At 39.2% G+C, this 288,358-nt stretch overlaps 16 protein-coding genes across 22 annotated transcripts in view; 5 read left to right on the top strand and 11 right to left on the bottom strand.

Moving 5' to 3' along the window:
• dennd2b (DENN domain containing 2B) overlaps positions 1-21,911 on the bottom strand; it is a 42,171-nt gene extending 20,260 nt beyond the window's left edge. Inside the window, exons 1-4 of one of the 2 annotated variants that reach the window (XM_026378476.1) lie at positions 21,777-21,911; positions 8,727-8,825; positions 3,717-4,994; positions 2,280-2,425 (exon numbers count right to left, since the gene is read on the bottom strand). In XM_026378476.1, coding sequence (XP_026234261.1) covers positions 2,280-2,425; positions 3,717-4,994; positions 8,727-8,800 — 1,498 coding nt within the window. In that variant the 5' untranslated portion in view covers positions 8,801-8,825; positions 21,777-21,911. Of the gene's footprint in view, positions 1-2,279; positions 2,426-3,716; positions 4,995-8,726; positions 8,826-16,676; positions 16,909-21,776 lie in introns of those variants that run through there. The other variant, XM_026378475.1, reaches the window with a different exon arrangement.
• Positions 21,912-22,711: 800 nt separating this feature from the next.
• Positions 22,712-27,179, bottom strand: tmem9b (TMEM9 domain family, member B). Its single transcript, XM_026378967.1, has 5 exons — positions 26,951-27,179; positions 26,194-26,285; positions 25,982-26,090; positions 25,478-25,612; positions 22,712-23,687 (listed from the first exon to the last, which is right to left on the bottom strand). The coding sequence occupies exons 1-5, from the start codon at positions 27,020-27,022 to the stop codon at positions 23,532-23,534; spliced, it is 564 nt and encodes a 187-aa protein (XP_026234752.1). The 5' UTR covers positions 27,023-27,179; the 3' UTR covers positions 22,712-23,531.
• A 722-nt stretch (positions 27,180-27,901) lies between these two features.
• scube2 (signal peptide, CUB domain, EGF-like 2) lies at positions 27,902-45,962 on the bottom strand. The gene is given in 25 exon segments (XM_026378761.1): positions 27,902-29,073; positions 29,386-29,465; positions 29,565-29,717; positions 29,973-30,170; positions 30,299-30,460; positions 30,800-30,967; positions 32,149-32,319; positions 36,536-36,739; positions 37,083-37,250; positions 37,892-38,014; positions 38,154-38,243; positions 39,473-39,589; positions 39,891-40,013; positions 40,143-40,259; positions 40,720-40,842; positions 40,970-41,045; positions 41,047-41,087; positions 41,771-41,860; positions 42,583-42,648; positions 42,954-43,070; positions 43,184-43,309; positions 44,146-44,280; positions 44,705-44,830; positions 45,148-45,264; positions 45,702-45,962. Coding segments are annotated over 25 exon segments (3,126 nt in total). The 5' UTR covers positions 45,790-45,962; the 3' UTR covers positions 27,902-28,926.
• Positions 45,963-47,313: 1,351 nt separating this feature from the next.
• sinhcafl (SIN3-HDAC complex associated factor, like) lies at positions 47,314-51,913 on the bottom strand. Of its 2 annotated transcripts, none has more exons than XM_026377507.1 (6): positions 51,853-51,913; positions 50,618-50,777; positions 50,381-50,480; positions 50,173-50,287; positions 49,566-49,719; positions 47,314-49,462 (listed from the first exon to the last, which is right to left on the bottom strand). In XM_026377507.1, exons 2-6 carry the CDS (start codon positions 50,743-50,745, stop codon positions 49,279-49,281), a joined length of 681 nt encoding a protein of 226 aa, XP_026233292.1. In that variant the 5' UTR covers positions 50,746-50,777; positions 51,853-51,913; the 3' UTR covers positions 47,314-49,278. The 2 variants fall into 2 exon arrangements, with proteins under 2 accessions (XP_026233292.1, XP_026233293.1); XM_026377508.1 differs by having other exon boundaries at positions 49,566-49,716.
• An 824-nt stretch (positions 51,914-52,737) lies between these two features.
• On the bottom strand, positions 52,738-79,057 carry dennd5a (DENN/MADD domain containing 5A). 4 transcript variants are annotated; one of them, XM_033325914.1, is made up of 25 exons: positions 78,827-79,057; positions 72,615-72,686; positions 71,716-71,825; positions 70,270-70,957; positions 66,341-66,528; positions 65,834-66,145; positions 64,401-64,616; positions 64,061-64,295; positions 63,726-63,809; positions 62,364-62,514; positions 62,186-62,279; positions 61,859-61,963; positions 61,255-61,386; positions 60,746-60,898; positions 60,563-60,650; positions 60,383-60,470; positions 57,949-58,077; positions 57,339-57,460; positions 57,086-57,231; positions 56,551-56,669; positions 56,281-56,462; positions 55,884-55,966; positions 55,045-55,168; positions 54,414-54,582; positions 52,738-54,195 (listed from the first exon to the last, which is right to left on the bottom strand). In XM_033325914.1, exons 1-25 carry the CDS (start codon positions 78,924-78,926, stop codon positions 54,012-54,014), a joined length of 4,074 nt encoding a protein of 1,357 aa, XP_033181805.1. In that variant the 5' UTR covers positions 78,927-79,057; the 3' UTR covers positions 52,738-54,011. The 4 variants fall into 4 exon arrangements, with proteins under 4 accessions (XP_033181805.1, XP_026233669.1, XP_033181806.1 ...); XM_026377884.2 differs by lacking the exon at positions 61,859-61,963; XM_033325915.1 differs by lacking the exon at positions 63,726-63,809.
• A 1,405-nt stretch (positions 79,058-80,462) lies between these two features.
• tmem41b (transmembrane protein 41B) lies at positions 80,463-88,938 on the bottom strand. Its single transcript, XM_026378781.1, has 7 exons — positions 88,752-88,938; positions 86,735-86,852; positions 85,667-85,795; positions 85,123-85,216; positions 84,280-84,384; positions 83,749-83,887; positions 80,463-83,103 (listed from the first exon to the last, which is right to left on the bottom strand). The coding sequence occupies exons 1-7, from the start codon at positions 88,858-88,860 to the stop codon at positions 82,934-82,936; spliced, it is 864 nt and encodes a 287-aa protein (XP_026234566.1). The 5' UTR covers positions 88,861-88,938; the 3' UTR covers positions 80,463-82,933.
• Positions 88,939-90,364: 1,426 nt separating this feature from the next.
• Positions 90,365-104,446, top strand: ipo7 (importin 7). The gene is made up of 25 exons (XM_026377904.1): positions 90,365-90,565; positions 92,977-93,058; positions 95,402-95,555; positions 95,713-95,871; positions 95,960-96,116; positions 96,255-96,344; positions 96,436-96,530; positions 96,617-96,701; positions 96,818-96,952; positions 97,340-97,439; positions 97,942-98,018; positions 98,183-98,299; positions 98,604-98,693; positions 98,819-98,984; positions 99,117-99,277; positions 99,650-99,778; positions 100,442-100,508; positions 100,662-100,787; positions 100,881-100,978; positions 101,064-101,159; positions 101,245-101,465; positions 101,589-101,797; positions 101,893-102,099; positions 102,226-102,342; positions 103,401-104,446. Exons 1-25 carry the CDS (start codon positions 90,482-90,484, stop codon positions 103,496-103,498), a joined length of 3,120 nt encoding a protein of 1,039 aa, XP_026233689.1. The 5' UTR covers positions 90,365-90,481; the 3' UTR covers positions 103,499-104,446.
• A 94-nt stretch (positions 104,447-104,540) lies between these two features.
• swap70a (switching B cell complex subunit SWAP70a) lies at positions 104,541-113,538 on the top strand. Its single transcript, XM_026377906.1, has 12 exons — positions 104,541-105,178; positions 106,742-106,882; positions 108,198-108,371; positions 108,447-108,668; positions 109,039-109,185; positions 109,713-109,821; positions 109,926-110,107; positions 110,799-110,906; positions 111,271-111,437; positions 111,603-111,801; positions 111,983-112,079; positions 112,209-113,538. The coding sequence occupies exons 1-12, from the start codon at positions 105,083-105,085 to the stop codon at positions 112,325-112,327; spliced, it is 1,761 nt and encodes a 586-aa protein (XP_026233691.1). The 5' UTR covers positions 104,541-105,082; the 3' UTR covers positions 112,328-113,538.
• A 5,233-nt stretch (positions 113,539-118,771) lies between these two features.
• Positions 118,772-195,665, bottom strand: sbf2 (SET binding factor 2). 2 transcript variants are annotated; one of them, XM_026377550.2, is made up of 42 exons: positions 195,519-195,573; positions 184,308-184,393; positions 169,149-169,286; positions 166,031-166,156; positions 165,460-165,570; positions 164,303-164,408; positions 159,651-159,783; positions 158,387-158,495; positions 157,891-158,004; positions 157,580-157,657; positions 157,120-157,233; positions 156,187-156,315; positions 155,858-155,956; positions 155,470-155,674; positions 155,255-155,364; positions 154,388-154,537; positions 148,158-148,226; positions 141,110-141,280; positions 140,495-140,754; positions 139,265-139,437; positions 138,932-139,005; positions 136,452-136,647; positions 136,143-136,270; positions 135,198-135,373; positions 134,875-135,008; positions 134,580-134,781; positions 133,921-134,117; positions 133,564-133,704; positions 132,652-132,732; positions 131,490-131,564; positions 130,188-130,366; positions 129,496-129,672; positions 128,970-129,071; positions 125,445-125,630; positions 124,304-124,430; positions 122,937-123,064; positions 121,974-122,198; positions 121,764-121,871; positions 121,445-121,635; positions 120,839-120,926; positions 120,628-120,759; positions 118,772-120,036 (listed from the first exon to the last, which is right to left on the bottom strand). In XM_026377550.2, the coding sequence occupies exons 1-42, from the start codon at positions 195,571-195,573 to the stop codon at positions 119,938-119,940; spliced, it is 5,682 nt and encodes a 1,893-aa protein (XP_026233335.1). In that variant the 3' UTR covers positions 118,772-119,937. The 2 variants fall into 2 exon arrangements, with proteins under 2 accessions (XP_026233335.1, XP_026233336.1); XM_026377551.1 differs by lacking the exon at positions 131,490-131,564 and having other exon boundaries at positions 119,938-120,036; positions 195,519-195,665.
• A 3,069-nt stretch (positions 195,666-198,734) lies between these two features.
• On the top strand, positions 198,735-201,113 carry adma (adrenomedullin a). Its single transcript, XM_026377571.2, has 4 exons — positions 198,735-198,850; positions 199,408-199,510; positions 199,625-199,750; positions 199,871-201,113. The coding sequence occupies exons 2-4, from the start codon at positions 199,416-199,418 to the stop codon at positions 200,166-200,168; spliced, it is 519 nt and encodes a 172-aa protein (XP_026233356.1). The 5' UTR covers positions 198,735-198,850; positions 199,408-199,415; the 3' UTR covers positions 200,169-201,113.
• A 6,190-nt stretch (positions 201,114-207,303) lies between these two features.
• On the top strand, positions 207,304-213,423 carry ampd3a (adenosine monophosphate deaminase 3a). The gene is made up of 15 exons (XM_026379187.1): positions 207,304-207,502; positions 208,758-208,976; positions 209,060-209,240; positions 209,330-209,495; positions 209,570-209,789; positions 209,904-210,033; positions 210,121-210,315; positions 210,546-210,677; positions 210,762-210,925; positions 211,008-211,134; positions 211,422-211,585; positions 211,682-211,802; positions 212,519-212,692; positions 212,833-212,943; positions 213,049-213,423. The coding sequence occupies exons 2-15, from the start codon at positions 208,759-208,761 to the stop codon at positions 213,250-213,252; spliced, it is 2,307 nt and encodes a 768-aa protein (XP_026234972.1). The 5' UTR covers positions 207,304-207,502; position 208,758; the 3' UTR covers positions 213,253-213,423.
• Positions 213,424-213,664: 241 nt separating this feature from the next.
• lyve1a (lymphatic vessel endothelial hyaluronic receptor 1a) lies at positions 213,665-215,714 on the bottom strand. The gene is made up of 6 exons (XM_026379188.1): positions 215,573-215,714; positions 215,234-215,417; positions 215,014-215,153; positions 214,414-214,605; positions 214,180-214,252; positions 213,665-214,018 (listed from the first exon to the last, which is right to left on the bottom strand). Exons 1-6 carry the CDS (start codon positions 215,655-215,657, stop codon positions 213,871-213,873), a joined length of 822 nt encoding a protein of 273 aa, XP_026234973.1. The 5' UTR covers positions 215,658-215,714; the 3' UTR covers positions 213,665-213,870.
• Positions 215,715-216,927: 1,213 nt separating this feature from the next.
• On the bottom strand, positions 216,928-233,088 carry mrvi1 (murine retrovirus integration site 1 homolog). The gene is made up of 21 exons (XM_026378751.1): positions 232,856-233,088; positions 228,378-228,596; positions 227,074-227,180; positions 226,933-226,994; positions 225,980-226,153; positions 225,709-225,780; positions 225,544-225,590; positions 225,270-225,302; positions 224,377-224,829; positions 224,168-224,246; positions 223,359-223,479; positions 223,198-223,228; positions 221,926-222,066; positions 221,581-221,712; positions 220,327-220,480; positions 220,027-220,076; positions 219,608-219,742; positions 219,230-219,279; positions 218,536-218,646; positions 218,202-218,327; positions 216,928-217,869 (listed from the first exon to the last, which is right to left on the bottom strand). The coding sequence occupies exons 2-21, from the start codon at positions 228,447-228,449 to the stop codon at positions 217,707-217,709; spliced, it is 2,313 nt and encodes a 770-aa protein (XP_026234536.1). The 5' UTR covers positions 228,450-228,596; positions 232,856-233,088; the 3' UTR covers positions 216,928-217,706.
• A 1,511-nt stretch (positions 233,089-234,599) lies between these two features.
• Positions 234,600-240,209, bottom strand: LOC113174600 (golgin subfamily A member 6-like protein 1). Its single transcript, XM_026378671.1, has 8 exons — positions 240,191-240,209; positions 239,973-240,104; positions 239,797-239,882; positions 238,817-239,528; positions 237,966-238,135; positions 234,869-234,897; positions 234,722-234,733; positions 234,600-234,616 (listed from the first exon to the last, which is right to left on the bottom strand). Exons 1-8 carry the CDS (start codon positions 240,206-240,208, stop codon positions 234,600-234,602), a joined length of 1,176 nt encoding a protein of 391 aa, XP_026234456.1. The 5' UTR covers position 240,209.
• A 5,169-nt stretch (positions 240,210-245,378) lies between these two features.
• Positions 245,379-253,409, top strand: ctr9 (CTR9 homolog, Paf1/RNA polymerase II complex component). The gene is made up of 23 exons (XM_026377806.1): positions 245,379-245,521; positions 246,793-246,891; positions 247,064-247,303; positions 247,413-247,530; positions 247,625-247,714; positions 248,084-248,340; positions 248,437-248,544; positions 248,652-248,888; positions 248,984-249,202; positions 249,430-249,613; positions 249,699-249,787; positions 249,873-250,058; positions 250,289-250,376; positions 250,473-250,621; positions 250,702-250,818; positions 250,912-251,057; positions 251,178-251,249; positions 251,508-251,643; positions 251,759-251,911; positions 251,999-252,150; positions 252,243-252,342; positions 252,445-252,557; positions 252,642-253,409. Exons 1-23 carry the CDS (start codon positions 245,477-245,479, stop codon positions 253,036-253,038), a joined length of 3,495 nt encoding a protein of 1,164 aa, XP_026233591.1. The 5' UTR covers positions 245,379-245,476; the 3' UTR covers positions 253,039-253,409.
• Positions 253,410-253,617: 208 nt separating this feature from the next.
• Positions 253,618-259,843, bottom strand: LOC113174108 (eukaryotic translation initiation factor 4 gamma 2). Its single transcript, XM_026377807.1, has 19 exons — positions 259,738-259,843; positions 258,704-258,829; positions 258,436-258,538; positions 258,224-258,355; positions 258,072-258,138; positions 257,837-257,988; positions 257,614-257,724; positions 257,347-257,529; positions 257,084-257,222; positions 256,791-256,954; positions 256,591-256,698; positions 256,384-256,491; positions 256,192-256,296; positions 255,893-256,108; positions 255,536-255,794; positions 255,241-255,445; positions 254,951-255,159; positions 254,747-254,868; positions 253,618-254,523 (listed from the first exon to the last, which is right to left on the bottom strand). The coding sequence occupies exons 6-19, from the start codon at positions 257,918-257,920 to the stop codon at positions 254,458-254,460; spliced, it is 2,079 nt and encodes a 692-aa protein (XP_026233592.1). The 5' UTR covers positions 257,921-257,988; positions 258,072-258,138; positions 258,224-258,355; positions 258,436-258,538; positions 258,704-258,829; positions 259,738-259,843; the 3' UTR covers positions 253,618-254,457.
• Between the last annotated feature and the right edge of the window lie 28,515 nt (positions 259,844-288,358).

Below are 288,358 nucleotides of genomic sequence, written 5' to 3'. Positions count from 1 at the left end.
GACAAGCTACAATACGAAGGTGCCACTCACCCATTCAAATACACCAAGGACAAGGATTACAGTTTCATAACAACATCTGGCAGCGCCACAAACCATAGTGTGTAAATTATGGAGACACTACTTAAAGGAATTTACTGTATTTTAGGCACCAAACGTGAAAACATAGGCCCAACTGCATGAGTACTTATGTGACTATGTACAACTTGATTAGAATATGAACCACACATTACTTAGACAAAACAGTCTTCAAGGTTTATTCACAAGAGCAAAAAACCCTTTACAAATTACCCCAGTGAAACTAACACACTGTGCGACTCAACAAAACAGACAGCTGAATCATAGCATCACCGGCGAACAGCTTGTGATTCATCAGTCTGTAAACAGATCATTCATTTGCACTCCATTTATCAACTCCACTGGTTTAAAGCACTTAAACAGTCGTCTAGTATCCCAGTTATTCATGTAACAGTGGTAAGACTGTAGCACTGGCCACAATTGACTTGCACTGTTAAGATAAACATTTAACATCAAGCACAGGTGCCAAAATCCAAGATGGCGTGAGTCAATGTCCTACCAAGACGAGTGGAAGGAAGCCCAGATGTCCTCACAGAGTTCAGAAAACATGTGGGGACTTTTGGTTTTTAGTGTGAGATGCTTGTTAAAATACGAGCACAGGGGGACAAAAACGTGGCTGCTTTCCTACTGCTGTGGCAGCTTCTCTAATGGATCATCTGACCTGTAAACCACTGCGTGGTGCCGGTGGAAACAATTGCTCTCCACCATTAGGACTTCAGTTTGAATCCTTTTGTTTGAAATAGCTGGAGCAAGTTCAAACTCACTCATGCTCATGTCAGGAACAAACAGAGATTGGTAAAAGTGGTGCTCCAAACAGCTAACTCCACACGAGCAGGGCTGGATGAACAGTGGAGGCTTTGTTGGGATTCATATGAAAATCAGTAATGCCCTGACGCTCTATCTAAGACTGCTGCACATCCTCAGATTAAAATGCTGAGGAGCACAACATGGCTACTGGCAGTAATACCAAGTCATCTAATACTTGCATATGAAAAAAAGCCCTTATTTGGTCATCATTTATCATCACTGCATATGAAACTTTTTTACTGCAAATGAAATCCAAGCTTCGTCATGAGACTACACACACACACTGACACACATTTCCACCACATTAAGTATGCACTGGGGGAGCTGGCAGTAGGACTGGGCAGAAGTCCTAGGGTCATTTGCTAGTAGAAAGGAATTTGGCTCTTCAACACATCCAGCATTTCATACACGCATTATCTCAGAGAAGTTTTGAGTTGATCCGAAGCACAGTGAGATACGCAAGGTGTTGAAAAAGAGTTGAAATGTGAATAACATAAAGATCTTTTTTTGATAACTTTGTGGCTACAATTGATCAAAAATCAAATCTGTTAATGAATTTTTTCAGTGCTTTTGCTCTATGAATAGCTTTCAGTAGTGTATTGGAGAGTAGTGTTAAATGGACAAATCTAATATAATCTACACAACCACTTTATCCATTAATTGTATGCAATGACTTCCCCCACAATGAGATTATTACTACGACACAGCTCCACATGAGGCAGATGCAAGTGGACGAACTACACTCCCAGTCTCATTACACTAGGCCAAACTGCACATGTGTTATTGTTTTAGCTAAAACACATGACTACTGTCTTTTAAAGCCACTGTTGCATTCACAATACCCACACAATGTCTGTATTTATTCTTCCCGGTAGCGCGACTGATACAGGAGAAACTGGTTTTAATTTAACTGGTGTCACACATGTCCCAAAATAGGAGGTATTTAGTCAAAAAAAGAAGAACTGTGTCATAGATGTGCATTTTGGACACGAGTAAGAACAACTGTTTGATTCATAAAATGTTAGGAAAGAGTAAAGATTGCCCATCTACAATTTCCCAAAGCCCAGGATGACAAATATTATGTTTTGTCAGACCTGCAATCCAAAAACAAAAATATATAGTATACTATCAGAGAAAACGAAATTCTATATAATTTAAAAGAGGACAACCAGCAAATATGCACATACACAAGCTAAAACCACACTTTTGCCATTTTGACTTAAAATAGTGACATATGATAAAGCGCCATGGTAGCCCAATGGTTACGGCGCATGCCACATAACTGCAGCATCCCGGGTTTGAGTCTGGCTAGAGGCCAAATGTGTAATATGATTAATGCGTTTTTTACTAGCCTCGTTTCAACCATGTTTTCAAAGCTACTGAATCATTTTGCTTACCTACGATGTCCTCATAGGCATTCTCCTCTAAAGTGCTTTTAGAAGTGGGTCGACCCCGTGCGTCTGTGGTCAGTGTGCCATTCTCCGTTGGTGAGGATGGATATGAAGATGGCACACTCGTAGCATCCTCAGACTCACATGACTCTCTGGAAAGAAATAAAGCAAGTCAAAACACACCAAGACAGATGCACAGCTGCACACAGAAAATGACAAGGTGTAAGAGTAAGAGTCTAGGTAGAGTTTAAATAGTCCAGGCAGTTTTATTTCATCATTCTCCACTTTTTGTCAGGTGGCAATGGACTACCTCCAAACAGGTGAAAAGGTGGTTAAGACACTTCTTAACGTCCAAAACATTCCCTTACACCTCAAAAACTTTAAATCTATCAACTACTAATCCTTAACTATATAAAAGAGATAACCACTATGTGCTTCAATCACAAGAAAATCCTGATAAGTCACAAGTAAACATGCAGATCTTACTATTCTCTGTCTTTGCAAAACGTAAAGCACACATCACACGTCAAGTCAGAGGAACTTTGCTACAGTAGTGACGGATCTACAGTATGGTCACGCTGTGCCATCGACAGCTTGTGGCTTTTAAGCCTGGTCTGAAATTGCTACAGCCACAGGAATGTTAAACACAGGCTCCAAGGGAAGGATGTTTAAGTATTTCATCCCAATTTCACATAGGAGAGGCCCAACGCTCACTCAAAAACCTGAGGACGTCTGATGCTGAGAGATGTAAGTTAAAAGTAAAAGAGAAGAAGACGACAGTAACCAAGGTTCAGCTCATTTGAATCTGATATATCAAGTGGTCAGCACCGTGTATGATATATTCAGCAGGTATTTACCTCATTATAAACATTTTTCCTTTTGATTAATGTATGAAACCTTCAATGACCATCATGCTTTTTAGCTGAACAAACATGTTGTTTATTATTTTTTTGCTTTTGGCAAATGTAAATGTTTCAACACTGATCTTCACTTCAAATCCTGAATGAAAAACAAAAATGTTCTGATGACATTCACTCCTGGAAGCTGTCCAGTACAACCCCAGTGTGACCTGTGTCCACAGAGCAGCTCCACTGGCAAAGTAGAGATTAAGTGCTTTGCTCAAGGGCGCGACAGTGGTGTGAATGAGGGAGGGGACAAGCTCTACTGTTTTATCACTTGTCCCACCCAGATTTAATCCTTCAATCCAGATTTGTCCCAATACCACAACCAGACATACACCAACAAACAACACCTGTGAACTGCTGCTCACAACTTTTACAACTGATCTAAAGAACATAACAACAGCATCTGTCTTGACACAGCTTCCAGTGCTTTAGCTCAGCACTGATCTGTTGCCAACACTCACTTTCTCCATAACTTTGCACACTACTGCAAAAATATTGTGTTTTTTAATTATTATTCAAATGACACTAATATTCTCACCTGTCCTGGATTCTCATAGGGGTGTTCCCCTCTGTCTTTGCAGATCGTGGTATGCCTGGTGCAGGGGTGGAGGGCAAAGGCGGGGGAGACTCAGAGGCTCTATTTGGAGGTAGTCCGTTGGCTGGCAACGCACCCTTCTGGTCCTGCTTGGCGTCATACTCAAAAGTGCGTTTGGGTTTCGGTAAGGGGTTGACTGGTGTGCCGGTAGAAGTGTGCTGTCCGGGTGGTTCTGGGCTCTCTGACCTGGCTGAGCTCACACTAAACCTTTGTCTCAGTTTAGAGAGTTTATCAGACACAACAACAGACTCGGGTTCAGTGGCCACTGAGCAAATGCTGCTGCGCTTACTGGTGCATGTACTGTCAAAGTCGTCTCCTATTAAAAAGGATTTTTGCCTTGTCTTGTCTGGAGCATAGCAGTTACTCAGATAACGTGGAGGGGGTGGGCTGGGATTCTCCTTCAGCGCTTGCTCTATCTTTTGTATCCTGTTGAGAACTGCTGACGTTTCCTTCCGAGCAGACATGGAACGTACAAATGTTCCCGAGGACTCCGTCTTGCCTATCCTTTTCTGGAAACGACCGAGGCCATCTCTGTCTGAAACTCCTTCCTCTTCCTCTGTCTCTGTGTAGGAGCACTCTGAGAATGCTGTGCTCATCCTGCGAACTCCTTTAAAGTCAAAAGTCTTCTCACTACAGGGAGAAGACAACAGACTCGGGCAGCCCTCACTGCCCCCTACACGCTCCCCTCCCCTTTTATCCAGACACAAGCTCATCCTAGGCAGAGACACCCTCCTGCACTCCCATTCTGAGATTTTTTTCCGGATTGTGGTGGAGGGAACACCTGCTACTGATCGGGTGAGAGAGAGGGTGCGCTTGTGGTTTTGGTTAGATGAAGGTCCGAGGGAGAGTGTGCTCCAGCTTAGGGGTCTACCATTAAGTCCATCTCCTGCAGAGAGATCCCCTTGTTTCTCCTTCTGCTCCTGGACAGCCTGACTTTCCTGACAGGATTTGGTTTGAGCTGGGGGTTTATATATGGAGAGCCTGTTGTCCAGGCAGCAGATGCTCTTTGACTTGGTGAGCCGACCTTGGGAGTCAGTGTCACCTGTGAGCGATGCACCGCTGCACAGGCTAGCGGTTTTGCTGCTCCAGCCAGCACGTACCAGAAACCTGCCGTCAGTCCGGAGGTACCTACTCTGCTTCCCAGAGTTCTCACTGTCGCTGAGGAGAGGCTGCTGGCTCTGCCCCTGGCTGGCGGAAAAAACAGGTGATGTAGACTGACACCTAGAGCAAGACAAAGAAAGGTGTGAATAAACATTGGAAACACTGAAGCGGTTATCTTAAAATAACACATTCCACCACAGCAGATATAGTATTAAGAAACAAAAAGGGACAAATCGTAAACGCTCCCAACAAATCGACTCAACCGAGCAGCTCGAAAAGCAAAAGAAACTCAATGTGGAACAGATGGAAGAGAAGTGTAAAGAATCAGCTTAAGTTTTGAATTCATTTCCACGATCAAAGACAGAATGAAAGCCTGAGCCCATTTATTTAGAATAACCACAGGAAAGTATTTGGCAGCGTGAGATTAAAATAAAGGCCAAAGGAAATATAGACTACATTAAAATGCCACTGTGGATTTCTCCAACTAATCAAAATAGAGGAGTATGCCGAGAAAGATTCATTACAGCAGTCTTACCTGTAAAAGTTTCACTATGGGTCTCTAGTCCTCAAAGTATTTTCTGAATCCTGCAGCTAGGTGATAGTACTGTAGGTGCTACAGCAGTTCTAAGCTTACTGTACCAGAGTTCAAAACACACACACTTTCCCACGACGCTCACCTGCAATAAACTTTCCACAGACTGACAAACTTTCCCTTTAGTTCCCTGATACCAAACTACACAAGAACCTTGTCATGACTTGGATACTGACTAACTCTTGCGAAAGTGGAGCACTGGGAGATCTGATGTCACAGCTATGGCTAGAATAACAAGCATTATGGGAGGAGGAAGCTGAGGGCTGCGGACTGTGATCCAACAATGCAGGTTGGGACAGATCTCGCTTCACACCTATCTGCCCTTCCCTGGTTTCATTCCTCCTGCTCCAGGGTGGGGAGATTTTTTACAGTCAGGAACCTGCAAGCTGCAGGCATGATGGATGCAGCTTATTTTACATCCCTTCAAAAAAATATGAGAATTAAAGACGACAACTGAAGTCTTGATGTTTTTACTGCTCTGTAGTTCTCCAAGTCGGACGAATAGATTGTTAAGCATATCAAAGTATGTAAGGTACAAATAAAAATGTAAAATAATCAATTTGTCTGTAAATATTCCACAATACAAACAGAAAGGTTGTATCTACTTTTTGTAGGTTACTCCCCTGTGACTAACATATCTTCAAATATTACATTATTATATGCATTAGAATAACATTAGTCTACTTTATTTGACAGGAAGATCACAAAATTAGCCAAAAGGCTCATTTTTCTCTGACATGTCTGGAAGATTAGTGATGTTGTTGGCAGAGCTGAGTTTTAACTATTTCACATACTGAGGTAGTTAAGTCCAGTCAAAGTGGTTTCCACTGTCTGTGTCAGGCCCTTTGAATGAATCACAAGATGAGACGGAGATAATTAACAAGAGAGGAAGGAAAAAAACAAGGATCTAACTCAGCACTTCTGTCTAATCCTTCTTCTTCTGTGCATTATTGAATGATTTGAGCAGTTAAGGAAAAAAAACCACAAGATGTTTTGAGGGGACACATGTCTTTGGTGAAACTACTAACAACTTATAGACGTCAGAAACCTGTGGCGAGGAGCCCTGATCAACACAGTTTTGTTTTTTTTTGTAAAGTAACTGTAGCTGTCGGGTCTGTAATGTAGTAGAGTTAAAGTAAAATACTCAAGCAAAGCACAAGAACCTCAAAATTATACTGAGGTACAGTGGTTTTACAAAGAGAAGACTTTTTGAGCACATGCTTACATTAATCAGGGGTCCAGCACTTGACATGCTGCAGTGGTCAGTGGGGAGATATTAGGGAAAAAGGAGTGTGGCTAAGACAGACAGATACATTTCAATGGGGAATGTTTCAGACAAAATACTAATGCCAAATACAATCAAATGCACTGAGTTAAATCGAGGTAGTTTTTTTCTTTTCATGTTTGTTTTGTTGTATATTATTTAGTTTTTGTGTAGTTTTGTTTTCATGTTTGTCTTTATTTGCTTTGACTCATGCACCATTATCCCATATACCACATTGTAAATGAAATGTGATTTCATTACAAAGCAGCAGATTTAATCAACTGAAGTGACACAGACTGTAATAATATTATGCCTCATATAGCTACAGTTGCTCCTTTACACCGTGAAATAAAATGCAGATAGCAGCATCAAGACCTCTCAATTAGACCTTAAGGAAAATATATTCAGAACTGTTGTCTATTTAGGGCTTGTGGACCTTTATGTGGTTCTGGATCATGCTTGTAAAAATAAGCCCAGTTTAGTCAGCTTGATGTGGACTGACCACACATATAGTGTAGTACAAAGAGCTGAATGCCAGTCACAAGAAACTGACCTCTGGCTTTCACTCCGTCTTCCAGGACATGCTAACCACAATCCACTTCCTGTTCCTATCCAGGATGGAGAAAGCAGACTGCTCACAGGACCAGCGCTTCTACGATTATACACTAGCTCGACATATGTTAACGTGATCATCTCCCAGATGTTTTCTCTTCGCTTGTTCATTTGTAAACATATATAAAACTGAACCAGCACGAATGGAATCAAGCACTTCTTAGATATCCATGAATAAGATAAGGTGAAGGTGTATTTCTTAGAAAATAAAACATTATTGTTTAAAAACAGGAAACTGGAGGAGAATCCAGTTTTGTCACCGTGTTGCTGCATGTTGCAATTTGTGCTTCTTGAGGCTACACACTTCAAAACAGGTGTAATTTGTCCTAGAAACTGATTCCTGGTTGATTTTCATATTTATAGCACTACTCAACACAACTAATTCCTCTATATCTGTTAGAACATGAGCTGCAAAGCATCTTTGGCTCACGTGTTTTGAATGTGAAGTTGAAAAATCAAGGATAAAATAAAGCCCATGAGGTCTGCAAGCTAATGCTAACACACAGAGCCCCACTACGGCGATAATTCAATTTATAAAAAGAGGATATGGTAAAATGGTAAAACAGCTGGGTCATGCAGTCAGGAGGGTGCAGCGGGTTTGCAGGTTCTGTGCACATTTGACAATCTGTGGTAAACACACTTAGCAGCAAATTCATTTTGCATAATAACATTAGTTTGTGTTAGTTACCACTTCAAGTGGTCTAATACCACAGCACAAGCAATTACATAAACCTGCTGCCACACGTTACATTACATTCTGTGTTGTTATACCAACTTTCCTGTCTGTGTTTACCACCAGTAACTTTGCTATTTGTGAACACACCAACAAACACACTAAAGCTCATAATCATCTCCGTTAAACTCAGCAGTCAGACCGTCACAGGCTGCGGTGACAATCTGAGCACAGATCACACCTGTGCCTGTGCCGTACAGCGATCGCGTGCTGGTGAGATGAGACGAATCCTTTTCTGACCAAACTGCAGAGTTACTGCTGAGAACTTTTGAGCTTATTAAAAATGGACAGGATGATAGTCCATAAGACTGAATAGTTAAGATATCACATGTCATTCCCAAAGTTTGTTTTCGTTTCCCAGCAGGACACTGTCAGCTCTCAACATGCTAACACAAGCTTCAGCTCACTACTCAAAGTTCAGAGCTGCACAGGGCCCTTGTCCAGGATACAGGATCATACTTGCAAAAACTTTGGAAGTCTTATCATGACTGACAATAATGAGTCGTACTTTCCCATGAGAAAAAAAAAAACTACAACAGACGTGGTTGAAAATGAATCAACAGATACTACAGTAAGTTTCCTATATTTAAAAACAAAATAAGCTGTCATATACAATGTACATGTTCCCCAGCCCTCCCACATGTCACTGACCTGTCAGGGACGTCCCGAGGAGCTTTACCCCCTCCTGCACGAGAGACGGCCTTCGAACTCTTGTTGGCAGTCATGTTTGTTTGCAAACTGCCCGCTCACCTGAGGACAAACACAAGAACATGGTACATGAAAAAGTTACGGCTTTGAAGGCATTTCAGCAAAGACAAAAAAATAAATAAATAAAATGGCACGGGCACAGAAAACCACAGATTCAAAACTGTGATGAACGTACAAATTAATCGAATGCCAAGAACCAGAGGACCAACAATTCTCTCAGACCACAATGAGGACACCGGATAAAACAGGGAGTTCCATCAGTCTCATCTGACTCAAACTGGCTGCACAGCTCTGTTCCCCACTAAATCACAGGTTCACATAGTAAATATTGGACTCTCCAATCAATATCAGCTGGACTCGACTCAAGCTGTAACGCTCTCAACCTAAAGTCTACCAGAAGTGAACCGACAAATAAACACAGCGTGCCCCACTTCAGCACATCTGCCATGTTGTATCTCCAGTTTAAACACTGCAGACGACTTTCAACAAAGCAGAAGTAAATGACCGCTAACACAGCATGTAGACAAGTTGTGCCAAAGAAACTCTCAGCCACAGCTATTTCTACATTTAAAAAAATAACCCAGCATAGATCCAGTCTGTGTTGGGATATTCCGTCTACAGAAGCAGCCCCTGAACTCCAGGTTTGTGTGCACATCTGAAAGCAACCACGTGTTTGTGTATTTAATCAGTCGATCATTCTAAGTTGAACAATTTAGCACAATTTAGAGGCTGCAGATACTTATAGGTACAATATGCAACTTAAGCTACTGTAGCACTAGCATGAGACTGGAAATCCATCCCTCCTACTCCTTGCTCTGAAGCACTGTGCTCTGCCCAACGACAGTGCTAGTCGTCTTCATGAAAACAATGAAAAGGCTCCAAAACTTACTAATGAAGCAAAAATAAATGAAAACTTGTGATTGGTTAGAAGAGTGAGCCTCACTCAGAAAAAATATATCTCTGTTTGTATTTTCTATTAAAACTGTTATATAGTGACAATCTAAAATCATGTAGTATTGGTTTATATTGAACATTACTGACATTTGAGAGCTGAGAAACTCAGATAAATATCAGATAAATATCCAGCAGAGCAGTTCAGCACATCCTCCCTTCAAACTGGAGGCTATTGCCCTTTAAAATCACTTTCTTAAATGCTGCATTGACCCCTTCATGAAAGCTCAAAGCTATTGTTCTGGTGCATAAGGAGGTCAAATGGAGATCCCAAGTGATCAGAGGTGGAGGATGGGAGGGTGCTTGGCAGCATGACTTGTTTACAGGAAGTTGTTGTATGAAGAAGCCAGCCAACCAGTAGTGGAGCTGAGTCCTATAGAGACAGATGAGGAGAGAGAGGGAGCATTCCTGCTGTCAGCTATTTCCTGTAACTGTGGACTGGCCGGGTATGCATCATTATTTTCATCTTTTTCACACAAACAGTGATGTTGTCTTGTGCTGCTCACAACTCTTCTTCTTTCCTGTTGTCATTCTGGGTTTTAGACTACGAGGTCCCTACATCAGTGATCCATAACCGCATTTGCAACAAGGTGTGTGTTTTTTAGATGCCAAAACTGAACTAAACAAAACTGATAAATAATTTCTCCATGTTTTATGTTATTTTAACACATTTACAAAACCGTTCTGAATATGTAAAACTCAAAGTGCATCAACGAAAAAAAGCAGAACTAAAATATAATCTGTCAAACTTAAAATTTAACTTTAAATTTTACATTCTGCTTACATAAAATAAATATACGTATATAAAATTCAGACACTGTGACAAAATATCTATATCTGGTTAATACCTGCTGAATGAATTTTGTATTTTTGAATATTCTTATTGGAAACACAAAGTCATTTTCATTTGTGACACCTCAAAGCTGTGGCCAAGACGCGTGCATGTTCCTCACTTTTAAGTTTATTTGGATAAAAATGACTCAATGTAAAAATAAATAATTTTCATTGTTGGACTGAAAAAGCTACAATTAGGGAAATGGGTCAGCGAGGCACAAGATGGACTTCAGAGTGTAAACACCAAGGCGTTAGCCAAGTGACTTCCTGAGGTGTGATACCATCTCCCTACACAAAATCACAGGCTGTAAACAACCACTTCTAAGAAAGCTCTAGAGTACCTTTAAAGTGCATTCAACCAGATTCAAGACAGATTTTCCCTTGAGATGTCAGAACATTAAACATTGAGCTGTCAACGGCTCGTCAATGCAGATGGGAGACATTAATTCAATATCTACTGCTTCTTGATATTGAAACTGATTGGTGTTAAAATGTTTGCAGTTTTAGAGAAAGAGAATGAGAGCTCTTATTCTAGTAATCAGTTTGTGGAGGAGTTTTCTCAAATCTAAATAAATATATGGGTGCAGAGCAACATTAGCATTCATTTGGTTGTGCTTCTGTCAACAACAACACTAATGAGAATGGTGGGACTGAACCACAGACAGTAAATCTGAGGGCTACACAACCTTAACAAGAAACCTAAGGACAATAAAAAAGAGTCTTGAAGAAGTTGTTTGACCTTATTGTTGATGACCTGGATTAAAAATGTCATTGACCAAACAGATTTAGTATCAAATATGAGCAAATATAAGGCGTAACATACCCTGGCAGCACATGACGCACTGTTTTCTATGTAAGCACTCCTACACACTGGTAGCAGCTTGATGCGTGCCACTGCATCTTTGAGGGATTTGACACTGTTCTTCTGTATATGTCCACAATCCTCTGTGAAAAGGCCTGTTGTTACTTTGTCAAGCTAAAAGTTCCACTTCCCTACTTTCAGAAAGCTCTACCACTCAACCTCTAAACTTCTAGCACATACTGTGTGTAACAGAGAGGTGAAAAAAGGCATCAGTGAGTTTTTCTGCCTTTGATAAGGATAAAAAACAAAGTCAAAATGTCGTTTCAAGGTACTCAAAATCGACTTCTTAATGATCTAGTTCAGAGCTTTTCCATTTTTGCGGATGTTCATGTTCAGAGGTTATAATTGATTACGTGAGAGGCCTATCAATGATGCACATTTTCCTCAGCAACAAGAGCATATTCATGAAACAGGACTACACAGTGTCTCCATTAGACTGTTTGGGCTGGTGCACAAGAGCCCTTTGTGTTCAACATGTCCTTGAGAAGGAGATGTGGTTAAAAAGTGAGTGTTTTATCAGCTGTCTGCGTGTGTTTGTGTGTGTGTGTGTGTGTGTGTGTGTGTGTGTGTGTGTGTGTGTGTGTGTGTGTGTGTGTGTGTGGTATTTTGGCTCCAAACCATTACTGCGAGCACATTTTAGCTGGTCCTTGTGACTTTGAAGGACTGTTTGAGGGTTAAAATGTTTTTAGAGTTAAGGTTAGAATTCAGTTTAGGTCGGGGTAAGATAATGAATTATGTCAGTGCGTGCCCCCCGAGTTTCAAAAGAGAGCCCACACATCGTCCTTGGTCCCGTCACATTTAACAGCTCATCTGATACACAGGAATGTACTAATATTTTCCCTTTCCATCACACCATGGCTGCATTTAAAGTATTAAAGAATGTTTTTAGAGGTTGAAAGAAAGCACAGGAAAGAGGCAGAAACAACTGGACCTGATGCCAGGAGCCTCTTTCTCATTCACAAAAGACTACACACACACACACACATGCACTCCCTCAGCACCTGGCATTTGATGTTCAGACTATGAAGGCATTTAGACTGTTCAGGCTTTTATGTAAGAATTTCAAGACGTCACGATGGACAGAGTTTCATTAACTTGAGGCTAGGTCTACTGTAAAGTCTTTGTTTATCCTGAAACATGCAGTAGCAGACAGCAGCTTCTGGAAACAGAGGCTAATAATCCTTTTCTTCTGTTTCTAGCTGACCTGGTCTTCACTTTCTGCTGATCAGCAACCTGACTTCAAGGTTTTTAAAACCACTGCGGAGCTCACAGGCAGCCAAGAAGCAATGGGGGGAAAAGGTAGAGCGAAAATCTCTGCAAATTCTCAACACTTTCCACACGTCATAACTCACTGGCAGACGTGTGTACATGAGCCCACACAGTGATCCACGCCATTGTTTCAGTATCTGCAGAAAGACCAGTTTTGTCCCCAGTGGACAAAAAGACGCTTGAGCTTGTTGAGTCAGGTCATGTTGGTAGATCAGTGTGGGAGTGCATAAATACGCTGGTAGCAGGGAATCCAGCTCTTGATACTGAAGATAACACAGTTCACATTAAAGAATTTACAGCACGCATATGAACTGTGCAAATCACTACAGTGGATACACGGCATGTAAAGATTTAGTTGGTAATCTGACTGTGTGGGGGGCAGTTTTAGGCCTGACAGTGTCTGTGTGTGACTATACAGAAGAAAACCACCAAGGTTGATGCTACTGGCAGTTGCACACAGCCAAACCTATATAACTACCCTCTCTACCACATTGTTCGATGTGCTGCCACTGTAGCTCAATGGACCAGGTGGAACCAATTCTTGGAATCTTTTTTTAACTCCTTTTTTTTAGCCATTTAAGTTTTTTTTCACAGTAATTGTGGCATGTTTTCTCTTTGTGGAAAAGAGGAAAAACCTTTCTGTGTAACCTAGATATGAGCGTGCACAGCTGCAGAGGCAGGCATGTGGAAAACAGGCTTATATCCATCTGAGCTGCAGCAGGGGGGCTAGAATTTGTGTCACAGCGCTGACCCCTGACACAAGTATTTCCAAGGACATAAACTAGATAAGATGTTTGCCTCTGTTTGAATCAACAAAACAAAAATGTATACGTCATCTACTTTATTTGCCTATTTACATTAAAACATGCAGGTCATTAGCAATTTAATCCTTAATGTCTGAGAAAAGCAAAACTGTAAACAGATGTTAAGTAAGTATTGTGGAGACAAGGATAAAGAAGTGGGACAAGGACCTGTCATCCTTCAAAAACCTGTATCCATAAATGTTCAGACATAAAATCTTGTCTTGTTGGTTTCTTTAGATCATTAATGTAATCCTTCCCTAACCACGAATTAGAATTTGTCTGGTAAAGTTAACGTAACCCTTGAGGAGACAGTGTGTGGAAAAGTAGCCGTATATGAATCAAATGACCTAATTACAAATCGAAACTGCAAATAAAATTCATTTTGACCTGTTGGTTTCTGTTGGCATTTCTATGCATGACATACTGTAAGTCATCAGTAAACTGAAACAACTGAAAATGATCTCATACTGCACTGATACGATAATATCGCGCATATGATGACAACATTGGACAAAGAAGCAGCTGCAGTTATGTGGAGACCGTGTATGTAAATCAAGGTGTGCAGATTATTACTGTACCATCTATTCTGAATATCAACAGGTTCTGACAAATGTTTGAAGGCTGCAAGGTTCACGAACATAGCTGTCAGCAAGCAAAGATATCAAAGGTAAATTAGAAAGTTTATAATGCTTCATACACAGGTTAAATTATATTGCAGTTGCTTGCCTATTATTACTTCACAGCATATCTGAGGAAATGCCAGTAAAGAACTATCACCTGCCTAGGTAGCTATTTTTCTTTTTGTGTGTTTATGAAGAAGCTCAAAGATGTCCTTCAGAGTACTGAGCAATAATCAAAACCACAGCAGGTGTTTTCTGCTTCAGACTTTAGAAACTGACAAATACAGCCCTGCTCTGCTCATTTTCACACCGACAGCGTGTCTTCCAGCTCTTCAGCACTTGTAGTGACCAGTGTCTTGTTATAATCTAAGTCGAAGTCCTGCTCTGAGGCAGAAGTGCAAGTGTGAAATCAGGTGCATGATTTAAAGTCATGTGAAACCACTAATGAGCTGAAACATGCAACAGAGAAGCCACAGACTACAGCCAGACACTGCCATCATAGTGTTTAAATAGACTCAAGAACAGCAACATCATTTCTTGTTATTTCAAAGTTTGAGCACATGAATATTTACCTAAGTTCAAAAGCCTCCACGAGAGGAAACGCAACGTGGAAGCTAATTTTCCTCAGATCAAAGGAAGCATTTGCTCAGTGGTTGACAACTTTAGTAGTGCTTGCGGGTAAAGTTAAGGAACAAGGTCTTGGGAGTCCAACAACACTGGATAAGATCCCTGACTAGGAAATGTGCCAGAACCTAATGTTACAGAAATACACATGCTAATCTAAAAGGCCTGTGGCTCAGAAAAGTTCAGAGCTTCTCTACACAACAATATCAGACCATCACTAACAAAGACTCACAGCTGGTACCAGTGTACCCGCTCGGCAACGTTCATCAAGTTACAACTAAACTCTGTGGATGGATAGAGAGGAAAAGTTGCTTTAAAACTGCCTGGGCTCGCTCCTGTTAAACTGAATGGAGAACAGAGAAGAACTTCCTCAACAGCTCGGTGTTGACAGTCCCATCCAGTGAGAGGGGAAGGTCATTGTTAGATCTGCACAATAGAACATTTTAGGAAAAAACAAAGCTAAAGAAAACCAGTCGCAGCCACAGGGTTTGAACGAAACAGAATAAGATAAGACCGCAAGGATTTCAGTAGAAATCTGTTAAGAAAAAACATATTTAAACTACAAAGCACACGCAGTGTTGTTCTAAATGTGCAGGTGGTTTATTCATTTATTAACTGGATGTGTTTAATATTAAACTCTGGAAATGCATCTACATTATAATGGGACACAGATTTGTTTCATACATGTTAAGTTCTGGAGGTCAGAGGTGAGTGTCCTGGATACACACACCAAAAACCAACCACGTGTTGCTCAGTCCATGGCCTAGATTTGATATTCAACTTACTCACTCACTAACTCTGTAACTAACTAGTTAAAGTACAAACAAAAACTAAACTACAAACATAAAGTACACACATAGGCATTTTTTTCTTATGCAATTACTGCAACTTAATACGTTGAACCAACTGTTATGTACATGACATATTCAGCAACCTATGTCACCTACAGAACATCAGTTCATATGTATGGTAGTAGATTGAATGTAAAGACAGACATTTACTTAACTACTGTCCTTAAGCCCAATTTTGGGGTATTTGTATTTTACTTGCGTACTTCTTTAACCTTTTACTGCACTGCAGTCTGTGACATCACTACAGTTACTACACAGCTGCAGCTACTTTTCTTACATGTCACCTTACAAGTATTTGCAAATGAAACAGATGAAGATATTATAAGATATGGTCCTGGTTAAATTTACCAACATACATAAGTAGAGTTGAAATGATTGTAGTACTGATGACACTGAAAATGTATTTGTTAACATAAAAATGTGTTTAAAATCTATAAATTGAATAATAATCTAGAAAACATAGTGTCAGTGCTAAGTGTTTTTCACTGGACAGTACAACATCAACTCCTTTTTCTTTCACAGGATGGTATTACACCATATGAATATCTACAGACGATGAAAGCAGGAATATGTGAACACATGAAAAGTTCACACGTTAGGTTTCATGTGGGTTTTATCTCCTCAAAGTCCAAACTACAGCAGAAAAAGTAAACATCTGAGTCCACACTTGTCTGATCTGGGCTGTTTCTACTTCTCTGCTGGTTTCTCTCTTGGCTGTTTCTGCGACAGTAACGTGGTTTAATTACAATCCACAGAGTTACTGACTGTGTCCGCTGGGACATTTTTCTCCATTCAGAGGGTCCAGCTGAAACACACACACACACACACACACACACACACACACACACACACACACTCGGTGTTTTCACTTCATCGTTTTAACTCGTCGATGACCAAATATGGTCACACGTGGATCAGTTCTTCGTCTTTTACGCGACCTCGCATCTTTTTTGTTTTTCACCTTTACGCGACCTTCAAACTTCGCCTCCTTCACTCGACGCTTCTCGTGTTTTTTTTGCGCCTCTAAATAATAAAAGTGTGACCTTCCCGCTGTCGCTCGTCAGTTACGGTTCATTTACCTCGGACTTTCTCCTCACATCCATGGCTGCTGGCATTTTGAGATTATAATCCCTTTGCACCAATCCCGCTCGTCTGCGCCTTGGGAAACTTTGGCTGCTTGTGCCGGATACCTGTCCTAGTCAATAAACTCCGACTCATGTCTTTCCAACCAAAACCGACAAAAAGCACCAGAGGAGAAAAACCCCTGCAGCCTCCCAGTCTGCACAGCCTGCTGCAGACTGGGAGGCTGGACTTGTTGCCATGGGGACGAGTTGTTTGCCCCCCACTTTTCTCGGGATTTGCCCCCCCCCACCCTCGGCCGCGCATTCAGCCTCTTCCCCCTTGTTTATTGTCACGGTTGCCTGAAGAGTGTGGATGAATATTCACGAGTTGCTGATGAGCTGCACGTTGCCAACACATTGTCCCGCAGGAACCCTGCGCTGCTCACTGGGAACATTTCAGCCACACAAAGATGTCTTTCATCTGTGACCAGGCAGCAGCGCAGGAATCTCACTTCTTAAAGTACTTCTACTTCTATTTGTGCGTTACTTGACCATTTGCATTTATATTTTACTTTATACTTCACTACAGAGAGAAATACTCCAGACTACTGCACTGTGGATAGTGTTAGTGTAGTTTACTACCAGTAGTACTATACTGTACTTTACAGACAAATGTTGTACATTTTGGTAACACAAATATTTTCTATTGTAGTATTGGAGTACAAAGCTGTAACTCTGGTAGAAAGTACATTTACTCAAAAACTGTGCTAAAGTAAAATAAAATGTACGTGAGCATTTTAGTTTTATGATACTTTTCCCCCACTAGTTACTTTCCTTTTCAAAAAACTGTATTATGACACATTAAAAGTTAATATAAAATAAGAAGTACATTAAGAAATTTTAATGAACCCTGTCTGTTGCAAGATTAAAGTGAAGTAAAGATAATTTCTGAAAAGAAACTACAAACTACAACTGTTGATGAATGTAATGGAGTGAAAAGTACAATAGTATCTTCTTAGTATAAATAAAATATAAGTATCTCACAACTGTGTAGGTTCATGTCTTTAACCTCATTCCACCAGTGAAATGTTCTGAAGTTCATAAGAAGTCCTCTTATGACGGAGCATCAAGTACAAAGTGTAAAGTATCAAATGTATTAAGTAAAAGTACTCATTATGTACCAGAACTACCTCTACTGTGAAATATTATTAGAAATGTTATATTTTTACACTTTAGGTGTCAAGTAACTAAGTACATTTACTCCTGTACTAAAGTACAATTCTACAGTACTTGTACCTTTACATTTTATATTACTTTTATATTCTATACTACATTTATATATGAGAGGGAAATATTACACTTTTTACTCCACTACATTTATTCGACAGTTTTAGTTTCTAGCTACTTTTTGCTGATGTTGATACTTAAAAAATATGTAAGTATTACTGTGGAGTAACAACCTGTCAGTACTTAAAGTAGTTAAACTCAGCTTCACCAGCTGCTGTTTTTGACAACAGATCAAACAAATCTGAAATTCAGCATCAGATTCAGCACTGTTTAAAGTACTTTGTTGTACTGTTTTTTTGAGTATTTTGTACTATGTTTACATTTTAGAGCACTTAAAACTTTAACGTTTCTGTTTGTAATACTGCAGTATTCATCTGTAAGGTGCTGTGAGTACTTGTAAAACTACATAATATGTCTCTGACATGTAGAAAAGTCACATTACGTGGTAACAGTCAAGTTAAGAACAAAAACATAACAACATGACTCAAAAAGGACCAAAACCTGCTGACTCGCAGTGATGTACAGGTGATGTACAGGACACATGACGTCACCTGTGGGTGGTTACAGGTGTAACAAAGTACAAAACCACAAGGAGACACCCGACCACGCCTCCGCAGCGATGCTGCCTTTGCTTACGCTGCTTTTCAATGTGGTGTTACTTTATAAGTACAGTAATTTAGTAATCTCCAGTGTTTGGGTTTTTTGTCATTCCTTTAGTGCTGAACCACAGGTCTGAACTGGAGGTGACCGCAAAAATTAAAATATTCACCCAATATGTAATATCCCTCGTAGGTTTGAGTGAACTCCCACATAATTAAACCACTTAACTCGCGCTGTGGTTCTGGAGCACACAGTGAATAACAAAGAGCATCTTTGTAACGACAGTGTGTGCAGACTCATTTGGACCCCAATGCCAAAAGATTCAAGATAATTATTTTAATTTCAATTCTAATTATAATAATTTTAAACTTTTAATGTGTGTCTTAGCGGTCAAGTGGTCAGCACACAAGGGTATCCATCTGCGTCACAAAGCGGATCACAATATAAAATAGTGCAAGACATAAACAGAGTCAGTCTGTTTGAGAGCAAATCGCTGAACGTCAGAGGTGTGTGAAGTACACAAACTGAATACTTCACTAACTACACTAACAATGTAGAATGTGATGCTGTTAAAAACATAAAGTCTAGTCCAAATTTGTTTGGTAAATTCTCCGAGGTGGAAATTATGATTAAAACGTGTTGTTACACTGTCGGTGAAAGGTGGGGCTGATTTTAATAACTTGATGTGGTGACTGACGGCTAATCCATAAATTATACATAAGAATTTTATTCATTTATAATGATTTTAGAAGAATCTTATCCTGCAAAAACTAATAATAAAGTAAAAATGTGTGTAGTGGATTAAAAGTACAATATTTGTACTTAAAAGTAAAAAGTAAAAGTACTAAAAAGTAAAAGTAGAAAAGTAGAAATACTCCTTTAAATGCATAATCAGCAGCTGTTTGCTGTTTAAGATTAAAACATGTCACCAACAAAATATTTGACTGTGAAAGAGCAAAAGAGCTCAAACTTTTAAAAAAATGCTAGTGAACCATTTATGGCTATCTGTCCACACAACGCTCATAACCACTTAACTGCCCATTCATAAAACCTGCTCCTTTCTGTCTCCGGAGGGGGTGTCTCATCATCTTACTGTGGGATGTTTTACCAGAACTTCACCAAAGTTTAAACTCCTGGAATTCATTGCTGTGTTCATCGAAGTGCCATCTGGATTTCTCATTAAAAGCCACATCCTCTATTTCCACAACAAGAGAGCATCAAACGAAGTTCAAACCTAATTATATTGTGCGTCTGCTACAAATGGATTCACACCGATACGTGGAATTCCTAGAGCCATGACATGACTCTCCGTAACGTCAGGTAGTAGTAGAGGAAGTACTGTTTTACTTAAGTAAAGGTAGAACAGTGTGGGAATACTCCATATTTGTAAAGGTCAAATATACTTAAAGAACTAAAATTAAAAGTACTTATTGTTTAGACTTTCTTTATATAATGTTGCAGCTGAATTACTTATCATACTGCTAGCTTGTCAATATCCACATGGGGATCAATACAGTCCTAAAATCAACCTATAATAATAACATTAAATAATTTATTTGATGATTGTTTTTATTATTAATTTGAATCTGTCATCTCTGACTTGGAAATACTTAAGTATAGTAACTTTCTCACTTAAGTATGACGTACTCAGCAACTTTCCACGACTGATGTGAAGATGACGTTTGCTGTAAATCTTTGCCATGTTGGTCTCAGAATTTTTTTTCAAGTCCTCAGCTGCTAAAGCAACAGTCACAGAAGAATTAGTGTTTATCTCTCAAATGAAATCCCCAAACTTTGCACGTGTTTGTTCCTCAAACATTCAAGAGGATCATTCCACAGCTCTATGGGGCTTTTGCCATCTACACTCCAAGAATTCAGCTCAGATCTCAGGAAGTGTGGAAATATTGAACCGATTTAAAAAAGAGAAAAGCAAGAAGTCAAAGTCACTGCACAATTATCTGCTCCCAATTTAAATCAAAACAGATTTGGTCCGATCCAACCCCGTGTCAGGTTTCAGAAACAGACCTGAGGCGGCTCCCAAACTGCAGCTTCAGGTTGAGTCATGGGCCTGAGATTCACCCTGACAGCACTGACAATGAAGACACGACTGGAGAGAATAAGCTGCCGGTGTCACCGTCAGACTGTGAGACAGCACAATAACAAGACTTATTTTCACTGCAGCTGTTCTGTTGTTGTTCAGGGAGAATAACTGGGTTGTGTTTGATTATTCAGATTTTTAGGAGTCTGCAGCCCCAGGCACAGTCATAACCTGTTTTGACTGTTTATTTTTCTTTTTTCATGCAGACTCCATTTTATTCCATGGAGACTTTCAATCTCATCCTTCCATCTAATAATACTGATTGTCTTATGTGTATGGGATGTGAAGGATGCCAACACGTCCTGTTTTGCTGTTCTTTATATTCTTCTTTTTATGCACTATTACTGACTGCAGCTGTTCGTCACCAATCAGGCTGATCTTTGATTAACGACACAAGAATCTGATCTGAAAGCTTCTGTCTCAAAGTGTCATTGTTCATTGTTCACACAAAGTCACACCGCGTTACTTTGTCTAAAAATGTTTTAGTTTCACTACACACTGTTCTCGTGGAGCAGCAGGAGCCCAGTTTAGCACAAGGACGCTCCTTTATCTCACAGCATTTTAACTTGTTTTTTTTTTTTTTACCACACAGCAGCCACGACATCCGTCCCACTGCAGACACAGAAACCTTGAAGGACTCGGTGCTGGTGCTGTAATGCTTCACACACTGGGTATTTACATGTGTGTGTGTGTGTTTGCAAAGTTAAGAAAAACTGAGCTTCATCTTGTTAGGACATGAAGGAAAAAGTCAACACAGGTGAGACTCTGAACATCTGCAAAAGACATTGATTGTTCAGGATCAGTCAAATTCAAAGGCTGAGGCGCCCCCTGTAGGCGGAACAGCGCAAACGCAGCAGAGAGGCAGAAAAGAAAGTTTCCCCTCTAAACATCAAACTGTGGATTAAAGAGGCGTCGATCAAAGTCAGCATCTATGAATAACTGTAAGCTCATTCACATTAATCACGTCAAAAACACAGGACCCGACACCCAGACAGTTTTCTTTTCTTATAAACGCAGCCAACAAAAGATGCTACAGACACTGCAGCATACTTCAACAAGTTCCTCAAATGTCGCTATTTTTCTGTGTGTGCACACTTATAATAAGAATCAGAGAGCTGAAAGCAACATCTTACCTGTCTGTGTGTGCTGCTGCAGAGTTTGGTCAGTGATCCATTGTTGAACAAAGCCTGTGTCGCTTTCTGTCAGTGCAGCCTGAAAACTGATGGTTGTTTCTGTGGAAAAAATCGTCTCCTCCGTCTAAGGAGGGGGGAAAAAAGGAAAAGTGGACAGGAAACGATGACGCAGCTGGATGGAAATGACTTAGTTGCATGAAAAGTCAGTGGCTGTCGTTATCAAACATTTGCACAGAGTCTGATCATTGTTGTAGTCACAGCTTTTACGTACTTCAACGGGTTTTAATGAGTTTGTCCGATTCATTCCCAGTTTTAAAATGTGCTTTAAATTAGCAGCATGTCAGGACTACAGCAGCCCTGCAAGGTTTTTAAAGTATTTATCAAAGATATGCCAAAAGAGTCAAAATAACAATACAATACATATGTTGACCTAAGATTGAATCTAAATAAGCTCACTGTGATTTTATTAGTTAGAATATTAGTGTCTGCTAATATGCAACAGTTTAAAGTAGTATTCCTGCATTAACTGGTTGATTCCCACAACTCTTAATAACTTCATTTAAAGAAATATCTATATATATGTGTGTGTGTGTGTGTGTGGGGATGCTAAATTTAGGCCTGAACCTTCTTCATGTCACGTCCTTATCAGGGCAATTCAGCCAGAGCTGTGTGTCTCAAACAAACAACGGAAAAAATCAACAAATTACAAAAGCAAGAATCACAAATATTACATAAATTTATTTCAAAGGTAAAGGTGTCACATATACAATAGTTAAGAACAGTTTCACACGTCTCCCGACTGACGTTCTTCATCTGCAGCCCAGCTATTCACAATAATTTAAACGTCTTTGAGCTCAGAACACCACTACGCATAATAACTCCTGTGATTATGGAACTGGTGTTTGACCCAGCACAAAAAAAGCTCCAAAATAAAAGACTTCTGTATACCTTTAATTTGTTTAGGCAGTTGAAGAGGGCACTGATTTCAGTTCAATAGCACAGCTACGTTTACTATGACATCGCCAAGTGTTGCATCGATTTCTGCAACAAGATTTAGTGAAACTACTTTCAAATGTCAGATTTAATGTGATGCATTAAAGGATGATTTTCACATCAGACATTAAACTTCATGGTAGGAATGAAAGGAATGGCTGAAAACACATTTACAAAAGATTTATTATAAAACATGCATTTTCAAAGAAAGCGGAAAGATATTTTACACTAGTTCCTTAGTTTGTCCTGTGGTGAGAGCAGTAGTTCTAAGTTAGGAGTTTTTTTAGGTGGGATTATCCACCAGCTACATGCTAACAGATCATTTAACGCAGAAGGCTCGTCCAGTTACCAACATACACCTGGGTGTTATTGTTTATTCTGGCTTGTAAAATGGAATTGGTCAACTAAGGACTGATGGGACTCCACCTGACGCTGTGGACAGTAAAATATTCACTGGAAAGATCTATTTTTTTATCTCACATGTTTTAGTCTCCATCGTTTCATTGCACTCTCGAGTGCCTTGGCACTTAAGTCTGCTTTTGAACTTCAAAACAGTGCCAAACTGAATTCACGGTAATCTCCTGTAAAATTTCCCCCTTTGATTGAGCATCTGCCAGGAAATTCACCATGTTCACACACTTTGACGATACAAACTACAAATGAGAAAAAAGGATGTGATATAAATTAAGGACTCTATCACAGTGAATATTTTTCATATTCTTTTTTTTTTTTTTTTTCTCCACCAGTAGCTCACAGGACAGTTTAACTGAGAACAACATGGCGGTCGAACACAGACTTCCTCTGTTCCTGGACCTGCCTCCTCCAGCGCTGCTGAGCGTGCTCCACTTTGTTCAGCACGTTTGGTCGAGAGTGTGAACGGGACAGAACATTGTGAGCATTGGCAAAAGGCTGCTGGTCCTGACAACACAGAAGAAAACACAAGATGAACAGGTCGTATGTGCAACAGATCAATCCTCAGTCAACATAAGAAGAATGCTTTTAACCCCAATACACATTTCTGGAAAAAGTACAGTTTGGTAATCACCTTAAAAAGAGCATCAGACATCAAACTCTTTCTCACTTTAAAGCATGAATTCATTCAGTTGTGCTGCATTTTGTTCTCATCTATAAACTTTTTTTGGCTTTTTATCTTTTCATTAAGTGGCTTTTCAAGAGCTATTCAAATAAAATGACTTATTACTGCTACTATTCATAGCAACAAGAAAGGATTGTAGATGTATTTTTTCTTTGTACTTTGTTCTTGTGAGAATTATCAGCCTCTCTGCATAAAACCTAACGCAACAAGTCACTGTAATGTAGCAGAAGTAGCAGTTTATTGGTTCTGCCTACAGATTTCTCCCTCTCTGTTGTGATCTTAGTTACAGTAGAGGAGCAAATATGAGTTCTACATTTTGAGTAAAGGCTTTAAGATGAAGTAGATAACGCTGTAATTCTGTTGTTGTGCCATAAAAAAAGAACAAAGGTACAATGAACAGCTTATTCAAGAAAGAAATACTGTCAAGCTGACCAATGTGAAACTTTTGGTGCTGACTTCTGCTTAGTCACATATTTATACAGCACAAGATTTTTTAAGAGAAAGCTCTTGTAACACTTCCTCTTGCTTGAACTCTGCCAGTGAAAACACAGAGAGCTCAGCAAGGCAGCCGCAGTTCATCTTCCAACCCTCAGGCAAAGGCAGTTACCATTTCCCTTTGTTAACATATAAACATATTTAACAGTGTCTACTAAAGGAGATCAAACTGGCTTTCTGCTTTGTGTATGCATTTAGAAGATTTTAATGGTGCTTTTGTTATTTTAAATTAAAAAAAAAAAGGTTAAATATATCAGCAACAAGATTACTGTCAGACATTAGGTCAAGGCAAGAAATTACAGAGTTTCGATGTACTGCATTGTATAATTACTGCAAAACCTCAGTTTCCTGTGAGCCAGTCAGCAGCTAATTTTCTTTTCCTATTATCTACCACATATGAACCAACACTAGGATGTTTAAAATAAATATCGACTTGATGTTTTCTGGAATTAAGAGTGAGCAGTCAAAAGTTTATATAACCTTCACCTTAAAAAAAACAAAAAACAAAATCACATTTTACCTATTTAGGAGATCAGATGTCCCCCTCTGTGTGAAACCGTGTCTCTCATTTTTGTGACATTTCAGAAAGATGTTAGTGGATTATGATTCATGTAAACAGAAATTTCCTGCAAATTAGCATTCCACCCAGGAGTTTCACACAACATTGCTTGAAGCATCTGTTCAGACTGAACCGGTTTCTGTAAGACTCACTAAAAGCAGCCTACATAACTGTTGTTGCATCAACTTGGTGTTTCCATTTATTTCAATTAAAAACCGTAAAAATCTGATAAATCAGAAATGATTTATGTTGTATTTTATGTCTAATGTAATGTGAGTATTTCCTCCTATTTAACAGCCATCACATAAAAACTGTTTGGATATGACTGAAGAAACACATAACCACGTTAAATGTCACCTAAGAACAACGTATCCTGGCTGACATTTTATGACAAGAGAGGTTATGCAACACACATAAAAGTTATTATGAGCAGACAGAGTTCAGAGTAAGTAGTTTTCTGTGTAGAAGGGTGGCGAAGAACCACAATTACCAATAATATCTAACATTGCTGTACTTCCTCACAATGAGCTGCATAGCTATAATACTAAGAACACATACCCCAACATCATCATCACTTTGGATGAGCTGTGAGTGTCCAAACAGACGTCTCTTCAATATGGGTTCCAGGAGAGTCAGGTAGACCATGTAGAGCAGCAGCAGGCCCAAAATGGAGAGGTACATTATGATGGTAAACTGAAAATGTGAATGATGAGTGACTGGTTAGGTATGCAGACGATAGAAAACACAGTGAATAATATAAGAATAGGTCACCTAATCAATTAGTGTATCAAAACTTGTAATATTTTATTATTCAATTAAGTCAAATATGAAGCCCTTTGTCTATTTTATAATCACTGTAAATGAAATATATTAGGATTTGTAACTGTTTAGATAAAAAAGCAATGTGATGATTTGTTGGCATTTCAGAATCTAAGAGATGAATAAATAACTGATATGTTTTGATATGAATTCATCAGGTGCAGCTAAGTGACAAAAAGAGAAAAAATAGACAAAGAAACAATTCCTTATTTTTTCCGGAGACATACTTGGATATCAACTTACCTTAATGGTTCCTGAGCTCCTCTCTTCATATTTACACTCACAGCGTAAACAGTACGCTTCGACATCCTTCCCATCCACCGGCATGGGATCAACCACATGGAGACAGTTACTGAAAATTTTCCAAATAACATTAACAAGTCAGTAGTGAGCAGGAAATGTCAATGTCATCTCATGTCATTTAAGGGAGAGTAGTAAAACATAATTTAGCATACCAGTCTTTCAGAGTAACATTGTTTTTGTAGATTTGCCCCTTCACATCTCTGTATGGTGGACAGATGCATTTACAACGGACATCTTCAGCATTCTGTAACAGTGAAATCATATTTTTAGCTCATTTGTTTTTATTTTGTTTTTACTTCTCCATCTTCAGACACTCAACATATAGAACAAATGTAACTGTTTCATTTGGCATCTAAATCTTTATGTATTATTGTTAACTTAGTTGTTTTTGTAGTCGACATAAGAATTTTTTACTTTTATGTTGGTACATCATACATATACTGTGTCATTTTAAACTTTTACGCCAGAGTACTACTTATACCTTTGTTTTTACATGTCAACCACTGTAGCAATACAAATATTGACCACAACAATGATTAGCTACTCACAAGTAGTCTACTAAAAATCATGTTAACTAGCTTTCACAATATTCACACGGTTACAAGGGCTTTGGTCTACAACAAGATAAAAACTAACAGCTTTAATAACTTTTGAATTCACGTGAGTTATAATGTTTACATTAGCAAGTCATAATTCAACATTAGCAAAACCTGCGACGTTACTGGTCGTGTTAGAAAAATCCAGAAACTTATAAAGAAATACTGTTTCTTATCCACTTAGATGGATGTAGACACTTTAGCTATAATTAGCATTTGAGGAGATTAAAATATAAAAGATTTGAGTTTATTAAGCGTTGATGACTGTTTCTGTTCAATGCTAGCTAACCTAGCTAACTAGCATTAGCCTTACCTTCGCCGACACTTGACTTAACAGAACAAAACAAGCCAAAGAGAAAATCTCGAGAACAAAGACAGACTTCATCTTTACAGTCTGTCACAGAGTTTTACTTTCCAAAGAAGAGTACTACAGGTGTTTCCACAAATAACCCCAGCAGCGTAAAGTACACCCTACCAAATGAAGCTGTTAGCCATTAAGCTAACTGTGACATAAACCGGATAAACACCTCAGCTGACTCTTAGTTTCCGGTTTTCCGGCTACGCCAGGTTAAAATAACAAGTCATGTCCCGGCGGGCGGTGAAATATTAGATAAAAAATATTTAACTCATAATATATTTTGGTTCCCTGTTCAAAGAATATGACAATTGAATTATTCAGCTATTATTTCGGTTGCTTCCAATCAACCCTGAGAAAATAGTGTATCAACGTGCGCCCCGCCCTCGCTGGTGTGTCTGAAGATTAAAACGAACGCACCGATTGGTTTCCCATACTAGTAAACAGTCGGGTAACCAAACTATGGTCCGGGGACCACTGACAGGAACAATAGTATGATGCTGTAATGAAAAGCGCAGCAGTATTTATGGACACTAAATACAAATATGTAAGTAATAGCATACGTTTACTCATTGTATACTTTCCCCATAAATTAGAAAATAAAAGCTTATTTTCTTTATAAGGAATACAATATATATTGTTCTTACTTTAACTTGCCTGGGTCTACTTTACTCTGCTTTTCTCCACTATATGATTGTTAATAATAATAATATATAATACCAAAGTCACTTCCCACATGACCAGCTATGACCTAAAATGAGTCATAATATCATAATACAGTTTTATAGGATATTTGTTAGTGTTCACATGGGCATTTTCTTTTGTGCCTACTTACAGTGCATAATAGTGGTATAATAATAAAAAAAATTGCCAGTCAGAGTAATAAAAACAGAAAATATGTTTCCTATCTTTATTTACAGCATATTAGATGTACAAAAACATAAAAAATATACATACATGTCATCTAAAACAGGTGGATTACTCAGTTGTACTTTACAGGACTTTTGATTTCTTTGCATGTACTCTGACCTTATATCACTCACAATTCTCAGTGTCTGCAGAGTGAACAGTTGTCTTTGGTTGCAAATTCACAATACAACATGTGAATTGATAGATGTCTCATGTCTGCATAAAAGCCGCTGTCAAATTTTTTGGAAAGTTTACTAGAACATTAGCCTCATTCAGACGCCTTGGAACATCAAATAATGGGCCACCAACAATTGCAGCAATGCTACAGTGTCAAAATGTATGTAGTTACTACATTACATTAGTGTTTCACATAGAACTTTTTACATCATATACAAAACATTCATCAGAATAATTGCTTTTGTAGTGCCACTACCTCTTCAGTAGTGCTAATGTTCCCAAGAAAACATTTGTGCTATACTGTATCTGAGTCAACAATTTTACCTCTAGCTGTGAAAGTTGTCTATGTTAGAACTAGATATTGTATCACTGAAACTCAGCATATATCCGTTTAGCTACTGTATTTGTTTTTCATTACAATGCTATTAGAAAAAGTCATAATGTTAGCATATTTAGCAATTTTCAAATACAAAGATTTGCACTTTGGATTTAAATCCTAAGATGGTGACTTTGAAAATTTAAAGAAGGGTATAACGTCATTACAATTTTTCTCCTGCTAATTAAACATATTTCCAGTTTACCAAAGGGAAGGGATCTTGATTCGTTTCTGAGGATGTCCATGCAGGTCTATGCACTGTGCCACGTTTCTTCCTCTTAAAGCTCTAGTTAAAGTTCACTTGTTCGATTTGTCCACTTTGCCCTCAGGATCATATTTCTTAAGTGTATGGTTCAGTCTAGTTTCGCGCCATGGAAACAGATAACTACAGAATACTCTTAAAGGTGTCAGTGGAAAACAAACAGATACTGTGGCCAGTATCTAATCTAAGCTTATTAGGACAAATCTCTTTTTAAGGGCGAAGGAATCTCAGGACTTTGGAACGCAGGAAGCGAATGAAGGATTTAGGGAACATTTCTCGTGATTCTTGTGCCGTATAGTTGAAGAAGTTTTGTGGGTGAGCCAGCACGTCAAACAACGCCTTCATGAGCTTCTTGTCCTGAATAGATCGAAGCACATTAATGAAGATCAAAGAAATTTTGAGACAAACTCAGCCAACAGAGGGCACTACGAGCACACTGCATCCAAATACTTGATTAAGTCATAGATATAGCAAGCACCGAACAACAACAATAATAATAATAATAATAATGATAATGATAATGTCCATGGATCAATGTTGATCAGGGAGTTTTACAACACGTTTCCTAATACTAATTACGAACTTTGTTGTTAACTGTAGCAGAGTGTTAAAGTACACAACACAAATATATTAGTGAAACATTTGAGAACAGGTACAAATTACAGATACCTTGAGAATTTCCTGGTGATTCTCTGAAGCATATAATCGTCCATCTCTGACTATGTCCTCTATCAATTCTTGGTAGTCCTCTGAAACAAAAAGCCCATGAACAGTTAGTGTTTGTGTAATTTGTGTAATAAACAAATGTAATAAACATCTACTGAAGAAAACACTTTATTTCTTCTTACCGTCATATGTCACATATGGCACTTGGAAGCCTTTCCCACTGTTTCCCTCATTGGATTTGAACTGTATCCAAAGCCTCTTAGACCGGGAAGTGAACGCAATTGGACGTTCGTACGTCTGACAAGTCTCATACGTTGTCACAGAGTTGGAGAGAGCTGTGAAATGAGGACAGGAGCACACAGGATTGCGTCTTTAATTAGTTTACATTAAATACAACATGAAGCTGGTAATTACACTGAGGTAAGCAAGGCATGACACATGTTGTTTATGTGACTTCAGAGTACATTATGTTGACCTAAAACAGGATAAACGTTACTACAGCCTTAACGCTCACTGCTATAAAGTCTTACCCCTAAAGTAATGTTAGTCTTAAATGATAGTTAATACAAACAGTAGTAATACAAACTCACAGCTTTTTCTCATGACTAAGTAGTCTCCACACTCGTCCTCAATAGGCAGGAAGATTTCTGGCACAACAATAAGGATCCTGCGTTTGGGCGGCGGGTTGATGATCCAAGTGCATTCAACATTGGCTGGATAGTTCCCCGGGTAGTTGGGGGACTCAATATAGCCAGTGAAATCTCCCAGATCTCCACCACACTGTCGGTCTGTGAAGCGACACAGATTTTTGTTCTTGATGCAGCAAAATGACTTATCTGGAACGCAATCCCTAATAGCTTTCGTGTTTTATTTGAAATGTTCACATGTTTCAAGGGGCATGTCGAAATAAACATACTTTTGCACTGCATGATGTTAGTGGAGCCATCAAAGTCTGTGGTGGTATTTCCAGGGCAGGCGACACAGTAGTTCTGGCCAAACTCGCCTTGATATGTGCCCATGGGACAGCGGATGCAGCGGTGTGTGCTGGTGTTGTAGTAATGTCCTGGAGAACACTGGACTGCAAGAGCCAGGGACAGTGATATTTCTATATTATATCCATATTATTTTTCTATAATAACAACTGCACTAGTGACTTTGAATAAATAATTCACAGGGTGACATGCAGCTGTAGGGGGCAGCAGAGTTCCTATCAACACCCAAAACAGCTCTAAAGATTCAACAACCTCACAACACTGTTATGTCAAGTGAAAAACTGAAATAACGTTTTAAACCCAACAACCACAAATGATTCATTTTATCTAAGTTTATCATACTTACCCAAACCTTCCCTGCTCTAGAAGAACCATCTACTCTCTCTATTTATGTTTAACATGAATCACATGGATGATTTTCCCACCTTTGGTCTCACACTCCTGAAAGGTAACAGCACCACTGCGCTTGGTGACCAGGTTCCCTCCACACGGGAAGCAGGAGGTACGGCCCACCTCAGGCTGGTACGTTCCCAGTGCACAGGGCAGGCAGGGGGTGAAGCCATCACTGGAGTACTGACCTGGGGGACACTGACCTAAACATAAACAATCAATAGCATTGAGTCTGAGTGTTGGATACGGAAACTCTTTGGCAATTATGATCTCTGTTCCAAACCTTTTAGAGCTACACATGGAGGTTAGTTTCATTTCAATGCTTCAATTTACTACGTTGCATGTGTAATATAAGACACTCTCCCTTCCATTAAGATAAGAGGCTTCAGCAAAGCTTAAGCAAATGTTTATGGAATGATGCCATCTCAAAGTGCACCACCTCTACTGTATCTCTTGGATGACTAATACAAACTAGGTGCCAGTGGGAGTCTGCTGATAGCCCTCCTTGTTTAGTCTGTCAGAGGAGATGGGATCTGGAAAGCGACTGAGATAACAACACTGGAGGAGACCAAAACATGGAGGCTCCTTCAGCTTTTATTTGGAAGTGAAAGAGACAAAGTTCACCTTTCGAATTCAAATACATCTTCAACATCTTCAACATCTCAAGCTTCTTTGGCTTCACACAAAGCAGAACATCTGCCTGCGGGAGATCTTTATCGAGGCACCATCACTTCCTGTGTGGCTCATATTCACGAAACGCCTATTTACATTTTGAGTCTCTCTGTGTCTTTATTCTTTGTACTGCTCATTTCTTATTTGCCCCAGATTTTAGATTATGCTTCTGCTGGCTTTCAAATGTGTTTTGTTTAGTTGTAAAAGGTTTTTTTTTTAGGTCCTGCCCAATTTAAACTGTGGTGATTACCAACTGAGGGAAATTCTGAAAGCCAAATTAGATATTTTTTTCTTGAAATAACAAAGCCAATGAAAATATGTCTGTGATCTTTAATGGAATAGGTTTGCGCAAGAAAGCTGATGGACCATAACTCAGACTGTAAATACTGGGAAATTAATTGACTGGCTCTGTCTGAAGTTAAAATAAATACAGTGGATTTATATTTGTACATATTGTTAATGTGGTTATGGATTAAACTTTTTACAACCCAGAAGAAAATAACTGTGCAAATAGTTTATGTGGAAGCCATTGTAGCGACTAATTGTGATCTAGTTCCACATTTTGGTGCCAGTTACTGCTCTGTAGGTTTTGAGAATATGAGTATTATACAGTAGGTTTATATGTATTTATGGTCCATCCCTCTGACATAACAGTGAAGTTATTGTGGCTTTAACAGTACAGTTGGTTGGTTTGTCGAACACAGTGTCTTACCTCCACACTCGGACATGTTTCGAGCTCCGACCACCTTGGAGATTTCTCTTCCTTCAGGTCCAGGACAGATTTCACAAGACATCTGTCCCTCCTCATCCTGATATGTCCCAGCTGGACACAACACACACCTTCCCTGATCCCCATCGTAGTAGGTCCCAACACTGCAGCTCACTAAGATGGATAAAGATAAAAGGTTATTACTTCCCTGATTGATTTACAGCCAGACTCACACACACACACACACACACACACACACAGGTGCATTACTGACAGAGTACATTTGAACTTAGACCAGTCATGTTTCTCCAAACAGTCTTGTAGTTGTTTGTCATATCTTTGAGAGCTGATGGTTTAGTCTAAGTGCAGTTGTGAGTCACGTTTCTAAATACATAGATGTCTATAATTCTTTCAACAACACTATTGTGATGTGGAAATAAGATTAAACTAATTATTCAGTTTCAATATCAAGGACGGTAGAATCAAACATTTTCCTCCGAAACCAAAAACAAACGCCAGAGATGAGACATCGGAACCAGACTGATATGTCTAAGATTGTTATGTAAATCAATTTAGCAGACAGATAAGTGTCAGTTCGCAATACAAAAACCATTAGAAGGGATATAGACAATGACTACAGACATGAATCAACAAATGCTGCAGTACACCCTGTGGCTACCCATAATCAGACAGTCCCGACCACACAAGAGATTTACACGATAAATAGAGCAGCTCAATTGCCTCTTGAGTGTAATCAAACAGGACCATGTACATACTTGAAACAAATAAACACAATGAAGAGCAGAGCACTCAGTTAACTGTCTACACCAAAGTTAGCTGATGGTCATCAAATTATCAACTTGCTGAAAGGTTTGAGAACGTGTTTGGTACTGCACATTACTAATATAACTGACTGACTGAGTTTAGGAGGAATATGTACAGACAGGGTGTAAACTGTGCTAAAGAAGGTAATAGTGCAACACAATAGTTTAAATACTAAGTGTACTCTATATGGTACCTCTGAGAACTCTCAAAGTTGTTCACAGAATTTTTGCTTTTAATCACAGTATTCTCTGAATGTTGATTTATCGAATGTCTGCTTAGACAACATTTAAGTCACAGATAACTACTCATAAGCAGTACAAAGTTTAGAAAGTATTAACCTGGATTACAGCTTTTACTAGAGAACTAGACATATATAATGACAATAAGGGCTTTAGGTGATGACTGAATTTAACTAATGCAATCATTGGAATAAAACTGTATTGGCAAAGAAGTACGATAGCATTGTCATAAAATACAGTAAAGGTAGTAAATGTTCATTTGTCTATATGCTTGTCACTGAACAGAAATCTCAACTGTAAAATGACCATTACTGATGAAACAATTACCAAACCTGGCACAGTGTTACACAACAGTAATTAAAATGGTGTTATGGTTTAACAATTATATAAATTAAAGAGATTTTTTTTTCATCTGTTTCATTTAATAACTGAATAACTAACTAGACTGTGCAGATGGTTAGCTGAAAAAGAAACTTTGAAATACAGTATACTTAAAAAAACACAACAAGAAAGACAATGGAGTCACAGCGACACTGAAAATAAAACAGTTCAAACACCTGTGTCGTCATTAATATTCATATTTTGTTACTTATTGACTATTTTAAACAGTGATACTGATTTATCTGCAAATATCTCAAATAAACTAAAATCACCTGTATCACCCCACCCATATATCAATGTAAGCCATTAGTTTTAATGCAGTTCACGTTACTCACACTATTACCAAATGAACACAGACATGTGTACAAAAGCTCAGCATTAAGCTGGAGCTGTACAAAGTCACTGAGATTAAAGCCCAGCAAATCTACAACTGACACGTCCTGATCCTCCCATGGATGCATCAGGGGAAAACTTTTAATACCACCATAAGAACCCTCACCTCACTCGTTTAAAAGCAAACACAGAAGCAAATCAAAGAGAGTATTTCCCTCTTATCTCACCAAAGTGCAAAGGCTTGATTAAAGGAGCCAAAGCAACGTTTTGCTTTCGTTCCTCCCATTCAGCATGATGCCTATAATTAATTTGAGAATTACTGCATCTGTCTGATGGTTTTAAGAACTTGACTTGAAAACTGAAGCTGATCTCACACAAGAATACGTCAATTAAATCCTTTAGCACAAAATGTGCGCCAGCCTGTAAGTAGAGAAACCACTATCTCCAAAAGGTCGACACACAAAAGCTTTAATGTAGATCCATTATATGTTGCTCAGCAAATTGTTAGATTTTCCTCTAAAGAGTGAAAATGTAATTCTCTCAAGAGCAGTTCATTTTTTGAAGCCTATTGTTTATTCTGAAAGACCATGAGGAGCCATCATCGCATTGTCCCTCTAACAGCTTTTATTTGACAGAGGGAAGCAGTGAGAGAAGAGAGAAAGTGAGAGTGAAAAAGAAAAAAAAACCTTGAAGCCTTTCAAATGCAAAGAACGGTTCTATAGAGTCCTCGAATTGATGGCCCCAAAGAGGTGTAAAAGACCTTTCACCTCTATTCAAGTCCCCAGTCTTTGCCTACTTGATGACATAGGAAAACACTACGGTATCACAGTAGTAAGGCGCTGAACCCAATAAAAGGGGTCAGGTTTCTGAATCCCCCCATTCTGCCTGGCCCAATCACTGCTTGCGCCCATCAAGCGGAGGCCCAAACAGCTGATGCTAATTGATTCCCATGGTGTGGCTGAAGTCAATTCTCTTTAGCAGTTTAGTGGCTGGGGGTCATGCAAAGTGGCCCCAGCTGGGGGCGGGTGGTGGTGGTGGCGGTTGGGGGGACACAGCACTTAAACTGCTAGCTTGAATCAACAGCACTTCCTAAGCATCTTCAATTTTAAAACAAACATGCAAACAAATTGACTACAATAGTCAAATCTACATCGGAGCGTGGCCCATTCACAGCATCACTGTTTGGACTCGTTTTACAGATGCAGTCCCATTCTGACAGGGTTGAGCTGAAATACACATCTGAACAACAGAGTATTTATATTTCATGAATAAACTAGATCATCTGTACAACTTATGTAAAAAGAAAAAGCATCTTGGATTTCAAACCGATGCAGCTAGGAGCCTAACAACATCACAGAACCTCACAGTGCACAGAGGTGGAAACATATTTCCTCCAAATGCACAGGAGGCTGTGTTATCGTCCCTCTGATGCAGTGAGAACAAGCCCCAAATAGGCTTTTCAATGGAGTGGGCAAACTGAAAAGGAATAAACTACACTCCGTACTAAGCCAGAGCGGGAGGTGGGGAGGAGAGCAAAAATATAGCTCTTTTAAAGAGCTGGAGTTTAAGAAGAATGCCTTTCAGCCCCCTTCAGCTCCCCCCTACCAAATTACATGTCTACACCCCTGCCATGGCCAATAGACTGCTTAATGTTGACCTGAAAGCGCAGCGGGGGAGTTAAGGAATCAAGACACTTAAGACCTGTGTTACTGAAAGATAGAAACAATACACATGGGCAGTTTAGATTTAAATCATGTCAGCACAGCTCAACTACGTGGATGTTAACGTAGGAGTAAAAAATACGGGGGTTGCAGGGAGATTTATGCAAGAAAACAAACATTACCTCAAAAAACTAGAGAATAACCATAGTTTGAGCGAAGTATTAGTCTCCAGTGTACGTTCAAAGAATGATGACACTTCTATTGCTCATATTCCTCAGTGGTTCAAAACTAATCGTATGTGATATAATATACATATGCATATCTCAGCAGAAGGAACTTACTCCAGTTTCCTCTCACTGATATTAAGAAACCGTACAGCAGTCAGCAAACTTACTGTGGGGCCCGAAACTAGGGGCGCTCAGTCTCAACAGCCAGCGAAAACACATGCTAGCCTTCAGTTCTCTAACGCAGACAGTGTGCGGTCGTATTTAATGAACGTTTTCCCCATCACAAATTGTATATAAAACCCAACCGAGAGGCAACAGCTACCAGGAGACCTGCCATCAGACCTCACATTACACCCTTATCCCAGGGAGATGCTGGAAGATCTCACAGTGTGGAGGGCCAACAACAGTCTCTCTGTTCTTCCATGCAAACTCACTCTCGCCTCCAACTAGCTCATTACAGCATGTCTGCAAACCAAATACAGCACTCATCTGGCCAACACCTGCTCCAAATCCAATCATTAAACCAGCTTGTCTAAATATATCTCACTGGCATGGAGCATTTCTATTACTTAAAGTCATGACTGAGCCTACTGTGCGTGTAGGGCCTAGACACAGCCACGGCTGCCTTGAAACAAAAGTGGTTCTGGATTTGTGGAAGATGAAAAGCATCAATATTTTCAAAAGAAGTGATACCGAGCTGAATGATGAAAGGAATGAAACTCACCACATTTCCTGCCCACCAGCACCTGTCCTGCCACACAGTGTCCTGGTAGTTCTGCCAGCTGGCCCAGACTCTTCGATATCTCATAGGAAGACCCGGCAAAGTGGAGGTGAAACTGTTCCCGGTTGATGGACTTCCTCAGGGTTCTGATGGTCTTCCTGAGCCTCTTCTCTGAGCGCCGGCGCACGCAGTTCAGATCACAGCTCTCTGCTGAGAAAAGCACTTGATACCACAACTGTTTCCAGAGCAAAAGGTCATCTAACACACCTGTAGCGAGGTATCAAATCAGGCCTGGATGCCGACATGCTTATCGAGGCTTTTACATTATAAACACTCAAAGTCAGGGAAAGAACACTCTGCGTTTATTTAGAAATCAAAGAAATAAAACAAGAACACCTCAACCCTGCACCAAACCCAGAGCCCACCACCACCAGAGTCAAAACAGGAGATACTTTAACAGTTTGGTTTTAGTGACGAACAGACAGTGGCGAAACAAAGAGGCAGAAAACAAGAAGCAAAGGTCACAGGCAGGAAGCGCAGAGAGACCAACCTGTTACCTCCTCTAGGTTCACATCCAGCTCAAACTCAGCTGTGATCGAGGAGCCGTACTCCTCGCCAGCTTTCCTGCCGTGGCGGCTGCGCGTTCGCTGTCCGGATGAGGTGCAGCGCAGGCTCACGTAGCTGAACTGGACGTTTTCAGTGAAGAGGAACCTGCTACCTGTGGACATGGGAGACAACCAGCCCCCACACAGCAACACCACAGCCAGCAGGCACACACACACACACATACATACAACCAACAACATCACAGAATTATTAAAGACAGAAATATAGATTGTTCAAGACCGTCTATGTAATTGTTTTTTGTTTTTTTTTTGTGATGCACATGTAGACTGAGAGGACTGAAAATGATGGGATGTTGCACCAATTCCCTTTATTTGAGTATGTTATATGTCCTTTCACTGCCTGTGAGGGACGTAAAAGACCATACTGAAATCCTGCGGAGAAGCAAAACAATCCTACAATCGGAAACCCTTTTGATTGATGGCTAGGTCAGACCCAACTGAAAGGCATGCTATGGCTAATTACATCCTCCCCTGTCACTGCCAGACAAAGTGCTGCGCTGAGACATTCAAGACACTCAAAACCACATCAATTTCACCACAATTTTTTTCACATTTGCCTTTGGTTTTTGGTTCACTTTGAAGCAGCCTTCAGGTCTGCTTTATCTTCTAAGGATTGTGGCTTTAGATGCTGGCAGCCCTTGGTAAACCCAAAATGTTTTTTCAACCAGTAACATGAAGGGGCTCTTATTTTAATCTGTGTCTATTTGTAATCTGTCTCGTGTTAGTCTTGTACCTGAGTGTGCTGAGTTTAAGCTCTCCTTCAGCTTCTCCTGACTTCGTTTTAAGTTGCACTTCGCCGTGCCAGACTTAAAAGTGGCTGTGGTCTTAATACGTGGAACACTGGTTATTTCTGGACCTGCAGCACAGAGGTACAGAAAATCTTGTCAATTCGAGTTACATTTGAACGGAAAACATGGAAAAACACATATGTTCCAGAGTAAGTGTGCAGCAGCGTGTAGTAAGATGGATGTGCATCCGTGATGTTTTGTACTTGCCTATGCAATGCAAGCCACTGTTGTTCTTTTGTGCGTCAGCCATGCAGGGCAGAGGCATTCCACAGGTCACCGTATAGGAATCCTCTGTCCCTGAAAACACACAAGAGGCCATGACACACAGACTGACACAGACAAAGGTTTGGGCCACAAAAGCCAAGAAAGAGAGCAAACAGGAAGCATGTAGCAACACGAAGAGTCGCTCTGCAGACTGACGCGGACGACCGTTCACACAACTAGATCTAGAAAAGTTTGACTTATGGACTATAAAACATAGCCATGTGAGGAAGCACCTAACCTGTACTTTATGATGCTGTTTGCTTCTTATCGCGTTAAAAACATAATAGTGCACATGGTTGAGGTGTGTCATGTCAAGTCAACTGAACATGTTGTAGAGGTCATCGTACTTTTTGTTCACTATGCTTTGTCGGTGCTCTGCAATGATTCATAATAACGTGCGAATGAAACAACTTTTTTCTTGTAGAAAATAAACACCAACTAATGTGAATCAGAACATTTTGCAGCTCCCTCTTCACTTCATATACATTATAGCTTTTGGTAAATCCTTTTTTCAACTTAGTGTTTATCATAAAAAATCTAAGTCTGTATTATGAACTTCCCACTGTGGAGCAACCTAAAACATGTTTTGTGGTGGCGTGATTAAGACTCAGACTCCTCATTTTGTTTAAGGACATTTTTAACCATTACACTCTGATCTCTTTCTTGTGTCTTTGTCTATTAAAGCCTATAATATTGAGTTGTCCACAGACCAACTGATTCCTTTTGTAACATATTCATTTAATAAGATATGGTCTGTTGTCCGTGAGACGGCACAGAGATCCTATGGCATCTTTTTAAGACTGTCTGGTAAGAGTTCTCTTTTATGTAATTGTATTCATGCACCTTTTACTACATAATGTGCCCCTCCAAAAGCCCCCAAACAGACCAACAATGGCTAACATGATGCTGAATCAAACTTCATTATAAATCAAGATTAATTGTTTAATTTGCAGGCATGCAATTAAGTGCAGCTGAACAGAGCCGAACAGTATTCAGCACATTGATGCTTTTTATGTTTCTAATGAAAAATAAAAGCTGGAACATGCGCAGTAGTGTAATAAAATAGGGGCTGCTATGTTATATATGCACAGTATTTGTGCAGATGAGCACTGGTTCATAAGAAGTAAACAGTCAAAAGGAAAATCGAGCTGCAGGTGAAATAATTTGACAATGATGTTTTTTCTTATTGAGGTTACAAACATTTGAGCCTAACAATTTCCTAAACTGTCAAATTCAGTTAAAAAACATTTCAATCCACTCACCACTACTGATATGAACCTGGGACTGGCATGTCAGGAAGCAGCGGTCCCCTCCCTTCTGTTTACTACAGTTCAGAGTAGGTTTAGAGGGGGGTTTTGCAGGTGGCAAACTGTCATCCTCTAGATAGAAACCACAACAAAACTCCAAGGTAAAAAAAAAAAACACATTTTTGATTGCAACAGTGAGGAACGGGCACATGAAGACGAGACATGAGAACATCCTGAGAGCACCGACAGCACTGTAGCATTATGGATGTTTCACTGAAGCAAAAGAAAATCAAGTGGGAGAAAGAGAAAAGAAAAGAGAATTCAAAGTATCTCCTGTTTTTGTCCCCTAATTTTCAAAATGTGGGATATTATAAAGATACAGGACAACAGCACTCAACATGCGCCTGCCAAGTAGGACGAGGCACTGGCTTACCAATGCAGTCCTTTTTGTTCCAATGTAGTTTATAGCCAGGATGGCAAAAGCATTCAAATCCACCCATGGTGTTCTCACAACCATGCTCACAACCGCCATTGTTCACACTGCATTCATTTATATCTATAACGAAAAAGGAAGATTGTTATTGTAATTACAGGGTCACATTTGTAACACATCTATAAAGTGAGCACTTGTGTGTTACGCTCAAGTTGTGATGTGTGTGACTCCCTCCACCCAGCGCGGTCTCACCTCCACAGTGGGCCAGTCCGTACATGGTGTAGCCTTTGTTGCACAGACACTGAAAACCACCGGGGGAGTTCACACACGTGTGATCACATGTCCGCTCAAAAAAACACTCATCTATATCTGTAATCAAAATTGGGCAGATGACATAATAGCAGGGAAGTCAGCTGCAATCTCAGGACTTGCAATCTTCATCGGGAGGGATTTTCCACCCATAGACGCACATTTGCATTTGATACAGAATTTTCCTACTTAGTAAAATGTAAGGTGCATTATGCTACATCACAGAAAAACTGTAAAATACAAATGGTTTTAGTGGTAATTACAGGAACAAAGCTGTGTTTTGATTAGATGCCTCCAATTTAACTGTAGTTGCATCAGCTCAGCATCATTACTTGGATAAACCCTGAGCCAGCAGTAAACAGAAAAGTACCCCCAAAACAAAAAATTAAGGTTTAATAGAATTTTTTACTCATGACATTTACTCTTGACATTTTATCTAACGTGTCATTGAGTCATATACAAACATATGGATATACAAGTTTGTGAAAAACAGACAAGAGAAGTCAGATGTCGTTTGTACCTTGGCAGGAACGTTCATCTGTCAGCAGCTTGAATCCTTTTCTGCAGTTGCACTCAAAGCTGCCGATGGTGTTCCTGCAGAAGTGATCGCAACCGCCGTTGTGAAGCTCACACTCATCAATATCTGTGGGAAACAGGTGATATCCTGACAACACTTGAACAAGACTTCCTGTTTAAGAGCTGAATAGCAGTGTCATTAGTCTCATGTTCTTCTCTGTAAAGGTTTTTTTTTTTTGGAGCGGGAGTCTGACCTTTGCATGTTTTTCCATCCGGCTGCAGTGTGAAGCCAACAGGGCAGCTGCAGCGCACGCCAGTGGATGTGTCCTTTACAGGTGCAGTCACACCCCCCATTGTTGACCGCACAGGTTTCTGAAAGTACAACCCAAAAAAAAAGGATGTATGAGAATGAGCTTCATCCTGGAGAGAAAGGAAACAGTATTCCTCAATGTGAGATACTAAATCCTTACTATAACACCCTTAATAAACTGAGTAGAGCTGATATAATACTACAAATACTGTACACTGTAGTGCTGCGTCCAAAGAAGACAATTATTGACTAAACTGCATTGGAGGCAATGACGAACTTTGTATTTAATAAAGATAAATGATGCTCTAATGCATGATTTTGTATGATGAACAACCCTAAGCTTGGATATACACCTAAAAACAGCACAGCAGCTTGTGAACTCGTACTTTGTACTTTGTAAAATGCCAAAGATCTAATGCTTTACATGTATCCAGCGACCCACAATCACACAGCTGATAAATACTAACTGCAGAAGAAAAGATTCACACTCTGCCCTTCCCATTTGGAAAGAAAACGCGAAATGTACCACACTGTCACAAATGCATATTTTTCAGGCTTGACACTGACGGCGAGTGTGTAGTCATTTCACAGTTTGCTGAAGAAACTGAAGAATGCATAAGTTTACTAGACATTACTCCTCTGCCCTGTTTCACACCCTGAGTAATTCCTGGCTGCTCAAACCCGCCGTCACGTCCAACACAAAGTCCGAGCTGTTTGTCTCTGAATGTAGGTGTGAAATCATTACCCATTAACAGTCTTCGCTTGACCCGTTTGTCCACCTCGGTGAAGGATGTGACATTGTGGTTTGAGGGCTCAGTGATGGCTTCATCTCGTTCTGTGACACACAAAAGCAATCATTAACAGAGCAGGAATTGGCAAACAAGTTCATTACATTTAATAAATAACACAGTCGCTGAGACTTTTCTGTGGACTTCAGCTCTGGATGTTTGTGTTGGTCACCTTTCAGTAACCGAGCTCATGTTTACACTTGGGAATTTCAGCTTGGAGAGCGTCAGATAGCGCAGCACATCAGTAAAGTGAATCTGGAGACAGTGATACGCCTGGACCTCACACACACTAGGGCTGGAGAGACAGATATTACCCAATATCTGACGGCTGATCTTTATCCTTCATAAGCATTGTGTGGAAAAATGCACACTGCCTTACGAGAGGACTAACACAGAGATGTTTCCAGTCACTGTGTTTTCATTCATCATCAAGATAGTCTCTCCTTCACTCAAGGTTAAAGTGTAGTGTACAGGAAGCTGCTCCTGGTATGTGAGCGGAATCTAGTTTTCCTATATTTAAGATACATATATTTTAGAAAGTGCAATTCAGACACATGCAACGTGAAAAAGGTGTTTTCAGTTTTTTTGTTTTGTTTTCATTTTAGCAGCTCTGACGTTGTTACATCCTATTCTGCACTTTCAGATTGGCTGATATAAATTATCAGGTAGTTCCAGCTGTTGGTGGAAGCTATCAGATCTTTTAAGCATCATCTAGCTTTAAACCCAAAACTCAATTAACACAAAAAATCTGTACTCAAGGTTCACTTACCCACTTTCTCCAGAGCTTTCAACCACATGCTACAGTCTTGCTCAGAACTCCATCCACTGAGGAAGACTGTGAGATGTGGAAAAAGGTGGTAAGTGGACCTTAAGTTAAAAAAAACTACTGTTTTCAGTGTAAACATTCAAATTTTGGTTCTTTGTAGAATTTGCAGTACTATTGTGTCAGTTTGAAGAATGTTTGGCTGAGTAGCATGAGTTTAAAATGACAGATTAAAAAAACAATATAATACACTCATCAGAGGACTTTAACCCTTTAACTACCCCCACCCTTTCAATTGGGTGGGGGTAGAGTGTGTGTGTGTGTTGGGGGTGTGAATATGACACTCTTGAAGACATTAGTTCACAAACTGTGCTTACCTACACACGACTTCTTGTCAGGTTGCAGGGCGTACCTGGCGTGACACCTGCATATGGGACCGTTCTCTGTGTCCTCACAGGTATGTTGGCAGCCTCCGTTTCCATGGTTACAAGTTACTGCAGAGTTAACAACACGCAACCATGAGGTAAATTATCAGTGCAACATTTGAAGCCAACCGTGTGTATGTAGGTAGATGTGTGCTATTAGGCCAGTGTCACAGAGCACGTACAGATGCAGTCCCTCTGGTTCCTAGCCAGCTCGAATCCTGGGCGACACTCACAGGCCACACCCCCTTTGGGTGTCTCTTTGCAGATGTGGGCGCAGCCGTGCTCCTTATTCATACAGTTGAGGCCCTCTGGAATAGAAAGAGGGAGAAGATACACAATGAAACACTCCTACAGTGGCTGAGCAGCTGCACACAAAGGCACACACACTGAGAGATTAGTCCGGCATCAAAGACACTGATTGTTCTCGTGCCTTACACAATTAAAAAACGTAAACCACGGTGTTAATTTTAGCACTAGAGGCAGAGGAGGAAAGACAGTTCTGTAAGCAGAGTAAAAGTTGCTCAAAGGTTCGTCCCATGAAGACAAATCCTCCAGTATCTGCAACATATTCAGCAGCAACAAGCTTTAAGAAAAATTAGACAAGCTGAGCCATTTACACAGGTCACAGCTGAGTGGAGAGGTCCACAGGATCTAAACGGGGGGCAAGACCTGATGGAGAGGGAAGACAAAACAAAGACACTTCAGACTAATCTGTCACACAGACCACATAGACTAGAGTGCTGCAGTTATTAACTTATTTTGTTCTCAGCGACACTGGGATACTTTTCCCACAGCATGTTGCTGCTGCAGATAAAAGCTCAGTGACAGGAGTCAGCTCGAACCCGTCACCCCTCATTGTGCCATCACTCTTAGATTTGTAGGTGAATACTGGACAATTTGTTACATGATACATACATAAAGCCTTTTTTCATAGATTAATATAATGATACAAACGAAGCATCTTTTATAAATGAACTAAACATATTCAAATCTGTAGGAGCACAACAGAATATCTTCAATAATAATAATTATATAATTATTCAATCTTCCAAATTGTACTTCAGGTGCAGTATCTGTGTGTTCAGGCTAATGGATTCAAGCGTGGCTGCTGTCCACAGGAAAGGTTTGCATGCTGTACACTCACCCACAGAGCGGTGGATGCATGTGTGCTGGTTGTTGCTCAGGAAGAAACCCTCTTTGCAGCGGCATTCATAGCTGCCCATGGTGTTGACACAAGTGTGTTGGCACCCACCATTGTTGAACTTGCATTCGTCCACATCTACAGAACAGCGGATTTATTGCATTAATTAACAGTGTTTACGAAATGCTGGAAAAGCATTTGTTATAACAAAGTCAGTTTTGATAAATGGGCTTTTAACATGTATAAAATAAATTGGGCTGTTTTGTGTAATGTGCACAAACACTGGAGATGTAAATAAAGATTTTTCAAATCAATTTTGAAACATAAATATTTGTAAATCTTTTAAATCTCTGCAGGAACAAAACCAAAACTGTTTGTATTGGCTTGCGTTTTGAAAGTTCACTAAAGAGGGCTGCAGAGAAGGAGCCTGAATACAAGTGTGAGGAACTTCACATGCAGCCCACACACACAAACATGAACTCTTCACCATCAGAGCTGACGATTCATGCTCTCTGTCTGTCACTAAAAGGTGATTTACTTCATGGTTTTAAGCTGATCTTACCTAGACAGTTATGTCCATCATGTGCCAAATTGAATCCGTCATAACAAGTGCAGCGATAATTTCCTGGTATATTGTTGCACTCATGTACACAACCACCATTGTACTCCAAGTCGCATTCATCAATGTCTGAGGAGTAAAAGTCACACAAATGAATGCTCAGGTACTGATGAAAAAGTTAAAATGTGAAATTCGAATGTATAATTTAAAGTAACATAGTGAGAATAAATGGCTATGAGTCTGTAGGACTTCATAAATGTTGCCACAACAGATTAAAGACCATTATGATGTTGTAAATACAAACATGTAGTTAGTATTACAGACACATAAGCTCTCTAAATGCCATTACCATATGTTGCCTAAACATCCTGTGGCCCCACTTTGAACCTCGACTGATTCTGGTAACCAGATATTAATGTGATGTAATCAAAGAGGAGATAAATTACCTTCGCAGTGATGTCCATCTCCTTTAAAGCCTGCTTTACACGTGCACTTATATGAGCCTTGCGTAGTCTGACAAATAGCATCAATGTGACAGCCATCACTTCCATCTGCGCACGGGTCTGCAGAAATCCATATGGGCACGATTACCAATAATCAATGAGATAGATAGTATTTGACATTTACCATATCGGCGCTATTAAGTTTGTCATGATTTGTGAGTGGAAACGTTGATGCAATTCCCAAATCCTAAAGCATAAACGTCCCTACTAATAATAACCGCAGCCTGCACCCGGCAAATTAAAGAAAAACAGCGAAAACTAACCTGAAAATGAGTAAGTTCAACAAAAAAAAAACAACAACACTTGTTATATGGGTATCTAGGGCACATAAATTCCCACAGCAGCAGTCATTTAATATAGAAATGTTTTTAGAAAGTAAGAGAACGGGCACAACACCAGCACCAGTGGTGAAACAACAAGAGCGCACAGCGTGCGTAAAAGTAGCTCTGTCCACCACGGAAAACACACACATGCACACAGACTCACTACAGTCCCACCTCGATTCTCTGGACGCGCTGCGCTTTGGCGACTATTTAACAAGAGGAAAAACAAACAAAAGTCCCTCGCAGCCCAAATAGCTCCCATGGTGATATGATCCAAGTTTAGAGGTCTTCTCAAAAGGACGCGTACGCACTGAAGTCGTGACCGAGCGTCCGCCTCATTTTCATTCTAGCCTGTCAATCTGCTTCACAAGAGGCTTTTGAAAAGAGAAAGGAGTGAGTAAGTGTGTGTGTGTGTGTGTGTGTGTGTGTGTGTGTGTGTGTGTGTGTGTGTGTGTGTGTGTGTGTGTGTGTGTGAAAGAGAGCGAGAATGAGAGCGTGCGTGCGCGTACACGTGAGAGAACCCGCTTTTGAAGCCACAGTGCGTCAAGGCAGCAGAGACACTGTGCACAACCGGAAACGTCGTGACTTTTGCGTAAAACGTCACAACGTCCGAGCGAGCGAAGAAACTTTTATTTTGAAGCCCTTGACCGGAAATCTCTTGTTAAACCTGGCGCAATTTAGCTTTTTTTTAAAGTCTTAACTTTGTAAACATGGTCTTCAGTGTTTGTTTTAGGGTCGATTAAATGAAACCGTGGGGGAAAAAAAACACCGAATGCACATATTACAAAAATGAAAAAAAAGCTACTGTTAGCTACTTGCTAGCTAACAGGCTAGTCGTGAAGGAGTCCCGTTATAGCCAAACAACGAGGTTGCTAGGCAACACACTTTAATATGTTCTAATGCTGCGTTCAAATCATATCGTTTCAACCTAATTTTCAGTCCGTCCCCTCCAGCACCGACATACTAATAATTTCAAAAGTTGGGGGTTGCATCAAAATAAAGTACCATTTTAGCACTAAGTACAATCAATTTAACTTATTCTATAGGAGTTATATTGTTCGCTTGTATCAGACTTTACTTGAGCCCTTAATTAGTTAATTTAAGTGTTTTCACTTTGTTAGCACTACGGTAACGTCCGGCTAACGTTAACTACCTTGTTCCCATTCTGCCGACGTTACCTGAATGCAGCAGGGTCGCTCGCTGCACAGCCTCCATTTTATGATAAACTACATTTTTAACCATATAAACTCATGTGGAAGCTGAAAACACGGAATAAAGTGAACCAGCGCCACCTTACTGCCTTAGTCAGACAGATCATACACCTTTATTTTCCTATTGGAAACTAAAGCATCTCTTCAGATGAAGTGCTAATACTATTACTATATTATTGTAATTAATAACTAGTTTTTATTCATGTGACTTATCAGATTCCATTTTAATATGCAAGTTACTCCGGTTTTTGATTTGATTTGTTTGCAGCTTACACAAATACTGTACATTTATTTAGCGCATAAGTTATTTTTTCAGATTATGTAATAGTATGATAAAACGTGTGCAGAAACACAGTAGGTGAGCTCCAAATAGTGTCACAAAAATACTGAACATAACATTTTATACGCAAAAAGTGAAAAATTATACATATAATCACAGCAAACTCTTTTGCTTTAGTGTTTTCAGTGTGTATAATCCACACACAGCTGAATACATGTGCTAAAACAGATCTATGTTGCTCTTCTCCGCCATCTACCGGTAGATATGAATACAACAAGCGCACATTTCCCTTTTTTCTTATTTTTTTTATTACAATACAGATCTACTTTTGTGGTACAGTATACAAAAAAAGCATTAGAAAAAAAACATCTACATTGCATGTTCAAATGAAGTGCACAAATTAAAAAACATACTTTCTGAAAGGCTCTACACCAGTTTTTTCTCAAAAATCAGTTAAAACAAGTTTGTAATAAATAAATATAAATTACATGAGAATGATAATGAAAAGAACAGGCAATTCATTAAGGCACATCTCACATCCCAAAATGTACCTCGCAAAAACAATATGGCAACTCCCTTAGGATAAAAGAAGCTTATTTTCCAGCTTAAAAGGAAGCAACATTTTTCCTTTTAATAATAAAACATGTTTAACATTTATCTACCCGCCTCAGGAAAGTTTATATATTAAGCAACTTTACAGAGCATTGCCTGTCAATTCACGAAGTTTGATACTGGTTAAAATTACGTATATAAAAAAAAAACAAAACAAAAAAACAACTCGTCAATGCAGTATTAATTTCAGATACAGTATAATCCACAGCTAAACTGTGCAATCTGAGATTATTTTAACAAACACCTTGAAACAATATGGAATTGTGATTAGTAAAATGGAAAATTATTGCTGAACAATGAATGCTTTTTACAAGCCAATTTGGTTGAATAAGGATCCACCACTTTACACTGAAAGAGCGTGAAAGTGACAGATGACCCCAGAGCACTTCTCACATTCAAAATGTCTGCATAGTTTGAACTTTTGACAATTGCTTCTGAAGATAAATCACAGCAATGACAATCACAAGAAGGTTTTCTCAAACAGCACTTTTCAGTCAAAATGTAACCGTTAACATAAGTAATATGTTTTCCGTTAACATAAGTAATATGTTTTCCTGCGAGTTAAGTTACAGACCGCTGCACGTCATGAAACAAACATAAGGAAAAGCACACCGACGCAGCGTTTAGACTTGACTTTCCCTGCAGCTTAAGACAAATGTGTCTGAGAAAATGAGATGTCAAAATGTGATAACACTTTTCAACTGAATTAGCGTAAATGTTTTCAGCACCTTTCAGACTCACAAGAATATATTTTTTAACAGAAGTAGTGGTTTACCATTTCTGTAATTTTAGGAGGGCCTTAATATAACAAGAGCCAAAACAATGTATTTACAAAATCCATTTTAAAAACATTTGATTTACAACATGCATTGTTATTTCATTGGAGCCTATACAAGAGAAATAATTGCGCTGATTTTGTTATTTCAAAAGGCAGAGGAATGTACTGCATGCATGGTCCAAGTATGTCTATCATGTGCACAAACTGCTCAACGAACCAAAAAGGAGTGTTTCCAACTTATGACATGCTTAAGCTGTGAAAATGTCAGACTGGTTATTTGTATTTATACACAACATTAAAAGCTCATTAAATTAATAGAGAACGGTTTTAGTAATGATCCCTGATGTCACTGACAGCCCTTTGGGGTTTTAGAAATCCTAAAGGACAAAACAATGCAGCAACTTGTTGAAGAGCCACTCCAACATACACAAAAAAGCTGGTTTTCAAAATAGCTGGTGTCTTTCATATGCACACTTACAATTTGACAAAGTATGAAGAAAAAAAAAAAAAAACAGTCTCAATATGTATGAAAATGTGACAATATTTACAACACGATGATCACTTAAAAAAATAAACAAAAAAAATAATCAATTTAGAATCAGAAACTGAGTCTCAACAAATTTTAAAATATAAAAATCCTCCTCATCCTATAAATAACACTAATGCCATTTTTTTCCTTTTTGTTTTTTATATAAAAAGAAAATCAATTCTATACAAAAGTTTTTAAAAAAGACCCATATAAAAAGGAATATTAAGTACAAAAGAAACATCTAACTCATCTAGAGGGGAGTGGGAATAGGAGGTCTGCCACTGGAGACAAATCCAGGTGGATACCATGGATAACCCTACAGGGGGAGTCAACAAAAACAATTACCAGGCTTCTTTCACATCTTCTGGGAGCTGCGGAGGAAGCGAGTCTGGAAGGTGTGTGGCGGCTTGTGTGGATGTCAGAGTCTTCTGTTTTTTGGAACTGCAGCAGGGCTTGAAAAGTCGAGGATCAATAATCACCTCTCCAAACCGCCCTTTGTAGACAATCCCACAGCAGACCTTCTGCCTAAAAGACAAGAAAAAAATCCATTAATTAAAAAAAAAAAAAGAGAAAGGTAATGTTGAATGTACAATGTCCTGTCACATCTTCATTGAGAGCAGTAACTTGCCTTTTCCAGTAGGAACGGTCCAGGAAAGAGAAGATCGAGGGAGTCGTGCGTCTCTGTTTGGACTCTATGTCTGAGCCATCATCTGACTGGTTGCTGTAACTCGGAGACTGGGCAGGAGACACACTGGAGGTTGTGCTGTGGGCGTCTGAGTCTGCTTGGGAAAAATGAGAAATTTAATCATCACATTGATGACTGACTAGATCTTAATTACTTTTCAATGATGACTGATTAGGAGTGAGTGAAATATATACATATATTACTATGACAGATAGGAAACACAAATTTGAGCTTATTAGTTAGTCCACGTCTATTTTACCAATCATGGTTACAAAAACTTATTCAAGCTAAATTGCAAAACACTTGTTTTTTCTGTACATGATCCAAATATTTTCCCAATTTGCTTCAGCCCTGACACAAACTCAGTTACACTATACATGTCATAACACAAAGAGCCACAAGATGCTGCTAAACAGTCATTTTTATCAAGGTGTTGATTTACTTTGGGGGAAATAATTAACACCAAGTCTTACACAGACTGAATTTGTATGACTGATTCTACAACCAGCAAATAATTATCAGACTGAATATTTATAAAACAACAACTTACTTTGTCTCTTCAGTTTGTGAAGCTTTCTTAACTTGCTTTTCTTCTTCCCATCGCCATTCTTGATCTTTTTGGGTTTTGTCATTTTGAATCCTGGCCCAGCTCTGGCATCCACCACCTGAGTCAGGTTAAACAAAACAGCAAGTCAATTTAAAGCTTGAACATCACAACTAGACAAGTATACTCGCTGTTGAAAGCGGTCTTCACTTACATGGTTCCAGTTCTTCTTGGAGCCATGGGGCAGCTTCTTCCACCTTTTCACCAGTAACACACAGGCATTGCAAATGTCTCCAACACGATCTTCTGACAGCCTAAACAAATAAATCAAAACACAAACGCTATGAAAACACTGGCAAAGTTTGGCAACTTAATACTTTAAGACATACAAGCAGGCATGCCCACACTATGACTAGAATAATGCACAATATTGGTGAATGAAAGCTCTTACCCGAAGCAGAGCCTGAACGTCTCTTCATATCGACTGCTGTCTGTGAAGCGTGAACTGGAGGACTTGGTCTTGCAGATGCAACAGCCATCGTTACTCCGGTAGATCTTTGACTTGTGAAAGCCAAACATATTCTGTTTGTCGGTCTGAGATAGGGCAAAACCTGAAAACGCACAAACAAAGCTCGGTAACTGTCCCACTCCTGATCACACGCACTGTGGATGTCTGCAGACACTTGTGCTTTTTACTAGTGAGGAGGGGGGCGGTCCCTACACGTACACACGAACAGATACAACCAAGGCTTTTTAATCCCACAATCTTAACACATCCTGTATGAAATGCACCGTTTGGATGTCACTGCATTGCACCTGAAGTGCACAGACAACGTGGAAGAACTACTAACGTTGACTAAAGCAACAACGTCAAAACAACTTAAAGCCAACTCGCGGGAGACGTCAAATAAACAGATAACAAACATTACACTAATATCAGAAGCTTGTTTTATTGGAGGTGCAGTAAAAAGAAACAACAGTTAACAGCCAAGTAGTGTTGATGGAAGCTCCTAAACTTCCAGACGCTTCACATGGTTGACGTGAGGTGAGTCACTGCAACGTTACACCCACAACACAGCGCTTTACTATCGTTAACTAACCCGAATGTTACTTTGCAAAACACAAAATTCAGAATACACTGAAATGGGTGCACATGGGAGAGTGCAAACAGAGTGAAAAGCTGTTGATGTTATAAGAGATTTAGTCGTGGATTCGTCTGCGGTGGAACTCGAAACAAAAAGCGGGCAGCAGCGCTTTCTGAAGTGAACAAACAAAAAGCTACGGTGCTATTCGTTGAAATATCTCCAACACGCGTGCGTCCACATCACGTTATGACCAACTTGGTGGACAACGCGTGTTGTCAATATTGGAATAAAACGCAAGAAGTCGCGATGAAACAAACCTTCCCTTTAAATTCAAACTTTTGCCCGCTAGAGCGCCAAATACGGTTCATTGTTGTTAGCTGTTAGCATGCTAGCTAGCTAACGTTCCTGCTACCACCACCACGCCACGCTCTCGTTCGCTTCCACGTTATCCCATTGTCGAGTCTTTTGTACATTCAGCGCGCAACAACCGCAAACGTCAAATCACAGTTACGGCACGTTACGCCCTGTCCCTTCACACAAAACAACCGAGTACAAATTCACAATCGTAATTTCTGTACAAGAGACATAACAGTGTACTTACTGGACAGAAACTTTGAATCTTCGCCGTGTTCTTTTCACGCACTGCGCATGCTCTTACTACTCCTGCATACAGCTGGGTATTAGCATCTCATTAGCATAAAATGGAATGAAAGGGCCGAGCGCTCAATGACCATATAAGGAGAGCAGACGTTGGGTTTGAACCTGAATTCAACCAATCACTGCCGTCCTCACGTTCTCATCAGGCGACATGCATCATGGGAGTCGTAGTGAGCGAGCGGGGGAACGCTCTCCTGTACCATTCGTTGAGGGTTCCCATTTAAACTCCGACTCCCATAATCCAACTCGCCCGAGGCTTTAAAGAAAAACAGCCTTTTTTACATGGCGCGAAAGCGTTTGTTTACGTTTTCTCAGCTGAGAAGTCGCATTTAGCAAGGAATAGAAATCCATCAGTGAGCAGCGGCTTCACAATAGTTCACGTGAAAATGAAGTAAAAGGATCCCAGTAAGAGTAATTGCTATTTTGGAAGCACCTACTGGGGATCCAAATAAAGACACACGTTTACATCCATTACAATAAATAGCTGCTGTATTACTTTAACGATCTTTTATTTGACACAAACTTGACTATATTAGATGGGGTAGTCTCAGTCTTTAAATATTATATTTTGCAACGTGTTTTTGTGTATAACTAAAAGGTAGAGCAGAAGTTGCCCAGTAACCAGTTCAGATTAGATGTATGGGTGCAACTACCAATTATTTTAATGTTCTTGTTATAATTTAATTAACTGGTTAATTAACTGTCCTATACTGGCAAAGATTTTCACACTTATTAAGCTGAATGTGGACTTTTTCTGAGCTGATGAAGCACATTCAGCAGAAATCTAGTAATAGACATGTTCATTCTAATACAAATAAATCCACCTTAATGCATTACAGATGCTTTATTCTTAATATATTTTTACACTGTACACTGTCGCTCACTTAGTAAACACTACATTACACAGCTATGTCAATAAATGTACAACAGTATTGGAAAACAAAAATATATATCTCCCAAGATGTGTGGGTCGTACACAGGTGAGTACAACACATTCCAGACGTTGTTGGCACAGAAAAGAAGTCCTTCACATATCAAATCTCTTGTTCTGCACAGTAAAGTTCAATGTATGTTACGAGGGGGGCCTGGAAATCCTTTAAGACACCCCGATATGGAAACTGTGTAGGGTTGAATTTTCTCTGCACAGCATAGCATTGCATAGCAAGAAACCATGATAACAAAATTAGGAGTGGGTAAGCAGTCCTATTCGCTCCTCACGTGGGACGCAGGAGATAATCAGACAATAGGGCAGATGTAGTGTAGGGCTGGGATGATGGTTGGAGGTATTTACATGAAGGCTGTCACTGTGATCCACTTTGCACAGAAAGCTGAGTCAAGCAACTTTTGGAGAACTGTCTGGAACACTAACCAAAGACTTGCAGTATTTTCCAGTATCCACCTGATTATACCGTCCATCACTGGATGCAGGCGATAAGCCACACAGTCTTGTTGTCATGCAAGAATGATAATTTTCTCTGCTGAAGATATTCCACATGAAACCTTTGCATACTTGTACATTTCACAGACAAAGGCTCAAATGTAACAGCCTTTTTATTCCTATGTAGGTAAATCATCTCCCACTTTACAAACCTCCCTGTCATACACATACTTATAAAGCATACCTCTACATCATTTGCTTTGAGCTCTGTGATATGACCTTGGAATCTGAATTGACAACAGAGCAAGCAATTTGAGTGATTTAACAAAATAATACTGTTTTTCTCTGAAAATATATTACAGTTTTAATCCTCACTTTCCCTTAAATATAACCATTGTCAGCAGTTCAAGATAACAATGAAAATATTTAGCTTTGAATAAAACATTATAGCACAAGTAGGTCATTGTCAATAATGTGAAAATCATGGTCATAATAGAAAACATATTGTAACATCTAATGGCAACATCATCGAGGATAAAAATAACAATGCATCTTGAAAGGCTCATTGCACTTAATATATGGCAAATGTAACAGTAGCTTTAATATAAGCCAGAAAATGTCCATTGTTCAAGTCTGTTCCTGCATATAAAAGGTTCAGTTATTCTTTTTTAACGGTCTCTAGTAAACACCCGGGTCAGGTACAACTGGTGGGAAGGTGGTGTGGTTTAAATACCAACTCCTTTGACAAGAGAAGCCTCCAGGGTGATGTTGAACTCCTGTAGAGTCTGTAGTACTCTGATCAGAGAGTTTACCAGTGAGCGGTCCTTAATCAATGCAGTGTCCTCATACATCTGAGCAGTGATTGGACAGTCTGCGAGCAGAGCGATCCAGTGATGCAGCAAGTGGTCCCTAAAAGAAGCAGATAACAGGCACGTCGGATCAACAGCTAAAATAATATAATATGTAATATTAAATTCTTGCTGTGTATGTTTCGTTTATAAAAGATTAGAAAAAAAATCATATGGTCGCTTTGGATAAAAGCATATGCCAAATAACAAAAAATATGCTCCCTAATAAGCACAATATTCACTAAATCTAAATACAACTGTCCTATGGCGTTAGAGTACCTTGCACCCAGACACACAAGCATCTGGAATTTCCCGTCTTTGCCGATATTTCTGGACGTGTTGTTGATGGCACGCATGAAGCGGCAGAAGTGTCGCACTCTGGTTTGCCAGTTTTCATCTGGAGTCACTTCCCGCTGCTCCGCACTTTCAAAGTACACTTGTGCCTTTTCTGTTGAAGCACATAATAATAAAAAGATCAATCAGTTGTGAATTTGTTGCATAGTGCTACAAAGATCTGAGTACTGAGACACCAGGACTGAAAGGTGATTGTAAAATGTTTGAAGAATAATAGTCGAAGCAATTTCAAACTAATCTTAAGCTTTTCTGCTGATCTGCTGAGCCTCAATCAACACAAAGATGAGTGAGTTGTACCTTATTTGAAAAGAAAAACCACAATGCATGTGTAGTATACTACACATTATTATTACACGTTAATACGCTGCTTCATGCTGTCGCCCTCCAACAAGCTACACGGAAACCGATGGATTTACAGCTGCTGTATTTTGGTGTTTGAAACATACTGAGATATTTTAACGGATGTTAGTAGATCCACGACAATCCAAGTGACTGTCTTTAAGCTTACCACAAAGTCAAGTCTACAGGGTGTAAGTATGGTAGTCAAAGACTTTACCAAGGAAGTCCCAGATGAAAACATTCTTGAAGAGCCGGGGCGATTTGAAACCATGCTGGAAAACTTGCTCCAGAGCCCAGACAAGGCCATACTCGCCACAGAGGAGAAGGGTCAGACTGCCTCTCTGCACAGAGTGACAACAACAAGACGATGCGTGAACTTGGGGTTAATTAAAGTGAACTAAAGGTTGTTTTTTCGCAAATGAGAATTTAATGAAGCACATTTTAATTAAAATTCATAACAACATCACAGTTCCAGCTATCACATTAAAATCCCAACCCAAGCACCAATTATTTTGGAAGAGGCACTGTACTTGGCATAAACATACAGAGAACATACACACAGAAACAGGCATTAACAGAACAAGTGTATTTCGATTTCAGAGACAATTTCTTTTTTAGCAGCTTTTCTTTGAAGGTGGAGGAAGAGTGAAGGGGATTTACCATTTACCACTAAAAAGCCTTTGTACTTCACCCACAATGAACAACTCTTAAAACCTACAATCATCAGTTAAGTTACAATGCACTTTAAAAATGTTCAATAGGAATCTCTTGCAATTATCACCTGCCTTAATAAGTACTAATTATCAGTGTTTGGCGCTTTGTTTTCCTAACTCAAACAGGAAAACATGCAGGCTTCACCACAGGTCAGATTAATACCAAAGTCTGAAAGCTAACACGAGTTCTTCTTTCACATGCTTTAACGAAGTGAATTAAACCACACAGCCCACAGCCAGCGTCGAGGGGTTTGGGGACCACCAGAGCAGAAAGCTGCTCTTCTTCATTTGTGATGAATAATAGAAGTACGTGTTGGGGCCTGTCTAGACTGTCGTCTCTCACCTCCTTCTCTGGCTTGTGGAAATGCTTCACAATCCCATTGATAGCCTCTCCCACTCCTTCCTGGATCTGACCTGTGTTTAACTCTGGGTGAAGAAAAAAAGGCAAACAAAGACGCTGTAAGATAATAAAAAAAGACACATGCAGGTTTGATCTAGCTGTCATTGTTTTTTTTTTTACTTGTGACTTTGAATTTTAAGTATTAAATATACGATCTTTAACATGAGTGAGAAAACAGTGGAAACAATGCTGTTCTAGTAAACGGTACAGAATCTCAACTTTAATGGGAAAATAGGAAAATTCAGCATAAACACATGTTTCTAAACAAAATGTCTACACCACACAACAGCATTTAAGAGTTATGGCTAGTTAGGATGTGTGGTTATGGTGAGTAACTTACTTGGTTTGCTGTTTGGTGAGATGGTAACAAACCTCCTCATCATCCCCGGGGACTGCTGCATCGGAGGTGTGCGACACATCCTTTCATCGTTCTCCGTGCTGGGGGTTATTAGCTCTCCCACCAGGATCCTCTCCAGACTGCCGTCATCCACGCCCTTCCCCAACCACCGGCCACAAGGAAACCTTCACGACAACGACACAGAAGTTAATCTGCTGACAACCATCACCTCCCAACGATGCTGGGTGAACTTTCCTCGTCAAATATTCTTACTTGTACGTGTGTCCCGTGATCTCGTTGCGGACCATAACACACTCTACAAGCCACTTAGCGTAGAGCCCCGTGTTATCATGGCCTATCTGCACCGTGGTGAGTTTGCCCAGGTTCTGGCACTGAGAGAGGAAGGAACCATCATCAAACACCCAAACTAAAATCTAAAATCAAATTAATTTAACAACTTCGTCTTAATTTCATAGTTTGGCCATGATTTCTATCTACAATTTAGAGACAGAAAATAAATCCAACAGGGCAAGAAACAGAAGTAGTCAGACAAACAAATGATCAACTTTGCCCTAAAAAGTCTTCATAATATTATTACAGACGTTTCAGGTCCATTCACTTTCACTTTCACAGTTTAATAAAGTGGTTTAGATAATCTGGCCAAACAGGCTTTACAGCCTCGTGTTTCTCTTAAACACTTAACCTTGATCAGTTTACTGTTATCCTAACCAAGAGAAATAAAGCTACAAAACAAAGCTCTTAACTGTAATAAAGTAAAATTATCCTTTATCTGAGAACTAACACCAACCTCAAAAGTGATCTCCAGAGTATTTCTGGGCACTTGCAGGACTCCAGTCTCTGCCAGTTCTCCAGAAACACACACCCAGGGGTTGGCTGTGAACATGGAGCCTCCCAGCTTCTTACTAGGGACAACCACCACATGGTAGGGAATCACTGGGAACCAGAGAGGAGAGACGGTGTCACAGGAAAAACATCAAATAAAAAAAATAGTAGTTTATCAAGAGTGTTTCCAGGCTGGCTGGAATCAGACTAGCACTCACTGATGGTGGTAAAGACGTTGGTGAAACAGAAATAGTCCACGGCATTAAAGGACAACAGGTGGTAAAGAAACTGCTCCTTCTCGTCATCACAGCGGAGGAAGGCGTAGCGTTTGTACAGTTTTCTAAAAGCAAGTGTGAAAAATTATTAATGCTTAGTACCACAAGTATTATTATATTAGTTATGTTTTCAAACGGTTAGGTTGCACAACAGGAAACAAACATTTCTCAACAGTGTCAGGAGCATGGCAGCTGCATTTGGTGTTTATGGTTTGATGCAAACTAGAACAAACGACAATGCGAGGTCATAAAAGCAGACAGAAACCCGTCTGACCCACTTCACCACTCACATATCAATTATGAAGAAGGCTGTGAATTATTTATGCAGCGGGGAACGACAGTATGATGCTTTGCAATTTCAAAAAGTTCAGGTATTATAAATGGGTAGGTCACACGTCATCTTAATTGAATGTGAGGCAGACATTCCTGCACTGACACAGAAACAGGGCGTCAGGATAAGAAAACATAAAAAATGTTAAAGGAAGATGGATTGTAACTAAAACTAGAACTGGTAGGAGATGTTGGGGTTTTCACAGGGTGTAGTTTTGCTCACTTCGTCAGCTCGTCTTCTGATAGCAGCTGCTTCAGGTGTCTGGAAAGCAGCTTCTTCTCCATAGAGAGGCGGACCCAGGCTCGGGCCTTGCCCACATCTGTCTTAATCTCACTGATGTTCTGGATGTGTCTGAGAAATAAAAACGATAAATCAAAAGGTCAGAAAAAGTTTGGAAACAGCGCTGGAAGGGAACATAATCAAAATGTGTAGACGACCGTTTCCAGGTTCGTCAGCTGAAAGGAACGTTTCTCTGAGCTCACCTAAATGAACACGATTCAACAGTGACACTGCTGAAATCAATCATGGTTCAATGTTCAACTTACACAAGTGTGAAACTTCCAGCTCACACACACACACACAAACTAAAAAAACACACTCTGCAGTGAAGTAGGAAACATTTTGTGCCAAGTCTATATTTGCATTTTCATATGTTCTGGATTTTTTGATTAGTTAATCATTTCATATGTGCCACAGCACATCTGGAGGGGATCTTTAAATATGTATTATCACTGAACCTAAAATATTTGTAACATAGCAACTGTTTATTGGACTCATATACAGCGTGATAACTAAGTTTAAGGTTAAATTGGAAATGTCTGCTATAAAGACAGGATTTACAAACAATACATAGCATTATAAAAATGCAGAATCCACCCTTTGACAGATATAACTACTGACATACACTAGCCAATCTTGTTTTTGACTTCAAGCTTATGACTTTTCTTCCCTTACTTTTCTTACTTTTCATCTCATATTTGTCTTTTAATCTTAAACCCAAATGTCTTCATTGGACAACAGCAAAGACTTCTCATAGTATTATTGAAGGGGACTGTATTGTCTCACTCGCAGTTCAAAACCAAAAATCCCTGCTTCAGAGCACGCAGTCTCTGCTTCAGAGCAGTCCCATGTCATCGCTCCAAGCCACTATCATGCCTCTGATGTCCAGACACATTTCTTTCCACTCCACCTGTGCCGTAAGCTCGTCTGCTAAGAGCGCTTCATGTCTCCTCCTCCACCTTCCATCCCCCTCCCTGTCGCCACCCTCTATGCTCGCTCACCCATCAACTAACCCAGTTTCTCCTGCTTGTTATCTCCGTGGCAACAGAAGAAAACGCCTATTCACTATTATTGTTACCACTCACACAGAAAACACAAGGATTTGAGGCGATAATCCTCTACAGCTCAAAAATGTAAGAAACTGATAATCTCTCATCGTGTTAGTAAAAATATTTAATGCCTGTTAAGACGATATCATAGCGTCAGGCGTTTACATGAGTGTGGAGGAGGGTCTGTGTGTCTGCCCTGGGTTGACCCCTTCTCTCTTCTTAGTCAGACTGGTGGGGGGTCTGGTAATTAGGCTGGAAGTAACGTGCTGTTACTGCACATCCTTCATGCAAGCCCCGACTCCTCACTTCTGAATGGATATGATAACACGTAACAGTAATGCCGGCCGAGTGCACATAAATGCACACAGGTGCTAAAGCATGCAGGTGCATTGAAAGGGTCACTGCTTTTCTGAGTATAAATACATTACAGTAAGAAACATGGAGCTGGTTTAATGGCATCAACAGTGAATATGTGGGCTTTGACTTTTGCTATATGTCACCTCCTCTTTCTTCCTCCTCTTTTCCAGTCACACGTCTGACAGTTTATTGTCTATTATTTAATAGTGTCGCACCACGAACATGACTCGGTCTGGCTGAGAATCTCAGACTCAGAATCTTCTTTATTGTTGCTATTTAAAACTTTATTGTAAATCTTTCTTACATTGTATTTATGTCTGTCAAAGATGCACACGTGCAAAGCCTAAATACTGTATATGTATTGACTGAATTTATGAGGATTTGTTTTATGGTGCCCTGTTCTGCACACACATCATCGATCGCACATCTTAAGTTTTCAGAACTTCTGATGAGACATTTAAAGACTGGGCTCTGGGAACGTGAGTGTTGAGCGACTGGAAAGTAAAAGTACTACTACAACTAATAAATATTGAATCATTATCATTTTTATTTTCCAGTGAAGACGCCCTTATTTATCTAAGAGCCAGTTCAAAAACACAAATATATAAACACCGTTTATTGTTTTTATCTGGATTGTCTGTATGAGTAGAGGAACAAGTGGTAAGAATAAAAACACATCAGGCTTTCTACTTTATTTATTGGTATATTTCTAGCTAGAGCAACACTATTATTTAATTTATTAGTCTTTTTTAAGTCATGAACGTCACCTGAGGATCTTTTTGAAGAATCCATAGACCCTATTTTGGGCATCAATTATAATGAACACACATGAAACTCCTCCCTTGACCACAAGGGGGCAGTCTCAGTCTTACTTACTTTCCACCAGCAGCTGAATCATTTTATTTCAAACAGATAATGATCTTCTAGATTAGATCTGATTACTGAGATGCTCACATGTAATTGATTCTCACCTCATGTCCTGGATCAGAGAGACTTTAAGAGGCGGCATGGCTGATCCACCACCATCAGATTTGCGTCTCTCAGTGTCATGAATGAAACCTAAAGTGAAGAAAAAGTATGTTTGGGGATTTGTAAGTGTAATTGCAACTAAAGATGTTAAGTTGTAAAGTCATCAGGTGGTCAGCATTTACCTGGAGGTCCCAAACCTCCTGGAGTGGCATTGTTCTTCTCTTTGCTCTCTTGGTAGTGCAGCAGGTGGGACCACAAGGCAGATTTACCCTGACAGAGAAAACACAGCGGTGTCATTATTTATGTTCAGTAGGTGTGGAGGATCGATCAGGTGTATGGACACTGGAGAGATTTGTTTCCCTGACCTGTTTGACCTGCAGCCCATGGCTCCAGATCCTTTCCAGCAAGTCACAGAGACTCGCAATCAGAGTGTTCTCCTCAACGCCAGTGATGCTGACCTCTCCATGACCCAACTCCACGGCCTCCCGCCCCATTTTCTCCACCAGCATTCGCTTTGTCTGCACAGACAGAGACAGATTAACACACAAACAAAGTTCTCATCCCAAAGAAATCAAACTGAATGTTCAATGTTTTATTTTGAGCTGTTTGCAAACATCATAATAACATTAGTGCTTTAATATGCGGCTTAATTTTTGCTCATATGTTTATTTAATTATGACACTCTCATTTTTTTAAGAAATGTGTGCAAATGAGTGCAACATAAACAAAGTCATAACTTGAACATACTATCCTCTCCCTTTTCGGAAAATAATCGTAATGGTAAAATCTGTACATGTGTGAGTGAGGAAAATGAAGTTTAATCAGCTACAATAAGATTGTATTACACAAACAAGATTATAAACAACACACAAACCTTGTTCCTGCACTCTTTCAACAACCCTTCAACAAATTTCCAGTTAGTCTGAGCAATCACAGAAGGGGACAGGTTGGACAGTTTGGGCTGTCTGATGGTCGTGCCCAGGTTTCTGGCTTCCTGGATGTACTTCTGGTAAAACACAGACAGAGTTCAGCCATGAAACATTCACAGAAATCAGCTCAGTAAACTGGTGTCCTCAGGTCACTAGTGAAGTTTACTACAATATTTATTACTAACAGAACTAAATATTTCTTCCACCGCTGCTTATGATGTGTTAGTAGGAGTGCGTGTAAACCTTATGGCCTAATAGCCACAGATATGGACAATAACTGTGTTTATCAAACCTAGTCTAACTTTTTTTATTGAGATAAGTACATTTAGCAGAATAACTCTAAATTAATTTGTACTTTCAACTTTCTATCACCTTTTTTTATACCATCCAAGTTTCACCTGTCATAACCCCAAACATGACAAGGCCTAGACAGAAACACAGATCAGATCAGACTAAGCTGCTGGTGGCAAAGGATTCAGAGCGAGGTAAAGACCGCATGGTGGACAGGCTATGTGAAGGCTAAAGGGTTCACAAACTACCCACACATACCACATCCACAGTCACCGACTTTATACATGGCTTGAAGGACTGCGAGAGCCAGTAGTAGTCAAGAAACAGCAAGAGCTGCAGCTCCGGAAACAAACACTCTACATGCTGAGAGTGTGGGAGCATGAATGCAAAAGAGACAGAGAAAGACAAAAAGAGACAGAGTCCAGGGGTGAGAAGACAGAGATTGAGAGCCGACAAGATGGGAAACGTGAAATCAAAATAAAGCAAACAGAGAAAAGACTGTGAAAAATGAACAAAGACAACAAAGCTCAGTCAATCGGTTTGAATATGGAATAAAAACGAAAAAACCCTTTGGGAACGTCCCACCTCTCTCTGGTCATTGTCTAAATAAAGATGCTCGGCGTGCTGCTTCTGTCGATCCCTGCGTCTCCACTGTGCAGGAGCACTCCTCTTGGTCCATCTGCAAAACAAAGCAACACGACTTCAGACAACATGGCTGAGAATCTTGGCAATTTTTAATGAAACAATAATGTGAAATATTCACTTGTTGCTGGTGGGCCCAGTGGAGAGGACATCAGACTGCAGTCGGGGGAAGAAGCCTTGCTCGTAGCGCCCTTGGCCGATCTTCATATCCAGCAGGTGTGGATGCAGGGCAGTGTGGTCGATCTTCGACACCCTCATCTCAATGGCTTTCTCTGTGGAGGAGATGTGCATCCGTCAGCGGCAGGTTTACAGGATGAGTTCATAAGCCTTTATCTTGATCTTTAGTTATTTTCCCAAATCATGTTTTTGGGTTTAACGTCTTGTCATGCATACTGCATACTGCATGTCTTCTTCAACAACGGATCATTTGGGATTAGGGTGGGAAACATTTGAAGGATCATCAGAGAACCAAATCCTGCATTCAGATTTGATCTGGTTAACATCTTGCCCCCATGTTGAAGAATCCCATAACCATAACAAAAAAAGAAAACATTCCTGCCAATTTCTTACACAAATAAAAAAGATGGACTTTCCCATACTGTTTATAATAATTTCTTCACCATCATCTGACTAAGACTGTAAATATGTTCTGTTTAGCTGAGAAACCAGTTCAATCACAAAGTCAACAAACCTTTCATTTCTCATTTAGTAACTAACTGACAACAGAAGAAAGAGAACAAGTTAAAAAAGAAGAATGATCCCAAACACCCACAGAACCAAAAGAAGTGACAGAACAAAGGGTCCAGAACAGATGTTCTTTTTCCCCCCCGAGTCGTTCATGAATGTAGCTTTAGACAGTGATTTTCTGATGCCTGATTAACAACATGTCTTTAAATGGGCTGTTTAAACAAAAGCACCCATGATTTTAGAGAAATACAACAGAACTTAAATAAATTCAATAATAAATAATAAATGAGGCAACGTATGTGTATGTAAGGACAGATAAAAGAGGTGAGAAGGGTAGAAGATCTAAAAACGTAGCATGAAAATGCTGAAAAGTGGAGTCTGACTGATTTATCCTCACTGTCTGAAGCTGTGATTCACAAATGCAAAGGTTTTATTGCCTGAAAATAATTCGCTGTCACCTATTCCCCTGCATGCTGCAAGTTCATCTTACCCCTCTAAAGATTAGTGATAGTGCTTGTCATTGTTAAATAGATCAAGTTCACCAAGCTTAGTAAAAAATTATGTGTATGCAGTGCATAAAGGAGCTCAAAGAGGAGTCTTACATTTATATTTCATATCTCCAAACTACTTTTATGTATAAAACACTCATTATGGGCTCTCAGTCAAAGTGAATAGTTATTATCATCCCATTAGTTTCCACCCATCCTCTGTGAGTGTACCAAAAAGAAAATGCACTGCACACACATTCAGAGAGCCACCACCCAGAGGTGTTAGAGGCACTGAGAGCAAATATTACGAAGGGGAGTCTCGTCGTTCTCAATGGTATGAGGTCCAGGAGCAACAAAATCAGCTTTTGCATATCGCTTTTTAAGCAGGTTGTCTGCAAACAAGACAGCAATTATCAGTCAGTGAATTTATGACCACACTCATTGACACTCCGACGTTAAGGTGGGAAGGTTAAGGACTTTAAATTACATTTACAAAACTTTAAATTGTACATGTTTGACACAGAGTCAGAATCCAAAAAGGCCTGTTTTTCACTGTCAGTGCAAAACAATATCAGACTGATAAATTTGTTCCAAAACTTGCCAAAGCTTTCCAGGGATTGTCAGGGTAGGCATTTCTCCTTACCCGCTTCTTCAATGTTGGTGCATTTCTGGTACATAGAGGTGCGGAGTGTGGGCGTGCGGACATTCAACATGCGAATCTTATCCACACGGGAGTCAAACACCCTCAGCGTGTGTTCCTTCTCCTCGTCATCATGACAGAGGATCTTACTATCGATGAAGGAGGCAAACATCTGCGTCTCTAAGAATCGTGACAGGAAGGGCAGGTAGGGCTCGGGCTGGTCAGACAAGAAGGAGGCCTGCACACACATACACACATATTTAGGTGGAAATGTCGCAAATTATGGAAACAATAATACAGCACATTAAATTGTGCTATTAATCAATTATCTGTAGCACTTTACCTTGTCAAAGTTCTGCATTTGGTCTCGATTGGTGAACCAGGACTCTTTGTCCTGGCTCGGCTGGATGACAAACACCTCATAGTCCGCAAACATCTGGGTGAATCGGTTGGCGAAGACCTCGCGCACCTGAATGTTGATCTGGTGCATTTTTAGCTCCTCCTCATCACATTGAAACCGCAGGTCCTTGTTACTGCTGGCATCTTCTCTCACCTCCAGCTGATGTATCATCATCATCATCAACGCACAAACACAAACACACACACACACACAGGAAAAATGATAAAAAAATAAGGACAGGATAGAAAATAGTTATAAGCATAAGAAAGAAGTCGGTTAAAGAAAAGAAGCAGCGCTGTGTGAATTTTCACGTTATCTTATCTGACTGTTGTCACAGGCTGTTGATGACGCAGCAGGGTTATGGGAAAGGAAGTCAAGGGCATCTGTTTTGATTTATGACCCTATGCTGGTTCTTTTTTTAGCTTGTCAGAGGGTCAGCTGGACATACGCACCGAGCTGGCCAACCTCTGTATGTGTACTGTTAAACTAAATCACAGTACAGTGACATGCGCTGCTTTATTCCCCTGAATCAAACTCACTGAGGTTAGATAAGAATAATTGCTAATGGGGTCTGACCTTGTGGCTTGAAAACTACACACAGACAATGAGCGAATCCTCTTATGGAATGCTATTGTTAGCCACAAGAGCATAAGCTGATCAGACTTCACATACAGTACAGATACTTTCTCTAATTAGCTGCTAATCCATCCCCCTATTAGTCTGAGGAGTAAGGGTTTCATCATATTACTTAATATTATCTGTATGATACTGAGGCTGAATGGAGCTGTGACTGTACAGATGCTGACTACATCTGGGATTGTTGGTGTCAATAAAAGGTTTCTGTAATATGGCCTGTGAGATTTCAAGTAGGAGCATTTCAAAGGAAACTGAACCCGATGTTTTAAAGTGATGAAGCCTCTTGGATGAAAAGCAAGAAACCTTCACTACTACTGTGGGTGTGAATGTTAGACAACACTCATGTTACTCAAATGATTTATATATTAAAGCACATTTTATATGAAAAACATAAAATATAAGAAAACAACAATACGAGTCCAGTCCTGTGTAGCAGAAGGGCTTCTCGATTTGTTTGCTGTCCCCAATTTCAAACTTCTTTCGTTAGATACAGTGAAATATTTGAAAGGATATTGATTACAAATATGAACTGAAAACTGACATTTATATTTATTATTCAGTTAACATATTGAGATCATCCTTAATATTACATTTTTGGTCTGTATGATGTCATTAAGTGTCCTTATTATATCACACATTAAGCCATAATTGTACTGCACTTTCTGTTTGTGGGAACAGAAAATATATGAGACATAATAATTTGTGCATTTGTATTTTTAGGTGATTACATCATTTCTCACCTTCTCTAGGCTGACACCTGTCCTCTTGACCAGAGCCTGCAGCCTGGCAATAGTCTCATTTTCTCTCAGCAGGTAGGAAGTTAGGGGTGAGGCCAGGTTGCCGTTACGCTTGTCAGAGACCATATCGACCGATCTGAAGACCCGGTACTTGGCCTGACTATCGCTGGAGGGAATATTCCCCTCTGGGGACACGCCGAAGGACATAAGCACCTCTGAGATTTCCTGGATGAACTCTAGCTTGTTGGGAAACTGAGGCAAGTCTTCTGGCAGTTCGATGAAGTGGTTATCAATGTCTACAAAACACAAGTTAGCCTGGAAGAGGAAAAGGAAAAATTACAAAACCATTAAAGAAGAATCACACACACAGAAAGAAACTGATCTTAAAAAACCCTGTAGAGTGAGTTAGATACAGTAGATAGTACAAAAAAGGACCAGGTTAAAGATACTGTATGTGGACTGATTAGATACCTAAAACAACCTTAAGAAGGCGCTCTAGTGTTTATGTACCTCCTGTGGCAGTTCTAGCTTGGTGCGGTCATCCTGTCCATTAGAGTGGAGACCCATCAGATATGGAACGGGAGCATCCAGGAAGTGGAGGAGGGAGGCGGGCAGAATGGGAACGTACACATGCTGCCACTGGAAGGGGAACATTAAGGCCGTGATGCTCTCTGCCACTGTCATCAGCCTCTGGTAATCTGTTTCACACAAAAAAAAAAAAAAACAGTGAACAGAGACGAACATGCTCAATGACCCCATGATGAACTGGACACGAGTACATGAATGTTAGTATTTACAGCAAATGTTAAAGGTTTACGCCAGAGAGACGCCCACGGGACAGAAATCTGCTGCTGCACTGCTCATTAAGGACAATCTGTTAACATCTTACCATCTTATAACAACTATTCTAAACTATTCAAGTACATTTTGACATGAGTTGCACAACTTTTTTCCTAAATGTACTTGCCAAAAGGTTCTGGGCTACACAACCTGAATCTGGTAAATGTTGTTTTTCATCTAAAACACTTGGGTTAGTAAAAACCATGTGACATGAGAGTGGTGCAACACGAGTGTCTGCAACTGTTTATGCCACAGCTCCCGTGTTTGCTCTACACATATGCAATCCATCAACTTCCCCACTTGTGGCATGACAGCAGTAGCAGTAGGAGCTGTATTGACAGTAACAGGTCACACTGGTTCATCTGAAATACTAGCATTAGCTCTGTTAGAAAGAAAAGCTGTTTAACTTCTTGAGGGCACCTTTCAAGGTACAGATATAAAACACAACAAGAAATAATATGCTGTAGTATCACTGATTGATAAAATTACAATATTACTGAGAGTTTGGAGAAACAATGAGCAGAAAAGCAGTTTTCTGCCTTATGTGATACAGCATCTAGTATAACCAGTGCATAACAAAGTGAACCAACTTGACCTGACAAAAGAAAGATTAGCAGGACTGGGTGTATCTCTGGTTGTCTTTGTTTTTCTGAATAAAGAAGCAACCTTAAATGCATTAGGTGTGATCAGAGAAAAGCTGTGTCCAAATTCAGGGAGTAGATGTTATGAAGTTTTCTGAGTTATCATATGACACATTTCAATAACTAAATCTGAAGCCTAGTTATGGTTTGGAAATGCTTGAGTTTAGACAACTAGTGGATCCATTGCAGCTCCGAGTACTTGATTATTCATTAAGAAAATTCTGCAAGTTCAAGTTGCAAACAATTAGTGAAGCTAGATCATCTCATTTGAGTCTCCTGAGGAACGTTTGTGGCCTGCATGTGAACTGTGACACAGCTACAGTCAGCTGGCCCTGTGGCTACTGTGAAATTCCTTTTTCATGACTCCACAGAGCAACACTCCTTCCAAGTTCAGGGTTTCACACTTGACTCAGCTGATATACAAATATGTGTCCTGGCCTCCTCCTCTACATTCCTGCCCTAATCTTGTGACACCTACTGTAAATTCAGCAGCAGGTCTGCCTCTCCCGTTATGGTGCCAAAACAAATACCATTACTTCATTTGGATATGTGCTGTTCCATGAGAAGACGCTCTCACCCCAGCATGGGCCTCCCTCTTCTCACCGGGCTTCCTCTCCCATGGACGAGGAGAAGAATACTAACATCACCCGTCTGCTCTGAAACTAGGCCACCGTAACAAGAAACTGCTTTAAACCACAGTCAAGTATCGTTGCTTATAGGCACTCCGATGAATACCACAAACATTTCAAATAGCCCACACTGAGAACCGGTAGCGGGACTTTAAGTGATGCTTGAACTTTGCAGTTTATATACTGAGTGCAAACGTATGCAGAACGGCAGGTTAAAAATACACTGAACATACGGAAGAGAAACTGCTGAAGATCTCAACATCTCAGCACTATTCTAATACCAAATAACTTTGCTCGTACAATGCGCGGGTTGGTGATGAAGTACCTGTCAGCCAACTCATCAATTAATTCAACTGTTCAGCTCCAAACTACATGAGTTAGTTAAGTAAAATGGCATCCCAAAGAAAAGCACTGTCCTCCCACTAAACTGGAAATTGATAATTGCAACTGCCTGTATTTATTATCTTCAAATCTATGTAAATCTAAATCTGTAAGCTAAACATCGGATGAAGCTTCTCTTTATGTTTTGTTCCTGAATGTGTCCTGTGACTGTCAAACTGCACAAATCACACAAAGACAGAAAAATACCCACGAAATAAAAACAAATAATGGTTTAATTGCAGCATGTCATGGTGCTTGACACATGACTGACACATGACGAGCTTCCTGTTTTTGAAGAACGGGAGAAGCCACAGACAGGATTTCAACATCTTTTCTTTTATGGCTTCACAGAGGAGATGCTGGGTTCTTGTTTTTAATCTGAGTTATGAATTCCTGTGCTATTTTTAGCATACAACACACAAAGTCGTCTCCTTATTTGCAGAGCATCCCTCTCCTCAGGGCGTGTGTTTAACTGTGTGGCGTTGTTTCCTCCCAATCCCTCATTTCTTCCCACTGGAAGGTTTGCAGGGCCTAATGCTACACAACATCCTTCACACACTCTGCAGTGATGAGCCTCAAGGGGGAAGAAAGAGGCATGATGTCACTTCCAGCCAATAATAATCATCCTGCATCTCTCCTATCCTCCCTGTCTCTGAGTTGCCTAGCAACACAACGGCTTTCCCCGTTAAGAGCTTCCCCCCCTACCACCCGGCCCCTGGGTTTTGTAGACCACTTGCCTTCTCTTGCCAATGTAATGGATCCAACCACCAAACCAGATATAGGATCATTAAATGATTTTCTTTTTCTCTCTCTCTGTCTCACGCGCACACACACACACACACACACACACACAAAATGGAGAATAAAAACATGAATCTAAAAATCTATTCTGCTTAACAAAGATTAGTATGGATTAACTGAATATTCACTAAACATCTTTTTAATCAAAAGCTTAAATGAAATGTAATAACTGATTTTTATATTTGAGCATCTTATGTAAATAACACCAGAGAAAACTCGACTGTGCACAAAAAAGGAGCCTACATAGCAATTCACATATAAAAAACTCTTAAATTCTGGCAGCAGGAGCTGCCTGTGATGGGTGAGGGGACTGACGTCTGCAGTCTCACAGTCTCACACTGCACCTTTTTAATGGAAACACTCAACAGGTTATATAACCTCCTGGATAATAGTTCTGCCATGCATATCAAACATGCGTCGTAGCTTTGGGCTGTGTAGCTTTTGTTCGCATACAACAACTGCCCAGACATTTTAAAGCCTAACATATCTGACGTTCATCATAGAGTCACATTGTAGAGCAACAGAGCTCAGCATTCAAACTGTTTCTATTGAAGAGTGACCATTTGAAAACAGCTGTACATACTGGAGATTTGTGACATGGTTGGACAACATGTTCCTTATGAGGACCTATGTATAAGACCATCTGAGGTTTTCCGTTATGTCTCTGGAACCTCTACTAAGCCACTTATATCACGGTATTTATGACACTTACAAATGTCTATAATGTTTCAATATTTTTGTGCAAATAGTAATCCAAGCCTTCCTTCCATTGATCTGCAATTTATAAATGGAGGGGAAAGCCTTGAAGCTGCATCATCTTGTACTAACCACATCCCCAGACAATCTATCAAGTGTTATGTGATGACACTGATATGCCTCCCAGCTCCAGAGGCATCTCCTGAGACAGTCTCTACAAACAGAATCATATAACCTCACAAAAAAAACAGCTGTTCCAGATCATGTTTTTCTTGCTTTCCCTCTTCCAGCTCTTCAGAAAGCGTACACTGTAGCATTGATGAAGCACGTGTTTTAAAATACAGATGTACTCTGACCAGGATGTATAGGTACTTCAATCAATGCGTCCTAATGGGAATGGATGCTGAAGGCTAGATGAAAACACTGGGAGTAACAGTAGCACTCTACTTACGCTGTGAGTAGAGCAGTATCTGCATCTCGAGCAGGGCACAGGTGAACAGCTGAAGAACGTTCTCCACACCCAGCAGATTAAACATTTCACTGATGGCAAAGTCAAAGAGCGGCAGCTCACATGTGCTTGGCCTCTGACACACCACGGGCCCATACACGCCTGAGAACTTGAGGGAACGTCCAGAGGGTGGCAGCGGCACCTCATAGAGGATGTTGTAGATGTAGCTCTCCAACGGTAGGGGTGGAGGCTGCGGTGAAGTGACGGCCTGGTGCAGCTGCTGTAGCACCTTCCTGCAAGCCTGAGGGAAGGCCATGGGCGTTATCAGGCAGATGCACTTTGAGACGTACAGCGTGTCACGACTGATGTCGTAGGAGTTGAAGCGCTGCAGACGGGAGATGGCCGGTGCAGAGTGGAGCACGGGACGAGACTGGAGGTGTTGATGGCGCTGGTCTGCCGTGGATGCTTGGGGTGAGGTGGGGGTGTGCAAGATGTCATACTGCTCTGCGTTGTGCATGTGGTAAAGAGTCTGCATGGCACTGCAGATCTGCTTACTGGTCACCTCCTCGAAGAAGGTGAGAGCAAAGCCGTAGGTCCGAGAGCCATCCTCTCTGGTGATGATAAAGGAGTGGAACTGGGGCTCCCGAGAATCAACCTGTGTCCTGAATGACAGTCCCTTTGGCATGCAGAGCTGTGACAGGTCAGACAGAAAAGGCAGCAGTTGAATACATGCGACTACATCAGAACTGGTGCTGGTGAAATTTATTTTGGGCCAGGGTTAATTTACACCTGCTTCTCTGAATTAAAAGAATAGCTACACATTTTGATGAATGAGTGTCTATCTGATGTCAGATGAGAGGATACTACACATGCAGAGTGAATTAAAAGGTAATTAGCCTGACTAGCTGATCATAAAGACATCAAGGAAGGTTCTGTCCAAAGGTGAAAAATGCCTATCAGCACCTCTCAACTATTGTCCAAACCTAACCCTAACTAATGTCTCTTGTTTATACACCGTTTAACCGTTACACACAGAAATGTAAAAACAGTCAAATGTTTTCTCCAAAGTATTTGGAGAAAGTATGTAGTATAACTACTACACAACTATCCACTGGTTCACAAAGCAGCTATGCTACAAACCACTTAATTAAAGGTGCAGTTCAAAAACAGAGCATATAGTTTAAATTTGTAAGCTTTAGAGATGCTGGTATGTTCAGTTTTTAACTGTGAACAGAATAAAAAGGTGTTTCCCCATTTCCAGTCTTTACGGTAAGTAAACAGCCCCGTCTCTAGTAACATATATGTTGCACACGAGATAGTGACGTCAATCTTCTGAACTAAAAACTAAATAAAATGTATAGTAATTTATCCCAGCTATATTATTGTTCTTAAAGAGTATGAGGTTGATGCATTATAACTGTAGAATACAGTATCTATATGAGTTCATACCATGCCAACTGCATCCTGGTCAAATAGGTTCCACTCGACATTGTCTGGATAATGTGCTAGTACTTTGGATTTAAAGGTTCTCCTCAGTGGACTCTGCTCAAAATTCTCACCTGAAATTGAAGCAAACAGAGAGAGAGCAAAAACAAAATGGAGACACACAGTTAGCACAAATTTTCAGATGGAGACAAAGGAGCAAAAGATGAGTCTGATCAGAAGCAGGCTCAAAGTGCCAGGCACAACTCCAGAGGACAGAGCAACAGCATATTTGTCTCGAGAGGAAGGTTGTATTGCATCATATAAAGCTGTCAAAAGCATCCTGCTCTAGGAAGTAAACAAAATAAAATATTCAAACAGGCAGCATCTAACACTGCAAAATTGTGAATTTATTTAACTTTATGGATCTTATTGCTTCCTGAGAGCTTTAACGGCAATACAAAGGAACACACAAAATAATCATTTAGAAAAAGGACAAATTGAGTTGATTCAAACCCAGAGTAAAGCAGAAGTGATGCACGCACCAAGGCAGTACTGAAAAGTCATTCAGAGCGTAGGGGGAGAGTAAACATTGACCAAGCAATGTCAGTGCAGGCAGCACTGGATTTCTGTGTGTGTGTGAGAAACAGAAGCAGTGATTGTCAAACATCAGCTCAGTTGTTCAGCTGCTGCTGAAAGATGTGGGGGAGCGTGAGGAAGGGAATAAAAAGAGAAACCAGGGGAGAAATCAGAAAGTGCAAAACACAAAGATTAGGTCCCCACACTGGTGCAGAAATTAACGGAAAACTGACCAACTGAAGTAACGAAAGCCGATGAAAAAACAAACAAGATGTGGCAGGTTAAAGGTCAAGGGGTTAAAGCTGAGCTCAGGTTAAGTGGGGGAGTGTGTGTAGTGGGAGGGTTACCTTCATTTGCCCCCGCACATTTTCCTCTGGCCCCATCTCTGAATTTAGTAGCCTCTATATACTGGCATAAAGCTACACAACAAATAAAACAAAAATATAATTAAAAGCCTTGTTCTTGATGGGTAGCGCAACACTTCATCTGTTCGTGCCAACACATCCTGACAGCTCTGCTCTGAGAACCAGCTGCTGGGGTTATGATGCGACAATACGGTGGATCTGTGTGTTGGAGTTTCCTCTTCTTCCACAAATCATGCAAATCCATACTGCTCTGATATGGATCATATTCTCCACACACATGTACTGTAAGGAAGCCACACATGTTCCTTCATAATGATAAATGAGGATAGTGTAGTTCATTTATTTTTTTATTTTATCTTACTTATACACTGTCCTCCAATTTTAAATACTCATTTGTACCTCATAGGTGTATAAAGTATAAACTATGGAACTTTAAATAGCTCCCATCAAAAACTACAGTGGCCAGTTGTATGAGTCAGAAACATTAAATATTTGTGTGAAGAGGGTAATGAAGTGGGAAAACACTGACATTTCTTGTCTTTCATCGGATTTGTTGACAATAATAAAGATGTAGAGCAACAGCAGCCTTAAATCTGCATATGGTATTATACAAACCGAGTTAGATAGTATTTAACATTTTAAAAAATCCCCTTCATGTGTGGTCAGCATGTGGTTGAACTGTTCTCTTCATGCATGACATTTGCCAAGAACTAGTGAAACCGTTCTGCTGACAGAGACACAGTCATGCACCTTGGAACCATAAAGCTGCTCTCAGGTTAATGTGGTCTATGCAGTGTAAAACCAGGGGTTTCATTACTGGACTTTTTGTGAACTAACTGTGATGTCTGAGGTGAGGAAAACCCATTATCTGTGCCTTTTTGACTCACTGGGGACTCGCACACAAACAAGAAATTATAGACAAGTTATGTCAACGTCCTTCTCTGATCATTACATTATACCTCACTGTTGCATTATGACATTCAAAGACATTTATTCCTCATCCCGGAAAGCACTTACTGACAATCTTAGCAGAACTTTTAAGAACGATGGATGAAAATACACACTTACTCCGGTAAAACGATGACTGTATCTGTCCCCAAAATGCTTTAGTTCCTTATAATGGCATTTTTATATTATGATGGCTCCAAAATATATAATTATTTGTCATATTTAAGGCATTTAACTGTTGACTGACTTTGGTCAGAGGGGATAAAAAACTCTTGAAGCTAAACAACAAACAAACAGACTTCTGTTGTTAACAAGCTCATACATGTAGGACGAATTCCAAGAATTCAGCCAAAACAGATGTGGAGCACCACGATGTAAACCGTGTCATGACGAAGCCAAGTACTGCTGTTATAATTCAAACATCTGGAGCACCTGGCCATGGACCAAGGTGGAGAAAACACATGATGCTTTTCTTTAATGTTCGTTTAAAGCTATTAGAATTTAATGTATTGTGAGTACAAATAAGTTCTCTTATGTAAAATAAGGAAAACTTCAATCACTATAATTTTCCAAAGGAACTGTTGTGTTTATGTTTCTAAGCAAACACAGACGACGACACGCAATTACTTTGTTACATAAAAAAGCCAGGTACAATCAGCACAGCTAGGCCATAATTACAGGTTTTTAAAAAACTGCTAAAAGAAACGGATTATTGAAATGACGACTGTATGCTGTAATCTGTTGAGATGAAGGTATATAAAGGTTTTTATATCTGTATGTTGAGTTAAGTGAAGCTATATCTATAATATAGAGCTTTTGCTCTATACCTTAGTCCTGTTACCCCTCATACACCTCAACCCTAAACCATTTTCTACAACAAATAAATCAAATATAAAGTCTAATTTTGTAAATATGCTGACACTGTACCCTTTCCCTGTTTTTCCAACAGAACAACACTACACAGGTGTCTGCTTCAGCTTCACCAGGTAATTAGTGCTAATTACAAGCTAAGTGCTTCGCTTTGGGAAACTGAGCAATGTAAACATTTTCTTTGTTTCTCATATCTCCAAACAAATAGACAGTGACGGCATACGAGAGTGGACCGGTAACAGTTGGTGTAGAGCGTCACCAAACTCTGGCTGCTCTCCATCTTTCCTCATCCTGTAGCCAGTGACCACCCACCGCTCTGCAGCCCTCGTGTGCGCCCACCCCCTCACACCTACTGCATCATGACCCACCAGGCTCAGACATAAAGTGATGTATCTCCCCGACTGGAACACTATATCCGTGATTCAACTCGACTGCCTGCAGTAAAATATGGTGAAGACGCTGCTAATACTTCAAAATAGCTCAGCGGCGAAAACATCAACAATTATTCACCCAGAGGACCCGGCACTGACAGAGTCTGATCGCTCACTCTCATCCTGAACTCAATCTTCACAGCTTTTACTCCCATCAGAGATAGAAATGGATAAAATATTACAAGATGGTTCGTTTTTCACTTGTTACAGAGTGGGACATGTATCTAAGCACATCTGGCACACTAATATCTGTCATTCATCATTTAAATTAGCACTTAACACTATTTAAAGGCTGATAAACGATTCCAGCATCCTCCTTCTTGGAGAGCATTCAAATAAAAAGCGGCCAAAGAAAAATGTTAAGATGTCAAGAAATTCCTTTATAGGGCACAGTTCCTGTTTTTAACCTACATACGGGCAATACTAGCATACTGGTTCTGCTCATTCAGATATATATGTTTAAAAAAAAACAACTAGGAGTTGACAGTATAAGCTGAATGCAACAGGTACCAAACAAGTGCACCGAATGAACACAGCGAGTTTCATGACCATCCCAGCTGTAGGAATGCTCCACACGTGAGTCATGTAGCATTGTCTATGGGACAAAATGAATGGTGCTTTTATTTACAGATCCAGAAATAACTCCTTCCACTTTACAGCTCTATGATGAATTGATTGATGGTAAACAACAATCACCAGACACAGCCCTGTAAGTCTTTAAGCCGTTGTTGAGCTACTTGCTAAGCTTGTTCATAGATTTCTTCTTAAATTCACTGTCAAAGCACAGAGATGTCTGATAGATCTTCAAGCTGCATCGAAAACTTCCCCGATACATTTTTTTTACTGGCTCATAAATAAACAACTGTGAGCTCATGATGCATTTAATGCCAGCTTTCATGTTGAGCCATTCAACCTCATTTGTTTGCTGAGTAGGATTGGGGGAGAGAGGCTGCCTGGGAAATTCAAAAGGTTATTTAGCATTTGAATATGTGCAGCCTGTGTGTGAGTGCGCTCCTGTCCCTCGGCTCCCAGTGTTTCCAGTGTGGCCTGTGAGGCTGGAGGATCATACACATGCTAATCAGGTCCTCGCTGTGCTGGCTAACACTGTGCTTTAAGAAAGTTCTGCGCGGTTCTTTTGTGTTTCACTGTACATGCATCACCACTGGACCATATTAAAAATCACCAGAGAATTTGATTTGGCTCCTTTCATTCAGAGGTGAAGTTACTTTCTAATTACTAGTTAATCTAAAACGTTAGTGGACACTTAAGGACTGAATGATGTCCAGTAATCTGTTCAGTGTTTTCTGGTCTGTAGGATCTTATTTCATGATAATTATTTGTCTTGTCAGTGCAAAGGGTGACAACAGTAAAGTGTAGTAATGCATCTTGGGCCCTTGGCCTAAAACAGTAATTATGAAAGCTGAAATTCTGACACTATGACACACTTTCATGCAATGCCTCTATGCGACATTCATTTGTAAATTACACAGCAAAACTTCTAGGCATACCTAAAGCAGCTGTTTAACTGACTTAATCATTTCTAACCTATAAAGATGGAATTTCCACACCATTTCCTCTCTTCAACTTATAAATGAAATAGTCGATAAGGGTGAGCCCCTAACCTCTGTCTACAGTAAACAGCAGCAATATGCAGTAAGTAGAACAACATAAAGGATGTCTGACCACAGAGCCCCGCTTCATGCTCATGTGCAAAGTTTCAATTGGTTACAATTCTGTTCAGTCACAGAAACACAAAGGAAACGTTATCGCACACTCAATGACAGTTTCATGATAACAGAAGATATGAAATTTCCTGTCATTAAAGCCATGTTAAAATTTGAAAAGTAATTTGATAATAATGATAACACTTCTACGTAATATTTGAAAGAAAAAAATAATCAACCTGCTAATTTTCAGATCATTCACAATGGTGTGACCTGTGTTAAAGTCATCAAACTCTAGATTTGCTGATACTTAATTCAACTCTAATTCAAAACAGAAACATCTTGTGTATGTTCTTCAATCATTTCATGAATCTCAAGTAAATTTGAACGAAACTTATAAAGAGGAACTCGAACTAGAGGGGGTAAAAGTGGGAAGTACAGGGTATGTTTCTTTGAAACCCATAAGTTAGTTATTGCTTAAAGGAGGAAATAACTTTCTTTCAGCTGCCACAGGCCTCTCACTACCTGCTGAGTCACAATAAATCCCACAGACTCTTCCCTGAAGCCGATGCCTCTTAGTCAGTGTAAACAGAAGCAGTACAAAAAAAACATTTTTTGGATTACGAGACTAGAAATCAGCTGGTCGGGTGTTGTCTAAGGGCCAGTAGAGCGCAGGAGCAGTAACCCGTTCAACGAAAGCTTGTACACCTTAACACTGTCACCAACAACAGGCTTAAAGCTAGTTCACGTTGGTGGATTTACACTCAGACCAACAAAACCACAGAGACTGTCAGCAGGACCTTTAGTCAGTGTAGTTCTATTTACAACTGTGAGATTATTTGTGAGGGAAATTTTTGTGCAGCCAGATATTTACATATGCTCTGAATCACACAAATCCCCATTGTAAAAAGTGTAAACATTGGCAAACAATTGTACCTCAGCTGATTAGTTTGTCATTTTTTCTGAGTAGAGACACAAGAAATGGTCGTTCATGGTTGTTCATCTTCTAGAGCTGACTCTGGCTATTTGTGCCTGTACTTTTGACATGTGCAGCTACAGTTACATAATCCTGTGGAGTCACTGCTCCTTCTGTCATTTGTCACGGCTACAGTTTCACAGAATGACTGCTTCCACTCATTTCAAGTTAATAATACTAGTAATTTGGTTAGTGAGATTAGCTCGTCAGGTTACTGGTAGGCTGCATCTTGGATTTAATGTCTTCATTTGTCACAATGCTAAAGTTGTCTGCTAAAGAGAGATCATAAAGTTAAGTTAACGCTATAAATATTCCCAGCTACTTAAAACGGAAGTGCATTTCAAGTTTCTTCAGTCATCAAAACCCTGTCTGACACACAGAGAAAAGATTTTATCATCTGGTATGTAATTTCATATCACGTGTACCGAATATACATATAAAATATTTACTGTATATGGTAAAACTGAAATATAAAACAAGAGGTGATTTATGTGAATCCCTGACAAATAAAAACAAAAACATATTCATAAATAAATCATATACTAAAGTATAGCATTTCAACAATGTCCAGAAATATTAAAGGCAACATGCCAATAAAGCTAAATCATTACAGAATGGATCCAGGTGTATTTCAATTAGATGTTTAACCTATTAATCTAGTTCCTTGCGGGTGGGGGTTTGAGGTTACATGAACATTATGGATTTCTGATGGATGCTGAGGATGTAAGGTCAACATGGGGCTCTTTTTTTTTTTTTAGCCCCGGGCCTCTGCCAGGTTAAATCCGCCCATGTGTGTCGCTACTTTGATACCTGATCTCCTCTGAATAACCAGCTGACAGCCGGGATGACAACACCTTGGGTTGTAATAAGGTTACATCAGTGTCATAGCATTAATTAACAAACCACTCGTGAATTACCTGTAGGAGAAGTATTGCTCGCATAAATTATGTAATACTGCGTAGTACCAATATCAACTCACTTTAATGCACAGAGTGTTAAATTGAGATGTGAATTGATCTTGAATCTTTGAATTAGATTTCCTGTCAGTGTGTGAAACAGGAATAACAACCTGGTAATCCTCATCGAGCTTTAGACACAAACAGGCGGAGAGAAGATGAACTAGGCCTGACGTTAATAATCCTAAAAACCCAGAATGTACGTTACACCAATAAATAACCGACAGACACGTTAATATACACTAAAAGCGAGATAACAGCGCTGACCTGATGTTATTAAACCCCTTCCTCCCTTCGTTATTTGCCGCAGCATCAGCCCGACATTTACCCCGATGGCTGCACAGCTTACCGGACAGTTCGTCGGGTTCCAGCCCGCTTTCGGTGTCGAGTCCGCAGATCACAAAATAATCTGCGAACCGGCAGGAACCGGAGCTGAAGCCGGTGGTCATTTTGAGGCTGGTCCAGTGGCACCCTTACCCCTCGACAGGGAGCATATTAAAGGAACTCGGAGAAGTGATTTCTCTCTGCCATCGCGGATGCTATGTTACTGCTCGAAAATCACAACCGACACGAAGCTAGCCTGTCTGCTAACGGCTAACAGCGACCGGCAGGGCCCCTTCACAATAAAACACCATCTCTGCAGCAAATAGCTCTAATATCAGCACTCTGTATGAGCCTTCTATTACACTATCCTCTTTAATCTGTATTTACTATTTGTATTCATAAATGAGGCTCCTTCCATTAAAGATGCTAAATGAACCATATGTTCTACAGTAGTGAATTTGTGAATTTACTCTATTGGGTAAGTTAGGAACTTTATTATCCACATTGTTAATTGGCTTCACAGCACCGTTAAAATATAGCACAATAAAGGGTCACTGTCAATATAAAAGATTCGAGATTCAAAACACTTTATTAATCCCATAGGGAAATTGTTTGCATTGGTACAGTTGCTCTCAATTCAGACAGAAGGAGAGAACCACATGCAGAAAAATCTACACCAATGCAAATACAAAAAGACATCAGTACAAGAACTCAATACATACATATACAATATATAAAACAATGTCCAAGTAACAAAACAAACAAAATACTTTCACTTAAGAACACATATAATATTGTGAATGATGAGGATGAAACGTAGTTTTAATCATATACTCTCTAAAATTCTGAGTTACTTTGTGTAAATGTGCACAAGTATGAAAAATGAAAAACAGCCTAATGGACAACTGTTCTGTTAATTATTTATGGATATATAATAATGAGCTTTTCTTTTTTTTATTTTGAAAGCCGTTTCCACAGCTTCCGGTTTGATTCTAACCATGTCTGACTTTACCAGAGAAATCAGAGCGTCGCAGTCGAAATGCATTGTGGTCCATCAGTGAGCACCACAGCTGTAATCATCTGTTAACCAGGTGATGCTGTTTCAGTATGAACATGACAATGGAAGCAGTATTCTACTGTGTTCTACTGATCACTCTGCTTTAGGTAATTCATTAGTGATTGTTTATTCCCAGAGAAGCATCAACACCTTTTTTTTTATGTGATGGAAAGTTAATAAATTTGTATTTAAATAAACATAAGAATTGAGCATGGATGTAATACTGAATTTTAAAGATATAAATGTGTATTGGAGGAAGAACAGTTAAGCCATGTTCACATTTGATTGTTGATCTTTTAAATTAACACAAGTGTTAATAGTTGTTTGTGTTGAGATTTATTTTTATCTATTACTTATTTTATTTATTTCAATGCAGCACACGCTGCAGTAAATGGGTGATTGACATGTTAAACAAAAAGATCACTGCTTAGCAGATTTGCTGCAATATCACCACCTAGTGGAGATAAACCCTCATTTTGGTTTTGTATTTTGTAAGATATTCAGGATATTTAAATGGTCCTGTAGTGTATTGTATGTATGTTGTATTTAAAATCACTCTTAGGCAGGCACCACACTAAGCTGGACCAAATGTAACATATTTAAAATGTTTTTATTTATTTCTTTGTGACATCTATAAGACAGACAATAAGTGGATTGAATTTGAAAATATAACCCTAAAATGGGTAAACCCCATGTTTAGTTCATTAAATGTTATTATTATTATTATTTGTTTAATTTGTTCGACTGTAACCTGCTGCAGTGTGATTAAACACGTGCCCCTTTGAGATCATTTTCAGAACTCACAAATACACATTCTGTTGAAAGATCATTTTTACTGATTCAATAAATATTAAAAAGAAAACCAAGTTGATTAGCTGAAGCAGAAACTTGCAATCTGTAAACACTTCAATACATCACTGATCAGTACAAAGTAATACTGCCTTTTGAAATGTTAACAGAGTTATACAAGAACATTTTGATAAGAGTGATAGAACAAGAACAAAAACCAACAACATAGCCAATCTAAAAAAATATGTTCAGCGGAAAGTTTAGAATAGGATTTAAATATTTTAGTAAAAGAAAGTGAACACAAATCTACCATCCTTCATGTCTTGGCAGAATTCACATAATTGAGAAGTAAGGGGTTTTAATCTAGCTTCCATTTTAATTATGAAGACAAACAACATTTTCAGGACCGGTTTGTAGTATTTACCACATTACTAAGGGTGCATTTTCCAAGACAACAATGCACAACAGGTGTACAAATGCAGCTCTTTTATGAACCATCAGGAACCATAAAAACAGTCCAACTAGCATTAATTTCTACTACAAAATATTTGAAGGTAGTTGATGCTAAGACATCAGCTCCCATATACAGCAGAACTGTTCCAGTTTTACATAAATTGATGTTTATGTAATTTCATATCTGTTTTGACAGGTTAATCTTACAGGAGTACACAGTAAATCTGTTGAGTATTAAGACAAAGTAAAAATAGGAAATCTCAAAAAGCACTACTACCTATATGAAAGTGCAACTTTAAGAGATTAAAGAGAAGCCTGTCATACATGATTTGTTACCTGCACATACATTCACTGCAATGACTCTGGTCACCGTGTTTTTAGGCAGCGACAGCAATAAGATATCTTGGTACGCAGGCAAAAAAAAGGAAAAAAAAGAAAAACGAACCAAACTAGCCATTAAAAATGAAAAATAACATAATTCCGGCATCATACATCATAACACACTTCTCCTCTGGTGAAGAACGGAAGCAGTAAAAGCAAGGTAAGACTTGGATACCTCACAGTCTGTTGGCAGTCTTATTGAGGACACATCATAATCCACAGCATGGATACCTCTAGTTGTGCAGTGGCAAAACAAACGACATCATGAAACAGGCAAACACAGATAATCTGACTACACTTTTAGAAGGCAGACGTCATCAAAGCTAATGTACAAACCAGGATTGATTCTGTTTGGCTCCTTACCAACGTTTCTGGGTTACATGGATCTTGCCACACATCAACCAGTTGTGACATAATTAATATTCACTTACACATTTGAAATGGACAATGCCTCAGATTTGGCATTCTGCAGTTCAAAGGAAAAATTATGTCAACCTAGTCTGTTCTTCACATGTTACAGTGGCGATGAGCTGCTTTAGACTGCAAATATGTACAGAAATGGGTGAAAATAAAAAGGCTATGGTGCGGCAGTAGATCCAGGCACCTTTTGAGGAAGAACATCGGAACCCACCATCACAAACCAACAAAGTAGCGTTTACTAAGATCAGTCATTAGTTTTGTCTTGCCTGCCGTTTCATTCATTCCTCACACTGCATACATTTGCCAAGGCAAGCACCAGGTATCAAAATGTAAATTTAAAAAACAAAACTCTATTTTCAACAGTAGTGTGACAGTTATTGCTGTGATGGTACACATCATTAGGTTGAAATTAGACACAAGCATATTAAAATAAATACTAAAGGGGAAAACTTAAAGGTGCTACAAGCAGGATGTAGTAAGTGATATGCTACTGCTAAAGTAAATTCAATCATAAAAGTTGTTCCACTGTTTAAAAAAACTGCACCAGCCTTCTCAAGGTAGTGATGAAAATTTGGCAAGGGAAACACAGTATTCCCCATATTAAACAGGGTCCTGCATTGTTTAAAAAAATCCAAATATCTGAATCATGTGCTGTACTACAACATCCTACAAGTAGCACCTTCAGTTTTAAAAATAATCATATCATAATGAACAGTGACTTAAATAAAAAATGAAAAACTGTAATTCCTGTTATTTACAAGATGTGCCACAATCAACATAATTCACAGAAACCAAAAAATGTGTGCAAGCAGCAGCCAGTTTATGCTGTAATTAAGGTCAGGAACAACCCACCACTGCATGCATTCTGTGGTCAATGAGTGCATGTTGTGCCAGCGGTCAGAGATTCTCCGACCAGCAGCTGAGTATGAGACCGAGGCAGAGCTACTTGAGTGACAGCTGCATGTTCCTGAGCCAAGGGAAGGGGATGTTGGGATCAACCAGCAGATGAGGTGCTGATGTGTTTATAGTGCTCTATTCTAGTTTCTGCTGCAGCTTTTTCTGGAAGCAGACAGGCAAGATTGAGAGCACAGCGAGTACGCCAAGCACAGCCAGAGAGTTCCAGGACACGGCCTCGCCAGCTGTGGTCAGTTTGTACAGAGTAGTACCCGCGTTGATCGCTACAAACGATGGTGGTGCCACTCCTGTGAATCAGCCAGGTAGAATACATGTGAGTCAGAGATATAGAACATCAGGGAAAAAAAACAAAACAAAAAACAGACATGTTCTTCTGTCCGTTATTCTGGGTGTCATAAGCACCCTGGTGTCACTTCCACAAAAAGTCAAGACAGCAAGACAGTAGTGTGCCTATGATTTGTGCCGAGGACAAGATAACCTGGCATCTTAAAGCTAGAGTAGGGCAAATTGAGAATTTGAACTTTGCTAGAAAATTTGAAGAGGTACAACTTTTAACTCCCTCTCTCTGCCTCTCTGCTGAGCTGAGTCCTTTTGAGCAGAGGAGGAGGTGCAGACACAAAAATCTAACTGATCATAAAGGAGCAGGGTTGTCAAATAACATCGGCCTGATTCTAAAATAATCTGGTGAGGACTGAATCAGAGCTAAAAAAATTGAGCCGGATCCATGCAGTGCCTACTCTGCTTTAGATGCCAAATACTCTGTGTTCTTTCCATAACAATCGAGGCACGTTTGAATGAAGCTGTAAGGAAAATTAATGTGACGACGTCACTTATGTTTGAATGCCACAGCTTGACAAAGCCAGTGAAGTTACATAACCCCTGTCTGAAAAGGGACTTAAACACTGTACATCGTAAGGGATAGAACATCTTACCAAGAAAGGTACCAATGAAGAAAACCCCCAAAGGCACATTGATCACAGGAGAGGTGATGTTGATGAACCAGTTGGGAAGGAAGGGGGTTATCCTCAGGAAGATTATGTAATTGATTAAATGACCTCTATGTTTGTCAACCTGCAAAAAGCCATAAGATGTTTCTTAATTCCTGTGCCTTGGATCACCAGTTTATTAGTTACAGTGGTACAAAAACACTGAAATCAATAAATCTAATCTGTGACATTATCATTATCCTTGTTTACTGAAAGCTGCATGTGCACCTTTGCCTAGAGGTGCAGCAATCAGATTATTTGTTTTGATTCATTTTTCAGATTGAGCGTGTTTGCCTATATGCCTTTGCAATATTCAATGTGTTCGGAAATTTTATAGACAAAACAATTTATCAAGAAAACAGGTTCAATAAAAGCTGGAATATATAAAGCTTCACAATAGCAAGATTTACTGCAGCAATATTAAGTTGTATATAATGACAACAATACACAATCCATTTCCTGCTGAAGTTCTTTTACCTGCTGGGACCATTTCTGTGCTCTCTCTGTGAGATATTTATAGACCACAGGTCTGCCCACAAGATATGACAGCATATAGCAAAAGGAAGCACCCAGGCCAGAGCACTGCCAACAGAAATGACACATTATAAATGAAGCACATGATAACAAAAAGATATGACAATCTCTATCACGCAGTTTAAAAAGCAGATTATTTCCACACTCACACTTTCATAAACTCCATTGCAGTAAACACAATATATTCTACTGGTAAATTCTTTCACCACCTCCATGATTCATCGGATTGAACTTTCAGCAGCAGTGCTGTGATGTCATGTTACATACACAGTAAGTAGTTTAAAAGAAGAGGTTTAGGAACCATGGTGTTTTCACACCTTAACCACTACTCTTTTTGGTTGCTAGAGCAAAAACCTCCTGCTGTAGTGAATTTGAACAGAATCAAAGAACTAGCACAAATTCTGTACTCAACATACAGGAAGAAAACCATTGCAGAAGAAAAACAAAAAAAAAAGAAGTAGCCACAAATGTCTATGATGTAATTCAGCTACATGACATTCTGCATATTGAGAAACCTTTCCTTTTAAAATTACAGTCAATATTCATGTATAGTTTAGAAAGCCCCACAATGTGTTCTTCTGTGCTGCCCACTTTAAATATTATAATATACCTTCACTGGGGTTTATTTTTTAAAAAGCATGTGTAAAAATGTACAAATCTTGCAAAAGAGATGATGGCATTTAAATTCTCACATACTTAAACAGGTCTTGTGGAAACAATATCAGTGTACATTTGTTCATTATGCTACTTTTATGTTAATTCACTGATTAAACTGTTGTTACTCACCAAGCAGACTAGGAAAAGAGCCAAGGGGAAAGGGTAGAGATATCCAGACAGGATGCTGAGGAAGATAGAGCCTGGGATTGCAAATGTCTGAAGGCTGATGAAAGCGTCAAGGTAAAGATCTTAACAAAAACATACAATTATCACTCGGGCCACCATACACGACCATTAACAATAATAATAGAAATAAAAGCATATCCTCTAAACCAGTAAGTTACTCTAACCAGCTGATGTGGAATATTTGATTTGATATAGTCTAGGTTAGTAAGAAAGAACGGCAAAAAGGGAAGAAAAAAGGAAAGGTTAACTAAACTATCTTTAGTCTTATGATGTCAGCAGCTCAATGTGTTAAAATCTTCTTAAATGCATATTAATTTATAACTTGAAATCTCTTGTGCGGTTCTAACAAACATTGTCGTAAAATGCTGTTATTAGCATCAAAATCATTTATTGGTAGCTAGAAATTATGTCTGTAACAGAAATTGTCAAAAATTACAAAAAAAAAAAAAAAAAAAAAGAAAAGTGCATGTTTTTTTTTTAAGGATACAAAATATATGTTGCAAAGTAGGCCACCAACACTTGAGTGTAGTAAGTGTCTTTATATTTGTACAACACTGTTCCCAAAGCTTTGGCGTCATCCATGTCTTTAGGGATCTTGATTTTTTCCATTTCATCACTGCAAAAAAAAAAAAAAGTATAGTCTTCAGTCATACACATTCCAAACACCCATTTTTTGCTTGACATGGCTCTTGACAGGTTCAGAAGTTGATTTATTGTTTTGTGTCAAGCTAAAAATTCAGTACAACTGTATCTCACGCTAAAAGTGAGACGTGAGCAGCAGAAAAAGTGCCACTAAAACGACATTCCATTCAATCCACATCAACTCAGATCTGTGTTCAGTGACACTGACATCAGAAGAGCAGCGTGCTCGTCTATTAGGATCACAAAGGAACAGACTTCACCAAACTGACTGCAGAAATATATTGGAGCAGTATAGAGTTCATGTTGAATTTTTACTTGCATAGACATAGAAAGTCTGATCAATCCTTAGATATTCCGGGTAAAACGTTTGCAACACATTTTTTTTTTTTTTTAAAAAGATACTATAAACAGCTGTCTATAGCGATCACTTAATAATTGTGGATGTCCCCTCATACTACGAGAACCGTCTGGTTCTTAAGAGTAGTGACCACAGCTAAAGTCACATTTTTTAAAAGTACGTTTAATTGTTTTTCCATGAAGATAGTCCTAAAACAATTACCTCACGGTAGATGGTTTACTAATTTCCATTATAGCTAACAATATGGAAGACATCCATCTGCTCATTATGATAGTCATTGTCTATTCCATCATTACTACTAACACAGTTTTCTAGCCTTGGTCTGAAAATAATACACCTCTCGCTTGTGAAACAGAAGAATTTAATCTGTTCTGATAATCATGACAGTAAAAGTAACCGTCTCTACAAATAAATAAATAAATAAATAAAAAGGGAAATCCAGTAATTCCTTACCATCCAGGAAGTACTTTGTCATTGTTTTAGGGAACAGATTACAGCTTTGTATATAGTAAAACAATTAATGTATTAACCCTGAATTCACTAGTAGAAACTTACTCTGGAAGCTCTGGAAAGTTTCTGTAGACCAGGTACATGACTGAGGCAGAGCAGGTAAAGATAGACACCAGAATCAGGAGAGACATGCGCGCTGAGCCCCCTGCGCTATGTTGAAACTCTGTGGAGAAGGAGAAGTTATTTACCCAATAAAACAAGGGTTTCCCAAAAAACAGACAAATTAGCGTAATGTAATTTGCTAGTGAGTTTTGCACCACTTCTTTGGGTCCCAACAGTGAACAAAGTCTTCCTCATAAGAGACTTTTGCTTCTGCTGAAACAACAGCTCTATAATGTGATTAATAAATACCATAAAACTGCCATGTCATATTAAGTCCACAGACACTGTTATACTGTAACTAAGTAAATTTTACAATTTAGCTGTACCAGTAACAGCACATTGAACATATTGGCATTAACTGGTCATTTGAAAATTACACATTTTCAAACCAGATACATACAGTTTTAGCTATATGCATCTGATACACTGAAAACTGAGTGTAGAATGTACACATCTCTAAACTAATCCTGTCAATCACCAAGTTGAAAACAACTTCAAACAAACTTCATACTTAAAGAATTAGGTTACTTTGCAAATAATAAATGCATAAAAATCAGTGTCCTTTTAAATGATTGGTGCATTGGTTTAACTATCCAGCAGTATGTATTATACTTAGTACAGTGGAAAGATAATGTAAAAATGTAATGTAATTTCATCATTTTCTGCATTTCCTTTTCATAAAATGTGATCTGATTATTAGTATTAACAAATATAACATGCCTAAAAAAAATGTGATCCTTGAGAGCAACCATAAAAACCTCATACTGCTAGTGGAAAAAGAATGTGGACCCTTGGAATTAACCCGAACCCTTGGCAGCAATAAACCCAACCAGGCGCTACCTGTAGCTGTGGATAGCGACATTCCCATTCTTCCTGACAGAACCGCTTTAGCTCTGTCATATTTATTGGACATCTTGTGTGTGGCTCTCTTCAAGTCGTTCCATAGCATCTCTATTAGGTTGAGGTCTGGGCTCTGACTTTGCCACTCCAATAGGCGGACTTTGTATTTCTGAAGCCATTCTGTTGTGTTTTGGGTCATTGTCCTGTAGCATCACCCAACTTCTACAGAGCTTCAGCTGACATACAGACACTTAATACACTTGGGAATTAATCTTCCCCCCAATCAATTCAAGCCGGCCCAAATCGTTATGTTTCCTCCACCATACTTTAGGATTGGGATGATGTTTTCATGATGATATGCAGTGCCCTTTATATGCCATATTTAGTGTTGTGTGTTCTTTCCAAATAGTTCCACCTTAGTTTCGTCAGTCCACAAAACATTTTGCTAATACGGCTGTGGAGTGTCAATGTGCTCTTTCGCAAACTTCAGGCGTGCAGCAATGTTCTGTTTAATCAGCAGCAGCTTCCTTCAAATGTGTCACAAACTTTTTCTTGCCATTTTTAATTGTTACATTAGTTTAAATGTAAGTGAGTATACTTTTACTTAAGGTTTTGTATAATACAGGGTGTGTTGTATTGCTACTCTTGAACAGAGAGCAGCTGTATCGAAGTTTACTAAATCAGGAATCAGACGTTACGTCTACTTCAGAGTGATGCGTCTTTCCCCTTGTCTGGTCTAAGATCAGTCTAATGTTAATCATTTAGCTAACTAAGACATCTAAAACCCATCTGAGACCTCGGCAATTTCATTATATTTGCCACCCTAATAAACCCCACTAACTGACAATTTAATTTAGCGAACCACTAATCTTGGCGTTAGCAAGCTAGCCATATGCTAGTCATGGTCAGCTAATGTTGGCTAGCTGACAGCCGCCGGCTAACATTAGCGCCTGCTTCGCAATCTGCGCTGACCTTAAAGCAGAAATGACGTTGCCAAATCGATATGTTGCTCAACCTATCTATGAGTTGTTGGTTTCCTCTGCTTTTCCCCTGCCCCGGTCAGGGCAACAGTTAGCTAGCTCGCTAACTGACAGCCAACACAGCCTGAACCTAACGTTACCTTTCTGTACTTGTGAGTCACTCGCATGCGGCTTCGTATCTTCCTGTGTCGAGGACAAACCGTCGATCTCTCGTCGTTCTCTCCGCTTTTTGGCCATTTTTTCTGACATAACGTTGAGCAGCTGTAGGAACCGATTCGTGTAGCCGGCGACTGAAGAATGACACCGGTGTGGTGACACGTTACACAGGCTGACCTTTTACCTTCACCTCCAGCGACGAGGCGCATCATCCGCGACAGCGCCCCCTACAGTCACACGGTCGCCATGGCTACACTTAAACAGACAGTAACACGTGTCCTGGTGTCTTGACCCTGTAATTTAATCATGACTGGATTAAGGTTGAAGCAGGTCTGAAGTAAAACCACATCATGTATAGCATGGGTTCACATACTTTGATTACTTACTGTTATTATAATAACAGTTTCTAAACCCGCTCCACTAATATACCAACTAGGTTGTGTTCTGATCCTTCATTGGGCCCTGGTCTTGAAAAGGGACCTGTGTTTGTGTTTGTGTTTGACTTATTGCTTTAATTTTTTCTGTAGAGTAAATCAAGTAATAACACACATGCAGTAAAATATCATGTGTGGTTATGTCATTCAAGTTATTCAGTTAAAATCCATTTTCATTTTGGGGTTAAAACCCCGGCAATGTTGAGTTTACTATCATAAAACTGTGAAACTACAAAATGTTCACATTTGACAAGCTACTACAAGTATGTTTGGGAATGTTGGTTAAATAATTAAAAAGAAGTTTAACATTACATAGACAGTCAATGGTGCAGTATGGGGTAAGAAATACATTATTGATGGCAAAATGTCTATGTAGGCCTACTTTAAGTAAAACTATCAACAAAAAATAGAAGAAGATAAACCTACCTGGAAATAGTTATAAAGTATAAAGTATTAGTTATACTACTTTCAGGTAGGTTAATCTGTGATAACAGGTTCGATTATATTTTAACATAATATATTTTACACAGTTTTTCCTGTAGTATGTCACATACCCAAGGAAAGTACTAGAGAAACTATTTGGGTCTACAGGTCTTCCATCCTTTATCTTGTGGTCCTTGTTAATACCTACTATTTCACAGTTTTACTAAATAAAACACTCAAAATTACCAATAAAGGTTCTTTCAGTTGATTTACAGATTAATCAACTTGTCATCATGTTATCATAGAGTACTGGTTGGTTTATGGGTGATTTGAAAGATAATGAAACTGTAATATACATGAGGAGTCAAATGGCCCCAAGGCCTTCTTTGCTTTGACTGACTGATGCATGCATATGTGGTTTTCCTCAAAACACAATAACAGATAGGATTATCTTCAGTATCTGTTAAAAAATACAGTGAGGGAAATTCAAGTCATTGAAGTTGTTTCGCAACTTATTCTGTCCAGCAAAACACAACCTGCACAAATCAGACATCAACACACGCTGTTCTTATTGTGATAATTACTTTGGTTCTGCAAATATACAGCTGTTTGCTCCTGGGTTTTGCTAAATAAAGTTGCTCAACTAAAATTAGGAATAAAAACTACAAGTCCCAAAGCTGTCCTCTCGCAGCCGGATGTTCGTATACCACAAATCTGGCGCTGATCTATCCGGGTACTTCATTCACTGCTTCTTTTCGCGCCGGGTAACCGGAGAGCCGTGCGTCCATGTGCGCAGTGACTGGGAATTGAGAGTCCTCTAAAATATTAAAATCCGAGCCGTAAACAGAGTTTTCGTTATGGATGCTGAATCTTTAATCGAGGCCCTTCGGGGGACGATGGACCCCAATCTGCGGGAGGCCGCGGAGAGACAGCTGAACGAGGTAAAAGTTGAGATTAGCGTAATGGTGATAGCAGTTGTGGCGCGGTCTCGGCTCGGGGCCTCGGCCGTTCACAACATCAAGATGGTGCGATCACGCAGACGGGGCTCTGCTGCCGTTACCTTGACATATCGAGTGATGAATTCCGTCACTCGATGGGAATAACGTTACCGAGCCTTGTGCCCTCTCTCCTATCGCCACACTAGAGCCATTAGCATGAATTCAGTAGCGTTTCTTTTATTTCGATGAAACAGTCGTGTGCCAGTAACCAACGTCAACGTTAGCTTCATCCTGAGCCAGCTGTGTGGCTAATGCTAAATATGCTAACCTTCCTTGTCTTGCTGGCTAGATCGTTGTTGGCTCATCACACACAGTTTCGGCGAATTGCAGAACTGACACAAAACACGAGTAAGATAGTTGGTATGTTTCACAACAAATTAAGCGGAGAACATTTGGGCCATCTGATTATTAGGGTATTTAAAAGAAGGACACTGTTGTCTAGCGGCGTGGCTAAAATTAGCTTGCTAACTTAGCTAACAACTTGTTGGGTGAGCTCCGTTACATAGCTGCTGCTCACGTGTCACTGTGACAAAACCTGAAGGGATGACATTTTTAAAAACCAGAATAAAGTCTAGATTAGCCAGCCTTTCACTTATGGCTGCTACAGCCATACTTAAAATCTGACCTGCGACTTTATAGCTGCTGCGTAATAATATTATAAAATGGAGTTTAGGGACTAGCCCTGTTCCATGTGAGCTCACGTTAACTTAGCCAGACTGGGGTGGTTGAAGCAGCAGCCGGGCTGTGAATTAAACCATCATTTACCCTAATTCTCCACTTCTTTCTTTAACTCCTGAGTTTTAACAATGTGACTAATCACGGGATATGAGCGTAAAAAAGGAAATTGTCTATAAAGACCAAGATATCTGCTTAATTCTGTGTCGCTCTTTCTCTTCGTAAGGTTACGTATAGGGAAATAAATCGTTTGCAGAGGTACTTAAATCAGTTAGCATGGTTGCTGTCCTGCATTGTTAAATCAACTAGATCCTTTCGTATTATGATTTGAAACGAGTTCTCGCAGAAGATGTCAGATTCAGACTTGGTTGCATGGAAAGCTGAGGCCTCAAATTGTTCTGAAGCTCACTTCGTCTGTGTGTGACACAACTGGCACTGGCCAGTAAAATCACAAAGCGATGATTAAGCTCCACTGTTGTTCATCTGTGTTCCTGTGAGTCACTGATAGAAAATTGAAATGGATGACACTCATAATAAACCAAGGTCTGTTGTATGTTTTCTAAAAGTCACAATCACTCAGTCATAGCACATATGGTCAATATATTTGGCTCTAGTCAAGGAACATTTCCTGTGTATTTATTTTTGAAAGTTCAATGGGCTTTTTTTTTGTATTATATATAAACACCCACATGCACTGATAGCAATGGCTCACTTGTATCACTTGTATGGCAAAGCTGGGAGAGAGTTCACCCACAACTGGCTGGATCTATTTGAGATTGTGTATTGAATAAAAAAAAAAATCATCTCTTCTGGAGGAGGATGGAGTATTACTGTTGGAGTTTCTAAATACAGTTCTTTGCTTAGTCATAAACCCTGACACTGTTTATCTTGGGTACTGCATAGAGAAGAACTGGATAAAGTTTAACGTAATGCTTAAAAACATGTGATGTTATTTTTTAGGTACGTTATAACTACAGCATGGCTGTGACAACAAGCACACATTAGACCAATACTGTAAAATCAGCAGTATTTATATTAGTGACTTTGCAGATGCAGACATCTGTTTGGTCACGTCATTTAACCCCATGAGAAGTTTAGATTCCAATCCAGTGCATTCTTGGTCTGATGAAGGACATTACTTTAGACCCCTAACCCCTAAGCTGTAAAATAATTTGCATATGAAATGGGTAATAATACTGGCCAAAACACAAACATTGGTTTACATCACATTTCCCTAATGTGAGCATCATTTTGTGTGAATAAAACAACTCACAGTTGTGGCTTTCACAGCTTCAGGTGTCTAAAATACTATTCCTTAAAGCTAATACTGTGAAATGAGGTCTATATGCTCTTATATGATGTAAAAACGCAACAAAGCTCAAAACGTGTCATAAACAAGTTATAAAGCCTCTGTCATTTTTTTGTCAGTCACTTAGCAACAGTGTTTGTATGTCTTAAGGCACCTAATCAAACATAATGTGTACTCAACTTTCCATGTCAAATACTTTTGATATAGCTTAAAGCCACATTCATATCTGTATATTACAGAACATGAAGAAGAGTAAATACTTCTGTAAAATATTATAAAACCTGTTTAATGTTAAAGACTGAAACCAGGAGATTTTAAATGTGTGTATGTGGTCAGTTTCCATTGAACTGTTTTCAACTTTGATTCACAGGGTCACACCCAAGTAAACTTTGTGTCTGCTCTGCTGCGTGTCACCATGTCTGATAACCTGGATTTCCCCGTCAGGCAAGCAGGTGAGTCTAATCTTTGACACACTTAAGTAGTTTGTACAAACACCCAACAACTGTCTAGAAGCACAAACAGTAGTTTGGTAATAAAGTTTGTAAATATGTTGGTTATTGGGATAAATGTCAAACTAATATACTATGATTGTTTTCTGCCTTTTACACAATGCAATGCCTGTTCCTTGACCTATAGCATTTGAAGATCTTTGCAAAGCCCACTTTTCTGAAAATAAATTCTTATCCATCATTGAATTTAGACTTTACTATATATTGTTGCTCTTTTGTTTTAATAAGTAGCTTTTAAAACAATAGTATCACATGAGAAATAGCAACAGAGATATTGTTATTTTTGAGAGGCTGAAGTGCCACTCTGAAGTGCAGGGAACACGTGGAAGTGTTTAAAAATAGCTTGTTTTGCATCAGTTAAATGCTTCCCCAACAGGAATGTGTTAATAGACGGGGGGAGAACCAATAGCTACAGTAAAAATCATGGCCAAAGTGTGTAGATAGCATCTGAATCTATTGTGTCCACCTCCCAAGTATCCATAGCTGTACTAGCAAATTAAACTGTTACAAAGCAGCTGTTAAATGATTTTCACATCTGTAGGAAAAATACCTGACGGTGTTTAGAGCCGAAAAGAGGCTAAAGAAATTCTCTAGATGGCACAGAAGCTGTCAGAATATGCCTCAAATGAAGCCTCTCACTAACGAACATTATCTTAATTTATGGTATTGGCACTTAGTCAGTTACTGGCTGGTTGGACTGTCATGTATTATGCTCCTGTCTGGTTTGATGCTTGTAGGCAGCCCAACATAAAAAAATGTTGTCATAGCTCCGCTCCTCTCCTCTTTGTACCATTTTATTTGACAGTTATTACGTAATTTCCAGTGTATTGATTGATTAGGCACTATGATCTAAATGCACTAAAAGTAATTGTTTTATGATAGACTATCTCTAGATAACATGATTGAATGTGGCTTAGGTTGTGTTGTAATCACTGTTGGCAGCATGTACAGTTAACGTTTTACACATCTTTGCTTCTGACAATTCTGCTGTCAAACCAGTACAAAGGAACTCAAAGTAATTTGAAAAACAATATTGCTGTCAACACTTGTTGACATGTTATGGTGTTTTTGAGATACTTACTAATTCTGTTTTACTTTTAGGGTTATATGAATTAACCTTAATAGTTTTTGTGTGCCAGCAGAAAGAAGCTTCCCCTTTAACAATGCAGCATGTAAAGCATCCCAAAGTAAAATGATGTGTTCTGCAGGACTCTTCAGTGTTGTCTGTCTTATTTCAATATTTTTTTTATTTCAGGTTATCAAAACTTTGAGTAGACAACATCTAAATTAGAATATGTTGAATGGCTTCCTGATTTTAGGATGGTGTTGAAGTTTACTAAAGTGGACACACATAAGGAAACTGTGGTGATGTTATAACACGGCTAATAAGAATAGCCAGATAAAGCACCACTTTCATACCGGAAGTTGTCACTTTTTTGAGTGTATGACATTTTAAAGAAGTAAATTTCCTCCTGTCCATGAATCAAATTTTTTGTGATTTGCCGTGTTGGACAGGAGTCTAGTTTGGTGGTCATAGGCTGAGGGGAGGGAGGTTTATGCCCTGTCAGCATTGATAGGCTGGATTATGATTGCCTCGCCAGCGGTGTAGACATTTGTGTCAGCAGTCTGATGTCCGCCTGCCTCACTCTTCTGCTCCCTACGATCGCTCTTCCTGCGAGCCAAAGAACAGAGTGGGGCCCCACATTGTAGATGTGACCCAGCTAACACCCTGGTGCCACATTCGAAACTACAGATGGAAAAATGTATTTGTGCAACTGGGGCCTTAGGTTGTTCTGAATTAGCATCATGTTGCGCCGAGTCATAATGATAGCTCTACATAAGAATGGAGCAAATTTGGACGTACATGGATTGTCTAAGATCGTATGCCAATTAATTTTAAAACCATACTGTACATAGTGTTTCGGTTAGTATGACATGCCGCCTGCAGATAAACCAGAGCTACTTCCAAATTCATGTATTTTGTTTTTTCAGAGTTCGAGATCTTCTAATGCAGCATGCAGGGCGGGGACAATTTGGAATTCTCAAACTTAAAATCAGTATGATTAATACAGCCACAAAATAGTCACGTGTTTGTGTTTCATGGTTTGAATTTTTGTCAAACATCTCAAACTGATGTGCATGTCAAAATGTCTACTTGATCATGTGACCTGCACCTACAGATTTTATTTAAAAAAAAAAAAAAATTGTATTTTCTTTGCTTTTTGTGTTGGTCTGTGCCATTAAAGTGTCATTAACAGCTGACCCATGTGTGATCTGTCTGTCCAGGTGTGATTTACCTTAAGAATATGATAACCCAGCACTGGAGTGATGGAGACGGTTCAGGCACAGAGACGCCCGTCAATAACATCCCAGAGGAGGACAGGCAGTTCATCCGAGACAACATAGTGGAGGCCATCATCCACTCCCCCGAGCGCATCAGGTAACCACACACTGTGTTGGATAAGAATAATTGAAGGAGCTTAGGAGATTTTGGTGTCCATTCACATATCCTCCTAGTCACTATTTTCCACTCCACTATACTATCCTGTCACTCAATAAACCACCCATATCTAAAACTACCCCTTTGAACTTGTCAGGGTGCAGCTGACAACATGTATCCACCACATGATCAAGCAGGACTACCCCAGCAAGTGGACGACCATTGTGGACAAGATCCGCTTCTATCTGCAGTCAGAGAACAGTGGAGGATGGCTGGGCATCTTGCTCTGCCTTTACCAACTTGTCAAAAACTATGAGTAAGTCACTCCTCAGTCTTAATTGTATGTTGTATTGTTACACAGGATATGGACTTATCATTGTGGTTGTTACTAATGTATAAAACAGGTACAAGAAACCAGAAGAGCGTCAACCTCTCGTGGCTGCAATGCACATCTTTATGCCCATGCTGAAAGAACGTTTCATCCAGCTGCTCCCTGAACACTCTGCTGACTCAGTCCTCATACAGAAACAGATCTTCAAAATCCTCTATGCCCTTTTTCAGGTACGACGATGCACATGTTCTCTTAAAGTAGGATCAATGAAGAAGGAGAACAAGTCTTTAACAATATAGATAAGCCACAATTAAATATTAAATGTCTAATATGAGTTTAAAAATGTTCTCTATACTGTGTATCTCCAGTACAACCTTCCCCTGGAACTCCTCAACAGACAGAACTTGACAGAATGGATGGAGATCTTGAAGACAGTAGTGGACAGAGATGTGCCTCCGGTAAAATAAATGAATAAAAAGTAATTCATACTGCTCTAATGTTCATAGTTTCTCAATAAGGTGACTGTCACTGTTGTCGTTGTCTTTTTAGGACACAATGCAGATAGATGAAGATGAGCGGCCCGAGCTGCCGTGGTGGAAGTGCAAGAAGTGGGCTCTTCACATTTTGGCACGGCTGTTTGAGAGGTAAAAATCTGATGATTGTTCCCTTGTTTATACATTCTACAAATATGATGGGCAGTAACATTCATTAAGGTAAACACTCTTTTCAGGTATGGAAGCCCAGGGAACACAACCAAAGAGTACACAGAATTTGCTGAACTTTTCCTCAAGGAATATGCAGTTGCTGCACAGCAGGTAAGACTTTCAGAAGGCATATTGTAAGCAGCAGCTCTCCAGTCAGACTGACCCTTGTCTTTGTTGTCCACCTAACAAAGTAAAAGTACATTTTGTTTTGTGCTTTTGTGAACTAGGTGCTCCTGAAAGTCTTATACCAGTACAAGGAAAAGCAATACGTGGCTCCCAGAGTACTTCAACAGACACTCAACTACATCAACCAGGGCATAGCACACGCTCTGACGTGGAAACACCTCAAACCACACATCCAGGTATAAAAGCAACATATTTGAATATTCTGCAAATATCTTATAGTACAGTTTATGACAAGTCTTAGATGTTAGTTGTGCAGCAATAACATTGCAAAATTGTCTATTGGTATTGTTCAGCCAACGGGTGAAAGAAGCAGCACTCTGAGAAAGCTGATTTACAAAAACCCAGTTATATTATGACAAGACGGAGACGGTGTTGTTTGACCAGCTAAATGGAAAAACCTAAATATGTTTTAAATTGTCAGCTTTAACAATCTGCAAGGGTAGTTCAGCATCTGTAGTTAATTGAAAGTGCAGTGCAGTGGAAGTTTTATAACAAATGGTCTCTATTCCATTGCCTGACATCCGCTGTATTAATGTCACTGCCTGACTTTTCTTGTTTTTCAGGGCATCGTTCAGGATGTGGTTTTCCCACTCATGTGTTACACAGATAGTGATGAGGAACTGTGGCAGGAAGATCCATACGAGTACATCCGCATGAAGTTTGGTAGGTTTGTGCCTGTAAGACAAGACAAATGTATTTATATATCTAGGGCTGTCACCATAATTTGTTAATTTAGTCACTGAAAAAAATAACATTTTAACAAAGCTCATGTAAATGACAGCAGCCTGTATGAGCATAACTGGATTGAGCAAGTAATGGGGGTGCTACAGTGTTCCCTTCACTCATGTGGGCCTATATAGCTTTTTGAGCTAGTTTGTGCATTGAGCCTAAAATGTCAGCCCCGAAGTACAAAGAATAAAAACAAACATATGAAGGTACAAAGGAAAAAACATAAAATATGTAGGTATGCTAAATTTAAAAAGAAAAAAGTTTGAAACAAGCTGAGTCATTACATTTATAATTTAAAAAGCTAATTAAGTTCTTCCAGCAATGTATTCCATATATGAGCAGCACAGAAGCTAAAAGCAACTTCCACATTTAGTTTTAACTCTTAGAACAATCAGTGATACCTAACCGTTACTTTCATCTCTGCTCTCACCCTTAGACGTATTTGAGGACTTCATTTCTCCAACAACAGCAGCCCAGACACTCCTATTTACTGCCTGCAACAAGAGGAAAGAGGTGAGTCTAAATTATGTTGTGGTTCATTTCTATTTTCTGTTTGTTTATTTAGAAAAACATACTTTTATAATAGAAAAAATAAAATGCATTTTGCCACTGTCCTCGCAATTACTATTTAACAAGACCTAAATAATAGTCCACTATGTTGTTGTTCCTCTGTTTAGGTGCTGCAAAAGACTATGGGCTTCTGCTACCAGATTCTCACTGATCCCCACTGTGACCCCAGAAAAAAGGATGGTGCCCTCCACATGATAGGCTCTCTGGCTGAAATTTTGCTGAAGGTACACGGCTGCCAGCTGGCTTGTTTCTACCACTTTGGACAATTCCTCAAAATCCCACAGTTTAAAAGACATGATTCCAAACAAGTGTTAAACATTTTTGAAGTGTTTGCCCCAGGGCAGTAGGGTGTGTGACTTCAGGGATTATTATCTATTAGAAATGGTGAAAGCTGTTGTGCTTGTTCGGTCGGGGATTGTGGTTCCATTTTCTAGAAAGCAGAAACAGGACATAGAAGCTGTAAATAAAGTGTGTTTGACAGTTTTTTGAAAATTGAAAAATTGAAAATTTATTTCTTTCTCTGCACAGAAAAAAATATATAAGGACCAGATGGAGTTCATGCTGCAGAATCACGTCTTCCCTCTTTTCCGCAGTGAACTGGGCTACATGAGGGCTAGGGTAAGTGATAATCGCCCTAACAGGAAGACCTCAGATTTGTGTGATAACAGGACTTTGAATTAGCACAACATGACCGTATTGGCATTCGAGTCATATTTTCTCACCCTCCATGTGTTCATACACAGGCCTGCTGGGTGCTGCATTACTTCTGCGAGGTGAAGTTCAAAAGTGACCAGAACCTACAGAATGCTCTGGAGCTGACCCGCCTCTGTCTGATCAATGACAATGAGATGCCAGTTAAAGTGGAAGCCGCTATTGCCCTGCAGGTTCTCATCAGCAACCAGGAGAAAGGTGGTCAAGTGAAGTTATATTGGTCTTGTTTAAACTACATTTAATGATTTTCCTGATGTTGTTTTTTTTTTTATAATTTGTAATTTAGCTGTAGATCCTTGCCTAACAGAACTTGTGTCTTGTATTCTTTAGCCAAAGAATACATCACCCCCTACATCCGGCCAGTAATGCAGGCACTCCTGCACATTGTCAGGGAGACAGAGAATGATGATCTCACCAATGTCATACAGAAGATGATCTGTGAATACAGCGAGGAGGTCACTCCAATTGCAGTGGAGATGACACAGCACTTGGTAAGTGCAGTCATTATAGAGGATACAGGTTGATGCCATAATTTCATGCGGTACCACCACTGAGTGGCCGGGTTAACTCCCTGCAAGGCAGCTATGAAGAAGCACTGTGACTCTAACTCCAAGAGGGAAATAAATATTTCATTTATCAGACGTAATTCACATTTGTCAGCGGAGGAGTGTATGGTTATGTCTCAGCTATGATCATATTTGGGTTTTTTAAATATATACAGTAGTTTAGCAATCCTGAGATGGGAAATCAGTCAGATCTCCTGCCTGATGATTAAAGGTTTTGATACTCTAATACTACAATATTAAGATCTTTATCAAGTTCACTTATAAAATTATATATTCTATCTGTTTACTCTTTGACAGGCAATGACATTCAACCAGGTCATCCAGACAGGGCCGGATGAGGAGGGAGGAGATGACAAGGCTGTGACAGCTATGGGTATCCTCAACACCATCGACACATTGCTAAGTGTGGTGGAGGACCACAAAGAGGTTAGAGGCATAGCATACACGCGCTCTTTCCTGGCTGATCACTCATCTCAATGGCACTTCCACTGCAGAACCAGTTCTGATCTGCTGTAATGTTCCTGCCAACACACTTCAGCCACCCACCAACTCCTGGGAATGCGCTCTGTTCTCAGCATGTTCAAAATGACTCAGACACTGAGGCAGGTGCTAGAAATAGTGCTGGGGCACACTACCACTATGTCTGCCAAAACCGGGTTGCTTGTGTTTGATGCCAAGAAGACATTAGATTTGACCTAGCATAGCTTTTACACAGAATCTCTGATTGCATACAAGTTCAGTATAAAAGTTTCAGTTGTCAGTGTGCGTCACCATAAAGAACAAGTATTATTTTTATTTAACCAGTGAATTTGTTATACAAGGAAACTGAATCTATTCAAGTGTCATCAATATATTAGAGGGCATTGCTCAACAAAACAAAATCATGATAGTTGAACTATAACAGAATCAGTCTGAATTTAAAATGTACCTTTTTTATATAGCATTAAAATCTAGAATTAATATTTGTTTTGAAATTGAAATTTGTCTGAGCCATTTAAATAGTTTGAAGATTAAACTCTAAACAGCTCAAACGTTTTAAATTCTTCATTTTATTCTAATGATTACATGTTCATTGCCTTCAATCCTCAGATCACTCAGCAGCTAGAGGGCATCTGTCTGCAGGTGATAGGCACTGTGCTGCAGCAACATGTACTGGGTAAGTATGACTGGTTCTTCCACTTTCTATCTGCATGTTGCATAAAAACCTTATGTGTCGCCTCGCTTAAGAAATGATCTGTTGATAATTAAAAGAAAACAAAAGCTACTATATTTATCTTCAGTGACTCACTTCCTTATTTCTCCTTCCCAGAGTTTTATGAGGAGATCCTGTCCTTGGCTCACAGCCTGACCTGCCAGCAGGTGTCGCCACAGATGTGGCAGCTCCTTCCACTGGTCTATGAAGTCTTCCAGCAGGATGGATTTGACTACTTCACAGGTGTGTGCTTGGAGGAAGAAGTTGGTATCATCCATTATTGTGAGTTTAGCATATCTATGAGATTACCTCTGAAAATAAATGTTTCTGTTTCAGATATGATGCCTCTTCTTCACAACTATGTCACAGTTGACACAGACACCCTGCTATCTGACACCAAATACCTGGAAATCATGTACAGCATGTGCAAGAAGGTAAAATGGGGCAACTGTGTATACAAGCAAAATTATTTGTAGTGATCTGTTTGTCTTATAAAGTTTACCTTATCACTTCACACAGGTCCTGACAGGTGATCCAGGTGAGGACCCAGAGTGCCATGCAGCAAAGCTGTTAGAGGTGATCATTCTGCAATGCAAAGGCCGTGGCATTGATCAGGTCAGTGTCTTACAGATAGGTTTTCTATGTTTACTTAAATTTGTTGTGATATTGCTCTGAACATCTGAACCTACTGCTGTTGCAGGTTGTTCCTTTGTTTGTGGCTGCTGCATTGGAGCGTTTGACGCAGGAGGTGAAGACGAGCGAGCTGAGAACTATGTGCCTACAGGTGGCCATTGCTGGTCTTTACTACAGCCCTCCTCTTCTCCTTAACACTTTGGAGAATCTCCGCTTTCCTAACAACACTGAGCCAATCACTAACCACTTCATAACCCAGTGGCTCAAAGACGTCGACTGCTTCCTTGGGTAAGACCAGTTTCCTAAACATTTTAATGCTGCACATCAATATCAATCAGATCAAGCAACCATTTGTTTATCAGCTATCGTTGTTCTCATTCTAACTGTGTGTTCACTTTACTCTTCCTTTAGCCTCCATGACAGGAAGATGTGCATTCTTGGACTTTGTGCTCTTATAGACCTTGAGCACAGGCCTACAGCTGTCAACCAGGTGGCCGGCCAGCTTCTTCCAGCAGCCATTTTACTGTTCAATGGCCTAAAGAGAGCTTATGCTTGTCGAGCCGAGCATGAGAATGAGGATGAGGACGATGATGAAGATGGTGAAGATGAGGATGATGCCGGTAAGTCTGAGTATATTTTATATTCAGCGTTGCTCTGTAAGGTGAGTTAATATGTATGACGTTGAACGTGTTCCCTTAACTCTGAATGAATGCAGCTGAGCTCGGTAGTGATGAGGATGACATTGATGAGGAAGGTCAGGAGTACCTGGAAATGCTGGCAAAGCAGGCAGGAGAGGACGGAGATGATGAAGACTGGGAGGAGGACGATGCAGAGGAGACGGCACTTGAGAGCTACGCTACATCTATAGATGATGAAGACAACTTTGTGGACGAGTATCAGATCTTCAAAGCCATACTACAGAGTAAGATGATAACCTGTTGACACAAAGTTTGTGATAATCAGTGTTTTGGAAATCTAAATAAAACGGTTCAGTATAACATATGTCCGTTTGTACAACAGTCACTAATCTCACTTTACTGTTATGCAGACATCCAGACCCGTGACCCAGCATGGTATCAGGCACTAACACAAGCCCTTGACGAGGAACAGCGCAAACACCTTCAGGACATTGGCACACTTGCAGATCAGAGACGGGCAGCACATGGTGAGCACCAGCCAAGACGCAACCGCAATTTTCCAGTTAAACCATGACGCGGCATTTCATTCTGACAATAAACATTTTTACATGCTGCCATTTCCTGCTTTTTGTGTTACTGATATAGTTTCTTTTCAGTTCTGATATTCTAAATGCTATTTTTAATGCCCTTTCATTTACACATTTTCACTGAATAAAGGTTCTTCAGTATTTTTAGCCTTTATCAACTATATATTGTGCACTGGAGTCTAGTGCACTGACATCAGCTGCTTCTGTGTCTGTTCATATAAACAAACACAAGTCTCTTATTAAGAGAAAACAATTGTAAAATCCTGAAACATCAATGCCTGCATGACTTCTGTGAGGTGGAGGGTTGCCCAGGGCTTTAAAGTCTGTCAATAAACCACGGTAGTGGTTTGAGTCATGCTAGGGGCCTTTTTGTTGCATGTGACATGTAACAAAGGTGAGGTTATTTGATTCCTGTTTTCTCTACTGATATATGGACAACAAAGACATAAAATGGACAGAAATGTAATCACATTGGGTGTCGGCAAACAAAGCTGAACCAGAATCTTGTGTAATCCTGTAGTCAACCCTGCAAGCCTTATACACCTGGACTTAGACCAGCAGAGCTACATACGGTGAAGAAATCTCAAGTGAGGAGTATGTGGTTGATTTTGTTTTTTAATCATACAGAGGTTACACAAACGTCTTTCTGTGATGAGTCATGCAGGAAAAAAACACTTGGAAATCATTAGTCATGGGGCAGCAGTTTACAAGCCTCAGGTTAGTGGTTTGATTCCTGGTTTCTCCTGGCTACTTGTCAAGGTGCCCTTGGACAAGACACCGAAACCCCGTAGTAGTGGTGATAGTACCATCTGGCAGCTGTTCTACCACAAATTTCCCCGGAGGAATAAATTAAGTGTCATTATTTCATTAAAAAGACAAGTTATCATGGGCCTTGGTTTATCTAGCAAGGTATGTGCAGTAAGCAGGAGTGAACCTTAAATAAAACTTGGTTTCTCCCATGTTGGTAATCTCAAGTACTGTCACTTATCTAATTACAGAATCCAAGATGATCGAGAAACATGGCGGGTACAAGTTCACAGCGCCAGTGGTGCCATCTACTTTCAACTTTGGAGGCACTGCTCCAGGAATGAATTGAGTCATCTGTTGTACTTTTTATTACTATGTGACTGATTGTAGTGAAGTGAAAAAAGCTTGTGTTGTTCCCTTAAGTAGTGGTTCCAGAACTGGTTCTTCTCAGTCATTCTTCAATCTGTCAAATGGGAAATAGAGGATGTGGGAAAGCAACCAAAATGCAACCAATGGCTGGGGAAAACAAACCAAGAACTTGAGCATGATGCAAGAGAAGAAGCTCTCAACAACGTTGTCTTCTGGAGCCCAGTGTGTAGGGGAGACCAAGACGGCAACTCTTTTGTTTTTTCCCCCACTTCAACAAAATTGGAGGATTAACAGTTACAAATTGATAATGGGACTAAATATTTCATTATCACTGTTGTGGCCAAATGGCTGATATAAGATTATACCTCTGGTAGTGGTGATATCTACATTATTTTCTGCATAAACAAACACTCATGTTTATGTACATACAAGCCAAGGTTATTGATTTTTCAAGTAGCCTTGAAAAACAACCGGAGGCATTAAGGTGTCAACAGCTGTATTCATATGTAGCATATTGGATACTTCATAGCACTATGTGATGCCTGATCTCTGTAAATTAATGACTAGCACTTTCATATTGTTCAGGTCTCCTAGCCTTCTGTATCAGACTGCAAATTTTTTAAATTGAAGACTATTTAAAATGAAAACAGCTGTAACTTTGTTACTTTGCAAGCAACTTCTGTAATGACTGGTTGTCACACATCTGATTACTGGGTGGATCAGTGGGCAACTTGGAAACAATGATTTCAGGAAAAAAAAGAGAATGCTGTTGGTGTTCAATGTGGCTACAGGACATGTGTTTGTGAGCACTGAAAGTACAATTGGATACATCATTGAAGCATGTACAATTGGACTTATCGTGAAGGTCTCAAGCTTTTGGTTGGTGTATGGATGAACCATCTATATATACAACAACATATTAAAAAAAGAAAAAGCTAAGGGAATGATTGACCACAGGTGTTTCCTTTTTACAGATGTTTCTTCTACTTTGGGAATCTGTTTTGTAATTGGTTAATGATTATAAGCATCATATGTTTCAGAATAACGTAGCGTCTTTGATATTGTTTGTACCTGGTTAGAAATACAGCAGCTCTGAGACGCAGTCATAAACACCAATAACACAGCAGATACTCCAGTGAGTCCAGACCAACTATATGACAGTACTGTAGCACTGCAGTACAACTCCACCACCCAGTAATAAACACATAATAGATTCATCCTCTTTGATCAAAACCAATAAATTACAGCCTAATTCATGACAGAGCTGCTGTATTGAATTTCATTAAACAGCTCTAATAAAGCAGCCACTTAGTGTACAGGTGGTATTTTAGAGCCCATCTTATTGTCACAATTACAAAGTACTTGGCTGCTTTCTACCACGGGTTATGGTAGACCCGGTCTGGCACAGGTTATCAGACGTTATGTGGCGCTGTCCTCTCACTTGTCCCAGCTGAACCACCGACATCATCGCGGTTGAGAGGCAGGAAAGTGGAGGCACAGATAAAAGCGGACTCAGCAGCACACGGACCGACCTCCTCCTCTTCTGGTGCTGCTGGGTGACAACATGTGGCTCCGAGACGAGCTCCTGAAATCCATATGGCACGCGTTCACAGCCCTGGATGCGGATCACCGCGGAAAGGTTTCCAAATCTCAGTTAAAGGTGCGTTTCCTCGACTGTAAATGGCAGATGATGAACAGAAAGTAAAATGAATCGTGTGACTTTATCGTGCACTACGTCTAGTTCAGGTAGTTGAAAGTTGAAAAATATGGTAAATAAATGTCTTTTAATTAAAAATAAATGTTATAGAGAGTTGGTGTTTGCAATAATGCATCATGATTTATTATTTGATTATATTTTGCTTTAATTAGAGCCAACAGATAAATTTAGTGTACAGTGTTTCCTTCTGCAATAAATAAAGTACAAACATCATTACTGAAACCAACACAGGTAACTGTACAAACTTTATGGTGCTTATCAGAACTACAATGTTACATTCAGGGGAAATACTGAATTACACTTTTCAATTAAGATAAATCAGATTAACCTCCTCCGGGGCAAATGTTTTTTCATGTCACTCATTGTATATTGCAATTTATTTGGTACCAAAACCAACTAGCATGAACTTAAACAGCAATGACTTTATTCGTTTAGGATTGATTGTTTGAGTGATTGTGCCTTGAGATGACTTCTGTTGTGATTTGGTGCTATACAAATAAAATTAAAAGTGAACTTAAGAAACCAGGTTGATATAGACTAAACAAGGACGACCTTATGACTACATTTTGACACAGTGTCCTTTTTCAAAACCCTGACCACAGGACTAATGATGGAGGATCTGTCACCGCTGATGTTTTGTGAAATTCTTGACTAATCAGTAATAAAAAGTGACTTTTGGATCAGTTGATTGATTTGCCCGGTTAGTTCCTAAACTATTAGTAATCCAGCCGTCTCTATAGCAACTTTTTGCTGGATGACCAATAGGTTAAATAATTAAATTGCATATTACTTTAGTAGGTTTTGTAACACTTTTTTTTAACTTTTTATTTGGATGCACAACGTTTACTTTACACTATTTATTTTGAGATAGTTTAGTGTGCATCAAAATACTTTTATAAAGTGTGTTTCTATGGTTTTTAGAGACTTTTTTACTCAAGGAAAGGCTGGGGAGAGAGATCGTGTTGCTGTATGACCGACTGGGGCTGAGTTTATTTGCCTGGACTTTATGTCTATGTGCCCAGCCTCACAAAAACACAGGCTGACTTCAGGGATCCTGCTGGTTTTTCATGCACTCTCAAAACTTTGGAGTAACTAAGAAAACTCTATAGATTTAAGAGATTTATTTGTAGTACTGTGATGGTCATTTTCTACCACCCACAGTCTATCCTGGACTGTTTTTAATGTTAACACACAGTTTCTCACAGTTTAAACACTTCAGCACCTAAACTAACCAACATATCTCTATTTTAAGGAGTGAAAATTCACCTTCAAGAACTGAATTAATGCTTGACTAATAATGCATGTAAATGTCAGCAGAAGATTTTTGCATATGTGGTAGAAGATTCTGACTGATCATGAACTTTACCTTTAACTTACCCTTGTGTTTCCAGGAGCTTGTAACGGTATGGTAATGTGTCATAAGTTAATATACTATATGTCCCTGTATCTGTAGTAGCTCAATGTACGTCTAATTGCGTTACCATTTTTATTCTGGTGATTCTTTAGGTGCTGTCTTATAACCTGTGCACGGTCATGAAGATCCCTCATGATCCTGTTGCCCTCGAAGAACATTTTAAAGATGATGATAAAGGACCTCTGTCCAACCAGGGCTACATGCCTTATCTCAACAAGTTTATTCTTGACAAGGTGAGAACAAAGATGCTGAAGAGCAGCAGGACACTGATAGAGACTCTGCTTTTAGGTACACAGCAGAAATCTTAACACACGTTCAACAAGGGATAAAAAAAAAGACTGTGGGCAAGTGTGAAACAAAAAAAAAAAAGAGATTTTATAAACAAGAGTTACACATGTAAAAAAGGATTTGTACAGTAACGATGAAAGAAGGTTCATTCAACAGATTCCCAACATTTATACAGCCGAGAGGTAAATTAAGTTATTTAGAAATATGCTTTAACACTGTGTTTTAAAATGTCTCTTTTTACCAGTGGTAAAAACTCATTTAGTGTCCATCAATATGTGTACATATATGTAATCCACTAAATAAGAACTAGTGAGTTATTTTGGAAAATGCCACAATCAGGACTATGTTTAACTTATTTAGCAGAATTTAGGCAATAAAATAAAATGGCAGATAATGTGGAACACAAGCTTTATAATAAATAAGGAGCAATTTCCAATACAAACGAAGACGCCTAGCATAGCAGCTAGCTCACAGCTGTTCTAGCTAAAAACAGACAATAAAGGGACAGTTTTGGTCACAAATGAAGCAGCTATAATCTTATTTATTACTTACAGATAACCAGCAACAGGGAAGTCGATAGAAGTTGCCTGTTTTTTTAATAAATGGCGGCTGTAACAATGTCAGTTAAAAGCTGTAATGTGTTGTTAGACTGAAACTCAGTGCTGGAGGAGAACACAAATACAGATTGTACGGCTTTAAATGTCCTCTTTTTTAAGTTTAAACGTAAAATCACACTTTTTCAACTAACACATGGCTTTGTATGAAAAGACTGATACAAAATACTAAATAAAAACTATTCATGACCTGTTGTACTGCTGGTTAGTACTGCTTCTCTGTTGTAACTGGAGTAATGTGCTATTATTTATTAATCATTATAATAAATATTACTGCGTCCTCATACTCTTATTGGTAAAGGGGGGGGTCTTATCTCTTTTAGTGTATTTGCTCTGCACATTAGTGAGCACCGTCTAATATTCTACAAACACATCTCAAGTATTAACCTATGGAAAACTCAATCCACAGTCCGTTAGTAAACTGCTGGAGTTTCTCTCTTTGTACTCAGAATCTGTTTCCTTGCTTTCCTCTTGTAGGCCCTGACTTGAATAAAAATGAGGGGTTTAATTATCAGTTTTGTACCTCACATCCTGCAGACTCGAGGGTTTGAAAGGAGACAAACACTCGCTCCCTGCTTAGCATTTGTAAACACACAGCCCCGGCTGGTGCTGACCAGTTTGACTTCGACTCTGATTTTATTCACAGGTACGAGAGGATTTCGATATACTGGAGTTCAACAAGATTTGCTGGACGCTGTGTTTCCATAAAAGCATCTGCCCCAAACGCCTACGCATCTCAGAAGATGATGCTTTCAAAGTCTGGTGCATTTTTAACTTTCTGTCAGAGGACAAATACCCGCTGGTCATCGTCACTGAAGAGGTGAGGACGGTTCCTGCAGCTGTTGTGGTTATTTGTCTTAGAACAAACACACATTCAGTATATCCGTCTCATTAGATCGAGTACTTCCTGCAAAAGCTGATGGAGGCCATGGGGAGCGGATGGAGTGAGGAGAAATGTGCAGAGTACAGGCTGCAGATGAACTCGAGGACCTGCCTGACGGCTTGGGAGCTGATTGAACTGGTGGGGACGGGCTACTTCAGCACTGTGAGCCGTCCCACCTTGTCCCTGGCCATCAATGAGGTCTTTCAAGAACTCATACTGGATGTGCTCAAGCAGGTTAGACAGGATGTTCATGTCGTGTGTGTGTGTCATCTGCTCCCCCACACTTGGTTGGTTTGAAGTCAGAACAAGAACGGGGGAATTATTTAAACCAAAGAAGGCCTGAGTTGATGTGAAATGTGTGTTTGTCTAAGATGGCTTCATGTGTTGCAGCGTCCTCACCTTTCTACAGGCACTGTACACACTGTACGTGTCTTAAAGCAGTGCCCTAATGTAAAAATATGCACATTTGTGATTCAAATTGGTTTTATTGAAACTATTTACCTGCAGTACTTGTAGAGAGCACTTAATACGTGTTATATTTGGTATCACTATGTTTAATATTACAGCCGATTCATTCGCTAACAGGAGTGTCTGTGTTTCGTAGGGGTACATGATGAAGAAGGGCCACAAAAGGAAGAACTGGACCGAACGCTGGTTTATCCTTCGACCCAACTCCATGTCGTACTACGTCGGTGAGGATCTTGTGGAGAAGAAAGGAGACATCATTCTGGACCAAAACTGCTGCGTGGAGGTAAATAGTCCAGCTGAGAGGTTTTATTCATGATAACATGTTATTTTCTATTGTATGGTGGCAAGAAAAAGTATGTGAACCTTTTTCAATTTCATGATTTTCTGCATTAACTTGTTGTGATCAAAATTTCATCTTAGATGTATTAACAAATATAATACAACCATAAAATCCTCATAGTGCTAGAGGAAAAAGTATGTGAACCCCTGTTAAGAAAATGAGTTTGGAGGTGTGGACTTAAGCTACTTTGACAAAAACCACTAAACTCAAGTTCGCTCTACACAAGAAGAATACGCTCGTGTGAGCCACGCCTCGTCACAAGTAGCTTTCAGAGGATCTACGATCAAGAATTAATGGTGTACATAAAATACGTTTTCCACTAGCACTATGAGGTTTTTCTGGTTGTTCTCAATAAAGAGACTTTTATTTGCAGTCCCTTTTTTATCAATGATGATGACGTACTGTGTCTTAGGTAGTTATTATTCCATTAGATAAGAAATATGATGTGCCATAACATTTCTCTCCTGCAGTCTCTGCCAGATAAAGATGGGAAGAAGTGCCTGTTCATCATCAAGTGCACTGACATAAGCTTTGAGATCAGTGCATCAGATAAAAAGAAGAAGCAGGAGTGGATACAAGGTACTGATCGTCGTCATTATCTCTATTTCACAGTTACTGACAACAGGGCGTCTGTAGTGAGGTTGTTGTTGAGGTAGATCTAAAAGCATTCTGTGTCCCGGCAGCTATTCAAAAGTGCATCCAGCTGCGGAGGTTGGGACTGTCGTCCCCGCACCGTGAGTCCCGGCTGAGGCGCAGAGAGCTCCGGCAGAGGCAGCAGGTGGAGGAGGAGGACCTGGTGGAGAGGATGAGGGAGCTCCAGGCGGCCAACGACAATAAAGAGAGGCAGCTGGAAGCCATGAAAGCGGTACTGGTCCACATTCAACTCCTCAAAATTTAAAACTGAATTTTTACCTTATTGCAAGTCGGCATTATTTTACCTTAATGCAGTGGTTGATTATAATAAACTAAATATGAATAAATCACACACTTTATTGTGGGAATACATGGAGCTGTAGTACTCCTTGATGATCATGAACCTATATTATTAACGACCAGAAGTTAATTTCACTCTGTCTTTACATATTTTATTATTTAAAATACCCTAAACTCCCTCTGGAATTAAAACGCACAAATGATGCAGCAAAAGATTCACACTGAAAAGAGAAGTAAAACCTTCTATGCAAACAACAGTGGGTATCAGTCCGAAACATCGGCATCTGAGGCGAATGAGCTCATTATTTTACAGATACAGCACATTTGTGATGGCTTCTCACTTCTCTTTTCACTCTTCCAGATGGCTTTTTTAAATGTCAAAAACAATGTTATCTTTATAGACTTGTTACCCACTCTGTTGAAATTCAATTTGCATGTTTAAATACTCTAATTCTTCCAAATACACCCTGGCCTTTTAAGATTCCTCCATAAACAAACCCTAAACCGCCTCCATAAATATTTTTTTAAGTCTTCTTTGTCTTCAAAGGACTTCCCCTTTCAGCCTAATGCGGCCTCCAGTCTAGCAGAGCAGTAAAACCTCTTTCCTCTTTTGCTCTTCGTAGAAAATGGAAGAGGCTGCAGCTAAAGCAACATTAGAGGAGCTCAGGAGGAAGAAGACCCAGTTAGACCTGCAGGATCGCTACAGACTGGACTTGGAGAAAGAGAAAATGGTAACCCCAGTGTCCCCCTTTCACAAACCTGTCCTAATTATATGTGTTGACAAGTGATACAACAGAATGAAAACTATTGAGTGTGGTCAACTGAGCTGTCTTTTTTTTTTTTTAATCTTGTAATGGAGTCACCGTCACCCGTTTGTGGTTCTGTTTTTCCAGGAAATAAGTTAATCTTGTGCAGTTGAGTCACTGTTTTTCAAAATACTAGCCACACTGTTACTTGTAAATCCTTATTTCACATTGAGAAATTATGAGGTAAAATAAACTTAATAAATAATAAAAATAAATAATATTTTAAATATTCAAATCTATTAAAGAAGCCCAGCATTACGTACGTGTGTGTGTGTGTGTGTTGATTCAGGTGCGTCAGCAGATGGAGGAGCAGGTGGCTCAGAAGTCCAGTGAACTGGAGCAGTACCTGCTGCGGGTCCGCGAGCTGGAGAACATGTACCACCAGCTGAAGGAGGCCTTGGAGGACGAGAGGCAGGCCAAGCAGGACGAGGAGGCCATGCGCAAACTGCAAGCCAGGTCAGTGACACCCACATACTGGACGGCGTGTTGATGCATATTGTACAGAAAGTAAATACTGATATAAACAGCTCCGCTCCTCTAGTTAGAGAGATTGGATTAACACATATATACAAATCATTTGGATGTTTTAAGTACCCTTGTTGTTTGCTCGCTCTCTTGCAGGCTGCTGGAGGAGGAGGCAGCCAAGCGAGCAGAGCTGGAGCAGATGCACCTGCAGCAGCAGAGGGTACTGTCTCAGACTGAGGCGGAGAGGCAGGAGATGGTGGCCGAGCAGCTGGCCAAGGAGAGAGCGCTGCAGGCCGCACAGCTGCAACTGGAGAGACTGGAGCAGGAGCGACGGGGAGCACTGGAGCAGTACAAGGTCAGGGCGCACATGTGGATCAGACAGAAACGTAATAGTACATTAGTGCAGTCAGCTGATAGTGAGGAGCAGTCAACTGATAGTGAGGAGCAGACAAAGCAAATAATTACGAGTACAAAAATATGCATCTGATAAACATTTCTATCCCTGCTCATGCTAATTTTCTCATATCTTTTTGTAGGAGGTGTCGAGGAAGCTTGAACGAGCAACGAACAAGACCAGGACCTGGAAAGACAAAGTGGCCAAACATGAGGGGCTGGTGCGTCTCATCCAGCCAGGTACCGGGCCTGATTTATGACTGACTGATTACTCTGTGCTTCAAGTATAGACCAACAGTCATCGTCAGTGACGTCCGTCTGTTATTATATTAAGATATTCACCCGTTTTCTTTTCATCTGATGCTTTAGGTCATAAAGCGCCTCAGAGGATCACTAACTGGGGTCCAGCGTCGTTTACGGACGCCGAGCTGGAGATGAGGAAGAAATCCTGGCAGGAGAGTAAGAACCAGGGGGCCGAGGCTCAGTGAGCACCACCCAAGATCACACACCGACTGTAGCTGACTGTGGAGCCCGAACTGTCGTGTTGGTAACATGAACAAACTGGGAGCCACATGAGAGCTGCAAAAACCGTTTTACTCACTTTAGTCAAGTTACTTTTAAACGTGCAGCTTGGATGACACATTTTTGACCTTAGAAGAAGCAGTACTACTCCGTCCTTTATGACTTAATTCAACTACTTTGAAAGGAGATACACAATCAAGTGCAGAGCAGCGTGAGCTTCGGCTCAGCTGTATGAAGTTAAAATGTGACGCTGCTCTTCTCTAGAAGACCTCGGTTTATTCACCAAGCATTTACAGCGATCTCGTCTTCATCGGGTGGTGTTGGAGGTCGTTTCTGCTTCCTTTAAGACAACATATCGATCATCTGTGCAATCGATACATCACATAACCATTAGACACAATTTACAACATTTTGTTGCCCTTAATTTAAACTGTAATTTAGTTTTAAAGGTAATTGAATGCTTTGTTATTTCAAACTTATTATGCAGACTTTCGGAACATCTCCAACACTTAAATTATCCTTCATATATTCACCTCGGTTTAAATTAGATAGAGTTTAGGAGCAACAAGACTGATGAATAAGTAGTGAAATGAATGATTTATAAAACTCAAAACACGTCTGAATGTCTCACCACGCTTCTTATTTTTTCTTGAAAGACCACAACGGCTTGATTAAGTCCCCCTGTCCCTCCCTCCCTCACATACAGTGTGTCTTTGTATCTCTGAATCTGAAACCCTAGATTTAACACTTCCATCCAAGACAAACAAATCCTGTTAGTGGAGAACAAATATACTCCAGTAAACTCCCTTCAAGTTCCTCTTTTCACATTCTTGGGTTTCAAGTGCCGAGTTTAGAATCCAGCGTGCCTCCATCTCGAGAAGCAACTTCCCTAAATCTCCCACATTTTTAATCCGTTTCCAGAAACAACAGAGGCTGTTTCCTCAGACGAAGGAAGAGTAGCTGAAAACATCAGGTGAATAAAACACTGGAGAAGAGTGGAGTCACATGTATCATACAAAGCTGTTGGAGCAGAGCAGTAAACAAACAAACAAACGTTCCACTGCAGTTTGGTTTGTTCGCTGAGTCGAGTGAAGTGTGTGTGAAAATTAAAAACAATAAAACTAAATCTATTTTTAGTAAAGTGTGCGGCCATTTTGATTTGAGAGCTCCATCTTTCACAGCTTCCCCCTTTTTCTTTTACCCAAACTTGGCTGTTGTGAGGATCCTGGTGTGTCCACCAGGTGTCACCACGTGAACAGGATTCTCAGTCTGGGCCAAGAGGAGCAGGACTGGACTCCCTGTGCTGGGGCTGCAGGCTCGTGTGGCAGCGCTCGACTGCAAACACTCCCCATCGCCTTTTGTCTAAGTGAGAGAAAACGTTGTTGGGAACTTTTTTGTGAAGCGTTTTAACCGTTGCTATGTGCTGGATGATCTTAGACGGAGCTCATGCTGCATGAGCTTTGTAGTTTTCACTCCTAAAGATGGTTTGATTGAAGAGCACAAAACTGTAACAGCAAAAGACCAGAACCAACAGTTAGTCTCTAAAAAAGAGGACAATAATTCACTCTGCAGAAAAAAAGATATATAAAAAAGAGAGAGTTGGAGCTCGATCACCTTTATAATGATAAAGTGTTCAGAACTAGAGAGACTGACAGCAGGTTGGATATTTACACTCATTACTGTACTATCATATATTACAAATATAACTTCCAGCATTTGAATTCACATTAACATCTCCAGAAAATCTAAAATCAGAAACACACGATAAATAAATTCTGCTTCTTTTTATAGTCTCTTTATGCCTCTTTGAATAAGTTTCCCTTCTAACTCTTCCTATGGGGGTTTTTATTTTTGTCCTGTCTGTGACACTATCATGAAAACAGGTTATTTCACCCAAACTCACAACATATACGTGTTAGAGCGTCCACATCCCAGTCTGTGGAGAAAAAAAAGGGTGTATTGTTAGATTTAAATGTAAGAAGAGATGTGAGGTCGTTTGGAGCTGATCAGTGACACGTTAATATATATTGAGAACAATGGTAATGGTAATAGTAATGAAATGAATCTCTTTTACTTATAATATGTGATGGGATATAAGGTACACTTGATCCACACACAGTAACAGGTGGTGCAGTGGTGTATTCTCACCATGGTGAACAGCAGAAGAAGCAGCTTCACCTGAGGCTGATGGGAGTGGGGTGAACAGTACAGAGAGATCGGTACATCATGTCTGCATGATTTACTTGTTGCTGATTTAACTTGTGGCGTTGCCTGCTGCAGGGATCATTTCAGAGAGGTAAATCTGAGGACGCCTCTGATCCCGAACGATGATGATTGATTGATTTGCACAAAGGTTAAAAAGACTGGAACCTGAAGGACTGTTGCACGATGACACATCTTCGCATCTTCTCCTCTGTGCTGATGTGTGCCACTTGGAACGAAACACCGACTCATCTCTTTTTTTTGTGCATTCAATGTCAGGGAGGAAAAGTTGGATGAGGCCACCCTGGTTACCTGCCTGAAACAATATGACTTTATCGTTTCAGTTACAAGACACGGTGAGTAACGCTTGATGCACGTGTGGAGCAGCAGCGTGATCTCAGTTTTCTGCATCTCGGTGTCAAAACAAATCATCTGCTGCAACAAAGGGCCACTGTTCTCACACGTACGCCTCACCTTTGTCTGCGCCACCCTCATGTTTCAGTGAAGAAAGAGCTGATGTTACAGGAACAACAGTCACTAGGTGAAACTATCAGCTGTGGGTACTTGTTTGTCTCGTGCCTGCGAGACAGCACGCACAATGAGCGTCTTTACTTTCTGATGTAAAACGTCTCAGACCCCCTAATTTGTTGAGGAGTTGGAAGGAAAGAGGCAGTTCACGCTGAGTTCAGAGATGTCAGAGCAGGAGATGAGATAAAAACCTGCATTCATACGCTGATCTTACAGTCGGCACCATGCACATGTCTTTTCTGCGGTGGTTTGCTGATAAGATCATTTATAGGAGACAGATTTCTCAAATACTGTAACCAGAAATGTGGTTTGACACCAAACAAGATCCTGACATCCACACGGCTTCCTCTTTTTTTAAGTATGTCTTTGTTTGTTTGAGGGACAGCTCTGTATCTCCACGGCACCAAAACAACATGTAAACATCTAAAACACTGAATAAAATAAGGAAACACACAAAGAGACCAGACCAAACATCTGGTCTCTTAGAGGAATCTGGAAACTTAGTGCAGTATTTGTCATGAATTGTCAGTCTAATGTTTGATTAATAGATTTGTGCTGCTGTTTATGTGTTTTCTGTAAGAGGTATTTATATCTCAGAATCTGGGAAAGATATGGTGCCTTTCCTTTTTTTGGGTAAAGGTTTTTCTCAGAATTGGGAACTTCTAATCGCTGTGGCTAACTTGCACAAGCTCTGAACATTTCAAAAATAAGCACATCTCTAGCTGTTTTACCCTCAACCCCATGTGTTCGAAAAGTCCCATGATTCCCGTAACTGATTGATCGGATTTCTGTCCAAAATATCCTCATCGAAACCGATTTGAAATGGGAACATTTTGGGGGATTGTCTGTTGGTGAAAAAATGTCTGGCAGATGTCTGCTTTCTGTTTTCGATGACTTCCCACAGTGACCTCACAGCCGTCAGTGTTTCACATGGTTGGATCGAATGTGGGCTGAGAAAAACTGTGGGTGACAAAAACATCAGGACCTCGGACAAATAACTGAGAAAACTCCCCACAGTTTTGCCCTAAAGCTATAAATCAACGTGTAATTGTGCTTTTCTGTTCATGGATGAGCGGGTGGGGTTCAGATTAGATCATCTGGAGCTCGGTTGCTTCATGCATTTATTAATCGCCCAACTAGACCCCCATGTGCTGCAGGCAGCTGACATCACCTCGATTTCCAGGGTGGGATTCGGTGATATGTGTCAAACCGGTGAGATCAGCGTGTTGGAGCAGGTGCCTGCTGAGGGACCACGGGACCTCGAGGTGGAAGGGGCCCCCCAGCAGCAGCAGAGCAGCTCTACCCACGTTGCAGAGGCACCCAGGAAATAAAAGCTGCTACACAGCCTGCATTCATGGTTACATGCATAACAGGATTTGGAGGACCAATAAAATAAATCAGTATCATCTGTCAGTGGAGACGTTTTGGGGCCCGTGGAAAAGGCCGGCCGTCTTGTTTTTCAAGCTGTTTTCTCAAACGAGAAGCATTTAGTGCAGCTGTGACTGTACATGAAGAGCAAAGCATCCAAATCCAACAGTTTCATGCAATCTTGAATTTATAGACTGCTTTTGATTTGTCTTTTTATGTGAGAGCGGTGCACTTCCAGCCAACCCAGACTAATCACACTGAACTGCAGAGAAACATTTCGCCAAGTTACACAAGATCCCAATTACACAAAGCTGCATTTGAAACTATGTTAATCTTCGGGATAAAAGATGCTTTTCTTCAGTAATTTGTCTTAAACTTCAGAGGAGGAATGTAATGTATTCAAACTCACGTCATAGTTACATAACTGCAAAAAAAAAAAAAAAAAAAAATAAAAAAAAAAATCTTTCATTTCCTCAAACTTTAAAACTGCTCATTTGCATGAATGTGGTACAAACTAGTCACAGCCTCACAGCTATGTGGATGAATAATGAGTTAAACCACAGTTTCTGTCTCAGGGGGATGTGATTCCTATCATGCCATTCCACACAATCCTGCTGGAGAACATCCGCTGCATCGCTCCGTCCGTGGGCAGAGGTCCTAATCTCCGTACCCAAAGCAAGAGGCTAAATATGGAGACATCTGCCAGAGGCTCTGCCCAGATGTTCGCCTGCTGCAGCTCTGCACCTGCTGCCAGAACAAGCCAGCTGGGAAATTGTAGAGGGACAAACACCCACCAACTTCCTCCTCCAACCCCCCCCAAAAAACCCCTCTGCTCTTCTTCTGACCTCGTGCTCCCTCTCACAGACAAACCTTCCTTCAGCCACAGGAGTCCCGTTCAGCGCCGCCAACCAGGCGCCACAGAGCCTGAGCTGGGGCTCTGGCCTCGTCCCATATTCATTGCTGGCAAGTGAGACACCCATCATCCTCCTCTCCAAGCCCTGATGTTGGCTCCAAGCAAAAAACTGGTGTCTGATTACCTCTCATTGAGAGAAAATCCTTATTAAAGTCGAGGTGTTTGTAAGAGGCCAGAAAGACGTGGCAATTACAGATGGTTTAAGTTTTCTTCCTGTATCCTGTGACCCCCCAAGAGCCTGAGCTGTGCTAAAGGCAGCATGTTAACACATCACCACGTGCTAACATGCTGAGTTAATCATGATAAGCTTTGCTAATTATCACCAAGCTGAAGCTGATGAGAATCTGACTAGTTTGATTAGATAAGATTCATCATAATCAGTGTCAACTACAGGACGGATCCATCCAAATCAAATCAAAACACAAATATCAACCTCTCTGTGCCTCTGGAGGAAGTTTGACTTAAGAGTGTTGCCTTCATCTCATGTAAAATAAATTTGGCATCGCTCCATCCGAAAGGTTTGATATTTGATGTTCTTGACTCACAGTGACGCCGCTGTGACAACTGAACAGAACAGGTCATGACTGATACGAACTACATCAAATTAATAGTTTAAGAAGTTTCAACTAAGATGATTTGATGTTTTTCTTTTGTGAAACAAAAGTTTGACAGGAGTTTGGACTGTCGTCCAGGCTTTTAATGAGATGTCGTCTTGTTCTGTGGGAGATTAAAAGTGGCGTTTAAAACAAAACAAAACACAATAAAAAAGAGAAATAATCCTCAATACGAAAAACACGTCCTACACTGACAAGTGACCCACTAAAAACAGTACATGGCAGATAATCTGTTTAGATGTCTGACTAAACTCATCATTTGCCAATTTGAACCCCAAATATTCCTGTGGTAGAACAATGATTAATGATGTTAAGCGAACGCACAACAAAATAAACCTTTTCTGACAGCTGTCACTGAGCGATGAAAAGATTCACCACACAGTAAATCTGTGTCTGCCATGTTTTTTTTGTTTTGTTATTTTTATTACTTCATTGTTTTTCTATTATTAAATGGATCTTATCCTGGATATAGAACACAACTCGAAAAGGAATAAATAAATAAAACATGCAAACCCTCCTTTAACGCATCACTAATAATATAATTCATGCAGCCACTGATAATTATTTCCTACTAACAAATGTCTAAAATCATTAAATTATGAAACGCTGCAGTTCTCAATTTATACAAAACAATGACACAAACTATTTGGACGTTTCTGCAATTTTCCGATACTGTGTTTGTAGTTTGACTTCAGGCTTTGAACTTTTAAAGTTTCATTTAGTAAAACAAGAAAAACAGGCAACACGGAGTAGTTTCAAGTATGTTTGATTTATTTTTAAAACATTACTGTCACCACAAAGATACAGTAACACACACACACACAAAAAAAACCTCTGACATCTCAGAACAGTTTCATTTCTTTTTTCTTTTTTAATGAAACTGTAAAAGCACGAACGGAGAACAAGTGAGACGAGGATTTCTAAAAACCACAAAGTCCTACATGATATATTCATTTCGTTTTTTAAAAGCCCTTAAAAGACAACAACGACAATAAAACAAGGTTTCATTTGATTTTCAGGGCAATGCTTCATCACTAACTGGGAACAGGCCACTCAGGTTTTTGCACCAGTAACGACACGTAAAAAAAAAAAAAGAGAGATTTGTTGGTCACATTAGAATTAAGGTTAGAAAAGTATATTTATGTATGTTCAGTATATAAAATGAAACATCGCACACGTATTTACAGAAAAAACATGAAGTCACCACACTTCCACAGTTACACTTTTAATAAAAATAATAATTTACATTACATGAGACAAACGTGTTATCAGGAAGTCAATAAACATTTAACGAAATAGAGAAAACACCACTTACTTAAATAGAAAAATGTAACTCTTCTGAACTGACTGTGCAAATTCTTTTCATTGAATCTGTCTTGAGGAAACGTATGTACATTGTAAAGTAATGCCTTTAGCCTCGCTGCCTGCATCAGTCTGAAAATCTATATTTCATTAGAAGTGCAAACTTCAGAGTGCAAACAAATTGCTTCTTAATGTTGTGCATTTAAAAGTTTTTGGCGGTTTGTGTGTTTCTTTAAGCAGCAATAAACTTTTAATTGTAGTAAAATATCTTCATAAGCTATTCTCTATATTTTCAAAGACAAAAATTGAACCCACAGTTTGAATGGCCAGTGATATTGCTTTGATCTATTTAGAGCTTAAGTAGAAAAACATTTCCTAGTGCAGTCGCCTAAAACGTCCGCTTATCTCCATCCAGGTCTTAGGCGAAGGCGAGGGAGCTGAGAGCAGAGACGAACGTGTGCGAGTGAAAACAGCTCGACCAGCTGCTGAGAAACGGGCGGAGAGGTGGATGAACAGTTCTCATCCTCCACCATCAGGCACTTTGTTCGTTGAAGTTCCCAAAAGTAAAGACATCAGAAGGATTAGCTGAGTGGTTGTCACGTCTCTGCTCTCAGCCGCCCGAAGCTGCCTCTACGTTTGAACTGCGTGTTCAGGCGTCAGAGATGCAGTTCTGGATCTTGTCTATCCACAGCTGAGCGCTCGGTGCATCCGAAGCGCAGAAGTTGTAGACTCGCTTGCTGGTTTTGAGCTAGAGACGGGTCGGATCACGAGAGTTAAAAGATGGACGAACGAGAAAAAAACAAAAAGACGAAAGTGAAACCAAACATATTCCACTTTTGTCACTAACCAGACTTAATGCAAACTTTTACCAAGTTTTCTGAAAATCACCAAAAGAAAATGTGAATTAAAGCAAATTTAAAAATTAAAAGTGAAAAACGAATCCACACATGAAAACACATGGATGGAAATGTACTTTCTCTTTTCATTTTAGTCAGTGTGACAGAGGCTGGAGCTTTTTTTCTCTGCCACACAATCATTATGCTTTGTGTTTAGTTTTAAAGAGAAACAAAGCTACCTATGAATTTATATTGTATTTGTATATATATATATATATATTTAACTCTAGAAAATGACCCCAATGTTACTGACTTTGTCTTCTTCAACTGCACTGTGCAAAGAAAAACTCCCCTTAAACTAAATGATGAAGTAGGAAGTAGGAAAACGAAGTGACAGTTCTGTTACCGGACAGTATAAAAATCACATAAAAATCGAAATGTTCATGCTGAACTCTAAATAATCTTGAAAATGTGTCTGTGGATTTGTGTTAACTTGTACTCACGTCAAAAAAGGCCTTTTCACTGATGTGTTTGGGAGCTCCTATGGTCGGTGCAGCGATCAGCACTGACTCCACCTCTGCCAGATCAATGTGGCCTCTGCAGTTCGTGTCCTCCCCAGTGTCGTAGTACCTCAGCTGTTACAATGTGAGGTTTAACTTGGTTAACTCGTCACTCAGGTGAAGGAGTTCCCTAAACGTGGTGCTAGATGCTCACCTGATGTTTTGTAATGTCCAACACGAACCAGCGAGGTTTCCAGCCTTTCAGGAGCGCTCCTCGTTTGTACAGGATGCCCTCGTAAGACCTGAAAAATACCTCACTGTGACTGATATGTTGGATGAAATTAATCTTAATTATTGTTTATTATTCTAGTTCATGAACGAAGTTAGGTAGAGTCTATTTCATCACACAGATACAATGAAATAACCGAGACGGTGTTGGTAAATACTGAGAACAGCAAGCTTGAAAACAGTTACTGGATTTTTATTTGTTTCTAAATCAGCCACTTCATCTGGATGTGAAGAACAAATACAGGAAAATGAAAAAAATGACATGAATGTTAGTAGTTTCTAATCAGTTTTCCAAGTCAGAGGAAAACATCCAGATATTAGAGCCAAGAGACTGTACTTTGACCTCACAGTAATTGTAAAATTACACACCCAGAGTTTAGCAGAGTACAGACAATCCTCACAAACATGACACACAGCATAGCAGAGCGATGACTCATCTTCCAAAACTGGACTGGGCCCTTGGCAGCAGTTTGTAAGTGAATCAAATGTGGACTTCTTATTTGTTCCGGGACTCAGGAAGTTCACGACCCACCTGTTCTCCTCACTCTTAGGGGTGAACTGGTTGTAAAGTGTGGCGGCACGGCGGTTGATCCCATTGACTGTGGCGGTGCTGCGGTCTTCACCCAGTCTGCTGTCTGGCAGGTGCAGCATGGAGCGCCGCTGGAAAGCCTGCAGGCTGGACGTGGGAATGAGGCCTGATATGGAAACTGACTGCTTACAGAGCTGAAGACAGTAGGAAAGATACACACAAAAGAGCAGTTTTATGAAATCTAACAGTCAAGATTTGAGGTAAATAACTATTCCTGCTATTTTCTAATATGACACGTCATCTCTATTCTTCTCAAACGCACATTTCCTTCTTGCTTCAGGTCTTCCTGAATGCTGAGCCTGACTCTCTCCAGAGTTGTCTGCCATTTCTCAGGAGCCTGGTTCAGCTCGCCCTCCAGCCTCTCGATGTCCTGCAGCACCAATAACAGCCAACAGAGACGATAAATGTGACATGTGATACGAGAACGAACAGGACAAAACTTGAAGTCAAGGTTTTGGTTACAAACTCTTACAGAGAGGAGTTTGGTGATAGCATCAGGTTGGGCACGGCTCACGCTGCTGTAACACGGCCAAACAATCCTCCTCTTACTGTTGGAGATGGTGTTCGCCTCCTCTGAGCTCTCCAACCTCACAGCCATCATCCTCCAGTCGTAACACGGCCCAGTGGACAGAGTCTCATCTGTGAAGAAGTCCCATTTAGTCAGGCTGGGGATGCTGATCGAAGGCTTCAGGATCACCTACAAACCAGGAAGGATTCAATGAGAATCAGACACATGGTGTTGAATGCGAAAGATACTGTGGAAAAAGAAAAAACACATACAATTTGTAATGGACAAACTGGAGTAAAAGTCTGTATGAGCTACTTCCAACAAGCTTCTTCAGCTCTATGAATCTTGCAGAAAGCTTTGTGTTAGTCAGCGTTTTGGCCGACTGCACACGATGCCTCAAAATACAGAATAAAGCTTCTCTAACTGATTTACACACAGCTGGAGAGAAATGGGAAACTTGAGACATTAAAGATCCGCTCAGTCTTCAAAACAAGACTGAAATCAGTAACGGTGGGCTCCTCTGTTAGAAAACCTCAAGAGCACTCTATATGTCCTTCACCTCTGCTTTGCTCTCTGGACTTTTTACCTAATAATAAAAAATAGATTCAACAGCAACAATCTCACAACAATGTTGCTCTGCCAAAAAGCTCCCAGTGCACAGACTCCACAAAAAAGATGGAAAGCACTGGAGCAGGTCAGGAATATTTAAAGTATTCAGTGTAGTAAAACGTGTCAGATTGTTATCTCTCATGCACAACTGTGTTAGCAGATCATTTTGACTATTTCATTTTACATAACAAGTTCATTCACGAGTTCATTTTTAGCTTTTAATATGTGAGGAAAGTGAGCAGCCAATGATTAAATAGAAGCACACCACCGCAACTCAGTTTCAGATACACGCAGACAGAAAAGGTCAGAGACACTCACTTCGCTCTCCGAGGGGCTGTACAGATAGTTAAAAAAGATGGGACTCCTCTTGTGCATCCTGTTGATGCACTCCCAGATACAGATGCCTCTCCTGGCCTGCTTATCACCTTTATCCTCAAACAACAAGCCTGTGAAAGAGACAGAGAAGCTGTTAAGCACATGGGCCAATTAATCTCACAGACTGCTGGAGCTCATGTCAGAAAGGTTGTAATTTAACAAAAGGATTTCTGGGGTATATTATGGGATGTAAGAGAGGTTCATATTAGAAACGTACACTCATTTAACAACACAGTGTTGGTGTGATAATAATTTACAACAAATATATGGGCCCGTCCCCATATGGAGCAAGCTGTGCTGCACTGTGTGTTCAGCAGTAAATGTTTCCCATGCTGACCCGTGTCCACCACGTTACAGCAGTGTTACTGTTGTGACTTAGTGGCATTTAAAGTGACGTGGTCGAATTTTCAGCATAAATCTGACCTCAAATCTTCACCTAAAACCAGAAAAATATACTCTACTAAACATGTATTTATTGTGAAACATGATCCAGTCATAAATATCTGTGTGTTGCAAAAATAAGTGAACCTCTAGAATAATTAAGTCATTTGAAGGAAAACTCTTTTCCCTGACCTTTTTTTTTTTTGCTTACTGCGTTTCTAAAAGCCTGTTGGCAAAATAAAACTACAATAAACAGGTGTAAAAGACAAATGATGGAGAAAAGGAGACAAATGGGGACTATGGTCAGTTTAGATAGATAAGTCCACCATCAGAAGAACACCTAAAATGTGATGTCTTGGAATGGAGTGAAATCTCATAACATGTATACGGAAGCTGTTCTGTAAGGAGCAATAGACTTAAATCCTTCCAGAGCTACAGGATATTTAAGTTACTGCTGCAAAAGGGGGTCACATGAATTACTGAAGAGACATGATCACATACTTTTGCCACATAAATATTTAATGAACGTGATATTTATAGTGAATTTAAGTAATTCATGAGTAATTTTTGTCTCATTTCTTTCAGTTCAAGTGAATACAGATTTTGGGAAGCTGAGCTGCACATTTCAGCTGAATTTGAAACGAGGAGAGACACTGCATGTTTCGTCTGTAGTGACACTGAAGAAAGTGAATCGTGATTCATGTGCTGCACATTAGTTTTGGGAATTCTTTATATATTCATCTCCTTCCTTAAACGTGTATGCAGAAAGAAAGGGCAGAACTCACTGAAAGAAGCTGTTATTGGTTCTAGTATTGAAGCAGTGTTTTTCTATTTGAATCAAATGAACACACAGCCTATTGTATTGCAGCAACAGAACAGATAACAGAAAAAAACAACCTCCGTAGTTCTAAATTAAAAAGGACACTGACCATGTTCCAAGCGCTCATAGTCTGAGTCCAACAGGAAGTTCTTGAAGCGGTTAGAGATGTGATGATAGGCCAGGAATTTAAGATAATACTGATTAAACTCGAACTCCAGAGGATGTTGCTCCAAAATCTGCGAAGACATGAAAAGATGGATAAAGACAGAGTCAGAGAGATAAGGTCAGTGTGTGTGTGTGTGTGTGTGTGTGTGTGTGTGTGACAGCTGGATCTTGTCCTTGTGTTGTGTCTTCACATCCCTTCTGAGCATAAATGATCAATTAGAAGGGGAGAGGAAGAGCAGGAGAGGAAAGAGCCTCTGCCCTTGTGGGGGCAAAGGTTGGTGATATCATCACCGCCAGACACAATCCCGACTGAGCCAGCAGGACTGCAGCTCCATTGTTCCCATGCAACAGTGTGAGGTGGCCAAAGTGCTGAATATTTGAGGCCACCTGGGTCTATTGGTAAAAACAACAGCTGTTTCGGAGATGAGGCACTTCTATTTTCAGCTCTTGTCTGAATCCTCTCTCCACTCGTTTATAGCTCCCAGACCCCAGGACCCTCGCCAAACTGTCTTAGCTGCCAAGCCTACAGTTTCAAAAGACAAATGCAAAAACTATGTGTTGATGTAAGTGTATGGGAGTGGGTCTGCAAGACCCCAGGAGAAACAAAAAAACCTATGACAGGCTCTAAAGTTAGTATTTCAGAATGAATGCAGTTCTCTGAACCTGAGCTGTACGAGCTACATTCTTAAATCCACCCCCCACTCCCCAAATAATCCTGAAGCACAACAAGACTTCTTAGAGTCTCTCAATCCCCAAAACTGCAATTTTCCTCATGCAGCTCTAAACACGCACTGAATTGTGAAAAGATGCTGAAACACTCAAGTTCACACGGCTCAGTGCAGAACACTGAGTTCATGGACCATCTGGGCAGCAGTCTCCCTGCACAATCCCTGTGTTGAAATTACATCTCCAGTGTTGTGAAGTGCAAAACTAAACCAAATGTAAAGATAATGACAGATGAACTTCTCGCCTTCTTCACCCTCCCGCCTGTTTGCTTTTGAGGAATGTGATGAGCTCATAGAGATGGTATGAGAGTCATGGAGGAGAAACAGAGAGGAGTCACAACCTGTGAAGGCAAACCTCACCTGGTGCACACAGTCCAGAAACTGCAGGAAGATAGGTGTGAAACCACTGCCCTGGCTGCTGGGACTAAGGTTGCTCCGCTGGTTGAACTTGTGGCCAAAGGACAACCACTCTTTCTCCACCAGCACCTGAAAACCCTCTAGAGTCCGGTAAAAAGGATCACTCAGCAGCTGCACCAAAGACACCACCTGCAGAGAGAAAAAGAAAAAAGATGAGACCCCAAAATACAGAGTGAGAATCAGCGTTATCATAGTCCAAGTCAGTTAAGATAATTGTGTTGTGTAAATTTCTCCTGGAATATGGTGTGTTTGCTTAAGTAATCTTGCAAAACAACAAATTCAGATTGTTAATAATCACAATCGCTCAAGGACACAAATGGTATTTTGAGGCATGCAGTGGAACCCTGAACTTCTCTAGACATTACCTAGAGGAGATGCATTTCAGAATGCTAATGTCCGAGTTGGTCAGCTTGAACATTAAACAAACAATACTGTACCAGCTCCCTAGTCCAGTCCAAAAGATGTCCAACTGAGCCCGTGTGCAAATACAGGAGTAAATTGTCCAGAGGATTCACGAGTGATTGGGCGTTTCCGCTCATGTACCTTCCTCACCGATTGTTCTAAGGTTTTGTGTTTTGCACTACTGCTAGCATGAGGTAGTCCAACTGTTTAAAGAGGCACATTCATATGTGCAGTCACCGAGTCCGCTGTGTTCTCCACCACAGTCTGAGGGAGCACCGGATGAGATACCAGGAGACCTGCCGTAACTCCAGAAGAGGTGGACATAAGGGCAACGTTTTAGCAGTAAGATGGGTGTCTGCTGCTTTGTGTAAAGAGGAGCAGAAGGAGCAATGAGAGAGTGCAGTGACCTCCAGCAGGCTACTGTTGTACATGTTTCTGACTAAACTATCATAAACAGACATCATAATACTAGGTCCTTCACTGACTCCCAGTTCTCTTCATGCCACTGACTGGCCCTCACATTCCCCTGATCTAAATCCAATTGATTATCTATTTGACATTACATATCGTCACATTATGAGTTGCCATGGTGAAATTCACACAACTTGGACGAGTCTGTGGTTCAAATATTTCACTTAGAATTTTTTTGTCTGATTTTCAAAACTGTCCTCCATGGGTTGCTGATGTTTACTGCTACAGCTTCTTGTTATTTATGAGCCGATGTATACACAGATACAGATATATTTGCAAATTGTTTATTTTGGCTGACTATGAGAATTTTTTTACTTGCACGACTGCATGATTACAACTCTGCACACCATTTCACATTCTTTCAAAAGCTGCATACAATGATCTAAAAATGACCCTTCTCCTGACAACACAATGTTTAACTGCTATCTGCATCTGCTATCAATAACATTTATATAACATTGTAGTAAAGTCTTCAGGAACACTTGAGCTCACACCACAAAACACCATTTGAGAACCACTTGTCTACACATGCAATATGCTTGGCCTGCTTCTCTGCCCATGTCTCCTCCAACACAACTAATGAGCCCTGACACGTGTGGAATGAGCGGGAAAAACAATTCATGGCTTCCCCATGGGGTTTACAAGTACATCCAGCCTCAAGTGGTCCAGAAATACTCCTAAGGTCCAGCACTGAAATAAGCCCCTTAGATTATTGCGAGACTACAGCAGAGTGAGAGCATGAGAGATGAGAGCGGATGTGAGAGGGAGGTAGTGTGTTAAACTGATGATGGGAAGGAGAAACAGAAAGCATGGTTTAGAAAGAAAGCAAAAATAGTTATGCATCCTGTCTGCGGGGGTCTATGCACTGTGGACAGAGACAGGAGAGACTGAGCATATGGAGTCCATTTTCCTGTGTGGGTTGATCAGGACCCAGCAAGATGGAGCCGGTGGCCCGTAGAGAAAGATGCTCTGGGCTGAACACGTGCCTGGCATAAGAGATCTACAAAATGTGCTTTTAAACAGCAGCCCAAGGCTCAACAAACCCTGTAAACACATTTGAAGGACACACGCTTGCAACACAAACAGGCACTTTAACAGGTCAACATGGAAAATATTAGCTTAGTGAGTAAATATGTGATGAAATGCTGAGTGCAGCACCAAACAATACTGAAAACTAGCCAGGATCAAAGCATGAGCTCTTGTTTACATGCCTTAAATTCAAAACTGTGAATGTTCATGATTAAAATCAGCACAAATCGGCTACTTCAGACCTTCTCATCATCTGTCTCTGCATATTTGGGTCAACAGTAACAAAACTGATTAACTGACGAGCAGGAAAAGCAGGTGTGCCTGAGTGTGCGAGAGTTATAATTCACACATGGTCCATTCAGAAGTGTACTAAATGGTTGTAGAGAAGAACTGCAAAAATAATTACATTTGAAGTATTAAACTTAATATTTGACACTAGAAAATTAAGAGCTCTATCAGCAGTTCCAGTACAGTTACTCCAAACAGCTTCAATATTATCTAAACAGCTGTCTACTAGAGCAAAGAACTGTTTGTAAGGGGGGAGTCTCTAGTTAAACTGTGCTGCTGCATGGATCCTTTTTGTATATGTAGATTTCTAATATGTAAACTGCATTTACAGTGGCAAGAAAAAGTATGTAAACATTTTGGAATTTCATGATTTTCTACATTAATTTATCATAAAATGTGATCTGATCTTCATCTAAGTCAAGAGTATTAAAAAATATAATGTGCCTAAAATAATAACACAAAATAAATCTAATCTTTCATTTCTTTATTGAGAACAACCATAAAAACCTTATAGTGATAATGTAAACTCTTGGAATTAATAACTTTTTGAACATTTTGCCAATACCACTGTGGAGTGTCAATGTGCTCTTTGGCAAACTTCAGGCGTGCAGCAATGTTCTTTTTAGTAAGCAGCAGCTTCCTTCATGGTTTCCTGCCATAGACACCCTGCTTGTTCAATGTTTTACCTACTGTAGACTCATGAGATGTTAGTCAGTTCCAATGATGCCTTCAAATCCCTGACTGTCTCTCAGGGTTGTTTCTTTGCCTCATTAATGAGTGTTTGTTGTGCTCTTCGGGTCATTTTGAAAGCTCCTTTTATATGTATGGATCATATAAGCATCTTCCTCTTGTGTGGAGCAAACTCCAAGTTCGAGTGGTTTTTGTCAGTCGAAGTAGCTCTAGTCCACACCTCCAAACTAATTGTCTTAATTTATGCTAACATCTGACTTCAATTTGCTTTTTTGAGGTCATTATTCCAAAGGTTCACATACTTTTCCCCCTATCACTATGAGGTTTTTATGGATGCTCAATAAAGATTTTTTTTGTGTTAATATTTTAGGCACATTATATTTATTGACACTTGATGATGATGATCAGATAATGTTGCATGACCTTTTAATCTGCTGTATAAATAAAGAATGTGGAAAAGACACAACCTAAAGAGAAGCTCTGCAATATGTTACACTGCACCTTCTTTGATATTGTGCTCACCCTCTTCTTCATTTGTCTGTCTTACTTGTGTGTTTATTCATTAAGATATCTGTCCATTTTTCTCACTTGTGTAGTAATGTCCCAGCCATCCTCCAGGCTGACGAGAACAGATGAGCCGCTGTCCAGAAGCTCCACCAGAAACAGTGCCAGCTGCAGGATCTTGTGAAGCTGTCGGAGATCAACATATGTGTATGTGAATACATATACACACAGACACACACAATTAATTTACTCTGTACACATGACCATATTTAGTCTACTGGTAACTTAACTGTTTCCCGCAGTGTTTCCCACAGACAATGGTTTTTGACAGCGATAGCTAATGTTCAATCTAAACACAAAGGCTGCAGGGGTTCAATCTGATAACCGACTTGATGAGGGCCTTGATTTTATCCCATTAAATATAAATCTGCTTCTCTTGGGAAAATAATTTCAGAGTGGATTTATCCATTATGAGAATCTGTTACACATGACGAGCAGTAAGAGTTGACTGCTGTTCTGCTCTTGCACTATTTAAAACTTTGTCTAAGTCTATTTTATGCTGTAAAAGTGAGAGTAAACAGTTGTTTGTTGTTGTATGTGGGTTTTGTACCTGCAGGATCCATTCAGAGTCCTCCAAGGCTTTGAGGAAGGAGTCTTCTGAGTCTGACGATGTGGCACTAGGAGCGCACGCCCTGAGCAGCTTTTTAAATGCAGCTTTCACCTGCCGTGTGTCTGCAAAGTCCACTGGCACCAGTTCACAGTTCAGAGAGGAGTCCACTCTGAGACCCTGTCAAAACAGAGAGACACCCCATAATCTCTCTTTGAAGTATTGACGACACTGTCAGAAACATATAAAAGTTTTTTAGGGAGGCCAAAGTTTAGGTGCATTATACTGAAAGGTGTTTACGTACATCATAAACGATGACCTTATTGTTAAAACATGCAGTTTAATTGACACGTTTTTGACAGAATAAAAAAAACTGAACATTATACACCAACCTGATTGTTGTTTGGTTGTGGTGCATAGGTGTAGAAAAAGTTTAATGCTGACCTTGTTTTACAGAACACACAGTGCAGCTTGACCCATGTAGCTGCAGAGTGGTCAGAGGGCCCTTGAAAGTCCACCAGATTGTGGTAATGATGGTGTTATGGTTGTAGCTGATCAGTGTATGTCTCAGTATACTTTATAGCAGAACAGCTGTATTGGATTATAGGTAGTCTAGGTGTACCTAATCAAGTTGCCTTAATATATTAAAACAATTCATAACAAAATGCAAACAGCAGCTTTCTTTCCATTCTCACCCTTAGATGTGATTTTTCTCCAAAGACGTAAAGGGCAGCTTGTTGTTTGAGTAGCTGAGCCTGCAGACTGTGGCTACCTGCAGGGGGCGCCAGATCCTTCCCTGCTAGTCTGGCGCCCACGTCTCCTGTCAGTGGGTGCTGGCTGAGTTTGCTGCTGGACCGCAGGCTGGCCCACATGCCTGCAAAGACACAGATGCAAACAAAAATCACATACATGCGGGAGCTGGCCTGTTCAGATGCCACTGATGTACACATGCTGTCAAACAAACTAAGACTGAATGATGAACAACACATGACATGCAGACAAGGCTTACATGCACAGCTGTACAACAGGAATTATATAAACACCTTCATTCTTTCAGTTCACCAACAAAGCAGTTATGTCTGCAAATCGGATGTGTTGAGATATTAGAAGCAGAAGTTGCTGGAATTTCTTAGCAAGTCAACAAGTGTAGAAGCCATTTTCCTGAAAACAAGCATGCAATACCTTCCAAACATCATGAATCACTATAAGGAAGGACTTGGGTTTTTCACTGTACTTTCAGCCCTTTTGAATCGGTTCTCATCACGCTACTGATGTCAGTTTTTGCAATCACTGAAATTATACAATAACCTCTGGCCAAATGGGCTTGAATACAATTGATTGAAATCAGTAAAAGTCTTGTCTGAGAAAACTGGATCAGTTTCAAAAACTGCTGGTAACACTTTTCACAGATATGATCAACTACATAACTGGTTATATCTTACACTACACCTGATGGCAAGATTAACATGGCTGCTGTTTATACCTGATATGAACCAGAGATAAACAGGCAATAAAAACACAAGTCATCACACACAATATGAGAGCATTCATGTGACTCTTTTCTTATATAAACTGATTTTTTTACATTTAAAAACTAGCTTTCTGTTACGGTAAGGTGATGTTTAAATGAGTTTCATTTTGTGTGATTCATGACTTGTCTGCCATGACAAACAGCTTTGTTTCCTTCTCAGTCTGGACCCAGCTCTTAACTGACCACAGTTAGCTCTGCTGAGCCAACACATTAACAATACAAAAGGCCACATGAGAGCAGCCAGTTTGGTTTGTGAAAAACCACAGCTCACTGAAGAGCACCCACAGAGTCAGCAATGATTAGTACTATGTCTCACAAGGTCTTTGTAATGGGTTTGCAGCACAGTGCAAAGTAGTCGAGCTTGGTTACTGAGCACTTGTGCAGGTTAGCGAAATGACAAGGCTCGGAGATGGTGTTAGAGTAGCAGCATTATAACAGGCAGGGGAAAGAGACAGTGTGACTATACCTTGATGTTGGATTCTCTCCTTACTGGCAGGTTTTTGATTTGAGTGAGTGAATAGTTTATCTCTGTACTCAAGCACTGGGTGGTTGTTTTGTACAGAAGGTAGAGAGAGAAGATGAGGGCAGGGAGAGGGGCATGAAAAAATAGATCATGTCAACATCATACACATACTACTACCTACTCTCTTAACCTTTTCAGACCACAGAATACATCATGCAAATGAAGAGTTACAGTTGATGCTCCAAGTTTAAACTGGGACATGAAAAATGTTATAAATGATCGGGAGAATGATTGTCATGGCATGCATGAAGATGTTTGTCTACAGTTATGACTGATGATGTGATGACAAAGGGCCACATTTACTAAGAGCGAGTGTACAGATGTGTCTAGAAACATGATCAAACAGGTGCAGGTGGAGTCACAGTTCACTTGTGACTCCACTGTGAGGATTCCACTGTATTTACTAAGTCAGCACAGCTAGCAGGTTTAGGTTTGCATAAAAAAAGAAACTCTTTGTTATATTATTTGTAGTATGATAGCTTTTAAACATATGTTTTTGTATCTAATACAACTCAATACATCAGCTCTGCCATGAATTGTACTTCTACAAGGTTATAATTTCTGGGTTTATTACCTTTCTGTCAGAAAGATGATAATTATATGCTTATTAGTGTGGTCATAGTGGGTGATGAAGTCGTACTGCACTGCATTATATTAAGAGGTGTTTGTAATGTTTGTGGGTCAATATATAGGTTTTCACCAAAAATGACAAACATTTTATAATGTAATTTTAATACTATATATATATAAAACTAATTCAAAACTATTCTTCCAGGATGCCTGTGATTTAGTAGCCTGCTTCTGCCTTTAAATGAGAGGATGTTTTACAATAAGGAGAAAAAAAAAGAGGAATTTGGGACCCAGCCGAACAGAGAAGATTGAGGCAGAAAATCTGTAAAACCAGGAGTGCTGGCAAAAACAACCTCCAATGACCTGAGTTATTATCCAAAATATGAGCAATGTGTATTCATCCCCATTTTAACTTAAGTCTTAAGTGAGCAGATAATGCTAAAGTGCTCTTATAGTGTTATAGATTACCTTACCTTACTGGTGATTCACATTTTACCTGGCAACAGGGAAACACATGACAGAAGAAAACACTCACCTCCTCTGGTAAAGCTGTTTGAGAATGGGATGTCTAAATGGACAGGAGCCATCTTCGGTATCCTGGATCTCCTTTCACTGCCTGAAGACAAAACATTCACACAATCCAAAGGAGATAGTTTCAGGAAAGTATTTTTTTAAAATAAAGTGTTAGCAACTAGTCATAAACAAAGCAAGATGACAAATGTTCCCTCATTGCATATACAGGTAAAAAAAAACAAACAAAAAAGGTAGTGGCAGGGTGGGAGTCTGAGAAGATAGATGGGCTGGGCAGTGACCCCAGCTTGTCCTGTGATTCTTACATAACCTTTTTATTGTACAAATTTCCTTCCGAATGGTACCAAATATCAGACACAATATTTCTCCCACACTGTCTCGCTCTGTGTCTCACAAACACATACATAAAGATAAGTTGGTGAAACATAACTGCTGACCTGAGCAAACACAGAGCTGGAGTGAACAAAAATAACTGTGGAGACTGCAAGTGTGCAGTTTTGTCTTTATCGGAAGAAATTAACTCTAAATGGCCTCTTGTCCTTTGCAAGCAAACTATTTTTTTCCCACAACAGAGCCGAGGTCACAGCAAGTAAAACTGAACTCAGGTGAGAGCACCACTGTTGCATGACGTAGCTGTACGAAGTTATAAATTCTATTCTATTCTATTACATACTTTGTCTTATTACGAGCACTATGTGGTTTTTAGGGTTGTTCTCATTTCTTTTGTGTTATTACTTTAGGAACATTATATTTGTTAATACTCTTGACTTAGATGAAGATCAGATCAAATTTTAAGACAAAAGAAAACAGAAAACCATGAAATTCCAAAAGATTCACATACTTTTTCTTGTCACTGTAAAAGTTCCCAGAAGCAAATCAAAGTTAAGCCAACATTATTGTCCATGTTGGAATGTACCTGGTGACAGGCCTATGAGGGAGCGGTTGGACAGGGTGTTGTTTCCGTTCATTTTGAAGTAGATAGGGATAGAATCGAGGATGGCTTGCAGATACTTCTCTTGTTCTAGACTACTCGAGGAATCTGAGGATGAGGCAGGAGCTAAAAGCAGAACAACACTTAGTTTATACAGAAAATAAGGACCAGCACTTACTGTGAAAACTTTACAAATTACAGACCATAGATGCAGTGTTTAACGGAAAATCATCAAAATGTTTTTAAAGGCACATTTGCCTAAACAGCGTTAGTGTTATTGGCTGTAAGTTATCTAAAGTCATATTTTTTTTGACAAAGTGTCAGTTTGCTGTATATGCACACCTGCTGAGGAGGGGTTCTGTGATTTGAACAGCCCCACCACACTCTTGCCATGAAAGCCTCCTGAGCGAAGCAAGACAGCCTTGGTGTGAGGGTGTTTCCAACACACAACAGGCAGACGATTGTGTCTGTAGCAGCGGGCCACTTTTTGCAAACTGGTGTCCTGTACTGCCTGAGGAACCACAAGCAGCCCTGGATAACTGACAGAGACAGAGCAGAAATCTCAAACACAAGTTTCAGGAACAAAACACTACACTACACTACACTACACTACACTACAGCAAAGGCTACTGCAAAGCAATTTGTTCATACACTAGCTGCAAGACATAGAAATGCAGTTAAATAAATAGTCTCTTACAGAATTTATTATGATCTGAGTGGAATTATGAGTGTATTAGTCACAGCATGTCGTTGAATTTTAAGTCAAACATCTGTTTGCCAGGTAAAGGAGGACTCCCACTCCCCCCTTTTGAGACACTGAGGTTTAAAAGCTTCTAGGAGAGCCACAAATCCTGGAAACTAATATGCTCAGCAACGCTGTGCTGTGATTAAGTGGATTCAGCACAAATCAGCAGGTTTCTGGACTGATTCTAATGTAGCCACACTGCTGCAGCTAAAGCTGTAAAACAGGCTGCAGGGATCCAGCCTGTGAGGTGGTTTACCTGCGGCAGACAGAGTAGAGTCTGTTCACGGCTGTAACTCTGAACTGCTCTCCTGACTTAGACCGGGATGAGCTGGCAGTAATGGTGCCCAGCCCAAGGCGCTGGTAGTCACGGAAACAGGACTGTTCCACTAGCTGCTCCATGGTGGACTTCTCTGATGCTCTCAAGGTACTGCTGGGTGGCGGTTCACCATCGTCTGATACTTAAATACACAACCAAAGTTGAATTTAATTTTCACACTGCTGTGTTGTATGCCACTCTGCAGAATCACGTGTAAATGTGCAATTTCTCTCACTTGAAATGTCATCATCTTCATGCCAGGTCATTCTGCTGCCTCTGTCATTCTTCTTCAGTGTGCTCTGGCTACCGCGGCCCATGGTGATCTTTCCGGCCCTCTTTGCTCCCTTGACAATAGTTTTGGACAGTGTTCTGCGAGGAGATAATTTACTGTATGCAGTTTTCAACATTTCCAGGGGAAAAAAACAGCTGAGCCACATGTTTATTTATGTAGCTCAACTCATATTTCAAATGGCAATATGATTCACAGATGAAATCAGCATTCAATGATGTTTGGTGAATTTATTTCAGAGCACGTTGCTTTAAAGCTACAACATAAACCTGAAGCCAGTGTTCCTCTCTTTTTGCTTTGGAAGGCTTAGTTGGGGTGGCGTCTGTCCTGCAGCAAATGCAAAGGAGCTGAAGATGGACTGTGGATAGCGGATTCTCTGCAAGTGCTTTCTGAAGATCTCCACCATCTCCGAGTTCACTTCCTCATCAAAAGCCACTTTTATCAACTGTAAGAGACATCAGTCAAACCAATAATTCAAACAATCAACAACATTTGTTTTATTCTGTTACAACCTTAAGCAACATGTGTTGAACTAATCTTTAAATGCAGGGAGCATCTCGGGGATCAGAGTTGTGTGTTTGCCACTGTTCAGATTCCTCAGTGTTTTACTCTAAACATTTGTTAAAGTGTGCAGATCTGCAACTTCGACATCTAATGCAAGATTGGTAAAACAGCCCACGTATGGTTTCCACAACATACACCCACAGACACATTCCAGGGAGTGTTGAAGCACAAAAAAACTAAAGAAATGTCCACACACGCCAAGTGACCTACACTCCAAGAAACTGTTCACTTTCACCATCCGTGATAGTAAAAAGATAGGAATGAACCATAAAAATTTTTTCAGCATTACATCCAAAAACTAAAAACATATGCTTAGCTGAAAATTGTTTTTCTTTTTGATTCTTACAATGAAGCTTGTATTACGAAATGTAAGACAGTTGTGTTTGTACAAGATGTTATACACTGAATGTTAATTGTAATTAAGTTGTTGCTGCTTATATATCAATTTGTGCAGTCATCTAATCGTTGGTGTGAAGAAACCATGAAGTTAATGTAACAGTGGAAATGTGAACAGATGCTACTGCATTGTACATTATCACTGGTATGAGCAGCTCAAGGTGATGTAAATTTTAGAGTTTTGCTAGATGTCACATAAATTAAAAGACATTGCAGTGTGACACTTTTGTTCACCTTTGTGTTTCAGTGTTTACCTGAAATGACGCCGAGCGGAGCTGCAGGCCTTCCTGCATGTTCTGCTGCAGCTGGTTCTGGATGCTGATCTTCTTTTCTTTGGTCAGTGTGGACACTGGAAAAGCTCTGATCACTGCCTGCTCTCCCACTGAACACAGACACAGGAAAAAAGACTAGTATTGCAGAAATAATACACTTTACCATCTGCTAATAACTTATTTTTATTATTTTTTGGCTTTTTATGCACTGTCAAAGAGCTGGAAAATATAAAAAGTATTTTTTATTTGTTGAATACTTAAAAGTTAGTGCTGCTGTGGTTCAGGATTTACCCAAAGGATCATGGGGGATTCCTTTAAAGATTATGCGATATGTAGTGAGAAAAAGGGCTCCCTCTGCTGGCAGGATGTGTGGACCCCCCAGGAGGCCCCCAGTGGCCTCTTCCCTGCCGTCCGGGTCCAGAAGCACCCGCAACCCCTCAGACACAAACTCTTCTCCAGGAAGCAGTGCTGGCCGCAGAATCTTAGGCTAATGGGTAAAAAAACAAACTAACATATCATACAAACTCTATCCATCAATGTCACAGCTTAACTTTAGACATTTTTCACCAACAGATACTCAAAATGAAGGACACAGCAGAAACATTTGCGTCAGTGAATTGTAATGTCAAATGAGAACACCACATGACCTTGTTGGACAAATTTAAGCTTTGCATGCACGTCATCATCAAAAACACACATCTTGCAAACACACAAAGCATTAGATATCACTCTACAAAAACTCCCGCCAACGAAAACAAATTCTCTCTCTGCAGAAGCCAATGTACCATTTCAACCCTTCAGGCAAAACTAACTATCTGTTTTTTTAAGTAAAACTGTTCAGTTACTCCAATTTATTGAACTGATAACCATTGGGTTTTACTTCATGATTTTAAAATTTAAACATAAGGACATCACTGACATGATATGTTTTGCACAGTACAGCTCATTAACCTGAGAGGTTTCTCAATTCCTTTCCAATGGAGCAGAAGTTACAGCAAAGCTCTGTGCCTCAAATTTATACAGGTATAAATATATGTATATATGTAAAGGTAGAGGAGTAAGTTTGTTATTAGTATTTTCCTCAGACATCCTGCTGAGATGTTAACTTTCGAATAATCCTCTAAATGGAGCATCTCATTTAGTATTTTTCATATTGTGTGTGGTTTTGGAATTGGTTTCTGTCAAAGCTCATTTTCAAAAAAGGACGTGCTTCCAAAGAAAGAAGAACTGGAAACATGTTGTGTAACACGTGTCTATAATATGCAATTACATCTCAGCTTTTTTAACGGAAGTGATTAACTGCATACATTACTGAACTAGGTAACAACACTTGGGCGTTCACTCTGTGTTGCTTCAGCTCCTTCTGGCCTCTAAAGCCTGAAGAGAAACACTCTGATGTTCCACTGTCACAAATAAGAACAAGGAGGGATATTAGATCATTCCCAGTATTTCCCATTAAGGCCATAACTGACCTGGGGGACTTGAGGTCTGGACAAGACATAATATAACCTTCTTAAATCGATCCTTGAATGGACAGCAACACCAAGAAGAGAGTCCCTCTGCACCTCATTACTGCTGCGAGCCCAGCTTTGTATTAGAGCTGCACCATAAATGCAGTCATTGTTTTTTTTTCCTGGTGTTACTACTAACATTCTCACTTGCCATGAATTGAGAGTCTGTGTTGCTTTCACACTTTTTAGTATTTTTGGCAGGTTGCTCACCACTTGCAATTCAGGACTGAATCTTTGTCCAGCACATAAACACGTGAGAAGTTAGCCACAAAATGCAGCAGACAGACTGCTCACCATGGTCTCCAGGTTGCTCCCAGGGCAGCACTGGCATGATGTTTGTCTGTGTGTATGAGTGTGTGAATTACCAAGAGATGACAGACACACTGTGTAGCATAGCAAATGGTAAAATATGACTGGAAAACACTAGATGAAACTGGCGCTCTGCATACTGGCAGCAAACCAGAGTGAACTGAGCACGTGGATATAGTTGACATTTACAAGAGTTAAGAAATACCTGAAGAAATACACAGTGTGTTCATTATAATGGCGTTTTATTTAATTTTATTTTTGTATTAAAAAATTTACATAAGAGTCAGAATCTTTAGACAATAAAGCGAGAATATTCAGAGAATTAAACTTCTTTCTATTTAAAGAAGAGAACAATCAAACCGATAAACTCGATAAAGATTACATGTTAATTGTTTAGAAAACTCAAAACATAAAAATGTTTTATTCTGCCGTTTTCCTCAGAATTTTCAAATTTCACTCTCAAAATATTTAAAAATTATTCTCATGCGAGTATTCCAACAATATTCTTAGACTATTGCCACATTCTGACTTTATTTTCAAAAGATTATGACTTAATAATATTAATATTGACAGTAACATGCTGTCAAGTGTCGCATATGTGATTTAGGTATTGATTCCTTAGCCATGATATGAACCAACACTCTTGTGTTGTAAGTTTTAGCTTTCTTTGCTGTAACATTATGTTGTGTTAGGCTGTTCAGGACACACCTCTCTACTTTCACAGTCAAAACCTCAACCGTACCTCATTATCACATCACATGACATTTGATTAGCATTTAACTTGTATAAAAAGCTTTCCATCAAATTGCTTAAAAGCTGAATTTTTTCGTTAATTTCCTATTACCATCTATACAATTGGAGAAATAATTTTAGTAATTTGCTTTAAAACAACTATATTTACACTGCATTTCCAGCTCAAGTCCAAGCAGCTCAGTGAAGAGCAACACCCACCTTCTGAATGGGAGGTAACCTCCTGCTCTCCCTGTGAACTGCCTCTAGAGCCTCCATCTGCATTGCTACGATGCCTGTGGGTCAGAAGTCGGGGTCAGTCACAACATGCACCCAAGTTCACACACAGAAATGGTCCCACGGAACACATGTACATTCACATGTTCCTACAGACAGAGTGTGTATTTTAAGGCCATTTAAAGTGTTAGGAGTTAATCAGCTCAAAGGCCTCTGTTAGATTTGGCCTAAGCTGAGAATACGCACATCCAAGCTGCTGTACAAGCTGAGGGAATTAGGACATTGACAGAGTATGAATGAACCCTGTGAGTGTTGTACCTGGGATCATGCTGTGCAGGCTTTTGATGTGCTCCTGGGTTACTCCGCTCTCTGTGCACACCTTGTCGATGAAGCGGGCAACAAACCTGACCACAGAGTTGGCTACATCACTGTTCTCTGAGTCCTCAAACCCACTTTCCGTATCAAAGCTCTCTGCCACGCTGCCGGCAATGCTGTGAAACAGACATGATGACAGAATGAAAACGAGAAAGGTCAAGCCCTCATGTCCAGGAGGATATTTGATCTGAGATGTGAGAGTTGTGTGTTGACACAAAGGGATTTGAAGATGCACTGTGATAAAGAGCAGTGAAGGTGAGAGTGATTTTCTGGCTGGCGTGTGCTAAGTGTTGATGTCTGCATCAATTGCTCGGACTCATTTAGCCAAGGAGAATGCTTCACATGCGCTGATGATGCAACCTCCTTACTGAATGCATAAACAGTGAGTGATGAGATCCAAATGTCCTCTGTGAGAACAAACAAGTCTAGGGCAAAAATGGAAGAAAAAGGGAGAAATTTCCACACAAACAAATTCTTGGCCGTGGCATTTCTGTCATCTCATTAGAGAAAGAAACAAAAATAACATAGTAACATGCTGTTCTTGTGGCTATTTGTGAATAAAGTCAGATTTAGGACATAATAATTAATGAAGTCCACACAGTATGCACTGCTAAATGCATTTTAATATTAACACTGTGTTCTTCTGATTATTTGATAACAAAGTCTGCTTGGGACATGGGGGATCTTCCCAGATTTATTTCCTTCTACAGTTACAGCAGTGCAGTGGAAACCACTTCCTCTACTTTGTTTGGTTTGGGTGAGCACAGTGTAGCTCCACTAAAGACACCCTGAAGGTTTTAAACTTCCAAACAGAAGTAAATGAGCCTCTGTTTTGTGCAGTAGCTATGTAAGCCCACAGGATGGATGTGGGCCGGAAACAGACCAGTAGTTGTGTTCCATTTGGCTAAAGAGGAAGATATCAAGTAGACTGTGAGTTACGCCACATCCGCCCACAAACTTATCATCACCTTATTAAGAGTGCTACATGTACTCCCAAATCACGATACCTTTCATTTAGGTTTTCTGAGACTGATTGTTCTACCTTACAAATACTGATTTAGCCAAAACTATGTTCTAGTCTGATATTAGTGGATAATAATGACACATTAATGATATTAATTACATCCTTTTTTACTTCCATAGTGAACTATAGTATGCTATTGCTCTCCTGACCTGTTTGTGACAATGCTGTTGCTGCCACTCTCCCAGTCAGCAGCAGGGGTGTTACGCAGCAGCTTGTTCTTGCTGGTGTCTAAAGGAACCAGCAGGTAAACCATGAGGCTGGCATAGTGGATGGCCTGACTGAATACAGTGCTCTCCTCATTCTTCACTAGCTCCTGCTGCTTTTCCTTGCTCAGGCTGGACCACAAGCGCAACTGTTCTGCTGCCAGGTCCATGGCTGTCTGCTCATCTTTTCCCACAGCAGGGGCATCCTGGAAACATCAGAGGAAGCAGAGTATTTGACAGACTTTTTGTTAGATCCCCTAGGTTTTTCATTCTTGTTTTTATTTGAATATGTTTAGGATTGTATTAGGTCTTCAGATTAGGTCTGTAATTTGTAAATTTGTAAGCAATGCCTTCTAAGATCTTGTAGATTAGAAGGTGATGTCTTTAAATGTTTTGTTTTAATCCAAAACCCAAAGATATCCAATGTATTATCACATAAGACAAAGGATGGGAGGTGGAAAATTTCCCATATTTGCCTAAAATGACATTAATTATTTTTAATCCATTTTTGTCATTCAATATTTTCCGTTCTAAAGTAAAAATAGTAACAGACTGTTTTACCTTTAGCCTGAGAGTAATGCTCCCTTTCTCCTCTGGGGTGTTGAGGTAAAGGGCTCGGATCTGACCCTGGACCTCACTGTAGAAAGTGGCTTCCCAGAACTGCTGGCTGGTCCATACTGGATGGTCCTGAATGCAGGTGTAGGCAAACTGATTGACACCAGCAGCCAATTTCTGTAAGACAAACCACAGTTTACAGAGTGCAGGTAATTTACGGAGGCAATATTAAACATCGACACTGCTTGTGAGTAGAGGGTGTGATTCTTATAAAACAGGGAATCTTTCCATACTTTCTGTTTTCGAAAAATCTTGATGTTTTGTTTAACAACAGCCCTACACAGGTCACCACACACAGGATTAGACTGTTGATTTCAACTGTTCCAAAAACTCTTTTAGAAAACAGGATCAGACAATGATGGTTATTACATGCCTACATAAGTTGAACATGTATGCATTGACAAGCTGTCTAAAAAGTCTTCACAGACAAACCTGATTAAAATGCTATAATCTAGTCTACCCGAGTGAGAAGAAATGCATACTGCACAGTCAAACACTAATCAAATCCAGACAAACGTATTTCAAATTCTAGTAGACACCCTAAAGTGCCCTAGGATACAAAACATGTAAATATGTACAGTAGGTCTCATTTTTTGCAGGCCTCTCTTTGTGGGCAGTTTTAGTTTGCACAGGTTTATTTCTCACTGGGCATTTGCTTCAGGAAAATGTTGGACTGCATTTAGTGCCCCTTGAAAAACAATTTGCCAAAATACTGTGGAGAAAAAGGAAAAACAAAAACTGAGTCAGTTGTGGGATTTAAAGTGAAATCAATCACTCTCTGAGTCATAACTTTTTTAACAGATAACAAACGCAAGTGGAGCCACAGACCACCCCCTTTCTTTCTGTGTCTGTGTATGTGGAAAGTGCACCTGCTGCATGAAAAAACAGCTACTATAAGGAACATAGAGTCCTCAGCTAAAGGCATTAACACTGGTTCACACTGTACAAAACATACAGTAAATGCCACAGAGCAATGATGGAAGAATATCACTCCATAAATAACATGGGCTGAATCGTGCTAATAAATAATCAGCCACAAACCAACATTCACCAGCCGTCCATCTCCCTGCAGAAGTCTGAAGGCCACATGTAAGGCTCAAGCCTGTTATTAGATTAGCGTCTGATTTCTTTCCCCTGAGAATGACATAATACAGTGGTTTCCATTATCACTTCAGAGTTTGCCTTTGAAGGATGAGAACTGGAAGAGTTACTGTAATTGTAACAGACAGAACAAAAACAGCACTATTCCCAGTGTGATGGGCCAAAAGCCAAGAGTGAGAAGAGCTGGGAGTATAGGGGGCGAAAAGAGAACTAATGCCACACAGCACTGTTGACATAAAGGTCTAATTGTAGCTGTGCACTGTTAATGATTCTTGGGAGTTAACACATTAAACACTCTTATGTTAGATGCAGACATATATTGTACAGTAATATTAGTGAAAATGTATGTACACCAATGGAATGAAAAAGTAGGTAAAATGTCTTGAAACATGCTTTAACATGTTATTAAACATCTGCTGAGGCAGGTCACCTGCTGCTCCTCTTCTATTAGATTACAAAAATGAAACTATATTTTTAGGAAATGTGACACTGCTGAGTTGAGCAGATTCTTTTTTAAATAAAGAGCATTGAATATCCTGCTGCATCATGACTTGGGCCAAAAACAAACAATTCTCTAATTTCGGGAAAAGAAGGTGTAGGCATAGTCAAGATGTAGAAACAGAACTCAAGGCGCTTCTTTAAAATTAATATTTTAAGGTGAGACTAACTGGGTTAGGTGTAACTGCCATTACCAAAGGATCAAACACAAAGAACACAAGCTCAAATAAGGTTGTGGGTGTTATTCACACACACAGGTAATGCAAGACAAACATCAAAATTCTGTAAATTCAGTCTTCTCAAATTTTTTGCTTCAAGGGGAGGGGAGGGGCTATGCTCATGTTGTTCACTTGATCAGGTTTACTGTCACTACAGATTCTATTTACATCATTATACAGTGGATTGAGATCAGATACTATATCTGAAAAAGCAAGACCACTTCACACACACAAGGCCACAGTTAAGAACCCAATTTAATGGGGGTTTGAGGGATTGTTTGATTACCATCCATTCACATTCTTTCCTTCTATTGTCCACCTGTTGATCCTATCCAGGCCTCCTACCAGCCCCCTCAGATTGAAGAAGCTACTGCTAACACAGCTACTAGAACTGATACTAAAATGTTGGCTGCATTATTTGCCCTTGTCAGCCACCAGAGAGCCGTTTGCATTTGGGCTCTTTGGTGGCTGACCTGGCTGAGGCACACCAGTACTGATACAGTTTATCTGTTGTTAGCTAAAAATAATGCTGCCCTTGTGTTTAATAGTTATATGATGAGATAGTTTGAGACCAGAAAAGTGTGAACCCAATTAAAACTGCTCGACTTCTCCAGACTATGCTTAGTGAATTAGTCCCAAATTACACTTCACCTCTAAACTATAAATCCTCTCTTACCTTCTAAATCACTCTCACTTAACACAGACTTCACATGAAATGTACAAGTAGTGCGTCAGTGTACAGCTTCACAGTAGATCACATGGCAACACTAGGATGACATTAATGGGAGCTTGTTTAGATTAACGGTTTTCCCTCTACAAGTGGAGTTGACTAAAGTAACTCTGTTGTAATCAGAGGACCTAAGCATACTGTCATTGACTGAAAGTTGGAATTAAGTCTAAAAATTGAAGAATGATATGACAAGGACAAATCAGCTGTGGCTAGAGTTGCTTTGAAGAGAGGCCAAACCTGGCACTGCTCAATCTAGCAGATTGTAGAATACATGGTCTCAGGATAATGTGGACAGAAAGATCAAAGGCAGGAGCTACATGAAACATGGTCATAAAAAAATTGTGACAAATATAAGAAAGAAGTGCAGCCATTAGATAGTACAGCAATACCTTTCTGTCACAGGGGTTACAGTACTTGTAGCAGATGTTGTGTGGGTGTAGGGGATCTGTGTGATTTGTTTATGCAGTCTATACTCAGACTGGCTTTGTTTTTTGACTTGTCTGATATGTGCAGGTCATTTTGACCGAGGTCAGCTGTTCCTAATATGATAATACACCGAGTTTACAGAGACATCCACAAGACAGATGGGCAAGGAGGAGGACAGGGAAGGAGAGAAGAAAGGAGAGGAAAGGGAGGAGGAAGGAAAAGTTGCAAGTGCAGATGAAGTGGAAGGAGGGAGTACACAACCCATCTGGCCATGTGACTAGTAAAGAGGAGGAATGCAGAGTTGAGAAAGAAAGGGTGAAAAACAAGCCGAAAAGACACACGGGGAGACAAAAAGGAGAAATGTTACACACAGGTTAGGGGAACGAGACTATCAGGCTTTTGCATCTTGCTTTGAACTTTGGAATATGATCTCAAGGTTCAGAGTATAATGACTGCAGCCTCCAGACATCAGATGGACAGCTACAGTATACAACATCACACATCAACCATGTCTGAGACTTGAGTCACAGTGCATATTCTGAAGTGACTGTGTAGTTGCACGTATACATTGAATGAAAGCTGCTGCATTTGTGTACATGTACATCAGCCTTGAGGCAGCAGTGCTTTCGAAGAATTCATAGCATCCCTGAATTGTAGATACAAAAACATTAGTCATTATCTCTGGACAAATATTTTGTGGGGATGTGTGTCCTGTACACAATCCATCTCCCCGTTTTAGCACTTTCACATGAGTCATTGTATTGTGAGGAAAACGGCTTGTATCCTGAAACTATAAAAAAGCCTGCATTTAAACAATGTACTGACAGGATTCAGTCATGGACAATTAACTGGAAGAACCATGTTGAAAGTCAAACTAATCAACAATTCTCAGGGCATACATTTGCTTTACTGGGGAAAAACACAATGTACAAGTAATATAAATGATTCAAAAGAAAGTAAGCATAAATATGGTAAGTCATGTGCTGTACAGGTCTTAGTACGTCACTTTCCTCATGAAGAAATGTTGGAGAGTAGTTTAACACTGCCGGTGAACTGCCAAAATCCCCACTTGCATAAACTACAGCTAAAAGAATGCTAACACTTGTGTTCTTGTTCATCCAGAATTACGTTTGTGTTTTTCTCTTGCTGTTGCATTCAATCTTTGTTTTCAACAGGCAGAGACATTCACTCTGTTGACACATTCAAATGTAAAAAGAAATATTATGTGGGACTGCAAAGGGCAGAATAACAACATACTCAGACGTCACTGATACCTGTTCAGTTCCAGATAAACCCACTGCTGGCTAGACAATGAATGCTAACTGTCCATAGATTAGAGATTCACAATAAAACCTCTAACAAAGGGCTTCTGTACAAGGGCTGTGCGGTATCTGGATAAACTCTACCTACACAGTCCAATTTACTCATTCGGGATACAGACCAAGAGATATTTTGCAAATCAGTTTTACCTTCCATCTGTCTGGAATAATAAATATCAAATACTGCTGCATCATTCCTTTAGTTTGAGCAAAACATGGGAAACAGGAAGGGTCAAGCTGGGGGGGAACCAAAAAAATGAAAAAGCAAAACATCTGACTATAGAATGTGGGTCAACAGTATAAGCAGTTCAGTGTCAACATACTGTATGGCTAGTAATACAATTTAACTCTGCCTCTGTCAAGCAGATTGTGGGAGCAGACAGTTAAAAGGGAGCTTCCCATGTTCCCCGACCTGGAGATTTAAAGGCCATGGGGACAGTACCACTGTAACATGAACACAGTGTGAGCCTGCCAAAGTCTGGCCAAGAATACCAAACAGGGACTTGACTAATGTCTGGCTCCTGAGATTAAACTAACTTTGATGTGCACTTTCTGCCCAATTTATTACCCAATGTTTGTTATGTGAAAGAAGCCAAAAAACAAAGAAAAACTACAGCATGCATTTCTTATGAAGAAAAATATGCACTAAAATGTGTATGAGATGCTAAAAAATTAAATTCTTATCAAATAAACATCTGTTGAAAAGTCTCAAAATGTGCAATAAATCGAAGGACATATACCTCTACTGCTCCTGCTCATGAGAGTGGTTAAAAATGAATGTCTAACTGCAGTTACACCACTGTAGGTTGGACACGCAGGAAACAGTATTGAGTGGGTCAGTGATTTTACTCAGTAAAAACAACCTGCTTACTTGGAAAAATGTCAAATCAAATCAGTTTCTGAGAAGTATTTACAAGAAGCTGACCCTCCCTACACAATGACACTGCACTGTCATGCTCTACTGGAGCACCATCACACCACTGCTAAAATAGGACCTTCATGCAGTATTGGGAGATATATATGGACATCTGTGCGAGATAAAGTTTAATGTATTATCTAACATACACTGTTGACTCAACAATCTCCTTCAGATTTTGTGTGAGTAAAAAAAGTACTCAAAGACACAAGTGGTCATGCTCAATAACTCCTACATTCTTTTCAGTGACTTTCACTGTCTTGTCTGTTCAGATTCAAGGGCAGGTTGATCATTCATAAAATATTCCTACCTGTTTATAGATCACACAGCTACTGTAAAGTACATTATAAGAAACAATTTTAAGACTAGCAGTCTAACAGAAGTAAGTCTTATGTTATAATATAAGCAGAGGAAGAATTATCCTATAGATGCTACGGTGCCATTGCATTTTGTTTTATTATTTAATTTAATTTATTCCATGTATTCTTTGGCTACATTCTTTGTAATTATCAAAAAGCTGATTAAATATGCCCAGAAACATGTAATTAGGGTGTGGTGGATCAACAGTGAAATGTTAGGATCCTGTGTGCCTTTCAATCCACACCCTGGTGACAGCTGATGGGTGCTCCATTACCAAGCTTTGTTTTTCTCACATTTTCACTGCATGATCCTTGCACCACTACAGAGATTACAAATATTTTGGCACATTCCTTCTGACCTCACTTTACTTTTCACCCTTTGGGTGAGACAGAGCTCAAGCTTGTCGCCAGTCCCAATCATCTGTAAATAACAAGGCAAAATGTGTTGCATTCTCAAAATATTCTGTTTTCTAATTACTTGTCTGTACCAGACAATATATCATTAATAACCTAACTGTAACAGAGGGCAATCACTTCATTGTGTAACAACTCTGAATTATAATAAATAAATATTCTTATGAAACAGAAATTGCTTTGTAGTGGTAGATACTCATTACATGGTTTAACTAGCATGCCCAAGCCAAAAAACACTGACATTATTGATACTTTTTCAGTGCTGGTGGCCCTGAAGAGAAAAACAACACACACGGTTTATCTAAGAGCTGCACTAGTAGTCAGGGGCATGTGAATTGGATGAGTCATGTGGTGACAGGGAGCAGGCCAGGTCCCAGTCCAGCCCATCAGGGTATGTCACTAGTACCCAACAAAAAAGTCAACGCGGACAGTTGTGTCTGTCCCCATAGAAACAAGCCAGCTGGGAGGACATAGTTGTTGTGAGCATGGCAGCTATCCTGTGTTGGTAATGTGGACTGGAAACCAAAGGCCATGGCTCGTCCTTTAAACCTCCCTGTGGAAGTTTGAACTTGCTGCCCAGTGTTTGTAAATACCTAAAGATCATTGAAGGGCAAAGGTTGAGAAAGCTGTCCCCTGGCTATTCTGACTGCAGCCTTCTTCCAGGACACATAAGACACTTTTAAAAATAAGTATCCCTTAAATTAGTTGTTTTGAACCAGGAGAGACTGTGATAAGTGTATCTAATCCAGAGGACCCTGGTTCCTGTTGACAATTATACTGAGCAACTTGCACATGTTTTCTGGAAAAACATCCCCAGTTAAGATTTTAAGTATAGTTTGTCAACATTTGGAGCAGCTACAAGAATTTAAATCATCTCAAATTTATGAGAGTGGTGAGTCAACAGCTCAATCTAACTGATTCCTAGGATGTCTTTCACTATATATACTTGACATAATAATGAAGATAAGAGAGGAGCAACAAACTCACATACATCCTTCTTTTCATTTCCTTACCCTGTAAAAGGCTGTTGACAGAGGCAGCAGAGCAGCAGCCACCGTGTACTCCTCTGAGCTGGAGCAGTCCTGTGGATGAAACAACAGGGGAGAAGTGAGATTGGGAAAAGTCGCAGCAGGAGACGTGTTACTCAGCTCTGTGAACAACTTTTTCACAGAGCCCCAAAACAAGCAACACAGGTTTCCAACAGAGATGTTAAACACACCAGGGTCTGCTGGAAACCCTGCTGGAAACCTTTCTGTCAGCTTTGGTAACTTAAAGAAGAACCATTTATTACTGCAATATTGAATTCATATTGAAATGAAATTAAGAAGAAGAAATGTTGTGTCTTTCAGCACAATCTGGTGAGAACACTGGGAGCAAATAATCTCCAGTAAACGTAAGTTCCTGTGAAATAAAAAAACAAAAAACAAAAAAAAAAACAAAAGCCTCCTGTTAAAAGTCAGGAAAGATGATTCTCAAAAAAAGGGGGGTCTGCCAAAACCACTCGCTGTGCTCTGCTCTACTATTAGAACATATGCTTTCAATAGCCTTATATAATCCCTGACCTGACACAATTGTCAGAATCCTCCAGTCTTCAATTTATTGGTAATTTATGTTTTGCATTCCTGCACCAGATTGCCATACAAGTCTCATTCAGGAAGGATGTTGCATAAAATCCAGTCGTTTTGGACATTGTTGTGTCCATTCATCAAGCAGCAGTATTAAACTAGCCAGATAGTAAATTTAATTGTCTTATTTTGTTTTTTAAATCAGTGAAAACGTTCCCTCTTTGACATTTACACACCAGGCCAAAGTGTCTGTCTATTTGGGATTGTTTGAGGTCAAAGAGGCGGAGTTTAATGCTGCTTTCAAGAGAATGGTATTAAGACGAATAGTACATTAAGAGGCTTAGAGCTGGGGCTTTCGGGCCCCAAACGAAATTTTCTTACAGAGATCACAGTGAATGATGTGAAAGAGAATAAGAGAACAAGACACAAGTTGGATTCAAAAGTACTTAATGCACAGGAAATTGGTACTTATCTCAAGTAAACTTAGTTGGGATTTATTTGTTGAAGTGCGTAAATGTGAATGGCCAGAGGAAACTTGATTTAATACCATGAACAAACAACCGCATTAATTGTGACCTGGTGCCACAAATCATAATCCTTAGTGTGAACCCTTGCCCTACCAAGTGTCATTTTCAAGGTCACGTGAAATCAAACACAAAAAAAGTGGGAAAAAAACTGAGTCCATGCAACATACTATCAGTGCCTTTAATTTTTGCGGGAGAGATATGGAGAAGAATGCTGCACATTCTGATAAGTGGCCTCCAGTAGGGGCCTCTATCACCATCCTTCCTTGAAGAAAAAAAAAAAAAAAGAAAATGTAGAGAGGAGAGAAAATGCAAAACAGTTCCACAGCTACACATGAAAGCCTGACCCCCCGTTGACTAAGCAACATAGTTTCTGTCTTATTTTTCTCGCCGCTTGTGTTTTTCTTTGCAGTTATTTGGGCTGTGGTAATATGTTCCAGCTTGGAGCGGCACCAAAGCATTGTTTACCAGCATCCCTAACATTGCTGCAGGTCACAGGAGTTCATGGACCCCGGCCGAAATAGAACAACAGGCGGAAATGCACAAGCAGAGAAGTGTGATGACAAACCAACATTCAAAAATTAATGTCATGACTTCTTTAGAACAATGATCACAGTGTATTATTGGTAAGAAGTTATGCTTCACATGAAGAAAGTGATGTCAAAGGTTTTTCGACACGTCACATCACATATGAAGTAGACATTCTCAGGTTTACCTGAGCCACACTTCCTATGACTACCTACAAACCCTCAGTGTGAGCAGACAAAGAGGCTGAGTGACAGTTCAAACACTTTAAAGGTTAACTATCTGAGATTACACTGAATGAATAATTAAGGAAACAGAGTAGTTGTTTGTAGGCCATTAGCATCACATGGGGAACATCTACAAATCTACATGGTGCAGAGTGGGTAAAAATATCTTTGTTATTTGAAATTTGGAAAAAACAGAGGATATTAGGGTGTTACGTATCTCCTAATTTCTGTTTGTGAGGACACCCTGTCGTCTTCCTTTCGTCCTGTTATTTACATTATGTCTCACAATGGTTCCTCTTAGTCTTGAAGCTGCAGGATCTATGATGACGATGATGACTAATATTCTACAACTATTCTGTCTCAGACACTGTATACGCAAGGCAAAAACAAGAAGCTCGAGCTTGTGACAGAAACAGGAGGTGAACAAACAGCAGCTTCCTGTGAATTTCAAAAACACTACCACTTTCCAGGAAGATAAGAAATAAAGTTGACACGGCATACTTTTATGAAATCTTTGGAGTACCACTGAAACTTAGTTTCTGTTAATTGCAGCTTGAATCGCAAGTAGAAAGACGAAGAAAAAACACATAGTTGACATCTTTGCTTTTCCTGACAAACGACAGCCACAGATTCCATAGTGTAAGCAAAAAATTCGATTAACGCAGATGTTTACCTGGACATCCTAGAGAAACATTATCTGAACATGGGAATGATACCCAGTGTAGATTCCCAGTGACCATATTAGGTAAGGCAGTTTGCCAAGACGACTAGTGCAGACAGAGGCCATGTTCTCACAGCAAGAAACTAATTTATGATCTAAATAATGTAAAAAAAAAAAATGTAATGAAGTCATCTCTTAAAACTATTAAAATTCCTAAATTGCAGCACGGAATGTTAAGGCTCTAGGGGGCATGGCGGTACAGACTCACTTGGTGGGGCTCATCACCTCAGACTTCAGCCATCTACAATTCAGACAAGACAGTTAGATTAAGTGCCTTGTACTTGTCCAACAACATCTGCATGTAACGTGTGCTCCTGCACGCTACACCACATCAGATCATCGAGCTCATGATCATGCAGAACTCATGGACTCCATGCCATTTTGGCCACTTCCCATAGACCTCCTGCACTAATCCCCTCTCACAGTAAACGGCCACGGCCATGTTTTTGAGCACCATCATGAGGCCCTCAGCCATGAGAGCACGGAGCACAGAGGGCTCATAATCCTATCTGACAGGAAATGGTTGGGATGCCAGGATACATCCACAGCAGGGCTCATTCCCCCACATGGCTTGTGCAACGTTTACTTCTAAAAACTTTAGCACTAAACAAGGCACACACACACCTGAGCGGGCACACACACACACAACCACACACACACACAAACACACACACACACACACACACACACACACACACACACACACACACACAAATTAACTAAAACATCTTAATATGGGTTACTGCGTGGTTCATTAGAAACAGAACAAATAAGGATTACAACAGATGTTTTAACAGGAATGCGTCACATTTTCCGGCCATATGAACACATTCCAGAGGATGCATCACCATTGTTTTATGAATTACAAGCACAAATGTAAAGAAAAAGAAACAAATTAACAAATGCCTACAAGGTACAGTATCACTAGATTCTAATGTGGTAACCTTTGATCTATATTTTTTTTGTATCACATACCTCTATACCTCGTTTCCTGCAGCTGAGCTCCCAGTGTAACTTTCAGAGGAAAACACTGATTGCAAACAGAAAACAGAACTGTCACTTAGTGTGAGCTTGACAAAATGTTTCTGCTCTCATAATGATGATGCCATTCCAAATCAATGTGTCTCATCTACACATGTGCCAGAAATCCTAATGAGACATCATGCTGTCATTGTACGAAGAGCAAGTAACATTTTTTACAGAGTAGGTCACTTTGGCTTTGTTAGGCCCTGAAGGATCTTTTAAACATACACATGTGCACGCAGGCACACACACACAGGCACGTGCACACACACACGCAAACACTCGCGCACGCACACACACACACACACACACACACACACACACACACACACACACACACACACACACACACACACACACACGCATACACACACACACACACAAGAGGCCTCTCTGTCATATCATTTTGGGGTTCTTACATGGCTGGGCGTTGAAAGAAAGGGCAGTGCGCAGAGTGCAGAATATGAAAGTAATTACTGGCCCAGTAATTTAGTATTTATATTGCTTTCACAGTTCATCTGAGACAAATCCCTCACAACCGAGCTGAGTCTAGGAAATAAAAGCCAAAAACAAATGCCTGGCTTCCATCATGAACTAAAAGAAGAAATAACACAATGCACAATAAAGTCTAAACAAACACACAAATAAACAAAAAAGCCATCAGAAAAAGCCTGAATATATTGTGTCACATGCTGCAACCCATCAAACCTCTTCTCCATGTGTGAAGTTATTACTTTTTCCTATGTGGGGCTGTGAATAATTTGCTTTTCAGCAGCATTCCAGAGAAAATCAATGTGTCAAATTGGCCTTTGAGACTTTCATTTTCAAATCTAACTATATAGTAAAAAAACATTTTTTATTTTGCTAAATCTCTTTTCACTCTTTAAAAAAAAGGAAGTATCACTCACTGCTTCCAACAAACACATCAGGAACTTGTTGTTATACCAAAGAGATGCACTGGCTATAGTTTATCAGACAGCAGCACTATCATTTCTACCTTTATGTCAATTCAGACAAAAATGCACATCATTAACAAATTACTGTCTAAGCAAAGTTATTCTCTGTTCCTGCAACGAAGACAGTCAGACATTAGGCACAAAAAGAATGATGCAACAAGCTATTATTTTTATGTCTTCCTCCATGCATGGAAAGTCATCAATAACTAAATTAGCAAATCGGCCTTGGCCTTGTCATGTAGCCATTATTTCGGCCAAAATCATGAATGCTGCACTTTGCTTCATTTTCCTATTGTATAACTGTGGAGCAAATGACACGTCAAATAACCTTGCATGTCCCTGGTCTGGCTTGATGATGAGATTAATTGGCTTTCTATCATTCTGGTGGAAAAGTAATGACTAGAATGTAAAGTCACTCCATAAAAGCTGCACTCTTTGCAGATTACTTAAAATCATTAAAACCACTGAAAGGACTTATTCAAGGTAGTAAAACATGAGGAACTACCAATAAAGACCTGGCTGCTCTGGTTGAGTGAAGCCTCCCTGACCCTTTATGAGCTGCACAAAAACACATTGCTTACTCACTCTGACAAGTAGCTAAGGCACGAGGGCAACAAGAACAGACAAATACACCATCTGATAAACAATGAGCAGCATTGTTGGAACTCAGTCTTAACACCACACTGCCAGACTGTTATAAAGAAACAAACTTGAGAATAAAGAACAAAGATGCTGAACGGGAAGGGCAGGCTTGTGCTACATAGGTTACATGTACTACTGTACCAATTAAAGACTGTGTTTGCTAAATTAGAACCAGTTACAAATCATAAAATATGGCATCTGTTTAAGGTTTAGGACATGAACTACGGTACAGTCAACTCTGGTCACAATTTTGGTAAATTAAAATATATATATATTTTATATGCTTTCAAATTCTATAATATTTTGTACAAAATAATAACGTAAAAGACTAAAAGACTGACATTCACAGTTTGGGTCACGGTAAATACACCGTAACACATCATATTTTGTTTGGATAAAAAAAACGTTCAGCTGTTTTATCAAAAGAATGAAAACCATAGCATTGTCACTGAAAGTACACAATTTTGATAGTATAAAGAAGTATATATTGTAAAAACAAAACGTAGAATGTAGAAGTATATACAGTATATTGTACACACACAGCTTCTGGTTGCATTATGTCTAGAGTTAGAAACAGATTTAGAGATGTGCTGAATATGGTGAAAACCACTCAGTATGTAGATCTTTCAGTTTATTATCTTTATTTAATTATTCAATTTATTACTGCCAGATGTCAGAAATAACCCCTAATTTTCTAGACAAACTGCAAAACTAGGCAAACTGATGTTTTGTCTGGCCAACAGTCAAGCTTAGCTTTTCAATTTAAAGGGACGTAAAACAAAGAAGCTGCAAAATTCCACATGTAGGCATAAATATTTTGCTCCTTTATAAATTACTTAATTAATCAATTGATTATCAAAGATAAAGTTAATTTCTGATAAGCTAACTGAATAGTTGACAGATCAAGTAAGTGACTTAACAAAAAACAAAGAAAGAAAAAAAAGAATTTTAAACTGTGACATGCCTCCTTGACTGCATGTTTTTTTAACTATGTATTCCATCTTAAACTGATGATGATGAGTGTGGATGCAGATATAGGTGTCTGTCACTTGTCACTTACCTGGAGGGCACAGTTCATCATACGAATGATGTAGTCAAACTGTTGATGGTCCAGTATGGCACGGTTCAGCTGAACATGAAGACTCAGTTCTTCAGTCAGACACAGGCGAGCTGCCTTGCCTTTCAGTGCGCGCAGGGCAGCAGGCAATGACTGTTAAGAGAAAAACAGAGGTAAAAAATACACTTGACTGGCCTGATAAGAGTTATATTAGAGACAGAGTGAAAACACAAATTTGACTAACTAATTTGAAAGCAAAACAAAAAAAAAAAACAGGAAACTAATTTAATGAACCATTAGAGAACTAACTTTATTTTGTGCACAATTCACTGCTCACAGCAACACTATTTACCTAGACAGTAATGCAGCTACTTTGAACTGCTGTATGGTCTACAGTGTTCACACTGACAATTTGGCAGTAAAGGATTTACAATCTCATTTGGGTTTCCGAGGCATTTTTACATTGGCACAGAGATGTAGGCCTGGATTCTATAACTCCTATATGATGCCACAGGGATTCATAAAGTTAAAACACACTGGATGCATTTTGCTCTGAATGTTCACCTGTGACCTCACATACAGTTTGAGAAGACATCTCTGTGTGTATTCAGTTCTCATTGGAACTGATTAATACTGGTGTTACCACAATAGTTAATGTTTAGCAAAGTTAGCTGATAACATGGATTCTGAGAGTATCTTACACAGACTATTTCTGTATGTGAGTGCATGTGCATCAGCTGGAAGGTATTAAAATAATGAAGGTGAGGAGATATCTACAGCAGCTTGAGTATCACAAAAGGACAGATGCTTCCAGTTAATAAGATTATTTAAAGGCTGATAAGCTCCCTGATTAAAGACACAGTGGATCACCTTTTCAGTCTCCAGGGTCTTGTTGTCAAAGATAAAGGAAATGCAGCTCCGCACCACCTCCAGTCTGCGAGCACTGTTAAACACAGATCCACTCTTTCCTATTATGGATACTGGAAGACACAAAGAAAAAGAACAATCACTGCAATCCACTACAACTCCTGCAAACATCAGACTGTTTACTGTTGTACTGTTTATTACAGTAAAGTTTGCCATACCGACAGGTGTTCCGGCAGGTACAACACACTTCCTCTCAGGTCGTGTAGGAGGAGGCGTGCTATTATGTTTTGCAACACTCTCCTGTATCAGCCTGTCCACCTTCTCATCATCGAGCAGTGGAAAGGGAACCTGGTGCACACGCAAGTGGGATCCCTCAGATGGTCGAGGCACTTTCTGGAATGCCATGTGGGGGTTTGGATTCTCCTGCAGCACATCCACAAGGAAAAATGTATTTGGATACACAGTTATATATACACATAGTGAATTTACCTCAAAACACATGTAGAGCATGCTGAATGGTGAACATCTGTTCTATATACAGTATGTATGGTACAAAACTGATACAGCAGAAAATATGTAGTTGTAGTTACTTGCACACAGCCTTACATTTCTGTACAGCTGCTCAGAAAGTTCCCTGATGTGCTTCTGCAGCTTGGCAGATCTGACATCTTCTTCCTTGAAGCTGTCAATGTCTAAGGCCACCAGCTGCCATATACACAACCAACCAACAAACAAAAAACAACAGAACAGTGGATCATCTAGTAGAACACATTCAACGGTTATACTGATGAAAAGCATTCCTGCAGTACAATCCCAGGTGATTGAGTATCAAAAAATGTTTCTTAAGACACAAAAAGGTATAACCTTCTTTATTTAAAGCTAAAAAGTAAAGGGTGATAAAGTTCCATTGTAAGTGGAGTATCATGGTACAGTACCTCATCAAAGAGATCACAGGCTCGGTAAGGCGGACCTCTCTCTGAGACGAAGCCAGCGAAGGCCATGCCATCCAAAACCTTGGTCAGGAAATCATTCTCAATGAGGCCTCGCTGGCCCAGAAAGGCAGTCTGGATAATGTCAGAATTAGAGCAGTTACAATTGCACACTGCTGGGAGCAATGTAATCTAGTTCATATGGATATACTCTAAACTGAAAAACAAGCATAGGTATCACAGCTATTCATAGAATAAGATTACAATATCTTCAAAAATATCTCTGCAAGGGGGCCTGAGACCAGCATCTTTTATTGCTGAAATCACGGATAACTTCTTCAGCATGTACAAAAAGAAAAATAAATCTAGTTATAAGTGACTAGATGCAAATGAATTCAATTTACTTTACACATAATTATTTGTGCTTGTGGGCAGAAGAAATAAAACACAGTTCACTCAAGCCTTCCCCTCTCAGCAATTCCAGGCGACTAAGCAGAGCGTTTGTTTATAATGTGATCCATGTGGGGTACTTTGAGGATGATGTGCTGAGGGGTTACCACGGAGACACCACAGACACAAACAAACAAAAGCCCCGGCACAAAACAAAAATGTAAACTTAATACATTTCATATGGCTCATGCCGGTTTTTCCCGAAGGTTATGGGACTGTGTCTGAAGCTTGCATAAACAAAAGAACAGCATCACGGAAGTCATGGAGCCTCGACAACACATTTAAAACAAATGCCTACTAACACACAATCCCCCTACACAGATCTTAAAATATCATACTACCTTACATCTGACTCTGGTTAGAGGATTCTTAGCAGATAAAAAAAACAATGTGTTTGCAGAGGAGCAAATGCTGAAGGAGTTTAATCTAAGGTCACATTTGGCAAAGTTAAATTTCAACAGTGGGAATTTCAGTGTGTCGTTACGTTACCTTGTGAAAATGGATAACAGGTTCAGAATGGATGCGGATGAGCTGCAGGCAAGACCTATAGCCCTGGAAAAGTTGTGCAAAGAGCCTGAGAAAGACGGCCCTCACCTCCTTGTCCTGAAACACACACACACACACACACACACACACACACACACACACACACACACACACACACACACACACACATACACACACACACACACACACACACACGACTCATCAAAAAGCTATGCCACAATTGCACTCTGATAAATCAATTATGCAACAGATGTTATTTGTTTTAAGGATAATGGGTTACCGTCTGTTAGTGCCCTAACTCCAACGCTGACCTTTGTGTGATAAGAGACTTTTTCTGATGAAGGCAAACATGCCCTCCTCATAAGAGGAAATCACTCCTTAAAATGAGACATCCTGGGGATCATGAATTAAGGGAGGGCTTATGATGGTGATGCTGACTTACCAATAATTTGAGGTTAGAGGGTGCAGTGCGAGGCGGAGGGAATGCATTGTCTGCTATCTCCAGATCAGGGTGCAAAACCTATGAAAATGAATTTATCTCCAGATGGTTTATTTGTTTTATATAGATCAAAGTGCAATAACAGCAATAACAACAAAAGTGAACATTTCTTGTGCATGATGAGCAACCAGAAAATATAGGACACCAAATAATACATGACAGCAAAGTAAGAATTTTAATCAGACAACACTTCTGAGAATAAGAATAAATATTACACAGGTGATATCCTATGTGTGTTAACATGTACTGCTTACCAAAGACAGGGCAGTTTGTGTCTGGTTTAACAGAGGTTCGGGGAGCAGGGACAAGTGGATACACTCGGGAATCTTGATTGTTCCTCCATCCAAGTCAGCAATAATAACATCCAGCTAGTGAAACACATAAAACACAGACAGGTCAGGTGGTGTGATTGCAGCAGAAGGGAGTACTGTGAAGTACAATGCATATGCCTGATGAGGTTCAGCCGAAACCAGCTAAATCAACATCTTGGGGCAGATTGCTTAAGATTAATAGGTAAAAACTTCCGGAAACCAAACTGCTTGTTAAACTAAAACTGTTCTGGTGAGTAGAAAGAACAAATTCTAAAATGTCACAATGAATCACCAGTAAGGGCGTCAAAATAAACTCTAGAAGACTCCAGTGTTTGTGAATAATTCACATGTGTTTGAAAGCACTGGAAAATTTCTGATCTTCAACTTCTGCATGCAAGTAAGAGAGACTGCTGGACGCTTGTGACACATCTCCACTCACCAGATCCTGGATTTCACTCTGGAACATGGAGTGCACTCCGATGATGAAGGGAGTGGGAGAGCTCAGCACTTCTAGCAGCCGCGAAGGTAGAATAGGGATGTATGGGTAACTGAGCACATGAGAGGACATATGTTTAAAAATACAGATAAGATAAGATAAAATCACAGGATCACTGGGAAACTGACAGCCTAAATAAATATACTGCTTTGCCGGGAATGATATTATGAAATTGAAGCTAAAATGAGTAAACTCACATTAACTGATAAGAGTGCAGTAAATACAGAAAAATGTGAAAAATCGCAAATCATCATCTACTACCAGGAACTAAAGTTATGCGACATACAAAAATTTGAATCCCCATTGGCAATTTAACTACTTTAATGATCGTGTGATGTTATCTAGTATGGTGGAATATTTAACATAATATATATACTAAAATTATATACCGATATGTACTGTTGTAAAACAATGAGGGAACTGTTGCCAAGGTCGAGGGATTCAGTTAATTTCACTAAAACAGTCTCATGACCTCATTATTGCAATGTGCATAAATATATTTATTAAAGGCAGTGTTTTAGAACAAGGAGAATTTAACTATTATGATACTAAAAGGTTGCTTGTGCATTGCACCACAGGTGAGGCAATCAAGTAACAATGTGTTTAAACACTCTGTGGGTCAGAAGGCAGAGTGGATTGTCCATTATGTTTAGGACAAACTGTTGTACCTCCAGGTGCTGGACAAACATTTTAATGTTAATGGTAAAAGACAAATATATGAATAGTGCCTTTCATGACAATTTGTAACTTATCCTGTGGGAGTGAATGTTAAAGTCTTATAGCATGCTGTGATTTGCAGCCAGTTGTAAAAATTAAAGACTAGTGAAAAAAATCACTTCTACTTAAATTCCCACTATAATTTATTAAAACAGATAGGGATTTATGGCTTGATTGGAAAAAAATGCAATCAATATATAAAGAAAGACACCTCTAGTAGAAGTGAATACCAAAAGTACAGACTGGAAACATTCTGCATTTATTTATTTATTTATTAGGTACACAAGGTTATACAAACAAAACTTTTGGCATCTTACAAAGTGGAGAGAGCTCTTCATAGAACTAAATATACTGATGAACGTTAATTAAAAGTTAATCTTTACTCAGATCATATGCCATGGAAGTCATAACATCAGTCAAGGTGTTGGAAAGTGTTAGTGGAAAGTAATTTGAGAAAATATCCCACCACTGCGGTCAAACATATACTAACCTGTACTTAAGGGGAAACATGAGGGCTTCCAGGGCGCGACATGCCTCTCCGAGCCGCTCGTAACTGGTGGAGTGGAACAAAACCTTGTGCTCTGTCAGAACCGCACAAAACAGGCTTAGAACATTTTGGATTCCTGGAACAAGAAAACAACAGAGGGCAAAATTAATGAGGTATTTGTTGAAATATAACTGCCACATTTGTGAATATTTATGGAGGATTTCGAAAATCAAACACAGATTAGAACAAATACTTCATTTTAGGGTTCTGTGCTTACCCACAAGAGATTCAAAATGGATTAAAGCAATTATAAAAATCCAATATACTTTTGGAAATGGATTGGATTTAAATCTGATTTTAATTGTCAAAAGGAAGTGCAGTTACTTTATTTCATAATAATAACACTTGGTCAGCACAGCCTTACTGGTTCATTGAATAAACTACTGTATGTCACTATAGATGGTCTCTTTGGTAGCAAAACCACCATAGCATACGATAAATTCACAGTTATATGTTCAAGTTTTGGCACAGCTTGACAAATATAACAGTCTCTGTAGAATATTTATGTTTCATATCATAAAAAATAAAACATTGTGGCAAGTGAAAAAAGCCAACATAGTCAGTAACACATCCTTTAGCAGATATCATGTAAACGCTCTTTGTAGCCATGTAAAGGTTTTGAAATTCCTGTTTGGGATTTGCTCCCATTCTTGCTTGCAAAAGATTTTTATTTCTACTTCTATTTTTAATTGTTATAGGTCAGGGAACTACCAGGCCTGTTCTAAATTATTTAGTTTAAGGTATATTTAGGATCTTTATCCTGCTGTAGAACCTGTACTCTTTTCATCCTTAGGTTTTTTACACATTGTATGATGTATGCTTCCAGAATCTGCTGGTATTTGTTGACATGCAATATTCCCCCCACTCCTGAAAGGTGTCCTGTGCCATTGGCTGCAACTTGACAGTTGGCAAGGTAATATTTTCATGAGACGCTGCACCTTTTTAAAGCTCTTCTCTTCAAGTTTTTTCTTTGCTCTTCCAGATCTCACCTTGACCGCTGCAGTTTCCCTAAACTGCTATCTCTTAATTACATTTCACACTGTGAAAACTGCAAGCTGGAACTATTTTGCCATCTTCTCGTAGCATTCCTCTGTATTAAAGGCAGTCGTACATAGCAGCTTAGGTGGACCAATGATGCGGTGTTTGCACAAGGTTTGAAGAGTCAGAGAAAGATCTGAAATTGGTACCAGCTGACATTTCATACAGAGAACTGTGAGCCAACTGAGATCTGAGACCCTGTTTGGGTTTTTGTTCAGATGGTATTAGCGTTTTATGTTCCATATTCCTACAGAGGCTGTGTTTCCCACTTTCCAATTAAAAAAAAAAATCAAAACTCATAAAAAAATCATAATTGTAACTGTAGGCAGGACAGCTGTACTAAAACCGGTCTAGAGCAACATGAAAGAAATGCTGGTAAGTGTGAACACAGGAATAGGGAAAAAGGAATTTCAGTTAAGTGTTACAATACCAACACTCTTCAGATTTGTTTAGTTTTTGTTTCAGTTTTGACATATTTTCCCAATCACACAGTTACTGTGTTTTGTCAAAAATAAAAGAGTGGAGTAGTTGATCACACCAAGTGGACAAAGTTTAAATCACTTTACATAACTGCAAAATGTTTATAGCTACGTAACCTGCTGGCTCAAGATGACACAAATCATTTCCACAAACAAATGCAGGTTATGTTAAACACTGACTATCAAACTATGGGAAAACTCATCTCTGAAAAACAAAGGAAATTACACACTCATACAGTATAAATAATATTTCAAATCCCAATGTGACAATCAGGAAGAATTCTAAGTTTACAATTCCTGTTATTGTTTCCTATCAAGCAAGTGACAGACCAATTCATCACACATTAGGGTGATAAGGAGAGAGGAACAGAGGCAGACATATCCGTGCCACTGGGGGTGCTGGATCTGGATGTTTGGCTACCTAAGCAGAGCATTTCAGTGATAAACAGGAAACACGACTCTTAACAAAATTTGAGTTTTGAAGGTAGGCAGGTTCATCAAACCAAATGACTTTACATACTGGATCAGAGAGACGCAGAAGAGTTTGTCTGACTAAGGTTGTATGATCACACCTCAAGTTCAGGTGTTTACTTATCTCATGGAAAGAGCGACACATTTCCGCGCCCTAAATACAAAGTGACAGAAACAGCTCCAGACAACAGAAGAGACAAAGGCAACAAACAACAAACGGTAGGGCTGTTGATGGCCGGTTCTATCCCGCCCCAAAGGGACGTACTTCCTGTGCAGTGCGACATGTTTAACACACATTCCTCTTTGGTGACTCAGCTGACCTGTGCACACAGAAATGATGTGCTGACCTGCCTTTCTATACAGCTACTAGGCTCCTTATATAGACATGAGAATGACCTAATAAGAGGGAACGATACATTTGATTGTGCTTCAGTTTAACTGGTCAGCTGACTTATGATATTTACCTTCCTCTTAGCACACAGAGACATCTGTTTTATAGGAGGAAGAATGATTAACTTAGCGTCCGACTCTCAGTCACTTTCACTCTGTGAAAGCCACAAGGGCTTGACTTTCAGACACTTTTGCATTCATTTGTCCTACTGCACAATCAATAACAAATATTACAGTACAGGAATCTGTTAGTTTATGTCTGTCTATCCTAAATTAACACTGTGCAGTATGTATCAGACACAAGCATCAAGTTCAACATTCATAGCCACGCTATGCTTAAATTAACTGAACAGGTTTTTCCACTGGTTAAATAAGGGTTTTCAGGGTTTGCCATTTACACCTGCAGTCAATCTACCTGCTAAAATACGCTAAGCATCTGTAGATTTATAATAGGCATACATACAAAAGCAGTACTGATTTCCTCATCCAATGTATGATAAGAACAGAAATAACTGTACTTTCTAAATGTCAAACGATTCCATTAATCAGTAAACTTGGATAAAAAAAAGAATATAATAAAATATAATTTTTTTAAAATATTGCAAAAACAAAAACAAAAACATGAACTTGTACTGTCTGACTTAGCAAGATATGATACTGGCAGTAGTTTGATCTATCACAGATATCAGTATAAAGCTGCCTGTCTGTGTTACTGGCACCAGTCTAAAGGTTTAACCGCATGTTACCAGCCTCAGATGAACGGACTGTAATTAAAGCAGGTCAGAGCACATCAGAGACTTGAGCACAACAACACTTTTCACTTCTTTAACATTAATAAGACAAGGTAGGTGGTAGCCATGAAGAACAATGACACATATTGAGAGCCTTTCAAACACTCGTGTTATCTAGCCCCTTCACTGCTTAAAGGACAAGCATGACTACATAATATACTGGACTGATTAATGGAAATGGTCTATAAAAGGCTAAAAGCCCATGGTTGGGTATTATGACAACACTGTGTGTCCAGATATGCCAGATTGACTTCCACATGACCTTGATGACATGTGAATCATGTAAATATTCCCCATGTGCATATTCTCCACTCCGGTCAAACAAGAAGAGGATGGTGTTAATACACAAAGGAAATAAAATACACTGTGTTTTTAAGCAGATTCTTCTAATCAAATAAAGCCAATTGAGGGCCAACTTTCCATTACAAATCAAATTTCAGGTGAATTTTATTAGATTTCACTCTCAGCTCACAGATCTAGTGACACAAACATTGAACTATGCCTGATTCTTCTAGAATGACCTTTCCTATTTAATGAGCAATGGCTTAGTTCAAATTTTATACTAAACTGTCATTTACAAAGGCTGTGAAATATGATAGGTACACTCTCCAAGCTGTCATAGTTGAACTCCTCTATGTACAGCATGAGTCATAGTGAGACAGGCATGTAACTTTAATAAAGCACGTACAAATCGTTTACAGCCTGACCCATTGTGTGAACACATTGTGAAAACAAAGCAACGTGAAAACCAGCAAAGTGCATCAAATCTTGTTCATGTACTGATTCTAGCCCAGAGAAAATTATAGAGACACTGATAGGACACAATGAAAACCACATAATCTTGCCTCAGACACATTTAGTGCAGTATTAATCCAAGTTCTTAATGACTCAGTGCAAAAGTCGCCTGATTGCAAAAGTCTGACACCAGTATTTTACCATGTGATAAGCACAGTACAACAGAAAAAACCTGTTAAGGATCAAGACCGAATGAATGTAAAATATTTCTCTCTCTCACCTACACACGAGCAGACACACACACACACACACACACACACACACACACACACACAAACACAAACACACAAACACACACAAACAGGAGCACGCAAGTTGCTTTTTAAAAAAAATCAAGTTATTCCAGTAACACGATAGAGACAAATAGTATTTGAGTGTCTGCTGTCAGATATTCAAGCCGCAAAGCAAACACTCAACAAAAGGTCTTAAAACAAAAGAGAGGCAATGTGTAGAGAGGCTGCAGCAGGAAACTACTGTGGATTCAATAAGCAGTACTTGTTATATAAATGGCACCTGATACAGCATTAAAGCTATACTGTGGTAATACAGTCACTAACAAGTAATGTTGTGACTCAAATCCTTTGCTGTCTCATGTTTAATAGTTAGTTGATAACAAAGTGCCTGGACCCACCCAGCTGCTGGAAGAGCAGAGCAACACTCTTGCATGTGACAGGCAATGTGTCATTCAAAGGTGTCTGGATGAGCTGCCGGTCTCCTGCTCCCAGGCTAAACAGCTTCTGTAAATGAAATCAAAAGCAACAAAAGTCATAAAACAGCCCTAGAACGTTTCTATGGCCATGGTCTTTAAAGGGTCAAAAGTTACAGTAAGCAAGTCATTCATTTAGATTTATAGCTGACTGCACTGTGACTGCATCAAATAAAGAAGACAGATTATTCAGTGCTACAGAGACACTGCAGCTGCAGGACTGAATTAACTATTTGAATAGCCATATCATTAAGCCCTTTTACCAATTTCAAGAATAGTTATCTATCCTATTATTTAGTGCTAAAGCAACAGTACAAATTGCGTAAAGATCCTCGTTTTTACAAAGGAGTCTGGTCCACTGCAGAGGTTCTGCCTAAAGGCAGACTTAAGGAGTTGGGATTTTACGTGGTGTCTTTTCAGGGAACAGGGAACAGGCAAAATTCTTCCCTCTTACAGAACATTAGCTATTGTTTAAAACAGATTTTCACGTCACTGAGGATGCCTCCCCAACGGCAGTGGTACATGTACAATAAATCTCCTATATTTTTGAGACACATTTTGGCTCCAGGGTTTTTAAAAACTGTGTAAGTAATATATTACCTGGTTCACTGCATTTACAGCCTCACCTTGTGACACTTGGCCACCAAACTGCAGCAAACAAAATTCTTTTTTTCTAAGTAATGAGCACACTGACATTTGAAATATATTGCTCTAAACTGCTATAAACAGTTTAGGAGCTAGGCTGTCTTTTGCCCCACTTCAGGCTGGGGCTGAGGAATTTTGCTCAGAGAAACACGATGGAAAAAAATGACGAATATGTATTAGAAAATTACTGCCTGTGGCTGGACAATAATCTCTGGCACCATCTGAGTATGACATTCCTGATTGGCTGCACAGCAAACATAAATCATTTTAGTAGCTGCACCATGAAGCCTCAGCCATCACCTCCACAAACAATTACTGCGTCAAAGCAGAACAGGGTTGACGTTAACTGGTTTGGTCTGGATTTGTGCAGCCTAGCAGGAAAACAAAGAGATGTCTGGCAGACTGTGATACTTTGGCTGTGTCTTAGTAAGATTTACCTGGGATCCACCAGCAAGAGGAACCTGGAATGCAAAGAGGTTAGCCACCAGACCCTCTAAGGGGAAACTCAGGCTGTCGATGTGCACTGTGTAGATCAGGCCCAAGCACCCCTGGGAAGACATGGAAAATACAATTAAGACACTACACATGTGTACACACAAACACACACACCAAAGGGTGCAGTCTTTTCTACATAGATTAATCATTATCTGAGTCAAAAGACAAATATTATTAGATTAGCCATGATGTTTAGATAACAGTTAATAGTACAATTTATTCCACTAGTTCCTAGTAACAGCAGACCCTATTACCATGGATAGCATGACTGAGTCTGCAGAAACCGTGTTCAATTTAGGCTGAAATGAAAAGATCAGAGCAGCTTATGCTTCTATATCTCCTTCACTTTACTTAAATGTGTGCTTATGCTTAAGCAAACTCTTCCTATTATGCAGACAGTATAAAGGAGAACTACAAGATGAAAGCACTGATCTGACAAATATTCTAAGTATTCCTTCTTAGTAATAGAAAAATATTTTTTAATTAAGATTTAATCACATGGTGTTTTATTACCCGAAATATTTCAGGATAATCCAGCCTGGACACGAGAATGAGACTTTTTGGTGCAAACACTTGAGCTGGCTGGATAAGGCCATCCTCCTCATCTTCATCTCCATCAGCCTCAATACTTTTTGATCCCTGAAACATAAAAAAAGGAGATATTTCAGTTGAAGAGTTCAACACAATGCTATGGAATACCAACCTTGCACCCACTCTGCAAAGGATGCCAGCACTGCATGTGGCACGCGTGTGCCTCAAACTCATCACACTGACCAGTACATGTCTGTCATGTAACATACACCACATGTATTATTTGCACATTCTCCAAGGAAAAATAACTCTATATGCCCCAACATAGACATCTGTAATATTTTTGAGGAAACAAGACTGTAGAAATTATTGTTGGGTGGCTATCCAACTTCAAACCTTCCCATTTTCACTTGGGTGTGGGAATGGGTCATAAAACACATTTGCAAATAGAAGTTGTGGAAAGCTAGTTACATTACTCCTACAAAAATATAAATAGCAAGGATAAAAGTGTTGCATCAGATAAAGTCATTGATTCAACACCAAGAAATTCCTCCTTTATCTCTAGAGAGGAGACGCACATTTATGAAAGTTCGGACTATTAATTATCTCCTTTCCCAATGTGTCCCCATTCCACACAGTTGCTCATCCCACTGGAGGCATTGGATGAATAACAGATTCAATGGAATTGAATTGAATGGCTGGTATGAGGAAAAAAAAAAAAAAGGCAATGTACGTGTGTTTGAATGGATCTACTTGGATAAGAGTCACAACCAGTAGTCTAAAGCGTGTAACTGTGGGCAGAATATTACCAGAAACAAAGAATGAAATTCCTAGAAGTGCAAAATGACCAAAGGTTAAAGAGAACTGCAGTACAATTACAGTTTCTTGTAAATAAATAAAACATACACTGTAAAGTAATTTTTACCATCATTAAACACATCTAGCTCTACCCAAAGCAAAACAATACTGTCTGATGAACAGTCTCAACATGGTTTTAACTGTCTCTGTCGTGGATCCACAAGTTTTATCAGCACACTGACACACCAACCTCGGTTCTCATTCCTAACTAAGGCCCTTATCACAATCTGGTATATTTCTCCAGGCAGTGAAAACATGCCTTGAGTGCTTCAGTATCTCTGGACCAAGGAGTATGGGATCAAAATATCCTATTCAGATGGGGGTCACATTTCACAATTATTCTTAGGATTTGGTTCAATTATTAGACAAAATACATTCCTCCACCGCCTGTCTGCACTCTCCTGGAATCTCATTGGGAAGATAAGGATGGCAGTTTAGACAGTAAAGATTGTTAAAACACCCTCACGTTTCAAGAAGATCTTCAGTGCCATACACTGAATCCAGGAATGTGTGTTTATTTTAAAGGAACATGATGTCTGGTTAAGGCCAAATATAGCCCGATCTAATAATTAACACAAGCGTGACAAAGAGGAGAAGGTGGTGTTCAAACTCAAGATTATAAGTCTATCAAGCTCAAAGGTTTATAGGGTCAATCATCTCAAAACAGCCTGTAAAATGTATGAAGCATCCCGGTCTTTATTTCGTTGAGATGAAACCAGTGCTATTAATACTTATGCAGAGAACAATCATACTGACAGATACAGTATTGAACAACTTGTCACTTTATAAACTAGACTAAGACCTTTTTAAAAAAGCTCAAAGCACAGTGCAATCACTGACTGTATGAGCATTCAGTTTAAATTAATAATAAAACAATTGTTTGTGCATAAATAAGTACATCTATTATTCCATGAAAAACATCAAGCCATGTAAATCTGGCACAAATTATGATTAAACATTACATTTGTGTTGTAAAAATGCATTGCATCTTATACTGACAGTATCATAATTAAATGTGGAATGTGTGTGACAGGTTTCGACTTATCACTAACAGCCTTGCCAGTCCCCATAACAGAAAACAAAGACACAATTACAAAAACATGAAGCTCCATAATGTAGTCAAAATCTTCTGTTAATGGCAACTCATATTCCTACACTAAGTCAGTGAGGACAGAAGACAGAAGTTTCAATACTAAATAAGAGTGATCCCTTGGTCTGTAGTTGCTTGTTTTATAGCTGAGGGACAACAGAAACAAGCAAAGACAGTTGAGCCTGTTAGGAGGGTCTTCAAAAATAACTGAGCTATTTTTGGTTGTTTTTGCCCTTTGATGTGACAATTTGCTCTAAATACTTCCTCCTCTGATGCTTTTGAACCAATGGAGAAAAATGTGCCCAGTTGCAAACAGAGGAATGTTTCAGTAATTCTACTCTGATTCACACAACAGGCTTAATGGTACAGTAATGAGGAAAGGATGCACTAGAATACTGAACATTCCAAAAAGGTGACTCAAACTGTTTAAAAGCTGGCGCATATTTCTCATACATGACTGCATTTTAACTTTAACTTGAAAATGTTTTGCTGATCCAGTTGGAATGTGATTGACGAGTGCCTTCCATGTAAAAAGGATGTGAAGTCATTCAGCGAGCAGAGAGACAAAAGTCAGTAAAGGCCTCTAATAAAAGGCAAACACAGTGAAACAATTATCTTGGTATTCTTTTGGCATGGAAGAGACATCAGTGACATTGTTCATAAGTTAAAAAAAATGATCCTGTCCAAACAAATTTGTTGTAATCAATAATTTATGGAGGTTTTGAATGTTTGTGCAGTGACAACTAATCTGTAATCAAACACAATCATGTATGCATGAGTAAAACATGCTGGAGGGGAGGCACAGGTCGATTCTCTTCTTAATAACAGCATCCCTCTGCCAGCGCACAATTATTAGGCTGAAGCAGCCTTTTGTTTTCCATTAATGCTTCAAATTCTTTAAGACATTGCATACACAACAGTCACAGTTTAGAAATTAATATAAACTGCAAAAACACAAATCAACACCAACAAAACCAATAACTCTAAAATGGAAAACAGAAAATGAGAACAATTATATTGCCCACATTGCCCTCACACTGAGACACATGGGGATGAATGTGCCAGAAACTCACTCATACCAAGATGTTAACGGACAGCTCAGTCCTAGCATGTATTCACTCTTGATTGTGTGAACATATGTTGCAGTCTTACCTGCAGATTCACCTCAGCCTCGTAGAAAGTGAGACATGAGCAAAAGTGTCTGTCTGAATCAATATCTGTCAGCACAACGGTGAAGAAAGTGGGCACCTTCCTCTCCCTGGACAGTCTCCAACCTCCAGGCTGGCAGAACTGGAAAAAACAGACAGAAAAACAAACAAACAAATAGCATGAGAATCTCATTGAGGATGATTCACTCAATACGGGAATAAACAGTGGCAGCTGCAACAGCAAGAAATGTCTGTGATACATCTGTTCTAGAGAGGACATACTTTAAGTGTTTTCAGCTCTAATCATTTCAGTGACAGAATGTTCAGCTTGTCAATGATTTTAAATTCTTAAAGACTCTTTAGTTATGATTTCCTCTAAGACTTTCTGATGGGAACCCATTCAAACCTTACATGGACAGGACATCAGCTAATTACTGTAGTCAGTCTAATCCTTGTGCCATTAAGAGTGCAGAGAGGATGTCCTGTCAGTGCCGCAATTACATCTGCTCATCAGAGCGGGAAGTGGCATGTTCACTATTTATTTTCCTTGAAATTCATCAGTGAAGGTGCCAGGCCACACTGCCTGTCTGATCAGAATAGGAAACATCTTAAATAAGACTAATGGAAAAATACCCACAAACAACAGACGCAGCATCCTAGCTGCTTAAAGTGTGCTACAATATCATTAATTAAAAGAACAATACATGTTTTAAAAAGCTATTCCTATGAACAGTTTTTTAGAAATTCCAATTGTCTAAGATATCAGTTTCAAACTTAGTGTGTGAAGTTTTTTATTCTCCATGAGTAAGTCAAATTCTTCCAAAATCTTCCTGGAATACCATGTTGTTATATTTCCAAAGAGTGTTGATATTGCTAATTTATGAATGTCACAAATCAACCATTTTCAATGCATGACAAAAGTAAGCCATTTTTAGCAAGTGGTGGGCACAGAAACTCTGTTACCATAATAAAAAGCATTTCTGAGAAGTTTTTAGGTCTCAAAGCAACTGTATGAGTCATAACCAATCATGACACAAAACATCTGTGTAGTGTGGAAACAACAAGGTTTTTCTGATACAATTATTTGTCGGATATACAGTTCATCAGTAAACTGATTCGACAGATGGAGAAGTTTCATGTCATCATTCTCCAACACAATTGACAAAAATGTTGCTTTCACATTGCACTTGATTCTGCAAACTAGTAATAAATCCACCCACTATAATATGTGCTCATAAAGCAAACAGAAAATCTGTGAGGGGATAATGATGGCACATTTGAGAGCAAGGGGGGCAACATTTGGGAGGCAGACACTCATTTAGTAAGAGAGTTGAGTGTTTGTGTCTGGCCTCTCTCTGTTTTTGCTGGAGGCCCAACTGGCTTGGCTCTGAAAGCAGTGTTTAGACTGCTCCTTGGGGGTTATAGAGGCGATCACAGGACACATAGAGGAAGAGAGGAGACTGGGTAAAGGAGTGGTACTGTAAGGGAAAAACAGATGGAGTGATGTACAAATGGGCAGTGTCGAGTCAAAAACAAATAAACTGGCAAAATAATGTATCTAAAGCAAGACAGGAAGAAGAGTAGACAAAGATAGAGAAGGGAAGGCAGGAGAGACAAGAGACAGAGAGAAAGACAGAGAGATAGAGAGTGAGACAGATAGAGAGAGAGAGAGAGAGACAGAGAGACAGAGAGAGAGAGATACAGAGAGAGAGAGATAGAGACAGAGGAAGGAAGATTAAGGGAGGAAGAGAGGAAACGAGGAAGGACAAGGTTTGGACCAGGATGCTACCATCTTCCAGCAGATACAATAGCTTGCAGGAAATCTGTTAAACCTGCATTGTGGCGAGGTGTGCATGCGTGTGTGCATACACACTCACGGCCAGAAAGGACCCAAGGACAAGTGCGGATAACTGTGATTGTGCCCTAAACTATTCCAAAAATGCCATTCATTATTGTCAAAGGGAGATAAACACCTTTGGGACTGCATAGCTCAGAAGATCACAGGAGATACAACATCCTGTGTATGTATAAGTGTGTGTGTCTGTGTGTGTTGTATTTCTCTTTCTCTTTCTTCACATGAGTGTGTGCATGTAGGAGAGAGGGACAAACTTTAAGGGCGAGCAGCACACAAAGAGCATGCCGAGTATGACCATGTGATGGTGAGATGATTAACTGACCTCCCTGATCAGTGTTTCCTTTAAGCCGTTATCTTGCCTGTAGGTCTGCAGAGAGACACTTGAGGGTTGGAACAGGTTCAAAGACACTTTAGGGAGTTCAGTGTTTAGTAAACTCCTTTTTATTTAGGGACCACGGCATCCAGACAGACTGACATCATTTTACACATAAAATACTATGTCAAACTAAAGAAATGAAAACAAAGGTGACAGTTCATAGAGATAAAAAAATCTAACTTACTTACTTAAACTCAACTTACAACTTAATAATAATAAACACACGCTCAAGCTACAGACAGTAACCAGCTGACTTTTAGTGACTTGAACAATTAAGCATGCATCCTACAGAAATGTGTTCACATATGGTGTTTGCTGTTTGCTTGTGCATAAACAATCTGAAACAGGTTGAGAGTCTTGATGATGATCAGTGTTGATCAGAGACAGAATATGTTCTGCTTTTCTCCAAGTTTTGCATAAGCCAGGAATTCTCTCAAGGTCAATGCAATGCTTTCTGTAAATGTTGTTTATCATTTTAAATTTAACTATGCACAACTGTGTATAAACAGAGATAATATGTTTATGTTATTTGTTTAAACATCCAACTTGAAAAAGTATGTCATCTGCAAATCAGTCAAACACACATTTCTCAAGCTAGTATTAGTACAGTAGGCAGAATGAATGGCGTGTTGTTTGACATTAATGGATGAACAATTGAGATGCAAAATAACAGCAATATGTCTATCTGCAAAACAGTAACAATCACAGAAGAAATGTTTTAAAGAGTCTTTATAACTGTAATTGCTCTGATGTCCAGTCGTGCTACATTCTAGGACCTAAAATGTAAAAGTGTGGATTGACAGTATCAGGCACATGCTGTACTAAACATTTAGCTATAGTATGACACAGAAATCCACTGCATTATAACAGGTGCAACATGTAGGAACATGTACACACACACACACACACACACACACACACAGCAGAGAGAAAGGACATCTCCCATTCCCAAATTAGATCTAGTCAAGTGATAAGGGAACTCTGGGACACACTTGCTGTTATGATGTCAAAGAGCTGCCCTCCAGCTAAACTCTCCTCATCACATCATGTGCTGCAGCCTGGCATTACTGACTGACAGTCAGTTGCACTACACATCCACATAAGCAGTGACACTGGATCTGCAGTCTGACCTGATAGGCATTGTCAAAGCAGAGTGCTCAAAAAGCAGGACCAAGGACTGCTGTGAAGAGACATAAAGGGCTGGTCAGGCTAGTGCATGCTAGATACTGTATAACTTGGGTGGCAGCCTTTATTAAATATGACTCAGGAAAAAGACAAAGAGAACAACATCATCCTTAACACACAGCTTTGTTGTTTTTCTGGTTTAGTGTACCTGAGACGTGACGGGAAACAGGTTTACTGTTTTTATTATGATCCCATCATTTGAGAGTGCTGTACTAAGGGAAATACAAACAGACTTCCAATGGTCATAAAACCAGTTCCTGTTGCCACAAATGAGCTCAATACTGCAAATTCTTTCTAAGATGAACATATTTTGGTTAAGTTACAAACCCAAATGAAATCAGGCAACAAAGTTCTTTTTCGTTCGTTTTCCCACCACAGCAATAAAATGTGCTTAGACTAAGCCATGTCCTACCTAAGCATCCACGAGAATGACCTAAATTAAACAATAAACAATATAAAAAGAATGCAAATCCTAATGAAATAAATACCATACCAACAATTACAAACCTTTAAATAATTTTTAAATAAAAGTAATACAATCTCAAATAACAGAGCAGGTGTAACTGAAAGGGAATTTGTTTCTTTTTTCAAGAAACAACTGTAACTGTCCAAACTGGAACTGTAAACAGAGCTTAAAGGTGAAGTAATTGCTAATACAATGTGGCCAGGAAAACCTAGCAACAGATGTGTGCTACTCCATGTACTTCCATCATCTTCTAATGTCTACCTTGTTCCTTCCCGGTCTATATGGAAGAGGCACATGCCAGGAAGACAACACAATGACGGAAAGTGAGGTGCGATGTGTCACGGGCCAGAGAGGGACTGGCCGGGGGTGAGAAGGTCAATGGCGTGCTGCCTGTCCAGCACTTGTGCTTTATCAGTTCTTCAGGATAAGCAGCAGACAATAACAAAACAACCAGAAAAGCCTTAAATACAAGAAACAAAACTGTCAACAAAATGACTATGTGAGCTTCGTTATCCAAATAATATTAAGTGGCTGCAGTGAGTTAATTGTGTCAAAGTTTGTGTAGCTTTATCACTGAGCTCCTTGCTGAGGTGCCATGTCCCCTCTGCTTGCATTCCTCAACCCTCAACCCCCCTAAAGTCACTAGCACTCCTGGTTTCTCTCTGTTCAGTTACGCAATACCAGGCACATATGGTATATTTTAGAGATGGATATTTTTAGACAACCATAATGGATCACAGCTAGAAAGGAAGTGTTGTGTAGCAAATAATGCAAACAGTTATATGCAGAAATTTTCAAGCTTCATAAATGCCATATGTGTAGGAATTGTAACACCATGATGAGCCCACAGAACTACAACATGTAGTTTTAGTTTAGTTAATTTTCTGCCACGCAGAGTCCAGCAACACACTTAGGACAACTTTGCTGAACCCCAATTTCCCCAACATCCCTTGGGATGATTTGTTCACTTCAGGGCAAATACTTGGGTTTATATCAAAACACCGCATAAATTAAAAGCATACGCACAGTTCACCACATGCAACTTGAAAACAGAAATGAATTAAGAAGCAAATAAAACAGACCCTTTGGAGAATAAGACATTCCTATGCTTAAATCAATTCACTGTCAGACCTATTCCGTGAGCTAAACCTGAAGCATCTGTGTGATGCTCACAGTTGGCATGGAGGTCTTAAACATAATGGACTTCTCTGTGTGGCCGTTTTATCAAAAGTAGGTCAACAAACTATCCTCCAAGCATAAATGAGTTAAATCACAGTTCAGGGAAATTAATACATTCTGTGAAATACAGTCAGGAACAGAAAAATTCCCTTTCAGGATTCAGGTAAAGTCCTAGCCTTTTCCCGTCACTGTACAGTAACTAGTTCCAGTTGTAAAACTGATATTAAAATCCCTTTAATACTATAACAAGCAAGAAAACTCCAATGAACACTCACCATTGTTGTGACATTATCGAAAATTAAGCAAGATCAGGTCAGGCCGTGTAATTCTTACGGTATTTGAGAAAAACAATGACTTCTATCATGTTCAAGCACGTCTGCTAATATTAGTCAGTCATAGTTTGACAGTTTGTCAGCACACTGTACACGATTAAATTTATATCAGAGACAATAAATAACTACAGAGTTTCACAATTCATGTGAGGATTAATGAAATAGTGATCTGGCTAGACAAATAGATGATTGACAGTGACTGCTGAGTAAAGCACAGGTATTGTGGTGAAAGTGAATAAGCATACTTGCTAGACTAGGTATCAGTGAGCTGTGAAAGAATACAGTGTAGTGTACAGTGTACAGTGGATACAATATCCCCTACTTTCCACATGATAAAGTGGAAAATCAAATTCTGGCATTTGTGACATTCATGTATTAAGAAAAAAAAAAAAAAACATTCTGCCTGTGTTCTTATGTGGTCTTAAATATCTTAAGGATGAGAATTTTAGTGGAACTGGCAGTCCTGCTGATCATTCACAGTAACAGTTCGTTTAACATAAATATTTTGGCTTCCTCAAAGTGCTGATGTCAAGATGGTGTACTGAGACATATTTTAGTATAAATACACCAAATAATTAAATTATACTTTTGCATAGGTTACTCACTAGAATACTGGTTTTAGCATTTTTAAGCAAATTAAGCAAGTCTTGTCCTTTCCTAAACTTATAACTAATCCTCTGAGCTGATCTTAAACATGTTATTTGTTCATGTATAAAAAGTAAACATAACATATCAAAACACACTTCTGCGCTCATGGAGTAAAAAATGAAAAAGCAAGGTAAACATCTTTGTCCTGGGGTTGTACAATGGCTGTCCTGCGTCAAACTGCTGAGCCCCGGCCTTTAGAACACGCTAAGATAATGGCTGATAGTGACCTGGCTGTGGAACAGGTGCTTCCTCTACTGCCTTGCAGGGGTCCAGGCTTAGCTATTCACTGGAAGTCTCTGTCTCACTTCTGCCATTTGCAAACCTCAAAACACAGAAAAGCTATTTCCTCTTACTATACATCAATGCAGTGTGAAATGGAAATGTGAATCAGTGCAGTATTTTGTAGCACTGTCAAACCAAAGCTGGATATGTAAAATAGATTGCCACACAACCAGTTTGAAAGACTGTATCCATGCCTATGGCGTTATAGTGGTGCAGTGACTAACAAATGGAAACAATATAAAAGTCATACAAAACATCTCCAGAGTTCATGCTGATGGTCAAACCCAAAGAGACTAATAGCGATTGACAACTCTACCATCCTGAGAGTCCCCATACGAAAATGTCAATGGGTAACACTAATGTAATGTGTTACTGCACAATTTGATTATGCTGTCAGTGGCTAAAGTGTTTGTTTTACTTCACAACTGCAGTTGTTTACCCTCAGCGTCTTCACATGGGTGATAAATTGTTGGATAACCTGTGAACATATTCACATAAGAATCTAACAGCAGATACATCCACACAGGACACAAAGAACCACTAAATGAATTTAAGAATTTAATGGTAGAGTGGTAGAGCAGAGAGACTTACATAATCAATGCCAATGTGCACTGAAGCAATTAAGCAATTATGGCAGCATGTGGTGACCCAGCACCTTAAGACACTTTACACTGATTTTTCCATTTATTTGTCACCCATCTACACACTCAACAGAAACCCAACCTACAGCAGGTTAGTCCATAGCCCTATTATGCCAATACAAAGGGAAGAATTGCAAAAAAAAACTGTTGCAAGTCCTGATTAAACAGCTCAGCAATGAGGAGAAAAACTAACTAGGTATATTAATCTGCATATACCAGACATTACTGAAATATTCTAAGGGTTATTATGTTATAATTAAGGGCTCCCATAGTCATCCTTGACTAAAAATATGAAGTAAATAAAATGGATTTCTGAAAATCTATGTATGCACGTGTAAGAAGTTATGTCATCAGTTATTGGTCCCTGTGTCAGCAGCATGTGCTTTACTCACAACAGTGGGATTCACCAGAAACCTAGTTAGGATGACAGGAGACAGCCAGCTTTTTAGATAGGAGAGCGGAAATGTACAGGATACCCAGGGTATCCCAAAACTTTGTTCTTGGCTGGCTACTGACACCAGTCACTCATGTTCCTGCCTAGCTCCTGTCTAGTCCTGTCTGTACTTCTCTTTTAAGTTTTGTTTAAAATTTTATTCATTTTTTTAACTCTCAGATTGTGTACATCTGGAATGACAAAATGTCTTACAAGTGGTAATGACAGGTATACCAAGTGTAGAAACATTTCATCACCAAATAACTACATACATAAATAACAAACCATTAAAACAAAATGCTTCTATTGTGTTTGTTTGAGTATGTGCGCTCTCAAGCATACCATGGATTCATTTCATCCTGTGTATTCCCATTTCCTGGTGAGCTAATAGTGCTTTTCAACATGGAAAAGTCCAGCTTTGTTTCCTGATGTGTTTTGCTGCACTGGCACAGAAACCATTGATTACTCATGTGTGGATCTTCCTGACAAACACATGATCCCATTCTCACTCTGCCTGGAACAGTATCCTGCTATCTGGAATGCACTGTTTAGCTTTTTCTGTCACAGTTTTACAAACATCATAGGACCGACGTGCAGGGTGACATGTCAAGTTATGGTCACTTGAGTCAGTGGTACAATAAAGCTACATCTGTCCGTGTTTGGCACAGAGCCTAAAAACTGACTAATGAACACTACTGATTATGAAAAGTGCTGTTAAGCTTTGTCATGATTTTCTTATCCAACCTGCTGGGAAAACAAGGCCAAATAAATGATTCCTCAGTGCCAGAATAGTGATTCATTTTCTCTAGTGAACTGAACTTGACCTCAAGTCCAGGTTCAAATCATACTGGAATTCCTGTAGTCCTGAATTTTCTTTTTCTGAGGCAATATGTATAAAAAGCCCCTCACAAATTTCTCCTTTTGGATAGCACTCATATCAACTAGCCGCATGACACTAGCAATTTACAGATTTTCGGAATAACTCGATCATCATTCCCGGAAGTGCATGCCATGTTCCTCATTACAGCAAGGATTTGGGGGAAAAGGGAAGAGTTCAAGAAGTCAAAGTTCTAGACAAGAGAAATGACACAAATGTTTACAGTCTGGTCAAGTCAGGTCAAATTCCTTCATCAGAGGAAATTGGGGCCCCAAGATGAAAAATTTAAAAAACTTTACATTTACACATTGTTGTTAATAGAAAACATGTACAGTAGCATTACATGTCTAGGATCCGTTTCTGTTGTGATAAGTCTTTGTAAATTCAGTTTATTCAATTGAATGTAATTGATGTATACTGTAAGCAAACAATGTCTAGTACAAACTGAGCAATCCCTGCACTCACAGAACAGAGTACAATAACCTCACCAAATAATCTTCTCTATGTCATAACTAAGCATTGGAAATAAAAAGAAAAAAAAAATATTTAGATGATGATTCAAAGCATGTACTTCTTATTTTAAAATGATAGATTATAAAGCAGAACAGTTATTGTGAAGGATTGTTTTAAAGAGATGATTTAGGTTTACCACTGACCACCATCTTGACAGTTATTAGGGACAGTTATTTGGGCTAAGGAGTGGAGACGTCTTTGAACGTTGAACTGTGGAGGGATGAGAAGGCAGCAACCACAATGTCTTGGTAAGATAGACTGACACTATAGCCAATCTAGCAAACACAGTCAAAATTATCTGCCTCCACATCAACCACTAAGACTGCAAAATAAATGTATCTTTTGGGACCATAATGTCTTGTGGAAAACATACTGTTGAATTAGAGAGAAACTGTAAATAGATAGATAGAAGACTAAGAAATCTAGTGGCCAGTCATTCAGCTGTATATTAAGGCACTGAAGACATAGTTTTGGTCACTGTGGTGGACAATTTTGTAGAAGATGTTTCTCTTTCAGTGATAATTATGGCAACCAATATATGTATGAATATGCAAAGGGACAAAAAAGCAAATTACCAGCATACTGTAGTATGTGGTTGGAGAAAGTACTCTCCTTGCCTGGCTGATCGAGTGGAACAGAAAACCCACACCACATACTGTGTGTTGGACTGGACCAGGACAGAATTACTATTGTTCAGATGCTCAGTGTCTCAGCCACAGCCACGAGATGTGGGATTAGAGAGCAGTGTGAATAGTAGGCTACAACTCCTGATATTCTCACTGTCACACACCTAAGGCTAAATGTTACAAGCTTTTAAAGGTAAAACAGGTCACCCACAAACTCCAACATCAACTTATCATCAGATACACCACGAGGAACAATTTGAAGCAAATGCAACATTAGCAAATCTTGAGGCTGTTTCATCTACTGTGTTATTAAGGTCAATCTCAAATTGTGGTATTTAGTAGGCTACAGGAAATAAACATCTCATTAAACAGGTCAATAAATATAACGATTGCAACAATTGCATAAACCAATTTAGACAAATTACACATTTGAAAAACTTAATTTAACCCAGTGTAAATAAATTAGTGAATTTGTTTCAGTGCCAAGTTACTGTAAAGGTCACTAAACTCAAATCTTGGCTCAAAGTGGTTTGTGGTATTAAAGCAGAGTTTCCCATCCCCAACAACTTGTTCTATTTCAGGGCCTCTTCCTTTGCCTGTACCTTATTCTTTAAGAAACAGAGCTGATTGTGCTGCAGCACTACAGATCTAATTCTCCTTTTTTCTGACTGATTTGAGGCTATGTAATCAGGCAAGACATTTTGTTTTCCTGCTTGGAAAGAGAGCAGGAATGGATCAGTTGACAGAACCTTGTCTGCAGGCTGTAAGTAATGAACTGACCTTCAGGTTCAAGAGTGAACCATGGGGAGCTTTGGAGTAGGTTTGCCCTCTTGGGCATAGTTGAGTCTCTTCACAAAACACACACACACACATGCACACAGGCATAAATAAATACAAACAGCCATTCGTTTCTATAAACTTTCAATGTACCGTTATTTTGCATTTTAATTCAAGAATTGTATGCTGTTTGAGACAATTTGAGACAATCAAACAGCATGTGGTCATGTACAGTATAAGACTATTTTAAGCACTATGCTTCATTCTGGCAAATATGATTTTAGACAGACATTGTGTTTAGATTTGAGATGTAACTCAATTCATATTTAACTTGTATAGTAAATAATAAGAGTTGTAGCTGATATTAGAACAGCTAAGAACATGCAAAAAAGCTTTAGAGTTATCTAGAGGCTTCTCAATTGAATTAAGCATAAAAGACAACTTTACTAAAGAACAACTCCAATTGTTTTATGTACTTCAATTATTACATACACCTTTAAACAAAAACTTCCGGTCATAAATTGGAGGCATGTTGCTTCCACTGCATTAAGGTTTGAAGCTTTGATTTTGGTGCACTTTATAGTGAAAATTTACAGTTCTGCCAAGCACTGTAAAATCAAAAACTGGCTTGGACAAAATGTTTAATTTGCAACTCCAAACACATAGCTAGTGCATTACATTTGAAAAGCTTAATGTCCATCTGCATGTTTTACAACTTTACTTTACACCTACTATTAATGCAGCCCATTAAACATGAAAGACGACGGTGCCCTTTAAAAGCAGAAATATCTGAAGTACACAAAAGGAAGAAGCGAAAACAGAGGAGGAGCCTGGTAACTCACAAATCTACATTTGACACCAATATATTGCCTACAAGCAGTGGATTTTATGAAAATACATATTCCAAGAATTTAACAAATGGTGCTTGCAATTAAACAAGCAAACTCAGCAATTAACTAGTGCACACCAAAGCAATCCCAGGCATTCCTTTGGCAATTGTGTGGTTTCAAGTATTTGCCTAAACTATCTAGTGGTAAATCTAAATAACAAAATATAGATTGTTACTGTCCAACTTGGAAAAATTTAATGTTTTTCGTGACAGTCTAACTGAAGGCACTGATGGTCTAATTTATGTTTGGCTGCTTGACAGGCTACTCTAAAATGTTATGTTATGTTGCTAATGTTAAACTTGCAAGGTTAAGGCAGTATTACATGTCTTTGAAACATTGTAATACTCTACACTATATAATAAGCTAAAATGAATGTTTAGACTTGCCTTTCAAGCAATTATTAGAAGTAAGCATTGATGGGGTCATTTGTTTCAAGAAACCACAGCTCCTACTTATGAGAGGAAAAATAGAAATGACATGACAATCTTTCCTCTTTGTTCTGGCAAAATGTGCTCATATTAAAAGAGAAAATGATCTACTGTAACTCTCCTTTAATTTGTACTGACTAATAAATGTTGGAGTCACACTTTTTCTAAACTCTGGTTTATACATTAAAAGCCTCTTATGTGACCCTGATAACTAAAACCTCTGCCCCTTTACAGTGTGCCATGAGCTTGATGCGTGAGGGCGAGGTAATGGAAATGTACTAGCTGCACTTCTGACCTCCGGCTACAGACCTGGCTCATCCATAAAAGATGAGAGTTTGAAATCTTTCCATCATCATCACTTGCCTAAAAAGATTAGAAACACATTTTTCCTAGCACAAGTTGTAAATGCTTTTTTTTTGCTGCATTCCTCATCTGTGGTTATTTAGTTTGCTGGGGGCCTGTTGTGACCACGAAATGCTTTTCGTGCTTCATCCACTGTTGTCTACAGATGTGCTCCTTAGTGTTTGTAAATGAGTGATTTTTTTCATTGAGTAGAGAAAATCTGCAAATAATAATGGTTTACATTCCAGCACAAAACAGAATCAGAATGCAAATTGCTTAGTGGGTCTGTTAAACACTATGGTGTATCTTCATTAAAGCTTCAAAGCTGGAATGTCAGTCACTGGGCTCTTGCTGAATGTTTGTCACACACTATGTAGCAGCAAAGCAAATTTCTGGAACAATCCCCATCTCTTTCCTGTTCTTGCTTACTCCTCTGGGCTGTCACCATATAAATATTGTTCAGCATCTTTTCCAATATTGTATAGTATACTCTACTTTATTTGCTTGCATCTTAAAAGGGCACAGCCTGTCTAAGTTTCAGAAAATATGTGGGGCAGACTTGCATTGTACCCTCTTGATTCAGCTGGGACTTACAGCCTGCAATAAGAAACATCATGCCTTATGTTTTCCTTGCGCTCTGGGGATTGCAGTATGTCTCAATTTCAGTCTATGCGCTGACACGTTGAAGCATTGTAGGGTCACCTCAGCAAGATGGAATACAAAAAATTCACAAACACCTATGCAGTCACAAAAAACAAAACAAAACAAAAAAAAAGTATGCAGATTCTCAATGACATCTGGAAACACTAAGCTGATAGATCTAGCTCCACTTGTGTCAGTGTTTCTATATTTAAACTCTATGAAACCACAACAGGATCCTTGAGGGATGATGCTGAGAGAACAGAGCAATTCTGGTTCATCACTCAGAGTCACTGAAAGGTTAAAGACCAGCGCTAGGGGGTTCAACTTTGTATCAACAAAAGTTCAAATTCTTTTCAACAATTTGTATGGACAGGGCACACTTTAATTTTTTTCATAGTTTCACCATTCACAATTAGTTTATGTTTGGCTTAGAAGAGCAGTGTGTTTTGCTGTATGACACATCATAGTTTGTCTCTAAGCAATAACTCATGGTGGCCACCAACAGACACCGGGAGACACAGGAAGACGCTTGCATGCCATTCAAACCACCCACTCACAATATGTCTATTGGTGCTAGAATAACAGCCTTAGTTGTCCTCAATTGACTTATAAAAGCCATTGCGTAAACAAGTATTATTATATTATAATATCTCTCTGGGTCTGTGTAGAGCCAAAGATAAGTAATTATTTTTCATTCATTGAAAGGCAAACCAAACTTTTTTTCACTACTTATGTAGACATTTGTCAAAAATGTCAATGTCGACAAATACTGCATAAAATTGCAGATTACATTTCCCTTTCTACACAGGACTCTTGTCACAATGAAGAAATTACCTCATCTAAACATGATACGTTGAGGAATGCCTTGTGTTTAGATTAGCTCTTTCCATTTATCTTGGCTTAGATATCTGACCCATATTATTATGCAACTTGTTGGACTCTACACCTGCTGCTGTTCTGCAACTCTGTCCTGAATGATAAACTTGTAATTTCTAACACACTGTGATCCCCACCAGACACACAATCTACTGCACCTTCAAATGGAAAGGTGATACCATGCAATAACATCTACATTGAATGCTATCTTCCACTGAACAAAACCACTGCTGAACAAAGTCTGCTCCCTTCAACAAATGCACAAAAACAGTCTTGTATGTTTTTTATGTAGTTGATTCATCAAACAAGATTTTAAGCCAACATGTATTTAGTCAGTTAAATCATGGCACTTTTTTGGTTGTGTCATTGCACACAGAGATTTGCAAAAGTGTAAACTGAAGTCAGGCTTCTATGGGATATGAGCCAGATCCAATGTTGTTGATGCATAAACCAAAGTTAGGTTTTTAATAGAAAAGAAACATAATACAAAAATGTCTATTTTGTATGTAAGTGTTATTTATTTTGCTGTAGTAAAGAAAACAGTGAAAACATAATATTATAGGATTAAGGGCTGGAAAGTATCATGTACTGTGTATAGAGTTATTTTGCTGTTTCCCTCACTGTCGACTGACAAAACAATTTTGCTTGGTCATTAAAACCTTATCTCCAGTAGCCAGTATAAATGAACAAAAACAGATATAACACAGACGTAATGTCCTGTGCAGTATGATACTCTTAACTGCTAATGTTACCCAGGAGATTGACAGTTTTTCCCAGTTATGATAAGCAAATATTTGTCCTTCCATTGCATTGTCCATATAAGGAAAACAGACCCCCTGTCACAGACCCCTTAGAGTGGCTCTGTAGAGTGAAGCAGCTCTTCCTTAATAATCCTGAACGGAAATATGGAGACAGATAGCAATGGAAACCAGATATTAGGCTGGTCAGAATGTATAAAATGACATTGAGGATAGAGGTTTGCCAGTTTATGAACAAGAAGACTGACAATTTAAAACAAACTTTTGAGTAAATAATTATATTAAGATTTTATGTAAAACAGGAAATGCCAAAGACTGCTGCACATGGTCCAAAGGGCAAATATGCTATTACAACTTGAAAATTCCCTAGGGTGTAATCTGTCTTTTTGTGACAGAGAAAATACAGAAACACTTTTATGACACATACGTCTTAAACAGTATTTTACACAGGAAAACAAAAGTTCAGTCAAGTTAAGAATCCAATTGGCATTGGAAAGAGGGGCATACACTTACTAACTAGAAAAAATATTGTACAACCTTAGTACATCACACATTAACTGCTCTCGTGTTACAAACTATAAAACTGTGATAGTGGTCTGCAACAAAGACAGCTAAGACATAATGACAGTCTGTCAATTATTGCTACAGTTCCATAACAGATTTCTATCAAATGCCAAATCGTGTAAAATGTGAGAAAAGGAAAAAGGAGAAGGGAAGCAACCTTTTTGTTATGTTTTTTTAAATGTTTTAAATGCAATGTAATTTGAGCGTATGCAGAAGCAAAACAGAGATTTGTTTGTTGATTTTTCCCAGTGAATAATCAATCATTGATTGCTCATTAACTTTTCTTAGGAAGTGCTCATATTTGCATTTCTCTACTGAAATATCGGCAGTGCTTGTCGGAGCAGCCATCTTTATTTAACCTATACATTTAACCTGCATTTTTGTGCTTTACTTTTCATAGTGTTCATAAAATACCCAGGTAATATAGTCCAGTTTAATGTACTTTGAGTTTATAGGAGGCTATTATCACTCACCATTTCCACCCCCTGAGGAAAGGCTGTTCCCTCCCAATCCTTCTTGGGGAACCGCTGAATGATCTTTCCACATCCTTCACCTGAACCTGCAGATAAAAACACAAAGATCCATCTGTTGGTTCCAGGGGATTGAATGGTGGCATGTAGAGCTCTGCATATTCTCTGAATAATTATGCATGAATATATTGGGACACAATATATTGTACATCATATAAGGTTTGGCAATATGGTTGATTTGATTATATAATCCACATTATAACCGATGTATGACATAATAAATCTCCAGTGGATTAGCTAGGCTGCTTATCAGCTGTCAGGCATTTCTTGTTGAAGTGTGATTATCACTCCACACAAACGTGAAGTAAAATGTTACCAGGAAACCACTTGGTCAATAACAAAGTTTATAGTGGAACACTGCCTCTCAACACAGATAATAAACAAGCCATACACAGCTAGCATAGTAGCATGCACTCATGCACATGTTTTAGCCAGACGTCAGTATAGTCTGTCTGTGTAGAGTATGCAGTAGTAAATAAAGAAACTAGAATTACAGCATTGTGGATGTATGCCTCTGCTAACCAGTGACGTTGTTTTTACAAGCATGTCTGTCCAGGCTCATATGCTAATACATTTATGCATGAGGCCAAGCAGATGTTTGTGCCAGAAGGTTTCTGAAATAAAGCAATGATGAGAATTGGACACGAGGTTACACTAAACTAGAACTTTGAGCACTAAAATCTAATCAGTTCATCGCTGACTCCAGACAGCTATGCCAAGTTGAAGAAAATCCTTGAAGGTGTTCTTTACATACAATGGCAAGAAAAAGTATGGGAACCTGTATGGGTTTTTGGCATTAATTTCTCATAGAACATGATCTCATCATCTAAGTTAAGAGTATTAACAAATATAATGTGCTTGAAATAAAAACACAAAAGAACTTCTGATCTTTCATGTCTTTTTTTAGAACAACCATAAAAACTGGTTGACCCCCCCCCGGCAGCAATAAACTCAATCAGGCACTTCCTGTAGCTGTGGATCAGACCTGCACATCACTCAAGAGGAATTTTAGCCCATTCTTCCTGACAGAACTGCTTAAACTCTGTCACATTTATTGAACATCTTGTGTGTGGTTCTCTTCATGTCATTCCATAGAATCTCTTTTGGGTTGAGTTCTGGGCTCTAACTTGGACACTCCAAAAGGCAGATTTTGTTTTTCTGAAGCTATTCTGTTCTAAATTACCTACTTGAACTGTAGATTGAAAGTGTTAGTCAATTGACTGTTGAGATTAATTAACACCAGCGATGCTAAACAAATAACAAAATTGTATTTATTGGCTTTTTATTTGTTCAACTCTAAATTCAGCAATTGCAGCCAAAATGATAAAAAGAAATTCCTGGTATGTACTATACCTGGTGAGACTGATTTACTCAAGATGTTTTAGAAGGAAAGTGGTCCAAAATGTGACATGTGGAACTTACACCACTAACACAAAACAGATCACAGGAGTGAAGCAAAAGGCCACCCATTTGTTAGAGATAATGCTCCGATAAGCAAATACTGGGGCAGAAGACAGAGTCGACGTTAAACCAATAGGCACCAGTGTTCTACAGAAGCTTCTGCAACTTTCACACCATGCTCCACCTACAACTACTCTATGTGGGTACAACTTATTAATGTTATAATATGTATATGTTTCCAAGGCAAATGCAATAAAATAAATGACACTTGTATTGTAGGTCTGAAAACACTATGCAGCATGGCCTGTAATGTAACACTTAAAGTATTTAGTTAGTACAGAGATACTGATCTATAGCAGGTGAGGGAACTGCAGCCACATGGATTTTCGAGGCTGACCATTGAAACCCTTACCACTGAAATAACTCCCTCACAGATTTCCCACAGGACCCCATATGGCTGGTCTTGCAACACTACGAAAAGTAACTTGTATGTAAGAATTCATGTCAACATGAGTGCAAACGTAACAAAGTATGTATTTTAAGAGTTGATATATGACTGCAACATTCTTATTTAGCAATCTGGAAAACTAATAAATGAAAATTTAATCTAATTAAAGAAATATTTCTCCCATTTAACATGCCAAAACAGCATTTTAAGGTCTGTTTCACGATATGCACTCTGTCACACTGCATGGTCTGACCCTATGACTTCATCTCAATGTTATTTTAAACTCTTAGTCACTATTTGACAATTAGGACACATTTTATATTTGTCAGCCAAGGGAAAATGGCCTCCAATCAAGAATGAAAAAGACAATACACGTGGCCAATTTCCTAGAATCAAATAAACTAATACTAAAACAAACAGTATATGAGGATTTTGTTTATGTGATCAATAAAAGCCCAAATTCCAATTCAAGTGATTCATTCTGTATAAACACTACTTTGCTGAAGAGTCACATACACAACAAATAGTGTCAGTGTTTAGGCTCTCAATCATTTATTAATGGCAATCATTTATTTAACACCTAGCTAGCTTTAAAACTATGTCAAATTCCTTTGCTGTCCAAAGAAAGGCAGCATTTCAAACTTAATTAGTACAACTTTGGCTTGAAACTTGGACTTCTAATGCTATTCTCAATGGTGGAGTATGAGGACACAGGGAACTACACAGTGTATCATAATTAGCAATGTATGTAAATTACTGTGGTGTTGGTAGGCATAGCTAATACACCATCACCAGCAACTACCTGGCTCTCCATACTTCTACTGAAACGACAGGGAGGCCGCAGACTATTTAGCCAACTGCTTACAATGCCCTTATGTCAAAGTTTAGCAAAGGTCACAGACCATGCAGAAAAGAGATAATGTGTTTCAACAAACAAGAATAAACTGCTGCACATCATCATGATATGAGATCAGCAAGGGCACCTCTCTTACATAGAGTCTCTGAAGTCTGCTGTCAACAACTCCTTGAAACTTAGCCCTTGTCAAAGGGAGTGACTAATTTAAAATGATCAGGCTCTTAGGCCTGAGTGGATCTTGTTTGGTAAGTGAAAGTATATTAGTTTAGACAGAAAAGAGCAGGGTTGTGTGGGGGGTGTGTTTTGGTTACTTTTGCCTTTTTTCACCTGTAGTATGTGTTCAGACACTGCATGCAGACTGATGCTAGCAGAACACCACTCTGTCTGAACATTACGTGTCTTCAGGTCTTTACAGCTTCTCTAATTGAAATCACATGTGCTGTGTGCCCTAAGTTCTAATTTTCAACCAGGGATGAAAATAAATGACAGAATTCCTTACATTCCATGAGGCTGCACTCTTGTATTATTGCTCTCAAATACTACCCCCCTGATAACTATAAAGAACCCCATGAGTGAGGATAATAGAATCCAGGCCTGAAAAGAAACATGTTAATTTGAACATCCGCTAGCAAAATGCAAGGGAAATGAAGTCCAAAATCAAGAGTATTTATTTGTTTATTTATTTTTGGCAGAAGCTTTTGAAAAAACAGGAACAAAACGTGTCAAATCCACAGCACACGTGTACATGTTTAAGGGCACGGCTCACTTCCGACTCAATACATATGGTCAGTATGGCTAAAAATCAGCAGTGTATATCTTTCATTCAAGGCAAAAACATATCAGCATGGGTTTGGCGCATCCCCCTGTTCCAGATGTTTTTAAGAGCTATACAAATGTAATGCAATAGTAAGCAGTGTACCAATTAGTTAAGCCACTGTGCCACTATAGGGATGTGAGCCCTGAATGGGCTACACCTGAAAGTGCTACAGGTGCTTCTGAAAAAACAAGCCACAAAAACATAAAAGTTACTGCCTAGCTAAGGCTGTAATATTTATTAATTTACAATTACTGTTGCAATTAGTGCTTGTCAATTAGTGCTTTTGGCACTTCGTCTGTCATAATCAAAATTCCTGAATGTCTGACAGAGTAACTGGATCTGGTAGCAAATAAATTTGCCGCAGCCTAGCTCAGAATGAGTTTGGTCTTTTGGAAGTGGCAAAAGCACACTGCTGTCGAGGTAAGTGGCATGCCAGATTTATAACACAAGACAAAATGAAAGCACCATTATAAAATGTAATGTGGCACAATATTTGTCTTGTCTCAATTTTCTTTTCTCGTAATTGTTGAAAGCCAAAATCAAAAAAAATAAAAAAAATAATTAATTTTATTAATTTTATTAATTGATTACCCCACCACAGTACAGCTCACTGCTATCCTGTAGATAAGCTATGCATTTTACCTTGTACAAGTAAAACCTGAGGGATGCTGGGAGACTGCAATGATCTGTGGTTTTTCGATGTTACAGGTCATTCATATGTGGTTTGAATTGTGTCTGTCCAACTGTTAGCAACAGACAAGGGTGGATGCTCAGCATTTTGAAATGAACACATTACTTTGTGTGGTTTAGTTCATATTTCTACTAACATAATATTTACTTAATCTGTTCCTAATTCTCTGGCTTTGAGACAAACATGGATCACATTTGTTAATAATTAACTGACTGGACTGGACATTTCAAATGCAAAAACACTAATTTGCCCTCCTACTACACTTTACCAAGCCTCTAGTAAGCGGCATCGGAGCTTTGCAGACCAGTACAAATTCTGTGGTATTAATTTATATTTTTGTATAACAAAAAGAACAGGAAATGTGAGAGCTGTTGGTACCCTGGTATCCACAAGGTGTTACCGAGGTTAGTGGCAAGTACAAGACTATGAAATAAATTAAAATAATAAAATTAAAATAAAACAAAACAGAACGGAAATATCACAGAGATCACAAAGTATCCCAGATGCATTATTACTTTAGAACTTGTGATTCAACTGATTCTAGCATAGAATCTGAACTGCCCAACTGAACTGCTTTGTAAAAGCATATAAACAAGACTGGACAAATAATAATGTTTCATTTTTTTAAGTTGGCACCATCTGGTACCACAGGGGCTTGATGTTATCAATTAAAGAAAAGTTGTCATTTTTTTAACAAACTGAAGAGTGTTCCCTTTTTCTGTAACCATGCTGTGATTACTGCCTTTACTGCAACACACACACGCTATCTGATGACAGCAATTTAGAAATACTGAATTAACGTAACAATTTATTACTAAGTTACGTGATTTAGCGTGGTATCAAGTGGGGAAAAACCACAAAGTAAAAGTTGTTTGTCTTTCTTGATTAGCGCAGACAGATGTTTCTCCTTGGGACAAAACTCTATTCATCTTCCTGATTTATCCTACTGCAGTTACTGTTGATTAAATCAGCCAAACGCTTATTTTACCATATATGGCCAGGCCACCAGTCGACTCTGCCAGTTTACGTAACATTCACGTCAGCATCTAACCTGATTTGGCTCAGTCATGCACACAGGTGGACTGTTCTGGAACACAGGTATTACTTTTTTACTTTCCTCAACTCCAATGTCAAGACCTGAGTTTAAAGGAAGAAGACACTCTAATAAAAAATTATATTAAACTGTATCAGCTATATCAGAGATCAAGAATGTTTTCACAACCACGTTTTGTAGATATTCTAGTTGTGTATCAGAAAATGAAGAGCTGTAAAAATCACCACAGATGCCGCCATTTGTATTCAAATTTAGTATTATTGTATTTTAGAAAATGTCCCAACTTTTTGGAAGTGGAGTTTCTGACATTACTCAGATCCAAGTGGGTTTTCATCAGGAAGGACACAAACTTTCAGTTGTCATAGTGAGATTTAATATCTTTGAATAAGCTAATCAATCATCTTTTCATCACTTGGTCTATACCTCAGCTCAAGAAAAATAAAAGTTTTCTGTTCACTATTATCAATGTCATTATCATCCCTCAGTGGTTCACAAAGTGGTTTGCAACCACAGTGGAAACACTGCAGATGTTTGCTAAAACACATTTTTCAGCTTTTCTCAAACCATAGGTCAGAAAATACATGTCCATCTCTTGTTTACTTTGCTTTGTATATTCTTATAGCAATCCTTTTCAGACTAGTTTGAGGTCCGAACAATTTCTGTGTTTATCACATCCAGTTCCTTTTCGTTCAACATTGTAAAGATACAGATCCTGCAGTCATACAGTCATTAGGTTGAGTGAGATTGAGGAAATGCTTAGGCTGGTTCAAAGGAAAGAGTTGACTAATGTTTTAGAGGATGTGATATGTTTTTTTATCCCCAACTGTATTCCATCAATTATTTCATCTAACATATTTAATATAGTTTAAATGCCATGACTAAAATGTTTCCTGACATGAACTTTAGTAGAATTTGCATAACCACAGAAAATCACAAAGCTCTGATTGTATAATATCTTATCAAAAAACTGTGGTCAGTTTAACAGTAGCCAGTGGAGTTTCCCTTCATATCAGCTTTAAACTCTACAACAGAAAGGAAGGAACTCCTCCAATGTGGCCTGGCTGCCTCTCACCACAAAGTCTGAAACCAAATGAGAAGCTGTCTAAAGTGGAGTTAGAAAGAAAACAATCAAGGCAGCAAATCTAAAATGTAAAGTAGAACGGAAAGGCCATATGCGATCCTACTCTGAGTAACAGTTTTAAAGTGGCCTGTTAGTGATGCAATAATACAAGGATGTCCATTTGCCATCTATGACGAAGTATGTATGGCAGCATCTCAGGATAGTAGGAAAGAATGGAAAAAGTGAAAATCAAATTGAAATTCAAAGTTTTTCAACACAAGCTCTGGATAAGCTAAGCACATTTATGGTCACACAAAGATGCTATCATGCCGTAATCAGTCTAGGACAACTTTGACAAATGTTACATATAGATCTGATGTCTATGAAAACATAGATTTTAAGATCACTTTCTATATTATGATTATGAACTACCCCTAAATTATTAAATTATGCAAACTGTTCATTCATTTGAACATAGAATAATTTAATTATAACAAACAAACAAAAGAATATCCCATAATCAATGAGCAAATCAAAAAGTTTTTATGTTACTGCTGATAAAACAAGACAGACTCCAATGCACTTGAATAACTAATGATTTAGAAAAACACCAACAACACATGGCAGCACTTTAAGATCTGGCATCTACAACATGAAATCAACATCTCCAGCTGTTGGAAAAGCCAGCTTCTAAAGTCACTGTTTACATTATAGTATTATTTAGCCAAATGTAGTACTTGTTAAGTTAACATACAGCCTTTAGCCATCACCTTAGTATATATAAACATCTGTCAAATAGAATCTTGGACTGATTATCAAGAGTTAAAGCTTTGTTGAAACTTGTTTATGCAACATATTTTTACAAAAAAGCTCTTAATACATGTTCCAAGCAACTTCCTAAACAACATTCTGATCTTGTGAAAAATGTCAGCCTTATAAATCAAGTTTCAGCTAAGAGAAATGCGTCAATTTGCACAATTGCACAATTTTCAATACAGTCAGTAATGTGCATGTTTAGGGAGAAGACCATAAAGAGATGAAGTAAGTAAAAATAGCAAAACAAAACATGAACCTCTTAGAGGTCCAAATGCAGTTTTTCTTGTTTAAAAAAGGCAGATTTGGTTTTCCAAAGTGCTTTCCTTGTGGGTGTACTGAATGAGCGAGTACAAAAACAAACACTCTTTTAGAAGTTGTAATAGAATGTCAATGTCAATTCATGAAAGTCTGAGAAATGAGAATGGAAAACCTTAAACAGACTCATAATTAATACAGCTATTAAGATATTGCTTAAACTGCATTTAGGAATTTGTGTCATGTAACATTACAGAGCAGGATAGTGAAGAAATGACTCCACATCTAAAGCTTAGAGTACTTGCATCTCTGCAGATACACATCATCTAAAGCACCACAATATCACCTAGTCAAAAAATATCAGCAGATGGAAGTATTTTACTCTTGATTTGGAAGTCTTTTTTTGTTATTGTGCAGGATTTTGCTACGTTACATAAGCCATTTCTAAACACACAGAGATGAGACTGGAAACTTTGTCCATGAAATGCATTCCAAAAGCAGTTTGATTCAATAAAGAGTGATGATAACCACCCCACAAACGGTTTGAGAAAAGCAGCTGGGCAAATTCCTTGTTTTCATTTGGCAAACTATGATTTATAGTGAACAGCATGTCAGATCATATATAAACCCATGCAAATAAAAAGAAACAGTGTCCTATTGCAAAAGTAAAATACAAAGCAGGTTTGATACTGCATCTATAAACCGTTCCAACATTTCCATGTGAATATTTCCAATGCTTGTGACACTAGTCCTACGTTGAATATTATTTTTCAAAACTGTATCTCAAATGACAAACAATACTTTAAAAACAACAATATAAAACTGTTCTGTCGCTCCCTTTCATTTTTAGTTTGAGTTAAATCACTTTATTCTGCTGTAACAAGCACAATGATTAGATTATTACTTACAGTGTGGGACATTCAATTAATTTCTCTAAATAGGTCACATGTCTCTCAATGAAAGAAAATCACAAGTCTTGCTGGAGACACATACCTTGGATTTATATTAATTCACGAAGGACAACAGAAATAAAGACAAGAGCAATATAGGTCAGTGACACCTGCTTGTGCAAATGTGACAATCTTTACTTATACTTTTTCTTTGTAGTACTTTATACCACAACATACTTGGTCTTTAGTATTGCAACACCAAGCCCACTATATTGTACCTGCCTGTACACTTATAACTAAAACACTACCCAGCAACAACCTTCATCACTACTAATGCTGCAACACTGTTTCTTCTGACCGTTGCAATATACAAGTTTTTTCCTCCTTTCAGACCAAAGCTTTCTGGTCGATGAAAGGCTATTCTTCACATTACCAATACTCATATTTCCTGTGTTAACAACTAAAACTGGAATTTATTTATTGTATAGAATTAATAGATTTATGACAACTAATTTTTTTACAGTGTAATTCAGATTCACTACAAATTGGAACAAGGCTTATTCCTCAACAGATTGCATGCTTAGTGGTATTTCCAACTGATCCATCCATAGTAATCTAACAATGAGAATTGGGTCAGGCCAGTGGAGCAAAAGTCAGCACTGTGCAGGAGGCCTGATCATGACCCACGTAGACAGGAATCCCTGGTTTAAATTAACGAGCAAGATGGAGGGTAAAAGCTGTTGTCTAGACGACCTAGTGAACATCAAGACAGGCTATGCAACACAACTTCATCGGGTGAAGGCATCCCACTGAATAGTTAGAGAAATAAACAGTCATCTTATTGTTATCCTCTGTAGGTCAATAAAAGCCATTTAAATTCCAGTTTCGAGGAAATCATTCCCACTTACAAACAACTGCATCTCTGCAGGGCTCCTGCCCAAACCAACAATCAGTTTGCTTCACTACACTCAGCAACATCATAAAAGCAGACAAACACAGTAAGGAGTTTAGTAAGGAGTAGAGGATCATTTTTGTCCTCCGGAGAGGCTTACATGTGGATGAGACATAAGCCTGTGACAGCGCCATAATAAACCACAATCTCAAAAGGTGGATGTTGATTGTTTGCTTGTTCTGCAATCAACTTCATTAGTGGCTAGTGAAGTTAGAAAATTAACTCATGCTCCCTGTGTGTTCTGTCTGGAAATAGCCCAAATGTGAATCCACCGACTCTTCTGGCAACACCAGGAACATTTTGTTCCAGAAGCACAAAAAAATTTAAAAATTGTCAGTTGGAGCTAGTATGCTTAGATCTTAGATTTGAAGTACTTTTAATGTCCATTTTACTTCACAACAATTAAAAGGGAAATATTGTACTTGTACATTTTAGTGAATGCTTTATTTACCAGTTCCTTTATACATGTTGAATTTAATACAAGGTCCCTACAGTAATAGAGATCTTTAGACTCTTCCTTTGCCATGTTTCACATTTGAAAGTCAGTTTGCAGTTTACAGTACAGTAATATTAAAAAGAAAAAATCACAATAAATATAATCCTTTTAAAATTTTACACTGTTGTGCAGCCCTGAACATTTGTTTTATTTATTGCTACTATGGGTGAATTTGTCAATAGAAAATAATGAAGTTAATGTCAGAAATGTGGTTTTGAAATGGTTCCCTCCTTTAATCTGTGCATAAACTTAACAAGGCCTGAACAGTTTAGATTTCTGTGGAAAACATTATTTATAAAGGCACATGGGGACCAAATATGCAGCAGATTTGTACATTCATGCTATCAACACCAGCAGCTTCAAGTGTCATTAAACTACATTTAACTAGTGAAGTAGTTATACTTTTACTTACTTTTTGTACATTGTGCAGGGCATATGCTTACATTTGCGCAAAGCATGCACTTAAATAAAGTATTTGCACTGTTACTTTCATAAGCTATTGAGTTTGGGTAATTCTGCCATGTCAGATTAGCTGAGTATTTTCCTTTCTCCAGCCTACTCACTATGCAACAGTTCTAACCGAATCTATTATTAACCAGTGGTTAAAAATGCGTGCAAAACTGCTCTGTCTTGCACAAGAACAATGTGAGGCTGGATTTGTCGCATGGAGAGCTTCCTGTCCCACTACAGAACAGGGAGCCGAGTGCAGAGGCTCTGGATCAACACAAGGATACCTTTCCTTGCAGCTGTATAACGTTACGCCCATCATGGAAAAAGTACACTTCCGGAAAATCAAACATAATACAATAAATCATTGACGACTTTGGCTGAACGGTATTAGAAATAGACCAAAAACGGGCAGGCAATGTGCAAGACCACCGCTCCCACCGATACGCAACAAAAATACAAAACATGGAGGCAAACATTGGCTAGGAGTACCAATCCAGTGCTCGATTGTGTCAGCAAAACAAATATGACCAAGGAGGAGCCAAATCTGGTCTTATATCATCTTCTGTTAGTATTATTTGGCAAATGTGTCTCATTAGCTAGCAGTGAGACCAGCCCCGGACCTGACAGGAGCACGCTCAACAGGGACAGGATATGACAGATTTTGAATCCAAGAAAAGTTTCGATTGATCCAGATCAAATATCGCCACGTTTCGTGTGTAAACATCCACTGTAGACTTGCCATCGGGCATGTGCTTCATCAATAAAAACGTGCCCGGCGGAGCATATCCTGCATCTGGCCGGTTAATGAGAAAAAGAAAGTGTTTCCACTCTCGCCTGGTAGCTGTGTGGCTAACGTGAAGCTAAGCACAAAGCTATCTAGCATAAACATCACCACACACTGATGACGGCCTGGACATAAACCTCAGCTTCGCAGTTCAATCTGCGAGCCGCCCCACCGCCAAACTTACCGGCTTTTTCCTGATCGTATCCCACGACAATAAAATAATCAGCCAATCTAGCCATGTCTGCTGTTTTTCCCGAGATATACCAACACAATTCAGCATTTTTCCTTCTTCCAAAGCACAGCCATATTTGACAGAAGGAGTGTCACTGCGCTTGCGTGCAGGAGCGGGAGCCATCCATGGGCGTGGGCCCTATAGTTTACAAATACAGCACTGTGTCCTAACAGAGCCCCTTTTTAGCTCCTAAGCACCTTTGGCTTACAACCTTCAAATATCAACGAGTCCACACAGTCACCACATCAGAATAATGAATAGTGTTTCACTATAACTGCTTTGAAATATAATGATAATTTTCAATGGCATATGTTCCTGGTGCGTTGGAAAAGTTAAAAGTTCTGCACTGATCTCCTTGGTTCTCTACAGTTATGTGTATACTGTATAGTGTATAGTTTCCAGATCGTCTGAGTGGCTCTTGGAGTAAGTATATATTATATTTATCATATTTAATACATGTTATCTGGTAGTATGTTTGCATCACTATTTGACGCAGCAGATAAGGTTTCCACAAGGTAAAATTATTTAATGTTATTATTTGTGCTTGAGGTAGCCTATATTACAATACATAATGTTTGCATTTTTCTTTTTTTTTGTGGTACGTGCTACAAAAGAAAAACATTCTTGGTGACTTGGTCACAAAGATTTCTTTTGATTTAAAGTTGCTCTATCAGGGTAAACGTGGTTATAATTAGACATACAGTGTGAGGGACGGGGCAAACTCCTGTGGTTAGTGCATAATATTGAATATTTATGAAAACAGGAAAAGCTGTCACAGTGAATAGCACATGGAAACCAGTGTTCTAACCAAAGCGTGTTAGGAACACACAAACCGCCGTCAGTGTCAACAATAGCAGGAACACAGCAAGCAATTTCCACAGAATTGTCACTTACTCTTAATCTTCCTTTTAAATGTCTTTTATTTGTTGTTGTTTTCCATGTTTTCTTTGTCTCGTCCTATCACTCTCCTTACCCCACTTATTGTTTTAGCTTTTTAGCAAAAAGACGATAAAGGCAGAGGTAGTCAAATAGTTGAACCTGATCCAAAATATGGCAAAGCTCCACTAGGCCTGTATATACTGAATAGTCTTTATTATTACACAAGATAATGGGTCATAATCACGGGACTATGAAAGACACCCAGTTCCAGGTGACATTTCTAGGTATTCTATATCATTATAATAAGTATGAATCATCTGTCAAATTTGTGGCTTTGTGGTTGACACCCTCTTTTTCCTGGCAGTAATGAGTGTGCTAGTTGTAGTTAGTGTTACTTATACACGTTTCCTGCCCCAAGCACCTGCTCATCTTTTGAGTACAAGATTGCACAAAAACTGTCTGTCATCCTACGACAGCAGCTTCACGGTGGATAAGCAAAATGTTGCTATATAAGGAGCCAAAAAGCAACAGCAGAATTTTATTGTCATGATTGCACAATCACTTTTTGTAAACTCTGGTAAGGGGATTACTTGTCGGTTGGAGGCAATTATCATTACAGGGTGCTTACAAAGCATTTGCTGGTTTACAGCACATGTGTTTGACATTTATGTATTTTTTCAGTTAAAATATGACACCATGTGTGGAATGAGGTCGTAAGAGATATAAATAAACTCAGGAAGGTCCCTTGACGAACGTTAAACAATAAGTTATGAATTCTAGGTTGCTGAAATGCCTGAGTGTAAAGTAATGTTTTAACAATAAATTAAACAAAATTCAATTGAAAGAAATGAAACTGAAACAAAAATCAAAAATGAAAGCATTACATCCAACAAATTTACACAATAACCTGTGGAAAATTTCACCACTGGAACTTCTACGGTGATAAAACAATATACTTTCCTCAGGTTATTTACCGAATTTCATACATCAAGGGTGAGGGCATACAGCTTTAAACTTTTTGGAACCACATACTAATTGTCTCTTTACAATAATATTGTCATCACAGAGTGAGAGGCAGATCTAAACTAGCTGTAGATGAGATGAGGGCTGTGAAACAGGAAGCTGTGCCTTCCCAATGGAATATGCATGATGGCATTTTTTATGTCAGTGTCCTTCTAGGCAGTTTTATATTTATTCAAAACTGCCTCACGAACCCCAGTGAAGAAGCTGTTGTTTAATACCTCACAGAATAAATCATTTTCATTGCTGATTGTTAAGCTTGAATTGAAGCACACATACACATGTGACCACATAGTGTGGTCATGTAAAATGATCTGCATGCATGTAGAGTGACTCATTGTACTGGCCATCCTAATTCAAATATTGTGAGGGGATGATGTCCACTGAGACATAACAGAAACAAATCAGTAGAATTGTTTTATAAATGCCTACACTAACATTCTTCATACATTACAGATTATTGTTGAAGTTCATTTTCGGACTCTAGGTTTATTTTTAGATAACTGTTAAATTCCATTTAGCATTTATCCAAATATTAAAATAAAGTACATGGTAAGTCCAGAGTCTTGTACAAACAAATACATTTAGTATTAGACTATTTTCTGTTTACAGTTGAGCATACTTACTATATTTAATGAGTTGCTGAATGTTTCTTTCCTAATTTTAAATTCAGTATCCAGTTTACTCTCAAGCTGACATGGATCTACATGGTATCAGGGAGTGCCCTGAAAGTCAACTGTGGCAACATTCCTTAAATTGTCTTTCATACAATTAGCTGGACTAAAAACTATACATAACTATCCTTTAAGTTCAAATTATGAATGTCTAAACCTTTTCTTCTGCGATTATTCAGATTTCTAATATCACCATAGAAAAGCAGCTGGAAGAGATGGATACTGTCGTCTCACCAGGAGAGTGAGAGGTGGATTTAACTTACATAACTAATCAAGTTGACCATGGCACTGATGTATGTTTTTTGATAATAAATAAATTAGAAATGACAAATTAATTACTCATTGGTGCATGATTTATACTTATCTGTGAAAAAGTTTCTTTACCTGAAACAGTGGACACAATGGCACTTATTCTGTGATTGCTATAACCATTTTCCTTTAACCTTTTAATATTAGATTTTCATTCTTTACAGTTTCTGTTTTGCATTGTTGTACTAGATGAGCAACAGCACAGCAATAATGCGGATGGGGTGGAGTCAGCCCCTCCAGCCTCATGTATAAAGGCTCCCTGCCTGTGTCTAGGCGCTATTAGCAGAGTGACACAGCTGCCTTACAGAACCAGTGGCAATTTCAAGAAACCTGTGGAGTACTTTTTTATAGCTGATTCTACAAGAAGAGCTTTTGGATCCAACTGAAATCTGGAAATCACAGGTATGTGCACTTTCTTTTAAAGATAACATTGGTAATGATTTGCTTTGCTTCCAGCTGATGACTTTATCCTTGCTTTTTTGAGGTCAGGACACAAGTGCAGAGACAAGGACAGGTTATCTGTCTGGTTATATAAGCAGTTCAGCTCTTAATGTGTCTTTAAGGTGCAAAGCTGAGACAGTACATTGTATATTGCCCATTTGTTACTATATTTTGTTCTGTTTTATCTTGGGACTTGGGCTGAAGTTTTAGCTTTTGTTTGACTTTTGAGCTGAGTCTATTTTGGACTCCCCATTTGTAGACTGTGTCCTTCATGTTACTAGCCAGGGGCCCAAAGCATGGTTGTATATTTACTGAATCAAGCTAAATCTGACCTTAGCTTAACTTTTTAAATAAATGAATGATAAGTGCAAATAACTTGGCTTTTGGACTCTTGTGTAAGCAAACATTCGTATGGCATTTATGAGATTACAGTGTGAAGGACTTTTACATTGCATTAAGGTAATAATAATATTAATTTATAGCATAAATAACAAATGTTTTCTCCCTACTCTCCACAGGAGTCAAAATGAAATTGATCTTCCAGTGCTTCCTCTATTGCTGCCTGCTGGCAACAGTAGCACACTGTGTGGAACTTGAAGTGAACCCAGAGTTGAAAAAAAGGTGAGTCATTCAATCAATATTGAATATGTTTTTATTTGAGGCAAGATGCAAAAGCAGTTACTCGTCTATTAAATTATCTATGTAAGACTAATTGACTTTTTTCTCCTTTTCCAGGCTAAGCATGTGGCTAGGGAGCAGACGGAGACGGGATCTTAACAGTCTATCAGTAGAGAGGACAGCAGAATCTGAACACTTTGTCAGACCAGAAGATATCAGGGATACCATGCTTCCACATTCCAGGTAAGACACTTACTACAACCTGTCTTCATCATGTTGAAGGAACATTTAGGTAGAGATTACTCAGTGACAACAATGAACCATATGGTTTAATGTTTTCTTGTCTATCCTTTTGTCCTATAGTACTGACATCAATGTCCGAACCAAGAGGTCGAAAAACTCAGCCAACCAGTCAACAAAAGGTTGTTCGCTGGGTACCTGCGCAGTGCACGACCTGGCACACCGCCTGTACCAGATCAACAGGCTGAAGATTGGGAGTGCCCCTGTTGACAAGATCAGCCCACAGGGATACGGCCGGAGGCGTCGATCTCTTCCACTGCGCAGAGTTACACTGAGGCTAGAGCAGGACAGGCTGAGGCCCGTGTGGAGCGCAAGTGACTCACAAGTTCACAAGCTTGAGGCTCTCCTCAGAAAGACATGAGTGGGACTTTGCAAGAGGAGTTGGGAACAAAAGCAAGGGAGTAGTTCAGAGTTACTGTCCAATCAGCTCTGTTCTAAAATTCTCAAAATGCCTCTGACTCTTGCCAAGTATTCTCCAGCACATTTTTTCCAGGCTGGAGGACTGAGTCAGAGCAAGACTGACTGCACTGAGTTTCTCTAAAGGCTGAGCTTTGCAGATACACAATGTAAAGCTGCTAGCTTACAGACACTGGATGGCACGGTGTGGAGTAAACTGCAGGTGCTGCTCTCTGCTTGGCAGAGGGAAAGGAAGAGTGCTAATACCTGGCAAAAGGGACACATCCTCTGGCTTAAAGGGGGAACTCTCTTCTAACATTCTGGGACACTTATTCTTCAAGGCCAGGACTTGACTGATAAGCACTATACTTTAAGGATTATACCACCATGTCCATCAAACTGTCAGTACTTTTCTGCACTTTTCAGTTTGGACTTAAAGTCAAATGATCATCAGGAAAAGACATCTTCGTCACTATGCCGAACAGGAAAATAGGCTACAGAGCTCTGAAGCTCTCAGTTTATCAATCAAGTTTTGGACACTGTATAAGGGAAAACGCCTTAGATTCTGTGAGATATGTGCCAGTCCACAATGGATTAAAATGTACTTGAAATTGTTTGTACAAAAACATGTGCAATCTATATGTATTTTTATTGTCGGTATATGTATATATGAATTACTTTATTTAAATATTATATAGAGGTTACATTAAAGTAGTTATACAGAAAGAACTATTTTTGTACAGGAAGAAATATATATGGGCATTGTAGCTGTTTGTCATTATTCTTTTGCAAACTGTGGTAATAGGATATCTGTTTTATAGGTATATTATATATTTGTGAATGTGTTTTATTTTATTTGTGTCAAAGCAATAACATTGTCATTCAATAAACAGTTTTCATACAAAATTTAGACCTTGTCCAGACGTCCCTTGCTCTTTGCTCTTATAAACTGAATGTGGCATTACATAGTCTGGAGTGGACTATGGCAAGTCACAGAACACCTGGTCTCTGTTAACTGATTACAGGGTCTAATTAGAGCCTCCCCTCCTCTCACTACATTCCCTTAGTTGTGACCCCCCCTCACCCCACCCCACCCCCAAAACATGGACCAGGGTGCCAGGCGCATTCCTGCTTGGTTCAGCTCATATTTGTTGGCTCACGCCACAACATAGAGCAGCCCTAAAGCCATCAGAGGAGGCTGAGGCTTTAGTTCCATCTGTATTCAATGGTAGATGGTTGGGACACAAGGAGGCCAATGTGGGGAGTTCCGGTCTAACATTCCTGTGAGAGCATCACAAAAACTGCTCCAACAAAGCACTCATCATGACCTTCACATTCAAAACAGACCCCTGAGCCAGAACAGCACTGTGCAGACCTCTTTACATAAACACACTAAGTGGGATAGTCACCCAGCTTTAATAAACAATTCTTAGTGAATTTAGACAGGAATTTAAGTAAGGTTGTGACTCAATGAAATTATTTAAGAAATTGGTTTTTTGTTGCACCTGCTTAATTCATACTGATTTAAAGCATGATCATAAGTAATTGAATTTCTGCTTTTTGTTGTAATTAACCAGAAAGCCAATTACAGCTGTCTACAGCTCATAATCATACTCCAGCTGTGTAGTATGGCTTTGAGCAACTTATCTATAAAACTAAGTGAGGTTTAAAACTGCCCTACAAAACGTTATTTTGTGATCTCTGTTGCCATCTAGTGAGATTGGGATGGTAAAACTTTAAAAATGTGTTTGCTACATCTTTTTATCCATGGAAGAATTTATACTAGGAGCCTGCAATGCCACTGACAATAGCTTTTGGGGGGTTTCAGTCTTTCTTTCTGAATTGTAATCAATCACTGATGTAAAGCATATGGCTTAACTTAAATCATCACTATACAGAATACCACAGGTTAGTAAGACATAACTATAAGACATGAGCCCATTACCACAGTTTGTAAAGAAACTAAAACAAAGCAAATATGCCATCTAGTGGCTGACAGAATTATTTATCAGTATATATTCTATACAGCATTACATTTCTACACCAATACTGAATAGAAATTTAGTTGCCATGCAAGTGTGTAGTATTAGTAAATAGTGTTACGCATTTCACAAAAGCTTTCTAAGAATAGAATGAATTGATCTAGATCAGGATCAGTCAAGTGTACTTTCTAAGTATGTGACACTGTGTCACTCCTAATCCAATCAGCTGGTGACGCCAGTGATGTGATGATATCACTAAGAAACTAATTGGTATAGATCTACTGTTAAAAACTAATATCAACTTGTTCCTAAGGTAAAAATATAGTAGTATAAGTATGTCAATCAGCTACCCACAGTACTGCTTTATGACTGTGTTTCTAGCAGGATGCAACTAAAACACCTCCACCATTTCGACCATTTGCAACTGAGTGAAAAAAGGAAAATAACAGGTCATCAGGTATTAATAAGAGCACCTATTGACACAGTTGTTGACACTGTTCAGTGACACAATGTTTAGCTACTATTTAGGAGGGAGGAGGGGAGGAGAAGATGACAGATGAATAATAAGACAATATAAAACTTTACACCCAGGGTTGTATAGTAGCTAGAGTCAGTCCTCTAGCGTACTCTAAAAGTACCCTGATAACTTCAGCTGAGAGGATTAGCCTAATAATCTCAAACACTGTCAGGCTAAATCAAGGACTATGGGACTCCTGTTGCTTGTGACCGCAGCAGTAAATCTGGTCTTTTTCTAAGACTGCTTATTATATTCTACAGAGGTATCAGAAAAAGCCCTCTGATCTAGCTGCAAGATCCAGCCTAGATATTTATATAATCAGTGGTATAGACAGACATATAGTTGTTTATTTATTTATTTATTTTTACAAATTTGTGCAACACAAAAATGCTAATCTAAAAACATGCAAAAATAAAGGCACTTGCCTTTGCAAATCAAGTTGAATGTAGTGCAACTGGCTTTATAATAATTGGAAACTAAAAAGCTTAATCTTGGTCTTGTTAGACAATGAGCATTCTTCCAGCTGACCTTGAGTCTACCACATGCTTTTACACCTGTGCCATACTCCTTCCATTTCTTAACGATCAATTTTACTGTGATCCAAGGAATATTGACTTGAAAATATTAAATAAAAAACCTTTCTGAGGACTTGCTTGGTTGAGTAATCTTGTCTTCATGCTGTAGTTTTTGGCCAGGATGATGATTCACTGGTGATTGGACCTTTTAGAAACAGGTGTATTTACACTACCATTACTTTAAACACATTGCACACACATAATCTCCATTTAACTGTATTTTCTTAAACCAATTATCGCACTATGCAATCACTTATGCTCTATTTTATACAGTGTTTTCTAGTCATTTATATAGCTTTTTAGAGAGCTGTTTTAACTTTATGTGTGTTTGTTGATTAGTGTAAAACAAAATTAAAATGTACTTTCATCCAATATTTAAAAAATATAACTAGTGAACATTTCAAAGGTTTGATAGGCATTCAGTGTTTTTTGTAGTAAAAACTGTTCTATTATTTACACATTTCTTGTTTATTTAATCAAACAGGCAACCTATGATTGCTGTTCATACCTACTAGTCTGTTTCAGCAAAAAAATTAAGCGAAAGAACAAAACATCCACAAGTGGACATTACTAAAATAAGAAGGAAGTAAGAAAACAGGGAAAACTTTGACATTTTCCACTACACCCATTACCGTAGCTATTTGTTCAACTACAGCTAATAGTAAGTGGTAATGAAAGAGTTAAGGATGGAGAATGGAGTGATCTGCACTGCAGGGTGGTGGATGAGATATCATATACTGCCTCCAAAAGAGCACAGCAGAACTCAGATGTTTCTCTGACAAGCTTTGTGCACAGTTAATGCACACTTCAGAGACAGCAGAATTTCACAAGGTGAGTGGACTTTTAAAAAAATATTTGACTTGGCCCACTGACAACTTCTGATAATTGAATTACTGTATCTTCAATTGACAATCAAATCAGTAAAATCTTGGTCTTGCAATCATGTAGTGTTTTGTTAGCCTGTGTCTGATACTTTGGAAATACTAACTGATTTATGTGATTTATGTGTCGCTGTATCCAGACACATTCATCAAGTGCAATGAAATCACATCTAGACTTACTGTAAATGCATTTGTCAAGAATAGCTGTACGGGAGGCTGCTGTGTTCATGGGTGAGTGCACTGCCTTTGCTTTTATATTTACTTTTCTTGAGGGCCTGGCCACTGAAAAAGATGAGAAGAGGAGACATGCCTCTTTTAAGGGAGCGGTCAACTCCTTGCTTGGGAAAGAGGGAAAGAGCTTATCTACTTTCCCACTCTCATTTTCTCACTTTCTCTGTATTGTGATAAAGGATTCTATCTTGTTTTTACAAACAAAAAGACACAAACAGAAGGATGCACACACCCACATCAGCACATTCCAGAGTGAGCTGCATTGAGTTATGCCCCATGTAAGAGTATAATAATACTTAGATCTAATAATGTAGTGGAGCTACATCAAAACACTATTGTCAGTCATCTGATCTGATATTTCCTAAACCAGACACTCATCAATAAGAGGCTCTTGCACTGGTGAATATAATATTACGCAACAGAATAAAATACATCATTATGTAGTTCTGCATCATATAGTATACAGATAATAATGGGAGATAGAGTCAGTTGTCTTTGAGATCAAACACATCCGAATGATAATTAGAGTGTAGAAGCATAAGGGCAAGTTGTTGTTTAAAAAGTAACTATTGCCAAAACACCACAACAAGATTATGCATTGTTAAATGTACAGACACTGAAGAAGGACTCAGCCCCATTTAAGTACAGGGCTAATAAATTAGATAACAGTGATATATGAGCAAAAACCTGGATTGTTATCAAACTGTCTTCCTGCCTGTTGGTAATGGAAACTGTGGGGAAAAGGATTGCAGTTGGCAAAAAGCACCACTGTGACAATGTCCTACTGCACTGCACAGCATGAAAGTGTAAGAGTGAGCAACAGAGGGCTTGGGCACTTGTGTCTAAGTCTGTGAGTGTGTGATTGAGAGAGACAGAGAGAGATAAAGAGAGCTGGGGGCTTTTGCTTCTCTAAACGAGGCCCTGTCTTTGTTGACAGACAGTCTTGACATATAGGCTACTCAGCATTAGTAGCTCTGTCAACATGATGCTGCTGACTCCTTAAAATAGCTCGGAAAACTGTACTTGTGTATCACTGTAGACTCATTGATAGACTGAGTCTGACCTAGATAAATACTTACAGTACTACTAAATCTACACAGTACTTCATAGAGTCCGACATGAGAGACCGCCCAGATATGGCCATGACTGGAACTGAAGGTAAACGCTAACTCATAGAGGAATATAAATGTAATACAAGATAACAGGTGAATTGGCTATGAAGTTAAGTTGCAGGTTGTATTTGAATCACTGCTCATGTACTACACTTCAAGGTGTATGGTCAGTGTGAAGCTGCAAAATGGTGAGCATGCACAAGAGAGATGAGTCCGTCCTGCGTAATGTGCAATTCAAGACAGTATCTAGATTAAAGAGTTATTTTCATTACCAAGTTATATAAAAATGACCTACTTGATTACTCATCTTTGTCCAATATAGCAGAATAAAAGTCAAAAGTTTAAAGAATACAAATGTTATGTCATCAGCAGTCCAAAAACCAAATATATTCCAGTTATTGTTACATAGAACCACATCGTGCAATAATTTGCTAGTCTCAAAAATCCATATCTTATTAACACTAGAAAATATTAAATGTTTAAACTGAGATAATATACCATTTTAAGAAAAAAATTACATTTATGATCAACTATCTCGAAATTGTAATGTTAATTAACCTTTGTGAAACAAACGATAAAAAAAAAAACATTTTGGCGGAGGGACAACTCAACGGGACCGTTGTGACGTAACCTAATCACACGCATCGTTGCTACGTCAGATCAAGTAACCCAACAGTAACGTAACGTTACGCCAACGGTAACGCAGAATTAACGACGCTACTAACGTTCAAATACAGTAGCTAGTGTTAGTAAATGTTACTTAGCGAGCTAAGTGTAGCTTAGCTAAGCTACGTGGAAAGACATCATCCATGCTGTTAGATAAATCTAGATTTTAGAGCAGCATATGCTCCCATCCAGACAACTTATTTTTCAGGGAAGGCCTTGCATATGGCATTTATGGCTTTGTAGTAGAAGAGTCGTGTTGCTGATATATGTCTGCACTCCAGACCTTTCACCACTTGATATTTGGCCGATCTTGACACAGAATACGATAATGAAAAGCCAGGACTGCTGAGCAGTTAAAATCCTATATCACATAAGATTGGGACAACACTCCTTTCCCACACATTTACCGACCGTTGTTAAAAGATGGTACATTTTTCTTCCAAGTTTCATGGCAAATAATATACAAGTTGATGAGATTTGCAAATCATTTTAAAGGAGATTTTAGTTATATAAACAAATGAAAAGCATTACATACTAACATTTGGGTATTTTGTCTAAAATGACATGATAATCATTCATTATCAAAACAGTTGAATGCTACTAATGCTACTTGTCTTTATTGCCTGCTGTTCTTTTCTCTCTTCTCTTTCCACTCACCCCAACCGGTCGAGGCAGATGGCCGCCCACTATGAGCCTGGTTCTGCTGGAGGTTTCTTCCTCTAAAGGGAGTTTTTCCTCTCCACTGTCGCCTAAAGCTTGCTCAAATGGGAATGTTGGGTTTTCTCTATAATTTTTTGTATAAATATTTTCTGTAAGGTCTTAAACCTTCCACTGTAAAGTGCCTTGAGATAACTTCTGTTGTGAATTGGCGCTATACAAATAAAATTGAATTGAATTGAATTACTAAGTTTCAGTTCAAATGAGCGAAAACGTTTTGTTTTTTTTTTTCATTTGATTCTAATATATTAAGAAATAGGCAAAACAACCTTTCATTAAAAATGTAAAATACTCCACATAAATGAAAAAAGGTTAAACAATTCTTGGTAATACTATGATCATAAAAACGCTCCGCCATGACCCATTTTTGACCCCGGTTGTCATGGCAACAGTCAAGCCCAGTTCAAAGTTGAGGAACAAATATAGTTTGTATTGATTTAGGCTTTGAGGTGAGCGGTTTAATTCCAAGTTTAAGTTTAAGAAAAATATTATTTTAACTCGCTAATGTTAACGATGAGAAGATGAATGAAATGAACTTACCAGCCGCAGCACGTCAGCAGGACGGTTCGATGGAAAGTACGGAGTATTACTGGAGCTCAGTAAAAACATAACACACAAAAGTAAGTTAGTTAGACAAAAGTAATAACAAACATGTTAGCAAAATGTTCACCTTTTGCTTGTTAGTAGCTACATTAACACCAGCTACACTTAGCTCGCTAAGTAACACTAGCTACTGTATCTGAACGTTAGTAGCGTCGTTAATTCTGCGTTACCGTTGGCGTAACGTTACGTTACTGTTGGGTTACTTGATCTGACGTAGCAACGATGCGTGTGATTAGGTTACGTCACAACGATCAGGTTGATTTGTTCCTCCGCCAAAATGTTTTTTTTTTTATCGTTTGTTTCAAACGTTAATTAACATTACAATTTCGAGATAGTTGATCACAAATGCGATTTTTTATAATATTTTCTTAAATCGTTCTCCTTTTTTCCAACAGGACTTTTTTCCTGGTTAGCATAGTTCCCGCTGTAGCTTACTTAGAGTTAGCTAGTGTTAGCTAGAGTTAAAAGATAGTGAAGGCTACATCTGCTAAGTGTATGAATGAAAATATAAAAGAGAAATAAAAGTAGGCATATTTGGTTCTGTGAAATGTTTTCAGGGTGTCTAATGGAAGGATGTTAAATTATTCATAAGGCCATCATCTCCAGATCAATACAGCTTTATGAGCCTATCCCTTTCCACAGTGTCCATGTGGAGCCATCAGGCTCCTGCAGTAGTGATGCACACAGCTGCTGACAGGAAAGTGTTGTGTGTCCGGAATGATAAGCTTCCTGGAAGCACCCTGGCAGAGTGGAAACTTGCCTCAGATGACACCATGCTGCATGGCATTTCCCCGCTTCAGTGCTGCAATATTCTGTATCACAGAGGACAGCAACAGAACACTGTCAGTGTACCGAGGTTATCTCCTTGCAGAAATAGACAGACCTCTGTTTGACATAGCTGCTGTACTGTATGACGGTGTCTGTTGAATATATACCTTCATACTATTGATTAAGGCTACATATGGGCTTCATTGTTGTCAGTGTATGCCAACAAACTGGTAAAGTAATATGTCAAGACTTGTACTCTGGCAAAGGTGTCATGAACCTAATTGAATAAACTACTTGTTACACCAACTTTCAGAACAGAAGTGATTTGTTTATTTACCTAGATAGCACTTTAAAAAACAAAAGAAAGAAAGGAGCACTTCATTTGGACTTTAGTGAGGACCTTGTTATCAGAACAAGGTTGTAAGTAAATGGAGCCAGGTTGTATTTGTTTGCTATGATGACCTGTAACTGTAATTTCAGTTTATCTTTGACAACTTGCAGACATGCCTCGTCAATTCCCGAAGGTAACCTTAAGTGAGGCAGAGGAGGAGACTCAGTTGTTAGCAGAGAAAGTTTATGCATCAGCTCTCAAAGAAGAAGACAGCAAAGATGCAATATCGATGTTCATGCTTGAGGACTGCCCGATTGGCCTCCAGCAAGCAAGGGAACATGAAATTCTTAAAGAGCTGGCAGAGCAGAAGTCGGAGGAGAACGTTAAGAGGTGGGCTCTGCTGTTTGTCTGTCACCATAACCGAGAGTGTTATTGTCAAATTAATATCCCAAAAAAAATCTGTTAATTTTCAGGAAGAAAAGTTTGAGGATGATTCGCTCGCAGTCAATGTCCCTGCAGATCCCAGTGAACGCAGACTGGACACGGTCAGTGGCAGTTACCCCGTTTCTGTCCCCCAGCTCTACCTGCTCCTCAGTGCCAGACAACTGCCCTGATTACCAGAGGGTCACTATTAGTGGTGATTACTGTGCTGGAGTAAGTAGTAGCATTAACCTGTGTCGACCATTTTCTACTATTACCAAATGTCTTGGTATGTCTATGTGCTGTGTTCATTCCCCATTCAGATCACAGTCGAGGACTATGAACAAGCAGCCAAAAGCCTGTTTAAGGCTCTGCTTCTTCGTGAGAAATACTCAAAACTAGCTTACCATAGATTCTGCAGAACCACCGCCCAGTTCCTCTGCAGTGCTGGGAACATGAAATGGAGTGAAGAAGATGAGGTTCTGCCAGGTGTGAAGTGTTTGAATTTACATTACTTGTGTTTTGTTCATATGACAGTAACAGAACATTGTTATGGTCTTCAGATATTTGCCCACATCCAAAGCAGGGGGAGGATCCCTACAGCATGGAGAACATCCCTGAGAACCTGAACTATGAACTGAAGTTGAAAGATGGGATAGTCTATGTTTATGACTGTGCAGAGGCTCTGAAAGAAAACCGGCCCCATGACCTTCCTTACCCGGACTTGGAGACCTTCGCAATAGATCTCAGTCATGTACTTGCAATGACTGCAGATGGACCCACGTAAGACCCACAAAAAGACACTAAAACTATTCTGTTTGTAAAACTGTGCTGGTTATAAATCCGCACTTAATTATGGTGCTAAGTGTATAAACCAGGGTCCATTGTAATTTTCAGGAAAACGTATTGTCACAGACGACTAAATTTTTTGAGTTCCAAGTTCTACCTCCATGAGATGCTCAATGAGATGGCTGAGCTAAAGGAACTGAAGGGTGTGCCTCACAGAGATTTCTACAATGTTAGGAAGGTAAATATGTGTCTATGTACAGGTGTCAAGAGGTTCAATCTACAAGATTGTGTCTAATACACAGATCATTTTGCTTCTTTCTCTCAGGTGGACACGCATATTCATGCAGCTGGCTGCATGTCACAGAAACACCTGCTAACCTTTATTAAGAAAACATACAAGACTGATGCCGACCGTGTGGTTTTGGAAAAGGCAGGACAAAAGATGACCCTCCAGCAGGTTTTCCACAGCCTCAATAGGGACCCCTATGACCTTACTGTGGACTCTCTGGATGTACATGCTGTAAGAAAAGATGAAAATGCTATCACGTTCTAGCGTAACATCAGTTTTTTTAGAAAATTCAGGATTTTTCTGTGATATTTTATAAAATGTATTAAAATATGGATCACATTAAGTAATTTTTCTTTCCTTTGCTAAATCTACCATTGATTTGTTTCAATTCATGTCACTGCCAGTGCATGAATACCACTGTTCATACACTAGTTATGCCTTTTAATTTATAAACTCTACAGGGGAGACAGACCTTCCACCGGTTTGATAAGTTCAATTCGAAATACAACCCAGTGGGAGCAAGTGAACTTCGAGAGATCTTCCTGAAAACAGAGAACCTCATTAATGGAGAATATTTTGCTCGCATCATAAAGGTATCACACTGTTTAAAACTCTATATTTTAAGTCTGAACAGGTTCAGTAGCAGTTTAGTGCACTGTCCCTGTCACATTTAACAGGAAGTGGCCCATGACCTGGAGGAGAGTAAGTATCAGCATGCAGAGCCACGCCTGTCAATATACGGACGCTCTCCAGAGGAGTGGGACAGTCTGTCTAAGTGGTTCATTCACCACAAAGTACACTCTCCAAACATGAGGTGGATCATTCAAGTGCCCAGAATATAGTGAGTTCTACTAACTTAAAAAATATAAAGCTTCTTAAAATAAAAACAAGACTATTTGCCAGATATTTTTTTTATGTTTCAGTGACATTTTCAAGTCGAAGAAGCTGGTGCCAAATTTTGCCAAGATGTTGGAGAATGTATTTCTTCCTTTATTTGAGGCCACGGTCAACCCACAGAAGCACAAAGAACTTCATGTGTTCCTAAAATATGTAAGACCTTTTTAGTTGTCAGTTTTTCAGAATTAAGTTTTTTTTTTAAATTTCTAAATTGTGTCTAATAGTACATAGTCAGTGATATGAATTAATTGCAGGTGTCACTAACTCCCATTTATAATATAGAATATGCAGAATAGAAATACATGCTTTATGCTGTAAGTGGAGGCTTGTATATAACAGATGCGGTAATAAGTTGCACAGTGACTAATGGTGAGATTGATCAGTTGGAGTAAATCACTCATTTTTGAGACTTTAAAGTTTTTCTTTTTTTGTATTGGCAGGTGTCAGGCTTTGACAGTGTGGATGATGAGTCCAAACACAGCAATCACATGTTCTCCTTCAGGAGCCCAAAGCCAGACCAGTGGACTACAGATGATAACCCTCCTTACAGTTACTACATCTTCCACATGTATGCAAACATCATGGTCCTCAACAGCCTCAGAAAGTAAGAGCTCACACCTACTTCAAAATGCAGGATGAAACAATCGCTCATCATTGGCTCGTATATTGATTGACATGTCTATTATTATATTATCTATAGAGAGCGTGGATTGAGCACCTTTCAGTTCCGTCCCCATTGTGGAGAAGCTGGATCAATCACTCATTTGGTCTCTGCCTTTCTCACCGCGGACAGCATCTCACATGGACTCAACTTGAAGAAGGTACTTATTAAAATATACTTTATACTTTAACATATACAGATTTTTACCAATGGTATTATTCATCAAATTCTCGGGTGGAGCTGTGGGGCATTGGGGTAGGTCAGATAATTCTGTAGTATGAAAATAAACCAAAAGGAAGCAAACTGTAATCAACACTGTTTCTGTCCAGGTATTTCTATCTCGTGTATTAGAAATGTCCTGCATATTGCTTGCCTTAAGCTCAAACTGGTAATGTGAGAACTGTTGTTGGTGGAAACTAAACTGGAAATTGTGAAGCTCTGCTGAATAGACAAAAACAGATGCCAGAAAGCTAAGAAAGAAGAGCTGATAACAGTGACTTGCTAGTGTTGACTACAAGCCAAACTATCCAGATATAGTGATTTAGTCATTTTGTTCAGTGTGGTAGTAACTCTTAAGGTTTTCATCTGTGTAGCTTATTTTCAGTCAAAATTGCATTAACGTGTATAATGTATCATTAGGGGACCAGGAACAACATTTTATGTTGGAGATTTAACTTTATACTACTTTTAAATTCCTGTCTATTCAGCAGGAGCTACAGAAAAACAAAGCCACCACCAGTACTGACTACATATAACTGCCAAATATATATGAATGAAAAAAGCAGAAAGAGGGCTTAATGTAAGAAGACGTGATCATTTTTAAATCACGAGAAAGCCTGCAACATATTAATTTAATTTAATTCCATGTTCCCTTAGAGCCCTGTGCTGCAGTACCTGTACTACTTGGCCCAGGTGCCAATTGCAATGTCTCCACTCAGCAACAACAGCCTGTTCCTGGAATACTCCAAAAGTCCATTCAGAGAGTTCCTGCACAAAGGTCTGTGTGTGTCCCTATCCACAGATGATCCCATGCAGTTCCACTACACCAAGGTAAACAAACAGTTACACAGGAAATATATCTTTTTTTTTTCTCGGCGGCTGTTGATTGCATTTCTTCTTATCAAACCTTCCTGCAGTGTGGGTTAAATGGATTTAACAGTGTGAATAATTCTTGTCCATTGACTCAATAGGAACCGCTGATGGAGGAGTATGCTATAGCAGCTCAGCTGTGGAAGTTCAGCACATGTGATGTGTGTGAAGTAGCCAGGAACAGTGTGCTACAGAGTGGACTGTCTCACCAGGTACGGTGACACTTTGAACCCACATGTATGACCAGATCTACATCTACATTCAACAACAAAAATCGAATTTGTCTTCCAACTATTTCTTGTATTGTATATTGACAGGATAAGAAGCACTTCTTAGGAGTGAACTACCTGCAAGATGGACCTGAAGGGAATGATATCCGTCGTACTAATGTTGCTCAGATCCGCATGGCTTACAGACATGAGACACTGTGCAATGAACTCAGCTTCATAGTTGATGCAGTGAAGACTGAACCCTGTATGAATAAAATGGAGCCTGTAATAGACAGAATCCAACCATGCTGAGCTCTTGTCACCATTTACCTTTTTTTTCGTGCAACTGTGACTGCGATGACCATAAATAATATAGTTTAGCAGGTGACAAGGTTATTAGTTTGATTAAGTGAGGACACATGCTTTTTAAGACTGGTGACACTAATAGCTGTTAGAAGCCAGACGTGAAGTAGATGCACACAATTGTTATTACAAAAATCCACTATGTATAAGTCATTGTACCATACAGTCCAATTTGTGTTGGTGGTATGTGCTGGATAAGCTTTTTAGTTACTGTATGAACTCATCATTGGACATGGGGCATTGTTTCTTCCTGAAACAGCGTGTTTTCAAAAGGCTTGCAAACATATTAAAAGATTCGGAGACACCCGCATTTATAATGATATTGTCTTTTTAAAAAGTGCCAGAAATTGTTGTAGAACAGTTGGTTTTATGTGTTTATTGTTTGAAGTAGCAAAAAAGTCCTCAATCTTCAAAATAATAGTGTTGCAAACATTGCCATCTAGTGGGTAAACCAAAGCACCATTTTATAACACAACTGAAAATAATGACACTGCAAAAAAGCACAGCCGTCCTCTCACTTTACGTTCACACAAACCATGGTCCGTGAAATGTTTATTCAAAAAATGTTTAACTTGCATCATCATCCTCTTCGATTCTTTCATCTTCCTGAGCATCTATCTTGGTTTCCTTAGTACTCTTCACACTCGCCCACTCTCCTGTCTCCATGTCCTCTTCCTTCTGCTTCAACTTAGCGCTTCGAGAGCAACTCTTTTGCCTTTTCAGAGAGAGAATGAGAAAAACAGTTATAATAACGAGGAACCAACATGAGTCCAGACATGTTGTGTATGAAATATATATTTATATATTTTGTAATTCTGTAATTTAGCTCTTTTAGATGACACTATTAATGCAGTTTTTATATGTAAAACCACTCACATTTTTAAATATGCAATGATGATTATTGCAATAAGAAGAAGGGCACAGGTTGATGTGATGAGGACAACCTTTGCTGGAAGAATAACATGAAATGAAAAAGCCTTAGTCTTTCAAAACAACAATCACATCCAAACACTTTGGATAAAATGCCTTTACTTTTATTTATATTTTCACTTGTGCTGTATTTTCTGTACATTGTGAACCAAAGATGACAAACATCATTCATTCTCGTACCTCCAGCAGAGCCTTGAGCTGTGCTCACAAAGCGAGCAGGTTCTGCCTCCCAGTCTATGGTTTTAGGAGCTGAGGAGGAAGAAGGATGAAGGGAGGCGGATGACGTAGTGTGGGTGGTCTGGGTGGAGATTGTTGTCTTAGATGTAGATTGCGTTTCTCCCGAGTAATCCCTGCTACTCACAGTCGCTGCATCTGTACACGAAGGTCATGATTGTTGTGAGATTGTTGTGAGGTTGTGTTATTTAGAGTTCAAGCCATTTAATGCATTTATGTTTGTACAGTTCATTATTTTCAAAAAGTTAGTTTTAACTTTGTTATGTTAACTTTTAGATGCCACAAAGTAAAGAAAGAAAAAACTTTTTCTAAGAATAAAGGACAGTACTTTGTCATTGTTATTCAGAATATACTAAAAATACAGCTGAATCCAACTTCTGTTTAAAGTTAATTGACTTAATTTACTACCTTTTGCTGTATGCGATTGTTTTACTTATAAACAATAATGCAGGAATCCATTAAGAACCTAATGCAGCTTCATTTAAGTGTTACCTCTAAATTAGCAGTTTTCAGCATTTGAAAAAATGATAATTAAATATTTCTTACCTGATTCATTGAAGCAAAACACATCAAACTGTTTTATCACAGGGGCTCGCCATGCCACCACACCTGTCTGATTTTGGCCACAATTAAAAAGTGCCTTGATGCGGGGAATGACTGCCAGATTCTCATCAACCCATCCAAACCTGGACAAAAACATGACAAAATGCCAGATACTGTTCTCCACTGAGATAAATGATATTGTGCATTTCTTTTCTGGTCTTACCTGCAAGTTTCCAGACCTCTCTTGAGAGCTTCCTGTATTTGAGCTTTAGAAGCAATGTTCACGCCTAGGGATGAGCAGAGGCTCCGGGCTGCAGAGGCATTAAAGGCATACTGAGGCTGGTTCAGGTGATCCAAGAGGCTGACCTGGAATACTCCAGCAATACTTTGGTTCGTTGCTGGGAAAACTGCACATAAAACATTTTCAAATTTTTATTTTCAGAATATTTGCTGTTATTTAATGAAGACAATCAATTCTGCTGTTGATCAAATGAATCACACACACATACATATATAAGAAATATTTTATTGTATAAATGTTAAATCCTTTAAATTTACTTACCTTTGATGTGGCTTGTGTCTATAGTTTCATCAGAGATGACAGAAGTAATTGACAACACCAACGTGATAGAGCCAAGATACATCATATTTATGGCTGCTCGGAATAGAGACGGATGAACGCAGTGGATGGCAAGTGTTGCAGGGTTTATGTCTCCGTGAGCCAAATGGCAGGGTTAAATACCGGTGATTCAGTTCAGTGGGGTGTGTGGATTCAGAAAGTAAAGGAAAAGGAAAAAGGAAGAACAGTTCACAGGTCAGATCAAGAGCCATCATATGTTCTAGGAGCAGGACCCATGAGAAAAGGTGTAATGTACTAATATGTCAGCAGGAGATAAAGCTGCAGAAATTCTGTGTAGGCAAAATACTGTGGGTTCTTGTTCCAAGAATAATTATATTGAGAATGATGATTTAGACAGAAATGTTCTACGACTCTCACAATAATTTTTTTGTTAAGTTCATAAGTAATACATCTGATGTTTGTAAGTGAAAATACAGCTTGTATCAAACTAAAACACATAAAAACTTAGTACAAGGCTGATGAAAATAATAACAGTCTACATGTGATTAAAGCCTGTTCTTATAGAGGATGTGATTTGCACTGTTACTGACATCTAACACTGGACCCCCTGTCCAATTGATTTCCTCCCCTGGGGTGTTATTCAGTCAAGAGCGCACAGTGACATCCCACTTCCACAAAAACATCTCTCCAGAAGCCCTGACTGCAGGAAATGACGCAAAGAGTGCTGGCGATCACGCAACAGTGTTTTTGTCAAATATGAGGTGTCAATGAGGAGTGGGAACACAATAAATAAAAACCTGGAGTTATGGAAAAGGACAGACACTCAACCGCTCTTAGAGGTGGAGTTATGTGTCTTTGGGGTCATATTAAGATGTTATGAAGGAAAAATACATTGCACTAAATTGATTCCTTTGCTAAATAAGCTGCCACAGTGAGAATATGAATGCAGAGTGGGGACAGGCATATTGCTGAACAAAGAAATATAAACATTTCTCAGCCAAGAAAGAAGTGTTCCTAAAGACATTAACAAGGTTGATGCATCCTTTCAGTTATTTGAGTTATTAAAAGTGATTGATTATATAATCTATATGATTAAGCTATAGACAGGAGGCAGTTAGTTTATCTGCAGAGTGACTTTTATTCCCTTTGGATAGAAGCAGGCTAGCAGTTTCCCCCTACATCAAGTGTTTATGCTAAGCTAAGCTAACTGGCTACAGCAGCTCCAAAGTAAACTGAAAATCTCTTTTCTTTATTCTCTTTACTGCATGCAAAATAGATCATAGCACTTATCTACTTTGGTAGCACTTTATATCAATTGCTAAGAAAAAGACTCCAGATGTTTTCAGGCACCTTTATTTAAAGGTGAAGTGGCAGAGCATAAAATCCACAAAGAACAAACAACACAAGCAGGCACACATATGCAAAGAAGATAAAACTAAGCTTCATGCCATCTAAACTGTGCTCTCATTCAAGAGGAAAATAATTCAGTGTTCTCAATTAAGACTCAATCCAAAATGGCAAAACTGAGAACCATCAACTGCAAAATATTGCACTTAAGGAACTACTTTGGAATGTGCTTAAATCTTTAAATACACATTATGGAAATTAAACAACAAATAAAAATGAATCTCTAATCAACTACTGCCTCCTTAAATATGAATTCAAAATCTCTCAGGGTCTCCTTACTGCACCTAAGAGATTTTAACGTTAACATTAGAGCGTAAATAAATATAAACGTTTTCTATGGTGACATTTAGTGAAACATGCCATACTGCACTCATCCTTATAAGTAACTATAATGTGTCATAATACATGTATCCAATTAAAATTATGACATTTTATCCCACTGTCTAATTGGTCCCTAAACAGAAATTGTCTTTTGGTTAATCCAAACTAAATCATAAATTAAGGCAACATTATCCGTAAAGCCTCTCAAAACGTCTTTGACCCTCAAGAGTCAGGGTCATAGATTCAAGTGAGTCCGTCTGTGATGATATGGTAAATCAGCAGAGACTAAGACTGCGGCCTCTGGTATTCTGTTGAGGGGTTCTTTGGCTGTGCTGCTATTCTCAGTCCAAAGATCTTCATCCTTAACTTGCACTGAGTCCTCCTCTCATTACGTGTCCTCCCGTCTGTTGTAGTAGTCACTGAAGAATGTGAAAATACTGATCACCAGACACATCACCACAAACAGTGTCAGGGCGGTCCACAGAAGTCGTCTACTCATAGAAATCCTGGGACAAAAACGACGAAGAAGAACCAGAACCTCTTCCATCGTCCTGTGAAGATAAAGACCTCATGTTGTTTAAGGTTTGTCTACACTTGTACCACAGGTCTGCAGTTTTACAAGGAGTTACAGTACATGCATGACAATTTTTGTCAATATTGTACGGATTGAACAAATGAAATATAACATATTGATTAGTGAGCTTTAGATTAGCTGGTAGACAGATTTTATTATTACTATAATTGGACAGTCAGCCTTTATGCTAAGCTAACTGGCTGCAGCTTCGTATTTAACAGCCAGTTGTAAGAGTGGTACAAATCATCTCATCTAGGTTCTGATGAAAGAAGGGAATAGTAAACTCTTGCAGTAATTAATTCACTTTACCTGCTAGTCTTCATCTTCCTTCCACTCTCTTCGTCTTTATCTTTTGAATCCAGTAATTTCTCTGCAGCCGTTTCCTCTTGCTTCTCTTCCAGAAGTGCTTTGCTGTGTTTCAATCCATCTTGGAAACTGGATTTAAAATGTTCACGTTAAATGCTCTGTATATGGATGGACGCCCTATCATCTGTCACTTTTATTGTACTCTGTGTTTGCTCTGTGTTAAATTACATTTTACACGTGAGAAGATGCACCTGTACTGTAAGTGTGGTGATTTATGATAAGCAACAATGTCATGATACAGTGTGTGTTAGGTAATGAGCACAAGGGAAGGCCTCACCCTTTATTATATGCCTCCTCCTCGATCTTTGCCTTGATCTCAGCTCTGATCTCCTCTAAGTTGACTGAAGCCTTGGTGGTTTCACTTTCCTGCTCCGACACACTCTTTCCACTGCATTGTTTCAGACAGGAAAGAACAATCAGATTTGGACATGATCATAGCAGGGGTTATAAAACTGAGAGGAATGTACATTTAGGTTCCATCACTGCACTGTGGCCCTGTCTTACAGTATAATGGACAAGCTGCAGCCCTGCTTGAGTGGTAGTGTGCATTACAGACCCCATTAGAAAAAATAGAGCGGGCACATTTGTTATTGTTATTCTTGTCTCCTCACAGAACATCCAGCTCAGACACTTGAGAGCTCTACTCAGACTCACTTTATATCCAGGATATGATTGGAACCCAGTGCCTGGACTTCGTCAAACTCTTGCACAAATGTTTAGATTACGACCCAGGATAGCGTATCTATCTACTGCAGTAAGATGTGATTATTTTCTGTGCTTTCAGTGTTATTTTCACCTTACTGGAACTTTATCTGCACTGTAAAACACATCCTGAAGTCACACAAAACAGCCGGCGGTCTCACTGCAGCAGTATTTTGATATGAATGATTCGAAGTTCAGGGCTTTTCTTTTAATTGTAAAGTAACTTTGGGACTCAAGCAACAGTGTAAATGCATCTTGTGTGTGCATACCGTTCTGTTGCTGGTTGTGCTGTGGTGCCTTTCACATCATTTGCTTCACACTATAGAGAAGAGAGAGTTGAATATTAGACTCATATATATACAGTATAAAACCTGGTGCAGTATATAACAAGCAATCTGATACAAACGGTTTACATTTTTATAGTCTTTATCCAATGTGTAAAAAGACAAATGGACCTTCTGAAATGATACCAAACCATAAATATCTCCTTCAAAAAGATCCAGCCATAAGCTTATGTCCCTAAATGGCTCCCCAAACTGTTTTTGACTTATTTGACAAACTTTAGGTCAGTAGTGAATGTGAGAGACTGGCTGACTTCATTAAATGAGTCATTTCACATCATTTCCTGACAGCACAGGAAGACCTACCAGGACAGGAAGAGTAGCACCGGTGGTGGGTCCTGTGCCAGGACTCTGGCCAGCTGTGGCCGGGGGCTGACCAGGGACGTTCAAGAGGTTAAACTTAGGCACCACTGCTACACTCACTCTGCGTCTCGGGAGAGCCTATGGGGTGCAAAGAGGACAATAACATACAGCGACAGTGGTGATGATGGAAAATGAGAATATCTGGGATGGCACATTTTGGACATAAAGGCATGACCATGACATAAAGAAGAGATAATTTGATAAGTAGAATGAAGAACAAAAAACAAAATCAAAAACACCACACATGGAAATTCTTAGTCTATTGATGAGTTAAGGTTGAAATATTAAAAGCATTAATACAGTACAACAAGTTAAGAAAATTGTTGATGACTTTTACATAGAAAGAATTATTCAGTGTTTACCTTTCCAAGCGTAAGAGACATTGATCTTGATGGCCGTGGAACTCCATCATCTTTATAAAAACAGAACATAGTTTTACACAGTAGTGTCAAATACCAACACACTGTTGTTTTCATGTTGTTACTGTTCCCAACTCTGCAGTGAAGCTGCTCAATGATCTGTTAAAACCCTTCAGACACAGTGGATACACAGATGAAAATATGTGTAAAAACCAGCAGCAGTGGGGTTTTATTTATCAGATTCTCTCCTGAATTAATAAAAATCCAATTCCTTACAAGCATTTGATCTTAATGTGGTCTCACCTCCTGTGTCTACAGACCCTCCATAACAGCGATTTGAGTTCTGGTTAGCCAGCTTCTTAAACTCCATGAGCTCTGCGTGATCCTTCTCATATGTCCTCTTCAGGTTTTCCACGTATTGCATCATCACCTCAGTGGCCTTGTTCATACGTTTCTCCTGTTGGACAGTGAGGGAGTCCGTCAATGCAAGGCGGCATTGCAACGTGGGAGCATAGAAACTAAAACTTGGGATGAAAAATTGCGCTAAACTGAAAGCTGTGAGAGTTTGATCACTGACAAACCTAAATAAACTCATGGCTGTCAGGAATTTAAACATATGAGACAGTATAAATATATTATTCAGTGCACTCTTTTTTTCTTGTTACTATAATATGAAACAAACTTCAAGCCCAGTTGGTTGATACTTGGCTTTTATGGAGATAATGGCAGAAACAACTTTGAACTTTTAGGTTTGCAAACAATGGGAAATATTACTACTAAAATAATCTTTTGCTGCTAGTAAAGATAACCTTTGAACATTGCTGTGAGCAATGTCTTTGTTTTCTCTTTTTTACCTATACAAAGCTGAAGATGGTTTTAAAGTAAAACCAAAAGCTAGAAACTGCGTCCTTTGGAATAACTTTACTCTGATGTCTGTTAAACAGGATTGAGTTTAAAGCCACAATACATAACTGTTCATAGAATATGTACAGGATATTATGTAGCATATCTCTACTAGAAAATATTTATTATAACAGAAAATCCATACTGTAGCTTCAGTATGTGTCAAAGTAGTCTTAAACGACTCCTTTTACTGTGCAGAAACCATTATGTGCAGTATGCACATTGTTGTCTTTTGACATTAAATAAATTGCTGTATGGAGAGACTGTCACTCTACTGTGTTATTATCTGTGTAGCAGTCGATATCAAGAACCTAAAATGTCACATTTTAAGAACATATGAATGTCACTCATTGTGCTACTACTGCATCAAAACATCATGTTCTCAGAGCTTATAATTACAATAGAAGGCAGAATGCAGTAAGTCATCTGAGTGGTTTGGAGTTAGAAATAACCAAAAATCTTTGTACTGCAAAAGCAAAAATGGTTCTATTTCTGTTTGCTTTGACTAGCACGAGGTCAACCATTAGACAAACCTCTTCAATTTTCAAGATGTGCATTCTAGTCTTTCAAACATTAAGAGTGCAATAAGTGCAGCACTTATTACTAAACTCCAACATTTTTTCTGTTTCATTATCATGATGTGTTTAACTGCACCTGTCGAACTGCTCCAACTATCTCTGCTCTGCTGGAGAGCCGTGTGGCCAGGCGGTGCAGCACTGCCACTGTCTCTATGAGGCACTGGTAGGCTTCACGCTGCTCCAGGTTCTGCCACTGTGGTGCAGTCATCTGCATGAAACACACAAACAACGTCACGTTACAGCGCTCTTAGAAAAACTTACATCAAAGTGTCTCTTTTGTACATGGGATAGGGCTCACACCAGATAAATATTTACTGATGAGCACTTGCAGGAAACATTAAGAAGATGAATGAGCATTAAAGGGCCAGAGGGAAATCTTTGGAGTTTCTCTAACATCAGATGCTGTTTTTCGAGGACTGACCTTCAGTGCTCCTTTGAACTCCTCTAGTTCTTTCTCTGTGTCCTCCTCGGTCAGGTTCCTCTCCCTCTCTGCCTGTTTGAGCCGCGTCTCCAGTGTGTAGTTGTCATTACGAAATGCCAGGGACAGCTGCACAAATGCATTCTGCAGGGAGGAAATTACTACAATATTATCCCTTAATGGCACATTAAACAACACAATTAAATGCAGACAAGCTGCTGCTGATGGCAACACACCACGACCCAGAGGAATAAATAAGAGGAATCCATCGAAAACTCTCCCACAGTACAGCACACACGTGCACAGGCTTAATGAGAATCATTAATGTTGTTTATGTAAAACGAATATAACGTTTTTATTGGTTAACGTGTGAAGGGGAGGCAAGCTGCCCCGAGTCAAGGGAACAATCTGTGATTCTGGCATTTGACCTCCTGATATTTCACTGTGATGATCAAAGCCAGTCTGCAGTTTTCCAACATACATGCGCCATGGCTGAGGGGAAATATATGACCTCTGACTGTCCTGATCCAGACGCATCCCAGAGGGAGCTGAGAGAGGGGCTACAGCCTGAGCCTGACAGCGTCACTAATGTTTGCGTTTTCTCCACAGGAAATCACTCTGAGTCTCTTCTGTCTGATCAGGAACAGAAAAACACTTTCCTGTTGACTGAGCCCCACTGAATCCAGTCAATTTTTACAACTGTGTTATTAACCAAACAGGTTGTTACAAACACGGAGCTACACGTGACACGTGTTCAGCAGGAGTGGAACAAAACATCTGCCTCTCGCTGTTTGAACAAGTATTTGGACACGATTTATCCTCAGAGTAAACACACCACTGTTGGCAGTCCTTTTATGACATGTTGTGTTATGACTTACTGTACTGACACAATTAGTTACCGTTGATTTAAATTCCATTTATTTCAATTCAGTTTATTTATATAGCACCAAATTACAACAGAGTCCTCTTTGAGCTCTTTACATATAAGGATCCATTTAAAGTCTGAAATTAGATCATTAACTTGAATCTATTTTATTCCAATCTTTATGCTGACCTAAGCCATATGACACACATGAGACATTACAGTGGTATCAAACTAACTCTTGGAAAGAAATCAACACTAGTTACTATTACTAATATTTCTCAAAATCTCACTCTACAAGCACGTGTAAAGACACACAGGAAAACTCTGACAAAACAAAACTGACGGCAGCATGTGTGGATGAAATGCATAATCATGAATGGGAACATTTTGAGTACAGATCAGATACTAACCTCAACTTCTTTTTCAGAGAGCAGAGGTGAACTAGAATGAAACCACAGATTAACTGTTAGTCACAGTGAGCAATGCACTTATTAGGTAAGAAGGGGTATTTTTGAGCTATTAGCACAAAAAGGTACAAGTTTACTAAAGCAGCAGCTGGTTCGTTACACACCATCCTGGCAGACCCCGGTGAAGTTTGAGTTTCCTCAGCATCAGATCGGAAATGTTTGGCATGGCGTCAGACTTCTCCTTCGCCTCCTCGCTACTGGTCGAGATTGGAGATGGTTGAGAACCTGCAGACACATCACTGCATAAGTAAGACCTTATAGAAAATTACCTGGTCTCCTTCACCATGGATTTTTGAGTCCAGTCTTATTTGAGACTGGTTTGAAGCAGCCACTCTGGGTCTGTGTCCTGGTATTATGGTAAATAATAACATGTAGTGGAAAAGTAGTTTGAAGTACTGATGTAATTTAAGTGACAGTACAGAGCAAAGTGTATCTAGTTTGCCAACTCTAGCTGTCCATCATAAACCACCGGTAAAGTCCATTAGTATAGTACTGACTGACTGAGGATTATTTGAAATAGGAAGAGGGTGTTAGTTGTCCGTTGTCTCATTGTAATGTCTCTAAATGTTGACTATTAAAAAAACTATTTATTAATTAATATTAAGTAATTTTCTGCAAAGCCGTTTTGTTAGTTAACAGATTTACAGCTTGATTTCTTTCCAAAACATCAGGATCCATAAAAAACTTCTCTCCTTATTTAATCAAGTGGTCTTTGGCTCACATGCTTTACCAAGCATGCCCTCTGCTGATGGAATATGACAGCAGCATTTCTATCTTCACACACACACAAGAACAGATCATTTTCTGACTCAATCAGATTTTCCCTGAGGTTCAGGAAGTACACGCCCTGTACGACAGCGCTGAAAGTACTTTTTTGTCTTACATGAACAAGAGGGCAAACAAGGACCGTCACCTTTTTCCTGTTCAACAGTTTCACTCAGGTCTGGTAGCTTGGATCCCCCTAAGCTTTGGTTACGCATCAGCTTGTGCTCCTGTGTACACAAACACACATAAGAACAACTTTTTCATGTTATGCTTGTAAGATTTCAACAGAAGGACACGTAAAAATGAAAAGAGTGAAGGATGAGGGCGACATGTAATCTGCTGAAGCCGGTGCTTTACCTCTCTGAGTTTAGACAGTTTCTGTACACTCCCCGGCTGGATGGGGAGGTCTTTGTACCCTGAGGACTTGAAGACAGAATCCCTGGGCTTGTCTGAAAATACCTCCTCCATTGTAGGAGGGAAACCTGGGGCTCCATTTCTAGAATTAATGCTTCCTACAGTGTCCCAGGAAACAGCTCTCATTAGTGGAGGGAAGGCCCCAATTGTCTTGATCTCTGCTGTACACGGGGCCTGCTGAGTAGGGGGTCGGGGCACGGGCTTGGCCACCCCTGTGGCTGGGACCTGGTTGGAGTTTCGGCCTGAACCAGCTCCCTCGTCTCCTTTATTGACAGCTGGAGGACTCTTTGGTACAGCAGGGTCACAGTTCTCCTTCTGAACAGCAAAACGGGGCGATAGAGTCCCAGAGGACACTTTCCTCTTCTCAGTAGGCTTCCAGTCCACCAACAGCCTGCCCTAAGGTTAGCAAGACAGTGATGAATACAGTTAGAAATGTTGATGCATTAATAATAAACACGTAGCTTTAAAATCTGAATGTCATATTTGAATTATTAACGGATGTAGTAAAATCCTGCAAACTGTCAACATTAAACGTTGAGAGGTGAGTCTGTCATCATACTAGAATCTCTATGATCACAAAGGACTGTGCATGTCTGTGTTTCACAGCAGTCAAACCAATAGTTGTTGATATTTCACTGAAAACCACAGATATTAACAGTATGGTGGTCAACTAAGTCAGTGCTGGGAGGATTAACATGTTTTCTCATATTCTCTGTTTAAGTCCTGACAAACATGTACGATTAAAATGTAAATGCAGAGTTAAAAGTATGCACAAGTTGAATTTTGTGTTATGCTTGACTCAAAAGAGAGATACTATGTGAGTGTGTTATTCTTACCTCCTGATCCTGGGTTGTTAGGTCCTCCAGATGCTACAAGAGATCAATATATTGTCATTTTTCCTTATAAAGGTCATCATGCAAAACATCATGCATGACTTGTTTTAACAGTGAAGACAGTCATGATAGAGCACCTTTCAAAAACAGAGACAATCTAGTGTTTTAGCATTATTATTTTATTAGATGAACATAGATAAAGTAAAATAAAATGACCACTGCCAGCTTTTACACCTCACAATACCAGGTAGTTTTTAGTGACCCATAATATTTTTACCTGACCAGACTGTGAGGTGCCATGCGTCACTTCTGAGGATCCTACAGCTGGAAGAGCAAAAGACAATTCATAAAATGATAGTGTACAAAATGTATAAATCAATAATAAACACTTTTTTTTCCATAGTGTGCCCAGAATAACAATGAATAACAATGAATCCCTTACCGGTTTGAGGGGCTATAGTCAGTGAGCTGCTTCTAGATGAACATGGTGAAGATGTTGGAGATGGAGTAAGAGCTGTGGAAATGAAATTAGAGCATGGTGAGAAGCCTCCAAAAGAACAAGAAATAATAAAAATAGGACTTCTTACCTGTCCACTCATGTTGAAAATTTGACCTGCTGTGCTCTGCTGTGTGTGCACATGTGTGTTTGTGCATGTGTATTACCTGTGGGTGAGTCAGGGTGTATTACCTGTGGGTGAGTCAGGGTGTATTACCTGTGGGTGAGTCAGTGAGGCTGCTGGTGGACCGGCGGCCGCGTCGCGTCAGGAAGCGGTCGCTGACCTTTTTCGCCTGTTCGAGCAGCTCCAGGTTCTTCTGACGATCCTCCTCAGAAAGCTGCAGCTCAGGTAGCTGATCTTTCACCAGGTCAATGACATTACCTGTGCTGTCTGAGAAAGACGTACACACGTAAATGCACAACTCCCATTAACACATGGGACACACACAGGTATTGATCAACAAATTACAGCATCAACACACAACAAACAACCATGCCTGTTTCCCTATTCTTACAGGTAAACATATATAAATTATTATTAACACATCTAAGGCATTTTTAAAAAGAAGTTAAAATGTTAAACAGTCTCAGTCGTTTCAAGAGGAATTATGTCTCAAGGATATTTAAGTGAGATCCTTCTTTGTAAGAAATAAATCACAGATGGATTTGAGTCAAAAAATCAGGTGATGAGTTTTGGCAAAGTCTGAGATGTTTTTATCGCCTCCTCTCCTTAGAAAAGGGCAACAAGCTAAACATCAAAAGTAATCAAAGCAGCAAAAGCATTTCAGGCATGGAAGAGCACACACCGACAGATAAATGACTCACAAGACTGAAGACCAAACTTAGTCCAAATGTTGTGAAGCTTGTTGTGTAACTACACAGCGTGACCGCAGTGTTTTCATCTTTGAAAGATTAAATGAGGTTGAATTGCAAAGAGTTACAAACTGTTCCCAGACACACACACACACACACACACACACACACACACACACACACACACACACACACACACACACACACACACACACATACAAAAAAAGCAAATCAGTGCCTTCAATTTGAAGATGATAACATCAGAATAAAGTTGTTCATCCTGTGGTAATATTATCTGCAGTAGCTGTGTTTGTGTGTGTGTGTGTGTGTGTGTGTGTGTGTGCACCATTTACCCACCGACTGTGGTGATGGGTCCTCCAGTGGAGAGTCTGGCCACCCGAGCTCGGGGACTGTGCGGCCTGATAGAGGAAATGAGTCAGTCACATTGTGCCCGTTTGCAGCTAAACTCTTTCAATTTTTGAGGTGGTGGAAATTTACCTGTTCTGCTCCAGATGACGTCCATCTTGTTGGACAATAGTGGTCTGTTGTGGGTAGACAATAGTGGGGGCGGTGAAGATGACAGCTCGGCTTTCACCTGGTGTAGACTGCAAAAGGAGACCTTCAAGTAGATGACGATGAACTGCACTGCCCTAATATGTCTAAAATAAAGGCGCTAAACACCCCTCAAGTAGTTAAAAGCTCAAGAGTGAGGAACACAGAAAGGTCATTCAGTTTCAGTTTTGCAGGATAAAATTCTTGACATCTCCTGAAGGTAAGTACACAAGTAAACGCAGACTGGAACCAAACCCAAATTCCCTAAGCTCCTCTAAGAGCTTATCTCTCTCAGCTCAATAAAATGAATGTCTCTGAAGGTAGAGCTGCAGACAGGCTGCAGAAAGACCACAGCTGGGCTGTAATAAAGGTGCGCACTTTTACAACGTTGCCATATGCCCAGAAGATTAGATTACACAGCTTCATTACATTTTCGGCAGAGATGTCTTATCTCGCCCGTGTGCTTATGAGCGATTCCAGCGGAAGACTCGCAGTCTTTGATTGCTTAACACTTTGTTGTCTGAACCTTATTTAATGAAAAAAATGCCTTATTTGGTTGCGTATTTTGAGATTTTTATCTCTCAGATGTCTGAATGTCTGCTGCCTGCTTGAGGATAATGTGTATGAGCGAGATTTTAGTCAAGTCACCGGAAATAAAAGTCAATTTCAAAAACTGAGGAGAAACATGTCTTTCTAAAATAAAGTTACAAGTAGCGTGGACGTTTAGAGATTGTCTTAGAAAAAAAATCTGCTTAAACATGCACAATCATTTTAAAAGCATTAATATTCTGTCTGCAATAAAGAAATTTAGTTATTTTTTACTGAAAACTCCACAGATCTCTTTAAAGATCGCAGCAGTCGCTTTCCTATAAGTGATTTACTGTAAAAGCAAAGGAAAAGTGGCCTTTAAAGACTCATAAAACATTCACGAATTGGCAAAATAACAGATTCATTACTTGGGAAACTACTAGAGCCAAAACTGAAATACCAGTTCAGATCTTGTGCATTACACATTACATTCTTCAGGCTCTGTGCATCTGCACTTTCAATTTGAAATAAAATAATCAATGATGCATCAATGAGTCAAGTCTCAGCTCTGATTTTAGTAAGTTTACAACAATTTACTGTGGAAAGAACTTAGTGTAAGAATTATTGCCTTTTTAACTCTGACTGTCCAAAAATAAATGGACTCTGAGGTTTTTGCCTAAAACAGGACATGTGCTCCAGAGAGTGACAGTGTGTGCACTCACTGTACTGGGAGAACTGGATGAACTGTCCAGCTCTTCAGGTGAATCCTCCTCTTCCTCAGGTAGTGTGGGCATGGTGGGGGGCACAGAGGGGCGAGAGCGGGTGTGGGGGAAAATAAACGGCTCGGCAGCAGCACAGGGGCTGTCACTGGACTCCTTGGAGCTGTGGTCACTTTGTTCAGGAGGAGATCTCTGCAGCAAGTGTTTCTCCTCCCCCTGGAGCTGCGAGAACATAAACACACACGTCATAATATGTATGTATTAGATGAGTGAAATAGTTTTTTTATTCTGAGAAAACCAATCACAAATGCATAGTGACTCCGAAAATGTATCTTATGACTAACAGCAGCTATAAAAAGACATACTGGAACTAACAAAACAGTCATACCATAAACCACATCCTAAAATAGCTCCTTCGCCGCCTTGCAACAGCAGTATTAGGAAATTTGAGACTGTAACTAACTTATCAGAAACAAAACATCGCCATCGACAGAGTACAAGAGTGAGGGAGATTTTCTCCGATGGCTGGAATCAATGTTGTTAGTGACAACGGGGTCAAAGAAAGTTCAGCAGTATATGTTTTTTTTAAATGTTTTCTGACGAAATATATTATATATATATGTTAGATATTAGTACATTTAACAAATGCCAAACAAATAGTCATTTAGGCCCAAGCTGTTCCGACTGACGATGCTGCTGTTGGCTGGAAATATCAGTGCTTTGCTAAATCTGAGGTTAATCGGCATCTGTCAATGAATATACTGCAACAACTGACATCAACTCTCGAATTATTCAGCTGTAAAACATGCAAAAATTGTCCATTTATAACATGTATAATACGCTGTGTAATACAACAGGGCTATCAATATTGGATATTATGATGTCTGGACAGAAACAACCCAGATGTAGAAGAAGAAGAAATTCTTTATAAAACAGATTAGTGTGATTGTAAAACTACACAGTGCGCTACACAGACTATTAGTCTGAATTAAATCAATATATTTTCAAGACTCTTGTTCCAACAGCACCTCAATGTTCCCTCTGTAGAATCATTTCCAGTTGCTTGATTGAGAGACAGTGTGGCTTAAAGTAAGGCGTGTATCATATTATGTGGTGCATCATCGTTAGGCTGGTTTTCTTTGCTGCAGGTTAAATGAGTTGAAAACGAGCCCTAACAGTCAGAAACTGTCAAATGTGGCTCAGAAGGATTCAACACTAATGAAACCAACAAGAGGTTGAAGCACGACGCCTGTTTCTGCTGAAGGTTTCTACTGTTAAAGAAGGTTTTTCCTCTCCACTGTCGCCTAGTCCTGTTCAAGGGGAATTACGGTCCTAATCTTACTATGTAAAGATTCAGATATAAGATTATTCTTGTGTCTTGATGCTTTATAAATAAGGTTTTATGGATCTGGATTAAGCCACAGGCTCAGTTATCAACAGATAACTCAGCCTGTGGCTGAACTGTTTATGGACACGGCACCAGTTTGACTCAGATGTCAGCAATAAATGCAAATAGGCAACATGTTACTTGTTATTTGTTAATAAGTGACTAATTCAGGTTTATTATTTGTTTGAATGTACAGTATTTGTGTCATGTGAGTTTATGAGGTACATTTGGAGGAAAAATGTTCAATAGTATAATAATCATGCTGTTGAGAAGTGTTGATTCGCTCTGATAAAGGAAAATATTTAGAAACTGTTATAACACTGTATCTGTTCAACCAAAGTGGGGACCCCAACCAAAGTGGGAAACAGACCCAAACTGTGTTGTGCAGAGATGAGAGAGAGAGAGAGAGACCTGATCTGAGCAGGACCAAGAAGCCAGATCCACCCTGAACAGCACACAGGACTAGTGAAAGAACTGCAGCAGGTTTGTTACAGAAAAAACACAGAATCCTTTAACATCCGAACATCCAACATGCTGTTCTCTGTTCTGCCACCAGGCGTTGCAAAGTTCCTCGTGCCTCGTCACTGCTCTACTATCCTACAACAAACCATTATTAAATCGTTCTGTTCTATTCTAAGGGATAAAGTGAATGCTCACTAAAGTGTCTACAAACAGCAACATGTGTAAAGTAGGAAAGTAATGTAGCAATGCAGCAACTATCTGCTTTGCAACTGCTTTATAAGAAAGAAAATGATTCAGATGTGTTAGACCTCAAGGATACAAACTGTGTTTTGGAGTGAACCGGTATATGTCAACTCCACAGAGCACCTTTAGCTCTGTGAATATGTTTACTTCAGCTTCCTTCACTGGGAAACACGAAGTAGAGTCGGACTAAATCATGTGGCTTTGAAATGTGGCTTTCATCAGACAAACTGGTCAAACTGGGATGAGCCGTTCTAAACCTCAGTGTAACTTGCTCTCACGGGCTTGACCGAGGCAATGAGCTCCTCAGGGACTGTAAAACAAACAGAGGGGCTTGTAGATAAAAGAACACAAATACGACTGCATGCTGTGTGGAACAAACATGCATGTTAACTGAAAGGAGAATCATCAGTCCTAACTAAATGTTTATTTGAACTCAGACAAACATAATGACGCAGCGTTTAGCGACAGTACGAGGAGGAACAACTAATATACGAAAACAACAGAGGGGCAGAGACTGGGAATAACAAGCGTATCAATATGTACCATAAAGTATCTGCAGCGCAGTGGAAATACGTTGGTGGTGAAGTTGCTAAAGCGTCAGCTATTGTATTCAAATCAATATTTAAATCAAAAGCAAAGCATTTTCCACTATGTTCTGCACCTATAGGCTGGCTAAGTTTTATCATTTAATAATCCGCTGATTCAGGGTCGCATTCAACATATATACACATATCAGTGTATTTTTAGCTATGATTGTTTAAACTATCACTGAAAACATTTTTTAAATGAATTTTTAACTGCTCGACTTTCATCCATGTGTCATTTCACCTGGTGTTTTTGCCATCAGTGCTGCTGCAGGGACCTGGCTCACCAAACAGAATCATGACCTAATTTAGTTTAATATTATGTGTGCAACTGATTTGAATGCAGCTCCTTTTAGAAACACATTTATGCAAATCTCAATGCGGAGCAGATTTAACCCTTTGAAGGAGCACAGTGCAGCCAGTCTAACGCCACTGGTTTGGTCAGACGAGGGCTATTTTCATATGCGTGAGCAGCACAGGTGTATTTTTATTGGCTGCGGTCACATTCACCAGCCAGTGAATACGGCAAACGAAAGGTGATGAACTATTGGTTATTTTAGAGACATGGCATGCATGTAACGCTGGACATGTCCTCTGTGATTTCAGGGCCCGAACATACAGAGTACTGTTCAGCATCACCGCAAATATGACAAGTTCTTGGGAACATATAGCAACAGAAAGACTGCGAGTCACTGGGGAGGAAATGGGTTGTTTAACTGTCATAATGAGAGCTGCGAGGATATTTCCTGACTACAGGACCACATTCACTTCTCCATTCAGTGCAGAAGAACACTTTAAATAGCAGAAATACCACACCACTGTATCTTTCCACTGAGAGTGAGAGTACGTTTTGCTTTTGTCACTCAGAGCTTTCAGCTTCTACTGCAGGTAGAAATATGAAAGTGAGTCACTGAATATGGTTCAGTGACATGGTGATCATTTCTATTTTCTTTGTGCCTATCATTTAGAGTAGTGTTTGAGTCCACAAAACAAAGAGAAACTTAAGGATGCAGCTCAGTAATTTTACAGTAGATATCTTTTAATGACACAAGATGCTTTAGTCTCTTCTGACTCTGCAAACAAAGACTGCAACCTGCACTACAGGAGGTTTCCTCAGCAGACCATGAGATAAATTCTGCAGTATAATTGAATCACTCAGATTATTTCCTGTGGGGGGAACAGGACAGAACATATAAGCCTGAGTACAGACAGTCGCCCTCAGCAGATATTCCTTAGGGCAAAAAAATAAATCTTGTTCTTATAATACACACTCATTTTTTTAAAAGAAACTTATCTCTCCATCAGATTTAACTCCTCGTGTGAACACAGGCCTCGCTGCCTCTTTGCTCAGAGGGAGACAATGCGACCGGCACCCTCCTCCCTTCCTCTGTTACATAAGCCCGCTCCCTTGTGCCAGATTTGTTTAAAATTTGGTTGTGTGAAGAACATTGTGCAGGGGCAGCAGAGGAAGTGGTTGCTACTCAGCCACAATGTGAGGTAACAGGGCAGAGAAAGTGTGAGAAAGAAGAAGAAATGGATGGGCAGAGAAATGTACAGTCAGGCAAGAGTGCAGGGAAATCCACTGATGCACAATCACATGCCAAGGAGGAGGAAGGAGAACACAAAGTTTCACTCCAGACAAACACTAGATAACGTAGACTCACCCCAGCACCTACAAGTCAAACTGTTATAGAGTCCAAAAGACATGCTGATAGAGCTGAACCTGCATCTCCTGAGTCTGCGCGTGTCCACCTACAACCATCACCTAGTAAACCAAACCTATACACAGAGGGCATGCACATTACCTGAGGCCACCGCTGCAGTGCTGTAGAGAAACACACACACTCTTCCGCCGATCCCTCAGACTGACTTCCTATGGCGTGACTGTCACTCTCAGCCTTTTCTTCAGAAAACTCTATCCTCAGGGCTTCTCCTTCCTACTCCCGTCCCCTCTGTTGCCTGTCTTTTTTCAGCAGCAGCCTCTCTTTCACTCCTGGGAGCTTTGACCATTTAAGGAGAAGGACTCTGTATGCCTCTTTGGGCTGCCATGGAGAGAGTGTGTGTGTGTATGTGTGTGTGTGTGTTCCCACTGATCAGCCCTCAAATCAAAACGTGAAGAAAATTAGAAAACTATGTTATTTTTTCCTCCAGGGTTTGTTTTGTTTCCCTTATCACAGTGTGGGAGCAGTAGGAGACTATTTTGTGTGCTGTTGCATTTGAAAGATAGGTAGATAGATAGTGTCTGTCCGGTCTGTGTTTACTCTGCAGCCTAAGAGGAATCCACGCATCCACTTCCGAGCTCTTGAAGATCATTTTTGTTTGGTGAACTGTGTTGTCAAACCTTGTGCTATTCGTGCTGCATTTCAGTTGTGAGAATCTCAGATCATTCTGAATTCGGTGGAAACAGGAGAAGCAAAGCAAGCACATTGTTTGGAGGAGCCCAGCTGACGCTCACGGTAAATTACGGTTTGAATTAAAACGAGTTGATGCCACAACGTGGAGGAAAATGTTTATCAAAAGAGAAATATATTTAAAAATTAGATGTTTTCTAGAGATTCTGGAGATTTAGAGTCAGTACGACAACACAAACATACGAAAAACTCCTGCATTTGAAGTTTGATGTTGGTGAAAGTAAAATAGCTTATTATAGTCAGAACATACGGGCTGTAGCATTACTGTCTGAGAAACCAATATTTTCATTCAGCATGTTTCTTTAATCTATGATAACTCATATGATGACAGGCCACCAACACATACATTGAGACTGTTACCATGCCAGGGTAGGTGCGACTCCCTCACCACTGGTCCAGTGTGCTCTCCCCAAGTCAACCACCACCATGTTTACACTGGTACTTAGCAATGTCCTCTTGTGCTGCGAATGGCTGAGCCACATTTTCAAACTATGTGTAAACGAAGTGCCTTAGTTCTTCAATTACAGAGGAAAGAATAAAAAAACTAAGTTCATCATAGAGGCACTAGTCACATCTCATCTTGAGTACAGCAGTGCTCCACTAACAGGGCTTTCAGCATGCACAGTTAAACCTCTCCAAATGATCTAAGAGGCTGCAGCACATCTAATGTTCAATCCCCCAATAAGGACACGTCATACCACTGCTCATAACTCGGCACTTTGACGCTTTAGACAGGTCAGGTCAGCTCAACAGCGCCTAAACTGCCTCCTCCAGTTCTACTGTCCCTCTCCACCCCCTGCGCTGTGCCAATGAATGGAGCCTGGAGGATCCCACAGCACACGGCAAAAGATCCCAAGCAAAGCCCTTCAGCTCAGTGGTTCCACAATGGGACTAATTAACTAACTCACTCTGTTCGCTCAGCCTCAACCTCACTCCCAATATTCGGAAAACTGTTCAGGACAGACTTCCTACCCAGTGACACCTCCCAAAAGCATCTCTTCTCATGGCACTTTGCTTTTAATACTTTCTCCTTCACTTAACTTTTGTGCTTTGTATCTCACTCAAGATAAAAGGGTCTGCTAAAAAGACAAAATGTAAATGTTTACACAGCCGAAAATGAAGGGTGAAAGTAACTGTACTAGTCAAAGAAATGTACTGGAATAAAAAAGGAATCAGAAGTATAAAGAAACCCACAATGGAAATATACAAGCAAAGTTAAACACAACAAAATGCTTGAGAGTGCTTGTGTTAGTTACTTACCCTCCACAGCTCCTGAAAGTGCAAAGATTAATTTACATTACAAGCTTAAAAGGAAGTATCCCTTATTAAAATTACATTTACAACGAGTCTGTACACAAGCAGTAATAATATCCTATTTCTTAGTAATAAAGCAGAAGAGTGTCTCACCTTGCTGCAGCTGCCGGGTTTTGTGCCACCTGTTGGAGCGAGAGCACAGACAGACAGTGAAAACAGTTGATTTGCATTTAACAGGAAACCATATGAAATGCAAATGTCACAAGATGGTTAAAAAAAGAAGAGTGAGAGAAACAGAAAGAGAAAACAAGTAGGGAAGAAATACTAAGAGTTTTCTGTCCTGGGGGACTGATGCTCAACGCTTAACGCTCTGGCACTGTGATATGGAGTTGAGTCGCAAAACTACTGTAACTCTCGTTTCAGGAAGTGTCTCGCTTGCCCTCCACCTCTATATCTAGGGGCAACAATAACCAGGCAACCACCTTGAGCACACGAGGTGCTTGACTCGCTGGTTGAAAGCTCCTGGCCCAAGTAAAGGCTATTGTGTCGTCTGCTTCAGGTGCTCTCAGATAAAGGTTCGTAATACAGACGTTTGTGTAGAGCATCATCAGAGCTGAGCAGCAAAACGTGACTTCAAAGGTAATAAAATAGTGACAGCTACAAATTACATAGTCATTTAAATAAAGTGTATTAATCACAGAGAGGACACAGATAATAAAAACAACACTTAGCTGCTTTTTGTTGCTTATTTGATGGTTAAACAGACTCATTTTGCAGCTGGATTGTATTCTATAAATCAGAAAACTACAAAAACCAGTGTGAAAAGATGGAGGCGATGATGAATGTTACACGCGGCAGGTGTTTTCACTTCTACAAATTTATCCTAATTTAACCAAATCACTTCAGACTCCTTGTTTTTCTACATGGTTATGCTCTTTATTACCCTGCAAGCCTTCATCCTGACCACAAATTAATTCACATTCCTGCTACAGAAGTTTTGGTATTTCCACCTTACTCTCATTTGTAGACTTTCCATCAAAGAGCACACAGTTTACAGCTGCCACACACACACACACACACACACAGCATTAGAGACCCACTCAGGGACCCACTGCTTATCTAAATTATTTACATTCAGGCTCCAATGGATTGTTATTAATCACACAACTGGACTATGTCTCGTTTTAAACAGCAACATAAAACCCAGAGCAAGCTTTGTGATCTTACAAGGATATGCCTCAAGTTGATTTAATATCTCATGTTAATGTTTTATCAGTGTAAGGTAGATGAAAGAGAAAAATAAACCAGTTGTAATGGAGGTAGGGTACTTCACTGTGCTCTAGATGGCACTGAAAACATAAGTACCAGCAGCTGTCCACAGCTCTGAGACGTTTCAAAGGTAAAAACATTTTTATTGTCACTAATATGCAATTTCCTACATAGATAAAATTTACTTGTAACTTTTATAACAGTCAGTAAACAATGGTTAGATAACTGTAAAATGTTGTACAGGTATTTATGATTCCTTGTGTTGACTGACATTGGTGATCACCTGACTTTTCTTTTAGTTATTGAAATCAAATGTTTTCAGTGTTTAGTAAAAACAAGTGACTATGTCTTGCTGTTGAAATACAGACGAATACACTACAACAAATGGAAAATGTTTTACATAAAAAAAAACAAAACAAACAAAAACAAAAATTAATGAATTTAAATTGAATTCCTAATTAAACTTGCAGGTCAAGTTATTTTGTTAAGTCTTATCAGTGAGTGCTTGAGAAACTTGGCAGGAAGTGGTGATGGTGTCATATTCAAGCCTTTTAATAAAAGAAAATTATATTAATTTATTATATCAAATGACGTTTTAGTAGATCTTATGCTTGCATTTTTATTTTTCTTTTATCTTAACTTTAATCATGATTTTAACATCAAATATGTAGTAAAAAATGAGAATAATTACTTTAAGAAGATTTGTGTGTATTACTTGTTTTTATATTGTCTATCTGTCTTTGTGGTGCTGCCTTTCTCAGCCCGGACAGTGATTCTTTATCTCAATAAGGGGCTGATACAGATTAAATGAGAAATGCCAACATTTCACTTCATTTCACTAACTACCAACTGGTTGGTGTTGTACACATGAGGTCTAATATCTGTCAGGACAAACTTGTAGTCCACATATAAAGTTTTATGAAAGCAATGTCTGACATATAATAATATCATAAAATTAATATTCATCCCTCTGCAGCTTCATTTTGTTAGCAAAAACAAGCCCAGATCAACATAGCACTGGACAATGAGAACTTTAGACAGAAGGTTATAAAATAAACAAGCGACTTGAAGACGACTACTGTCTTAGTTTGAAATGTGACTTCCCCCTGAGGTCACCTAATGTTTGCTCATTTTTGCCAAACTCCACTCATCACAAATAAACAATGGGAGGGAGATGTGGAAATATTTGCCATGACCTTTCCTGATGGATTGGAAGAAAATTGACCAAAAACGTAATGGAACATGATTAGCATTGGAAAAACTGATGAAATGGCAAATTCTTAGTGCACATACAGCAACGTTTGAGGAGACAGAGCAGATTCATGTCTTAAATATAGTTTGCAAAGGGAACTTTGTGTTTTTAGATGTTCTATTGTTGGAAATAAAACAAAATTCATACAGTTACTCTAATAGAAAAGATCCCTAAGCTATGAGGGTGCTGGCTGTGGTTTTATATTTACTGTATAGATACTTTATGAAAGTAAGAAAGTGAAAAACAGTTTCACAAATGTTTATTTAATTGAAGTCATGATAAATGTGAACATAAAGGCACTAAGTAATATGTAAGCTGCATTGTTGTTTATAAATCGTATAAACAGTGATTTGGCCCCATACTCTGTCAGACTATAGCAGTATTTACCTATAAAATTGTATATGGAGCTGTGTATCAAGTATAAACGGGATGTTTAAATACTTAAAATACAATAAATAAATAAATACTTGACCCTCCCTGTGCTTACATAAAAAAGAGACTCTGATCCCCTAATGTTCCCCATGGTCCCTCTGATAGAAAACATACACTCCTTAAAAGCTTGTTCTGTCTTCATCCTCACTGTACCAGCTGTTGTGTGCAACATAGTAAATATCTGCACAGCCTATTTTCAGACATCCCGAGAGGTTACCATTAGAAAAGGAAGTAGCTTTAATTCATGTGTTTCTCACAGTGTACCCCACGACAACACAGAAGATGTATTTCTGTTACGCTGCCAGCATACCATTAATGGGTAGTTGTGTAGTCTCACTGACTTCTGAGATGGCAGGAGACGAAGGAGAACTTTCTGTTTGGTCTCTGTCTTCAGGCTCCTCGCGGGTCTCAGCCGTAAAGCCTGCAGCATCTGGTTCAGGATCAGCTGGCAGACTGGGATCTGGAGACTTAGAAAAACACAGAGAGAGAAAAAGATTCACTAAGAACGTCTGTGTATGGAAAGAAAACTGAGCACAATCATAACAGTAGTTTTCCACCTGTGGGGTTGGACCTCCACCAGTCCCCATCAAAAACTATTAACATTTATAAAGATTAGATCTAATGTAGTTTATTAAAGGATTTCATTTTTAATATTTTAGAGTTGCTCCCATGTTCCACGACAGCATTATTAATCATTTCAGCACATCAGAGATTTAAATGTTAAAGTTAATACACGCAGTCCGATTTGATTTTAATGTTACAACCTCAACTGGAAATCTTTTATATCAGCAAGATTTATTTTGGCGGCTTTTCTTCCCAAAGGAGGAACAGGGCAAAACGAATCTTCAGATGATTTATGAGGAAGACTGAGATGACATCTAGATTACATCATAAAATGTGAACTCCCTGGTGTTCGTGCTTTAAAATACAGACTGTACTATTCTGGACAAACATGGTATTGTATGTTTTAGTAATTTATTGGCGAATTATTAATTTTTCCTCATGGTTTTAAAGTGACATAAAGATATAGTCAAACATGCATTTTAACTGTAGAATTTAGGAGCCTATAGAGATGATTTCCATGGATAATAAGATCATTAAAAACAACTAAACACTAAAGAAAACACAGATTTCAAACACACACAGACCTGAGCTGGGCCTTTGCCCGTGATCCTGGCCTCCAGGACGTTCAGCTGCTCGTCAGTGTGAGTTGTTCGACCTAGAGCCTCCTCCACCCTCTGAGTGATGCTCTCCATCCTCACTCTCACCTGGCTCACCCTCTGCTCACTTTCCCTCACCACCTCGGCAGCCTCCAGAGCACTGTTGACCATCGCCTCCATCCTTCGAAGGGTCTCCAGGAGTCTGTCTGCAGTCACCTGACGATGGGTTTGTTCCTGCTCTGAGGCCGCTCCACCTGAAATCTCCGTGACCACTGCTGCATCCCTCTGATCCTTCACCACGTTCCTCACGGCTCGGTCTTCTTCTTCTCTCTCAGTGTTGATACCCTTGTCAATATGAAGAACTCTGCTGCTGTTCTTTTGCTCGGCGATGCGCTCCTGTGCAGATTTTAGAGATGCTGTCAGGTGGACGACCTGCTCCCTCATATCAGTGATCGTCTGCTCTGTTTGCTGGAGCTTTGCTTGTGCCTCACAAAGCTCCTGGACCCTCTGGGATTGTTTTGTCCGGGTATTAGCTCTCTCTACACCAAGCGTTTTCCACCAGTTTACCACGGCCACCTTCTTGGCCTCCTGGATCTGAGTCTGGCTTTGCTTTTGCTCCTTCTCCCAGTCTCTGCACTGCTCCTCCACCTTCTTGCCTTCCTCCTCCCACACACACTTGTGCAGCTCCAGATCCTGCAGCCTGAAACCACCACCACAGCTTTATAAACACCTCCTTTGCACACTGTTATGTCTGTAGTTATCAAGGGGTACTAAAACTGCACTTATCCCAGGTAGAGTCTTACAAAGAAAAGATACTGACTCCCATGGGTAATGGAGATGCCCATAAATACACTGTCAAAGCCAGACAGCGCTTTTATTAGCCAGAGGAAACTTCTTCAGAACAGAGACTAACATTAACTAAATCCACTCTGTTGCCATAACAGAAGAAAGACAAAAAATTCACATACACATTGACAAGCTGCTGCTTGATGCTTGCCTGTTGCTGCAGGCGATGAGGAAACAGCCTGTCCTGTGTTTCTACAGGAGGAGATTCCTGTGTGAAAGAAACAAGGCAAATTATACACATATATGATACGAGATTAAATAATGATATGTATGTGTTTATTGTCGTCTGGCTCCTCACCCTCTCTGAGTATTTATTGTGCAGAAGATGAGAGAACTCTGAACTCTTGATCCTGTGAATGATGTTTTGAATATCATCACTGTGTGTGTGGTGGGACGGGAGGCTTATGTCATCTAGAGCTCTGTGATGCTGCTGCAGACAAAGAAGCCAGAGTGATAACGTGGTTAACATGAAACAAACTTATCTCTGTCTTGATAAGATAACCAAGCATTTCTTACCTGCTCCATATCCTGCATCTCACTCTGCAGAGAGCGGTGGTTTGGAGGATCTCGGCTGTAGAGACTCTGAGTGCTGATACAGTGTCTGTCGTACCTGCCAGAAACCAACAGAGAATTTTCTATACATTAAATCGTCCTCATCCCCAACGTGTAGAAGTTAATTGCTGTGGCACTTACAGCACAATATTGTCGAGAAACACTGTTGAATACAGTAAAACTTTTTGTAATTGGTCCAAAATGTTGACATTTAGATTCAGAAATCAAGATGTTCTATTCACGTTAATTCAAATTATGTACAAATCAGGTGAAATCCAAAGCAGCAATTGCAATTTATTAAAAATACCTCAGAAGAATCTGGTGTGAATGTTCCTGTAACCTCTTTAGCTCTGACTGCAGACCCTGCAAGAGCAGCATTAATGTGACGAACAACATCCCAAATGCATATTTTAAAACACCTAACTAACATATAAACACATGCAAACAAAACACATTTAATATGTTTGTACAACACAAATCATCAGCTTTAATCGTGTATGACGTCAAACGAGACAAACCTCAATCATGTTAAGATTCTCCACATGAGAGCTCTTCATCTTATCCAGAAGAATGTCTTTCTGCACAGGAACATTAGTAAAGATCAAGTTAAACGATAGAAAAAAAGAGAACAGACAATTTTCCTCATGAGCACAATGAACCAACCTTTGTGATTTCTCTGTCTCTCAGCATCAACATGACCAGGGTTTCCTTGAGCTCAGCCTGCGAGTGTTGAGATGTTCAACTCAGATGAAACTCATAATGCAGAAACAAACAGAGAAGTGTTTGACTGATCGGTCCCTACCCTCAGCTCAGCGTTAACCTTCCTGAGTTTGCTGATGTTATCGTCTGAACACGTCCTTTCAAAGGTGAGTTTCTCATTCTGTGCGAAGGAAAATAATTTCACATGAAAACATCAAATCTATTGCTCTAAAGGAAACATTTGGACTTTGTCATGTCAGAAAGTATTCAGACCCCTTCACTTTTTACACATCATACTACTATACATTTATTTTAGAATAGGGAAGACGTCAATCTACTCACAATTTAAAAAATAACAGCTCTGAATCTTCTTGGGTAATTCTCTACACGTTTATCTGATCTGAATCATATTCTTCTTGTTAGAAGGACTCTCTCAATTGTTTTGTTGCCTGGTGTCCACCACACATAATTCTTGAAGTTCTACCCAAAGAGTCATTTTATTAACCTTTCTTAACTACTTTCAAGTCTCATCCCAAGAAAATTAGAGCAAACACAATGCACCTGACCACAGTTTGAGAAGAAGGGCAGACAGATAGATAGACAGGTCTTTTATTTTTAATCTTTACAAACATAAATTAAAAAAGTTAAATGTGCAAAATGTGAACAGGTCTGAACCCTTTCAGATGCGACTGTACGTTACCTTGTCTTCAAGCCTCCTGATGTGAACTTTCAGACTTTCAACTTCATTGTTCTGAAGACCAAAGAAAGGTTTATATGTTAGGATTTCCATAAGAATAAATCCAATTTGGGAGCTAAAGCTTCACTGGGAAACATTTAGTGTGTGATGTACCAGTTTTGTGCAGCTGTTCTGGGAGCGACTGGCTTTCTCCTGGGCCTCTTTAAACGCCCGACGTGTCTCCTCCAGTTCTTCTGTGAGGGATCTGGTTCTCATTGCTGACTGCTGAGCGCTATACATGCCAAAAACAAAAACATAATAGCTCCTTCATTTTTTTAACAGAACAGATATTATACTCTCTCCACTAAATATTACCGAAGAAAAAAGGTAATGGTAATGGTAAAATAAAATAATCATCATTGTACTGTAGTTATGAGACTAACCAACCACCAAGAGATATAAAATGAACACAAAGATACATAAAACATCCAAAAAGAGATCTGGAAGTTGAATCAAGTCCATCTGCCGTGACTCAACTTCCAGATAACTTTAAATATTGTGTTGATAGAGTGGAGTTATTCTTCACCTGGCCAACTTCGCTTGCAGCTCGGTGATCTCCAGAGTGAGCTGCAGGTTTACGTCTTCACACTGAGTGACCGTCCTCATCAGGCTGCTGTTCTGTTCACTCACTGCACGGTGAGCGTGCTTCAGTTCAGCCACTTTGTCTGACAGGTCTTTTCCATCACTGGGGCCAAACAAACGGTTAGTGAAGTGTGAAAAAGTGATGATATGAGGTAAATATGAAGGAGATGAATGAAGGAGAGAAACAACCAACCAGGAGCACTCGTGGTTTTCTGAGGCCGGTGAGGCTGCTTTACTTTGAGAACACGAGAAATCCAGAGCTGTAAGGAAATCACGTTTTAGTGAGTTGTTTATTTTTCCTGATTGAGTCTGAACAAAACGGTAGCAACCTACTATTTCCAGGAACTTTAGAAGAGTCTGGACAAGATACATGACAGCCATTCACATCAGTGCTGTGAAGGAAAAAACACAGTTCAAAACACTGGGACAAGTGACGTACATGTAGACATGCACGTGATTAGATTTAATATATATTTGGTCCTAAACATAATGTCAAGTCTTAAACATGATGCTTCAACCTGTCTTCTGAACAGTTTTGTCTCACCTGTCCTGGCTGCACTGGGAGATCCACTCTCTCATGGTGGCGTGGAAAGTGTCTCTGCTCACATGCGGGTCCTGACAGTCTGGATCGAGCAGCTGTCGCAGGGCTGCGAGTCTGTCCTGCTCCGGACTCTGAGCTGTCATGGTCTGCAGGTACTGCATAATATCGGAAGCCAACACCACACCTGAAAGCACCAGAGAAACAGGAATAAAGCATTGTATTTAAATGGTGTGCGTTTATTTCAATCTGTTGTGTTGAACATCACACGAGCCCGTTTACCTGAGTTGGACGTGTTACATGCATCATACATGATGTCAAGGAGTTCATGTTCAGAGAATCCACTTGTGCCTTGATTGTCCAGCATGTCCTTTGTCCCACAGCCGGGTGACTCCCACACTTCACACGTGGAGAAGTTAATTCACATTCACACACGGAAAGAATACATGTACAACAAGTTAATACACAGCTGATCTAGATATTTGTTTAATGCTTTGATGAAAGACAACTGCAGCTCTTACCATCGTTGCTGTCGGACATTGCCCTTGTCTCTTCTGAATCCCTGGCGAGGCACTACATGACCTGATATTTTAATAAACATCCAATACACGTTCAGCTCCAGTTACTGTGTCTTAAGGTAAAAACTCACAGTAGAAATGCTCATAGAAATTGAACCACATGTTAAAAATGAATGAATTATCTAAGATCTCAAGAAAAATCTATGATTAGAGGTAATGATGGAGTAGAGATATCAACAACTATGTTTATTTACTCATAATAATAACAGGACTATATTGGAGGTAGAAAATGTTTTAAAGGAAGTGAAAAAAATGAGCTAAAGAACATGTAAAATCTCCACTATATACTATAAAAATATACATTGTTCAAATCAATATTATGTACAATTACATCGTATCTTTACAGTCACTCAGCCATCAACATCTTTATAATAGAAACAAGTCATAAAATAAATTCTTACTTCTCAGTCCAGAACAGTTCTTCTGAGAACCAAACTGTCAAATATAAATTGGGAGCTTCACGTTCGTTATGACTTTTCTTGTCTTCCTCTGATTTACTGTGATGTTATAGCACAAGAAGGCTTTAAGATGCTTGTGTTTGTTTTCGCAGCTTCACATCAAAAACAGCTGACATCCACCTAGCCCCACTCTTCCACCCCTCCTCCCACATCATCCCACTGCTGCCAAAATTCTGCCCTGCCGAGTTCTGTGACGGTGACGCAATTGATGGATTTTAATTGAAATTCACTGGTTTAACATATCAAATGCACAACCTGTCAAACATTTGTTTGAGTCCAGGAAATGTGGTGGAGCAAATGCAAATTGACAGTCAGAGTGTGGCAGAGTGAATTCAATTTTAACTTTTTGAAACTGTTGCTTCTTTTACATTTACATTTTATTTTGTTTTTCTCATCAGGCATAAAGGCCAACTAAAAGCCTACTTATTTTTTTCTTATTAGTGCTATCATTACTGTGTACTGGTGTTGAAAGTAGTTGTACTTAAGCATCTTTCTACTTCACTACATTGACAGCTATAGTTATTATTTACTTTACAAGATAGTGATTTTTTGAGGCCAAACATATGAAGTGCTTGTAAAATATAATAAAAAATGCATTGATAGATTACATGTTGAAAAAAACCCCCTGCAACTTTTCAACGCATTTTGCCAATGCGTTGAAATAATTAAAATGTGTTGTTAACAGCTTTCATATTTGATCAATTGGTTTAACAAAAACATACAAAATAAATAAAAGTGTGAAGGAGTCATTGCACTGTTGGCTCTGACTGTTATGGTGAGTTACATTTCCTGATTATTTTACAAATCAAACAGTCAATAACTGAGAAAACAATCAGCAGATTCATCACAATAATCATTTGTTCCAATCTTAGACTATAATCTAAAAAATAGCTCCACTTCAACAGTAAAATGCTGCTTACACATGAATGCATACACATTAATAATAATTAATAATAAAGGCTTTTGCTTCTAGTGGTTAAAATTATTATTATTATTAAAGCAGATTTGGTATTTGGTATTGACTATTTCCATTCCACTATTTCCAACTTCACTTTATTAGTTTTCAAAGCCAAATGTTTTACTTTTACTGATCACATGTAGTTGAAAACTAGTTAATGCTTACTTTTAAGAATCAAACAAGTTACACAAAATACAGTGTAATACTTCACAGTGTGAAATTCACATGCTACACATGTACAGTATGTGAAGTAATTATTACCCAAACAGTGCATAAGAAAAAACTCTATCATTAAGAGCTGATAAACACAACATGTACTTTTAATTAGTAAATTAGCAATAAGTAAATAATCTGAATACTACTTCCTGTTTACTACTACTGTTTAACTTTACATTATGCAAGCAACACCTTTTTTGTAAAGAAGTATTTTTACCTTGTTGTCGTCTACTAGTGCTTTAACTTACATAAAGGATGTGAATACTTTTATCAGAGAATCAATAATCAGTTTAAACACAGTGTTCAACTCCGTGGGAGGAACCCACGTTCGGATGACAATTAATCCGCCCGGACACAATTTCTGTTGCACCGTATGTGTGTTTGCTTCCTGTCTGAGGCATGAAGTAGCTACCAACACTCAACGGGCTGGAGATTTTGTATTTTCCATATAAATCTAACTTTGAGTGGATTTACCCTCGGTCAAGATGTCACGGGGCTCAATCGAGATCCCTTTACGGGACACGGATGAGGTAAAACTCGTTTAATATGTAAACATGATGTTTTTGTGGATGTTTGACAAACTCGAACCTCTCTTTAAGTTAGCTTTTATGCTAACGTAAGCTAACATTGGCTAATGCGATTTTTATTTAGAGTAACGTTACAGTTGTTAGTTGATATTTTCAAGTCGACCTTAAACGTACACTGCACTAATGTTTGGAGAAAAAAAAAACTAAAGTACTAAAATGGAAATAAAATAACAATCTTAAACAAAAATATAAGTTCATATGCAAGTTAGCAGGTCGATATGTTTTCAGTCATTGTTGCGCTCAGTGAATCGGTCCAAGCCACACAGAGGTAAAATATTTAAAACTTAAAAATTAAAAATCATATCTATGTTATTTCTATATACAGTACTAACTTTGTCCTGCACTTAAACTGGATCATTTACACATCATAAATATTGAAACATCTAAATTCATAGAGTTGATGTGGGTATCACAGTATATTCAAACGTTTAGATATTAAGTGAAAATGCTTTAAAAATAATGCTTTACAGATTAATTGATATAAAGTCGATATAATTCAAATGTGGTGTGACAACTCTTTGTCTTTACAAAAAGCACCTTGTGACTGATGAGACTTACAGTAGAGCTGCCAGGTTGTACTGCTGCATTCTAATGCTTTATATTGAGAGATGTTGTATTAGTATTATTTATTCTGCCCATTTCTGTTGTAGTTTACATTCAGTTATATTCTCAAAGCAAGGGTCACAATAAAAATTTGATTACTTTTTAATAACTTAAATTGATCCCTTTGGAGAAATTCTTTTTGGAAATGCACATGCATTTCAAGTGTCTAGTATATTTATAGTATATCTTATATACTTTACATGTAATGCTAATGCTAACTTTTAATTAACAATTGAGTTTATACTGTGATGAGGTGTTTTCCCTAAAAATCACAGTTAATGATTAAAGTAATCAGACAGGAATATTAAGTACAGTTTATCAAATATCAACATGGCACATAATGTCATCATTAAAAAATACAGTAACATCATAATACAGTCAACATCCCCTTCAATGGCTAAATATAGCCAGGGAATATAGTATGTTAAAGGGACAGTTGTCACAATATAAACAGTATTGTAGCAGCTATGCTTGTTGACAAATCAATACTGCCTCACAGTGTGCATTGCTGCATTTTCATCGCCTAACCCTCATTCATAACACTCTTATGTGATACATAGAGCTTTGCCAGACAGTGTTGCTTAAAGGTGTAAATAATCTGCCTCTTGTAGGTTATTGAACTCGACTTTGACCAGCTGCCAGAAGGAGATGAGGTGATCAGTATCCTGAAACAGGAACATACACAGTTGCACATATGGATCGCTTTGGCGGTGAGTCAGTGGAGCTGCCAACAACTGTTGTTACATTTATTATCATAGTGAGGAATATTTGCTTCATAAAATATTAAACACCATCAAGATATAAAAACCTGATTCATCCAGAGCAAAGTTAAAATTAGCCCATTAGCACGGTTGTAACAATTTGCACTGTTGTCTTTTCTAGTTGGAGTACTACAAACAGGGCAAAACAGAGGATTTTGTGAAGCTTTTAGAGGCAGCTCGTATCGATGGAAACCTTGACTACAGAGATCACGAGAAGGACCAGATGACTTGTCTGGACACACTGGCAGCTTACTATGTCCAGCAAGCACGTAAAGAGAAAAACAAAGATGCCAAGAAAGAGCTCATCACGCAGGCCACTTTGCTCTATACGATGGCAGACAAGATCATCATGTATGATCAGGTAAAAAAAAAAAAAAGTCTGTGACAGCAGGTGATGAGAGAGTAAAACTGATATGGCTGGAGTGTTTTTTTTAGTAAATGGGACATAAAACAACTCTTGTGTCAAACAGAACCACTTGTTGGGAAGAGCTTGTTTCTGCCTGCTTGAAGGAGACAAGATGGACCAGGCAGATGCTCAGTTCCACTTTGTTCTCAATCAGTCCACCAATAACATCCCTGCACTGCTTGGTAAGTTGAATAATGATAAAACATGAACTTCAACTGACTGATAGTTTTGACCCCTGGGGTTGGTTGAACTGATTGCTCTATTGTTTTTGAACAGGCAAGGCTTGCATCTCCTTCAACAAAAAGGATTACAGAGGAGCACTGGCGTACTACAAAAAGGCTCTACGTACAAACCCTGGCTGCCCAGGTACAGAAGCGGATGTTTATTACACTGCTGCCACTTCTAGAGCCTGACTGATACCAGTTTCTGAAGTTTAATATCGGCGTTTGAATATCTATGAGTGATATATATGGTTAGAGTTGACATATATATAACCTGAACATTTTGGAAGATGAAAAAAACAAGGAGGAAGAGTTGAAATAGTAGTTTGACAGAGATATAGAGATACATTAGATCACACATCACAGATTTTAAGAACAAAGCTGTCAACCAACTATATTACAAATGTTAGATAAGTAAACATTGGTGGACACATAAGCTGAGCTGTATCTAGTTGAACAATTTAAATGTGATTAAATGTTCATCTGTCTATGTTGTTGTTGTGTCTCTGACCAGCCGAGGTGAGGCTAGGGATGGGACACTGTTTTGTCAAGCTCAACAAACTGGAGAAGGCTCGTTTGGCTTTCGGTCGAGCCTTGGAGCTTAATTCCAAGTGTGTGGGAGCCCTTGTTGGGTTGGCAGTTTTAGAGCTCAACAACAAAGAGGCAGACTCCATCAAGAACGGGGTGCAGCTCTTGTCACGGGCTTACACCATCGACCCCAGTAACCCAATGGTGCTCAACCACCTCGCCAACCACTTCTTCTTCAAAAAGGTGATCATTCATCTGATGTGATGTTGAAATACTGCCAACACCAAAGACTTATGGGAGATTTAACTTTTACCTCATGTGTATTTTGTTTACAATCAGGACTACAGTAAAGTGCAGCATCTGGCTCTCCATGCTTTCCATAACACAGAAGTCGAGGCAATGCAAGCTGAGAGCTGCTACCAGTTAGCTCGCTCATTTCATGTGCAGGTAAGATCCAGACCAGCACAGTACCAGCTTACTAAGTATTTACTATGTTATCAGCTACCTGTGTACTGTGTTATGCCTCTCATATGTTTTCTTTTTCTTGTCATCAGGAGGACTATGACCAAGCTTTTCAGTATTACTACCAGGCCACTCAGTTTGCCTCGTCTACATTTGTGTTGCCCTTCTTTGGCTTGGGACAGATGTATGTGTATCGAAGAGACAAGGAGAATGCAGCTCAGTGCTTTGAAAAGGTTTTAAAGGCCTACCCCAACAATTATGAAACTATGAAAATCTTGGGGTCTCTCTATGCAACGTCTGACGATCAGGAAAAGAGGGACATTGCCAAAGTACGTATCCAGAAAAATGTGCTGGACTTATTTTGAAGAACAAAATTGTACTTTTACGGATGTTTACACTTTACACACCGTGTTCTCATCTCTAGGGCCATTTGAAGAAGGTAACAGAACAGTACCCAGATGATGTGGAAGCGTGGATCGAGCTGGCTCAGATCCTGGAGCAGACTGACATCCAGGGGGCGCTGTCTGCTTACGGCACAGCTACCCGCATCCTGCAGGAGAAGGTGCAGGCTGATGTTCCCCCTGAGATCCTGAACAACCTGGGAGCTCTTCACTTCAGACTGGGCAACTTAGGAGAGGCAAAGGTAGAAACAATAGAGCAAATATAACATGATGTCCTATGTTAGCTCCAGTTAACTACAAATGAATCAACTATTACCAAACAAAGTATGTGGAATGTTAATTAGATACAGCACAATAACATGTTTGCTTCACGGTGGTATTTAAAGATCACAAAGCATGCCTAACACTGTATATTTAGCACAAGCAGCAGTGCTATTTCAAGGTTAGGTTCATGTCCTTTCTCCAACAGAAATATTTTCTAGCATCTTTGGAACGTGCCAAAGCGGAGGGAGAGCATGACGAGCATTACTACAATGCCATTTCTGTCACCACCTCCTACAACCTGGCCCGTCTGTACGAGGCAATGTGTGAATTCCACGAAGCTGAGAAACTCTACAAAAACATCCTCAGGGAGCATCCGAACTATGTGGACTGTAAGCATGCAACATAATACAATAAAAACTGTGAGGCCATGAAGAAGAAGGTTTGCTCTCTGACAGATAATTTTAATGCCATCAGGTTATTTGCGTCTTGGAGCGATGGCTCGTGACAAAGGAAACTTCTATGAAGCCTCTGACTGGTTCAAAGAAGCCCTGCAGATTAATCAGGTACTGTCGCCTGTTGGTCACTAGATATTATCTAGTTATTAAACCTCTCTTAATCATTATCTAATGTCTGGTCTGTTTGGTGCAGGATCACCCGGACGCCTGGTCCCTGATAGGAAATCTTCACTTGGCTAAACAGGAATGGGGACCAGGTCAAAAGAAGTTTGAGCGTATCCTGAAGCAGCCGTCCACGCAGAACGACACCTACTCCATGCTAGCTCTGGGTAACGTGTGGCTCCAGACTCTGCACCAGCCCACCAGAGACCGGGAAAAGGTTCAGACAGCTGTTTCCTTTTTCTTTTAAAACTAATATGGAACCGTGTATTTAAAGGTTTCTGCAATGATTAGACTTGACCAGACTTGAACTAGTTGTTCTGTCTGCTCAGGGTTACATGGACATGTGTTTTCTGGGTGATGTAGTGCCAGTGCTTATTTCATGTAGTGATAAAGCGTTGTGTTTGATGAATTGATGTTGTATTCTTGTGTGTACGTGTGTCCACGCAGGAAAAGAGACATCAGGATCGAGCCCTGGCGATATACAAACAAGTTCTGAGAAATGATTCCAGGAATCTCTACGCTGCCAATGGCATTGGTCTGTTTAGTTTGAGTCTTTCCTGCCTTTTGTTTTGTTTTAAATTATATTTGTTTGTTCTTAAGTACACTGTATTCAACTCATATTTTTGCCCAGGTGCTGTCCTTGCCCATAAGGGTTACTTCAGAGAGGCTCGTGACGTGTTTGCGCAGGTGAGGGAGGCCACAGCCGATATCAGCGACGTCTGGTTGAATCTGGCTCACATCTATGTTGAACAGAAGCAGTACATCAGCGCTGTGCAGATGGTAAGTGTCGCCCATGTGTTAATCTTTTCAAAGTTATGGTCTTCTGTCATGTGCTTGCAGTATTTTGATCTGCTCCACAGTATGAGAACTGCCTGAAGAAATTTTACAAGTATCAGAACACTGAGGTGCTGCTGTACCTTGCAAGGGCGCTCTTCAAATGTGGGAAACTCCAAGAGTGCAAGCAGATGCTACTGAAGGTAAAATTAAGAAGAAAGTGAGGCTTTTGTTTTACTCTTAAATATGATGCAAATATTTTATTTTACTTTGTCTTTGAATGTGTCTCCAACAAGGCCCGTCACGTGGCACCCAGTGACACAGTGCTCATGTTCAATGTGGCCCTGGTGCTTCAGAGATTGGCCACTCTTGTGCTGAAAGATGAAAAGAGCAACTTGAAGGCTGTGCTCAGCGCTGTCAAAGAGCTTGAACTGGCTCACAGGTAATGACATTGGACTTAATTTATGTCCCCTCCTCTTCTGCCCACTCTGATCCTGTGGCTATGCTCTGACCAGTTCTGTAATTTCATCTCCCTCTCACCCTTCACCTCCTCATCAAATAGATATTTCAGCTACCTAAGCAAGGCTGGAGACAAAATGAGGTTTGACCTTGCTCTTGCTGCTTCTGAGGCCAGGTCAGTCTGAACTTATCTTTTCTTTCTGAGTGCTTTAAACTAACTTAAATAATTATTATTGGAATTTGCATCTATATATTGTTTTAATCCTAGAAAACTAAAAAAGAACTGTTCTATAATTGGCTCTAAATGTAGCATTGTTAAGTCAGTTTTCCTGTGTATTGGTCCATTTCTACAATTATTCACCGTGTTTAGGACTCGTGTCTGTTTAGTTTGTGTTAATATATTAGGATGTTTGGTGTTGTTGTGGGATTGCAGGCAGTGCTCTGACCTGTTAAGTCAGGCTCAGTACCACGTAGCCAGAGCCAGAAAGCAGGATGAGGAGGAGAAGGAGCTCCGGGCCAAACAAGAACAAGAGAGGGACTTGCTGCGTCAGCAGCTGCAAAAGGAACAGGTATTTATGGTGCTACCACCCAGAAGACGTTTTGTTAACATCTAATTATTACATCTGTTCAGGTTTAATTTTCAGCTACTGTAATTTGTCGACTTGTGGCTTCATACCTTGTTAGGAGGAAAAACGAAACAGAGAGGCAGAAGAACAGAAGAAGCTCCTGGAACAGAGAGCTTTGTTTGTGGAGAAGACCAAGAGTCTCCTTACCTTCGCAGATGGACCAAAGGAAATGGCTAAAGAAAAGAAGAAAGGAAGTGGCAGCAGTGGACGTGTAAGTGTGAGCACTATTAGCGAACTCTTAAGTAGAGTCTGAATCACACAGTGTGTTGATAACATCATTCTTTTTTTTACCTCTAAGCGTAAGAAAGGAGGTGACATGGATGAGTTTGTTAATGATGACTCTGACGAGGACCTGCCATTGAAGAAGAAGAAGAAGAAGAGAAGGGGAGGGAGCGGCAGCGAGCAGGAGGAGGTCGAAGATGGAGAGGAAAAGAAGAAGAAAAGGAGGAGGTGAGTTTGCTTCAGCTAATTCCAAAAGTGGTTTACTTTGACTTCAGAACAAGGAATTAATTGTAAGAGAAAACATCCTGTGTGTGTTTCAGACCTGCTAAAGGAGAGGGAGGAGATGACAGTGATGAAGAGGAGGGAGCGTCACGACCCAAGAAGCAGCGTAAACCCAAAGAGCGCAAGAAGTTTGAAAAGGTCCGTCGTAGTCTTAGTTCTGCTCTTCTGTCCTGATCGATATCCTTTTGGTTTCATTTTCTTGCCTACTTTCTTGCATTTTAACATCTTTCTCCTTTTTAGCCTCAGCCTGAGCGCATGCCACCTTCTCTTAAAGGAAAGATCAAATCTAAGGCCATCATCTCCTCGTCCGAATCCTCTTCAGATGAGGATGGACTGAAAATAGCCGAAGACAGGTAAAAGCATAGATCTTCATATCTTACACTGAAACCAGAGAATATATAAACAGAACATTAATTATTGCACTTACTCCCATACAGACACCAAAGAGACAGTGGTTCAGGATCTGAGGACGAGGGTGGCCACAGAAAGCGGATCGCGTCTGACAGTGAATCAGATGGGGGCAGGAACCGCTCCGGCAGTGAGGCGGGAAGCCCTCGCCGCTCCGCAGGCTCAGAGGACGACGACTCTGGCAGTGACCGTCCAGTGAAGAAGAGGAGGGTGCAGCGGCAGTCTGACTCAGAGCAGTCCGACAACGAGAGCAAGAGGAGTCGGTCTGGATCAGAAGACGAGTCCCGGCCTGGTTCGCCTGTCGCAGCGTCAGACCGAGGATCAGATAGGAGATCTGAAGCAGGCTCAGATAACGAGGGCTCCCCACGGCGCTCTGACAACGGCTCTGAACCTGAAGGCTCCAACAATGACGACGACAGCGATTAAATTTCAGATCTTCCTCACAGACTGTTCCCATGTAATACAGAGAAAATGCCTCCATTTTTATTTTCTTTTTAAAGCAGGGATTTCTGTTCGTTCAGTTTCTAGTTTAGAAAAGTGTAGTTTCTTTGGCACAGCATCGGTGGTGGTGGTGTAGTTTGCCTTTTTTCGTTAAAGATCAAGTGAAAGGTGTAAACATCCATTTTGTTTTGCTGATGGAGACACTGACCCAAATATGGAAAGATGCGTCAACACATTGAAAATAAAGCTAATGAATTGTACCAACATTGACCCAGCAGATGTCATTTTAAATCCATAACTTTTGTAAAATGTCAGTATGTATGAGGTGTTAAGTACAATAAAGAGTCATTTGTGGATGTGGATGAACACTTTTTAAAGATGGGCAAGTTAAACAAGAAAGAAAAGTCTTCAGGACAATGAAATGCACTCTTAACTTTATTTAATGTTGCTCTGTAGTTGTACACTCACTTTCTAGCACTTAAAATTACAGTGACACTAAAGTGTACACATACAGTACATTCTTTATTTCATGAAGATTAAAAAAATTTTAAAAATGTTGACAAATATGGCAAATTGAATTTAAAGTTATCTTTACATGGTGGTGAACAATGGTAGCACAGCAAACTAAGCTTTGGCTGTCTCAATGTTAACAGAGACATTCAAGTATAGTCCGAGTTACATTAGAGGTATATCCATAAACTGATAAATTAAAAAGGCCACACAGATTCATTCCCAACAGCACAAATGTTTCATACATAAAAAAAGCTCTTGATTCATTAAAGTAAAGGTCGGTGAAATTGTGCAAATAAAAACAGGCCATTACTGTGGATTTCAAATCCACAAACGTTCTGCTTTCAGCACAAGAAACCATTATAATCATTGCAGGTGTCGACTGCAACTTAGGATTGTTTTAACAAATCAAGGAAAAGTATGTTACTATTGCAACGACTCACGATGTTGAGCAAAGTGCATCAAAAACAAAACAAAAACTGATTAACCAACGCAGCTAAAACAGTGAGGAAAGTCTCTTTTGAAATGTCAGAGCCTTTTCTCTTTTGTAAACAGTGTAAATAGTAATGGCAGCACTTGGTGTCACCACCAGATGTTCAGGTAATGGGTCAGGTTTAGGTGCTGGTACATTTTCCTGCCAAATACTGCCTACTGTTAAAGAACATGGTGTTGAAGTGTATAAAACATCTGCTGTAGGACCTCAAATAAGATTTGAAACTAATAAGGAAAGCATAAATACAGTCAGGTGTTGGTGATGCTGGCTTGATCTGAAATTATAGTGGAATAAACTGTAACCGTGGCTGGAAAGCAAGAAAGAAGGAGTTAACTAGTAAATAAAACAAACAAAAAAATACAACTTTGCATTCTGACAACACATGACTTTGGGTGTTTTCCTCAATACTCTTCATCTTCCGACTCCTCCTCTTCTGCCGTCTCGAGCCATGTCAGCCACTGGTTCACCTGCAATGTAACAAGCATTAGGCTGAGTCACAATACAGAGTACAGCACAAAGGCGCTTCAAATTCTAGAGCCGTTAGACAAGAACCATGACATGTTTACACGCACATATCTGAGATAGTTGATCACAATCGGGATACCAGAGGCACGTGTAAACACTTAGCTCAGATGCACATGGTTGGAAAACTATTCAGAAAAGATTTGTCAGCGATGGAGAATGAATTACCTGAAATAATGCTTTTCCCTTTCCTGGATACTCTTGGGTGATGTCCTCTTTCCATGAAAGGAAGGCTTCTTCTTCGATTATTTCCATGTCATAGAAATTCACAAAGTAGCGCAGCAACATCCCTGGAAAGTAGAACAATTAGACTTCTGATAACTTTTATCCCTCATGTTCACAAAAACGACTGAGGCTGCCACTTAGACGTACCTTTGGGGAAAGCCTTGGTATTGCAGTGGACCTGCAGGGCATACAGAGCACCGACTTGCAGGTCAATGTGATCGTGCAGGAACTTCTGCATTACTGGTTTGAAAGACACCAGCAGCTGCTTCTCTTCATCAAGCTGTTCCTTACTAGGTGCAGCAAGCTGCTCTTCGTCATCGTCAGGGTTTATTTCATAAGCAATGTACTGCAAGAAGCTGTTAGACAAGACAATACTTATAAATACCTATAGAATACCAAGCAAAGGTTCACGAGAAACACCGTGCCAGCGGGCGTACCTGGTCATAAGGATGTTGACGAAGCCCTTGTCAGTGTGCAGTTTGGGAGAGATGTTGTCCTTGATCCACTTGTAGATGGACTGTGGTGAGGGGTCTACTTTGATCTGCTTCAGCAGCTCTTTCTCCAGTTTCATCAGTGGAAACAAGAAGCTCAGACCCTTGCCCTCCAGAATCTCCAGCATTCTGTCCTTGTTCTGGTCAATTTCTGCAGGATTATAAATATAAAACATTTAGAAACAAATGTTTAGGGAGCACAACGATTGGACTGGTGTAAACAGGCTGGATTTGGACGTACCAGGTAGCATCTTCTGCATGTTTACTTTGCTCTGCTGGAACAAGTCGGTCAGCCACTCACGGTCCTTCAGTCTGACCAGCTGCTGCAGACAGAGCAGGAAAAGTGGGAAATGTGCACCATTCTCCAGCTGATGGGCAAGATCTGCAATGCTGATCAGGTCAGTGATGATCGCTCGTGCTGCAAACTGTGCCAGATACGACTTCACCAGTGGGACTTCCTCCTCAATCTTGGGACACTGGTCCAGAACACTCAGAAAAGCCTATTTTAAACATAAAGTGTTGTTAAACACTTATAACATTCATTTTTAAATAGTAAAAGTGTTTTATATTAATACATTTAAAAACGTGTTACACAAACCTGCATCAGGTTTTCACTAGTGACAAGACCTTCTGTACAAAGTCCATGGATCAGGTTGCTTGCATGTTCCTTATCCTCATCTGAATGATCAAGGGAATAAACCACGATCTTGTTCAGCATCTCAGACAAAAAGTGCTTGGGAGCCTTCATCTCCCTCACAGTGTTCACTGCATCATTGATGTTTTTGTTGTTCAGGTAGTCTGCCACCAAGGTCTCCTAAAATGACAAGTTATCAGTTACGGTATGCTCGGCCAAGTAGATTGAGCAGGTAGGATGTCAGTGAACAGTGAGGTGCTTACTGTCATTTTTTGCAGTTCTTCCTTTGTAGGAGGAGCTTTTTTAGTGGACTTTGCAGGTTTTTCCTGAATTGGAGGAGGATTGTTCTTCAAACCAAGCTGTGGAGACTGCACAAAAACAGCCAGATGAGTCAGAGTTTGCTGGAACCGCCAAGTACAATCAGTTCAACATTTGTTTTCAATGTATAATATTACCTGTCCTAGTAAACCTTGGGCACTTGGAGGAATCATAGTCATTTGTGGCTGCAGCTTTGGTACTTGTTTCTTACTCAAGATGAAGGACTGCGCTGGCCTAAGACTGATCTGAAAAGTAAAAGACAGCAAGTGTTTTTGTCCTTTTCCTTCGAGGTTACACTATTTGACACTGCTTGATTTGTATTTAATGTATAATTGGAACAGTACCTCATCTGCATTGAGTTTTCCTTTCTTGCTGAATCGTGGAGCCATGTCCTTCGACTGCATCTGCCCTGAGTGATTCTGTTTGTGGTTGAAAACAGGCGAACTTTGCCCCTTTGAAAGATGGTGCAGAATAAATATTACTCATGACTATAGAGTTACACTACAAAAACACAGAACTACAATACATATGCAGGTGCACGTACCTGGTTTGGTTTTAAGAAAGGCTTGCTTCCTCCTTCAAACTGAGGCTGGTGTGAAATGTTACCATTTCCAACATGGCCATTGAAGAGTGGGTTTGTCCGATGACGCCCCATAGTAGGGGAGTAGTGGTCTTGAATGACTCCTGGACCTGTACCAATGCCACTTCCTACCAAACAAGACAAACAATGATAGAAATTCCAAGTCTCTAATGTGTCAAGGAAGTAGTGCAACCATCTGTTTTACTGGAGGGAGGAGAAAAAAAAAATAAAAAAATAAAAATGCAACTGAGACATACCAGGCATTTGTCCAAACATGTCAGCCAGCCCACCAAGAGTTTCCCTGTCATACTTGATCTTTGTTGGCAAGAAAGAGTTTTCCATGAAGAAGTCATTTCTCATTCCATCAGTTGGAGGTGGAATAAAAACACCCAGATCCTGCAGAAGACAATAAACGATTCAGAAAAATTGAAGGCTACAGACAGACCATATACTACTAAATACCACTCAGTGTTTAATAGCAATAACTCTTAAACGGCTCACAGTAGAAGGACAGACCCACCTTTACTGCATCCTGACGAACTTGGTTGATCGTCTTTGGCCCGTTGTCAACGTAAGCTTTGCGAGGAACCCAGTTGTTTCTGCGCAGCTCCACCGTGTTTTGCAGGAGGAAACGAATCCTCGCTGGCAGCTCCTTGTTGTTCGTTAAGGACTGCATGCGGCTGAAGTACTGATCCACCAGAGACTGAAAGAAGAATTCATCCATTACTAAATTGAGCAACAGGACTTAAAGACAAGACATTTTTTCTGTTGTGTTCGAGATACTGACCTTAGCCTTGTCATGATCAAGTTTAGGTCCCACTGTTTTCATTATCTCACAGAGGCATTCCAAATCTTCACCCATATCTTTAAGTTGGACTCTCTTCTTCTTCTCCAAAAGCTAAAGAAATAACACTTTAATCCACTTTCTTGAGGTGACATTTAACTCTCGACATTGTTTAATGAGCAATATTTGCATAGGGTTACGTTCTCATGCAAATCACCATACTTACTGTTTTGATGCACTTATGAAGGATAGATTCGTGGATGAGGTTGAGTTTGCCGAGTTCACCGATAAATTTGATGTTGCCCAACATCTTGATCTTTGCAACTGCACGCTGCTCCTCCTCCTCAGAGGTGAGTGGGCGGTCATGTTTGTCAAAGACTACGACAGGAAAGAAGAAAGTTAAAATATGGTTAAATTGCATTTTGTAGATGACGGTTAGTAAAAAAATTTAAATCACTTACTTTCGACATTTCTGGCACGGTTCTCAAACTCATCTTGAAGTTTAGAAATCAGAAGCCTTCTGAAGGTCTGTAAAATAGAATTGCCAAATCAAAATTCAGATAGATAATCCCTGAAGGAAGCTCAGTGTTATGTATAGTTAACGAAATCTTACAGTATTCTGTTTTTGTGATGCTTGATTTTCCGTTGATGTGGCTTCAAAGTTTGGTGCATCTTCTGCCAAGCGGAGACATAGTTGAGCGTATAACTGGCTATACTTGGGCTCTTCGAGGGCTTTGTCAACAATCTGAAGAGAAAAAAAATTAATAAGTCAAATGTCCACTTTAACAGGTTATAGGAAAAAGAGTACAGTTAACAAATACTCACCAACAAGATGATTCCTTTTAAGACAAGTTTTGAATCTACACCCACATTGAGGAGTTCCAGGCATAGTTTGTCAAACTTCTCAGGAGTCAGCTTATTAAGTATGCTAATAAAGAGGAAGATGGATAAAAGGTCAATAAATTCACTCTCAAGACAAAACGCCAGCAACATAATTCACATCTCCAACAGCACATTCTGTTCCCAGTTCATTTAGATGATATAGTTTACATGATTTGTGTAACTGAAGTAGACCGACTAAATGGAAACATACCTTCTCACTTTTCTGAAGATTGCATCATTTTGCCCTTTCTCGTTGGAGGAGTTGGCATCTCGTCTAGTGCTCCGAGAAGGTACCCATCTCTGAACGCTAGAACCTGGGGTTTTCCCCAGGGACTCGCTGTGAAGGACACAAAATTGTTATAATACAAAAAAATATATACAAATTCAGGGAAGAACTGTATGTCACAGGCACCTAACCCAGATCCATGGTGGTTGAGTTACAAAGGCCATGTTTTACCTTATAGTAAGATTACCAAATTATGGTTTGATTACCAAATAAATGTTAGTTATCAAGAGAAGTGATAATTGAGGAGGAAAAAATTCTTTGGTTACAATTGATAAGCAGCACATGTTAGAGCACATCTTGAGTTTGCATGCTGTCAGCTCTTGTATCAAAATATTATTGCAATTATTTTCATCAATTAATCTACTGAAGACATCATTTCTGGTTTTGGCTAAACAAAGACACTTTTATACATGATAAAGAATTCCTGTCAATGAGAATCTAATCTGAAAAATCTCACTCCTTTTGTTTTGAAAACTGCTGACATTATCTGTGTCAACCACTGATCTATCAAGTTTGAGTCATACGGTACATAAAAGTGGGTCAAAGGCAAAAAGTTTAGAATACTAATTTTAAAAATTATAAAAAAAATAATTAAATTAGAAGCCTTATCAGGAAAACAGTAATCTACTCAGCTTGGCAATGATGCAGTACAATCTCATACACTGTTCAGAATAAAGAGTAACTGGTCTATGCATTATTAGGCTTACAGATTTAAAATGTAATAAATATTAATGACTAATGTTAAAAAAAAAAAAAAATCTAGGGAAAAAAAAATTAATCACCTGTTGCCAACAGTCTTGGGATAGTGCTGAGGTGCACCCCCACCTCCTCCCCCTACGCTGTGATACAAAAAAGGAGAAGGATTTCACTATAAATGTATAAATGTTAGCCTAGCCTTTATGTGAGATGTTTAAGGTTTTCAGAATAAATAGAAAGTGCTGAAGGGTAACTTTTAATACCTGAAACGAGAAGGACCCCCTGGTGCAATGACACTCTCCACTTTGGCGGCTTGACAAAAAAAATCCGAAAAGAATAAAGTTCTGGTAGAAGGGCAGGAAAAGAGCGTTCTGGAAGTAGAGCCAAAGATATAGCAATAAATTAGACAATCAGAATCAAAAACATATTGACATGGCTTTTGCATTGTTTACAGAGTCAAACCTAACTAACCATAGATCATAGACTGTAGGAAAGAATGGGGTGTGCATCTATTTTTGTTGATATAGAGCAATAATTCCTATTAATAGCAAGAACTGCAGATGGGTAGATCTAATAAAAAGAAATCCATTTATATATGGTGTAAGGTCAGAGGCCTGGAAGAAAACTCGAGAAGTATAAAACTATATAACTAAAGTATAAAAAAATATTAAAAGAGTATATGACAAAAAAATAAAAAAATAAAAATAGTGTTTTGTGGCCTTGCAAAACAAATCTACTTAATACACTGAATACTTAATATGTCAATGCCATTTAAAAAGGAATATCCTCATTTTAGGACCATCAGCCATTGGATAACAATATATGACTGTATGATTAACTTTTATTTACTGTTTTCAGGAAAACTGTTGAGCACATGAGCTCCCAACACGTGTGGGAAGCTGGGACAATGCTAGGCTAGCACACCACGGTGGCAGCGATATCGACGTGTGTCAGGCGCTTTGTTTGTCATTTCGTTAATCTGACCTCTAAACAGACCTGATCCGACAGTCATGATGATGATGATGATATAATTATGATGATTTAGTCAATATTACTCAAGTACAACTGACCTCATCTCACCTAAAGCCTAAAGCTAAGTTAACCACACTAGCGATACAGGAAACGCCATCCGAGGAAGAAAAACTGATTTAAACCTGAAGCGTTGATAGAAATCTCCAAATCCAACGTTGGATCAACAATAAGATCAAAAGTTACGAATTAAATCAGTCATCTACTCTAGATTTGGTTAATTATCCACTAATGATAAGATCGTTCACAAAGAAAAACTATTAAAAACCACACATAGAAACGTGTATGTAGACCGTCTCTGTTTGATTATATTATACGATACAACGAAATCGATGCGACTTGAGATACAAAAGGGAGTTTGATGTTAAACAAGAAGAAAATCAGCTGATTTTATGAGGTCTTTGTTCGAACACCGGAAGTCCTCACAGCGACATCTTGAGGCTTTTGTTCTGTAGGCCGCCGGTAAGCTAACAGCTAACAAGCTGTAAACAACTCTCAGAAGAACATTTACCCGAAAGTGAAACCATCGTGACAGAGCTCATCTATGCGAACACGATCAACTAAGGCTAAACTTTAAACCCAGGAGTATTTTACTTATTTTTACATTTTACGACAATAGAGCCAAAAAGCTACTTCCTATCGGTTAGCTAACATTAGCCGAGAAAACACCGACATCTTACCTTTAAAAGAGGAACGTCAGCGTAAATATTGTGTTGTAGACGAGGGGTGAAAAAATAAAGACAGAAAAGAGTAGAAAACCGAAGACGTCGTGTCGAAACCAATAAGGTTATGGTTTAAAAAGGGGAAACCGACGCTCGGATGTGGTAGCTACCGGCTACACTAGCGAAAGAATGCTGACTACTCGTCTACGTCATGTGGGGCCTGCGTTTTATACGGGGGCTGTCTCAGACGTCATCATCCCACCCTGCCGACGTCACGGGCTGAAAACCCGTGAACATGTCGCAACAGACGGGAACATCAGGTACAAAGCGCCTGTTGGGGGTTGTTCTCATGTTATTTGGAGATCTGGTGGAAGAAATGAAGGACTGCCGACATCTGAACAGGAAGCTCTGTTTAGAACTGGGGTTTTTCCACTTTTAACGGGGCCGAATTAACCTGCTTTAGAACCATGGGGCAAAAAAACTCAATACTTGTATTATTGTTTTTTATATGTCCCCCAGACACTGAGACTACAGTCACATTAAGACAGGTAAATCTGGGAACACATTACCACCCTCTCACCTTTGCATTTCCATTCAGACTTCAGCAGAGTAGGTAAATCTGAGAATATTGAACTAATGTTGTCAATGTTTGTGTTTTTTATTATTCAGTTTGAGAGTCTAAGGACAGAGGATGTTTTATGTTGTAGCTTCTTGATGCAAATTATTGTGGTGTTGTGTATTTGTTTAATGTTTATGGGGAACACTAAAATTAGACTTGTTCTGTAAAACTTTCATAGTACATATCTTTTTCTTTACTTGTTTTATTTTATCTTGCTCATTGGAGTTGAATTTAGATGAATTTAGATTAAGATGATTTTAAATTGTAAAAGGTAACTGCAGAAATTAGAAATAAGAAACCGACCAGTGCCAACACTTTCACAAATTATTAACAATTTAAGTGTTTTTTTTAAAGATAAATAACCCATCATACGTTAAGACACTGAAAATTATTGATTATTTTGAAATGAATGAAAATTCATGTAAATTTATTTAAGAACATTTAAGAAATTATAATCAAAGCAGGGAATCCTGGTCTGTATTCGGTATCTTTTTTTTTTTTATTTTGGCATAAATTATGGGGTTTGACAGTGATGACAGTATGAAGCTCTTGCTCTGTAAGGTGATGCTGATGTACCTGAATAGACAGGTTATCTAACTCCACAGTTTTATTTTAGCTTCGACTAATCCTGAACTGAGCTCCTTCAGTTTACTGGAGTTTGTATATTAATCTTTTCTGATCAGTGTGGAATCTCATTTAGTGTCTGTGTGCTATGGTCCTCTGTAAGAGCTGCGTCCTTAATAAAGTTTGAATTGAATAATCTTCTGACTTGTTGTGTACACGTGACAGTGACAGGATACATCATGTGCTCATCAATCACCAGGAACACCTGCACACCACCCATTTATATTTGCACATCTACTCCCAACTTCAACTAAGTCTTTCAGACCATGTTGGACTGGATTTAGTTATTGGATATAAAATATTTCTTTTTAAACATGTAGGTTTGAGAGGCCAACAAACAATTACAAAGAAAATTCAGAAGAAACCAGATCAGGTTTTCCTGAACATGAAGTCATTACATCACAATTTTTCTATGTCAACAAGATGAGCTATTGTTAAACTTGAAAATCCAGATAAGTCTTTTACTCTACAGTCAAATCTGCCATGTTCAGATTCATCAGAGTCTTGAGATGATTTCTGCACATTATGAAGAGCTTTAAAAAACTAATGTCAACATTTCCATTAAATTTGAAATGGATATTCATGAAGCTAATTTCTAATCTTAATAACGATCACCTGACCTGTTCTGTAGCACAGAAGGACAATATATTAACCTATTTATTACAGGTTTTCATTGACTTGTCTCCAGAGAATTGTAAAATCTGATACAGTTTACACTTTATTTCATGATCTCATTCTGTTTTTGTGAGGCTTTCACAGTGGATTAAAAAGCGAGGGGCGTAGCTGCTTCATAAGCACTTCTGTTTGTGGTTATTAATATGACACCATGCTATTGTTCACATTGACTTGGCAAGATGACTCACTTCCTCCATCTGCCAGTAAATGACTACAGTGTAAGGCCAGACTTGGTAACACCTCTTTGTGGCTTGGTCTGAGTGGTTCTGCCCATTACACAAGATAAGGTTGTTGTAACCCCTGCTGTCTCGATAATGAACATAAGCCAGATGAAACGCAAATTTGTTAAAAACAGAAGTGCAGTGTGTAGTAGTTAATGATAAGAAACCGAAACTGGAAGTCGGCGCGTTTCCACTGGCTTGTTTTGACATGGTTAGAGCTGCATATCAAGATTGCCTGGGACACTCTGTACTGACATTGTATCTTGTGGTAAAATAACCGCGTGTAGGACAAACTGAACCTTGATATGAAACACACAATGGTCAACGGGAACATCTCTGTCATCAATAGATCTGTGGTTGACACCTTTGTGGTTTGTAGCCAGTACAATAATCAAACATAACAAGGCCTGAACATTTTAGATGTCTGTAACTTTTAGTATGCACATGTTGGACATCAACTGCATCGAGTTGAATAATGTTTAATTCCTTTATTTAATCAAATTTATTTCTCAGTGAAGTACCTTGAGGACATTTACTTAGTACCTCAACCTGAGTAAAGAATTTGAAGTGGTAGTTTTTCTTGTAGTGGACTTGTTTTTTTAGGCAAGTACCTGCCTGCACCCATACCTGACTATCTTCTGCCTCCTCTGCTTGTCCCTTTAAAGCAAAACACCATCTACTTGTGACCTCCTTGTCACACATTGAATATTGTGTGTGAAGAAGGGCAGTAAACAAACACTGATTTTTTCTTGTCAGAATATTTTAGAGGCCTAAAGGGACTATATCCAAATCTCATACAAAACATACAGAGCAGTCTAGTTAAAATACATGAAATAATTGGACCTTGAGTTGAATGACTGTCACACAAACACAGGGAAAGAAACCGGTCTTTACTTCTAATTATTTTAGTCACCTCACAACTCTTCAGATTCAGGTTGTCTTAGATCTTAGGAGGATTCCTCTTGAGCTGATTAATGTATCACAACACAGTGAGAAAGCCGTGTTTATTCAGCTTTATTATCTGATCACTGAGTGAAGATTAGAAGGTAACTAGTTGCATGTTTTATCGTTGACACACACCTAATCCCATCACTCTGAAACATGTCTGCGCATCATGTTTATTTTGTCATTTTCTCTGTTAGTCAAGGGAGTATTAGACCTTTTGCATGCTCTCATTTGCTGCTTCAGCCCCGAGGGGCATCAATCATTCATCAAAAGCAAAAAGAAGCCAGTTGTCTCACAGTAAACACTCCACTTCAAGTTAATTAAGCCCAGTGTGCCAATAAAGTCAGCAAAGGCTAGCTTTGTACTCAAGGAAAACAGTATAGTTTCAGTCAGAGCTGGTATAAAGTAGTTTGTTTCTCTTTGATGTGGGCTTACTCATCATCTAATGTAGTTTGAACCTAATTTGCAGCTTTATTATTAAGAAGAAAGATGTTCAATGTAAACTACACGTTTACAGTAAGACCCTAAAATGTGTTACCCTGTGTATTAGTAACATACTATGATAGATATTCCTGCACATATAACCTTTTAACTACACGTTTACAACCATGGGCAGACACACCTATTTAAATATAACTCAGAGGCAGAAGTGAAAAATAATTAAGTACACGTATTCTCACTAAATACGAGTAACGTACCAGCACAGTGTTGCGCCAACTTGAAAGATATTGGGATTTCAGATTTTGCTCGTTCATTCTTGTTAATCCTGACCTTGGAAACAGCAGCTGTCAGTCTCGACATGAGGAAAGAGTCCTGAAAGACTGATCATTCAAGCTTTTCTTTCACAACCTGACATTAAATGTCTGTAACCTTTTTTTGACATAACAATTGAATATTATTCTAATATATGAATAACAGAATTTAAAAGTTTTCTGCATTAATTTGGCATAAATATATGATATATATGATCTGATCTTCTGAAGTCAAGAGTATTAACAAATATAATGTGTGGCAAAGTAATAACACAAAAATATTCTGATCTTTTATGTCTTTATTGAGAACAACTATAAAAACCTCATAGTGCAAATACAAAAAGTTTGTGAACCCTTTGGCTGCTAACCTCAAACAGATTAATTGGAATTCGTTAAGTTAGTTTGGAGGTGTAGACTAGAGCTACGTCTATTGACAAAAAACACTTTGTCAAACCACTTATTGAGTTTGCTCTGCACAAGAAGAATACACTTATGTAAGAAGACTTTTTAACAACACACCAAGAGTTTTACACTTTAGAACTTTTATATTATCTTTTTGGTTGTGTGAAAGCTGAAAAATAACATTCAGATGAATGCAAAGAGAATCTATCTGTCATATGAGATAATTTATAATTAATGGCTCAAACAAAATCAGTAAATTGGGGATTTAATTTTAGCCATCATAATAGAAAGCATTGTGAGAACCTCATTAAAGTTAATTAAAGTTGTCTCCAGAAAAAACTGCATGTCAGTATATTTCCATTTTTCAAGCCTAATGACAAACTTCTATATGAAAGAATGAAAGAAATTACTCATAAAAACTTAAAATTCATTTGGGGTTATTAATTTGTCAATGCTTGATATATTTTGAAACCAGTAGATGGTGCTAAAGTGCTTCCTGGGACATTTTCTACTGTTCGAAATACTACATTGATGGCACCAAGTATAAATTTACTGTGAAAACACACAATGGGTTAAAGTTGTTTGTGACGATGCACAGTGTAATTAAAGACCTTAATCATAGCTCTGCACCACTCACAGTGTTGGGGCTTTGGGAGAACACACATCAGGGTTTTATAAGTTTGACCAGTGTTTGACAAGTAAACATCTGCTGTGAGAAATTTAGTTTTATGTATTTTTTTTGTTAGCTGTGCTGATAAATGTCCCACAGTGTGTCACATCTTTAGTCTTGATCATCACAGATACACCCCAAACAAAATGCTCAAGTAATTTTGCTGAAAACCACAGATCATATAACTCCAGTGTCACTGATATAAAGTTTTACATTTTTGCCTTGTTTATAAAATATTATGCAAACTATTACCTTTTAATTAGGAAAAATTGTGTTTGTAAAATTCTAAATAATGCATAACTGCAGGATTTCCCATATGTATATGTGCTGCACATAGTACATATAATATGTGCTGCATTAACTATTCATAAAAATATTATATAAACGATGACAATTATAATAATGCATAAAAAATAATATGACCATCAACTATAATTCAGGTCAGCCACAATAATGGATTTCTTTTTTTGGACCAGCTTAGTTTTGTTTCATTGCTTCTGGGTCTTTAATGCTGTGAAATTGATTGCGAGAGACACAAAAATGTGCACACATATGCAAAAAGACATGTCATCTCCGAGACTAAAAATGCAGCTGACATTCACAATAAAACAAAAAGTGTCCAGCTGCTTTTAGCTGGAGATTTATAATTCATTGCCTTTAGCATTTAATGCGTTCTCTCCTATTGTTAGGGGCACACAGACACATGAGGATTTACGGAGATCCATACATACGGTGGTGAATGATTCAACAAGTTTAGAAATCATCCATTAAGGAATCTGGACAGCAGGAAAAATCGTCTTTGGAATGCAAATTTAATTGACTGAACCCTCGGCATACAGAACAAGAATCCTATTAAGAACAGCCATAGCTTGGCTGAATTATTCATACATACTGGCCTGTTGAATCCCCACCCCATCCCACCCTGCTCCACAGTATAGGTTGTGTCAGAAACTTATAGCGCTCTCCTGACTTGCTCCTGCTGTAGCTGTTCAGAGAGGTTTGTGCAGGACATACCTCTCATTTATTACATCAGGATTTCCTTGCTTGCCTTTTAGACCCTTATTTATTCCTGATGGAGAGGTTCCTACATGGCAGAAAGGGTGTGTGGCCTCAGAAATCATTGCAAATTAACATACAGGACTACCAAACTCGCTCCTGTTGACTGTGTGTTTAATATTCTGAGCACACGCTGCATGAATATGCTGAGGTAGAGCAATGGCTGCTGTCCTGTGCGCCAAATTGTGTTGGGCTTGAGGGACTGTCTGAGTCATCAATGACAAACCCTGTGTCTGATTCCAGCTTCTGGCTGGGCTCTACCTGGGGGCCTGATCGTATTAGCATGAGATTTGTTGGAGAAGAGAGCACTCCCTGGGGAGAAGTTAAAGTATTTTCTCTGTAATAAGCCAAAAGTCGAGAAGAGACCAAATACTCAACATCTGATCTGATCTGAGTCAGTTTCATATCGTGAAAAATATTAATCAGTGTATCAGTGTGGTGGCGTAAACATACTGTGCTGTTCAACACTATACTGTTCAAGCTTGTTTTTGTAACACGTGAGTGATTCAAATGGTATTTTATTACCAAGGCTCATAGCATTAAGCTATAGATATTGAAATATCTCAATAACCGATGACTGGATTTCCACTAAATTCTGAGCAGACGTTCATGGCCTCTGGAGGATGAATCATAACGACTTCTAATCCTCTGACATTTCTTGTAGCACCACATGAGGTTGATGAATGTAATAACTTTGATAAATTACAGCTACATCAGCACTAGTTATACTTAGTTTTGTTTGGTGTTAATTGGTACATGTTATCATGCTAAGACGCTAAATGAATAGTCACACTTGGTAAATATTATAGCTGCGAAACTATAGGATGTTGACATTGTTGTTTTAAGCTGTACTTCAGATCTTTGCACCCAGAGCTTTACTCTGCTGATGGTGCTGCAGCTATTTGTTTAGGAATTTTTATATTTATTAGCTGTTGTGTAGAGACTGTCACGACCAGAAAAAGAAAATATTGCTGCTTTATGTTGTAGGGATACGTCAGGAGTGAAACAATGTTGTAGTTCAGTCCAGTCCACATAGAGAGGAGGGTGGAAGACTGCTGTTTTCAGCTTCTTAAGTACATAACCACAGTCCTTTCTAACAGTTATTATTCTAACAAGGGCAGCAAATGACACTTGATCTTAACAATACACTTGTTTCATCCCAAACTACGATCTTTTCTTTGTGTAATCCTCATGTGATCAAAGAGATTCATATCAGAAAAATACTTCTATGTGTTATCCTAGAGAGCACAGACAGTGTTAGTTAGTTTGGACGTGATGAGTATGCAGGGGGCTATAGAGCAGACAGGAAATGTTGACTGCTTGTTGGTTGGAGGATCAAACACATTGGAGAACCACCCCATACAGGAAAACTTCATGTGCAGGTTTATTGATTCCCTAGAGATTCAGTGTCAGTGTCAGAAAGAGAGTCCAGGCTATTGAGTAGGACAGACAGCTGCTGTCATGTGTGCTCTACCTGCCACCTTGTTTGGGACAGTGTCCTAACCCATCGAACCTCCAGAAGCCAGAAGGTGCACAAAGTGCTTATTCTTAAAATAGCCTAGTCCACTGAGCCCAGAGGAATCACTCTGGGACAGACAATTTCCTTGGGTGTAGAAAAATGGTGGAGGCGTTTCTTATCCTGTATGGAGCCAGTCAGTGTAGCACTCTGTTCGCCCTGGGTGAAGTCTGCTGACATCAATCTGTAAAGACAAAGAACTAATGTACTGGGCAGCAGAAAAGCATCTTCCCTCAACATCCAAACACGTAATAAAGTCATTTATCAAAATCACTCTGTGGCAGCAGCAGTGAAGATCAATGCTCTAGTCCAAACAGAGCTTTATTAGCTTTGCTGAGAGAGTTTATTGCTGATTTCATATGCAGGTTCAACAAACTAACACACATGAGATCTACAATGAAGAGTCTTAACAAGTATAGTATGTTTTCACATCATTATTACTAATGTTACTAATGTGCTAAGCTAATTTGGTTATGAGTAATTATGCAGGACAGATTTTGTTGAATAAAAATGTATTTGAAGCCATTGATTGAGTTCAAAAGAGTGCAAAATATTCATGCTCATCAAAGTTTAACGTTGATATTACATCTTTTTAGAATAGATTTCCTAATTGCATTTGAACAAAGACATTTTTCCATATGTAGCTGATCATAGTTAGGTAATGCAGGTGTTATGTAATGTGTCAAATAGTCAGGCTGTGAAACAGTAACAACACTGAATTCATTTTTTCCATTCAAGATCTGTCGTGAAGCAAAGGTCAAAATTCATTCAAGTCTCAATAAAAAAAAAGGAAAGAAAAAAAGCTCTGAGTAGTACAATTTTCTCACTTACATCTTTTCAATCCCATACTTGACTGTACTTATTAAATAAATACACAAATTAAAGAAACTGAAGTTTAACTTGGACGCAGAGAACATTACCCTAGGGGGAGTCATCAGTCATGCCTCCTCTAATGAGTAAATATGAGCATGGAGACGTTTATAGGCTTGTTTTTTGTACTCTGTGTGCATTCACATTCATATTTCTGAATATCTGTGACTGTTTTAAATAGTGAAAATAAACAGTTAAATTCTGAATACATGCAGAGACCACTGAGACCTGATTTTGACATTACTAAAGTTATGGCACCATTTCCGTTTAAGAAAATCAGTATGGAAATCGTACAGTAGCTGTTGTGCTTCTTAATACACCGCTGATTATACTACATAGTGTCAGCATGTATTCATATTAATCTGCATCAAATTATGGAAATTATGTTTATCCTCTACGAACCTTAAATCCTTAAACACCTATAATGATATCATTCATTAAATGTCTTAAAGGATTTGAATGAAATCAGGATTATGGGATTTGTAGTAGTTTATGGCTCATTTTGTTGTGAATCAGCTCTAAAGAACTACATCGTGTAACAAAGCAGTGTTTTCTTCCTTCCTATTGTCTCTCTCTCTCTTTCTTCCTTATCACCCACCTCGTTTCTCTGTGTAGGTTGAGATGTATTGGCACTGATAGCTAACTCCCACATGGCACAAGCTTTAGTTTTGTTCCTGGAGTGCGTTACACGTGTTGACAGATGTCTCCCAGCATAGACTGAGACAGGGATAGATCCCAGTAGAGGAGAATGACAGGGCGACAAACTCTGTTCAGGCTGAGGTAATGTGACCAGGGCTGAGACGGTCTGCTCAGAACAGGGAGAACTGCAAGCTCTGGTCTGTCTGTCTCTCTGTCTGTCTGTCTGTCTGTTCTGGTACTCATGTCTGCTGTGGGAAGCACTGATGTCTTTCAGTCTGTCAGCACAGATCAGTCAATGAAGTTGTGTCTGAAATTTACCTGCAGCCTCAATGATTTATCTATGCAGTCCTTGAGTATCAACACAAGAAGGGAATCCAAATGTACTTTTTGCTACTGTCCAACAAATCCTGGATCTGTTTTACAGCTGCTACAGTTAGAAATGTACTTGGAGCAATAGTTCACATGCTCTTTTATCTGCTGTTTACCCACAGCTGTATCAGATCTACTGAGGTAGTAGCCCTTGATTTACACTGTTCGTTACACTCCATACAAGTTATGAATGGATTGTAAACTAAATACTTTTTAGTTGTCTAATTAAGTCAAGTTCACATTAGTAGTTTTTAACTTTTTATCCATACATTTAACTATAATTTCAACATCTTTCACTTCAGTCAGTGTTCTCTATTGTGTAACCATTATTTTTAGTCAATCAGATTCAGATCATTTAAACAGCTTATTCATCATAGCTAAACATTTGAAGTCTTTATTACTTTTTCTATTTCAAACATGTTTCTTTCTTTACTTTCTTCAGTTTTAATCAGCTATTTACTCACTAGCAATAGCGTGTAAACAATAGTTTATGTTAACTATTTCAAGCGTTAGGAGAAGTGTTTATTCTTTATTCTGTTTATTGTATTTGAACTAGAACTGTATTTATTGGGTTTCAATAACTATTTTACCTGTTTCTTCATATTAATGACAGTCTCAACTGTTTCATCTGTGGCTTTTATAAACAAAACAGTTGGGTCACCCTTACTTTTAACTATTTAATCTACTATACAGTACTTTAGAAAACTTATTTTCATACTGTAACGTGGAGTTAAATGTTATAACGGACTCAAAGTTGCAGTCTACACATTTTTAGTAAATTAAAAAAATCATCATCAGACCATAGTTAATGGTGTGGATAGTTAATTATTTGAGCTTTCCACATATCCCCGAACATGTACCCTGTAGTCAAATCCGATCCAGTATGGCAAACATGTGGGAGAAGTCTCCAAATCTGCAACAACATTCAGTAAAGCCACCTTCCAGCTTCATATGAAATGATTTTCTGTCATCACTAAATGCACCATCAAGGCTAGGCTCGTCAGGTTGGTGCACATAATCAATAACAAAGATTCAAGGAGACCCTGGCAATCAATTCCACATCTTCAGGCTCAGACGATCAGGGGCCCGATAAATATCCTCATTCTCATTCAATATCATGGGAAGGGGGTGAAACTTAATGATTTCCATGCAAAGTACAGAGTCAACATGAGTCAAAATCAAACACTGCTTACTCTCAAGGCATGAACCATCTACCAAACACAACTAAACATTTAATTCATCACAATTAATTTCTGTATCAGCTATTGTACATCTGAAAGAGAATAACTTTTATTGTAATCATGAGACCTTTAAATTGTGTAAATATTTCATTTTGTTAATTATTTTTTACAGCCACAGTTGAACACTTGCACATATAAATATAATAATATATAATATAATTAATACATTATATGGCAAGCTAATAGATTAAACTTCTGCTCCAAATATGATCTCTTTTGTCTGACAGGCCAGCATCATTGAATGTTTTTGTTGCTATTTTTAACTGTTTCAAATGTAGGAATCAGTAGTTACAGTGAGAACATCCTGTTTGATGGGAAGTAAACTATGAGCTGCTAATAAAATCCCTGCATGAGCAACAAACATATTATGTGAAGTAATGAATGAATCCATGAAGGAGGAAGCTACAGCGGTGCCACGCAGCACAGATCAGAGCATTGAATGTTATTGTGTGTTGGCTTCACCATGACACTATTGTGGAGGCAAGATTTGTGTCACTTTCGATGTGTATCAAGTGAACGCTCAAGACTCTGCCTTACTCACCCTTTTGAGTTCCGTTAGTAGTAACACACTGTTTGACAGGATGTGATGTTCCCAGGCACTGTGTTATGCTGTTGGTGTGGTGTGGCACTGACTTGTCAAACCACTTCTGGTCTGATTTTGTGGATGTTCTATGCCTGCAGACATTCATGCGTTGTAGCAAGAAGAAAGAGGAAGACTGCTGTCTGTATTGGTGTTTTAGAACAAACAATTCTCTGTAAAAAAGGGAGCAGTGGGAAGAGAGGGAAGAAGGCAACAACTATAGAAATTAAATGTTGCATGGTTGCATGATCAGTACAGATCGCTGCCTGTAACATTCATTACATACCCTACAAATTGTAGTGCTATAACCAGAGCTCTATGGGCCTAGTGGACCATCATGCTGCTGTTTAGAAAGAAAAATGGACACAATGCTTTGCAACCACACTTACACCAAAAAGCTCATTGAGGCAAAATGTACTTTAACTTTATTTGAACTTTTAACTCGTCTTCATCTGCTTTTTATTTCCTGCAAATCCTATGAACATTGATTCTACTAATAGGTATTGTCTCTTCTGATATATCTAATTTCTGTAGTGAGCAAGCATGAGGCTTACATCTGCCTCTCCTGCATCCAGCCAACAACCCTCTCACTTCTCTCCCACATAGAGAGAAACCGGAAAAACTACAGATAAGGACGATAAAACCTGACACACTCTGGATTTGTGCTGTTTGTTTGGAGCTCAGAGAAACCCCACACAGGAATAAATATTCTTGCTTTCATTGCATTAAGATTGGTGTACAAATGTTTAGTTTAATTTTTTAGGATAAATCATTAAGTTGGAGAACCTAAATTCACTCCCCATCCTCCCTCCCTGTGTGTTTGAACTACAAGTCCTTTAATTTGGAAAGGTGGACAATCTCTCACACAGCATTTGCAACATCGTTCTCTGTGGCACATATAAAAATGCAAAGAGGACCCAGTTAATTTTGATTTTGGATTAAGATCATTGAAGAAGGGTTCAGTGTTGGGGCACTGATGCTATTCACAAAGTCTGCTTACCTGGTTTGTCTTTCAACTAAAAGAACAGTGACTACAGCAACATCTCCACTTGGATCTATGGGAAAGGCATCAAAGTGAGATGTGATCAGACTGTGTCAGCCTAGAATAGTCTATCAACAGTTACACAGAGAAAGATATAACACAGATGAATCCACATTTGAGAGTTCAGTGGTGCAACAACCAAGGTACTGGTCTACAGGGATGTGGGAAAGTGCTGTGATAAGATGAGTCATGCTTCTCTATATCCTTGACAAACAGGCAAAGGCATGTGTGGTGTACACAAAGAGAAAGGTCCAGGCCTAATACTTGACCCCTAGAGTATGGTGGTGCGATTGTGCTTTTGTTCTACAGGGGGCATTTTCTGGCAGATCACCTTTATCCTGTGATGAAACATCTTTAGGGGAGTGGGCTCTTCCATGATGACAATGCTCCCATCCATAGGGCATTAATCAGTGGTCACAGATGAATATGAAAATGAAGTGAATCATATGCTGTGGCCTTCGTAGTCACCTGCTCTCATAGAAATTTAACTAACTTGTCTCCTAGGCCCTGTCACAGTAGGGGAGAAGTGAAATCACATAAGAGAGTGAACAAATGGGAACTGAAACAGTGGCTTCATTGGTGTTCATATCTGGAACCACTCTTCTTTTACAGTCAAGTGCTAAATAACTGACATACAGGTGAGATTTCAGGTGGCTGCTGAGAAACTGTGAAAATCACCTCCTTGGTGATATTAGCAATAAACTCATAGCACAGTAAAGCTGTGTGTTCGTCAGGAGGGGGTAAATCTACTGGGAAATTTGAGCTCATGGATAATCAAACCCTTCTTTTATGTCTTTGAAACTAACACAAATGTACACACATTTGATACACACAGGTATGCAGAGTTAGAAAAGAGCCTCTGATCTGGACTTTGCACCCACTTCTCCTGGTGAAGTGTTGCGTAGATGAATCTTTTCTTTGTTCTTTTTCATTTTCTTCTATTGTTTTACTAAACATAACTGTAAGGCATGATGCTGGTATTATTTTTCCCTAGCACTTGCTTGCTGCTCTATAATTTTCTTGCTTGTAGTGATGATATCGTTTCTTCATCTCTTAGGTTATTTAAACACCAGCAGGCATTTCAAGCAGGGGGAAAGCTGCAGTGTGGACCATTTCGGTTTTACAGATTAGACAATATGTCTGACAAACAGCTGATTGAGCAATGTTTGATATCTACATATTTTTTTTTAGATCCACTGTTAAAACCATCAGCTCATCTTGAAAATTTTCCAATGTCTGATCCCCTCATGGTTAATGTGCACATCCTAACACTGTAACTCCATCATACCGGAAAGTTTTGCTCAGTTATTAACTGTTTCTAATTTCAATGAGAACTATTTCACATTTTGTTTGGGGACACAGTGTTGTTAAGTAACCATGCATTCATCAAAAATATATTTAACGTGTGCAAAATTAACTGCTTGGAGACATTTTCCACTAAATGTACAAGGCGCAGTTTTTGGAATTCCCCAAAACAAAGGTTTCTTTCAAATTTACATAATTCGATTCGATGAATGCAGTGTCACCAGAGTAATTAAACTTGTGCTAATTGCTCACCTCCCTGTAACCTTTTAGTTGAACTCCATGTTTACTCCATTCTGTCTCAAAAGAAATCCCAATTACTCGCTCAGTTTACTTATGAATATTCAGTGAAATGAAGATGCCAAGCACATTCAAAAGAAAATACATCATGAATGTATTCACCACTTCAACAAAACACTATTATGAAGCAACCTACTGCATTTCTGCCACAGTTAGAAACACCTAAAAGCAGCATAGATTTAGAGTTCATATAAAAACAAAACGTTTGGCCTCAGTAGAAGTGAGTAAATCTTGCAACATGACTAAAATACCAGCTGGGTACGCTGAGAAGTTTGCAACCTTGGCACAAAAAGGGAAATGATTGCCTCTTCAAATCTTAATGAGACCATTATATTAATCAAGGTTTTACTCTACCCCTCCACCGAGCTAATGCAGGTTTGTATATTGTTGGGCCAAAAGCTGTGACCTAATCTCAAACTGGTTCAGCACCTCCCACTCATTTTGCTGTTGTGTCTGAATTAGTCTTCTTCGATTAGGAGCACACGAGTCTCCCAGAGTTTGTTGTGCTCCATTAAATCTTTAATGATGCTCCCCAGTTTGAATTAGGAAGCCAATACAACTGTCAAAAACAGATGTTCATCTGCATGATACTGGATGAAGAAAGTGGGAAAATGAGCAGATAATTTCTCACCTAAAGTATTAATAGACATGGTGTGAGGTGAATAGGATGGTATACCTTATCATTCCAGTGTTCCCCAGTTTTATTTCACCCTGTTACCAAAAAATAATCATTTTTAGAACTAAGTAGAATCACTTCAGTAGTGCACTTAAACTTACACTGGTACCCATGTTATTTTATAGTTCACTGCACTGCATTTCAGAGGGAAATTGCAGTTTTAGTGCACCATGTTTCTAATATTTTTGCTGCTCTACTTACATAAATGAGAGGGCAAAACATTAGAAATACCCTGTCTGACTGCTAACTGCTAAGATTTTACATAGAAATATGTCAATTTAAAATAAAAAGCAAATCTCTTGAAGATTGAACCAGGATTTTCGACCTCTTTATCAGACTCTGGCTTCCCCTCTTGTCATGAGATGTTCATTGTTGCAAAGAGGCATTTCTCCTCTCTGGGTTTCATTAAAATGTTTGGAGCCCAAAGAGATAAAGTCAACCAATATTTCAGAGAATAGATTAGCCAGAGGTCTATAATATGAATACAAATGTGGTTATTAAAACTGTCTTCCTTTTTTCTTGAATCAGGCCCCATAGATTCAACTTGTAATCTTTTTAAGTTTTTACTTTTGCTATGTCAAATGCATTTGCCTAATTAAACTTTATACTTTTACTGGAATAGTTTTACATTGTTACACTGATACTTTTACTTGGGCATAAGATTTGATTACTTACCTCACCACTGACTGCTATGAATGGACTTCACTGTGAAAGATGTGAGGTGTCAGCTCAGCAGGTTTAAGCTAGGAAAGACTCCTGGTCTGGATGGCATTTTAGGAAGGGTGCTGATGAACTGTGCTCAAGAGCTCTCACTCATTTTCTATCCACTTTTTAGTGAAGCTTATCCTACTGCCACCACAGCCTCCATCTGGAAAATGGCTACCATAATCCCTGTCCCCAAGTAGCCACGGCTCACTGAACTCAACCACTATGGACCTATTGCCCTCATATTCAAAATTGTGAAATGCCTGGAGAAACTGTTGCTGAACACCATCCTGCCAGTTGTCAACCTCACAACTGGACCCCCTCCAATTTGCCTATAAGGCTAAGAGAGGCACAGAGGATGCTGTAGCCTGCCTGCTGCATCTCCTTTTTCAGCACCTGGATTCTCTGGGTCACTTTGCTTTGACTTTAGTTTTACCTTTAATTCCATACAGAGGCATCACCTCAACACCCCATTCTGTTGATTTATTTCATAGACAATTTTCTTAGTAGCTAGGCTGGGCTCAACAACATCTCCTCCTCTTACTATCAACACAGGGGCACCACAGGGCCTTTTCTGTTCACACTTTACACCAATGAAAACATCAGTCCATCACACAGCATAAAGTATTTATAATAATCTGATGATACAGCTATTGTGCCTTACTCAACGACAATAACTCCATCATGGAAAATTACATCACTGTTGCACTCTTTACTAAGTGAGGTGAGGTACCACCTGAACCTCAATGTCAGCAAGACAAAAGAGCAAGAAATTGTAACAAACTTGCAAAGGTGAGCAGAATCACTCCTAAATTAATTGGTCTTCCCGCACAATTTAGTTGAATTAAATAATAATGCCATTAAACACATTGTTATTTCAATAGAACAGGATTCCACACACCCACTCAATGAGGCTTTAGCTCCACTGCCCTCAGGTCTTAGGTACAAGGCTATGAGGTGCAGGAGGGCCCGCTTCAGAAGAAGCCTAATCCCCTCTGTCATCTCCTTCCTCAATAACAGACCCCCTGAGCTATGCTGTTTGCAGCACTTTATAGTCACTATTGTTGTTATCACTGCTGTTATGATGTTGTTGTGTCTTTTCTAAACAAGTGCAGTGTTGTGGATAAGAATTTCCCCTTGGGGACAATAAAGTCAAAGTCATAGTGTAACACTTTAATCGTGGTGCTTGATTGGACAGGATTAACAGAGTAGATGGTCTTCCAAGATATGAAGTTTATATTATCTATTATTCAGAAAAAAGCCCTCATCCATCTCACTTTCAGTCTCACTTGACACTAAGTGACTCCAGATGCTGATGTCTCAGTGGAGACAATTTCTTATCAGCCCATGACGCAAAGTGGCAACAGTTTGCAGTCTGCAGATCACACAAACTGCATCATATTAATGTACCTGACCCTGCAGCAGGTATCAGCCACAGTAATTTGGTAATATTCAATTTATCAATGCACACAGCACTTAATATATGTCTCAATTATAAAAATTAATGGCAATATGTTCATGCACCTTTAAGTTATACTTGATAAAAATGGTTTTGAATATTTAAAAAATTTGAGCATGCAGTATCTCAGAACACCAAGCATGTTACTGAGTGCAGGATCATTTTGAAGCCTTATGTCATGTAACATGTTTACTTCACTTTAGTATCTCCAAGAAGAAATTAATTTGCAGAATGCACCCACATACAACATATACAATCATGTTAGACAAACCAGTGATGAGTGATGACTGACGACTGACGGCATGACATAACTTATTATTCCTATATATTTCTCCCCAAGACCTGAAGACATCAACCTGATGAGATGGCCTGAAGCTCCCTAAATATGTTTACTGTGGTTAAAGTGGCAGCTTGAATCTTTAATAAGTCTGTAATATCTGTAAATATCATTGAGTCTGCATAGGGTCTGAAAAAGAATAAATTAAACTGGCAGTGTTCATATTGGTACTGAGTAGATTCCACTGCTGTCCAGTAGAATCTACTCAGTAATAGTGAAGTCAAATGACGCACGTTGTTGATTTTCATATGAGTCAGCATAACAGTTCAACTTCACGTTATTTATATTAACACTATAACACTGATGCTGCAAAGATTAAACAGGGGCAACATGTTTTTTTTACAGAGAAAAAAGAGCCACATTTTTGTGCTGAACAGAGGTTGCAGCGAGGCAGTTATGATGGATGAAATGCATACATAGTTGAGGACTTCATTTCTTCAGTGATGCCACAGGCAATGCTGGAATTGGAGCAGGTCAAAGTGTCGATGTTTTAAGCTATTAAAAATTCATGTACTTGTAGCCATTCCTCTTGGTTTGATTGCTACTTGACCACGATGTACATGCTTTGAATGCAACTTTAATAATTCTCAGACAGTTCAGTTTAAACCTCCGTATTTAATTTACGTTTTGACAGTTGTCACTAAATAAACCATAATAAAAACGAATTGAATTAAACACTGCGTTATTATTTAACTCTCTAACACTGAGATGATCTGCTTCATCACTTTTCGCTGACAGTGACCTGACATCAAAAACTAGCCTGGAATTGATGTTACACATGTATTTATCCAGGGCTACAGTGAACTGAGGACAGCTGTCAGATTTAGTCCCAACAGCATATCGTGACTGAGTCTGCCTCGTTGTCTCCTTCCACCAGGGGGTGTCCTTATTTGGATCTCACCCCATTTCAGCTGGTTTATCTCAGTGTGGAGGAACACTGGCTGGACGCCAAGGTCCCCTGAAATTGCAAATTCTTCATCCTGTCACTTCGAGTATGACCAGCTCCCTTTCATCTCATTGGAGGTGTGTGTATGGGCGATGGTCGTAATGAGGATCGGTGAGTAAGTCAAGAGCTTTGATTTGTAGTTTAGCTTTTCCCTACTCAGCCAAGGTCTGATATTAAGGTGTGTGGTGCATGAACTACAAAACTGTCATCCACCCTGGGCTATCAGTCAGACATTTCGCCCTCGTTCACGACTCTGGGTGACCCCTCTGTGCAGACACAGCCCAAATGAGCAACCTTACCTGTAAGTCACTGGATAAGGCTGCAGCGTTTATGGTGCAGGAGACAGCAGAAGCTCGTGCCCAGCCCTGCTCTCTGGAGTCACTGCAGTCTCACAGCAGTGAACACAATATTGACCATTCACCTTTTGACAATTGCTGTAACTCTATGTGACGTGCATACTTCACTGAGGATACTGTACATATGCTCATTGGTGCTCCCTTCATGTTTTTTTAGTACTGACAGTTCATTAGCATATCAAACAAACTCAGCATCTAAAAATCTGTCACATCTCTTCTCTCAGGAAAACAAGTTCAGAGTTGCTCACCCCTGTGTCTCCCGCTGTTCGGGTCATTTGTTTTCACCGAGGATGGCAGCGTGAGAAACATGTTAAAGAAGTGATTGTTAATGGGCTGTTTTGAGTTCTACCATACGAATCTCTGGCCCTATTTATAAACGGGGCCAGAGATTGCATCCCTGCTGCATCCCTGCTGTTTTTCAAAGCTGCTAATAACTGGCACTGGTAATGCGATGCTTTGGCCAAATAAAAGAAGAGAGGTTTCTTAGGCCTTTATTTTCAGTATAACAAAACATTAAATATTGACTATGTTTGCTGTTGACACTGGCGTAATGTTCTTTAATGGAAGCCAAAATAATACAATAATTAAAGCAACAGGACAAAATACTTCAATGTTATCTGATTTGTTTTTGTATATTCTTTCAAATGAAAGTCCAGGGGTATATTGGGGGTAAAAACACCTCTTCATCATCACTATAAAAATGAAAACTACAGGCGGGTTTTTCGATGATTGAAAATGTACTGTTCAGTCTTTGTCTTCTGTTTGAGACTGTGTACTGTCTGCTTCACAAAAGCAGCAGCTAATTACACAATTTGTGCCTGCCACCATCCTCTGCAGACGAAGGAGAGATTAAAAGCACATTTCACTGGAGGATTTGCGTGAGATCAGCAACTTCAGTGAAGCATTTAAAATTCAGGCTACTGACTGTGAAACAACTCACTTACTTAGTTACTACTTCGACTGATTCATTCATCTGAACGCCTTTCACACATCAGATTCTAACAGTGACCTGCATTTGTTACAGTAATGTTGAAAGAGCCATTGAGCAAAGTTCAAAGAGAATGAAAAAGAGATTGATGACGTCTTCCTCTGCTCTTTCACAAATGTGTAACGTGCTGATATGTCTTAACACATCTCCATTCATTTTACAACTAGGACAAACTTCAGCTCAGCTCAGGGACCTGGCACTCCTCTCAACCTGATTTCTTTCCACTGAGAAACCTGTCATGATCTGTACTCCTCTGTGGTCCACAGAGTTAAGCTGATGACTTACATCCACTGACATACACCCACCAGCTGTCACCTGTAAATCTCCTGTTCACTCCTCTAGCAGCTGCTACAGCTGACATTTTGGAAAATTTGCATAGTAACTTTAGAGGTCTGGATAAGATCAATGCAGCTCTCATATCTGTGGCTAAATTATGCAGCTACATGCAGCCGATGGTTAGCGTAGCTTAGCAGGAGAACAGAAAACATAGGGACACAGGGAGCCAGCTTTTCTCTGTCCAAAGCAAATATGCTTGTCACTTAACAATTATAAGAACAGGTTACTGGGTCATTTTGTATGTTAATCACTATAAAAGGATGGAGAAATAATTTGAACTCATTATCTTCATAAAAACAGGGTTCAGTCGTGGGCAACAAAACATGTTCTTGTGAAAATGTTCATATTGTTATTTATTCTTATTGTGCATTTGAAGATAACAGCAGTTATTTAACAGCCCGCATACATTATTCTTTACATTTATTTATTAAAGTGTTGATGTAGAGATAGTATTTAAATAAGCAGAAACAGTAAAAGTATGCAGAATGACGAAGTTTCAGAATAGTGTAAACTATAATATTTGATTTTAAATATTCATGAATTGATGTGCAGCTTCACCTGGTAAAGGAGTCACTTTTAATCATTTAATACTTACCCTAAACTTCCATATGTAACAAACTGCAAGCTAGCACTATCATGGGACTCGAGATTAGTCCACCACGCTCTTCAGCTAGTACTCAAACAATAAATAAGCAAAACTTACAAATTATACTAAAAAAGGAACATTTTAAAAAGTCATTTTTTTAAAATTTTGTATTATTAAAACTAAACCATAAAATTACAGCTCTTAGATAAATGTAACAGAGTAAAATATGACTATATCTGCAATGAAAAGTGAATTTGTGAAACCCAATCCATCACACAACTGGTCAGAGGTCAGTGTTTTATGATTACACCGTGCAGTGAAGAGAGAAGTAGTTCAAAAAGTAAATATCACTAAATCATTAAATCAGTTTCAGTATGGCAAACAATTTTTTCTCTCACCTCATCTAATCGAGTCCTGTAAGGACATTCAGGAATAGGTTATTGACGGATTTTCTCCTGCAATATACTGAGGATTATAGTTTATCGTATTGTTTATGCCCTTGATAAGTTCAGAGGCAGGTGGCAGTAGAAATGAGCTGCTCTCCTTCTAAAGCACATACCATTAGTTCGCTGCTCTCCATCTGCTTGACAGATGCCATTTGCCAGAAAAAGATGAATTTTCCATCTAGGTCAGCATGTTTGTTCGGAGCTTCAAACATCAAACACGCGATAACATGAAAATGAGATTCAGACGGGAATCAAATGAAAGAATCAAAGTATTTTGCCTTCACTGAGCTAATGTTTCATATCAAATGCAGTATTGACTGCGCATTTGTCTACTTATTCAGACTCATCTCAGGCAGCTGGTTCATTTTTATAAAACAAATATGTGTAGCTACATTTAGAATCCATAATGTCACTGTGCATGGTGCATATGTGAGCTGCAATTCAGGATTATTTTACAATGATTTCTTGTCCTTTATTATTACATTATTTCCTGGAATTGTTCCTCATAAGTTCCTGAAAAAGTCAGATGCTATTTAGTTGTGAATTGCCAGGAAATTTTCCATTAAAAGACATTCACAGTGGCAAACATTTTGTATTAAGTATAAGTGAAGTTATAAAATATTATAATGAAGCTTAGGCAGAAAGTTAATTTGTAATTACAGTGTAACGACTGAGTCAGACAGGTTTTATAGCTTGCAGTTTTTAATTTGATGATCATCATTAGTTGGCAACGTAAAATAAAATGTATTTAAAAAATAATACTTTATTTACTGTATTTCACTAATTTGTGCGTTCTAGATATTTACAACTTAAGCTGTCAACTTTAGTTTAGTTTTAATTCCTTAAAAACTTAAATATAATGAGCTCATATTTCCTAACTGCAGCAACTAACTCTTTCTCCATTTCCCCTGTAATTGGTACTAATGTGTTTAAACCGTTATTGGAAATTTTGTGGCAATTAGCAGCTAAATATCATCTAACCTTTGGAATAGTGTGAGGAAGGTTTCCAGGAAACTACCGAGTGAAATAGAGCTGTTCTTTTTGGATTACTTGGGTAATTCTTCGATGTAGAAAGTGTCAGCCGCGGTCCTCAGAGCTCAAGATAACTTTAAACTCTTAATAGTGATGCAACAAGGTGTAAGCAGCATCTTACTGTAGCTTGTTGAGATGGAGCTACATTAGTTTCACCTCATTATAGTCCAGTGTTTCCCAACCTGGGGTTCAGACCTCCTCTCAATGATCAAAAGAGGCATCATGGGGTTGTGGAGATGATTGTGATGTAAAATGAGGACGAAACCAAGTGGTCTCCACCTTTTACTTTATTGTGAAATATTGAAGCTCAAGTTTGGACGGATTACTCAAAAATATCTATTGTACATTAACAGTCACGAACAGTTATATAAATCACTTCAGCCAATGCTTCTGGAAAGATAAGAAGTGACGATCCAAAAAGGACGGGAGGCACAGGTTCAATCTTTAACTATGCTTTGTATTTATTAATAAGCTTATAATGTCTTTTTTATGTAATATATTAATCTGAAAGGGAACTAGTAACTGTCTGTCAAGTATATTTAGTAAAGAAAAAAAGTACATCAATGTGTCTGGAAGGACAAGCAAGATGGAAGATGTAAATGGAAATTATCAAATGTCTAGAATCTGAATAAAGTGAATAAGTAGACAGAGACAGACTGAGTGACAAATTGTGTGAGACAGGTGCAGAGAAGCAGCCGTGTCTTCTGTCTCATCTGCATTCAGCAGTGATTTCATAAGAGCACACACTTGAAGGTGGCTTCAGTCACATGTCTTAAGGATCCGTGTAAATCCGAAAAACACATGACACAACAACTCTGATGTCTCTAATCTGCACTAAACCACAAATCTTTGATGCATATGCTGTGCAGAGCACTCAGTGTTTACTTAGACAAATGGAAATCTTACAGAGAAATCAAATCCAGTAGAAGAACAGGACCAGGATAATCTTTAGCTGCGGAAGTCGTCACGATCAGTTCATCTGTTCGGGAGGATCTTGATCAAATGCAGCTCTCTGCACACGAGGACAAGAATAGAAATGGAGTTTTGCTCCAGTGCTCACAAGATGTCTTTCTCAGCAGTGCTGCAGGAGTGGAGGGGCTCAGTCTAAATCCCGACTGCAGTGATTAGACGTTGCTGGAGTGTGTAGTACGTGAGTTCATGGCCTTGTCTTCTCATTTACATGAAAGTGCAGTCTGAAATTTCTCAGGTCAGTGGTGTCAGGAGGGAGTATTGTCAGTGAGGAGTCTCTTGTTGTAACAGTAAAATTAACCTTAAATGTGTTTAACCCAGTGTCCAGTGAGTGACACAGACTGTGGGCGGGATTATGATGCACCTCAAATCACAGCAGATTAATTTTGTTTCTCTAAGACTTGACAAGCACTTCACTGAGCTAAAATGTTTACATAACTTCAGCGTTCAGTAGGTTTCCTGGACTTTCTCTGATTAACTTTTAAAAGAAAATTACTTTTGCTTCCAAAATTACTCGATTTTAGTTCAGATCTGTTGATCACATGTCACGACTGTGTAGTTAGACTGACTTATTCTGAATACAGTAACAAGAACAGAATCTATTAGATTAACAGAGTAGAACTATTAATTATCAAAAGTCCTGTTGTATATTATTAATAAATGGTTTATGAAACACTGTAATGCTGTTGTAAGCAGATATTATCCAGCAGCATGTTTCCCACAGATCAGCCCCCATATTAAATTGACCTGGTTTTAATGTTATTAATGGTCAATGTATACTATGACTGAATCTGTTTATAGCCAAAGAAAGGCTTTGAAAAAGATTAAATGACTTGAGTGTAAAATAAATTACAGTTCTCTTTGTGACTTACCTCAGTTACACCAGCAGCAGAGGTTTTCATTCATGATCCCGCTTTGAGCAGGTTTGTTTCAGCTTTAATTTAAAATCAGCAAATCAAGATTGTGACGTGTGATTCAGTGGAAGCTGATGTCTGTTTCAAAAGTGGAATCTATCTCATGACGTTTTTCCACAGAAGCAGACAGATTTCACTTTTTAAAGCTAAAATCAAATAGACTGCAGTTAATATAGTCAATATCCTCTTTCACAGTTTAATCTGATTTATAGGCGTCTTCGTGGGGCCTCATCTATCACTGTCAAAAGCCAGTTAAATCATAATCGATAAAATGTCACAATATCTACAGTTTATTAGTTTTGTGTGTTGTTGATTTTATTAAATGGATAGATTTGTCATTTTACCAATCAGGGGTCTGAAACCACTGTTTCTCAGGGAAAAGATAAGTTGGGATTTTCTGTTTTCAGCTGTGACAGTAACCCTCATTTGTGGCAGCACTTCATTAATCATAAGAACTATGACTATGTGTACTGTAAACATATTTTTAGATATAAAAAAAAAGAAAACTCTCCCAGTATATAGTAAGACTCCAGCTGCTCTGGCAATGAGCCATGGGACCCGTACTCATGGTTTAGATGACTGGCAGATATAGAAAACTGATGTTCCAGCTGTCCATAGAAAACTCAATCTGATCAATCAGAACGAGGTGGGATGGTGGAAGGTGGAAGGAGCCATAAAGACACATAATAACATGTATTTACACTTTTTGAACTTGAAAATCATATAACCTTGTATCATAAAAATAAAATATAAACTCTAAATTAAGCAGAAGAAGTCTGCTTTAACACAGAAATCAAACTCTAATGTATTTCTCCCCTGCTTGATTAATTAAACTACTTTATGCACATCATCAGTGCATACAGTTCACAATTTATTAGCATTTTTCAAGCTGAGTATTTAATATATATGGATATAATTTATTTATCATCCAATACTCATATCTAAAAGTATCTAATACAATAATCTGGGTATTTTTTACAACACTAACACCAGAAACAAGTGAACTTTTAAAACTGTGAACATTTCCTGTACTGAAACGTGACTGCCTGGCTGCTTAGAAAACCTTATCAGCCTCATGACTTCAGTCCTCCATGTTATTTTTCCCCATGTGGTGAATTTTATTTCCACTGTAGCATATCTTTAATTCACCATTATGCTCTTTTACTTCACCTACAGCACATGCTCAAAAACAGATTTGTCAGCTGGGTCATTTGCATAGTTCAAAGCATTCAGGCGCAACACAAAAAGGCCAAAGATTAAAGTTACATCTGCATCTGGGGGCAATTACATCCTGTCAGGTCTTTTCAGTTGATATGCTCACCTATGGTCCGATGCCCGAGGATATCTGCGAGTATGCAGCTTAAAACTTGTCGCCATGGAAACGCGGTTACAACTCAGATTCGCTCTCACAGAAAACAATTAACAGTGACATTTATCCACATGTGAAGCATTTCGGCTGCGTGGTGAACACAGATTTCACACCCACATGCATTGTTCTGGTAAATCTGTTTCTCTGCTTAAACACTTCTTCTACGTCGTTGGCTCACTGTAGATTATAAGTGAAGAGTCATTTCATCTTTGGAAGGGTTTATGTTTATTTTCAACTGCTTAGACTATTCCCAGTTTGTGTCTCTGTGTGTTGTCCCACACGCCCTCCAGCACTCAGAGCTTGACAGCTACCTGTGGCTCACCTGCAGGAGACAGAACAGAGGAAACCTCCGTTCTGGATCCTAGGGGGCATTCAGATATTCTCACTTCTGACAAGCTGCTTCCTTTTGACATATGGTATTCCAAAACTCAGCTGATCGCAAAGCAACTTCTGCCAGAAATGTATTCCTCAATATTTTATGTCACCACGTTGGGGACACAACATAATGGGAAGACGGGATGGGTTCCCTTTCAGAGCCTTCTCCCACAAGAGGCAAAATGATGAATTATAAAGGATAAGATAAAGAGATACGTGGCGGGAAACAGGGAGAGACATGGATTTCATTTTAAGGAACAATTCATTAGATGGGAATCCACTTTCTATCTATTGTGTTAATGTAATATATACAAAAATCACTGTGTAAAAACAAAGTTTACTTTTTCTTCTGGGATGTTATGTGCTGCATTTCTTGGCTGGGATCAGTAATTTCCTGGAGTCACTGCCAAAAACTGAATGATACGACACTACACTACGGTTTTTAGTAACGAATAGACAAACATACAGCATTATGTGTTGGTTAGTGAACTTTGTAGTGTCGGAGTTAGATAAATTCAGCAGTAAGTCATATTTTAAATACATTCACAGCTAAATTAGACTCTTTTGCTCTGTTTGGCTGGTTTTCCTATTGTCCTGCCCTGTAATTATATTAATTATTAAAAATGTGCATAATTTACAATGTACTAATCTTTCAATTTTTATGTGCTTTTACCCTAATTATCTGAATTTATCTCTTAACTTAAATTTGCTGTATGATAAATAAACAGTAGTAGTAGTATTTAACTGAAATGTTCTTCATAATAATACTGTAATTTACATATGATGTTCTACAGCTACATATAGCTATTGTTCAGTTTTAATATTTCACACTGGACTTGTAGCAGCACTTACGTAGGAAAAAAAAAAAGAATTAATACAATTTAACAAGGACAAACACAAAGCTGTTGGGACTCCAGTAGCAATATTTTCTCGTGGACATATTTTCACCTCGGGAGAGATTTCTATTACCCAACAGTAAACAATATGTTTCCCACAAATAATACACAATGCCCTTTTGGTCTATGTAAGTTTCACAATTCTTCAGTTATACACAAGGTGAAATTAGATCAGTATATTTCTGGAAATTCTAAATTGAAGAAGCACTCACTGCTAAAAAAAACAACATGTCTCTTGTGACGAATTGCTCATAAGAATACAATTTTCATGACAGTTGCTCCAGAAAGGCAGGATATGTACCTGCTAAAAGTCAGCATTTAATTCCCTTAGCAGGGAAAATGAATGTAATTTTGCAAATGCTAGATCTCAAAGGGAAGACAGACATATTACTATCCTCGGCTTCATAGAAATCAGGCCAGCACTTTTCTGAGATATTACATGTGACTCATGCTCAGACAGCTCCATCACTGTGGGATACATTTGGATATATCTTTTACTCCAGACTTACAGGGAATTTGATTCTCTGCTGTGTACTCTGTGCCAACCTAAAAAAACAAAGAACAAAACCTTTCAAGTCATTTTCCGGCACATGATTATACCCTAAATCAACAAGGGTGATAATCTATGCATGATAATTAAATATTAAACAAATGTACACACACAGATACAGTAGAGAGTAATGTTTGGAAAGTGCACCAGCAGGCGATCAAGATGAGAGGTCAGCTAAAAGGATGTATGGGAATGGGAAAACTGTTTTGTTTTATTCCTTTTATTCAAAGGTTTGAGCGTGCAGAGGTGCTCTTATTGCATATATTAAGATTTGTTAGTGAGGAAGGTCCTTTTGATGAAAGTAGGTTTCCATGTATATTTAATGCCATGGTTTGCCGAGCTCTGCTTGAATGTGGATGGTAATGAGGACTGGCATGTTGAAAACAGGCTGTACTACTCGTCTCCTCCCCAGGTGCACACTCCAGTCAGA

Source organism: Anabas testudineus, chromosome 3 (genome assembly GCF_900324465.2).
Source record: "Anabas testudineus chromosome 3, fAnaTes1.2, whole genome shotgun sequence".
NCBI classification, from domain to species: domain Eukaryota; kingdom Metazoa; phylum Chordata; class Actinopteri; order Anabantiformes; family Anabantidae; genus Anabas; species Anabas testudineus.
Note: the sequence above shows the minus strand (reverse complement) of the source record. Positions and strands in the feature narration are given on the sequence as shown.

Coding starts and splice junctions, on each gene's coding strand:
- tmem9b (XM_026378967.1), bottom strand. CDS start 27,022: ATGAAGTCTGTCTTTGTTCTCGAGATTTTCTCTTTGGCTTGTTTTGTT. Junction 26,286..26,950: donor TAAGTCAAGTGTCGGCGAAG/GTAAGGCTAATG, acceptor TCACTGTTACAG/AATGCTGAAGATGTCCGTTG. Junction 26,091..26,193: donor AATGTTACTCTGAAAGACTG/GTATGCTAAATT, acceptor GAAAATTTTCAG/TAACTGTCTCCATGTGGTTG.
- sinhcafl (XM_026377507.1), bottom strand. CDS start 50,745: ATGTTTGGCTTTCACAAGTCAAAGATCTACCGGAGTAACGATGGCTGT. Junction 49,720..50,172: donor TCACAAACTGAAGAGACAAA/GTAAGTTGTTGT, acceptor ATTTTTCCCAAG/CAGACTCAGACGCCCACAGC. Junction 49,463..49,565: donor GACCGTTCCTACTGGAAAAG/GCAAGTTACTGC, acceptor CTTGTCTTTTAG/GCAGAAGGTCTGCTGTGGGA.
- dennd5a (XM_033325914.1), bottom strand. CDS start 78,926: ATGACCACCGGCTTCAGCTCCGGTTCCTGCCGGTTCGCAGATTATTTT. Junction 72,687..78,826: donor GGAACCCGACGAACTGTCCG/GTAAGCTGTGCA, acceptor TTTGTTGTGTAG/CTTTATGCCAGTATATAGAG. Junction 64,296..64,400: donor AAATGCAGAACTTTGACAAG/GTAAAGTGCTAC, acceptor ATGTGTGTGCAG/GCCTCCTTCTTGTCTGACCA.
- tmem41b (XM_026378781.1), bottom strand. CDS start 88,860: ATGTCAGAAAAAATGGCCAAAAAGCGGAGAGAACGACGAGAGATCGAC. Junction 85,217..85,666: donor TACTTTGCAACATATATTTT/GTATCCTTAAAA, acceptor CGCTTTCATCAG/CCTTCAGACATTTGCAATCC. Junction 83,104..83,748: donor CTTCATTGGTACCTTTCTTG/GTAAGATGTTCT, acceptor GCTGATTCACAG/GAGTGGCACCACCATCGTTT.
- ipo7 (XM_026377904.1), top strand. CDS start 90,482: ATGGATGCTGAATCTTTAATCGAGGCCCTTCGGGGGACGATGGACCCC. Junction 96,531..96,616: donor TTGGCACGGCTGTTTGAGAG/GTAAAAATCTGA, acceptor CACTCTTTTCAG/GTATGGAAGCCCAGGGAACA. Junction 96,953..97,339: donor ACCTCAAACCACACATCCAG/GTATAAAAGCAA, acceptor CTTGTTTTTCAG/GGCATCGTTCAGGATGTGGT.
- swap70a (XM_026377906.1), top strand. CDS start 105,083: ATGTGGCTCCGAGACGAGCTCCTGAAATCCATATGGCACGCGTTCACA. Junction 108,669..109,038: donor TACTGGATGTGCTCAAGCAG/GTTAGACAGGAT, acceptor TGTGTTTCGTAG/GGGTACATGATGAAGAAGGG. Junction 112,080..112,208: donor GGTGCGTCTCATCCAGCCAG/GTACCGGGCCTG, acceptor CTGATGCTTTAG/GTCATAAAGCGCCTCAGAGG.
- sbf2 (XM_026377550.2), bottom strand. CDS start 195,573: ATGGCTAGATTGGCTGATTATTTTATTGTCGTGGGATACGATCAGGAA. Junction 155,365..155,469: donor ACCTGCCGGAACACCTGTCG/GTATGGCAAACT, acceptor TGTGTCTTCCAG/TATCCATAATAGGAAAGAGT. Junction 136,271..136,451: donor AATCCCCCATGATCCTTTGG/GTAAATCCTGAA, acceptor GTCTGTGTTCAG/TGGGAGAGCAGGCAGTGATC.
- adma (XM_026377571.2), top strand. CDS start 199,416: ATGAAATTGATCTTCCAGTGCTTCCTCTATTGCTGCCTGCTGGCAACA. Junction 199,511..199,624: donor AACCCAGAGTTGAAAAAAAG/GTGAGTCATTCA, acceptor CTCCTTTTCCAG/GCTAAGCATGTGGCTAGGGA. Junction 199,751..199,870: donor ACCATGCTTCCACATTCCAG/GTAAGACACTTA, acceptor TTTGTCCTATAG/TACTGACATCAATGTCCGAA.
- ampd3a (XM_026379187.1), top strand. CDS start 208,759: ATGCCTCGTCAATTCCCGAAGGTAACCTTAAGTGAGGCAGAGGAGGAG. Junction 211,586..211,681: donor GTCCTCAACAGCCTCAGAAA/GTAAGAGCTCAC, acceptor TATTATCTATAG/AGAGCGTGGATTGAGCACCT. Junction 212,944..213,048: donor AGAGTGGACTGTCTCACCAG/GTACGGTGACAC, acceptor GTATATTGACAG/GATAAGAAGCACTTCTTAGG.
- lyve1a (XM_026379188.1), bottom strand. CDS start 215,657: ATGATGTATCTTGGCTCTATCACGTTGGTGTTGTCAATTACTTCTGTC. Junction 214,606..215,013: donor GTTTTGCTTCAATGAATCAG/GTAAGAAATATT, acceptor CTTCGTGTACAG/ATGCAGCGACTGTGAGTAGC. Junction 214,253..214,413: donor AGCTCAAGGCTCTGCTGGAG/GTACGAGAATGA, acceptor TTATTCTTCCAG/CAAAGGTTGTCCTCATCACA.
- mrvi1 (XM_026378751.1), bottom strand. CDS start 228,449: ATGCCCACACTACCTGAGGAAGAGGAGGATTCACCTGAAGAGCTGGAC. Junction 223,480..224,167: donor AACTGTTGAACAGGAAAAAG/GTGACGGTCCTT, acceptor ATGTGTCTGCAG/GTTCTCAACCATCTCCAATC. Junction 221,713..221,925: donor AGTTCAAAGGAGCACTGAAG/GTCAGTCCTCGA, acceptor TGTTTCATGCAG/ATGACTGCACCACAGTGGCA.
- LOC113174600 (XM_026378671.1), bottom strand. Junction 239,883..239,972: donor ACAATAAATACTCAGAGAGG/GTGAGGAGCCAG, acceptor TCTTTCACACAG/GAATCTCCTCCTGTAGAAAC. Junction 238,136..238,816: donor CGGGCAAAGGCCCAGCTCAG/GTCTGTGTGTGT, acceptor TGTTTTTCTAAG/TCTCCAGATCCCAGTCTGCC.
- ctr9 (XM_026377806.1), top strand. CDS start 245,477: ATGTCACGGGGCTCAATCGAGATCCCTTTACGGGACACGGATGAG. Junction 247,531..247,624: donor TAACATCCCTGCACTGCTTG/GTAAGTTGAATA, acceptor GTTTTTGAACAG/GCAAGGCTTGCATCTCCTTC. Junction 251,250..251,507: donor CTTGCTGCTTCTGAGGCCAG/GTCAGTCTGAAC, acceptor GTGGGATTGCAG/GCAGTGCTCTGACCTGTTAA.
- LOC113174108 (XM_026377807.1), bottom strand. CDS start 257,920: ATGTTGGGCAACATCAAATTTATCGGTGAACTCGGCAAACTCAACCTC. Junction 257,725..257,836: donor TTCATAAGTGCATCAAAACA/GTAAGTATGGTG, acceptor TTATTTCTTTAG/CTTTTGGAGAAGAAGAAGAG. Junction 255,160..255,240: donor GTCAACATCCTTATGACCAG/GTACGCCCGCTG, acceptor CTTGTCTAACAG/CTTCTTGCAGTACATTGCTT.